The following is a 234,722-nucleotide window of genomic DNA, read 5'->3' as shown; positions in this document are numbered from 1 at the left end:
AAGTGAAATTATTTATACCTTGGAGCAAAGAACAAACAAAAAGAGAAAAACCACTAAAATGAAAAAATACACAAAACGTTAAAAAATCAACTAAATGTAACTTACATAATATGGATTTAGTTTGTAAGCAAGAGTAGCAGTGATCGTAATTTAAAATTAAAACAAAACACAAAGAAAACAAGCAAATCACAATACAAAATTCACAAGAATGGTAAAAATAAAATAAATGAATATATTTAAACGAAAAACGTGTACGAAAAGCAACAGTAAAATATTGTAAAATGTGAAATTGATTGAAAAACTATATTTACAGTTATTAAACAATCAATCAATCAGCAGGCAGTACAGAAATATGGTCGAATGTGTCAAAAGATGCATGCCCAGATGATCGTATTGAAATGACCTCACAAGAAATAGTTGACAATGCCTACCTAAATTTTCCATGTAACACAGAAAGCTTACCAAACGTTTTTGAGCCAACTCTAGCGTTTCATATACATACTGCAACTAGCTATCTAACTAACCTTAACCTTAACTTATATATCATACTAACATATGCTCTATGTCTATGTCTACTACTTATATATACACTATATACACGTTTTGTTAGCGCATCAAACAAGGTAAAGCGATTTGATATACGTCTATATCAAACCCACGACTGCTAGAATTTCAAATGAGAACTCTTGACAAATCAAAATTTCATAAAAGTATTTAGCGAACTTAACTCTACAACAGAAGTAACCACAAACTATATAAAACGAAAGCTATTGCACACCCTCACACCAACCACTTCAACTTATCAATCAGAAAATGTTAGGGACGGAAATGAGGACGGGGTCCTTGCTGTCCCTTGGTATGCAGGGTTGAAAGAGTAATCAAATATTTAGCCCAACGATAACTTAGATACAATGGCGCTACTGCGTGTAAATGTTGATAGTGAACACGACACCGAGCAGCATACAAAATAATAGAACTAATACCGAATACAAAATACAAATAACTATTACGAATATACATTACAATCAGATAACAGTTGTAGTAAAGTAACAAAAGGCGATGGCGAATAGTCAGATGCAGCGTATTGACAAACAGTACACTTAAAAGTATTACTTTACCAAGTAGAGAAACAACTAACGATTAATTTAATCCCAAATTTAGAACCTTCCTGAAAAAATGGGAATCAAAGAAGCATCCCAAACGTTGCATTGGGCCAAGTCAAACTGTCGGACTCAAAGTGATCTTTTTTCGGCCGAAGCGCAGGACGAAGTAATCAAAATACCAGAATTGGTATCTTACGAAAGCCAACAGTTTTAAGTTGTACATTACTTGTTCCAAGAAGGGATTTTACCAAAATTCAAAGTGAAATATAATAAATTGAAGACTAATCTTGAATTCAATATACAAGAGAAGCACATGTTCTAATGTTGTGAGCCATGTGTGCCAAGTGGGGGCGTTATCCACGAAGGCTTACTTATGTGCTACTTTTACAGTTAGAAGAAATATATATGTGTATGTACTATATATTTAATTGTAGCTATAACTATATATTAATGTGTCGATGAAATTATTAAAGAAGAAATAGAGATTGAGTCAACATGAAATGCAGTCAGAGAGTTAAAACTAAACACGAAATACAATCAAACCAAAATAGAGATAGGAAACAGTTTAAAATTTTTGAGTTAGGGAACCCCATGCGCAACATATACAACATGAACAGAAACATATCAGCATTCTTTGACACATGATCAGTTTACTTAGACTCCCAATTTTTATTCTCGAGAATATCCACTAATATACGTTAGTTCCTGCTTGGTTGAGACCCCTTTTGATCAGTTTAGTCCAAATACACATACAGGCACAGGGTTGTTATAGGAAAAATGAATGAACGGCGGGAACTGGTCTCGACCGGTTTAAATATTATGAACACATTTAGTGCAGAGCATGCTACAATTTGTTAGTTCGGAAAGGTCTAAGAGATATCGTATTTAAGAAGAAACAAACTACAGATGACATAGATGAAAGCATAGGCAATTTGTTCGATGTTTTGTAAGAGACAGGAGATAAATATAATGAAGTCGAAGTGCATGTACTAATTTGTCCAGTTTATCAGTTTGTGTTAAATGTTCTTTAAACTGAGTTTTTTATGTTTTCGCGCTTAGCCTCAGTAAAAAGGATCTTAAGGTGGAAAATTCAAGCGGTGTTCAGCTTAATCAAAGGGCGCAAATAAAAAAAAAACAAATTTTAACAAACAATGCATTACCTTTACTTATAGTTAGCAAAATCTAAGACCGAATTTTTTCCACAGCATTTGAATTGCGTTTCTGAAACACACAGTACAGCATATAAGTTGACAACAGGCAGAAGTTCCTACTTTTTAGTGAAAACGATTGATGATTAAAAAAAAACTTACAGAGTCAACTTGCAGCAGTAAATTTAATAATAACACAAAAAATTGTGATTTTAATTCGTTTGTCTTTTCCAAACGCTTTTCTTAAACGCTTGCTTTTATTTAGTGTTTACTTTCTTGATCTATCTAACACTTGTGAATATCTGGTGCGATTTTATCATAGGTCAGGCATTATTGCAAAAATTTAAATAGGGTCCAAGTTTTTAATATTAACAATTAAAACCTAATGATGGTGTGACTAAAGTAAAAAGGGAGCCTGACATTGGCCAGCTGCAAATTTAATTTATTGGTACCCAGTCTTCAAGAAAAATTATCAATATCAGGCATCAGTTTCTGTGAATCGCTGCAACTGATCAGCCTTGTAATCTGCCCATGACTCTTAACTTTTAACCTCTTTACAAATCTAACTGCGAATAGGCACACGCGAAACAATCAAACATTTCTCGAATCAAACTTTAAGTATACACCAAGCCAGAACACTTTGAAACTTTTGTGCTCTCTAATTGTTCAACTTAAAAGTAATACCACAAATTAATCACTTACGCTCCAAATGAAAAAAAGTAAAACTAAACGGCTATCTTTACGTAATGCAAGTTTTTCTCACCAAGTTTTACTACTTACTCGTATGTGTAATGTATATAACAAGAAAAAAATCGAAACAAAAGTGTATTGATTAATAAATTTAAATGTATTGCGATTGCGAAGACAAGCAACATAACAAAACCAACGCATGAAACGTCAAACAATATGAACTAACATCCAAAGCAGCTACGAAACTCTTAATTAATTTTTTAAAACTTAAAGGTAAATTTTCATATTGCAATTGAATTTGACGGCACAAAGTAAAATGCGAGATATAAACTGTACGTACGAATCGAGCGTTAAACTTGCTGAGCTGAAGCATGTGCCAGTAACTAAGTGGAAGTGGAAGCAAATCTGCAGGCTGCGGCGTTGGTATCGAAATATTCAATTAAGCGCAGCAATGAGATTGCAATGATAAGAGAAGAATATTTGTTATGTTACAAGCATTAATTAATTAATTATTATAATATTAATTATTATTGAAAATATTTGAGAAATAAAAATAAAATAAAAATGATTCGAATCATTAATAAACAGTTTTTTCATTCTAAAATGCATTCTTTATTAATGACGTTTTATACCATCGTGTGGTACTCAAAAAACTGGATGACTGGATAAACGGTGAGTACATGGGAAGATAAGGACCAAAATTTATAAGCCTATGTAGGCAATAAAATTTAGTTTGAGGGCGAGTGGACTAATTTTTACCTAAGCAACGGAACTCTGAAAGCAACAAAAAAAAACAGGAGAGCTACGTTTTGTAGCCACCTCTTGAGTAAAATTTTTGCATACTCTTGGGCACTCTTGTGTTCACTGACGGATTAAGCCACAAGAAACCGGAGGTTTGTTTACATTTTGGCCAATCCATTTTTCGGAAGTTTAGAAAAGGGTTACATTATAAAAAGCTGATTCTTAGAGACTTGATCGGATGTCTCTAAGAAAAGTTATGAAATAGAAGTGCAGGTTTTTGGTCGGAAATTTATAAATTTACGTCATAAAAATTACACAAAATGCAAGCCAATTTTTTTCCTATATTTTTAGGAATCGTCTGCCATCTTGTATTGTACCTTCTATGGACAAGATTCTGGCGCTGGTGACGTTTATGAAAATAGAACTTTCCGCTGTACTGCACAGGCACAGCGACTTGAATCAATTTTACAAGTTTGTGCCCATGGAAATGTCTTTTTCGCATAAGTAGTTGTTGCGAGTAGTGTCGAAAAAAATTCCCAGAGTTTGAGACGCGGCATCAAATCAACTTAAAACTGTGACCCTGCAAGGCTAAAAATGCGTTAGATCATTGAGGGAAACTTTAAAGAGTTGGACATCGATGGAGCCGACCAGCCTAGACAAATTGTTTTTGTTTCACATGTGTTTGATTGAATAACAAAAGTTTAAAGTTACATTTATAACATAGATTTAGTAAAAATGGAAAAAGGGTGTAGAAATTAAGATGTCCCTTGTCCAGTCGAACATGTGATCATGTGTTGAGCAACTCTATAAAGTATATTCACATATATAGAATTTTACGGGGTCAGTCAAAATCGGCGATGCATCCCCAAATTTGAACTGCTATTTTTTTGTTCGTTCGCTGTGTTGCCAGCAGCTCAATTCCATGTGAGTATAGAACTCTTGCTACACAGTCTGACTGGCTGGGCTTAAAAATCTTTCATTTCGTTTTAAAAGTGGTGCATATATAAGGCAGTCGATCATTTTTCTCTTGAAGAAACTTGTTGCATACTCTTGGGCAGCCGAAAATTGTGCTGCCTGACAGAGGCTCGCGTGTCTGCGTGTTATGTAGCATCCTTGAGAAAAGTTCAAGTTTCTATTGCGTGTATTTGGGCGCAGCTGGCTGTTCAAACTGCACAGCATCCTACTGAGCTTTCTGTTCGCCTGGTGTTTAATCTCGAGAAATCTTCCCAATTGCCGACAAAAATGGCACGAGTAAGCTAATTTTTCGATATTTGACACCAGGCCAACAGAAATCCTAGTAGGTGGCTGCTGGGTTCTGGAAATTTAGAGGCGTAGGCAGCACATACAGGGGTTTGGGGGCCAAACGCCCCCAACAAGCGATTTTAAACCCCCTTAGCCAAATTCTGACTACGCCCCTGCTCAACGCAAACTGATATGCGACCACCTACTACGCTGTATGTTCGCCTGGTGCTTCAAACCGAGAAATCTAAAATTTTGCCCGTCCAACTGGACCGATAAAAAACCCATTTTTCCATGGAAGCTCGTCAATTTATGATTTTGAAGTACCAGGCCAACAGAAAGCTGAGCAAGAAAACAGAGCTTTAAGCAAGTGTTGAGCGAACAGCTGTTTCGTTTAATGATTGACCACAAAGCTACTCCCCTGGAAGACATCCGTTAGTTTTGAACCAAGCTCTCACTAGAGATGGGGCACGCCGCTGGGATTTCGCCCGTGTCACGAATTTGCCAGCACAAGCAGGATATTGTGTTTGATTTGTATAGGGCGAAAAAAACAGGCACACGCACATCTGCAAGCAAGCTTGCTTAAAAGTATGAAACAGTACTAGATCGATAGACCACTACGTTTTTAAATTATGTTTATTTATTTAAATTTACATAACATGTACGTAAAATATATGATAGAGATAACTTACAGAATTCTTTAGATGAGAAGTGGGATGACCTTAATTACTGCTAGTCGCTACGTTCAAGAAAAAGTCTATCTCATGGCTGCACAGTCGTTCTTACTTACTAGGCGGTTAAGTTACAGTAAAACCAGCAATAACAAACATAATCTATATCCTTAACGTAAATATGAAAAGGTAATATTACATATTTCCCAAATTCTGGACAGTATTTCGTTTGGGGTGGAACATTTGAATCATTTGATTCTAGCGCATACCCTGCGGATTGCTGTTGTTGGTGTTGCTGGTGCTGCTGTTAATTTGGCGCAATCGGTTGCTGCTTTTATCAGAGTTGCGACCAGTTGCCTTTGGCACCTGCTTCTGATGCTGCTCGGAGACAAGGGAAGCCGCATTTGTATTCTCGTTGATGGGTATTAGGTGTTTTGCAGTCTGTAATCCGTTACTACTAACGGGTGTACCAAAGCCGAAGATATGGTGGCTCTGCCTCCGGAATCGGATGGTTTATTTACGTCATCATGTGTATCACCTTCTTAAAGTTAGGTGCGCTGGCAAAAGGACCCGCAGATGGACAGGCGGACGCTGTTCGAATTATATGAAGTGATGGCCGTTGGTTGTGTCGCTATTGGCAACGCTGCCTAATATTTTTCAAAAAAGATTGGAACCAACTTTTTACTTACCTTAACTGTTAAATTTTCAAAATTATTCGACCTGAAATAGCTCCCTTAAAACAATGAATTCAACAACTGTTGTATTTATATGTATATATTTCAATTAAATAATGTAACATCGCTTACTCTCACGCAAAGAACAATTTCTGTTTTAATTTGTATTTGTTTTCGCGTTCCATAATTATACGATAATTGTTATTGTAATTTGTTCGGAATAAATAATAATGTAAAGTTTACTTGCTCTTTAGGCAATCACCGCCAATGCATAATGTATAACATGTAATTGCAAGGATCTTCCGCCGTGTCAAATTAGTCACTTCTTATATATCATTTTACGTTTTATGCAAAGTATCTGTATAATTTACTCTTTTTTTTTCTTTGTGGCAGTGGTAATTCAGAGTATTATCCGTTTTAACGAATCCTCGCTAATGTCGCCCCGGAATACTCGTTCGTGTCAGTTGGTTGGACTTGGTCTTGATTCGTGGCTTAGCTTGTCCGCTGCACCTGCGGTATAGGTCTGGGGTACCGCATTAATATATCAAGATATATACATATTTATGTTTTTTATACGCTTACTTGTTTGAGTTTACATGCAATTAGTATAAAAGAGGACCAAATGAAGAAGGTTTAGCAAACGAAAACGGATAGATTAACTTTATGTTTCAATTACTTTTTCGCTTCCGTTTATGGTGGGTTTAGAGAATGACTACAAAGTTGTATATACCGGGATTCATTTTGTAAAATGACCTGGGAAACTTGTGGTACTTTTCCGTACATCTATTTCGTATTGTTTACTTTGCCTACTTCAAAGCTCTCTGCCCTTTTTCGATAAGTTTTTTTGTTAAACTTTTTCTTATTGCTTTTAATTATTAAACTTGCATATTAAGTAGGTAGCAAAATGCTGGTGGTAATATTTTTATTATTTTCGCTAATATTTTACTATTACTTTAAGATTTTTTATGTTACTTCATTCAAGTTTAATGCCGCGCTCGAAAAGGTATCAACTTAAAAGTTTTTACTGATCATAAACAGAAGGAATACTCTGAGACTTTTAATGACTGGGGATTTTCAAAATAGCCGTATATATTTCTGGTTTAATGACGATTTCTATTAAAACTCTTGTTGTTGGTTCAGTGTTGTTTCGTTTCTTTTTTTTGTTTTATGGTTTTCAGTCTTTTCAACAAATTGATTGCTTGGATTTTGTAAATTTGTTTGCTGGATTGTTCTTGTTGAGGCTGCTGTTGTTGTTGATGTTGGTGCTGTATCCGCCGCGACTGCTGCTGACAAGAGCTAAAGTTCAAACTAAACTGCACTGGCTTAACGTTTGATGGAGTATGCTCGTGATGTGTTGCACTTAGTTCTTAGGTGGGTTTCCCCTTGTTTTGGTTTTTTATTTTACGCCTACTGTAACTCGCTAAAGCCCTGAGCATTTGGTCTCCATTTACTTGTTAAGTTCGACAGAAGAAATCTTTGCCTCAATTGCATTCCTCGAAAATCGTTTGAAAAACAATTAAAAATCCCCGTAAAGCATCAAAGGGTTCTCAAAGTGGGCCGGAAATTAAGGTTACAAGGGCGTGGGCGGAAGGATCTTCGTGATTTGAAATTAAAATAAAGTTTAGGCACATTTACTACATACATAAATTCACACTTTCGTTATATATACTTAGGCGTATGCACTATCCAAACCATAATACAACTGAGCTGCCTTTGAAACTATCCGATATATCCGCCCCGGAACCTGTCGATTGCAGACTCGGTCACATTTACCTTTGCCTATCCGATTCTAATCGTATGCGTATTATTTGTTGGTGGCTTAGTTAGTTCGCTAATAATTATAAGTGTTCGATATTGTGCAATACATTTCGGTAAATTAGTTCGTTTCTGTTTCATTCATTGTTAACTAACTTTAATGCCTAATGTGTTAGCATAATTATCAATTCATTCGCCGTCGTCATTCGCCAGCTAACAGTTGGATTGGTTTTTGAGTCAGTTATTTAGTGTTTAGTTAGTTTTAGTTATTCTAAATTAAATGCATATACAATTTGTAGTACTTGGTTGCCTGTTATTAACTATTTATATTATGTAGTTGACCGGCCGTTAATTTAGGACTGTATGCATATTTCAATACGTGAATACTTGCGTTACCTCCTTCTGGCTTCTTTGGCCAGCTTCGTTTGGTTGCTTTTTTTTCTTTGCTTTAAATGTACGATATGACACAGTGATATATATCCATCCCATAGTGTATGCTTACGAATTCTAAGTACAAGTTCAAATACATATCTAACAGGATCGGGTTCAGAAAAGCAGTTTCAAGCAGTAAAACCCAGAACACGCACCATCCAAACCGCAGCCTCCAGTTACTCGGTCCACCACCAACTGACCACCTCAGATTCTTCACCAGGTCACACACCTTAGGGTTAAGCTAACTACGACTAAGAAGCCACAATAACTTGCAAAAAAACCAAAGTGTTGTCCTTCTCATGATATCCTCCACTTTTTCCGCTACTTTTATTTGGGATTTGTGAAATATGTTTCTTATTTGTAACCTTTGGTCGTTCAACGATTAAAGCTTTTGGGGTAATCAAATTAAGAGATTTAAGATCGGAAATTAAGTTAAGTTTATTAGTTATTCTTGGGTTTAAAAACAAGTCGACAGTTTTAGTAATAACATTGACGATTCTTTGGTGTGTACCACGTTAAAATCTTAAAACAGGTTGCGTAGCTCGGCGGTCCGCGAATCGCATCCAACACAAATGAATAAACCTGTCTGTGTGACTTTTTTAAAAACTACTCGCTATATGCAATAATCAACAATTCACTATATAAAAATCAATTTACTTCAACTATTTCGTAGCCTTAGATGCGGTTTATAACTCTTTGGATTAAGAATCATGTTTAACACTTTAAATGCTCTTCATCCGCATAAAATAAATCTCACAACAATTAAACGAATAATTTTCTATTTAAAATCTCAACGCTCTATCTGACACTTAAGTCGGTATTATGTATAAATCGTTCAAATAAAATAATACGAAATATTGGTTATAGATGCGCTTGCGCTAGGGATTATACAATTTCGGTAAGTTATGCAAATGTTAATTAAACTTGAGAACTCAATAAATTGTATACCTTTATTTTAATTGATTTTGTTGAGTTGCTGAAGGAAGTTGTACTAGCATGAAGACGAATGATTATGCTTTTTTTGGTAGCTAACATACATTTTAATGTTTTTTAATCTATTTTGGTGTTTCCTCTGTTTTTATATTTTCTGTCTAGCTGGTATGTAGTTATTTATTACTATACTCCTTAGCTGGCCAAATTTTAATAATACGTTAATCTAGGCTTTGTAATGCCCGTGCCTAGAAGCTAACTTCAACTGACGTTTTTTGTTTACAAGCAGTTTGGTAAAATACTTTTTAGGTATTTACAGTTCGCGTTATTCGAGGCTCATTGGAGTTTATATAGCAGTGTTCAGAATAGGCTCATTTATATGTATTTTGCAATATGATTGGGATTAAGCACAGTTGGTCGTACATTACAATAAGCTTCAAAAACATAACTGCTGTAAAATTCTACTTAATCGCAAAGTGTTCAAATTTTCATTTTGCAGTATATATGTTTAGCATTACTTTATTATATTTTTTAGTTTTTCATCGCATGTATAATTAGGTTTAGATGTTTATAAATATTTTACTGTACTGTTGTATATTAGTGTGTATATCAGACTTTGTTTCATACAAAAACTAAGCACATCGATTTTTCAATAAATTCTTGTATTTGTATTTTGCATGTATGTATCCGTGTGGTGTCTGCAAAAGTGGAGTCCGACTCGAGAGTTTTATCTGAAACGATCAGTCGCTTGATCGGCATACATAAGTTTACTCCTCTGCGCTTTGGCCTGATCATATCTGTTCTTCTGATCACATTTGCACGTGTATATAGAGTTATATATAAGAGGCGGAGATATACATTTTAGGCAAATATATTGCTTAAAAAGTCGTAAAACATAGTTTGTCATAGTCTCGTATTATACTTGAATAGATTAGAGTTGGTCACATTTACGATGTGGTTAGCTTTAGGGGAAATTTAGAAATTTTTGGAACAGCAGTTTTGCTTATAAATGGATTCCACTGCGAAATGGGAGTATGTAAAAAATAGATCATCGAAGTAATTGCATTCCATTTGTGGCGTGTGTGTGTACTGAGAAGTTTTTTGTATGTAAAAATTAAATGCGCGAGCAAAAGTTTGTCAAAGTTTTTTTCGTTATATATTTTTATTGTAACGCTTTGTCTTTGTCTGTTAACGCTGTTGTTTTTAATTTAATTTTAGTTCATTCAAAAACACTGCTCGTAAATGTTGTTGAATACGGATTTATGTTAGCTAAGTGACACTCCATTGAGGCTACAAAGGCTAAGCTTCCTTTAAGTATTTATAATTTCATAATCTGTTTGCTTAAGAGGATTGCCATTGGAGACTTTAATGACTTTAGTTGTCATCGTCAACGGTTTATGTTCGTTTATCTTTTGTATTTTGTAAATTTGTAAACTGTAAATACTTCAAAAGAACACGTTCAGCATTGTATGGCAATAATTTTCGTACTTTTTCGTTAAGTAACTACGCTTATACGCAAGCACTGCAATAAACATTGAGAACATTACTATTTACAAACTGAGAGAATGTGTAACAAATTAATAGTTTTAGCGCATTTCCATGAATATTTATAAATTATTTTCAACATATTTATTTCAATCAATTAGTGATACAAATTAAAAAGTTTTAAAAGAGGGTCCAGCCATCGATATACACATAGATTTGCAAGTGACCAGCGTATAAACGTAGTTATATACCTTTTTCCTAACCGCATTTAATACTCTTCTTCGCCCTTGCTCCTCACTTGATATCGTCGTACTCATCGCTACCGTTTTTCGAGTCGCCCGACGACTGGAAGGCCGCCATCACTGCCGCCCTATGGTGGCCCTTGTCCGCTCCTAGTTTCTCCTCCCCGTGACTAGTGCTATTGCTACTACCGCTGCCACCCCCGTTGCTGCCTGGCTTCTCGTCGAAGGCGTCGAGGAAGGGATTGGTGGCCGCGTACTGTGCCCTATAGGTGCCCAGTGTGTGGTAGTTGTTACCCCCATTGGCAAAGGGCCTGCCACTGGAGCTGGTGCTCGTGTAGAAGTCGTAGCTGTTGGTGGACCCCGTCATGGAGCTCACGCCGCTGCTGCTGGCAGTGCCCGCCCCACTGCCACTCCCACTGCCACTGCCCGAAGAATGGTAGGATGAGCTGCTGGCCGAGCCGCCAAACAGAGCGGCCCCCGTCGAGGTGGTGCCGTTCTTGGGCAGAGTGCCGTACAGATGCATGGCATTGTGGTTGCCATTGCCGTTGGTGGTGGTGAAGGGACTTGGACTGGCTGCAGAGTGGTTGTGGATGCCATTGCCATTGCCCAGGCCGCTGCTGCCGAAGAGAGCGCTGCCGTAGCTTCTGTGCTCGGAGCCTGCTCCCAAGCTCCCTGCACCCGATCCCAACCCGGATACCCCTCCCATTCCCATGCTCAACTTACTGCTACTGCTGCCAGAGTTCCTGGTGTCATTGGTGTAGGTTGTGGTGTTGGTGGCCCCGCCGGCAGAAGTGGTGCCGCCTATGTAGGTCTTGGTCTCTGTTTCCGAAGATGACGAAGAGACCAGGCTGTCGAATAGTCGCCGACCAGAGGAAACAAGCGAAGACGAGGCAGCTCCAGTCTTGCATTCCTTGCCGCTGGACAATCGCGAGGGCGACGACAACTTCTGGCTGCTTGTGTTTGTATTCGAGTCCGCAGAGCTGGAGCTGGTGGTGTACTTGCTTATGGCTCCAGTGGTGACACCTGGTTTGGTCGAGGATCCCGAGCTGGGTGTGACAAGTTGGTAGGTGCCCTTGGGCAGACCGTCCCCGCCACCGGGTGGCGAGGGCGAGTCAGGGGACTTAATCGGTGTAAACTGCACCCGTGGCTCCCGCTTCAGATACTTTGACATCAGCTGGCTGGTGGTCATGGCCTGCGATTGGGCCAGTAGGGCGTTCGTGGAGGCCGACGACTTGTAAGAGACCAGGTCATCCGAATCGTCCGAGGAGGTGGTCGGAGCGGAGGTGGCCGTTGAGCCAGCACTCAAAACCGTGGCCTGGGATGAACTGGAGCTTGATGTTGCGCTCGACTTGTTCCGCATGGCCTTGTAGTCTTCGCCGGCACAAAGACCACTGGTATTCTCCTTGCTGGGCATGTAGCTGCTGTTTCCGAAGCCGCTTTTCTTCGCATCCAAACTGGCGTACTTAGAGCCGTAGCTGGGTTCTTCGCTCACCGAACTCTTGGACAGTGCCTTGTGCGGTTCATAGAAGTCCACATTTCCTCTGCGAGCTGCTGTCCCGTTGCTTTCCTTGTCTCTATGGCTGCTTCCAAGGGATGAGGCTGCCTCCGTTTGGGTGGTGGGCGTGGTAATTTCTACAGGCGCATCCTTCTGCAGCGGCGGCTTCTTCATCACGATGGAGTAGGGGCTGGATGGTTGGTCTACAATTTTGACTTGCTTCACGGAAACAGGCGAAGCACCGCGCTTGATGGTATCCGTGCCTACAAGAGATTACACGGGCATTAGCAACGTAATCTTAATCCTCCAATAGCATACACACAAAGATTGCTCCAACTGATGGTAATTATTTTTACTTACTTTTACCTGATCCGGATCCAGAGCCCGAGCCCGTTGACGCCGAACTACTGCCGGGGGAGGGTGTGCCTGGAAGTGGCAGTGGCGATTGGTCGGGAATTGCTGAGTCCACTGAGCCCCCCAATTGATAGGGCTGCAAGAGATTAGCAAACAGAGAGGAGCAGGGGAGAACCCGCCAAGTTGGTCATATGTTTATCGGCAAGGGCTTCAAGAAGCTTTCAACAAGGAAGTTTGGGGCGCAATACGTGCTAAATTTTTGTTTCGGGTGGTGCGAAGATAATTTTAAATTTTGAAGTTGTTTTGGGTGTAGTATTACAGTGTTCATGAGTGTTTTATGTGGGTAGTCGTGCGAGACATACAACGGACACATTTAGATTTATAGACAAAAGACACTTTCACTTCGTGCGCAATGCGATTCATACTGGTGACGGCCAATTCGTTAACCAATTTGATATTGTGTTGGAATTTGGATCGGGAACATAGGATTGGGGTTGGTGATTGGTGAAGACAAACGTGAGGTGTATGACATGCAAACAAGGTAAATTTATTAGAATTCGCCTCTAAAATACTAAATATGATCGAATTAGGCCATAAATATATTTTGTTTCGAACTCAAAGGAAAAATATCCCATGGTCTTAGGAGGATTTTGTTTTAAAGGCGAGCTTTGCGCATAATAAAGTGTGCAGCTGACTAAGAGAGACCGCGATTTACGCAGTTTGTTAAACTTATAAAGATAGTCAAAAAATAAAGATGAAAATGGCATCCTAATGAGTTGACAATCGACAACTAAAAGTCATTGGGAAATACATAAGATGCTGGCAGAGTCCCCTCCCGACTTTAGACTACACTACATCAGCTGTGCTTTTGGATGATATGCAAATGAATGCGACAAGGTGTCGGGGTTTTGGGCTGTGAACTTCAAATAATGTACCCAACAAAATAATCTATTCATGGGAGGGGGTGTAACCAATTCACAGTTGAACGCAAGTATTAATGAAGATATTACAATGACAGCGACACACGAGTTTAATGAAGCATTTACATGATGTGTTCGTTAATTTGGCATGTGTTGGCATACAGAGCTGTTTAGATTTTTATACATTGGATTCGGGTGGAATAAATGTGGTAGAAAAAGTCGTTACGAGTATGTTTATTTGTTACCAGTAGTGGGCCAATCATGCTTTATACGCCGTTCAACATTTATCACATCGCTCAAATCATCATCATAACCAGCGCTTATATCGTACTGATATGTTAGAGTATATAGATAGGTATATGCATATATATGTCACAATTAAAACGTTTATCGGTCAGGGGTCACAGCAAATTATGATTTATTTTACTAAATCTGGTTTTGCATTGATATTTTTGTAAAAAGCACAAATCAAAGTGACAACATATTTTGCTTTAAATATTACTCAATAGCTCAGTAAATAAATATATTTGTAGACATCATCTTTTGCACAACGGTCAACAGGAAAAGTTAGAAGACCAAATGAAAAATGATTCTGAATTTGTGTGAAGTGTTTGTATGGGGGTGTTATGTTTCTTAATTGGTTAGGCATTTTCCCATATAAATCAGAAATTCCTACTCAAAATATGAAAAATAAAAAAATATGTTATAATAAGTTGCCCCTAATCTTTAAGATTTAGATTACGATTAATTATTTATGTAAATAAAAAAAAAGGAAATTGCACTTGTTCTTCAAAAAAATATACTATAAATAATGCCTCCTATTGATTGCCCTCATCCTAACTAACTATAGATGTTAGTAGGAGTCCGATGCGTGTTTAATGTGGATGAGATAACAGTATTCCTGGTTAAAAATTCTATTGTTTCTTATTGTTTTCGGCGTTGCCCCTGTTCTGTTGTAATGTCTGTAGTTACTTTTTGTTTACCTGTTGCACCGCTTGTTGCAAGGCTCGATGCGATTGAGCTAACTGACCCACTACTGATTGATACAGATGACTGTTGGCTGTGGCTGAGAGCTGAGGATGGCCTTGGGAGAGTATGTTGGTTACCGAAGTGGACGAGCGCAGAAGATTGCCCGCCGCCATGAGCTGCGCCTGCTGCTGCAGAAGAAGTTGCTGTCTGTCCGCTGGCAACGCACTGACTTTGCTTCCACGCTGCCCTGTTGACTCGCCGCGCCGACCTGTCTACATAGGACTCTGTATTAATCAATATTAATGTGGACGCGGTTCGGTTCGAGGTGTATCGATGGCTGAGTGGGTGAGTGGGTGAGGAGGTGACATGAGTGAGAATTTCGGCTGCCACTTAAGCACAAACTTTTCTTAAAAATTATAAATTGTGTTCAATATATTGAATTTCCTTATAATAATTGAGTATTTTTTTAATTATATTTAAATAACAAAATATTTAATGAATAAAGCTTAATGAGTGAAGGTTAATCATCTGCATTACGTTTGTAGTTAACAGAATCTATTTTACATTTAAAGAATTTTTGTTTTATTTGGATACGTCTGGGGCTTTAATATTTACTTATAATGTATAATATAACCCTAACTGAAGGTCAAAGTCGCACTGAAAGTGGCAACCGCGGAAGGTGGGTTATTGGGTTTGTGTGTATCTATGTCTGAGTGTGGGTTACATAACAGTCAACAGTGAGAACGGTTTTCGTGCCGCACTTGGGAGTAAAAAAGTGGCCGAGCGAGTGGCAGAGACCTTGAGTTGGAACTGCTGCGGATGCATCTATACATCCAAGGCAGAAACAAAATAAAGAATCAAACTCTTGCAGGTGTGGTGCCCAAATTCGGTGTGTTTGTCTTTTTGTGTCGGTGGCTCGGGGTTTTTAAGTTACTTTCGGGTGGGGGATCGGACACTGGGAGTACGTTACCTGAAGCAACGCCGGCCATATTGCTCATGCTCCCGGCGGTGGCCAGGCCGCCCATCATCGCCCCAGCCGCGTTGCTCATGTGTTGCGCCAGCTGCTGATGCTGCGCCTGCGGCTGCGGCCAGATCTGCAGCAGATACTTAAGTACCGCGATCGGCTGGGCGTGATCGATGTCAGCACCCGGCTGCGCACTCGCCGAATGCAGCATCAGCGGTGGGCCCATCACCGTGGCCAGCGCCTGGGCGGACATCTTGTTCCGCTCCGAGTTGGAAACGACCAGCGACAGATGGTCGAGCAGGAATACCAGCGTGGCCTGTAGAATTGTGTGGTATGGGTCACGATTTTCTTACCAGCATCAGCTATTCTTACCCGGTTCGCTCGCGGCAGGCAGTCGAGTATGCTAAGCATGAGTTTCGCGTTGCCCTCCGGGTCATCTGGCAGGCAAACAGCTGGAAATACAATTCAATATAATAAAGTTCTAGCTACAAATTCAGCAACATCTTCAAAGCAATTCTCACCCAAGGCATCAACCGTCATCTGGAAGAGACAGCGTGTGAACAGCGGCTCGGGCAGCTCCCTGAGGTAATCCTTGAGCACGCCGGTGATGACGTTAATGTCAGGAACATGTTCCGGGCTCAATTCCACGGCACGGCTGTTGCGCTCAAAGGCCTCGCGCAACAGTCGCTTCTTCGTGGCGGAGCCGCACAGTCGGTACAACCCGATTATATCGAGCCCCCGGCGCTCCACCTCCTCCACGCAGCGTCTCAAAACGATGGGAACCGGTGCACATCCGGGAGCGTTCTTGGACTCCCTGTTGACCACGGTTTCTAAGTCGGCGCCGAAGAGCGTGGGATAGCCAGCCCGCAAGCTGGGCAGACCCCTCCTCTTGTAGAGCGCCAGGGGATCAGTGTGACGCATGCGAATGTATATAGTGCCCCTGGGCTCAACCTTCAGAGCCAACTGGTGAAGGGGAGACTGCCGGAGGATTGACGACAACGAAATGGCTCCTCGATAGCACAGCTTGTGCCGGTGCTGCGGATCCCAGGAGTAGACCAGTACATCCAACTGCTTGTTGCCCACCAAATCCAGCTCGAACGACTCGTCCCAGTCGAACTGCAAGTCCCCAGATCGCACCACTGTCCGGGCTTTGTGCACTCGATCGCACTCGATGACGCAATAAAGATCTCTGGTTTGGGATGGAGGCGCCGCTCCTCCCGCTCCCTCAGGAGCCGTCCTTAGGCCGCGACCTGCGAGCAAGTGAATCCACAACATTCCGGAGATCCCTCCAATGTCCACAATGGGCTTGTCAAGCTTGTACTTGGCGAACTCCGCCGGATTGATGTCAATCTGGCGGTGAGGGCGTGGCAACGTAGCACTTGGCGTTGGTGCCGGACTCTGGTGACCTCCTGTGCTCAGAATGCTTCCGCTGGGACTGGCAGGACCGGCGGATAATTCCAACAGCTGCCGCATGCGTCGTATGCTGGGCGATCGAATGGATCCCGCTCCGCCAATGTGCTGCGAGGACATGGAACGCACTGGCAATGCAGATATGGGCCGTGTAAGGCCCATGTTCCGATCGAGAGTGCCGGTGCCCAGAATGTGGGTTCTGCTGGAGTAAATGCTCTCCGTCTGGGGGAAAAAATTCGCATGACATCGTTCTATTAAATCTGTAAAATATACTTACATTTCTTAGAGCGTCATGGATGTTCTCGGCACTGCAAGAGAATCGCTGGGCCCGCGGCTGGGCAAACATATCCCGCGTCATGCGCATCTGTTCCGCGATTGCAGAGCTGCTGGGTGCCCTTCTCAGCCAGGCGCGGTACTCGTCTGCCGTGAATATCGACGGGCTGGCGGTAATTCGCTGCCGCAGGTCCCTGCCTCTTCGCACATCAAACTCGGGTGCCGAGGTGTTTCCATCGTTTTCGTCTGCCAAGCGATCTCCCATCCTGGAACGAATGCCCTGCAGCCTCACTCCGGGTCGCTCCCTGGGCAACGAATTAAACTTATTGAGATCCGCGGCTCCGGCCAGCAGGGCAGCTGCTGCAGCGGCACCCACTCCGCCTCCTGCTCCCCCCGCACCCCTTGGCATGCTGCCAATGGCGGGTCTGTTGTAGTAGTAGTAACTGGGCCGGGGTCCAATCGTGGCCTCCGTGTCGCTGGAATAGTCTAAATTCGGTCGCGAGCGACGGGTCAGCGATTGAGCCCCGCCAGCTGGGGGTCCGTACTTAGATACCCCTGATCTCTGCTGGTCGTAGCGACCATATCGGCCGAGAGTGCCACCCACTCCCACTGCCATTGGAGCTCCTCCAGCTGTGCCTGGCTTTAAACTCGATCGCAAAAGGGAGTGCCGTCCCAGAGAGTTAGAATAGTCGGCATATTCAACGCGCGGTAAGTGCTGATCCGAACCAGATCGCGGGAATCTGGCGTGTTGTTGGGCGAGGCTTACGTTTCCAGTGCCCGTGGACATTCTTCTTGATGGCCCCACAGGCGGACCACCTGGCTGTCCGGGATAGAAGGCATGCACCTTCTCCGCCAGACTCTCCAGCGTGCCGGCGTTCTGATAGTAAGCATGTGAGGGTGCAAAGGCGTGACCCTTTGTGGGTTGCTCCGTTATCACCGAAGACGGGGGCGGTGGTGGCTTGTAGCCCCAGTTCGGGGGTTCACCAATGGCTCCTCCACCTCCGCCACGAGTATTGTAGTACATATCCAGTTGCTCCGACTGCGGACTGTAGTTGTTGAGGCCCAGACCCAAGCGAGATCGTGATTCCGTCATTTCGCGGCCATCTCCTGGAAAACAAGAAGAAATGCACACGATTAGCCTGGCGAACACGGCGCCCATTTCAAACTACCTGTACGTCTTTCACGTGATGAGCGCGGCCTCGGCATCCGGTCCGTCTCGTCCAGATCCTCGTCCCGCAGATCCCGCTTGATCACCACAACCGGTGGCGGTTTTTGCTCCGGCCGGGAGAGCGTCGGCGGTCCGGGGGATCCCGTGCCCCGGTTGCCACGTCGCTGACGTATCGCCAGCACGAGACGGCGAGGAATTGACATAATGATGACCACATCGTCCAGGGACATGTGGGTCACGTCCACCAGATTCACTGCCAGGATTTCATCGCCCACCTGAAAGTAAAGAGAGCAAATGATGGAAGAGGCATAGTAAAGATTTATCCAGTGAAAACTCACCCTCAAGCAGCCACTGTTATACACTGCCGACTCCAGCGCAATTCGCGAGATGAACACGCCGTCGGTACGATCCGCCCCGTTGCCCTCGCGGATGTACAAACCCAGCGTCTGGCCCGGTCGCTTGACAATTTCAACCAGCTGCACTGTGTGCCGCCCGTCCGCCTTGCTCATCAGCTTGTGGGCAGCATCCACCGCCTGCTTGCTGCCCATGCTGCGCGGCTCCAGGACGCGCACGATCATCTCCCCACGGCGCTCCACCGCCTCCAGGGCTGCCGCCGTGTTGGGGTCGTGGTCATTTTCGACGGCCTCTATCTGGCGGAAGATCTCCGAGCTGATGCCGCTGACCTTGCGGAAGTCGCCCTGCAGCATCACCGGGTCCTTGACCCCCGCGGCGTTCGACATACTGCCGCTCTGGCCGCGATGGTTGCCGTGATGCTGCTGCTGGTTGCCATGATGCTGCTGCTGGTTGGCATGGTGCTGCTGGTTGCTCAGCGAGGAAAGCTGGCTGGCGGGCAGCGGGCCGGGCGGAGCGCGTCCCGGGCTGGCAGTGACATCAGGAACTGATCTTCCATTCTCCTGCAACCAAATTGGGAAATTGGTTTTGGTTAGTTTTATATTCATCCACGCTGAGATGGGCTGGGCTGGGCTTAAATGCAAATCTCGATTGCCTTGCGCTGCTGCATAAATTAAACTAATTGTGTTGCCTCAGCTGCTGCAGTTCCGGCTGCTCCTGTCTCTGCTCTTGAGGCACGTTAAAAGATTTAGCTTTGCATAAATTAAGATAATTTGGCGCAGTTCAGTCTCTTAAGCACTTCCTGGAGATATTACAATATGTCAAGGAAGACTGTGGAGCACTCTTTAAGCATTATGCAACTTTTTATAAAATAAATTAATAATTACTATTATACAATTTTTAAAGAAGTCCAAATAAGACTTTCAACTCATATTTGTTGCTTGCTTACCCTAAAGATTACTTTTCTACAGTTTAACACTATTTCTAGTGACCTATTTTAATTTTTTGGCAAACAGCCGTGTTCTTCCGGCAAGAAGGCAATAATTATTTCGTCATTCGTTTAGCCAAGAGTTCCCTCCAACTGTAATTTCTGTCAGTGCCACATCACTCTACCGCAGCGTCATGCAAAGAGTTTCTGGACTCCAGGCCATTGGCGGGTCGACTGTAATCAGCACGTGACGTTCGCCGATGATGTCACACGGTCAGAAGTTGATGAGGGAGAGCGCCCTCCCTTCCCTTCCGATTTCCCACCGGAAAAAAAGGGTCACAGCAACAATGTGCAACTTTGATTTTTCTGGGGTGTGTGTTTGTGTGTGGGACGCCCATGAAATTGGTTTTAAATGAAGTTGCCAGGCGCAAGCTAAGCGAAGTTTTTAATGGATTAATGCTGGAAAAAGCGTGTTCAGGCGGGCAAACAAATTGCGGTCAGCAGCAAAGTTGCTGCACAGCGCCATCATCCCCTCGAGTGGCTTTTTGCTCGGGTCTGCGTTGGCCAAAAAAAATTGAAGAAATAAGAAATCTTTGAAATTGCAAAACTTGGACATGTGTCGGTGACTGTCTGCCCCCCAGTTCCAATTTCCAAGCTCTTCATTGTTGTTGATGTTGTGTAACTTTGTCAAACTTGCAGCAGCAACATGAGCAGATGTCGTTAGGGCGGTTTTGGTCTTCACGCCTGCTATGTCCATTTGCAGAAACATTGTTATACCCTTGCAGAGGTTATTATAATGCAAGTGAAATGTTTGCAACGCAGTGAAGGATTCAATTCCGACCGTGTTAACCATATGAATTCTTCATCAGCATCACTCAACAAATATTTATTTATTTAATATAATTTATAAGAACAATTTTACTTATCATTTATACTGCCCGTACACATTATTTCGCTAAATAATTTGAAGTTTAACTTCACAATTCTCTTTTCGCCATTTTCCAAGCATGTGTGAAACTTAAATCGTAAGGCATTAAACTATTAAAGTGTGTTTACTGTAATGGTATTTCGTTGTTTGTTTGCAGCAAACCAACTGCAAATGCATAACAAAATGAATAATTCAAACGAAATACCGAGGCATCATTAACACACACACCGCAGGTGTTTGTGCCATGTCCATTTGGGGTGTTCTTTCTTGCTGAGAACACCCACTTGCATGCGTGTGTGTGGAAAATCTGGGCGTGGTCGCGGCCAAACAACTGTATTCAATAAAAGAACTTGCGAAGCGCTACAAAGGACTAGAAGGCGGCACATTGTTGATGGCTTTCTTTTGTTGTTGCTGATGGCTAACGAGAATAACCAGACTGCAGCAACAAAAACAATAAATATAAGAGGTGTGCATCGCGTGCAGGTCTGATTGAGCCAGAGAAGCATGGCGAAATTGAGCGGGCTCTAAATGGACACATTAAGAGGCAAAGCAACAGCAAACACCCTGCGTCCGAGGCTGTCAGCGGGAATTTATGCAACCACATTTGGACAGTCAGTGTCCTGGCCTCGTTTCTTTCCCTCCATGAGCACTTAAACATATTAAAACAATGTTAATCTCATAGGATTTTCGGTGTTTAGGAAAAACTTTTAGGAAAAGGATTCGAGCTTTAGCCATGAAATACATTCCAAAGATTGGAATTCTAGAGCATTGAACAATTAATTTACAAAAAAAAATTACATCAGTTTATATAACTACGCTGAAAACAACAAGATCTACAAGGCATTTCAAACATATATGTGTACACTGAACTAGACTTCCTGCCTCGTTATCTTTTCTTTTCGTACAAATTTCATCTGCATAGCTGGATGTGTCTTCCAGTCACTTTGCGGTCATCACTTACTTACATCAAGTCGCGAACCTAATTAGTAAGTGCCATAGTTTATTAACCAGGAAATCCAATAAGAGGGGGAGGAAAGTAGGAAATTGCCTGCCAAAGCGGAGGAATGTTGCTGGGGCAAATGCAAATTGCCAGGGCGGGTTTACATAAAGCGTCTTTAGTCAACGTCTTGCGCACATGTGACTCACAGAAGACCGAAGGCTGAACCCTCACTTAGGGCTGACTATTTAAACTCATTTCAATTTCATTATGTTGTTGCTGCCGCTGACTAAGCAGCCAGCCTACACCAACTACCCATTTGAGCCAACACCACCCACTCTTTATACTAGCCAAGCCGCTGGGTGACGACAACTAATTGAAAATTCTCAAGACTTTTGCAATCTTTTTTAATTATGGATGATTCTTCTGACTTGCAGTTTCTGCTGGCAGGAAAAACTTATTTGGAAAGGACCTATGACTGAGCGACAAAGGGAGAAGCAACAAGATAGAGAGAGAGAGAGAGAGAGAGAGAGGGAGGGAGAGAGAGAGAGAGAGAGGGAGGGAGAGAGAGAGAGAGAGAGAGCAGAACCCATTAGAGGAAATTGCGTGACAACACAAATCAATAAAATCATTTTAGTGCCTCTACAAGCAAATAAAAAATAAACACCCGAAAACGGAAATTGACTAAAATTGTAATTATGTCAGCTCAGACGCCATTAACTGCCAGAAACCAACAGTAGCAAAAGCTTTCATGGCTAGTAGTTTTGCTCTACTAAACAAAAAAAAAAAATTAAATTGTTAAACAGTAGAACAAATATTTCAAGGGGTAAACAGAAAAAATATATACTTTATTTTTTTGGAATTTATTTACATTTTTTGGTAGCAACAAATCAATATGATTAGGACAGATTATAAACAAAATATGGCTTAATTTAAAGGACACTAAATTCTAGTTGGTCCAAAGTATTTTGACGTTGTTAGCGATATGTAAAATTTAGTAAAAGTAAGGACAGAAAAATTGATATTTTTCTCACTGTACCCAGTGTAGTTTGAAATAATCATTTCAGAAAGTCCTGCTTCGCCAAAAGCGGTGGAACAATGCGTCAATTCCCTGGTCAGGTTAATAATTGACTAGCCATAATTGTAATGACTGAGCCTCAGTTCGTTTTCAGGCCAAAACTGTTTCTGTTTTCTGGGGGTTTAACTTTTTCTTTAGCAGTTCTTGTGTCTGTCCGCTGTCCACCATTTCTCCTCAAATGATTGATTGTCCAACGCATTGATTGATTGGCAGAGCGTGTGATTAGCATGATGTCGATGCTTGGTCTAATTCTTTGCCTTTATCTAATTCACTCGGAGGCTGCTCAGATTGCTTAAACAAAAATAAGAATAATTGCCTTGGATTTGCTGTTCTTTCAATTGATAAAATTGATTGTGTTTTGCCAACAGCAACTAATTAATAATCCTATACGACAAAGCCAATCATTATATTTGTCTAATGGCGCTTAAACTGATCGAATTTCTAAGTCTACGAAAGGAGAGTAAGAAATGGTTATTAAGGACAGAACCCCCAAGCAAAACACACAACTTAACCACTAAAATTTTCCATCAAACATAAATGTTCCATGTTCTAGGGAATAATTTTTAAGATATTCAGCACAGTTCTTTTGTTAACCACTCGTTGTATAATTCGTTCTCGGAACAAGTTTTTTGCCGGTCGGCACGTGTATAAAGGATTTGTTGTTCTGGTCTGTGGACTTTGGCTTTCATTTTGTTTATTCACTTGGCATTCATAACGTTCATCGTGCAAAACAATTTCCTTGGGTCAAACTATTCCAGGAAAATGTGAAAATGCAAAGCAAACAAATACCGAAACCGAACCAAAACTAAATTCCACCTGAGCCGCAAACAAAGGTCGGATAATTATAAATTTAAATGACCAGTTAAATTCCCCGGGCGGCGCCTCCATGCGATCTACCTTTCACTCGGCTCTTGTCCACTCGCCAAATCCACAGACAACAAATTTCAATTAAATGCCAAATGCACAACATTCCACTCCCATGTTAATAGTAGTTGTCAGTTGCAGCTGCGCTTATGTCAAAACATGTGGCACATGACCAGAGAGCATTCACAAACACAGTCCTGCCAGTGGCAGCGGAACAGTCACAGGAGCTGCGGTTTGACTCAAATCAGATTGGATTGCTTTGAGTTTGACTAGGCGCATGGGCGCCAGTCGAAATAACCGCAAACTAAGGAAAACAACAAGGCAACAACAACGACGGCAACACATGTGACACAAGCCGCATTGTGGCGATAACTCCGACAGCCAAGGCTCGGCAATCGGGAATGTGTATGAAAACGGGTATGGGAGAGCACACCCGGCGTATTGATTATATTCAAATTCGCTTATCGGCAGACAATGGGGCATGCCAAGATGGCGTCAAACGCATTCTTAGCGTCGCATTATGCAATTAGATCCAAGCCGCTTTCACACAACCAAATTTAAGCTATGTGCCAGGATATCAGGATATCATGGCAATAAGCCCCCTAAGCCTCCATCCAATCAAAACTGTTGAGAGACAGAATGAAGCGTGAACATATCCAGCCCGAAAAGCTGAATAGCGAAAAAGTGGAAGACAAACCTTTACTGGCTTCGGCCACTCACATCACTTTAAAGGTTATAAAAAGATTAAATAATTTTTTATTTGTTACAATAAATATATTTTTATGAAAAATTTATTTTAAATACAATATGTAAAATCATTTACTAACAAAATGTACAACTCGAATGCACAAACATTTTTATTAAAGGTTGAAAAAAATTTATGAATAAAAGTTTCAAGCCATTGATGAGAAAAAAATTGTAATTAATATTTTATTGTGAATATGTTCTGAGCTCCATGACTTGACTTCTAACGAATTGAATCACCCAGCCGTATGCAAGAAGTGTACAAAGAGTTTCGTGCCCGCCATTATCTATGCAAATATTTTACGCGCTCACTTCAATCCGTCTCGCCGCAATCCTTCGTTGAATTTTATTTCAATATTTGAAGCACTCTCCGCCGTCGCCCAAAGTAGTTGAAAGTTGAAATCTGTGGCTGTCCGAATGTATACGTGTGTACATAAACAAAAAAGTCTATGTGCCTAACTGGTTTCTCATAGGATAGCGGATGCCCAGGGACAACGGTCGGTTATCTCCGTTCTATCAACACAAGTTCAAAGTTGTCTTATTTATACTGTTTGCCCTTAAAGTAGTTGATTCAGTTAGGTTCGATGGCCTTACGCATATTTATATATTCATTCATCTGCATGATTGTTTTTTTAGCAGCAAAAAAAAAATATTAAATTTTTAAAGAGCTGGTGAAAAAGGGAACGAATGTGAATCGTTTATGGTAAAGGACAAATTGAAAACAAAAACGAGCGCAGGGGCTTAACCAGGTAATAGTCTCAACTCCGCAGCGTGCAAAAGGAAATATTTGCATACCGATCCATATACATTAATATTAAAGGGAAATACACAAAAGTATATACGAAAATGTCATGCAAATTTGCCCGCTTTAGCCAGAAGGCACTCGTCATTCCAAGTGAAAGTGGGTGGCAGTGGGCGGTGGTTGGACCTGCGTACTTTATGAAGACTTATGACATTTCGAGCTTTATAGGGCGACGGTTATTATTGATATGGGTGTAGTTGAGCCAGCCTCTTGGGCAAAGGAAATATTTCCTTTGACGGTATTCTAAATCAATATTTCCCCAGATGCTAAGAACCCAAATCACTTCAAGCACAGAAGAAAAATTCTTTCCCAGCAGTACACTTTAACTTTGCTTTATATTTTAAATTTATGCAGTTGTAGAGCTTGAAAACCATTACACCACAGATACAATTAGATACACAACTAATTGTCAGGTTCATAATTACTACTTTATGAATAAACGAGGACGTAAGCTAGCTTCGACAAGCCGAAGTTTAAATACCTTTGGCAAAAAAAAAATAATATGTAATTCTTAGAAAACAACAAAATTTAGCTAATTTTACCCGATCGTTCATATGAAGGGTATAGAATATAGTCGTCCGAACGGAAATATTTTTAAACATGATTAGTGTACATTTAGAAATTAAAGGGTTTAAAAAATCTATATTTTACCCTGCGTGAATATTCGTCATAGGACTGTATAGTCGGTAAAAATACTTCAACTTAAAAAAAAAATTGAATTTTGACATTAAACTTAATAAATTATAAAATAGAATAGTCATGCTGATCAAGAATATATGTACATTATAAAGTCGGAAATGTCTCCTTCACTACGTTACAAACTTCTGACCAATTTCCTCTGCAATGGAATACAAACTGAAAGCTTTCAAAATATAATTTCATGTAGCTTCAGCAATATATTGCTTTCATAAATTTTGAAAATGTAATCAGCATTTTTTATGACAGTATTGTAAACAAAAGTTCATTTTTGATTTTTAAGGTTAATTAAATAGTTTGTCATTCTCGAGTTCAGATTATTTTCTTGATCCAATACATGATGTCAATTCTAAGGAGCTCTGGATTTGCAACGTCATCCCCGTATGTAATCCCCGTTCCCTGTGCTGCGTCGGGCAATATCGCCTATTATGCTATTCATAAAAAATTCATAATTCATAAACACACGCATGGCATACACTCACCTTCCGATGGCTGCTTCTGGTCAGAAAACATCCAGTGGTGGCGCTATCACACATTAATTTTGTTGCAGCCAACTTGCTTGTTTTGCGTAAAAAATCAAATACAGAAACGGTTTGTCCACTCTTATATGGACGCTTGATGGGATATGTTGAGTTTTCTTATTTTAACGATAATTTTTGCACCTCGCGGCACCAGGTTCGATTGGATTCGATTCGAATTGTGCTCTCTGTATACTTAATTCGCTGTATGCTTTATTCTTGCTTGTGTTTCGGTGGTTTCGTAACTGCTATTTAGGCTATAATTTGATCCGTATTTTGTTGCTCCCGCACACGTCGTAGGGCTTAAATCCAATTGTATCATTTATTAGTTTTGTTTCGCTTGGTTATGGCCCCATCCGCTTTCCATTTTCTAAGCATAAAAGAGACGTGATAGCTGTATCTTTAAGTTGTCCTGAATATCTACCCGACGCCCCCCTTACCACTGACCCGTGTCTCAGTGTGTGCGTGTGGTTTACGTTTTAGCTGCCTTTTGTTACCGAGCGAAATATTTATGTTTGCTTTACTGGCAACGGCGAATTTCGAATGGGGACCCTCCATAGCCGCACTCCGGTTGCCAGGACTATTTTAAATGGCTCTTTGAGTGCGACATGCAACACCCACCACAGAGTGTAAGTTGCGGAGCAACTGGAGCAGCCCCCAGGCATCGTGTATTCTTTATTTCACGCCCTTCAGACCCGCGAAAAATTGTTTGACGAGCCGTGCAAAAATTTCATTAATTTCAGGCATACTAAATTATACTGCATACTGCACAGGCAGCACAGCAACTGCTTGAAACAAAAGTCGGCTCTACTTAATTGTGAAGAACAAATCCAGAAGTTGCTAAGAAAAATGTTTTTCCTTTTTTAATGCGGAAGGAAAGACAGCTCACCTTCGAAAGTGTCAAAACTAATTTTTGCCTATGAATAAAAATATAAACAATAATATAAACAAATTAAATTTAAAAAAAAAACAAGAAAGCAAGCAAACTTCGGCAAGCCGAAGTTCATATACCCTTGCAGCTATTTCAAAAACTAAATACTCTTGAAAACTTTAAAATTATGATTTACTTGCGTGTATATTTAAAAACATTGAAGCTATAATGATTTGCAGCTTAATTATTCGATAGTTCCTATTGGCAGCTATACGATTGTTCCTATGGGAGCTATATGCTATAGTCGTTCGATCCGGCTCGTTCCGACTTATATACTACCTGCAATAGAAAGACAACTTTTGGGAAAGTTTCATGCAGATAGCTTTAAAACTGAGAGACTAGTTTGCGTAGAAACGGACGGACAGACGGACGGACGGACAGACGGACGGACGGACAGACGGACAGATGGACAGACGGACATGGCTAGATCGACTCGCCTAGTGATGCTGATCAAGAATATATATACTTTATAGGGTCGGAGATGTCTCCTTCACTGCGTTGCAAACTTCTGACTGAAATTATAATACCCTCTGCAAGGGTATAAAAATTGGTAGTTCTGAAAAATCTTAAAGTAATTGTTTTAAAACTTTGAATACAAATGCTCCGTTAAAAAGGGGGAAAAAGAGAAGAATACATTTAAAAATTGGTTTACAATTTATAAATGATCATGTGTAATAATAAGAGGATTTTAAAATAAACGAAATCTTAGATTTTTCCTTAGGGTAGATAAACACAATGCCGCCTGATCTATTTATATTTCCCGCGCGTCTGCTTTGGCAAAATGGGCGTTGGGCAGTGGGCAGAGAGCGGTGGGTTTACTCTGCAGACGTGCTACGGCCGACTGCGGCAAGAAAATGCCAAAAATTACATTTGGGCAACGGGCAACGCGGCGCATACGCAACGCGGCCCAAGCTACGTGGGTATGCGTTGTCGAAGATAATGGCAGTTTTGGGGGTCCAAGTTTCCAAACGCCCGAGCTCCTGCTCCATGCTCAATGCTCCCTGCACATTGCTCCGTTATCCCTGCCAGGCAATCGTCGGGCTGTTGAACCTTAAGTGTGTGCGTCTCCTCTACCGCCATGTGCCCTTTTGTCTCTGTGTGTGTGAGAGGGGGAGGACTATATCTGCTGTTGTGAGTGTGAGGGGGCGTTAGCGCGCACATTCAGTAAAAAAAAAATGTTGTCTGTATATGGGACAGTCCAAAAAAAAAGGAAAAAAAAAGGCACACTAGAATGAATAAGTCGTTGAACAAATTGCGATGCGTATACGCAGCGTTGTCTGGCCTTAGTGAATTACTTTTCGCCTGTAACACACTCATCTATATTTCACCCTGGGACACGTGCACTGGGCTCCTCTATTTTCAATGGTGCTTGTTTACCAAGTTAAATATTAGCTTTTGACTTGAAAAAATAATATGTATGTATTCCCTAAGACCGTTTTAATTGACTGCCGTTTTCATTTTTTTTTGGTATTGATCGAGCGAGTGAGGCAATTTAACGCGACATTTAACTTTTACCGGCGCGCATCGTTCGCTTTTGTGCAATTATTTTCAGAGTCCGTTTTTGAGGACCTCTGTTAAGCGCGCGTGTTTTCTCGCCGCCGCCGTCTCTGCGTGTGTGGAATAGTATTGAATAAGTTGCTTTTTAATGAGTTTTACTACACGCCACGCGCTTTGCAGCCAAGTGTGTATGTGCTCGTGTACTACTACGCACGCACGACGCTGCTGAAACGATATTCCGACGAACGGACACGGAGCACGAATCAAACGTCCGGCGCGCTCAACTGAACCTTGCGTATTAAATCCACTGGCTCGGTAAGCCAGCACCGAAGCCGAAGTCGGAAAACGGGAAAATGCTGGTCGAAGTCGCAGCGAAACATCTCTATTCTCGAAATTGGAGCAAATACATTCACAAACAAGAAAAGCCACTCTCTCCAGCAGTAGGAAAAACTTTCTTGTGTAACAGGAGCGAAAGCTTTCGCTCGGAAAACTTCGGAACTTGAAAACACAACACAAGTGTGCGTTTGCGTGGTGCCCGCCTTTCGCGGTGTGTGTATGTATTTGAAATATTTAACACAGAAAAATTGGCAGTCGGGATTTGGGGAATTGTGTTTGATACGCGCCAGGATGCCAGATCCAGCAACATCAGCCATCTAGCGAAATACAGGACTTGCAGAGACGTCGGCTGGGGACGCTGGGCCGGCATTGCCAGATGTGATTTCGTAGAACGGTCTTGAACTTGCCCAAAATGCCCAGGACATTCGGTTCGCATAATTGATTACACAAGCGAACTGTTATTAACTGGTGGGTTTAATAGTAGATAACTGGGCCTCTTCTTCGCATAGATTTTAGAAGCTTTAGAAGAAATATTGGAATTGTGTTGAAATCATTGATGTTTCAACCGCAATAAAATGTACGTTTAAGAAGTGAAATATAGTCTTTCTAAACACGTAGGCAGTAAGTTTTACCAATAATGTTGTTGTATTAAAAACAGAACCTGACCAACTTGAACACTATGTAAAATCCTTAGTTTATTTATTGTAATTATAATTAGGAATTATCCATATCATATATCACGATGTCCACAAGCAACAAATTAAATGCCATGATACAAGAACTTTGCTTGATGAGCTTCATTATCTTTTAAGTGCCGGAGGGGAACGCAAATACTCCGCACAGATGCCAGGCGAAGTGAGTCCCACTCAAATCATTTTCACTGGACCACTTAAGCCTTCACTTGACTCACGCACACTCTCTCTATCAGGAGTGTCCCTAATCCCGACATCGATAACAATTACAGGCGCAGGGCTATTTATGAAAATCGAGTGGCAAATGAAAAGAAATGCCAGCAAAAGGCAAATATCGGCGAATCGCAGGCGAGTGGACCCAACTCAAAAGCGATACGGGCCGGCTGGTAGGGCAGACAACGATTATGAATTATAATGGTCCACACAATGGCGATTGTTTATCCAGCCGTTCGAATCTACGTAACGAAACAAAGCGAGGGTCACATTATGAATATGTTTAATAGCTCAGTGCCGATGACACAAACAGATAAGGCATTGCCATTAAAAACGCATTACAATTGATGGAAAAACGAGTGCAGAGATTGAGCCGAATGTGTGTGTGAGTTTGTGTAGAAGGGCTTGTTCGAGCTCTCTTATAAAATAAAAAGAAAACAAAAAGAAATCCCGAAAAGTAGGCAGTATAGCTTAGATCTTATAGTCAGAATGCTAGCTTGTACCAAGTGCAGCCCATCATGATCAGGTGGCGCCCTCTAACGCGGGAACCCGAACTTTGTCGTACTGGCAACGCAACAAATGCAATCAGCTGAGTAGAAGACAGTGGTATGTGGTCAATATCAATTTTGACAGAGCTATATTTCCGTTTTGGGGTAACCTGCTAAGCTTACGGCTTTAGCTTATTCTTTTCGATTTCCACCGCCAACGATACAAGTCGTCCGAAATAAATTTTCTCCAACAAGCAGACCGACCGCGTGGTTTGGCTACTTGGTTAGAAAAATACACCGTGAGTAACCATCGACCAACAGAAAAAGCAACGAAAACTTATTAGTGCTTTTATTTAATTTTGTTTAAAGAAATCCATTCGAATAACGCAACACGCGTTCAACGGTGGCGGAATACAGTGAATTATCAGAGGCCAATTCGGATGCTGGCTTAGCACCACCATATTCCTCCTGAGACCGCGCCTAACCCTAAACGCGCTGGCTTACAATACTGCCCAGTGGCCATAACGTAGCACTGCCTAGCAGCCGTAGCCCGATCAGCGGCTACACAGCAGTCTAATTCGGCCCATCAGCCAGTACAGCAGAGCAGGTGCAGCAGCAGCAGGGCTGCCCATCAGCCCGAATAAGCCCCGATACCCAGTGGAAATAGAGCAGGTGCCGCAAACCCAGGGCTATCTTCAGCAGCTATACTAAAGCCTAGATAGGCCCAACAAGTTGTCCAATGTAGAGCAGCAGCCGCAGCAGCATCAGCAGTAGCTGTTGCTACTCATCCTAACCCTACCTCAACCTAAATCTAATGCACGTTTTTGCTATATTTTTCTCAGTTTTATAAGAGCAAATCTACTTAGTATGCATATCAATATTCGATAAAAAAAAAGAAATGTAATAATTATAAATTACAGTTCTTAATTTGCTGTGGTTTTAAGATATTAGAGAGAAAAATGATAGGCAAAGAGATCAACGTTGCTGCTGCGAACCGGTGAAAATTTACAGTGAAAAAAAATATATAAATAAAAACTTGGCAAAATATATAATATGTGAATGTGCTAGTAAATGTGTAATCCCGCAGTTTAAACGCGAAAATTTTTTAAATTGCATAGCTAAAATGTTAGCGAGAGAAAAAAAATTTAACAAATTAAAAGTGAACAATGTTGCCGAATCAAAACCAAAACCTTGTTGACTAAAATTAAACCCGACGACCATATAACTAAATAAACATGCACAAGAAGTCGCCGCTGCCAAAGATCTTTCGCCGCCGGAGTTAATCGACTGTAAGTTACCTTTATCATACCTTGTTTCATTATTTCCTTTATTTAGTTATTTCGTCACTGGTCAAACCGCATAAAAATATATTATGTTTTGTTTTGAATATGCATATTTGAGCGTTTACGCTGTGTTGCTGACCGTTGCTTGCAGTTCTAAAGCTCTGTTTTAATAAACGAGGGCAGATACAAAAGTTGTTCCTTAAGATTTACACGCGCAGTCACTTATAAATTTAAGCCCTTAAATATTTACAATGATCATCTACTATCAATCTATATGAGATTTTTATATTAATTTATATATATAGCCATTATTATTTATATATATTAATCCCGTTCTCTTTCAGCAACTTTGAACTCTTTGCAATTTTTGATAAGAAAAAAAAAAGGAAAAATGAAATGAATTAATTAGACAGTTTTTTTTTAGGTATATAAATAAAACTGATTTTTTTTTGTGAAGCACTAATTTAAAAAAAAAACATATTTAAAAAAAAAAAAAAAATAAATAAATAAAATCGAAATGATAGAGAACTTTTGTTAGAAATAAAATTTACCTATATTTAAAAATTCTTTATAGTATTGTTTTAAAAATTTAAAACCACAAATATGAAAAAGTTATATGAAAACAGTTTATTTTTCTAATGTGAAATAATATTAAAATAAACAAATTTATCACAGAATAAGCTTGTATGAAACAACAACAAACATATCTCAGCCCATATGAAAGGGATAATTCGTAATTATAATGTGTAATAAAAGAAAATGAATTTTAACTAAGTTTCTCCTTATCCGGGGATCATGGAAGTCGAGTGTCGTTTAAAAAGTGATTGGTAGTCACTCCAAGGGATCCTGAAGAGGAAATGTTGGACCATTAGGATCATGGTAGGGTGGGCACTTCGCCTTCTTGGCGTAGAAAAAGGAGTGATGTTTTGGCAAGTGTATCTCTCACGTTTTGTTTTGTTTTCGTATTCTAATCTTTCTTCAACCCTTTTCTTTTATTTTTTTTTTCTCTAGCTTCCTCAATGTACCCAAATGAATAGTACGCGAATTTTAAGTTATTTTTACTAGCATACGAGCATTATAACGTGGCGGTTTTCTTTTCTTCGTTGACCCACCCCATGCCGACCAGACAAATGAAAAGCCGAGGATGACGCGTACTCCGCAAACACGTTAATTTTTCCACCAGCTCTTTCCTAATAGATCGTTATATGCTACAGAAATAAATATGGCGCCCAAACGTGTGAGGCCCGACCTTGGCTGGCCTCGATATAGAATAATTAGTCAACTTCATCAACCAGTGCGTAATTTCCAAAAACCACTGGAGACTAAAAATATGGTCAGATTTATTACTTTTCTTTACCTTTTTTAACCAAAACTAAACTATTTGCACCTTGACTTGGATTTAACTTGTATCTGGATTAGCGTACTATTAATATAGAAACGTTCCGAACAATTTTAATTTCGATGAGTTATTAAAGAGAAAACAGCTAAATCAAGTAGGAACCTGCGATTGGATGTGGATATTTTAGAAGATTTCTATCACCTGCCACGCAGCAAAATAAAAACTCTGATAGGCTTTGGAAGTACAACAGGATTAGATACACTTTTATAATAAAGGTTCTACCGGTACTTACAGTATTCTCGAAAGGTGCTTAGGGTTTCCAAAACGCTGCTTTAAGATACGAACTAATCTCTTGCCAGGACTATTAGCTTGGATCTAGATGGATATTAGTGGCAGTACCACTTTGGAATTTTTGTTTTTTTTGTTCAATTTAGTTATTGCAGGTTGCAAACAAGTAAAAAGCGTAACAGAGGTGTGCCAGAGTAGAAGCGTTAGTTAGTAGCTTTTAACGTTTTGGATCACACATTTGTACGAACGTTGGATTGTCTGCAATAGTTAAACCTAATTTTTGTTCGTTACTCTTGATACACATGCTTAAACAATTAGGATTGCTAGACACGAAGATTGTTGTGATTCCCGGAAAATTATTTGTAATTTAAAAAGAAAAAAAAAAAACTTTTTAAATAGTGAGTTATCTTTTTGATTAATTATAAGAAAAATTTATGATTATTAAGAAATGTTAGGTGAAGAAGAACCAGCAGAAGATATTTCCGTCAGGGCAAACGGTGACTGCTTTATTTGTCTAAGAGGAATTGAATACGCTGCTCAGTTATTATCTGCTAACTGTGGTCATACTTTTCATCGAGTTTGTTTTAACACAAAGGTTCGAAATCATAAAAATTGTCCTGTGTGTAAAGCAGATTTAAAATCCGGTAGTGAAAGTGCAAGTAGACCATCGAGTGCATTGGGTAGGCCTCAGATTGATTTGAGCAAGGAACTAGCAGGAAATCCTATTACAGACGACTTTAACATGGAAGAGTTACAGCAAGCCGTTAAGGAATCTAATAAAAGAACGGAAGCTTTAGCAGAAACTATTAGCGCTGGGTTTCAACGAATGTTAACTCTTTTGGAAAACCAAAAGCAAGCCTCAGATGCTGGTAATAGGCTAATAGAGAGTGATGAGCAGCTTCAAGAAAGAGGGAACTTCATTGCAGCAGGACATTCTTCGGCTACAGGAAATCTTCCTCCAATAGAAAGTAGGCCTGTAGTAGAAAATTCATCCCCAGTAGGAAATCGTTCTACAATAGGAAATGAGTCCGAAGCTAGGTTTTTGCATATGAATACAGATTTAAGACCAGATCGTATTAGCCAGATAATGATAAACTGGAAACTGCGTTTCTCAGGTCGGTCAAACATGTCGATTGATGAATTTATATATCGACTTGAAGCCCTTACCTATCAAACTCTAAATGGTAACTTTGATCTAATATCTCGCTACATAAGCAATATATTAGACGGAAGTGCTAATGACTGGTTTTGGCGTTATCACAAAAGCGTTCAACTCAGTCAGGGTACTAGATCATTGCAATGGGTCAATTTGCGTGCCGCTATGAGAGCTCAATTTAAAGACGAACTTACGGATCTCAACATTCGCTCAGCAATAGATCGACGTAAGCAGAGGGAAAACGAATCGTTTGATGAATTCTATGAGTCGATCGTATTGTTGGCCGATAAACTTTCGGTTCCATTGTCAGACCTAGCATTGTTGGAAACTTTACGGGCTAATTTGCTGCCTCAAATTCAACATGAACTTCTGTATGAAAAAGTGACTAGCACAGCACACCTACGTCACTTAGTTAGAACTCGTGAGGTATTTATGCTGAGCTTGACAAAGAATAAACCTACATCGCAAAGGTCACAACCTCCTGTACGACGTACCATTCACGCTGTAGAGACGCATGGCGATTGCGAAGAGGATTTCAGCGATGAAGACGAGAGTCTTGAGGTAGCAGCCATTAATTTGACTTGCTGGAACTGTCGAGCGAAAGGCCATCGATATCAAGATTGCCTTTGCGAACGGCAGGTGTTTTGTTACGGCTGTGGTCAGCCTGATACTTATAAACCATCCTGTACGAAATGTACTGGCTCAAAAAACTTAGTAGATCGTGCACCAGTGGCAAGTGCACGGAAGAAACAAACAGCGAATACGACTCAGACGGATTTGTAGAGCCACCTCAATCTACAAAAACCATTCTACCAGACAAAACCACAAACCTGCCAGTACCAAAACCTTTCCATTCACCACCAGCAAGAAGAAAAAGATCGTGCTTGCGAATCAGTGAATACTATAGGAAAATTAGAAATGAAAAACAGGCCTTGATCTCAGCCATAGTCGGTCGCGACGTACGTCCTTATGCCGAAGTCACTATTTTTGGGAAACAGATGATAGGGTTGTTGGACACCGGCGCATCAATCAGCTGTATAGGAGGAGACTTTGCCAACGAACTTTCTTGTCGAAATGTAAATTTTAAGCAAATGTCGTCAAATGTGCGCACGGCAGATGGTCAGTCACAGACTATAATTGGTAAACTTAATGTAGACGTCACTTATCGAGAGACAACAAAGCGACTAAATTTGTACATCGTTCCGTCACTTGTTCAGTCGTTATATTTAGGCATTGACTTTTGGACTGCATTTGATATGTTACCTTCAGGATTGTCAGTCCGAGACGGTATTGCTAGCGTAGCATGTCCGAGTGTAGAAGAAGCTGTTGCTGTTTCGCAACGTAATTTAACAGAGCACCAGCGTACTTTATTGGGAAAAGCTATTCAATCATTTCCATCATTTTCTGAAAAGGGTCTGGGTAAAACAAATTTGTTGCATCACGAAATAGATGTAGGTAGTACAAAGCCCATTAAGCAACGACATTATCCAGTTTCCCCTGCTATCGAAAAACTTATGTATGAGGAAATAGATCGTATGATTGGCCTTGGAGTCATTGAAGAATCAAATAGTTCGTGGTCTTCGCCAGTAGTGATCGTAAGAAAGCCCGGCAAGGTGCGCCTCTGTATAGATTGTCGTAAAGTCAATGAGGTGACACGAAAGGATGCTTATCCTATGCCACTAATAGAGGGTATCTTAAGTCGTCTACCAAAGGCTGAGTACATCACTAGCCTTGACCTAAAAGACGCGTATTGGCAAATACCACTCGACCCTGATTCTAAAGACAAAACCGCCTTTACAGTTCCCGGGAGACCTTTATATCAATTTAAAGTCATGCCTTTCGGCCTTACGAATGCCCCTTCAACGATGTCAAAGTTAATGGATCGCATAATCCCAGCCTACCTTCGAAATGAGGTATTCATTTATCTGGATGACCTCCTTATAATTTCTGATACTTTTGAGCGGCACATAAAGGTGTTGCGCGAAATTGCAAAAGCATTGGAGAAAGCAGGTCTTACCATAAACGTTCAAAAAAGTCGATTTTGTGTACCTGAAGTTCATTATTTAGGCCACATTGTCGGTCATGGGACTATAGCTATGGACGTTGGGAAGATTGAAGCCATTAAAGAGTACCCCACACCGCAGTCGTTAAAACAACTTCGTAGGTTTTTAGGTATGACCGGGTGGTACAGTAAGTTTATTGAGAATTATGCTTCAATAACTTCTCCGCTTACAGATTCCTTAAAGAAGAAAAAAACATTTACGTGGTCTAGTGCAGCGGAGCAAGCATTTCAGGATCTAAAAGCAGCAATGTGTAAAGCTCCTGTTCTTCATATGCCAGATTATTCACAGCCATTTTATATACATTGTGATGCTAGTCACACTGGAGTTGGGGGAGTTTTGATGCAAGTTAACCAAGAAGGAGATGAAATTCCAATAGCATTTATGTCACGAAAACTTAATGATTGTCAGCGAAGCTATTCCGTAACGGAAAAAGAATGCTTAGCGGCCATACTGAGCATAAAAAAATTTCGAGCATACGTAGAAGGACATACCTTTACGGTAATAACCGACCACGCTTCACTAAAGTGGCTGATGTCGCAATCCGATCTAAGTAGCCGCTTAGCGAGATGGGCACTCAAGCTACAAGGATATAGTTTTACCATTCAGCACAGAAAGGGTACTAGGAACGTAGTTCCCGATGCATTATCACGGACGTTTACTGAAGATTTATCTAGTTTAGAAATCGAAAACTTCATAGATCTCTGTTCACCGCAATTTCAATCAAAACAATATCAAGAACTAAGAGCAAAGCTAATGCAAGCTGAAAAGCAGTTTCCGGATATCAAAGTCGTGAAGGATTGCATTTATAGAAGGACAGAGCATGCGTCGTCTGAAAGATTAGCGGATGATATGGTTTGGAAACTATGGTTGCCACAAGAACTTATCTCGATCGCTTTACAAAAAGCTCACGATAGTCCGTTATCCTCGCATTGTGGGATTAATAAAACACTAGAAAGGATTAGACGACACTATTTTTGGCCAAATTTAGTTAATGATGTTAAAGATTACGTCAACAATTGTTCAGTGTGCAAAACTACTAAGCATGCCAACTATGTTCTTAGACCTCCTCTGGCTAAAACAGGTGAAACCCAGAGGTTGTTTCAGAAACTATATATTGACTACCTAGGCCCTTATCCTCGATCAAAATCAGGATATGTAGGAATTTTTGTGGTCCTTGATCACTTTACAAAGTTTCCATTTCTAAGGCCAGTTAAAAACTTCACAGCCGAAGCTATTCTTAAGTATCTAGAGGAAGACCTATTCCATTGTTTTGGAATACCTGAAGTTATTGTGTCCGACAACGGAGTACAATTTAAATCCAAAATTTTCAATAACTTGCTTAAAAAGTACGGCATACAGCATGCTTACACCGCAGTGCATGCTCCTCAAGGTAACGCGTCAGAGAGGGTTAACCGTAGCATTATCGCTGGAATCAAAGCTTATGTTCATCCAGATCAATCCAATTGGGATGTCAAACTTAGTAGCATATGTTGTTCGCTTAGATCCAGTTGGCATTCAGCTGTTAACAACACACCTTATCGACTAGCTTTCGGTCAGCATATGATCACAGAAGGTTCTACATATAAACTACTAAGAGAACTGGATCTGTTAGAGGATCGTGCTATTCAAGTCAGTCGAGATGATTCAGTCGATATGTTTAGGGGAGATGCAGTGAAAGCTATGAGGCAACAGCAACGTCGGAATGAAAAATCGTATAATTTTAGAAGCCGAGAAGTGTCATATACTGTTGGCCAGGAGGTGTACAGAAGAAATTTTCAACAAAGCAAGTTTGTGAAAGGTTTTAATGCCAAGCTACCGCCAACGTTTGTGAAAGCTAGAATAAGAAGAAAGCTAGGTAAAACCTATTACGAACTCGAAGACCTCCAAGGAAAATCAATTGGCTCTCCAAGCGTGTATCGCTCATTGTGTGTTTATACCTCCCAAGTGCGATTTTAGCGGTGGGGACTTGTAGAAGGGCTTGTTCGAGCTCTCTTATAAAATAAAAAGAAAACAAAAACAAATCCCGAAAAGTAGGCAGTATAGCTAAGATCTTATAGTCAGAATGCTAGCTTGTACCAAGTGCAGCCCATCATGATCAGGTGGCGCCCTCTAACGCGGGAACCCGAACTTTGTCGTACTGGCAACGCAACAAATGCAATCAGCTGAGTAGAAGACAGTGGTATGTGGTCAATATCAATTTTGACAGAGCTATATTTCCGTTTTGGGGTAACCTGCTAAGCTTACGGCTTTAGCTTATTCTTTTCGATTTCCACCGCCAACGATACAAGTCGTCCGAAATAAATTTTCTCCAACAAGCAGACCGACCGCGTGGTTTGGCTACTTGGTTAGAAAAATACACCGTGAGTAACCATCGACCAACAGAAAAAGCAACGAAAACTTATTAGTGCTTTTATTTAATTTTGTTTAAAGAAATCCATTCGAATAACGCAACACGCGTTCAACGGTGGCGGAATACAGTGAATTATCAGAGGCCAATTCGGATGCTGGCTTAGCACCACCATATTCCTCCTGAGACCGCGCCTAACCCTAAACGCGCTGGCTTACAATACTGCCCAGTGGCCATAACGTAGCACTGCCTAGCAGCCGTAGCCCGATCAGCGGCTACACAGCAGTCTAATTCGGCCCATCAGCCAGTACAGCAGAGCAGGTGCAGCAGCAGCAGGGCTGCCCATCAGCCCGAATAAGCCCCGATACCCAGTGGAAATAGAGCAGGTGCCGCAAACCCAGGGCTATCTTCAGCAGCTATACTAAAGCCTAGATAGGCCCAACAAGTTGTCCAATGTAGAGCAGCAGCCGCAGCAGCATCAGCAGTAGCTGTTGCTACTCATCCTAACCCTACCTCAACCTAAATCTAATGCACGTTTTTGCTATATTTTTCTCAGTTTTATAAGAGCAAATCTACTTAGTATGCATATCAATATTCGATAAAAAAAAAGAAATGTAATAATTATAAATTACAGTTCTTAATTTGCTGTGGTTTTAAGATATTAGAGAGAAAAATGATAGGCAAAGAGATCAACGTTGCTGCTGCGAACCGGTGAAAATTTACAGTGAAAAAAAATATATAAATAAAAACTTGGCAAAATATATAATATGTGAATGTGCTAGTAAATGTGTAATCCCGCAGTTTAAACGCGAAAATTTTTTAAATTGCATAGCTAAAATGTTAGCGAGAGAAAAAAAATTTAACAAATTAAAAGTGAACAATGTTGCCGAATCAAAACCAAAACCTTGTTGACTAAAATTAAACCCGACGACCATATAACTAAATAAACATGCACAAGAAGTCGCCGCTGCCAAAGATCTTTCGCCGCCGGAGTTAATCGACTGTAAGTTACCTTTATCATACCTTGTTTCATTATTTCCTTTATTTAGTTATTTCGTCACTGGTCAAACCGCATAAAAATATATTATGTTTTGTTTTGAATATGCATATTTGAGCGTTTACGCTGTGTTGCTGACCGTTGCTTGCAGTTCTAAAGCTCTGTTTTAATAAACGAGGGCAGATACAAAAGTTGTTCCTTAAGATTTACACGCGCAGTCACTTATAAATTTAAACCCTTAAATATTTACAATGATCATCTACTATCAATCTATATGAGATTTTTATATTAATTTATATATATAGCCATTATTATTTATATATATTAATCCCGTTCTCTTTCAGCAACTTTGAACTCTTTGCAATTTTTGATAAGAAAAAAAAAACAAAGGAAAAATGAAATGAATTAATTAGACAATTTTTTTTAGGTATATAAATAAAACTGAAATTTTTTTTTTGAAGCACTAATTTAAAAAAAAAACATATTTAAAAAAAAAAAAATAAATAAATAAATAAAATCGAAATGATAGAGAACTTTTGTTAGAAATAAAATTTACCTATATTTAAAAATTCTTTATAGTATTGTTTTAAAAATTTAAAACCACAAATATGAAAAAGTTATATGAAAACAGTTTATTTTTCTAATGTGAAATAATATTAAAATAAACAAATTTATCACAGAATAAGCTTGTATGAAACAACAACAAACATATCTCAGCCCATATGAAAGGGATAATTCGTAATTATAATGTGTAATAAAAGAAAATGAATTTTAACTAAGTTTCTCCTTATCCGGGGATCATGGAAGTCGAGTGTCGTTTAAAAAGTGATTGGTAGTCACTCCAAGGGATCCTGAAGAGGAAATGTTGGACCATTAGGATCATGGTAGGGTGGGCACTTCGCCTTCTTGGCGTAGAAAAAGGAGTGATGTTTTGGCAAGTGTATCTCTCACGTTTTGTTTTGTTTTCGTATTCTAATCTTTCTTCAACCCTTTTCTTTTATTTTTTTTTTTCTCTCTAGCTTCCTCAATGTACCCAAATGAATAGTACGCGAATTTTAAGTTATTTTTACTAGCATACGAGCATTATAACGTGGCGGTTTTCTTTTCTTCGTTGACCCACCCCATGCCGACCAGACAAATGAAAAGCCGAGGATGACGCGTACTCCGCAAACACGTTAATTTTTCCACCAGCTCTTTCCTAATAGATCGTTATATGCTACATTTGCGATGGCCACATCATTCACAATTGCTGCAGCAACCCACCGCTGACAGGCAATTAAATGTCAGGCCGGGCGACATGCCAACTGAATATGCACCGAGATAAGTGTTTTCCAAGTACCAGGCACAGGCAACCACACACGCGAAATACACCACGTTACGTATACGTAACGTAGACGCCTGCGCGGATAAGATGCGCAAACAGTGGTGAATTTGAAATGGGCAAGTTTTGGGCACTCGTACTCCGCTGGCCACTGTGCTGGGTCATCGAATCTATCCAGCGAATGTGGCAGCCGGAAGCGAGCGGCAAATAACAAACTTCCGGAGTGGAAAAGTTCCTTGTCATTGGAATTTGTCAAGCGCAGCAAATTGAGTTAGCAGCAACGCGCTGCTTGTTGGGCCCCTGACCTGCCAAAACTTAAAATATAATGATGCGGCGGTCGGGCTGCGTGAAATGCTCTTTGCCGCCAGTGAAATAAAAAAAATTATTTGATACAAATATCATTTTTTAAGCTTACAAGGGATAACTACACGATTTAATAAATAATATAAAGAAAGTAACTATTTTTATTAACATAACAAAAAAAAAGTGTACAATTAGAATTATAAATGTATCTTATTTTTAAAATTAGTGTACAATAAGAATTATAATTGTGTGATAATTTCATAAAAACCAAAACTTTACTGAGCTCCTAGTCAGTCGCTTACCAATCTTATTTATACTTGAAAGTTTACATAAATCTATTATCGCATCACATGGTTTCAAACTTCAATTACAGAAGCGAAAAGGCAAACCAAACATTCTCCAATATCCATGCCCTTCACAAAATGGTCAACTCTTTGTCCACTTTATCGGGAACACAAATATTAATCCGGGTCTTCGTCCAGTGTGTAGCAAAGGTCCTAAGTAGAAGTAAGCCTTGACGGGATAAAGTTAGAGTGCTCAGGCCAAGACGTAAATAGGTAAACTGAGACCAAGTTTGATGCGGCTTTGATGCTGTTGCCCTCGGGTGAATTATGCAAAGTTTTGCGCTGCTCTTGCGTGAAGCGTAAGCCGCTTAGCGAGAGCGTTTCGGGTTCAAAGGTAAACCCCATCTCCCGATGGGGGGTGGACCCCCACGCTTAATTGCCTTTTAAGTGCCTTCATTGGCAATTAATGCCGCCGACGTTCGCCTTGGCACTGAGCTAATTGCAGTTGGTGTTAGCAACTAATCGCAATTGGCGTCTTTTCTGGGGTTATTCCTCCCTTTCCCCATCAATCACATTCGAAACGTAACTGACTGTGAAGCCTTGGCACTATTTGGGCCATGTATTCGCCTGTGTCGACTGTTAGCATTTAATACCCATGGCCCGGCTTTGTTCTCGCCTGGCTAATTAATGTCATTTTCCGACTGTCTACCTTTCGAATGCCTGTGGCTCGCCGTCGAGTTTGCCCTAATAATGCCCAAACTTTGAATGCACGCAGTAAAATACTATACTATGTTCCTCAAATTACATAACCAAATCCTCAAATTTTTAACCAAGAACACGTGCTAATTTAATGCTCTTATTGCAAAGTAAACATTTACAGTTTGTAAACACAGGTGAGGCTCTCCCAAAAGTTATATTAACGGTTTAAATAGATAATGAAGCAGATCGAGTTCTCCAGCACGGTTGCCCGAATTATTTAAGTGATTATGTATTTTTTTTGCATACTGGGCTTTTGTGGAAATTATTTAACTCCTTCGAGTTGTCTTCAATAAATAATAATTATTAAAATTAATTATAAATTACTATTATCCAAAAAATTCGTTTGTACCATACATCAAATCTTTACATATACATTTATATTTTTGGAAACAACCAATTCTTTTTGAATGATCTTTAAATCATTTTAAAAAGTGAACAGGCTTTAAGTACAACCAGATTTTTAAAATGTAACTACTATACTAATGCTCAATCTCTGAAATATCCCTGCATCATCTCGACCATTAATGTTGCATATTGAATGCCGGCCATTGTTTTCGCACACAAAAAAAATATGTTTTATAAACTTTTGCGTAATGCTGGCCAGTCTAAGGAAACACAACCAAGCCGCAAAAGCCAAGGAATTACAACCCAAAAAAAAGAGAAAAATGGGGGCAAAATCCACAACAACGAAAATGGTTCGTATTTCTCTACTACAAAAGCTTTTTCAAACACCAGAGAGAAATGCATAGAGAGCTGAGGTAAAAGAGCGAAAATCGGCGGCCCACCCACCAACCTTAACCCATCAACCCCCTAGGATCTGTGCCAAGCAAATGCAAAATTCGTTAAAGGTTCGTCAAAGTAGAGAAGTGGTATAAAAAGAAGGAATTTCTCCGAAACGTAACGAAAATCCACAGCAAAGTAAACAGAAAATTTTAGCCACCCAAGGGAAAAAGTGGGTTGCTGAAAACGTGGTTGGGTGTTTGGCTTGGAACGCACACGACCTACCCACACAACAACCGTGTGTGGGTGTTGGACGCAGCCAAACACTTGGCAGGCAACTAGGTTTACATGTGAGTGGCAAAAACCGCTTTTAGTGCACACACACAGATACTCACGCACACTATCCGATGATGTGCCAGTGTTCGCGGATGCTGCCCACTGCAGGTTTGTGGGTTGTGGGTTCATTTCGTTTTGACACTGCAATTTCTGTGGCTGCCACGATTGGCTACCAACAAGTTCACTTGGAATAAAATCGCTCGAAATATAAGAAAAAGTGTTAACTTTTAACTTTTATAACTATTTTATAGCAATTTGAATACTTCAAAATTGGATTTTTAAACAATTGGTGGCTAATAATGAAACGGGAAACAAAGAATTCAAAAGTATCGTATTCAAATTTATTGTTATCATGTTTTGATGGATTTTTTATGATTTTTATCTAGTTTAAATAGTTTTATAAAAATCATCCAAAACTGAAACATGTATTGCTAAATCGCCAAATATATTTTTATATCAAGAGTAAATGAACCTTGGCCTGTCGAAGTTTGCTTACTTTCTTGTTAAAACAGTGTTTCGGGAAGGTAAAAATGCATATAAGAAGATGATCTTTTTTTAGCGCACCCATCATTCGTTTTGGCATCACTAAGCGTATAGATTTCACTCCCCCACTTATTGAGGCCGCCAACCAACTCAGAGAGATGCTAATATTTTCCTTGTCCAAAAATAAAATGTGTCATACGCAGTGCTGTCACTTAACAATCAGCCAAAGCCCGAAAAGGCAAGGGCTGAAACTAAAAAGCAGGGCTCAGCGCAGCCCAACTCGGCTTAACCGACTGGCAACCCATTATCATTACCATGAGGCTGGGCTAATGCCCGCTCATCATTTTAATGACCCGCCCTGCTGACGGAAATAATTAAATATAAGTTAAGAGCGGCGCAAAGGTATGGCCCCCGGGTCCTTGGTCCTTTTCCATAAGTCAACTGTCAAAACGCTGGAACATCGCACGGCTCGCTGAAAAATATAAACACGTTCGACAGTCACCCGATAGGAAGAAGCGGACCAGTGACAGGGAAATATTTTACGTGCTCGCAACAAACTTCGTCTTCGATGAATACGGAAACATTTCAATATGTCGACTGTCGACTGTCAACTTGCTTTTGGTGACTGTCGCCCATAGTTACGTTAGACTTTTGCAATTAGTTGCGCAAATGAAGGGCACGTAGCTGAAGTGAGTAGAAAAACAGATGTCTGAATTGGATTTCGAGGCTTGTATGTAAGCAAGGTAAGCAAAGTGGCTGGCATGTGAGCCGAAGAAACCGTCCTTGAGCCAATTGGCATATATTATTCAGAAGGTCGAAACTTTTCCCAGGATAAAAACTTTTTTGCTGACATACGACGAAATTCGATTTAACTGATAAATCAACAATTTAATGAATTAATTGCAATTGAATACCAGTACTTCCAGTCGAGTTGACCCTAAAAGGTTCTCAAAACAGCACATGTTGCTTTAAATCAATCCCACTTACAATGTACCTTTTAAAAGAAGAATGAGGGTATACAATTATAAAATTGTTTAAAGGAATGCTATAAAAGCTTTATACCAGGGACCAAATATTACATTGTTTTCCATTTGTCTGATAGAAGGTTTTTTTTTCAATTTGGCTTAATTGTATACACTTTTATAAATGACAAATAACGAAATAAAAAACAAGAAAGAGCGCTATAGTCGAGTTCCCCGTATGGCTACAATTTATTTACGAGTAAGTTTAACCAAATTGAACTAGTTTTTAAACCAGCCGACAATCGTTCATTAGGTGCACTTTGTTTTCTAAATGCTTAACTTTAAATGATTAAATATCATACTATGCAGTTTCAGCTGAGCAGTAAGCTTGGATGCCTTAGGGGCCGAGCTACTGGGCTAATTTGCCCTATCACAGCACTTTCCAAGTCAATGCACCCAAAATTAAGCTTATTAAGCACCAAGGGGAGGAAAACTTTTGCACTGCGTTTACAGCAATTAAAAACGCGCTACATCTGCGTTGCCAATTAATAGTTTTAGCTTGTTCTTTTTTCAAAATCACTTGGCAACTAAAACAAGCAGCAGGCCAGAAACGCTTTTTCTGGTGGCTGTATGCGACCGAACGAATTGCAATAGAAAAGCAAAAGAAAATTCAAGAAATATCGGGAACAGTCGGCGGAGGGAATCCTGTGCCAGTGTTTGTCTTTCGCGAAACTTTTTACCTCTAACTTGTATCTGTGAGGACACATTGCACTAAGAAAAATATGGAGAAAATATCAAAAAGACATATTTATTGCTATTAATCAGAAAGAGTTGCGAGGACTTCCTAAATAAGTATAACCAGTATTTATTCCCACTGGTTAATATGTATCGCCGATTGAATAGAAATTTTTTGACAGTGTTTTTGTATAGAACAAGCATTACCATCTCCATCTGCAGTTTCAGCTGAGGCAATATTCTTATCTGCACTGAAGCAATCTACTGTGCCAGTCCTGTTTCCCAGTTTCCTGGCTGCGTCTTCCAATTGTTGTTGGCAACTCGGAAGTCAACTCAAACAGCCGACGAAAAAGACTCCAGACTGCGGCTGCCTAAATGCCCGCCATTTATTTGTGAATGGTACTTGACAGACTCCAGGGCTAAGAAGACAGGAGGAGTCATTCTGCGCCATTTCAAGCACAAAGAACGTGCCGCTGGATGGCAAACAAGTTTGAAAACTTTTTTACAAAGCCTCCAGCCCGCTTTCTATACATCAAGGGCTGCCGGCCACAGCCACAAACTATTTTCATAAACTTCAACGCAGTGATCATGAAAACATTTAAGGCCCGAGAGCAAATGAGTGATAATCTGCCAGTGGGCCACCTAAAACTCGAAGGTCCGATTTTCATGGAACTTTTTGGCCGGTTTTGAGAAATTCGAAGTTTTACGGAAGTTGCAGGGGTAAAAAAAGTCAATTTTGGTCACTTTTTTTTTTTAAGTAGCACTTACTCTTTTATTAAATAGCTTCTGATTGGTAAAAGCTATCATGATGATATTTTCAGCAATTTTAAAAAACTCAATATGCATGGCAATATAAAACCTCTACAAATTTTTATCCAAAATAATTTAATTGAGAAAAATCAAACGCTCTTAAAATTAAATTTCAAAAACGGCCAATTCACAATTACGGCTGCCACTTCGCATCACACATATAAATCAAAATAAATTACTGCCTCCCGGCAGGCGGAATTTATTGAAATTCCGCCAAAAAATCCTGCAGATGCATATGGATGCTGTTCGGTTGCTGCACGAAAGCGATCCCATTGAATGATTTCGATTTCAGGCATGCCAGTCCAGCCCTCCAATTTGAAATGCAATATGTTGATTTCTTCCCCCTGGCACGCCTGCAATCTCTTGTTGCCTGTTTGACTGCCAGTCAACACTCGTGTGCCAATGGAAATGCCAGCGCGTCGACTCACTTGACCAACTTTCCAGCTGTTTGACGCTCTTCAAATGCCAGGAAGCCTGCCAGTATTGGCAAAAAAGTTTGACATTCCGCCCGGCAGCGTCTTATTTCAATTAAAAATTGTTTAACCAATCAACTAAGTGAGCCAAAAATACCCTTTTCAGGACCTGGGCGGTTCTGAGGCTTTCCGGACAATCTCCGCTTAGGTCGCTACCAGGCGAAATTGAGTTCCTTGCCAGCCTCGCGGGGCGATTAAGCTGGCAGCTTCGTTGCGTCGGTGCAGCGGGTAAATTAATTTATTTGTTGAACTTTGCAATGTCAGAGAACCAAAGTCAAAGTTTATAGCGCGGCGAAAAGAAAAATAATCAACTATAACTGAAACAAACAGCCGGCAAAGGGTGTGGATGCGGTCCAAAATGCGTCGGCAACAGCATCTCCAAGGACTTATCCGCAAGGACTTTATCATAAAGTTTCTCCCGACTGGCAAAGTTCTTACAAGACAACTAGTGATTACACAAGAAGAAAATGTCCTAAAAATAGTTGTAAGATTTTAGTGATGATGTTTTAATATTGAAATATCTATAAGAATCTATAAACTTACTTGTGTTTCATTCCAGAACGTATATTAAAAATTGAATTTGAGGAAAATCGTCTCAAAAATTTGCTTTTAAAAATCATAAAATATTTAATTTGGTTTATTAAATATTTAGCTTAAAAAAAAACAAAATTCGCTTTCAACTTAAAAAAAAAAGTCAGTCAGAAAGTCAAGAATAGTTGCTTGATTTTCAATTTCTTTCCCACTGCTTTCCCAGCCAATTTGAACTGTACCACCTTGATCTGTTAGGTGCCTAATGAACGGGCAATCGAGGAGGAACAAGGTGACGGAATGACCAGTTGGAAGTAGTCGAGCAAACACTCTTATTCGTTCCACTGAGCACGAGTCGTAATCAAATTAAGTGCTGTCGGCCAGTAGATTAAACCCCTTTGTTCGGCCCAATTACTCCGTATTCAATCGGGAGTTAATTTCAAAAATTGCATTAAACAGTGCGGTAACTTTGATTAAAGCCCGATAGACGCCGCACGTGTGGCTTGTAATTGATTTTGTACCCGAATGCGTATCGCTTGCATCAAAGTGCGGGCAACATTTTTCGCAATTTGTGTGCAAACTCCGCCCCCTTAAAAAATGAACCGCCACCAAAAAATTGACATTCAAACACCCGCACGTCTTCCCCTTGTCTGCGGCATCGGCAGCAGCATATTAATCAGATTTTGCAATTACACCTTCATTGAAATTCAGTCGTAAAATGTAAATTTATTATGGCAGCCACGAAAATTATATGGGAATGGCTGTTTTTTTCCCAATTGATTGACTGAGCCAGCTTTCCTACTTTTAGTTCAAAGGGAGGGCTTTGCAAATATTGTTTAGTTGCTGTTTAATTTGTACCGGAAAGACAACGACAAAAAACGTACTGCGGCTTAGTTACTTATCTTCCAATTTACAGTTAAATAATCATATTCAATATTAGTTAAAAATACTTAAAAGGGATTAAAAAAAACTTTAGCAAATCAGGATTCAAGGCTAGTTTGATTAATAAAAAAAAAAAGATACTTTAATGATATAATGAAGAAAGTCCAATATTAATGGGGTATATTTCATTGTAGAAGAATATGTATATGTATGTATAATATATTTGCTCTGGCACTTCCCAACATTCTTTTTCACTTTCCAACTCCCTCCCCAAAAACGTTTTTAGTCAATCACTTACCTTTCTACGTCCACAACAAAGCATTCTTCGCACACGCGAATTTCCAGTAGCTGCTTTCAATCGAGTAAACTTCTTCTTCCACTGCATTTATTAGTGGGGATCCGATTGGGAATATCTTCCTTCGTTGCTGTCCTGGCCTTTCCTCTCGCCTTGGGTGGGGTTTCGTTCGAAGGCAACTTCTGTTAATGGCCGTATTTACTTGCTCGTCCAACTAAAGTTGGTTGCGATGACATTTGGTCAATGCTGAACACGTTACTCTGGTTCCATACAAAAATGCGGTATAAAAATGCAAGTTCGGTTTATTCGTTGTGAGTTAGTTCCTGAAAAATGCAAAAGCGGAGATAGTAATGAGTTAAAAAACGAGATCAGAGCCAGAAGCATGTATTTACTGTCACATGATTGTCAACAAGCTGACCCACATGTGTCAGGCACATGACAGGGAGAGGCACAATGGGACAACGCGAAAAAGCCATCAATAGCTTGTATATATGCACAAGATATATTGTACATTTGGTTTGGATCTAATGTTATTATAAGGGACTTCTTAAATGTTCTTAAGCATGACTTATGATACATAATATTATGTTATTAAACATATTTATTACAAATTAAAACTGTGTAGAGTAGAAATTTCACCTTCTAATTTCTAATAATCTTAAGTTAATTATATTAACAAAAGTTTCACTTCGGTTACACATACTGTACTACTGTTGGGTTAGGTACTACTGTACTTGGCTCAAATTTAAACTTTCTCTCGTAGGTAGTTAAATATAGTCTTAATGGGTTTTTAACATCCAGTACACTGTGCGTGGTTGTGTGTTTGAGAGTGTGTCTGTTCGTGTTTAACTTAATGAAGCTTTGCACTTCGAGGGCCTGGAGCCTGACATGTGTCATATGCATTTGCTTGACAAGGCATACGAGCACTTGGGCAGTACCACTTCTACCAACTTTCTGCTCCTACATATGTATACTACTGTATTATACATGTATCGAGTAACTGTCTACCTCTGATTTCATAGCGCTGATAATTCAATTTTTGCCATTTTCCTTGGCATTCGTCCTCCGTCCATTGGAAAGTGAAATGTTTTCCGCTAACGAAAGATATAATATATGGAGGTTTACAAATAAATGGAAAATGAAGGGGAGATTGGCCCCAGGAAAGTATGCTACAGATTTTAGCAGTTGTAGCTGCAACATTTGAAATTAAAATAATACAATGATTTTTATATATCTGGTAGCTAAAAGCCAATCTATTGCAATCTTTATAGTATATAAAAAAACAGTTTTAAAAAACTCTGTTTTTTACGAAGAAATATATATATGTTTCAAATGTCACTAAAATTTCGCATATTAAGAATTTCTCAGCAGATGTGGGACAGTTCTGGTTTTCAACAGCCTTGGCATTTTGACAAAACAGATCACTCACATAGCTATACACTTATGGTAATGAACCGGACTGGCAGCTAGCCTGACTGGTCTTTAGTGCTAATTGCGATGGCCTGGTTTTCGTCAGTAACCTGAACTTGCTCTTTGCTCATTTAATGAAAAGGACCCTTCTGTGTCTTTATAACTGCTAAATATTGGGCTCTCTATAAGCTTAGCAACACTTTAATTTCGAAATGGATTTCTCTACAAAACTGATCGTCATCATCGTCGGAATCAGCATTGTCATCAACATTAGGGGTACGTATACCCTAAGTAAGCCAGTAACGCCTTGGCTGGCACTTTGCCCATGACTCAAACTTAGAATTTTTGCCCATAAAGTTGTGACTATCATTCGCGGAGTTTCCTCACTCCTAACTCTTCCTGCACCCCAGCGTAATTGCAATGAAAAATGTTACAATCGTGCTTAGGACATTCATATGTACAAAGAAGAATGTGGAGCCATTTTCTTATGCATGTATGAGGGTCCAGCTGTATTGCATACAACTGATTTCCTTGCCAGCTTCAATGCTAGTTTCAGTGGTGCCAGAAAAAAATGAATTCTAGCTTTCAGAAATTTTTCTGAACTGAATCGAAGAGGTCACTAACAGATTGAGCAAATGTGTGGAAACAAGGAAAATATTTCGAAAAAACTATATTGAGATATAATTTTATTGATAATTCAATGGTCGACGAAAAATATAGAGTATCAAGTATCAACGGATCGCGAAATACATGAAACTGGTTTGAAAAAAAATACCAAATTAACATCCCTGCTGAGTGTACTGGTGTGCAAGAGAACAATTTCTATCCATAATTTCATTCGCAGCGGGTGGACTGCAACCGTTTGAGGAGCAGTAGGAACTGGAATATGCAGATACAAGATACTTTGTGTCACAACAGCAGCAGCGACAGAGTACAGCAATACGCAGGAAGAAATGCCAGCAGTGTGTTCACTGGCAGCAGCAACAACCATTACCAGTCGTCTGTCGCGGGAATGTTGTCTAGGCACGCATAAAATTTATTATAATGACATCATAAATTCAGACCGCTGTGTGTGTGTATAAGTGAGTGACAAAAGTATCTTGCCCTCCATTCAAGCTGCAAAAATGGCAAATAATTTATTAAACAATAAAAAAGCTTATCGCAAATGTGGAGACTAGATGTTAGGGGAATATCAGCCAGAGGGCTCTACTCGAAGAAACAAAAAGGTTTAGCAATACCAAGTATTTCTTTAAAACTAATATTAATCAATATATTAGATATTATCAATATAGAATATTTTCTAGCCAACGCAACAATGACAGCAAAACGCAGTTACAGATGACTCTTTTTTTGGCTCAATCCTAACACCATCGCGACTTTTGGTTTGGTTATTGCTGCGTTCAAATTTATCCACCATTTCCTCCTTTTCCTCGTCCACACCAATCACACCCACTGGATTTCTGCCGCGCGCTTATGCGACTGCACACACACTGGGCTTAAAAATGTGTTCAGCATTAAACAAGAATTTTGTAACCTAGGGTGTTATAGTTCTCCGATATTTTGGGACATACAAAATGTGTATTATTTTGTTTTAACAGTGCTTTTGGTGAACAAGAATACTATGAGTGATTTAAGAACTTCACAGAGTATATTTTTGGTATAAAGAAGACATTATTTTCAGTGCAGTCGTGTCGCCCCATGGTGCTATTATTGCCGGTTCACAGTCAAGAGTTCTATGCTGCTTTGTCACCAGGCAACTGTGCAACATGCCACTGGCAACTTAAAAATAGGAGCTCGAAACTTCAAACTTGCAACTCGCTTGGCCGCCGGACAGAAGCCGCGTTGAAATGCCAAAAATATGCTCGAAACCATAGAAACTGGCAAAACTGCGGGAAAACCAAGGGTTTTATCTAATTAGTGAGTGCAAAAGGATAGAATTATGGTTGCACAGCATGGGATGCTGCGCATGAAGCCACCACATTGCATTAAAGCTTGGGTACCTACGATATAAACAGATCAAATAAGGTATTTAAAGACATAAATCAAATTATGTTTGAAAAAATTCGTCTAAAAATGCGATGGCACTCTGAAAATGCAATAAACAACAAATAAAGTGCCGAAAGGCAGCTTATTCCTATTGAAAATCACATTTATGGCCAACGCAAAGCTGCCTAAAGTGCAAAGGTTTTTTTTACATTTCTGCATAAAATAAGATAGTTTTTGTGGTTTAGCTTGAATTTTCTTTTATTTTTTGTATTATTTTTATACACGAGTATTTCTCTGTTTGCTTGCAAAATTGGAGCAAAGCTCTTAGCTCTGAGGGTAGTTTGATGGAGTCCAGGAGGGATTATGAGGGAGGGAAATAAAGGGCGGCTTTGAGTGTAATAAAGAACGAAAGAAAAACATTTCTGATTGTTAATGTCGCGATTAATATTTTGCTCTCTGGACTTCTTCCCCCAGACGCAAGCCCAGTCCCTTTTTCCCGACTTATTTTTCTTGTTTTCTGTCTGTTGGTTTCTCAGATATTTCGACTGGCGTTGGAGTTGGAACTTTTGAAAGACTTTGAAGCTTGAACCTCAAGATATTACACTTCTCGTCTTTTTGTATTGTTTTGTTGAATTTCTCTAAGCAAACGTTGTGGGAGTATCCAGACACCATTTTCATTCAAAAATGTTCAGTTATAAACATGCATTTTTAAAAAATACGGAGATACCTGACTCTTAAATGAATCCCGATAATGACAATTTTTTATCACATTCCCTACAAGTGCATGAGTATCTCTTGGATATGAACTGGAATTGACAGAAAAAATTACGTTTTCTTGAATCTCCTTGCCGCTGTAAAATTATCCCTTTAATTAACATTAGTCTTTATCGTCGGCTGTCATTTCGAAATGCACATGGCACTCTCGATGAAACGTTTTCCCACTTTTTTCTCACCTGCACTCTGGAACTGGGATGCCTCCTGACGCGGCTGCTGTCTAAGTTATGAGATCAGAAATTGCGAAGGACAACCGTGAGGATGCGGAAGGGAGGAGCATGGGCGGCGAAAAAGGAGTAGGAGGAGTGGGCTAGTTGCAGTCACCGGTCGTAAATGTGTGCCGTGTTGTAAAGAGGATGCACTTGCTCTCTCCCGCTCTCTGTCGGCTCTCCTTAACTAACTCTCTCTGTCTCTCCTCTTGCTCTGCCTTTTATTTCGGCTTCGATTTGTTTTAATTTCCGCTGAAGCTGCTTTTACTTCCGGGGCAGTGAAATTGCAAAAATGTAAATTGCGAATTGGTAAGTGGGTGTTTATGTTGTTTGAGGCAAATCGCTGATTCGGTGGTCATTGGCTTGGAGTTCGAAAAAGCTATACGCTCTTGCAGTCTCTGCTCGCTTCTTCTTTATCCATAATCCTTATCCTTTCGATGCCTATCGTTTCAAAGATTTAACTGCTTTTCCTGCTGCTGTTTTGCTGCGACATTTTTTGCGTAACTTGTGAGTTAGTTTCAGCATGTTTTTTGGGTTCCCGGAAAACTGCAACTTATCTTTTTTGCCGTTTAATTGATTTCTGAGCGAGTGTGAGTGTGTGTGTGTGCGAGCGCGTGAATGTGGGTGCGTGGCGAGCGGTTGTGTGTGGGTGTGCGGGGGAGCCAGCTGAGCCAGCGGAATGCGTCCGAGTGGCAGCGCGGCTTTCACAACTATGCGAATTTCCTGCGTACGAATTTCAGTATAATAAAATATCCTGTTCCGTTTCTGAAGAGGCTGAGCGGGAGAGCGCGAATTTTCCTGCGCAAGCGCCGCGAATTTGGAGCAACTCTTAGCTGAAAGCGATAACACCGATACGCACACAACACGAATATTGGTGCAATTGAGCACCCACCACCGCGATGGCGTTCCCACCCTCTCTCTTTTTCTACAACTCCCTGTCGCTTTTTTCACTTTGCTGCGGCGATTTTCCTTCGCTTTTTCCTGCTGTTTAATGGCACACTTTGTTGTTTTTTTTTGTAATCACCTTTTGGTCACCTAGTGCACGTGGAATTTTTGTGTTTTTGCACTGCAATTCTAGCTGCGTTCACTTGAATAGCTGCTAAATGTTCTCTAATCGGAGGACATGAAACACTCGCAGCGAGCGACAAGAGCGAAATGCAGCGTGCGAGAGCGAGATGCACGATAGTCAGCTTTTACCGATGCACGCCTCGGAGTGTGTGCGCAAAGCGCAAGCGCAGAAAATATCCCGTTAACAGTATATACTGGAATTTGTATTTTAATGTTTAAAAGATCAATAACGGGAGTTTAAATTAAATTTATGTTGTAATATTTAAAATGCATTAGATTATCTTTTTTTGACTCAGTTAATGAATTTATTGAGTTCGCACTGTCTAATGTAATAATAATATTTCTTATCAACAAAAAATTGACCAAAACAATTGTTTTGCTTGTTTGTCTCCCGAAAAAATAGAAACTGAATCTCTCTTATACATTATGAACTTAAACTTGGCAACACGGGTTTCCGATATTTGAAAAGCGCGCTGTTAGGATAGCGATAAGAATCGAATTATTATCGTCGTTTTCCTAACAGTAATGTTAAATAAATAATCGTTTCGCTGCATTAACTTAACATTTCGTTAGGATGATGAGTGGGCAGTGCTGCCGAAGAGGGAAAGCAGCGTAGAGATGGGAAAACATTGATGTTGTCCCGCCAAACATCGATATCTCCGATGTTTTAAGACATCAAAGTTTATCCATCTCTAGCGCGAGTGCTGGGAGAACATCGATGAAAACATCGAAAGTGCAATATTTTGATATTTGGGTCAACTTAAACTTTAGACACAATGTTTTTGCATAACACAAAACTGTACGGACTGGCTAGTAAGTAATTGGAACCATATTAATTGCACCAGGTAGCTGCAACATGTCCCAATCAATACCAACAGGAAACCTTGCGACCGGCGTGCGGCACCTGAGCGGCCAGAAACCGAAGACTGCCATATTAATGCTCAACATGGGTGGCCCCACGCATACGGACCAGGTGCACGACTATCTATTCCGCATCATGACGGATAGAGACATGATCCAGCTGCCGGTGCAGAGTCGCCTGGGTCCTTGGATCGCACAGCGCAGAACGCCCGAGGTGCAGAAAAAGTACAAGGAGATCGGCGGCGGATCACCCATCCTCAAGTGGACCGAGCTGCAGGGCCAGCTCATGTGCGAGCAGCTGGACAGGATCTCCCCGGAGACGGGGCCGCACAAGCACTACGTGGGCTTCCGCTACGTCAATCCGCTCACGGAGGACACGCTGGCTGAGATCGAAAAGTGAGTTGTTGAGCCGTCTTTAAATGATAAAAATCGGTAGATATTCCACGAAAATATAATGCATGTCGGGATAGCACAAGTTGGTAAATTAGTTTTTTTTGACATCAAAGTAAAAACAGTTTCTTTCAGAAGTAATGAAATTCTAATATGTTATACATTTCTAGCAAATGGTTTACTAATGTTATACTGATTTATTAACTACAGCGACAAACCAGAGCGCATTGTCCTTTTCTCGCAGTACCCACAGTACAGCTGCGCCACTTCCGGATCCAGCTTTAACTCCATCTTTACTCACTACCGGAGCAAGTGAGTAACAAGTTCATTTGAGAAAAATCTATTATTATTGACTGTACTCTAACTCTGTATATAGTAACCTGCCCTCGAACATCAAGTGGAGCATCATCGACCGGTGGGGCACCCATCCACTCCTGATCAAGACCTTTGCCCAGCGAATTCGCGATGAACTGGCCAAGTTTGTGGAGACAAAGCGCAACGATGTGGTAATCCTCTTCACCGCCCATTCCCTTCCACTGAAAGCTGTGAGCCGGGGCGACGCGTATCCTTCGGAAATCGGGGCCAGCGTGCACATGGTGATGCAGGAGCTGGGTCAGAGTAATCCCTACAGTCTGGCCTGGCAATCAAAAGTTGGCCCGCTGCCGTGGCTGGCACCAGCCACCGATGATGCCATCAAAGTAGGGCTGCATTTCCAAAATGTCCATTGAGTCAAGCTGTAAACCGAAATCATTCTTCACAGGGCTATGTTAAGCAAGGCCTGAAGAACTTCATTTTGGTGCCCATCGCCTTTGTTAACGAACACATCGAGACGCTGCACGAGCTGGATATCGAGTACTGCGACGAACTGGCCAAGGAGGTGGGCGTGGAGGAGATCCGACGGGCAGCCGCCCCCAACGACCACCCGCTGTTCATTGACGCCCTAAGTAACATTGTGGCGGATCACCTAAAGTCCGAGCAGTCAGTCAACCCCAAGTTTCTGATGCGTTGCCCCATGTGCTCCAACCAAAAGTGCCGGGAAAGTAAGAGCTGGTACCGTCAGCTGTGTTCAAACTGAGATCTGGATGTACTGCGTGACAGGCATTTCAAGTGCTTCAGCTGGGAGCCAACACTTATGCATTCATATGGGGTTATGGGGGATTGGTTTTCACACACACTGGCTTTGCTTTCCGCTGGCAATAAAGCATATATGTAAAATATACTGCACCACTATTAAATTAATGGTTGCAATTGCAGCTTAAGCTTAGCTTAAAAGGAAAAACATATAAACCCTCCTTAGAATAGAAACGGACTTTCTCCGTTTTTGCTAAATGTTGATAGTACAAATTACAAACATTTTATAAAAATATAATTTTCAGTACTTCGTGTCTTGATACAATAACTGACTCAGTTATTGTATCATGCTTCGTGTCAGGTCTGAAAAAATATGCTGCGCTAAACACAAGTAATAGTAATCAGTGAGATAAGAGTTACGCTCTATTCAAAAAAATTTTCTCTTAGTTTGGCTCTCTTCGTCGCACGTGCGAGAGGTTTTGGTATTTTTTCTATCGGTCAGAACAGCTGTTCGACTGTCAGTTTCATGCTCGCCTGAGATGTTTATTAAATGAAATTCAACTTTTGACTGCTCAAATGCCCAACCAAATTTGCGAAAGCTGGACGTGCTTCTCCGGCGCATCCGCCTCCTGGAAACTCCTGCATTTTGTGTCCTGCTGCACAGTCGACGGAAATTCACAGTACATTGCATAAGAAATCTCATTCGCCCAGCGTAACTGAGACTTCTAGGGCCACCAAGTTGGACCTTCGACTTTGTAATTATTTGCGGCTTTCACGGCAATTAACCTTCCAATCGCCGTCGACTTGCCACATTTCGCCAATTAAGCCATTGATTTTTAATAACAAATCAAAGCGAAATTAAACGCTTTTGCCTGCGCATCCCATCGTACAGGCACAGTGGCCTGGATCGAGAAATCTAATCGCCGCAGGGATCATAAATTAATTCGAAGAGTAGACTCCGAGTCCGAATATGAGCAAGTTCCACAAAAACCGAGGAGCTGGTGGCCCCACGACTCCGGCGGTGCCAGTCTACGGCGTGATCTCGACGTTGGACGACGCAGCTCAGAATACCGCGGGTTTCGCCAGGTAAGCGCTCGCAACTCATTATATACTAACTCTGCTGGCTCTGTTTACACTTTTTTCCAAGTGGAGACAAATAACCAGTTCGGAACTGGGCTTTAAAGCTGCCGGCGGGCCCTCTTTCCATCTCTTTCTCCATATTCGGCTGGCATTATGTTTTACGACAACATCGTGACGTATCAGCTTTAGCCCCAGTGCGTCATATCGATAATAATTATAGGAAACTACCCCAATCAAAAAATCAATTGAACTTAAATTTTTACTGGGTTTCAGACAGATTTAATGATAACATCAAGCCGAAAAAAAACTTGATTAAAGTCATTGATAGTTGAATTTTTAATTCTAAACTGAAGGTAATTTGTCCTATTCGGTGAGGTTAATTAAATTTCCAAACAAAAAGTGAAATATAAAATTTCCATAATAAAAAAAGGTTCTCCGAAATTAGTAGCAACTTAAAATAAAATGTTGACCTTTCTCTACTTAAAACTATTTTACCCCAGTATTCAACCAAGAGTAAAAAGTAATAAAAAAATATCTAATTAGAATCCCTTTTTCCATGATTGCAATTTATTCGTAAGTGTAAAGTTTTTGACATTTTATCTAAGATTTTGAGTTTGTATATACATATATATATATATATGTACTGGTGCATTTTAAATTCCATTAAGTTACAAGTTCTTGGCCTAAAGTAAAGTTATAAATGGTCCAATAAATCAAAAGCATAATATTGAATTTTTTGTCCGTATTCAATATGCAATATAAGTGGATGCCGTTTCCTATAGCGATTCTTATCGTCTTTAGCCAGATACGTGCAGACAACGGCACTCCGTTCGGCTGGTCACAAATTAATTGAATTAGCAGATTAGATGAGGATCGTATGTGACCACCGGCATACCACTCTATATCACTTGAAAAACAGATAAGCACAAAGATATATTTAGTCGATTCTCAGGTTTCGTCTTTATATATCTAATCTTTAATTTCTTGTATTTACTCAATTATTTGTCATTGAAACACAGCTGAGGAATAATTTATCCGAAAGTACTTGATTGGTGGATATGTTTAGAATTCAAGGCTAAACAAAAAGGTTGTTAAACATTCCCAGTACATTTTATAAAATTATTGACTACAAAGTTCCCAACTATCAATCTATATTTCCAATATACCCATTATATGTATTTTTTTAGCTCCGACATGAACCCAAAGTGTAACGTAAAACCACAGAACCAATTTAATCGTGTTCGCTGAGTTATCTGTCCAAAAGACAAACATAATGAACTGTAAATACCAAATGCTTGATAGTGACTTTTTAAGGCTTATCTGAATCATTGAGCAAAATTAACACTGAAAACGCGTCTGACTTTAGGCAGCCCCATAAACCTAGGCAAATAGTAGTCTACAATGCCTCAGGCTTAAAATAGTTTTTTTTTAGTTCGCGCCATATAATGAAATATAGATCGTAGGTTTTTATACCCTTTCAGAGGGTATTATAATTTCAGTCAGAAGTTTGCAACGCAGTGAAGGATACGTTTCCGACCCTATAAAGTATATATATTCTTGATCGGCATCACTAGTAGAGTCGATCTAACTATTTCCGTCTATCCGTCCGTCTGTCAGTCTGTCCATCTGTCCGTCTGTCCGTCCGTTTCTACGCAAACTAGTCTCTCAGTTTTAAAGCTATCTGCATGAAACTTTCCCAAAAGTTGTCTTTCTATTGCAGGTAGTATATAAGTCGGAACGAGCCGGATCGGACGACTATAGCATATAGCTCCCATAGGAACAATCGTATAGCTGCCATAGGAACTATCAAATAATTAAGCTGCAAATCATCATAGCTTCAATGTTTTTAAACATACACGCAAGTAAATCATAATTTAAACGTTTTAAAGAGTAGCTGCAAGGGTATAAAAACTTCGGCTTACCGAAGTTTGCTTCCTTTCTTGTTTTTAATAGAACTTGAAAATACATTTTTCCTGGAAAACTTTTAAAATAATCTAATCAACATATAAAGGGTAACAGTTTTTTTTTTAATGAATATAAATTGAGCAGACTAGAACCTGTTTTAAAATATTTATTTATATTATTTAGAGTATCTAATCTTTTCTATGCACCCACAGATTCCCTTCGCTTGAGGCCAAAAAAAGTGAGTTGAGATTGTTCCTAAACTGGGGAAACCCCAAAAAGAATATGGAGATGGGTTCGGAGAAGCTGCGCAATCGCAGCTGGATCGTCGACGTCCTAGCCATTTTCTTTGGTATCGGCACGTGGCTAGGGGTAAATGGCACCTTCATCCAACTGCCATTGCTGGTGGACGAGGCCCCGGAGGGCTGGAGTCTGCCCTCCTACCTCAGCGTGATGGTGCAGATTGGCAATCTGGGCCCCCTGTTGTATACGGCCATTCAGAAGTATTCCCCCAAGAAGCTGAACGACGGATGGACCATCCACGGAGTGCTACTGGTGGGTGCCATCTCCTGCTTGCTGACGGCTTTCTTCTACAACCGAACGGCTCCAGTGGCCGGCACGGATCATAGTTTGGCCCTTTTTGTGTTAACCTGCTTCACTGCGCTGAATGCCTGCACCAGCTCAGTGCTCTTTATGCCCTATATGGGGCGCTTTAAGGAGCAGTACATGGTCACTTACTTCATTGGCGAGGGACTGAGTGGTCTGCTGCCCAGCGTGACGGCTTTGATCCAGGGCATCGGCGAAAGCGGCGACTGTGTCCTGGTCAATGTGACGGAAACAGGACAGGAGATCTACGAACTGCAGAAGACACCACCTCGATTCGACACCCGCGTCTTCTACCTCATCCTCTTCGCCCTGATGGTTTTCGCCTATGTGGGCTATACGCTCCTGAACTCCCTGCCCGTGGCCAGGAGGGAATACGCCCAGGTTACTGTCAGCGAGGGAAACAAGTACGTGTACGGAGAGGCCGATAACCACGGACTAAATACGGAAAAACTCAGCAAGGGCCAGTACACCTATTTGCTGCTGCTGATTGGAGTCATCTCCCTGTTCAGCAACGGAATGTTCGGCAGCATTCAGTCCTACTCCAGTGCCCCCTATGGATCGCAGGCATATCACTTGTCTGCCACGCTCAGTGTGATTGCCAATCCGATGGCCTGCTTTTTGGCCATGTTTCTGCATTTCACATCCCTGCGCATCATTACCGTGCTCTCCATTCTGGCGGGTCTCCTGACCAGCTACGTTTTCACCACGGCTGCCCTGAGCCCTCTGCCGCCACTTCACGACAAGACCATGGGAGCCGTGCTGGTGGTGACTGCTTGGACCTTGCTGGTGGGGATCGTGAGCTACACCAAGCTGGGAATCACCACCGTGATGCGAGCACAGGGTGGCCAGTCGCTGGTCTGGGTGGGGGCCATCACGCAGCTGGGTTCTGCCATCGGAGCGGTAGCGATCTTCTTCGCCATTAACTACTCGGATCTTTTCCAGGCCGCAGAGACGGGCTGCTGACAAAGTCAGCATATCCAGGGATGCATCGTGATTTTATAGATGATTTTACTATAGTTTAGTGTGATATTTTCAAATTTGTATTTCCCCCTTAATGGCCACAATGAAGATAGTACCTTGTTACCTGAACAGCGTTTTTAATATTTTAATCATCCGAAGGCAATACCCTAAATGAGTTCGAAATTTTTAGGACCGAAGTGCACAAAATAAAGAAGCCTTTACCTATGTACAATTGTAAGACCTCAAATACAAACCACTATCAAAATGAAAACTATTTAATTAAAATCTCAAGAGGTAAACAATGTTAGGTAATGCATTTCAAACTAGTAATTTAAGGTTCATCTAATTTATCATCCTTTTATTAAACGTATTACACTGGTTTATTGTGTTTGAAATTCATTACTTCTATAACCCAATATTTTTATACGAAAATAAATTAAGGTTTATAATTATGAAGGTTTAGTATTTGGCTTTAATTTACACCATTCTTATACCAAATTATCATTTATGGGTTTATCAGGGACGTTTTTTCTTAATCGTCCTTTAAATCCATAAAATGTAGAATAATTGGAATCTTATGGTAGCTATTCAAATTCATACTCTCAAAGGATTAAAACTTTGATCCCCAATTTTGATCTTTTACGGAACAGTCATTTCAAAATCATTGCTTGATTTATCCGCCTGCTCCACCTCGCTGTCGATGTCGCCCTCGTATCCCGAATTGGTTTTAGAGGCGGAGGGAATGGGTTTGTGTCCTCCAGATTCGGGGGACTCGGCCAAACTGCAGCAGCTGCAGAAACAATCGGTGAAGTGGCGGCCGGTGTTGTCCAACTTTTCGGGAGTTCCCTCCAAGACCTTGTTGAAGGCCTCAATTTTCTCGCGGAGACTGCGACTGGCACTAGGACACCCGGTTAACTGGCTGACTTGCGGGAAAGGCCGAGGAGAATCGCTGCTTTTGTTCTCCAGAAAGTCGAGCGCCTTCTCCAGCGATTCCCGGGCACGCTTGAATTTTACTTGGGTCTCCCCCAAAACTGCACTCTCATTGAGGTGCTCGAATTCCACTAATAGACCATGAATCTCGGTCAGATTTGAGTACAAACTTATACCCTCCACAGAATGAATCTGCGAAGCGTTCGCCGAGTTGATGGCCTCGAAACCAACGATCAAGCGCCGGATTTTGGTGGGCTGGCCTTGGTGGCCACTCCCACTTAACTGCATCATGTTAACCACGTCGCCCACCTCCTTGAGCAGCTGCATCGTCGACTGGACGACCTCCTGGTGCTTCTGGATGCCCTGACGCAATCGATCACGAAGGCTTTGAAGGCTGTACCGACGGACCTGCTCCTTTTCATCCACATTCTCCAAAAAGACTGCTAGGTATTGGGTTAAAATTACCAAATAAGAATTTTAAAAAATGTAACAGCCTTGACCATTTAAAATTGTTATCCAGCAAAAAATTTGAGATTGTAGAAAAATGGATTTCTATAGACCAGCTTACCAGATATCGCACTCTCCATTCCTGATTTGTTATTATCGCTGTCCATTGCGATTTTCTTAAGTAAAATAGAAAAGCTTAAAAACCAACACTTTTAATTTACGAAAATCTGATGACAAAATATTAATTTCTGATGATTAAATAAAATTTTGATATATAAAACTCTGAGGTATAACGATTCTAGAATGGAAGGAAACTTCGGCCATTGATAGCAAAAATAAATATTCTTTAAAACGACTAAATTTCAATTTTTAATGCTTAAAAACATAAACGGTTATTTGATTTTTAGCTGAATTATTCGGTCGTTCCCTGTGGCAACTCTATAATAAATTAGAAACCATTACTTTACCCAAAGAATCAACAAATAGAGAACCTATATTTTTTTCCATTTATATTGTTTAATATTCCGATTGTTCCATGAAATATTAAACGGTTACTATATTATATTATATATATTATTATTATATATATATACATACATAAATAGAAGAAGTAAGCCCACAAAGTGAAGTACAACATTTTTTCAGTTGTATTAGCATTATTATAAACTTAGGGTTCTTAATTTTCCTCATTTGGTGGCACAAATTTACTAAGAAAAGTACACGAAATGTGATTAATAAAGTAATACAAGACAAGAATCAAACCCCGTGACTATGGAACACATCCAACAATAACATCAAAAAAGAAACCAAGTGGTAAAAATTGTAAGTACCCAATAATTTTGTAAACCAGACCATCTATCTAGATTACTAAAAATTGTAGTCTAAACAACATAAAATAGAATGGTACATAAGCCCCTGGAGAAGCGTAGATTTCGCACACATTGGTCCCACTGTAACTGGCTGAACGAACAGCTGTTCGGTGGTTTCTCGGTTTGTATACTTTCTGTTTTAGTTTTGATTAGGGAGCGATGCGGTGATTAAAACTCGTTCTCTAAAAAACACACTTTTGTGTTCACATTTCTGGCTGTAATTTACCAACTGCAACTGTATTTTTTAATGTGCTTCTTTGGCCCCCAAAAAGTACGCAATTGAATGTTCTTGTGATGTGAAAAATGTGTACTGCTGCGGGACTCGACTAAAAAAAGACTAAAGACTAAAAGCACCACCGGAGTGTGGGATATGCGTTCACTGCTGGCCCACTGGAGACCACAACTGAATCCGAATCCGAGATCCAGCCGCTGTAACTTTATCCTCTCGACTTCTTTGTGAACTATACCACTAAGCAGAGCCCTAAAAATGAGCCTGTGTCGTAATCTGCGCTTCCTGGAGACCCGTAATCTGGACCTGGCGCTCGGTCAGCGGGAAAACCAGCTGGTAAATGGCAACATCTCCTCGTCCATTTTTCGTGAGCGCCTCAGTGCGGCGGAGAATCTCTACCAGCGCAATCTCACTGGTCACTACGGTTGTGTAAATGCTCTGGAGTTTAATCAGAGCGGTCAGCTCCTGGCCTCAGGTGAGCGGAACTACCTGTTGATAGGTTCCAAAGTCTGCAGCTAAGCTCTGCCAATCCATAAATTCCGCAGGAGGTGACGACAAGAGGGTTTTGCTGTGGAACATTGACCGCGAGGTGGTGTCCCTATTGGGAAAACCCCGGTCCATGAACGAAACCCATGCCAGCAATATCTTCTGTCTGGGATTCGACACCCAGAACTGCTCTATCTTCTCCGGGGGAAATGATGACTTGGTTATCCAGCACGATCTGGAAACGTGAGTTTTATTTTCAACTGTTTTGTGTGGTCAGAATTTGTAATAACAAGTTGTATACCCTTGCAGAGGGTATTATACAATTTGTCAGACGTTTGAAAATAAATAAATTAATTATAGAATATTTTAATTTTTTAAAAGCTGTAAGTCTTGCCGAATTTTGTTTTCTTTCTTGTTTAAATTATATTAATTTAAAAAAAAGATAAGATAAACTCAAGATACTTATTTATTCTAAAAACAAAAATATAATTTAACACTTTCTAAACTTTTAAAATATTTGAACAATATAAAGCTCCTAAAAATCGTACCAAGGCAAATACTTTCTGCTCTCGTTTCAAAGTGGAAAAATCCTCAATTACTTTTCGCACGATGGACCTGTGTATGGCTTAAGTGTGGACAGGACCAGTGGACATCTGTTGAGCGTGGCCACTGAGCATGGCGAAGTCCTAGTCTACGACCTGAGGGGAGGAAAGTCCGAACCTTTGGCTCTGGCAAAATTTAAGACGCCATTCAATGCCGTGGAGTTTCATCCACTAAATGGCAACTTCCTGGCCACAGCCAACGCCAAAAGGGGCGCCATGCTCTGGGATCTGCGGCACCACCAGGAGTGAGTTCTCTTAAGAAATAAGAAATTGCAAGGCGCGTTAACTGTTAACCATTTATCCTAAAGGGCCCTCTGCCAGTACAACTACATACCGGAGTCACCAAGCTGCATGAGCGTGCGCTTTAATTGCAATGGCAGCCTGCTGCTCACTCTCCACCGCCGACTTCCACCGATCCTCTACAACCCCGGGTCGTCGGAGCCTGTGGCCACCTTCTACCACGACGAGTACTTCAACTCGTGCACCATGAAGAGCTGTACGTTTGCAGGACCGCAGGACGAACTGGTGGTCTCCGGTTCGGACAATTTCAACATGTTCATCTGGCGGCTCGATGGAGTGGACTGTTAGTTATCTGATGGGATTTGGTTACATATTCCCCAACTAACGTTTTTCACTTATCAGTGGAGGAGAAGAACCAGTGGATGGAGACACCACCAGTCATCCTCACAGGTCACCGTTCCATAGTTAACCAAGTGCGCTACAACCGCCAGCGCTGTTTGCTCGCTTCCTCCGGCGTGGAAAAAATTATTAAAGTACGTTGGGAAACCAACAGCAGCGGTCAAAATAATAGTAGTGTCTAGTACCCCAAAGTAATAGTATTTTAATTTCAAAAGCAACTTAACACTTTTTTTTGTTTACTATTTCCAAGTTCCAAGTTAAAAAACTACTTTTATTTTGACCGCCACAGTCAGAGCATACACTTATCCATATCATCATAATCTTCAGCTGTGGAGCCCCTTTGCCCAGCAGGGCTGGGAAGGATCTCTCACCCAAGCCGAAGCCCTGCCCTACTGCACTCGGCCGCTGCATCGCGAGTCCTCGGAACATGTGTCGCAATACTTCAGTGCCCGCAACACGGACGAGGACCAGGTGATGCTGGCCTTCTTCGACACGCTGGTGCAACGCGAGCTCGAGTCCTGGAGCACCGTGGACAACCTGAGCAGCTCCAGCAGCAGCTCGGACACGTCCAGCAGCGAGGTCAGATCGGAGGTCACGGAGGATCCAAGCGACGAGGATGGCGAACAAGATCTTGACCCTGATCCTGATCCCCAGGATGATCAGCAGACCCATGATGGGGACAATGAGCAGGACATTGACACGCCCAACGTCAGCGAACTGAGCTGGCAAACCCATCCAAATCGCATATTCTACCTGATCGCCAAGAAGCGGCGTGCTCTGCTCCAGCTGGCGGTGCAGGGCACCACGGGACAGCCGCGCAACGTGGACCAGCTGCTCCAGCGGCTCCTCGGCGAGCAGAAGCAGGTGGCCACGCAGGCGCGGATCAGCGACTGGCTGGAGGAGACGCACCGCCTATTCGGGGACGACGAGCAGCCCACCACGTCGGCGGAAGCAGCGGCCCGGGAACAGCGACGCCGTGCCTGCGATAGGCATAGCCGGAGTCCTCGGCGGGCACAGGATTCGAAAGAAGGTAGGTTCGGTCAAAATAATAGTATTTTTTTAGCTTATGGAAATAGCAATCAAAAATAGCTATTGAAACATTATATGAAAATTGTTATCTTTTCGTGGGCTAAAATTTGAATGGGGCAAATTGGAAAATTCACATTAACCTATGGTCGTAAATTATTTTCAAAAATTTTTAAAAAAGATTGAAAACAACAATTGCTTTTTTTAAGTTTGCGATTTAAAAAAAAAAGATCATTTGTTAAAAAAATGTTCCTTCCAATACGTTGTCCAGATGAACGAGGATTTATGGTTATTTTCATATATTTTTAAGAAAATCATTGACTGCAGTATATTGAATTTAATGGAATAATTTTTTTTTCCGAAAACCTAAGCAATATTAAACTTTTTAAAAGTTGTCTTTGAGCATTTAACATTCTTCCATTAATATTATTTTGATCGCTGTATGTATAGCGTTTATTATTTTTATACCCTTGCAGAGGGTATTATAATTTCAGTCAGAAGTTTGCAACGCAGTGAAGGAGACATCTCCGACCCTATAAAGTATATATATTCTTGATCAGCATCACTAGGCGAGTCGATCTAGCCATGTCCGTCTGTCCGTCCGTCTGTCCGTCTGTCCGTCTGTCCGTCTGTCCGTCCGTTTATATGCAAACTAGTCTCTCAGTTTTAAAGCTATCTGCATGAAACTTTCCCAAAAGCTGTCTTTCTATTGCAGGTAGTATATAAGTCGGAACGAGCCGGATCGGACGACTATAGCATATAGCTCCCATAGGAACAATCGGAAAAATAAATGAAAAAAAATTATAACTTTGCTGTTTTTTAATTTTTTGTTTAGTTCTTCGACATTTAGTAATGTTTAAATATTTCCGATTTACGGTTTAAATTTCATCAAAATCGGACGACTATAGCATATAGCTCCCATAGGAACAATCGGAAAAATAAATGAAAAAAAATTATAACTTTGCTGTTTTTTAATTTTTCGTTTAGTTCTTCGACATTTAGTAATGGTTAAATATTTTCGATTTACGGTTTAAATTTCATCAAAGTCGGACGACTATATCATATAGGTCCCATAGGAACAATCGGAGAAATAAATGAAAAAAAATTATAACTTTTCTGTTTTTTAATTTTTTGTTTAGTTCTTCGACATATGGCAATGTTTAATTATTTCAGAATTATGGTTTAAATTTTATCAAAATCGGACGTCTATATCATATAGCTCCCATAGAACTAATAAAAATATATAAAATAACTATCTAATAATTGAGCTGCAAATCATCATAGCTTCACTGTTTTTCAGTATATACTCACGTAAATCATAATTTAAATGTTTTCAAAAGTATTTAATTCATGCAATAGCTGCAAGGGTATATGAACTTCGGCTTGCCGAAGTTTGCTTTCTTTCTTGTTAAAACTGATTTGATCCAATCGAATGGCTAAAGAATGTTCGCTTGCGTCTTAAGAAGACCTCGGCCATACAAACAACAGCCGATAATAGACATCCGATGGTGAGGGCGTAGAAGGCCAGTTGGACGTCGGAAATGGTGAGCACTTTCCACCGGCCGACGTCCAATTGGGCCAAGTACTCGGGAAACCGCTGGATGCTCCACTTGGCACGCTCCTTGGCCTCGCCCGTCCACAAGCCCACGATTCCGCCGGCTACCAGGCGGAGTACGATCCGGTTTACCTCCTCCAAATGCGGCGAGGGGCGTGGCAGGACATAGGCGATGTGATAGTTCTTGGGGCACTCAGGTATCTTGTGCACTTTCTTGGTCATAACGTATCGAATGTCGCTCAGCTGCAAGCTAGCAGAGCGGGTGACGCCCGCAAATCCTCCTCTCTTGGAAACCATCTCAATGAGGCGTTCCTCGCCCTCGGCCACCAGCGTCATCTTGGCATCCAACCGACGATAGACCTCCGAATCGTGACCATAGAAGAGGTCGTCCTTGAAGGCGGGATGCTTGATGTAAATGGGATGGCCGGACTCATCCAGTTCCCTCAAGGTATTGGTATCGCGATAGTAAAGAGGTCGAATGTAAACTGTGGCCAGACTGGACTCCAGCAGGGCTCCGAAAATCACGCTCACCAGGCAAAGGGAAGCCACGAAAATGCGTTCCGAGTGGAAAGGGGGAAAGCGGCCCACATTCACTCGCACCCAAACGACCCAAGTGTCGATGAAAATGCGACCAGCTGCTCCAAAACTACTAGTCGCTGTAGTTTGTGAACCATCTGGTATGCCTTCGATGCGCAGGCCCAGATTTAGAGCCCTCAAAAGGAGCCAGACAAGGGAACCCACGAGACCCACCAACAGGAAGCACAGCCAAACATCTGTATGAACGGCAAAGAGGGGAAGGATGGACTGCGGAATCCTTTGAGCCTTTTGCACATACAGACAAAGTTCGTCCATGTACACGGCTGCGCTGAACTGGATGTGGGTGGTCAGGTAGTCCTTGACAAAAAATCCCGCGAAGATTATGTCCACTTCGCCGCGGTGGGCGCGACCCACGCCGCCACTATACGATCCATCCGGCAGGCGGCCTCCGAAGAACTCATCATCGGGCCAGAGATAATGGGGCGTAAAGTTTAATTGCCTGGCCACTGTTTTGGCCAACTTGGCATCCGCTCCATCTACACTCAGCACCTTGTTGCTTGCGCCATCCCCACTCACACTGGAGTACACCGAATCGAAGATGTAGATTCTCAAGGGATAGCCCTGAAGATTTTTGTAGATTCGTCCATAGGCTTTGGGATTTTTAACCAAGACTACGCTTTGCCTGAAGGGATTGTAGAGGAGTATGCGTTCTAAACTCAACTGAACATAGTAAATCCGACTGTGTCCATGCTGGAGCCAAACTTTGGCCATGAAGTCTATTAAAATTGCATCATTCTCGGGCTCATATTTCTCCAAAGCCAGTATGTAAAAGCCATCTGTATTGACTAAACTAATAAGGATGTCATGCATTAGCTGCACGTCCTCGAACAAATAGAAATTATGCCGAATATTTGATGCTTCCGAAGGTGCTTTCTCCTGACTCAGTCTAATTTTCAGAGAAGTCTTTCTGTGCTTCATCACAAACTGGACCAGTTCGTTGTCTCCATTGGCAGGATTCCTCAGATGGAGTTCAAGGCCACCCTCAAGCGTATCCAAAATTGAGGCCAGCACCAGCTTGTATTCCGTGTTATTGGTTTGACCAATGGTTACTCCCACTAAAGCCAGCGTAATTAGATGCAGAGTCGTCGCCATATCAGGAGTTACTGAACCTTTGACTGAGATTGTGGAGCTATCAATAGGACAGGTTCAGGACACGGGGGTTGGACGACTGACATCCTGTTGGCAAAGTGTTTGTTTAGTGTCAGAACCACTGACACCTCGGGGCAGACCCACAATTATTGGCAAGTGTCTGGGGTCTGTTGACAATACTTGACTTGTCCCCATGACTTTCCCATTTATGCTTGAGCAAGGGTGTTCCCTTGCAGCAAAGCTAATATGATACATTTATGCCCGTTACTCGTAGAGTAAATCACGAAACTCTGTAATATTAGTCTAAGACGTGGTATAGACCTTTTATTGGGAGTTATATGTATACTGGGTCACTATCTATCAACCTACCAAAAATCAAACCAATACTTTGCATTTAATTGACAATTAAGATATGTTTAGTTTTAAATCTAATCTTATTATCGCTTTTTCAGATGAAACTTTGCAGTCCAGCATCGACCGAAGGGAACGCAAGCGAAAGTCAAAACGCCAGCAATTTTCGGTCACCAAGCACAGAAGAACGGCTCGCCAACTTCGTCCCACAGAAGTGGACAACCACAGTACCGCTTCAAATGATACCGACATTCTGGAGGAGCACAATGACACCAACGAGGACGAGCCGTCGTCGGGGGACAATCACAACCATAATGCCAATGAAAAGGAAGGCGTTCAATCGGATGAGCTAGAGGAAGACAGCTCCTTCACCTCATCAATGACCTCCATGGAGGCGCAATTGTCTCGGCCTCCCAGCACCTCCAGTTCTATTATTTTTCTACCCGAACTGGAAGCCAACAATAACAGCCAGCTGACGTCCAACCACAATTTTATGAAAGAAAATGTCAATGGTCTAATTCCGGATATTTGTAATACAGAGTCAACAGCATCCACGTCATCATCCACATAAGTTGTACTCATATCGCAATTGGGATTCCCAACTATTTAAAACATAGGCTTAAATATGGTTTTACTTTTAATTTGGATCTCCGCTAAAACACAAATGTTCGCTTATGGCATAATTTTTAAGAAATTTAAATTACTAAACCAAACGGGAAATAAATCAGGTTTAAAGGAAGCAAAAAAAATTTTAGCAACTGAAAAATCAGTCGAAACTTTAATTTTTCGACTGCAATTCGCAAACAATATTTTCATACTTGCTCAGAATTGTACATTCATTCCCTGAATGTTTTATCCCTACAAAATAGAGGGATCTAACTTAAGCGTTTCAAGGTTTACCTTAAACTGAAAACCATTGAACAAATTTGTTTTTACGATTTTTCCTCTGAATAAACCTCCCATATTTATTTAATTTTGTTGATTGTATTCTTTCACTTCATTTATTGATTGTGGAATTTTCATAATGTCTACAATAATTTAAAAAATACATAATGTCTCATAAACCAACAGGTAAGAATTTTCGTGCTTGTGCGTTGAACTTTGAACTGATATGCACGTAAATGCAAAGACTAAACATAGAGAACGAACATCTTTAAGCGTACTTACGACTGAATGGTTGTAGCTTAAGTCTAGATTGGTTTCAACTACGGCTAAGAGTAGGCTAACTAATTTACACGATAGTTGGCGGAGATCAGCGTTCGCTTCAGCATGCTCCGATTTCTCCGTTCATGTCGCTTGGCCTGAATGGCAGCTGCATGTCCTTGCAGCGTTCGATCACGAAACGCTCTAGTTGGCAGCCAGCGCTGGAATTCAATATAATCTATAATCTATCTATAATCTATAATTCAAAATGATCTACCCACTCGTATATTTCGTTGCCCTCAACGTTGTACAGATCGCAGTTCCTGAACACCAACTGGATGTCGCTCAGCAGCTCCTCGTTCAGCTGATAGGCGCCCATGTTCAGCTTGGACTTAATCTTAGCCAGATCCATGGGCGTCTTGATGATCTGATGGTAGTCGGGCACCTCCGACGTTAGCACAGGTCGTAAAAACGGCCAAGATGCCTTGTGCTTCATGATCTGCTCAAGCAGATCATACAAGGCTGAGCTGTTCAACGGCAGGTTCTCGTTCGTCCTGCGACCACTCCTCCGATGATTGTTGTTATTAGTGCTGCTATTGTTGTTATTATTGTTATTGCCGTTGCTCTGTCGGGCAGACTTATCGATGGATAGGCGTACCGAGTTGCGAGAGGAGCGGGAGCGCTTGGCCTGCGGTTCATCGTCATCGTTTTCATCGTCGCCATTCACTAATAAAAAACGGTAAAGGTAAGTTGGGAAAAGTTAATGGGTATACTACTTGTCTGCTCACTGTTACTGTGTCGACGCCTGGGTCGCTGTGGATCGGGTCTGCACGCCTTGCACACGAACTCCGTGCGCGGCGGGCGCTTGAGATTGACGCACTCCAGGTGGTAGGTTGAGAGGCAGACCACGCACTTAATATCGCTGCCTTCGTAGAAACACTTGTTGCAGACCTTCTCATCATGGCTGTGGAAAGATGCACTCTTTAATTCCTTGTCTATGCACTTAAGGACAGCTTTAACTTACGACTTCTCTTCGACCGCATCTTCATCGGCTGTAAGGGAAGCTTCATCGCTAGTTTCCATACTTTCGGATTCATCCTCGACGGCCTCCTTTATTTCTTTGGATCTGAGCCGCTTGCCCGCTGGTCGTGTGCGGGATTGTCTGGAAGGTCGCCCGTTGACCTTCACAGAGGAGCGAGTGGAGGCCATGCTGATGTCATCCGCCTGTGCTTCGTACTCCTTATCTTCATCCGACTTATCGTCCTCCTCATCTTCTTCCACTTCCTCCCCCTCCTCCTGCTCCTCATCCACTTCCTCCTCTTCCTCTTCTGTGGGCTCATCCTCCTCTTCTTCTACAATAAACTTGCGCTTTTTCTTCGCTGCCTGCTTCTTATCTTTGTCGTTTTGAGCACTATTCAGACCCAGACTCTTAACGCAATCATTGCAATACCAGTTGCCCTGTGGCACCGACCTCAGCTTGGGCTTTAGGCAGAACATGTGGGTTCCGGCGTTGCACTCGTCGCACAGCAGCATTTTCTCCGGGTCGCTGCCTCGCCGACAGACCTTGCACAAGGACTTGTTGGTTGAGCGCCTCCACTGGACGCAGTCGTGCAGGATGTTTAGGTGCAGGAACACCTGCGCAAAGCTAGTGCTCTCCATTAGCGACACTTCCCACTGCTGCAGACGCGCGTCGCAGGCTTGTCTTAGAGCCTCCTGTTTGGGGTCCCACTTCTTCATGCCGTAGGGTTCCTTGAGGAATCGCTTGCCAATGGCCTGCTCTACCTGGAGAAGAGACGAGGCCATATTGTGCACGGCGATTGGAATGGAGACAGCGTTGGCTGCAGGTTGAGTCTCCTCATCGTCGCTGTCTGGTGTCAGAGCCGACGACGGGTCTGTGTCCAACGAAGGTGCCAAATATAAACCGGGATCACGGTACGGCTTTTTGGCATATTTGCCCCACAGAGCGCCCTCATCCTCCTCGTGAGTGTCATGGGATTCGTTGTCAGAACCGTTCGATACCTCGTCTTCAAGTTTGCCACCTGGACCCCATTGCAACTTGCCCTGCGCATCGTATCTGCCTGCGAGCAGATCATTTCGCCACTTTTCCATGTCCTTGACCTTAAGACGGCCGAGATCGCCCGTGAAAATATCCCTTTCGAATTGTATGATGCGGTCCACCAAATGCAGGCGCATTACTTCGTTCAAATCGGTTCCGTTTGGCAGTCCAAAGTTGGCATCACCGTACTTGCGGTGAGTTTCTGATTCCATCGTTGCAAGAAACTTTTTGCGCTGTGGTTCGTTCTCCAGGGTGAGCACGTCGACCGGGCAGGTCTTTACATGCTGCTCGATGAGGGATCTCAGAACGGAAAGTTCTTGAAGTAGCTCGAATTCTCGAAGACCATTGGGATTCAGTGCCCTAATCAGCTCCTCGATCTCCTCCGCTTTGTAGATGTAGGACCAACGCTGCCGTTGCCCGTTTCTGGGATCGTGCACAATACAATTTCGCTTGTCACCGCTGCACATCATCAACTCGAACTGAGTGGGGGCCTCCGGAGGATCGGGCTCCACCTCTATGGGCTCGGCACTGCCGTTTAGACGATGCTCCTGGTTCTCCTTGTTCTCCAGCGATTGCTTGGCCCTCCTCCTGGTCTTCTTGTCATCGTCTCCATAGAGTTTGAGAAGATATACCCTCAAGTCCTTGCGACTCCTGGGCAACGAGGCTTGTTGACGAATCTCAAGTTGCGACTTGTTCTCAGGCGGCTGCGCCAAACAAGTGTCCAGGCTGTCCGGCGAGTGCTCAACAAAGATTCCCGGCATGGACTCCAAGACGTAGTACTTTCTATAGCATCTATCCATGCCGAGGTATACCAAGAAATTGAACAGTTGTGAGTGCAGCTTAAGCATCTGCTGCTCGTGCTTGCGATGTTGGTGATCCGATTGGGCGTGCAGCTCTGCAATGCTCTTGTTTAACTTTTCCACCAACGCCTCCCTTTTTTCTGGCTCAGCCGCACTGACCTCGAGGTGGTGCGTGTGGGTGAGCTTTTTTCTGTTGATCTCCACGGCGGCCAGTCGTTTATTCTCCCCGATAACTAGTGCTCGCAGTTCCTGCTTGGCCTTCGCTGTCTGCTCCATGCGCTCCTCGATCACATTAATGGTGCCCGAGTAGGTGAGAATTTGCGACATCAGGCAGCGGACCAATTGCATTATATCCCTGAACTTTAGCTGATACACGGAATGGTTTTTCAGAGCGCGCAGAATGTGTGGGTGTTGTAGGCGCAGCTCCAAGCCGGGATCCTCTTTCGAGGAGTAGCCGTTCCGGTACATCACCCTCCATCGATCCAACTTCTCGTTTACAATAGCTCCGGATCCGAGTAGATGCAGGCGCAGCACTTCACTCAGAGTCAGTGCATCCAGCGGGAGTTCGTTAACCTGATACAAAAAGACGATGGATTAGATGATGTACACACAAATATTTGAAAATTGTACCTTGAAGGAGAAGTGCCTCTTGGCGTAGAAGTGACTTTTGGCGGCTTGCGCCATACTCCAGAAGGGCTCGTGTGTTTGCGCCGCCCTGTCTAGGTAGGTCGCCGCACACTCCTCCTCTTCCTCCTTCTGCAGATCGAAAACTGTGCCGAGGAGCACGAGAAGAATGTCCGACAGTGGGCCCGCTATCTCGCGGGCACTTAGTGCTCGGGTCATTTCGTAAAAGGTGAGATTCTGGCGGAACACTTCGATGCCGGACAGTAGGCCTGCGTAAGTGTGCATAAACTCGCGCATCATGAAGGCATCGCCTAGAAGACGCTCGGGCAGGATGGTGACTATTTGCGTGTAGCGGGGCAGCACTTTCTGATCGGTTCGCTCCAGATCGTCGGTCTTCTGCAGCAGCAAATTGCATTCGTTCTCCACGCGCTCCATCAGCTGGGCCTTTTTTTCCGCCTTTTGCCGCTCACTTTCAATCAGTTTCGCCTCCTTTTCCAGCCTCACACGCTCCATTTCCTCCGCCAGCGATTTGGCATCGGACTTGGCCTTTGCCTTGGACTTTGCAGCCGTCGCCTCATCAGCCACAATGTATTTGTTCAGAGTGGATTGCTTCTTGGCATCCTTGGCATCGGGTTTCTTGATCTTGGCGGGCGAGTAGCGCGGCATTTTGCCAATGAAAATGGTGGAGAAGCTCACGCCGGGGTCTGTCACGTACTGTTTGTAGGCCTCTGGTTTGGGTCGCAGCAACCCGTCCACACGGGACACATTGCTCTTGATGAACATGCTTAGGTTTTCCAGATTGAACTCCAAACGCGAGCGGCGCAGTTGCTTGAAGGGCAGCTCAATTACTGCAGCGGGATCCCCGTTGCCCGAGCTTAGTCTGTAGATCAGGCTGTCGGTGTCCTCGAAGATGCCATTGCCCGGCTCCGGCGTATCCTTGTCCAACTTGATGCCCACCACTGTGTAGGTGGTATTCTTTTTGGCCTGCACCGTCACTTCCTCGCCGATGAAGTAGCGCTTGCGCAGGAATTTGGCCACCATTATGTTCAGGGTGTTGACCGCCGACTGGCGGGCGTGCTCCACCACCAGGAGCACGGGTGCCCGGAGGCTGTGTTTGAACTGCTCCATCTTTTTGCGCGCCGCCCGTTCGCTTTTCACCGCCTCCTCGAATGTGAGGTTCTCCTTGCCGGTGGCCTCGCACTGCCACACCGTCGAGTTGATCACCATCACGTGTCGAAAGTAGTTTCTGGAGTTAAGAAATCAGTTAAGCGCGTTAAGGATGTTGTTTGTTTAAAAAAAAAACAATTGGCGTGACGATTGCACCTTCAACTCCAAAAACTTCTGATATCACATTTTATGACGACTATTTTTTTTATTTTGCCAAACTAAATACTTTATTTCCATTTTATTTGTTTTGTAATCGGCACGCTGCTTTGAAATGGTCAAGTCACGAGTCCGATTTTGTTTTTTTGTTTTTTAAATCTATACTGGCGTTTTCAAAAAAATCGCTAAAATGTGAACTCAAAAAACAAATTTTTGGCCATAGTTCTGTTATTATTTTACTAAAAGAAAAGTAAACATCCCTTAAAAACTCCTTTTTAACAATACATAGCACGTAATTGTAGCTTTAGGCGTTTGGAAGTTGTGAGATCTAGCTTTTTTATGCATTTTCCCGCAAAACTAGTGGGCTTTTCAAAAAGTGGTGGAAGAAAAGTTTTTCAGCTCGAGCTGCTTAATACAGTAAAATTGGTTTCAGGACCCTAAAACGTCGCTTTGATACGCACTTATCCTTTTCCGTTGGAGCAAGGAAAGAAAAATCACAATATAAGTTTGGAATTGTTTAACGAGCCCGATAGCCCAATGATAAAATCAGAACACTTTTACAACTCCATTAAAAGAAAATAAACAAAGATAATAACAAAAAAAAAAACAAATTTATATGTGGTTAAAAAAACAAAGAAGGCAATGCAATTTCAAATTCTGAAAGGCGCGCTTTGTGCAACGCCAGGTGGCAACGCCGCGGCGAGCAGCTGTGCCGCGGCAGCTGTAAATTCTTCCCGCCACCGAACAGCGTTTTTTTTTTTGTGCCCCAGGCCCACGAGACTTGCACACTCATACATACACTCGGCAGTGATGTACGGATGTACGTTGCCATACATCACGGGCAAATGCTTTTGCAGCGTCGCTTGTGTTGTATACTTTGGCGTCCTTCGCGAAAGTGGAGGCAATGGTATATATGGAATGGTTGACTTACTCATAGTCGCGGAAAATGCGTTTGGTGATGTAGCAGCAGAAAACCTGGTCGTTGTCGTGGAATGTTTCGTTTTTGCCCTCCTTTTGATTCAGGTCGAAGCCATCCCGCTTGCAAATCGGCATTTTGTTGTTTTCTGTTTTTTTTTCACTCTCAACCTTTCAATGACAATCCTTGGGAACACACGCCTGGCACTACAACACTATAAAATCGCGGCGGAGCTGATAAATTTCACAACGCCAAGGCGCCAAATTTTCACGGCTTCTTTCGGCTCTTCAGACCTATTTCATTGGGATGGCTTTTTCAACGTAACGCGCGTTGCGATCCGGCGCAATTTTACTCGCTTTCCGGAAACGACACTATTCCGGCACTTTCAAGTATCTTTGTGGCTGTCTTCAGCGGCAGTAGCTCTTTAAATCAACCAATTTTCCAGAACACGAATATTTTCACGCGCCTTTGCCAGTAATTTTTACAAATAATGTTACCGTATTTCGCGAACGCATAAATAACAAGAGACGCGAACGAAGGAATACCGATAGACCGATACCTCAAGAAGCGATAAATTAAGAAACGGAATTTTAAAAATTATGCATAAATAAAAATTCATTAAAAAAATATAAATTGACTTAAAAAAAAATATACTGATTGTTGCTGTTACCACAAGCTTAAAACATATATTGAATTTAAAATATTATGATTTTTCCTGTTCAAAAACCACAGCATGGTAATTTAATAATTATAAATTCAATACGAAGTTTTAGTTTAAAATTGTAAATATTTTTTCCTAGCAGGATATCTTTAAGTCGACTAACTCATGTAAATGAGCACACGAGATCCATTTATACTCGTGTTGCCAACTTTTGACCAGGAAAATCAAATAGTTTTTCACTGGATAAAAAAAAAAAAAAGCAAAATAAAAAATTTTAAAAAACCTGGAAAGTTGTTAAAAAATTACCAAAAAATGATATAAAATCGATAGTCGCCGCAAAACATCGATATTTCCATAAATTCTACAAAAAAAAGGGATCGATTGAGTGTGCTATCAGCTGATAAGAATCGATCACCCTATTGCTCCGAGTAAAATATTTATCAAATAGATTTATTGCATTTAAATATAGTTATAATGTACGCAAGACTTATCTGCAGCGCGGGCGCGAGTGCCAGGTGAGAATAGAGATCGCCGTTGCCTGCTAAATCCCTTGGGTCAACAGGTTTCTTTAACTTTACGCCACGGACGATTACATAAACCGTGTCAATTTGTTTTTGTTTTTCTGCAGGTGCTTTGCCACAGCAGCCATTCCAAAAGTGCGTCCCATCAGCAAGATCCTGATTTCGAACCGAGGGGAGATCGCCTGCCGCGTTATTAGGACGGCCCGCAAACTGGGCGTCCGAACCGTGGCAGTCTTTTCCGATCCTGACGAGAAGAGCCTGCACACGCAGCTGGCGGACGAGGCGTACCGCGTGGGCGAGGCCGCCTCCTCCGCCTCGTATCTGCGCGGCGAACACATCCTGGACATAGCCAAGCGTTCGGGCGCTCAAGCTATCCACCCGGGATACGGCTTCCTGTCCGAATCCGTGGAGTTTGCCGAGCTGTGCCAGCGTGAGGGCATCATCTTCATGGGCCCACCCAGCTCCGCCATCCGGGACATGGGTATCAAGAGCACCAGCAAAGCCATAATGGCTGCTGCCGGAGTGCCCATCATCAATGGCTACCACGGCGAGGATCAGTCGGATGAGTGTCTGCAGCGAGAGGCCCAGCTCATCGGCTTTCCCCTGATGATCAAGGCTGTCAGAGGCGGCGGCGGCAAGGGCATGAGGATCGCAGAAAAAGCGGAGGACTTTCTCACCGCCCTCAACTCGGCGCGCAATGAGTCGCAGAAGTCGTTCGGCGACAGCTCCGTTCTGCTGGAACGCTATGTCCGCTCGCCCCGCCACGTGGAAGTCCAGGTCTTTGCGGATCAGTATGGCGAAGCCGTCTACCTGTGGGAGCGGGACTGCTCTGTGCAGCGCCGCCACCAGAAGATTATCGAAGAGGCGCCAGCTGTAAGGCTTCAACTCCCTTATCAATTAAGTTCAAAAACTTACATATAATTTAATTCCGCAGCCTGGTTTATCGGAAGAACTGCGTCGGGAGCTGGGCGAGGCCGCTGTACGTGCTGCCAAAGCTGTGGGCTACGTTGGAGCAGGCACCGTGGAGTTCATCCTGGACAAGGAGGACCTCTCCTTCCACTTTATGGAGATGAACACCCGCCTGCAGGTCGAGCATCCCATCTCGGAGATGATTACAGGCACAGATCTGGTTGAGTGGCAGATTCGCATTGCCGCCGGAGAGCCTCTGCCGCTGAAGCAGTCGCAGATCACTCGGCGCGGTCATGCCTTCGAAGCGCGCATCTATGCGGAGAATCCTCGTGGTGGTTTCCTGCCCGGAGCAGGACCACTGCGCTATCTGTCTACTCCCCGGACAAGTGCCGATGTGCGCGTAGAGACGGGAGTTCGCGAGGGGGACGAGGTGTCTGTCCACTATGACCCCATGATTGCCAAGCTGGTCGTTTGGGGAGAGAATCGCGCTCAGGCACTCAACTCTTTGGTTGCCCGCCTAGGCGAGTATCATGTGAGTACTGTTACTCGAGTAGTAGACGGTTTTTTCAATAAAAACCCCATTTCAGATCTCAGGTCTGGACACGAACATCAACTTCCTCATCGATCTGGCCTCGCACCCGGAATTCCAGGCGGCCAACGTACACACGGGATTCATCGATGAGCATTTCGACACTCTCTTCCCGCCAATTGCCATCAGTCCGCAGCAAGTAAGCCAAGCTGCTCTGGCACTGGTATTCACGGAGTTGCAGGCAGCCTGTAGCAACGGGAACGGAGGCCAAGATCCCTTCCTTGCCACGCCCAATGCCCGCCTCAATTACTCCTTGATCCGCACCTTGACTTTGAAAGCCAATGAGAAAGGTAAAAGGATGTTTTCGAATTTAAAAGCTGGCTTATTTAACACTATCTTACAGTTTACTCCGTGGCTGTCAAGTTTGATGGCGAGGATGTGCAAATACAAGTGGACAATGGCGATTGGCAAACGATCAAGGCCGAGAGAGTGCAAGATGGCGGTCGTTTGAAAATCCGTGCCAATATCGATACCAATATCACCACTTACAATGCCAATGTTGATGGACCCAGTGTCAGTTTGTTTTTGGAGGTAAGTCTTGCATTACCCTAACTGAGAAGGTAATCGAGTTTGGATTGTTTCCAATTTGCAGAGTGGCAAGCTTGACTTTGAGCTGGCAGAGCCAAAGTTCTTGAGTGCTCAGGGTGATCAGCTAGGAGCAGGAGGCGGCCGCGTGGAGGCACCCATGCCGGGAGTGCTGGAAAAGGTCCTGGTGAAGCCAGGAGACCAGGTCAAGAAGGGTGACAGTTTGGCCGTGCTTATTGGTAAGAAACAATACTTTAAATATGATGTGTTTTACAAGACTCTATTGTTTTACAGCCATGAAAATAGAGCACATCCTTAAGGCTCCCAAAGACGCCACTATCAAGTCTATTGGAGGAGCCGAGGGCAAAAACGTGGCCAAGGGAGAGTCCGTGATCACATTTGTCGACGAGGAGGTTGACAAATAAAATAGAACTGGGAATCGACTACGTACCAGATTTTGTTGCATTTACCTACACGTTTAATTGTCTAAGAATCTTATTATCAGGGAAAACAATGTGCATTTATAAGAGTTAACTGTAATTCTGTCCGTTTAATGGAATTTTATTGTGTTTTTTTCCCACGGCATTAAAATGGTCCAACTGTTGATCAAATGTGTTTTAGCAGACGAGTCAGAGAGCCAACGGTGATAGTTTTAAAAAAATGTTTTATTCGTTTTAATTTTTGTTGAATGTTAATGGATGTATAAGATTTATTCAGTTTGTCAAACACACATTTCCTAAATGTGATTTATATCTTTATAAATACATAATTTAAAATTGAGTTCCGTACATAATTTTGCGACCTATGAGTTTGACTTTGAGTTTGTTGCTGTCGGTGAACGAAAACGGAAACTGAGAGAAGGCAGCTGCTTGCTTACATTTCGCTTTTATTTCGCAACTTAAAACATAATAATTTAATAAATGTTTAACAAATTTCACTTATTACAAAACACTAATCATTTAAAATATATATACTTAGTATAACCATAATCAAGTATTTTTATGCTCGTGTTGCTGTAGTCCATTCTGCTCTTGAGTTTATACTGTTTGTTTTGTTTTGATTTAGCATTCCATTTACTTGGTATACGTGATTGAATTATGATAATGGAAACAGTTCAAGAGGCGAGTACTGAGTACTGAAGATGCAATTTGGTTTCTTGCCCTAATTCTTATATTCAGCCGATTCGTTTCGATTAGTTTTCACTAGTATCATATCTATATTTTTCCTTCCTTTATGTTTTTTTCTTTTTATTCGGTTAGTATTAGTTAATGTTGCTCGGCTTCAATACGTAATACATCATTTATATACTATATAAATACAATTATATGGTACTGTAAACGTGCAACTTAACGCTTCTTAGTAATTATGAGTGTGTTTCTTTGTTTGCGTTCGTTTTTTGCGTTGCATTGTGTATGCGGGGGTGTTTGTTTGTTTAAGGTGTCTGTAATCTTTTATCTTGTATCTGTGTATCTGTTAAGGTAATTATAAAGATCCATAACTACTAAACACCTTTGCTGGTACATACCATCCATCCTTCTCTATCCTTGAATCGCAGCCTTCTCTATCCTCCAAGCATGTACTTCATTTGTTAATATCTACGGATTCTGCTGCTCTAGTTCGCATATTAACCCGTTAAGTCTCGATTTTGACGGCGGGAACCCCACTAATAAAACACCTGCTGTCCACACCGTTCTCATTGTCAGGATGCTTTTGGTTCACTTAACGCTATGGATGCTCATCATAAGTTGTTGCGATTACATTTTATTGCAAAGAACTTTTCGTTTGTAGTTTCCTCTCGGTTTTAAATTAAGTTTTTCCCTATCTTCGTCGATAGATCTCCCGATCCCGATCCTGATCCTGATCCCGTTGTTGTGACTCCTGTTGTGGCAGGTGTTAAAGTTGCTACCGTTGATGTGGTTTTCGCAGGCGACGACGTTGTGACCTCCGTGGTGGCCGCCGTTGTCTCGGCCGTCGCGTCCTCCTCGTCCTTACTTTCCCCTAGCTTTCTTCTCACCAACCTGCGACACTTCTGCGAATGACGAACGGAAAGAGTTCGATTAGTCTAAGTCGTCTAAAGATTTCCCAGCGTCTGCGTGCCAGCTAAGCAGTAATTGCGATCATTATTTGAGTGTTATTAAAAAGGTAGTATACGAAGCTCATCAGTGATGCCGGATTTAACTTCAATTTGTTTGTAATCATAAATGTACTACTTTTCGCATTTAATAATAACAAGTATAAGAAATATTATCATTTTTTACTATACTAAATGGGGCGAGAAAGGAATAAAATATTGAAATTTTTTTAAAAGGATTGATAATACATTTTTTTTAATTTTTTAAAAGCCAATCGTTTGTTTTTTAAAACAAAATTGATATAAAACTATTAACTACAGTATATTGAAAAGTGAATTTGATGATTTTTATTTCGCTTGATAAACTAAACATTTAAAAAAAATGTATTGTGCCTTAAAGGCATTTTTTTTTAACCATTCCTGTTCTTTTACTACTATTTTTTTTACCGCAGCTGTTATAATCACAAAACAAAGTGTACATAACTGATCTATATAGGATAAAAGTCAAAGGTAATGATGCAAAGCTATTTGCCATTATCCCATTATACTAATAATCCTGAATACAGATCGGATTCACCTATTATATTAATATTGATTGACAATCTTTAAAATTAGTTAGGCGAACTTTCGACTGGCATAACTGATTTTAATGGGATCCCATTGAGCGAGTGTAAGTGGATTGGGTGTTTTGTGAGGTGGGAGTGAGTGTGTGTGAGTGAGTAGAGGAAGCTTGCAGTGGAAAGTAAAAGAAAAGCCAAATGGTAGACAGATCCGGGGTAAGCAAGTGCATCTCGTTTGTGCAAGGGCAGTAAGAACAGAAGTCGTGAACACAACAAACGTAAAATAGGCCATACGCTCGGGGCTCAAATGAAAAACATATCTAACTAACTTGGCAGCAAATCAAATCAAGCGGCTTGAGGAACTCTTGCTAATATCACCACGTAGTTGCTGCTGCTGCTGTTGTTGTTGATGCTGCTGCTGCTTCAGCTTGAATTGCTGCTCCGGCGGTAACTGATGATGGTGGAACAGAACCGGCGGCAGCTTCCCTCCCTTGGAACGACTTCGCAAGCCCTGCACATGTGGGTACAATTCGCGGGACAGCAGGTGAATAAACAACGAAACGCAGCAAAGGAAACCGTGTGGTTGTAGGACAATAAAAAATATTTTGAGAACAGATAGAAGAAAACATTAAGGAGGGCAATCTTCGGTGGCCGAAGCGGGTTGAAAACTTAATCGGACAACTTTTAGTTTAAATATTTTTAAAAGTAGTACTATTCATTAAAAATATACGGTGTAAACATACAGACGGAATAAACTAAATTCTTTTGAGATTCTTTAGTGATGTGACAACAAATATACTCAGCACTAGTTTCAAAGTTCTAGTTGCTAAGTATTTATGAAAACAGATAGATACAGATTGGAGTTGGAGTGTAAAATGTGTTTATTGTGTGTACTGTTTTGTTGGTGGCCGCTTGGCAGGCGACTCGAAGGATCCTTCGGGTGCAGAACACACTTAACAGAGGGGCAAATGTCCTAGACCTCGTCTGTCCTAGTTACCTTTTTGGCCGTAATCTCCATTTGATCCAGGCTACTCGACAGCCCGTTAACAGTCGTCTCCCCGGTGGTATCCTGGGCACTGCTCTCCGTCTCGCTGTTGGTCCCACTGCCCGCCGTTGTCGTCGTCGTTGTGGCGGGTGTGGGTGCGGTTGTTCCGCTGGTTGAGCCAACGCCAGTCGAAGTGTACGCCCCGAAGAGCTGACGCGAGAGCCGGGGAATGGCGTTGCTATCCACACGTGCCGGCCATGCGCTGGTAGAAGGGCTGCTCGTGGTGGGTGTCTCGTTTTCCGTCGGCTGCTCCGTGCCACCGGTGGTGCTCTCCTGCGCTGCCCCCGGCTGTGCCGCCTGCTCCGTCTTGTTCTCGTCCAGATTCGATTCTAAATCAGACTCGTTGTTCTCGTCCTGTTCCTGGCAAGCAAGCACGTACATTATAAGAATGTTTTCCCTATTTATGTTGTTAGGTGTTAAGTACCGTCTTCTCGCTGACCTCATCCGGGCAGAGCTCGTAAGCCATGGTCCACGTGTTTTTGGCCGACTGCGACCGCTCCAGCATGTAGCCGTTGGTGTTGTCATTGCTCTGCGCCGGCGGCGACCACGAGTACGAGTTGTACTGGCAACCGATGCCCCGTTGCCGCTCCAGCTCGTCCTGCAGCCACTCGACGGCAACGCTCCAGTGTCGGCTGATGGTTGGGTTTGAGTTGAGCATCTGCAGCGCGATGGGCGACTTGTGGAACAGTTGCGTGAGGCACTTAATAATCTGGTACGCCCGCTTCTGGTAGTGCGTCTTCGCCCGCTGTATCGTCTCCAGCAGGCCCTCGCGTTCCTCGGCCACTCCGTTGAGGGCGTTGTGGATGCGGTGGTGCTGCCACGAGTCGTCGATCAGTAGGATGTTTAGCAGCAGATCCGTGTGGTGCCGCATGTCGTGGCAGTAGGCAAATCCACACTGCCAAAGCAACTCGGTCAGCACGGCGCGCGAAAAGTGCGGATTCTCCCAACTGCAGTACTGCAGAAGCTTGAGCCCTTCGTCGCCCACGTTTGTGTCCTCGATCACCTTCTTGATGTAGCTATGAACGATAATACAAATGGGCATTCGATGGCATTCACAATTCACATGCTCAGACAACTTACCCCGTGCGATTAAATAGCAAGTCCATGCACTCAGTGGACAGCGGCGTCAGCTCCTCGTGCGCCACCGTTGCGTCCTTAAACGGATTTGGCAGTGGACGACCGTTCTGGTTGGAGCTCTGACACTTTTCGGTCACATCGCTGCAGCGCACCAGGTGGGACACCACCTGGTGAAGCTTGCTAAACTCCGGATACTGGTACTTTATGGCCGGACCGGGGCCATCGTCCAATGCCACTTGGATGAACTGCATCGGCACATTGAGCTGCAAGCGAGACAATATGTTTAGTTTGGTAAGCAACATAAATGCCAATGCTTCTCACCCGTAGCAGTTGCTGCTTTTCGCGCGTGCCCAGTCCTACGTACATACTGAAGAGGCTGAAGTAGTGGGGAAGATGTTTGCCGTAATCGGCTGCCTCAGATTTCAGCAGGCGCAGCACGCTGATGAGCACCTGCTCGCAGAGATTGGCGCCTTCGTGGCCGGCCAACGGTTCATCGTTGATGGCAAAGTGGCAGAAGAACACCACCAGCTTAACGAAGACAGTACGCACCTCTGGCGATGGAGCCATCAGGATGTACTCGCCTAGGCGCGAAGGCGGCGAAAGGAGCGCATGGTTGGCAAACCACTTTCTCACTAGTGCCGAAGAACGTATGTGATGCGAGAGTGCGTCGTACCTGTCAATCAAGAGTCATGTAATTCATATGCTTCTTAGAACTGTTTCATTTAGTCACCAATCGATAACGGGGCCACGCAGGGACTTCTTCGTGCGAAAACCAGTGTGGAAAAGGAACTGCGATGCCAATTGGACGCCCAGCAGCGAAAGCTCTTCGGCGGCAGGAGTCTGTTGGGAAAACAACTTTATTAGTGGAGTAAGTAACATCACTTAAGCAGAAACTCACGATCTTATCGCTCCGCGCAGAGGGAATATTGCAGCTGACCAGCTTCTTGATGAAGTTGAAAAACTCCACGGAAAAAATGCTTCGGGAGTGCAGAAACCGAATGTTCTGGTGCCTGTAACAGTGGACATTTCAAAATAGTAAGCACGCACGTCAAGAGTAAACAAGAAGAAACGCTATATTCGGCGGTGAATGCGTAACTACAATCTACATGTTAAATCTCAAAATCTCAGCCTTTTGTAGTTTCCGAGTTCTCGAGTTGATGCGGAGGCTAGATTAACCTGGCTATTAGGAATATATATACACTTAATAGCGTTGAAAACGCTTCCTCCAACCCATTAAATACTTTTCAAGGTACAAATTCACACTCAATTAATAACAGGTTCACCAATCACTACTCACCGCACACTCCGCTCGATAGGCTTTGGCAGGGGCAGAACCATGTTGCGGCTCTCAGTGAGCGACAACTGCTCCACACTGGGTTCGTACTGCACGGGAGTCTGGTCGCAGCGGGTGTAGAACAGCATGTAGGCGTTCCACCAGCGCTTCTGGCGGCGGTACTGCATGCGCTTTAGGTTGTTGTCGTAGATCTCGCCCATGTAGTCACCGCCGAAGCACTGCGCCTTCATCTCCTCATCCTCGTGCATTTTGCACTCGGTTACCTCGCCGTCGTCGAACTTGTACCACTGGCACTTGCCGTTTGCTGGGTTTCTGCAATGGATTATCTCGGATTAAGCTTTTTAGCTACGCTGAAGTGTAGTGTTGTACTCACTTGGAGAGTATGTAGCTGAAGTAGTGGCCACCAGAGGCCTGCCCGCTGTGCACAACAATGCCGGTCAATTCGTACTTTGTCGTCTCAACGTTTGTTTGACAATTATCACCCACCTCCACCACCTCGCCCTCTAGCTTAGCTAGGCCAGACACTTATAGTAGAGGGGTGGAATAGTATAAAACTACTACCTTAGCTATCAAATCTTCACTCAACTCACCTGTGTAGGGCTCCATATCCAGGATACGCGGAAATTCAAAATAATCATTAAATTTAATCGCACAGACGCGCTCGTAGTCGTATTCGAAGCGCTTCAGTTGTATGGCTAACACGGGTGGCAGCTTTTTCACGCATAGCCGCTTAACGGTAACTACCTGTTGGCCACAAAGAATTCATATAATTAGAATCGGTTTGTTAGTAGATCGTGGGAGTGCCAGGGAATACTCTACTTTTTTATCACATTTATCACAATGGTATGCATCGGCTCCCTCGAGCAGCTCCCCCTTGACATACTGCTCCAGAGATTCGGTTAATGAGCTATGATTCCTAATATCGACACTAAATACACTAAATGGTTCCTCTTTGGAGTAGCGATGGGGGCACTCTTGGCAGATCTTCTGATCGCTGAACGAGCCGCCCAGCGTGGCGTTCATCAGCTGCGGCTGGCCAAGCGCCTTCAGCCCTTCGTCGAGGCTCTCGAACAGGGACATGAAGAACTCCACGGCATCCTGTTGCTCGCGGAGATTAACAGGCTCACCCTGCAGCCTGTTTAGGTAATTAAATCAAATTAAATTGCAGTACAAGTGGCAATCCCATTCACTCACTTGAAATGCGTCCAGAGACCACGAGGCACGTAGAACTGCAGAGCACTGTGGCCCAGGTGGGCAAATATGGCCTGCACGTGCTTCAGGATCACCACGTGATAGTTTTTTCGCACATCCTGCGATCCATCCTCGACACCGCCCGACGATGAGGAGAAGGTGACTAGGGCAGAGACGGGCAAAAAGGGGGCCGTTCCAAGAACGCCACTCAAATCGGAGTCGCCGCTAAAGTCCTCGCCGTCGATGGTGGCCGCGCCGTGGGCTCGCAAAATTCCCACACGCACTGCCGGCACCATGTAGAGCTGCTGCAGCACCGAGTTCATGTAGCAGGTGGCCCCGGCATTCTTCAGTCCGCAAAAACCTTTGGTTGGTCTGGCGCCCACCGGCGGCAGGTAATCCCATTCGCGCAACGGATCCGTATCTGTTCAAGTTGATAACCGGGTTATTTATACCTTAATAAATTGAATCCTTATACAAAATAGCTCACCCGTGCAAACAAAGTCGATCAGTGTATTGGTGAGTAGCTTCATATTAGGAACACAGAGCTGGCACAAGGCAATGAGGAGATCGCAGGCAGCGGCGATGGTGTGCGGACTGCGGCAGACTGGTGGCGGGACGGTGTCCTGTCGCAGAGTGCCATGTCGCCGTAAATGCAAGAATTCGCGCGAGGCCGTAAAGAGGAAGTCGTCAATCAGCTCGTGGATGAGCTCGTTGAGCTGTGCCTTTGAGTCGGCGGCGAGAAAAAACATCAGCTCCTTGGCCAGGCACAGGTGGCCTTCGAGAAGCTCTTCGTGCACCTGAGTGTCACCAGTGGCGCGTACATTCTCCCGTATGCGCTGCAGCCACTTGATTTCATCGCCCAACAATCCCTCGCTGATCTGCAGTGGCCAGTTGTAGATGCATCCGTACGACAGTGTGCGGCACAGCACCGAAAAGAACTCGGCGCAGGTGGCCTCGTACTGGGGAACTAACGTCTTTAGGGCGCCCACCAGCAAGTTGACCATGTAGACGAACGGACGCCGATCGCCGGCACAGTACGTGGAGGCCAGGAACAGCTGCTCCGAGGCCACCTGGCGCACATGACGCAGCGGATTCCTCAGCACAATGGAGGTGATGAACTTGGGCCAGTTGGCATCGCTGCTTAACGCCTCGTTGGCACTCGGATTCAGGATGAACGAGATGGTGAGCACTTCGAGCGCCTCCTTGCACATGCTAAAGTCCTGTCCGTCCGGCACGATCGCTTCGTCCTCGAAGTCGCTGTTGCTGCTGCCCAGAGCCTGAAGGTTGCCGCAGGACGAAGCCCAAGCCAGCTGCACCACAGCCTTGATGGTGGAAATGTCAGGACAGGACCATTGCAGCGTGGAGCTGAAGAGCGTGCGGCAGCGGTCACCCTCCTGGCTGGCGGACAGCATTTCACGGGCCAGCATTACAGCCATTTTCGCGGATATCGCCCGCAATGTGCCCTGCGAGCTGTTCGGCATCGTCGAGAAGTTTTGCTTCAGGATGTCTACCTGCGAGCGGGATCCATTGTCAAGATCGCAGATCATGGGTTCGTCGCCCACGCGGGACAGCACACTGCCCACGATGTACAGGAACAGCTTGGCTAGCCTCAGCACGCACTGGAAGGAGGCTCGCTTCGTGTGCATATCGGCGCTGGGCAGGAAGTTGTTTTTAGTCAACAGCTCCAGCACGAAGTGGGCGCAACCCGAGTGCATCCACGCCGACTGCACGAGCAGAGCTGCCTCGCCTAGAGGGTCCAGCGCAGGGATCAGGAGTCCGTGCAACACGCTCAGGTTGTACAATACCTGAGCGGGCGTTGGGTGCAGAAACATCTGCTCGGGGGTACAGTTTTCCTGAAGGGAAGAGATTGTAAAGCGATTTATTAACGATTAAGACATTTTTGGATTCTTATTTTAAAACAGTGGTGCTTACGTCTAGGTTACTGTACACAGTATAGAAAGATGTGAGTCACATAGGTAAACAAATATTAAATAGTTTTTCTTCATCGCTAATACAAATTAAATTGTTTTTTGTGATTTTTGCTTGACACCACTGACATTCTTTACAGATGTCGGTATTTTTTATACCCGTTACTGGTAGAATAAAAGGATATATTGTAGGGGATATACTTAGGTTGAAGTTTGTTGGCTGAGCAACGGGTATCTAACTGTCACTGCCATTAGGCGGTTTTGATCACCCCTGGTCTGAATTCGTAATTAATCTTACCTCTTCAGCTTCAAAACCCGGCTGCTCGTTAGAGTTCACCTTCATCTCTTCATCCTTAGCGTTCTTTTCCGCTGCCGCAGGCACCGTAACGGCCGCCTTCGGTACCTTGCACATCATCTGAAGTTGGCGGATTGTCTGGCGGTCGCAGGGCAGCAGGTGCAGCAGTACCTTGGCACTGTCTCGTAAACGACCGTGCTCCAGGTCACTGCCCAACTGATAGAGCTTTAGAAAAAACTCGGTGTACTGGTAGTTTTGCGAGATGATCACTCCGGGCAGCGTGCTTTCCGACTCCAAGCGCTGCATATCGGGGCATGGACGAGGGGGGGAGCCGGTGCTCGAGTCGCTCGAAGAGTCCGGACTGCTGGCCAGACCAGTGCCTACGGGCGTGAGCTTCGCTGTGAGGATCATCTTGTCGCGAATGGTATACTGGTAGAGCGGGTTTATTTCATCGGAGACTTCGATCATCTCGCCATTTGTGTAGAAGAGATCCACCTTAATATTGGTCGTAGAAGTGCCCTTGATCCGCTTCAGCAGGCTCCGCTTAAAAGCGGCCATCGTTTCGTTGCTGTGTGTAACGATCTCCAGGTCGTCAATGGGTCTTCCGGGGTTCTGGAACCGGATGTAGAGGCTGGTGTTCTTGCCGCGCGTAACTCGACTGAGGGGCAGGTGAACGCGATCGCCGCTGAAGGATCGGTCGCACTCCTTCACGTATTCCTGCAGCACCTTTAGAATGCGGCACATCTTCTCTGCCTCAATAAAGCGCATTTTCGAGTCCTTGGACTCGTCATTGGCATTGTCCGACTGATCGGGTGCATCTAGCTCCTCCTGAAGCTGCGTCTTTCCCAGGATCACGATGTTTCCGTAGTGGGTGCGCAGACGGGAGCAGCACTCGCCAATGAACATCTCGTGGAACTCGGCAATGTTCTCCTGTAATCGTGGACCCAAAGCCGTGGACACTTCCTTCAGTAAATCGATAGCCTTGCTGGCAATCTCCTCGCCACCTGTGGTGATCACCCGCCACAAGTAGTCCTTGCCTATAAGGTCCTCATTGTCCAGTATGTAACCTCTGTGTATCGCCTTAAGCTTGTCCTCCTTGGAGTTGACCGCTTTGAAGAAGCGTTCGAAGCACTTGATTCCGCTCTCTGTCAGCAGGTGCGGGTCCAGTTGCAGAATGTTGTTCTCGAAGAAGTCCTTGTTAATGCCGGGATCCAAGTCCGGCTCCTCGCCCATCAGCTTGCCAAACCACCGGAAGCACTCTTCTCGATCAGCCGGAAAAACGGCACTCACCGCCAGACAATGCCAGATCTGCTTGGCTTGATCTGCGCACAGCCACAATTGGCCATCTTTTAGGAGGAACTTAAGGAACTCAAGTCGCTCCGCGATTTGCGCATGGTGCGGGAACCTTCCGTCAATTAGAATGGTGGCTGCTTCCAGGCCCGGTGTGTCGGTCACCATTTGGCGCACCCTTTCCATGTATGCCGTCAGGCTGTTGGTGACTAGAATAACCAGGGAATAGTCATTCTGCAGCCGCTCGATCACCTGCTGTCGATTTGTGCCCGTTTGGGTGCGGGGTGCATGATTTGGCGTTGTGTCATATAGACAACAAATATCCCTTATTAGACGCAAGGCGGGTAGCACCCAACCATCGCCTGACTTCAGTTCTCCAACGCACTTGTCCAACCAAATGGTCTTTTGCGCATCCCGCTCCTGCGAGCAGCTGTAGTCCAATATTTTTACGTGTGCACCCAAAGCTTGGTCGAGCACCTCCGGCGGCACCTCTTGGCTGTGGGCCAGGGTCCAGAAAAGCTTCAGCACCTTTTGAGCCATCACGCCATTCTTGTCGTCCTCGGCCAAACGGCGGATCAGCTCCAGCAGCCTCTCCCTCTGCCTTTTATTGGCCGTGGTCATGCTGGCCTGAAATTGTGAATTACATTAGAATTGGTAATTTGGTTAATTAGAGTCAGGATTCTAACAGTTTGTGTTAGATAATATAAATTCTATCATAATGGTATTTTTAAAAAGTTAACAAATTTTAGTATAAAACTGATTTGGCCTATAAATATATTAATTAAATCAAAGTTGACTTACTTGGAACGCCTCGAAGAGGTGGTCCAGTTGTTCAGGAGTGAAATCCCAGGCCAGTTTGGCCAGCAAATCATGCACGTTTTTCACGATCGCCTCGTGCTTCCCGGCCTGCGCTCTCCAAACAGCATCTAAATCATCCAAAGTCAGCGCCTGCTCTTTAATAAGGAAACGGATGATCTTTTCCAGCTTTTCCACATACTGCGGCTGATGCAGGGAGTCCTTCAGCACGATGCCCAGGACGTCCGACGACTTGATCCACTGCGCCATGCGCTCTGCCGTCAGCCAGTCCATTTCGTCCTCGGGCATACAGTGGGGCAGGGGTTGGGATCGATGCGAGTAATAGGCCACCGAAGAAAGCACCTTGTTGATTTCGTTGAGGGCGTTCATTTTGCCATTGAAACTGGACACCTGCAGCAGACGCAAAATCATCTTAAGGCGGAACATTTCCAAGTCGCGGATCAGCTCCTCCTGACCGGACAATCGACTCGCCAGGAAGCGGGCCGACTTCACAATTCCATTGATGTAGTCATTGCGTCCCTCAGGCTTTACCTCGCGCTTCAGCTCCTCGTCCGTGAAGCTGTCCAAGAGGTCCAGCACCACGTTCCAGGTGGGCATAAAGTACTTGGCGATGGTGGCCGGCGTCAGCAGCTCATAGCATTGACCAAATGGCCGCAGAAGACTGTGGATAAGGGCCAGAGTGAGGCGATTATCATGGACGCAACCTTCTCCGCTGCCCTCTCCACCCACTCCCTTGCCGGTAGCCTTGTTTTGGTTGCGCTTCAGCAGCTCTAGTCCGCTGTTGAACCGCTCCAGCAGATTGTCAAAGCCTCCCAGCTGGCCGAAACGGTTGATGAGATCCACCAGCCAACCGCGCGCATTCTTGGGCTCCGCTGGCGGTCGGGCGTACATTTTGTTACTGTCTAACTGACCCCAGATGCAGTCCGGTGTTGCGAAGCACTCCGGCTGGCGGGCTGCGTTAAACGTATTGAACTTGTTCTCTGGATCAAAGACGATGGCCAGCAAGTCCAGCAGGTAAGGATTGTCACGTTGCATGTGAATAGCGATCAGATGCAGCAGTTTGCCGCATGACACCAGGATGCAGTGGTGGATGTTATACTTCCACGAATTCACCGCCTCGTCCGTGAGGATCTTAGCGAACGAAGTGCTCAGCCCATTGCGGTAAAACTCCACGCAAGGCTCGCAGTCGTGATCCACACCTGTAAACGGATGAAGGATAAGATTAATTATTCCATGTCGCTTTTGGGCACACTTACCAGCCTGGGTAAGCTCGATGGCAGCATTTAGAAGCACCTCCAGCTCCTGTTCAGGCAGCACGGGCACCACCCAGCGTGGATTTGATATCTTCTGGGTAAGCGATCTCAGTTTCGTGGTGGGAAACGAGGATATCAGCTTCTCTGGAGGCCTGCAAAAATAAGTAAAATTAGTTTAAATCTAAATAAATTGGTTTACCTAGCAAAAGAACTGAAATATATTTATTTTTAAATAAAATCATTGTGCTTTGGTACCGGCTCTACTAATTAAAATAGTTAATTTAAGTTTTTAAATTTTAAAAATTGTAACTTGTCTGTTGTAAAAAAAATTATAATAAGGTCTAAAGCTTATATTAATTAAGTTATAAGCTTGAATGCTAATAAACACACATTAAACATTATAATATTGTTAGCTGTTTAAAAAACATTAAAATTTAATTTCCTGGCAGGTATATAAATTCTCATCCAACGCAACTACATTGATGCTATAGAAAACAATAGGAAATTGAAGACCGCACTATGTTATTTGTTTGAAAGTCAACTCCAGAAACGACCGTACAAATTTGAATTTTTGGGCTTTTTCAGTGTCAGCTAATCATGATGGCAGGCGATAAGATAAGCATTGAACGGGTGTTCCAAATGAGACAATAATAGCCGCGTAAAGCAAATACGATAATACGATTGTAGAGTCATTGGGCCAACTGGAAAGGCACCCACTGCATCTATATATGGGGAAAGAAAAGATATTATTTATGGCCTCATTGTTGGTCACTATCACGTTTTGCACACAAGTAAAATCGGATATTTGCTGTTCGCTTGTAATAGAACTGGGAAATGTTAGTTCTCTTGAACTCTAGTTACGACACCACTGAAATTAGCTTGGCTAAAATCAGCTGGAACATATTTTAACGAATCTAATACGGGTGTTGTGCCGACCCAGCCCTAGCAAACAAAGAATGCAGGTGAAGGAGGAAACTGCGCAAAAGTAAACCATCGAATGTCGAAAGTTGTGGTTCTTTTGGTTCTACTGGTGCTACACACACCCCGAAAATAGCAGCCAGTTAGATCTAATTAAGTGCTATAAACTACGAGTCAAGTCAATCCGGCAATTGCCACGCCCACTTACACTAGTGTTGCGGTGCTGTCCACGCTACCCGCCGTCGAGGAGCCGGCTACGTCATCGGAGCTTTGGCTGCCAACCGCCGGCTGTTGCTCCTGGCTGCTGTCCAGGCTGCTCGATCCCCCTCCTCCTGGCAGGCTAGAGCTGGAGGTGGTGACTGTCCCGGTGACTGATCCCGTGCCCGTTCCCGCACTCTGCGCCGGACTCGTTGTGGTGGTGGCTGTGGTGCGCGTGTCGAACGTCATGGTGGTGGTGGTGGATCCGTTCAGCCAAGTTGCCCTGTGGAGCGCCGGAGGCAGGAGTTTAGTATTTTTGGTGTCTGGTTAATCCTACTGCAATTTGCACTGGGCGGCGTTTTTGGTTTGTGTCCTATGGCAGTTGTGCGGTACCCGGAGTGCTTCTGGTCCAGTTTGTTGGGAGTTTCCCTGCTTTTCGTTCTTTTTTGTTTTTGAGGCACTGTTGGTCGGCGACTCCTGGCTTTTGGGCTCCCTCTTATTGTCCTTTTTCCCAATAAGAACTTGCGTCCTGCGTTGCGTTTACATATTCCTGGTCAGCAGCCACAATTTGCAAAAATCTATAAACTGCAACGAAGTTAAAGAGACAGAAAAAGGCGGATAAATAAAGGGGCTAAAAGAGAAACCAACAAGGCACACATACATGTACCGCGGGGACGGGGACTTTAAATGTGTGAGTAGGCCTGCGTGTGTGAGAGAGCGCTGGGTTGGAATATGAAAAATCAATATTATTTAATAGACGGGGCAGCAAGCGCCAAATAATGCTCCAAAAGCACACAAATTACTCTCCACACACACACACATCCACACTCTTTTAGCGGCCCAAGAAAGTGTGTGTGTAAATTTAATTTAATGTTGTTTTTGTTTTACGCTGCGCTCTTTATTCTTATTTATTTATTGTTATTTTTTGGGCAAACAAAGAACATTTTTCTGCCGAAAATTACATCACGTACGGATTTTTCACTCCCTCTATCTCTCTCTCTCCGCCCGGCAACATCCTTAAGCGGAATGTCGGTCGGTGGGTGGAGCAAGTGGGTGGGCAAATAGCCAGGGACGGGGGCGGCGGGTGGTCGCAGGGTGGTGAAAATAACTACGCATAAAGACTTTAAGCTGCAGCTTCGAAAATATGCAAGAACTAGCTATTTTGAGGGTGTGGCGGGGGCGGGGACTCTCCCACTTTCTTTCTTTTACTTTAGGAGTTTCGCGAGAGTAACGGAAGTCACTCAAGGACGGCAGAAAGTGCGGCTTTTCATATTTTTTCCGTTTTTCACTTGCCACTCTCACACACACTCACTCACTCACACGCACGAACATGTATTATTTGCAAATTGAATTGGACGAATGAAGAGTATTTTGCAGCGCAGACCCAAAAAGACGATCGGTTTCCTTTAAGCTTTTCCTTTTGCAGATTAGTGAGCCGCAAACTTAAGAACTCACTCTAAACTAGTCGCGGTAACTATTTCGCAAATATTGAGCTTACAAATCAGCCGGCCAATAGACAAAATGGCGTCTGCCTTTGCTGTTGTTCTACGACCGATCTAATTCCGATTCCTGGTAGCTTTTTACCTGCCTGGCCGACGGCAAGGTCCTGCGTGTCCAGCGGGGGCGACGGGGCGGCAGCCACGGCTTGCTTTTATCCGCTCGGCGTTTAATTCGCGTTATATTAATGATATTTTAGTTATTTCTTTTGCTAGGGTTGTGCAGTTGAGCGAACTAAATGTTAACGGAACCGGTTCATCGGGTGCTTTTGGACCAGTTCCGCAGAGAACTGAAAAATCGATAGTTATCGGTCGTGCCATAGAGTGTTATCGATTTATTGATACCGAGTGTGATCTTGGATATAGTTCGGAGCATGTTCATAGCTGGATTGAATTTGATGTTTTGAATTTGGGCGGACAAATGGGATTTGAATATATAATAATAGTATAATATCAAACAAAACTCCTCTTAACGAGGTAAAAAAGTTGGGACGATCGCACCGATGAATGAAAAAGCATTCGTCTAAATAAATACACCTTCTTAATGATCCCATACGGACCTCTTCATCAAGATATTTTGCCTACACAGGCATTTTTAACTCAGCGTGTTGCCGAATGGGAACATTTAGTCGATGGTAACATGGGTAAAAAAAAAAACTTTTACTCATGCTTCACTACTAATTTCGTTTTACCAAACTACTAATAAGAAAGGAAGCATTCTTCGGCAAGTCCCAAATTCGGACTAAATATATAAATATATACCCTTGCAACTATTCCAAATATTAAAAATTTTTTAAAACTAAAATATTTAGATTTTTATTTTTACAAGCAGCTTTACAAGCAACCGGCTCGTTTCAACATCTAATAATTTTAAAACTGACGGGCTAGTTTGCGTAGAAACGAGTGGTCAAACGATCGGCCATAGCTAGATCGAACCTCTTAATGATGCTGTTAGGGTCGGGAATGTGTCCTTCTGACTAAAATTAAAATACCATACCAGGATATAAAATTTAATGAGAAAGTTATCTGGCCCTATAGAACATTAAAATTTTAACTCCGTTGTTTTTAAGATATTTGCTTATATCTTGCTCATTTTTTTGCAGAGTATCTGATTTCAAATAAGTTTGCTTAAATAAAGATTTGTTTTAGATTTTAAAACAATTATAATTCGTTTCTTACGGTCGTACTGTTAGACAGCTGGGCTTGCTGACCAATGGATAGGGGATATTTTGTCGGCAACATTGTATTATTGGAGTACATTTTGCTAAGTTTTTTGGGGTTTTCCGTCCATTTTTTTATCCGGCAAATACTATGATCTGCCAACTCCAACGTCAAAAGATTAAATCGGAGTTTCACATTTGTTGAAAATTCCAACCGTTTCCAACGGATGGACTGTATGGAAAGAGGGCATAACAGTGGGGCAGCCTCTGAATCAGCCCATATAAATTATCAGTGGAAACAACAAGCTCACAAAAATGGTAGTTCAGCCGTTTCCTAACATTTATGTTTGGGAACGACGAATATTGGGCAGCGCTACAGCGGAGGGAGAGCAGAGTAGAGATGGGAAAACAGCGATGTTGTCCCGCAAAACATCGATGACATCGATGTTGGCATCGATGTATATCCACCTCTAAATGGTACTCGAATAAAAATGTACGACGCGTTGGAACGCTGTCCTGGAGCTTATTGTGGACGATCTCCGCTGGGAAATGACACCTGGAGCAGCTGTGGAGTCTGTCCCCGAGGATCCCGGGTGCGTGTCCCTCTGGCCAGTGCTAGTGCCGGGCTCTAATTAATTGCAAAAACATCCACCCACAGGTGAACCAGAGCTATGTGTGTTCGCCTTGCCGCGACGAATTAACCACGTACTCCTGGCTTTACCTGGGATTTATGACTCTCCTGCCACTTATGATGCACTGCTTCTTTATTGACATGGACGCCAAGGATCGCAAGTGAGCGGGAATAGCTTATACCCATTAAAACAGGAGCTAATTGAGTGTCTTTACACAGATTTTCCCGCAAGCAGTTAATCCTGACGGCCAGTGCTTTTGTTGAGGTGGCTCTGTCCGCCATCCTGGCCACCTTGTTCATGGAGCCCATGTGGGAGCTGCGGCTGTACGCCTGCGATGTCCGGAAACTCACCGACTGGTACACCCTGTTCTACAACCCCAGTCCCAACTACGAGGCACGGGTGTACTGCACCCAGGAGGCAGTCTATCCACTGTATGGCATTTAGTAAAGGTGATCTAGATCAAACTTACGTATATCCTGCTCCCCTAGGCAAACCATCGTGTTGGTGTTTTACTTTCTTTGCCTCGTCAACATGTTTCTTATTCGCCCGCTGGTCAGCAAACTAATGGATGTGGGGGGCAGAAGCAAGGCGCCCATTTATTCCGCCCTCTACTTCCTGCCCCTGCTAACCTTTATCCATGCCCTGGGATGTGGGTTGATCTGTGAGTATGGCATTACAATGATCTATTGAATTTAATCCACTGCTCCCCTTTTCAGATTACTCCTTTCCCTACCTGAGTGTGGCCATTTCCATGGTGGCCAATGCCATTCACTATTCCCTTAAATTGGACCAAACCCTGAAGGCTCTGGTTTACTCCTCTATGTGGGAGCTAAAAAATGTGGTTATTATAGCTGTTCACTGGATGCTTCTGGCGTATGGCATAACGTCCCTGAACTACCACTATGCCTTCATGTGTCTAGTACCCTTCCCCACACTCTTCTACATCCTGACCGTGCGCTTCACGGATCCGGGCGAGTTCCGGGAGCTTGAGTCGAGAATTTGATGCGGCGACGTCCAGATGCAAATCTTCGATGCCCGGGGCACCCGTCGATCAACTGTTGTTATCTATGTGTAGTGTTTGCGTCGCTTAATTTATTTACATTTAGTGCGTAGCTTAATTAAGACCTGTTCCGATTTTCACTAATTTCTTCTCTTACTTTGCTGGAAAATCACTTAAATATCATTGGTAATAGAGATTACTTTGGTTATTATCTAAAGGATAAATCAGCAGACCAGTATCTCTAGTGTACTTGTATCGTATTTGTAGCCTTAATCCATTTATCGTTCTTTTCGTTTTAATTATATTTCACATTAATTATACACATATAGTAATATTAAATACAAATGATCAGTTTCCCATCTCTAAAATAGTTTTTACACAATACATATTGCTACATATTGAATTTGGATGACGCACTTCGTTCACGTTCAGATCCTTCGTTTCACACGCCGCTTTTACTGGGCGGTCGTGCTTCAGAATGTGAATTTCGGGCGCATCGTAGTCGTCTTTGTCGTCATCGTCATCGTTATAATATTCCCACAACGCAAGCCGTAGAAAAGAACAGAAGTCAAGGGACAAGTGCAGCGGATGAGGAGCGGAGTATAAACAAAATCAATACCAGCCAAGAGAATAGAAAATGTGATTACCGCAAGTACGTTATGTTTATGGTTTTTGAGGGATGAGGGATTTCGCTGCTGTTATATGGAGTGAAGTGGAGTCTTCTATTCCGCTGGCGTGCCTTCGTTCGCGAACCTGTTGCGCTCCTCCAGAAACTTCAAGCGACGCTTCCTCAGCTCGCCCAGCTCCGAGGAGTTCTCCTCGAAGTCGGCATCAGAGTTGGGCAGACTCGCCGCCTCCGTGACCGTAGATGGCACGTCGTCTTCGTCCGCGCCCAGATCCTCAATGGTTACCTTCTCTGCAGGCAGTGGAGGGACTCCAGCCGTGGGGGTCACCTGGTGAGCTTCCAGCTGGGCCATGGCCGAGGCCGAGGTACTGGGCTTGTCGTACACGACGGATCCTGCAGCTGCTCCTTCTACAAGGCTTGGAGCTGCGGCAGATGCTGGCGGCGGCACTGCGGTGAGTTGCAGGCGGGAGGCCAAAGTCTGGTACTGGGACATCATCACCCCTGCCGAATCCAGCATGAGGTTTATGTTTTGCAGCAACTGAAAGGGTAACTTTAGTTAGTCATTGCTGGTCAAGCCGAATTCCAAATTGAACTCCCACCCTTAAACGCTGCTCAATGTGCTCCCGCTGGTGTCCTTCCATGGCGCGCAGCTCCTCGTCGGTGAACTTGGTCAGGTCCAGCGGAATAGTTGGTGGCGGCGAGAAGTAGCCAAACTGCGGCGGCATCATAAAAGGCGACAGCATGGGCATGACCGGCGGTGGAGACACCGAAAGTCCAGCTAGATTGGGCAAGCCGGCTGAAACGTGGTTTGGACAATTAGCAACTCCTTTTACTGAAATTTCAATAGAAACTCACTGGCATCGCCGAAGAGATCTGCAAAGCTAGGCGGCATAGCTTGAACTCCGGCTAGCGGGCCGTTGGCACCAGCCTGGTTGACATCGATTCCGGCAGCTGGAGTCGGAGCAGGCACCCCTCCTGCGGGTTGAGCACCGGCTGCAGCCGGAGCGGCATTCCCAGCAGCAGCAGCGGCGGCGGCCTCATCGCCTGCGCGCGGCATCGCCGTTGAATTCACGGCAGGGGTACGCAGTATGTTCAGACGGCAGGTGGGACAGGTCTGCTGGCGCTGGAACCAAGAGCGCAGGCACGTGGTGTGGAAGATGTGGCCGCAGGGCAATTTCTTTGAGTGGTTGATCATGTCCTCGCGGCAAATTATGCAGATGTTGTCCGACTGGCGCAGTTCCTCGGGCGTGGCGTCTGGATACAGGGTGTTCATGTTGCGGATGGCCCGCCTAGACATGATCACGTCGTTCAGCGCCTTGCGGAAGTTCCGAATGGTGAAGAACATGGGCCGGAACACGAACATGGGCAGCGCGTAGATCTTTGCCATAATCACCACGAACAAGATGTAGAGCACCACCTTGATGAGCCCGATGACCAGCTCGGTATAGAGCAGGAACACCGCCTTGTTCTCCCAGGGCGTGTCCGTTCGCATCTCCGCCGCGTGCAGCACGTACTTAATGGCTGTACTGGCGATTACGGTCAAAAGGATGGCGTACTCGAAGCCGAAGACCAACTGCACAGTGGGTCCCCGCACCAGAGTCGAGTTGTAGGCATGGATCAGTAACACGTAGTCGAGGATGCCCAGCATGGTGAGCAAGCTGCCCACGCGAATGTGGAACAGCCAGCCAAGCACGGGCGAACGCTCCATCTGTGTGTGCGTGGTTATAGTTATAGTACAGATTTATGGTATTTACAGTGGATACTCCTTACAAAGTCCACCCGCTCCTCGGCCAGCCAATGGAATGATTTGAGGAAAAGCAGCACCGTAAACAGGGCCACAAAGCGTGGATTGAAGTCGTCCCGGAATACAGTGAAGGCCAGGCAGGTCTCCGTGAGGGCGTACCAAAAGCGCTCCAGCAGATGCTCGAACTCGGCGGCACGTAGCGTGCCCAGGAAGATCTGGGGGAATAACCGGGTGTGATGGATTAGTGCCGGCTGCACGGAAAGCTTTAATACCCATTACCTTGCGGAGCAGCTTGCCAAACATGAAGACAATCACGAAGAACTGCACGTAAATAACCTGGAATTAATGGAGACCTAAATTAGGGCACGAAATGCTATTTGGATAAGATATACCCACCGCCATGGAGGCGTTTGACTTGGTTATGTAGACCACTGCCGGATAGAACTGCTGCTTTTGGTAGTAGGCATTTCCGATTACCGCGCTGGTCAGCGCCATGCAAACGGAGGATAGCAGCAGCTGCATGATGCCGCTCGTGGTCGCCAGGGCCGCCAGCTGGCTGATGGACTCCAGGAATATGTTAATTTTGGCCGGGATCGGATCTCTGCCTGCCCCCGACTCTACATATATGGTCGCAGCTTTCGGAATCGGAATCGGTACCACCTTGGGGGCAATCCGAAAATGTCGAGTTTGCTCTCGTTGACGCTGGAATTTAGCCGGGTTTTTTTAGCCGAACGAAGTTGATTGCCTTGCCATCGAGATTTACTGCTCTGGAATTGGGAGTGGTGGCTATATTAACGCGTAATAATATTTTTATTTTTAATTTTTTTTTAATTACACGTAGTACGTACCTACAGTTCAGTGTGCCCGTTTTGCTTTGTCTTGGTTTGCCGCAAATAAATACCAAAATAAACAGATCAGAAAGTAGACTTAATAAGAAAAAATACTAAAGCACAAAGTACTAAATAAATACTAAAAAGTGAGAAAGTTGTTTCCACTGAACAGCATCCGCCATTTGCGGGATCAATGGACGTATTCAACAGCAGAACATGATACATTACGCATTAATTAATTCATTTTTGCTTGTTTTGTCTGTGTTTTATCAGAACTATCGTAAGAAGTCTATCAGTGATCAAGTTTATTCCGCTGAACGCTTATGAACGCTTATCTATCAGTGATCAGTGATCATGTTCTTCTGCTGAATACGACCATTGATCCCGCAAATGGCGGATCCTGTTCAATGGAAACAACCATCAGTGATCAGTGATCATGTTGTTCTGCTGTATACGCCCAATAATGTTATCAGACTCCCTAAAAATGTTTTGCTCCTGCCAGTTAAGTCTCCAGTTAACTTCCAGTTAACCAGTTAACCAGTTAACTTCTCACTATTCTGTTTTTTGGAATATAAATTATATACAAAATTAAATATTTCGGTTGGAAATAAACTTTTTTATTAATTCTTCTCTACTTCAACTTAAATTGTACCATGAAAAGTTTTCGTTCGTCATTTTGATGAGTCTTTTGAATTTTATTAAAGCAAAAAGAGCTCTTAAATGGGTGCGAACAATTGTTAAAATGTTGGTAACTGTTTAATTGTGCCAACGATGGTCACACTACCGCCGCTCTTATCAGTAGCCGCCGAAGAAGAAGAGAACGAAACCAATTGAATGATAAACAGTCGATAAATTATAATAAGTCAGTACTAACAGACCTATTTAGAAGGTAGTTCATCCGATTTGCGATGCGGTGGCTTTGGATTCCCGTCACCTGTCTGCTGTTCGGGATTCCCCAGCCAAAAGTATCCGCCACCAAAGATGGACTTCCTCTAAATCCGAACCTTGATGAATCCACAGAATATCCTCTGTTTGAGTATGAAGATGTCAAAATACCAGCACCTACCAGGGGATTACTTTATCCCAGGGACTCGGAGACTCGCGAGGTGCGCAGCTTGGATGGAATGTGGGGCCTGATGAAGAGTAGCCCTGAAGATCCCCTCGAGGGAATCCGGGAAAAGTGGTTTTTGAATACCCTTAGACAGACCGGAAGGGAGATAATTGCAATGCCAGTACCCGCCTCCTACAACGACATAACGACGGATGACTTGCGGGATCACGTGGGAACCGTGTGGTACGAACGCACCTTTTTTGTTCCACGCTCCTGGCGGGTGAACCAACGCACCTGGCTGCGCTTCAGCAGCGTTCACTACTCGGCCGTGGTTTGGGTAAATGGCCAGAATGCTACCAGTCACTCCATTGGCCACCTGCCGTTCGAGGCGGAGATCTCGCGATTGCTAAATTTTAACGGCGAAAACCGGATAACGGTGATGTGTGACAATCGCCTGGGCAATCGCACCATTCCCCAGGGATCGGTTTACGAGGCAACTACGGATTATGGTCCTGTGCCTGTCCAGGGTTACACTTTCGACTTCTTTAACTACGCGGGCATTCACAGGAGTGTTCACTTGTACACCACACCACTGCTTCACATCAGCGACATTGAGATCACCACCAAACTAACAACCGAGGGATTGGGTCGCATAGACTACCTGCTTTGGCTGGATGGCAGCCAAGAGGGCCTCCGCATCCAGCCCACTCATCTCCTGGTGCAGCTTAGGGACAGGGATGGCGAAGTAGCTGCCCAGCAGATCAACAAAGCGGTCTACCATGGCAGTCTGCTGGTACCCAATGCCAAGCCCTGGTGGCCATACCTAATGCATCCGGATCCGGGCTACCTGTACGCCCTCCAGTTCGAACTCTTTGTGGCCAGCAATGAGGAGGAGACGGATGCGGATGCTCTGCAGGATGCCTACCGCCTGCCAGTGGGCATTCGTAGTCTTAGTTGGAGCAACGATAGCCTGCTGATCAATGGTAAACCTCTTTATCTGCGAGGATTCGGACGCCACGAGGATTCCGATGTGAGTTTACACACAGAAAAAAAAACAAGTTAAAGATCAGTCATCCTATACAAAAAATTTCCATGAAAATAGTACTTGAGCCATAAAATGTTTAGTGAACAGAAAAAAGTTGTTGGTCTTACTGTTCAGCTTTCTCTCAAGTATTGGACGATTGCCTATTACAATAGGTAATTTATATTAAGTTCATAATAAAATAAATAATTTTTCTACTATTTTAAAAGATATACCACAATTCAACGGACCAAAAATTAATAGAACAAAAGAAGCAAAATTTTTTTAAATAGTGAAGTAAAAATTTGTTCATGCTGATCTTACACAGGGTTTTTTTTTTTGTGTGAGGAGAAACTTGTGCACCTGACTAATTTCGTTTTTTTTTGCAGATCCGCGGCAAAGGACTGGACAACGCGCTCCTGGCCCGCGATTTTAGTCTGCTCAAGTGGATTGGAGCCAATGCTTATCGCACCTCGCATTATCCTTACTCTGAGGAGTCCATGCAGTTTGCCGATCAGCACGGCATCATGATCGTCGACGAGTGTCCTGCAGTGAACATAGACATCTTTGAGCCGCAGCTGCTGGAGCAGCACATGTCCTCGCTGGAGCAACTGATCCACAGGGACAGAAACCATCCCAGCGTAGTGGCCTGGTCGGTGGCCAATGAGCCGCGATCCACTAAGCAGGGAGCCCTTAAATATTTTGAGTGGGTGGAGAGATAATTAAAATCGGATAGATAAACATTAACATATAAAATCTAATTTATAGATCTCTGGTGAACTTTACAAGGAGCATTGCCCATGGTCGTCCTCTAACGGCGGCCATCAATGCCAGTCCAACCACCTGCCATTTGGCGCAGTTTCTGGACATCGTGGGCTTCAATCGCTATAACTCTTGGTACCAAAACTCGGGACGCACTGACATGATTGTCAACCTGCTTACGAATGAGGCCCAGAGTTGGCGGGATAAATTCGGGAAGCCAGTCATCCAGTTTGAGTATGGCGGGGATACCATGGAAGGCATGCATTCGGTGAGGAGCTGGGACGAGGGTCATGTTTGATTTCTTATATCTCCTTTAACCACTAAAGCTGCCTGCCTTTATTTGGTCCGAAGAATACCAAGTGGAGCTCTTTTCTCGGCACTTTAAAGCTTTTGATGAACTTCGAGAAAGAAAGTGGTTCATTGGGGAGTTCGTGTGGAATTTTGCCGATTTCCGAACTGCTCAAAGTAGGTAATTCCAGCCTCATGTTTTTTGATAACTATAAGTTTCTTATTTCTATTTCAGCAATTACCAGAGTAGGTGGCAACAAGAAGGGGGTCTTTACCAGGAACCGACAACCCAAAGAGGTGGCCTTCCTTCTGAGGTGGCGGTACTTCGCATTGGCCAAGGAATTGGATCAGTGCACGCTTCCTCAGGATCTAACAGTGTATATTTCCAAGCATGTACATAATGAGCTTTAGATCAGGGATTCCATTACATCTTAAATCATTAACGCACACAGAAACCATTAAATATTCCTTATTCCTGAATAAAAGTAATAATAAACTTAAATTTAACAAGTTATTCTCCTGTTTCACTCATAACTTGACCCATTTTGAAGGGTTACTTCTATTCTCAAAGGTTAAAACCATTTCTTGTTTCTGTACCTCAGGTAAGCCCATAATCGTTAAGTTCACATATGTATAAACGTGTTTCCCTTATAAAATCATTGGCTTTGCTTTGCCATGGCCAAGTCGTGTTGGTTCAGACCTCTCGACAGTAAACCTAATTAACTCATTTAGCCCCTCTCGTAAAACCATTTATATTTTCTGCTTTGCCACTTTACGCGTTTTGGCAAAAGAAAAACGAAATAGCAAAATGAGGCGCCGCACAATAGGGCATTTCCATGGCCAGAAAGCAGATGAGTTGGCCGTGCGAAATCGTGGCATAATTAAGGTGGCTAAATGAAACAGCCGCTCCACAGCTATCTTCGATCTGTAATTGGCATTCCTCCCCCGCTGGCTACACATTTTGCATACTTTTACTTTTACCCCTAGCTCGAGAATGGGTCCGCCGGTGCACCGAGGTGACCACATGGCGAGTGGATCAACTGGTCAGACTGTCTGGTGTCTGGGATATTGCACAAGACAGCTGAGGATGTGGCTTTTTGCATAAGCCAAAAACCGCCCGAATGGTTAGCACCCAAAGGCTAAAGTTAGCTGCAGAATGGCCAACGTAGTTGTGTGTTTTTTTTTTGCGGAAAACAAACGTGGGCTCCGACATAGGCACACAGTCATCGACACCAGGCCATCGCCGAAGAAGACCGGTCACAGATCCCATCCCAGCGGACCCAGGCAAAAACGTGTCGCAGCAATTTCTTATTCAACAGCGGCTTTTCCAAGCACGCCGCGGCAAAGCACTTAAAAAAAATGTATTTATGTTATAATAACTCAGGCATAAGAAAGGACAAATAAAAATTTAACCATTTTACCATTATAAGGCATTGCTATTTCCGATTTTAAGAATATTGTCTAAAATTATTTATTATTATTATTGCTTGAAAATCAGTGCGTACTTCAAGAAGTTAAAAATTTTCTTTAAGTGTCTATATTATTGCTGTTGCTGCCCATACTGTCGGTTCGCGTTGCATATGCACTGCATTTACTGCGCCACCTCCTACCTTCTCCTCCGCCCGCCGGCGACTTTTCTACTCATCTGCCAGGCTCCAAGTTCCCTGCTCCATGCTCCAACTCCATGAGTGCGTCGTTGGGCTCCAAGTCGCGGTCTTCGCGCTTGACTTACATAAAGCGTGGAGCCCCTCGCATGCCAAAAACAAAACCCGTTTCTTTCCGCGACAAGGAAACGACAGAAGCGACGTCACATGGCCCAGGTGAAGTATAGATGATGCGGAGAAGGTGTGGAGGAGGAATGGTGCAGACCTCTCTCGATGATCAGTGGCTGGATTGGGTTGATGTTTGGCTATTGCTGCACGGCAAAATCATAATTAAATACAAGCAAAAATAATATTTAATTTATTCACTCCTAAAATATGATTTTTTTTTTAAATATATAGAACCAGTTTAAAATAGTATTACATAAAGCAGATTTCCAAATGTTAATAAAATTATGATTTTAATGCTAAACCCTAAAATTATTAGGAATAAAATATTCAGAGCCTTAGAGTTTTTGAGGCTTAAAAATCGTAAAAAAATAGTAGACACATATTTAAATTCATCACACGTTTATTTATGTAAAATTGTGGTGTTACGCCGTGTAATTAAAAAATTATATTTCCTGTGTAACATTTTGTGCTGGGGGCTCGCAGGCTTATGTCATCTGTGTAGCTCACCCAGCATGCTGAGAATGAACAATCAAACTTCAATGGTTAAATACACATTTTGCTAACTCATCTTCATCAGCGCAATTACAACTTTGTCGCACCGAGCATTCTCCCTCTGTCATCAATAGGCCGGAATAATGAGTTTTTGTCGCAGCATCGCCTCATCTGCGACTGTGAAAAATTACCCCTCTTTATTATTAATCATGTAGGTAGTTCTTGTGCGTTGGTCCATTAAAATGTTCAAAGGCAAAATGATGCACCTGATCTTCTCAGCAGGTGGGGAAGGAAAGAACGATGCTAATTGTGTATGTTGCGCATACGAGATGATGACTGTTATAATCTTTGTCTTGAGTTCAAAGCAACCAAAAGTACACATGTTTTAGTTCTTGAATAGATCTAAAAATAAAATGGGTAATAAATAAAATTCCAAAATAAAATTGGCTTGTAATTTCAATTTAGTTTTTTGGCCAGGGCGTAGTCCCTTCAGCAAAAGACGGGTTGCAAAATAAATCTCGATGGCAGACGAGGCTTTGCGAATTCGATTTGAAAATTTAAGCGCGTCTGTCAGTTGGCAGCTTATTCGTTTGTGTGGGTTTATTTTTATATCGGCTTGCCTTGTTTTTCTATTGCTGGCCCAATTATAGTGTCATAACAATTACACACGCACACACTCAGAGACATAATGAGTTTGTTTCGGTTTGAGCTGAATATACAGAGAAAAAACTAAGAAATAACTGAGAAAAAGACCGAGACAAATAGCGAACGGCGAAAACCAAGAGCCTAAGCCATCGCCATCACTGTCCAAAGTTGACCTACTGGAAGACGTGTTAATGATTGTTATGTTCAGATAGGCTACGATGTATAAAAAGCGCTCATTAAAAATTGCAAAAACGCGAAAAAAATAAGCAGAGCCAGCGATAAACCAAAACAAACTCAATCTTAATGAATAAGACTATAATTAAACTCCCACAATTATATTGTACATTGAGAGGCATAGGCGATAGAAAGCTACTATCCGAAAGAGTAAGACACTTTTGAAGCAAATCAAGACTCAATATTAATGGCAATCTTTTCTTAGTTTTATTAGAACATAATTAAGATTGTATATTTAGGAGTTTTTAAGCTATTAATAAGAGAATGGTAAATACACTTATTTTCTTGGAAGACTGCAAAGTAGAGTTGAATAGGATTTGGACAGAACTTCACAAATAAAAACACGTTTAAAAGATAAAAACAAATAATAGCTTCATGTTTTTGAACTTCACAAATGTAGCCATGTGTTTTTCAATTGAATACAAATGGTGTTAATAGCTTCATTTTGTTGACTATGTAAAAGGTTAGTACTCGACTGTTTCGAACCATTTCCAGTCTTGCATGTGACCTTTTCCCGTTACTCCAATTACACGGCCGAAAGTGAAGCCCGACAAAAAGTGAATTACGCCATCGATGGGTGAGAGACCTTCGCCGGAATCTCTCGACCACAATAAACTGAATTAACATTAACGACAGTGGTTGCCACAGCTGATCAAAACAGTTCCGAGCCACGAAAATAATTTAGCGCACTGTCATTGAGTCGGGGTGCCCCCGCCATCGAGTGTGAAGTGTTGACTTTCATCTCATTGTTGCCCTCGAACTTAAACCCAAGCCCAAACCCAAAACCGAACACGATCTCCAGGTGAAGACCCAAACTCCAATTGCAGATAGTGCCCCAACGCAATGCGGCAAGTCCTTCACTTTGAAGCGTGAAGGTTTCCTAAGAGCCAAGACGCCCTTAAAGCACTCAAAGAAAAAGTTTTTATTTAAAATAAATTTACAGGTACTTTGAAATAATCGTTTGTGTCAGATATTGAGGATAAAAAAGAACTCTAATAATCTGATAGGTTCCATTAAATAAATTATATTCTCTTCAATATAACAGGTAGTAATTTATTGTAAAATAAGTAAAAGTATCTTTGGTGAAATGATTTCACTGTATGGAGCCAAAGACATCGTTGCTTTTGCGTCTTCGCGAAAGTGTGTGTCGAGATGTAAATAAACCTCATTTACTCCAATTTACTTCCAGTTTTATTTCCAGATGAATGCAGTTGTCTTCCCTTTCATTGCGTTTTTTAATCGCACCTTTTCGTTGGCCATCTGAAACTCCACAGGTGCTCATCCGCTGAAATGACATAATGGGCGTAATGGACGATTCAGGTCCAAGTCCATTGAGGACTTCTTTCACTTCTGCCAGAATGAGCGCATATTTCTGGTTTTCGAGGTCAGATGGGTGTCGTAACCGCAAACCCGATTTCATTTGGCCAGTTAAGCCTAACAAAAACATTTTTTTATTTAAAGAACAAAAGAGGTAATTATATTACTAAACTATCTATTAGTTTGTCATGAAAAAAAAGTTTTTAAAATTTAAAAATTTGTTAACGGATTTTAAAAAGTGACAGTTTTTATTAACAGAACCATTCCTCTTACTGGAAACCTCTAATAAAAAAACATTATTTGCAATAAAATAATGAGATAGGAAAACAATTAAGTAAAAACGTTAAAGAGAAAGAAAGGTTTCCACATTTTAAGAAATTTTTAAGACAAACGCGTCCAAGTCTTTGTTAAATTTTTTGGGGCTCTTGCTATTGCCCCACTCATCTGCAAATGTAAATTAAATTTACCTCCTTGGGAAACATTAATTATACGCCCCGTGGTGCCATAGAGGCCTACTGCTCCACTTTGAGATCGTACGTATTATACATGTCTCTGCCCCCCTTTACTTACCCCCAATTCGCATTTCCCAGCCCATTTCGTAATCTTTCGTGAATATGTGACGCTGATGCTGATGGATGACGAGCCCAGGCTGCGATTTACTCACAATTGAAATGCAACTGCAGGCAACGGGAAATGAGATCTGAAAACTGAAGTTTCGTCACTGGAGCCATCCCTCATGGTCAAAAAAATATTTATTTTCTGATCCACCATTATCCTCGTGGGCTGTCTGACAATCTCAGTGGCTGGGTTGTTTACCTTTGGTATCAATTGCGGTGGTGGGAAAAATCACTTCCTGGTCCAAGTCGCGAATCGAAGGAAAGTGCCAAAGAAAATCTCAAATACCAAAATCGTTAGCGACATTTTATTTTTTTGGCCTTTTCTTTTTTTTTCTTATGTCTTGACGTTGTGTTTTCCATTTGGAAATTTTGTTTTATTGTGAGAAGCGCACTGCCACAGCAACAGAAAAAACAAGTTGCGGACGAAGTTTGGCGATAATGACGTTGCCGAATGGACGAGTTGGGCCGAAGAGCTGAAGACCGCGGGTATAAAGAGTGGCTCTGCTGGCCAGGGAGATGCATTCAGTCGCTGGTTCCCCACTCGGAAGCAACCAAATTTACTCCACTCTACTCTACTCAACTTTTCTTCCCAACAAACACACTCACCCAACTCGTCGCTATGAACTCCTTCTCAGTGGTAAGTAATAAACGATTCCGAAGATCTCAAGGCCCAGGCAGCCGACAGAAAAAGAGTGCACCTAAACGGATAACGGATTTAAAACGGATTTTAAAAAATAATCATTCTATGTTAGCTAAGAACCCAACAAATGAATTCTTAAACCAAAAAGACTTCCAAAATACCTTTTCCAAAAGTCCTCAAAACAACAAGATTAGTACACGAATATATATAGGGATTTACAAGTATCTAGTATCAGTAGCTTTTCATACTAACTTTTTCTTAAAACTCAAAGAAACAAGATGATTACTTTTTCCCTTTTCCAAAATTATTGTAAAGGAGTATTTAAAACTCTTAATTCGCGGACCAAAGTCCGCAAAAAAAAACAATCCAAGTATACGAACATGTACAGCTTCCTTTAAATGTCTAGTAACAGTAGATCCTTATAATTACCATTTCTAAAAACTCGGACAAACAAGACGAGTACTCTTAATGTTCGGCTATTTCAAACAAATTTTATTTCAAATAAGTTTTAATCCTGAGGATTCCCAATCAACGAACATTTTGATCGAAATCCTTAAGAAATAAACTACTGTATTACGAAAGACTTTTAGGATTTGGATAACTAGCACACTACTCCATTGTTTCCTTTTTCTAGTTCTTAGTGTTCGCTCTGGCGGCCTTGGCTGCGGCAGAGCCACCATCCGGATATAACTATCCCCGCGGGGGAGGAGGAGGTGGCTCGGGAGGTGGCTTTGGAGGTGGCTTTGGGGGCGGATTCGGAGGCGGCGGCGGCGGTGGCGGCGGCGGCTACCAGGCTGTGAGCGGCGGCTTCCAGACTTCCGAAGGCCAGAACGTTGATCCCCAGCTACTGGAGCAGGTGCGTCAGATCCTGCTGAACGAGGAGAGCAAGCAAGGAGGAGGTGGTGGTGGCGGCGGCGGAGGCGGCGGCGGCTATCCTAGTGGCCCGTCCACCAGCTATGGTCCTCCATCGACCAGTTACGGAGCTCCTGGAATCGGAGGAGGTGGTGGCCGTGTGGTTGGCATCGATCTGGAAGGCGTGCGTCAGGCCATCCAGGTGGCCCAGTTCGCCCAGCAGAGCTCCCAGTCGGGAGGCGGCGGCGGCGGATACCCCAGTGCCCCATCTGGATCGTATGGAGCCCCCTCGAGGCCCAGCGGCAGCTATGGAGCGCCCTTCTAGATCCACGCAACGGTCTCACACACATATCTCTGCCAAAAATGAATACCGACGGACACGAATACCGACAAAGACGACATCAATTTGGGCATCCTGGACCTAGAAAAAGGAACTACCGATTCGCTCTGATCCCGAGAGATCTGGTGATCGTTTCCCATCTCAAGACCCCTTCCAAAACTCAGCGACTGTGCATCCCGTTCCCTTAAGAACCCAAACTCAATCTCGAATTTCGGCTCGTACCTTCAAAACGAATTTCGAATCCGTGGCTTCGTTTTGGACTTTTTTTGTAACCCTTGTAAATAGTTTTCTCACACTACACGAAAACAAGAAAAACCGAAATCGAAATCCACAAAACAACAACACCCAGAACACCAAGATGGAAAAAAAAAACCAGACAGTGTTATAACGCATTATTAGCTCGTAAGTGTTTTTATTTTATATGAAACAAACAAAGAAACAACAAAAAAATATGAAAACAATAAAAAAAATAGTAAATTTTGTCACCGTTAAATCATAGCCATGTTTTTATTTCAACTTCAATGGGGTGTACCGTAATAATTCATCGTAAAACTCATCATTAAAAGCAACTGACCCGATTTCTTATTGTTTACCTCCGAAACACTCGATGATCTCGTAATGACAATCCATTCACATAGGCCAAATCCAATTTAACGAGTTCACAGCACTCATACCGAGTTGTCACTGGCCTCATCCGAGTTTATTAAATACCAAACCAAATAAACAACTTCAAAAATCCTTTCACTTTTCAACTTGAAGATGAGGTATCTGTAACCCCTGCCCTAGTCTCACATACATTGTTGAAAACGTTTTTTAAAATCAGGTACATTGACTTTTATACTTTCAGATTTTAAAATATTGAATAGTAGGACATGAAAAGTCGCCCTAGATTAAATAATGGTTTCTTATACTAGATAAAAATTTTTGAGTTTTTATAACCCTGAACTTGTATACTTTTTACTCAAAGAAAACAGATTTCTTAAATTTAACGTGTTAGGTTAAATAAGAGGGTAAAAACATTTAAGAAAATAAAACAAAACATTTTGGTAACACTAAGTAAAAACAAATTTGTATAAAGCGGCTTTCTTTTTAAAATGTTTCGACAATGGTTTTGCATCTAAGACATTTGATACTTATTTTTGTGTATTAAAAAATTTGTTTTACTCCTTTGATTAAATATAAATCAAACATTTATTTCAAATTAAATTTTAACGCTAACAAATATCGTGCAGTGCATGGAGTACTCTCAGGCTTAAAGGCCGTCGTGCAAGTGCTCGAAATGAAAGATGTGGCCGGAGAAGAGGATGGGGTTGTGGATGGCATATGGAACCGGAGGGGCGCTCATTACGTCAATGTTGCGACAGATGCAGTCGAGACTCTGGGTTAGATGCTTCGCCTGGCGGGGAAGGGGCTCGGGGCCAGGGGAGGATGAGTCGATGGACATCAACTATTACCACTACTGAAGTTGGAGTTGTGGCTCAGAGCTTTAAATGAAGTGGAAGCTGGAGCTGAAGTCGCAGCCACTTAACAAACATTCGGCATCATTAAGATTGCCCAATTGAATGCGTGCCGAGATGGCCATCCAAAACGATGCACTGGCAGATGAGACGCCAAATTAAGTGGAATCCACCGATTACGGCATCAGAAAAGCTGCAGAAGCTAAAAAAAAACCATATATATTGAATTATTCAGGTGTCTGATCGATCAAACAAGGAGAGTAAGATTGTACTTGCATTTTGCCATCATAAGTCACAACTTGTATGAGATAACTATACCTAGACTTCAAACTATAAGTCAAATCATATTTTGTTCGTAAAATCATATCTTTTTTTTTTTATTATTACAATATGTTAATGTCCAATCACTATTGAGTTACTACAAAGAAATATAGGTACATGACATAGAGAGTACTGTTTGGCTGATGGCATAGAGATAAAGATCATATGTGAAACGATATAGATAACGGCATGTTACTTTCGTCTTCCTTTTTTCATAGAAAGATTACAGATTGGCCTGCTATTAAGTCATTAACAAGCCGCAAAAGGCGCCAGTTATTATGGAATTTTATTTGTTTATTTATATTTTGAATAACTTATAAATAAATTTACTTGTGCTAAAATTATTGTCCTATATCAAAATTACTACTCGTTTCCAAATACAACTATTGTGATTAAATTATTTATTTCTTGTTTTAAACTGAAATACCACGCGTTCTCGAAATCACCTACTGTGATGAAATCATTAATCTTCCGTTTTAAACTGATATAAAAAGTATATATACAGAAATTACGATAACAACTTCTTTATTTCCGACCGTAACAAAGAAATATATGTAAATGACATGGAGAGTTAGTTTTGGCTGATGTTATAGAGATAAAGTTCATATGTAAAACAATATACATAGATAACGGCATGTTACTTTCGTCTTCCTTTTTTCTTAGAAAGGTTACCGATTGGCACGCTAATTTATGTGGCTTGCGATTTAGTCATTTACAAGCCGCGAAAGGTCCCAGTTATATTCGAATTTTCTTTATTTACCTTAATGCTAAAATTATTGTCCTATAACAAAATTAGTTCCCGTTTCCAAAAACAACTATTGTGATTAAATTATTTGTTTCCTGTTTTAAGCTGATATAAAAAGAATAATATTAGAAATCCTACCCGATCTCGAAAGCACCTAATGTTATGACATCATTAATCTCCCGTCTTAAGCTGATATAAAAAGTATATACATATAAAGCAACTATGATAATTTAAGCGAACGCTAAGAACTATCAAAGCCCCAGATCTATAAAACCTACATGGGTATTTACATAAAGCCCAGCAGGGCAATACACAAGGTAAATGCTCTTAAATAAAACATTTGATAAGAATCAACTTTCAGCATTCCCATGCAAACAAAAATAATAAGACTCACTATAAGCTTATAAAATTCTTTCTTCTAAGCTCACGATAAGCATCAACAATTGAAGCGGCCTTGTCTGGGACCAAATCCGGAACACGGTCCTCGAGAGATTTCACCTCACGTGAACTGCTCCTCTTCCCAGATGACTTGCAAAAAGCCGATGACTAGCGGGTTCTCGGCCGGACTATAATAGTGATATCAGTATATTAGTATACAGCTCTGCTAGTTGAATGACAGTGAAAATTGGGTGACCTAGCTGCGGACCCATCGCAGATTACTTAATCTCGGTTAACGAGGAGTTCTTATCGCACTCTACTGTGAGAATCTTACAAAGGGGCCTTGAGATCCTAGAAGATTATACCATCATCTAGATAAGGTTCGTACGCGAGTCCGCCGTCGATAGATTGTATTTAGAGCAGGCAATTCCGGAGATAATTTGTGGGTGGGCAGAAAAATCTTATATAAAGACAAGGCGGTGGCCGGGATCCGCTTAATCGTGATTCTACGGCCACGGAGCCAGAAAGTGAAAAGTGATCCGAGATCTGTGAACCGTGAATCCTTTCGAAATGGCGTCCCCTGTGAATGCCACCGTTTTCGCAACCACGGCTGCCACCGTTATTCCCGATTCCCAGTTTGTTTTCAATTCCACGGACTACGCCGTATTCGCACTAATGCTGGGAATCTCCGCCTCAATCGGAGTTTACTTCGGATTCTTTGCCAAGGGTGCCGACACCACGGAGGAGTATCTGATGGGCGGCAAGCGGATGAAGACCATTCCGATTGCCATTTCTCTGGTGGCCAGCCAATTGTCGGCCATATCCATCATGACCATTCCGGCGGAGATGTACGCCTACGGAGTCAATTGGTTTTTCAATGTGGTTTGCATGCTGGTTGTGGTGCCGCTTCTCAACTACGTGGTCATCCCGGTCTTTTATAACAACAACATCACAAACTGCTATGAGGTGATCTAGTTGTGTTGAGTTTTTCCAAAGGGAACGTTTTTTATTTCAATTCCTATGTCCGCAGTACTTGGAGATGCGCTTTTGCCGGGAGGTAAGAGTGCTTCAGACATTCATCTTCATCATGACGATGTTCTTTATGCTGCCAATCTTTATTTTTCTGCCTTCACTGGCTTTTGCACAGGGTAAGAGAGTGGCTTACCTTAGGTATTAATTGTTCTCCAGTTAGCAATTTTCTTCCTTCTTTAGTGACTGGATTTAACGTGCACATAATCAACACCATTGTCTGCGGCATCTGCATCTTCTACACCATGTTTGTAAGTACACTGGTGAAAAAACGTAGTAAATCTAGGTATTACATACTCAATTTAGGTATTTTTCGCTTTGATTTGAAACTATTGCTGTTTTTAGTTATTTTACAAATTAATTTATTTCCTTTTCCTTTTTCATCTGACTATTTCGAAATAGATTTTCATATCTAACAAGAAAGGAAGCAAACTTCGGCAAGCCGAAGTTCATATACCCTTGCAGCTATTGCAAAAATTAAATATTTCTTAAAACATTAAAATTATGATGTACTTGCGTATATGTCTAAAAACATTGAAACTGTGATGATTTGCAGCTCAATTATTATATAGTTATTTTATATATTTTTATTATTTCTATGGGAGCTATATGATATAGTCGACCGATTTTGATGAAATATTTAACCATTATTATATGTCGAAGAACTAATAGAAAAATTTAAAAACAGCAAAGTTATAATTTTGTTTGTATTTTTTTCCGATTGTTCCTATGGGAGCTATATGATATAGTCGTCCGATTTTGATGAAATTTAAACCGTAATTCTGAAATATTTAACCATTACTATATGTCGAAGAACTAATAGAAAAATTTAAAAACAGCAAAGTTATAATTTTGTTTGTATTTGTTTTTTCGATTGTTTCTATGGGAGCTATATGCTATAGTCGTCCGATCCGGCTCGTTCCGACTTATATACTACCTGCAATAGAAAGACAACTTTTGGGAAAGTTTCATGCAGATAGTTTTAAAACTGAGAGACTAGTTTGCGTAGAAACGGACGGACAGACGGACAGTTGGACAGACGGACAGACGGACATGGCTAGATCGACTCGCCTAGTGATGCTGATCAAGAATATATATACTTTATAGGGTCGGAGATGTCTCCTTCACTGCGTTGCAAACTTCTGACTGAAATTATAATACCCTCTGCAAGGGTATAAAAATTAAATTTAAGTTAAGACCCATTTCAAATTTAATACATTTGTTTATTTATTAATATTTTTTTTAATTCCATTTTTATCAGTATAATAACATAGTGTTTTAATCGATTTTTGTCAGGTTAGGAAAAATAATAAATAGTGTCTTTAAACTTTAAATGTCTTGGAAAGCATTTCAAAAGAGAGTTTTGTGAAAAGAATTTATAAATCATCTTAATCTTTTTTATATACATTTTAGGGCGGCATCAAGGCTGTGGTGTGGACCGATGTTATCCAAGCCGCAATAATGGTTGCGTCGGTTGTTCTGGTGGGCATAATGGGCGCCAATCGAGTGGGTGGTTTCTCCGAAGTTTTCCGCATTGCCGGCGAGGGAGGGCGATTAGATATTAAGTGTGTTCCACCAGACTCACTATCAATTCGATACTAAATCCTTGTTATTTCAGCTTTAATTTTGATTTGACCACACGCTCCACAATTTGGAATATTTTCACCTCGGCGACACTAATGTGGTCGGGATATGTGGGTTTGAATCAGAGCTGCGTTCAGAGAATTGTGTCCCTGCCATCATTGGGTCACGCCAGGAGGTAAGTATTTTATACCCAATTTAAATATTTTTTGTTTTAATTTTCATCCATTGTGGGTTTTAGTAATTTTCACTATGAAAATATTACTATTACTATATATTAATATTATTTAAATATTTAATTTAACAACCTCCAGATTTTAATATATGAAAATTTAATATAAAGTTAAACCATATTAGATATAATATTTAAAAATTAGGTCATGCCTTTAATATGCTTTGTATTAAATGTAATATTTTTTTTTTTAATTTAAATATGTAAAATACCAATGTTCGATTTTATAAAGATTTTTGTACCATGTTTTTTGAATCAGTGTAGGGTCACGACTGATCTTAGTTAAAAAGTTCAATAATAAGGTACATAAAATGACAGTTTGTCAAATCAGTTTTAGTTATAAAGTTTTTTAACCACATTTGTAACCTTCACCAACTTTTTTCCCAAACAGAGCCCTCGTCCTTTTCGGCTTTGGCTTCATCCTGATCATGTTCTTCAACTGCTTCACGGGCGTCGTTATATACGCCCGCTTCCACGACTGCGATCCCCTCGATGCAGGTCATGTCTCTAAGGTGGACAAGATGGTTCCGTATTTCGTGCAGGATACAGTGGGTCAGTTGTGGGGCATGCCAGGCGTGTTCATATCGTGTGTGTTCAGTGCTGCTCTCAGCACACTGTCCGCCAGTATAAATTCGTTGGGCGGAGTGGTCTACTTTGACTACATCAAACCCCACATCCGGCACACGGAGCACAGGGCCAACGTGATTATGAAGCTGTTCGTGCTCTTTTCTGGAATATATTGCATCATTGGGGGAATGGTGGTGGAGAACTTCAACTCCATTCTACAGGTTATCTATTCGATTGGAGGCGTTAGCTTTGGCTCCACGTGTGGTGTTTTCATGCTGGGAATGCTGGTACCGAAATCCCATGGAAGGGTAAGTTATTGAGTTTCAGAGTTATCTTCAGGTCTTACCCTTGTCTTTAATCCTTTTAGGCTGCCTTGGTTGGGGTGTTTGTTAGTATCGTCTGCATGGCCAGTATTGTGATTTTGAGTTGGGGACGCAATCACTACGATCCTCTGCCCACCAGCACCGCCGCCTGTCCAGCTCCTTCTTTCAACGCAACCATTACCAATTCCAGCACAGTTTCATCACTGCTTTTTAATTCCACAACAGAAAGCCCGGAAAAAGTTGATGAGGGGTTCAGCATCCTGGATCTCTCCTTCAACTGGTACACGGTGATGGGCTTCGTCATCACCTGGCTGGTAGCTGTTCCCCTGAGCTACATCCTGAAGCCTAGACCCGATTACAAACCGGACCCAAAGCTCCTGTCGCCGGTGGTGCAGCCCTTTGTCCACTACAAGTTGACACCATTGGAGGAACCCCACCAACTGAAGCTGGAAAAGCCCGAAAAAGTATGAGGACATGGGTGTGGTTCTTAACAATAAAGTATGCTTCATAAGCATAGCTATATTATAACATAGGTAGTGCAGCTTAAACTCTCTAACTCTCAACAATATCTACCAAGTAATGTTTTAAAGCCTTAAACGGTTCTTTATTGTTCTATCAAATGTTAACTGTGTGGTCTAGTTTCTAAATGTTCTATTAAATGTTAACTGTTAACTTGTTTGTTAGCGGAGTACACAAAATAAAATAAAACTAACTTAGAAAATTAATTTATTTTTTTATTTTGATTAAAGTTTAACTGTAGATACTAGAGGTTTTATTCAGCAGATACTAGATAGATGGGAACTGTCTGCTTATCACCATAACTACAATAACAACGTTAGTCTTGGTAAGAAAAGAGATTCTAAATATACCCACCAAGTAAACTTAGTCTTCATCGTTTGTTAGCAAGTATCCAAAGGCTCTCTGATGCGAATGATCAGTCTAATCAGTTGTGCAAAGGGTCCCAACCAAAGTCATAATTCTTATCGCTGACATTGGCAAATATTTGAGCCGTAATAGGTGGGCCAGCAGTGTTAAGCTCTAACCACTCAGACCAAGGGTCGTATAACAGCCACTCTGCAAACCTATCACGAGTATTTACCCCCTTAAAAAAATTAAATTATGCTTAGACAAACACTTAAAACGGAAAGTTTCAACAGACGTGAGAATAGTAATTAGAACTGTCTTTGAAAAAAAACACATGATAGATGTTTTCACTTTTGGGCATGATTATACTTTCTTTTTTAAACCTATTGGGCTACAGTTCAAGTGAAACTGATAAAGTCGTTGTGAATAACTGAAAATAATCGAAAGCTTACTCTCTCTTCTTAAATAACAGAGTTTAAGTCAAAAACACATCTTGGATAAGTAAAAAGCCTTAAGCTTAATTTTTTTAATTTTAATTTTTTTTTGTTTTCCCTAAGACAGCTGGGAAGACAAGCAGCTAAGTAAGTAACAGATAGCTAAGACACACATTGAAAGACTTTGTCACTTTTAAATCTTAAATAGTACTTTAGATGAACAAATTATTTGTAAACTCAAATACACCATTCTAAAAATAAATTAATAACACAGCTAATTTTAGTAGCTAAAAAAATAGTTTATATTTTTACGTAGTAGAAATTGCTTGACTGTATTATATATTAATTTGTATCAAAATATTCTAATAGTAAAAATCTAGTAATTACTTCAACTGAAAACCAAAGCATAGGGTTATAAAATAAAAATCATTTTTTGTAGTCAAAACAAAATAAACAATCTGGAGGCAATACCTTTAAGTATTCCATACAATACTAACTGTATTAATTTAATACAAATGAGAAACACTGATGTACATATGAAGATATATGAAATGGGCAAGAAGCTATATTACAGTGTAATGGTTTTTAAAAGGCATTCCCTCAGAACCCTAAGAAAATGTCAGTATTATCGCATCGCATCGCTTTTAGCGCCCACCTTGACATCATTCTAAAGGAATCTATTTAGTATAAATTATTATTTAAAGAAGGTATTCCTTAGATTTGCATCACTTGAAGGTATTGAGAGTTTCGGATTTGGAAAATAGTCTACATTTTGTTTTATATTTCAGCAAACAGACGCAGCAGACTTAGAACCAGAAGATGATGCTGTCCGATTCACCAGTTCAAGTTATACTCCAATTATAACATCTGTACATTTTAACCTCGTACATGCCGGCTATGTGGGAACGCCAGGCACAAAAATAACAACACGATATAAGAGCGGCATGCCGGACAGATAAGTGGAGCGCTAAGCTCCCGTATGATTTACGGGGTAAACGTCAAGTTCAGATAAGGAGGCGCCCCAGGCGGGAGCTATATTAAAGTACAATCCAAGCCAGGGCCTGCAAGTTTTCCCCCAGCATCCGTGCCATGTGTACGGGTTTGACAGGACAAAAACCTTACATCGAGAGCATAAAATCACCATAATTCCAGACAGGATGCCCAGTGCTACCACTATGGCTAGTGGCGTTTCCGTCGCTTCGCAGGACTTAAGGTTTGGCCTCACGGACTATGTGGTCTTCGTCATCATGCTGGGCGCTTCTGCAGGCATTGGAGTCTACTTTGGATTCTTCTCAAAGACCAAGAACACTACGGAGGAGTACCTGCGAGGCGGGAAGAAGATGCAGACCCTGCCCATTGCCATATCTCTGGTGGCCAGGTGAGATAACAGCGGTGTCCGGCGGTCCCAGCCGGATTCCTCCCGATTCCGTCACAGTTTATCTTGCTTTATTGGGGCTCATATAAGCGGGTTGCGTCAATTGCTCAGAAGTGTTATAGGTGCGCTGTGTTCTAGGAACTGCTCGTATTGGGGATTTGAAAAATCCCATCATAATGATTGAGTAACCCACACGGAACTAGAGAATCTGTTTGGGCATTCATCATATTTGATCACTGGAGTTCGCACACTAATATATGTGTATCATTTCCAGTCAATTATCTGGCATTGCCATCATGTCCATACCTGCGGAAAGCTATACTTATGGATTCAACTACATATTCGTGGTTTTGGCCATGATTGTGGTGATTCCTATTTTAATCTACATCATTGTGCCTGTTTTCTACGAGAACAATGTTTCCAATTGCTATGAGGTAAGTGAGGAGTTACAAACAAAAAACCTTGTTGTAATTGATCTAAAGTTAATGTTAAACATTCTTCAAAATCAGAATTAGTTATACAAATTAGACATATCATCTATACAGAAAATTTACAAACCAATTAAGCCACTATTACTTAAACACTTCACTCATTCAAATATTTTACTAAATACTTAAGAGTAACATTAATATATTTTATATATTTTCTCACACATAAGTATTTGGAGATGAGGTTTAACAAGCGAACCCGACAGTTGGTGACCGCCACCTTCGTTATGAACTCGTTCCTGATGCTGCCGGTTTACATGTTTATTCCATCTTTAGCTTTTGCCCAGGGTGAGTAATCGAAACCCTCAAATCAGTGTCCGCTTAAATCTTACATTGCAGTGACTGGTATGAATATCCATGTCATCAACGTAATGGTCTCCTCCATCTGCATTTTCTATACGATGCTGGGAGGGATCAAGGCGGTAGTTTGGACGGATGTCGTTCAGGGGGGAATTATGCTTTTGTCCGTGGTCGCCGTGGGAGTTTTGGGCACCATCCGATCGGGAGGCGTCTCTACTGTTATAGAAAATGCCTCTGAAGGCGGTCGCCTTAACTTTGAGTAACTTTGTAGGCTCTAATTTTAAAGAAAGCGTTTAAAACCCACCAATATTGCAGCTTTGGTTTGGATCCTCGCATCCGCATGACTTTCTGGAGCGGCACAATGGGAGGAATTTTTATGTGGACGGGTCACATTGGCCTAAATCAAAGCTGTGTGCAGCGCATCGTTTCCCTGCCCTCGTACTCCCATGCCAAAAAGTAAGATTATAGATCAATAATTTAAATATTAAAGAGATAAAAATCAATATGAATCGGATCCAGTTTCTTAAAAAATTATTCGAAAAAATGGCTAGTTTTTTAAACTTTAATTTAAATGTTAACTTTTTCGAATTGTCTTTACAGATCCCTGATTATTGCTGGACTGGGTTTCCTAATCATTAGTTTCTTCAACACTATCTCGGGTATAATTATGTTTGCACGCTACTATGGATGCGATCCAATGATAGCTGGTGTAAGTTTCTTTTTAAAAAGACCTCATAAAAAAATTTCTTTTTTGTGTATAAATAATATATAATAAACCCAAGTTAAATCTATTTTCCATATTTACTAGGTAAAGTATCTTTTGCATACATGATACATTATTATTTTAATGACATACTAAAAATATAAAATTACTGTGCATTTAATACCTTTTTAGCTGGTCAGCAAGCCGGACAAAATGATGCCGTTCTTCGTGCAGGACATCATGGGTCATCTGGCCGGAATGCCGGGTGTGTTCATCTCCTGCGTGTTTAGTGCCGCCCTTAGTTCGCTTTCGGCAACATTGAACTCCCTGGCCGGAGTGGTGTACTTCGACTACATAAAGCCCCGTATCCGGCACACGGAGGCCCGAGCCAACTGGGCCATGAAGCTGATTGTTGTGGTGATGGGCGGCTACTGCATCCTGGGCGGCTTCATGGTGCAGAACTTCAACTCCATTCTGCAAATGGTGGTCACCATCACCGGTATCAACACGGGCGCTGTGGTGGGGGTGTTCCTGCTCGGGATGTTTGTGCCCCGCTGCAATGCCAAGACGGCTGTAACCAGTATTATTTTCAGTGTAGTCGCCATGGTTTGGGTCATTGCCAATGGGCAGATGAACTTCAAATCCGGTCTGATTAAGTACGAGCCCCTGCCGAATTCGCTGGATCAGTGCGAAGCCCGTGGTCTGCATATGATTGCGGATGTAGTGTGAGTAAACCCGCTGCACCGTTTACAACCAGCTTAGGGCTAAATTGTATTTTCTTAAAACTGCCTCTTATCTTTAGCAACAAGACTGAATTCTCTCCCGTCACAATGAAGCCGCCCTCTGGAGGAGCAGTGACCACAGCCTTCCACAGCGATCGGGAATTCTCCCTTTACGACATCTCTTTCTATTGGTACAAGGTTTTGGGTACCGCTCTGATCTTCCTGTGGGCAGTGCCAATGAGTTACATCTGTAGACCGGATAAACACGAAAAACAGAATCCGAAGATGTACTCGCCCTTCGTGAGAAAGTTCCTCACTCTGCCTGACGCGGATCAGGAACTGGAGGAGGTGCCTCTGCGAGGGGAGATTCCCCACCTCCGGTTAGATCTTGGCGAAAAGGAAAACAAAGCTGGTCTCGAACACTGATCCTTTTTAGGCATGTTAGTTATTTGTAGGCTGAAATATGAACAAGGCGGTTAGGCAAAATAAATAAAACAAAACTAAGAGAAATAACAGCGCTTTTGATAAAGATCTTTAGGAAATATAGGATCAAAGAGCATTGGAAAGTTACAATATTGACTTTTTAATGTAGTATTTTAAAAGCTGAGCTTCCTAGATTACAAAATAGATTTTTAAAAAATATGTATGCATTTTAAGTAATTTTGAATTAAAATTAACAGTTCATATGATAATAATGAGTTTATGGTCATTATATCGATATTTTTAACCTGATTTTAGTTACAAATCATGCAACATTTAAATCAAAAGGTTTCACAATATTGTTTTTAATAAAATTTCAAAAACTGACTCTTACTTTTAGGTAAGAGGGATCCTTAATTTAACAATATTCTTATAATATAAAACATCATTTATTCAAGTTGTTAGCCCCTAAGTCCCTATTTCATCACAATAGCAAACAATTACCAGATTGTCTTGGGGACAACAAAAGGTCAAACTCTATTTTGCATTATATTTAGACTCGAAGATGCGTGCGCAAACCTCTTGCGCTAGTTATTCACGTTTAGATATATACTCCTTCAATATCAATGACAATCATGGCACCCACTGCGTTCAACTTCTGGTGATAATTCGAAAGGGTTGAGGCATTTCGACTTCGATTGATGGATGAGTTGGCACTTTATGAAGGGTATATGATCTCTGGGATTCCGGATACGACTGGTTAGCTCGGCCTGTGCACTGTAAGACAGATTATGAGCGCTCCTTATTTACGATGTGGCTGCTCCGTTTACGACGCGCCTAGACAGATATCGTACCAAGATAAGGGTGGCCAGCCAACTTGAGACGCTACTTAAGAAGAGTGTCCACGAAGCGATCCCCACAAGTGTTCAGCCAGCATCCAGATCCGAAGCTCCTAGGCTTTTGCGATTCGGTTTTTCCCTAATTCGCGATCTCAGGGCCAAAGGACGCCATCGCAAGAATGACCAGCAGTGCCAGCGTTTTGGCCAGTACAGTGGCCACTTCGACGACGGCCGTCCTGGAGGATCTTCGCTTCAGCCTCACGGACTACGTTGTCTTTTCTCTGTTGCTGAGCGCGTCGGCCGGAATCGGGGTGTATTTCGGATTTTTCTCCAAGGCCAAGAATACCACGGAGGAGTACCTTCAAGGTGGCAAGAAGATGCCCACTCTGCCGGTGGCCATTTCCCTGGTCTCGAGGTGACTGTACCGCACATTTTTTTCATTAAATTTCCATGTCGTCACTCCACATTGCCAGTAAAGATATACCAGACACGCCGTGGGCCCATAAAGATAGCGCCATATTACCGGGCCTCCTCTTTTTTATATCTTTCAGCCAACTTTCCGGGGTAGCGATGATGTCCGTTCCGGCAGAGACTTACTCCTTTGGATTCAACATGATGTTCGTAACCTGGGCCATGGTATTGGCAGTTCCTGTCCTTATATATGTCATTGTGCCCGTGTTTTACGATAATAATGTATCAAACTGCTACGAGGTGAGAAAACATTCTTAATGAGTTAGCTTATTAACAATATTAAATTAATAGACACAAAAATGGCCAAATTGATTAGATGATATTATAAAGGGTTCCCAAAAGTATTTTAGTAGCCTTAAATTCAGAATATTTATTTTAAAGTAGCTTCCGAAAGTCGAAATATATTACATATAATCCTTTTTTGATATTTTGTAGTACCTAGAGATGCGATTCAGCAAAAGGACCCGACAACTTGTGACCATTACGTTCATATTCAATCAATTCCTGATGCTTCCAGTATATATGTTTGTTCCATCGCTAGCCTTTTCCCAAGGTATACGCTTTAATCAATTGAGCTAACAAAAATATTCAATTTAAATTAATTTCCATTTGCAGTCACCGGCTACAACATTCACCTGATCAACACGGTAGTTTCGTCCATCTGCGTCTTCTACACGATGCTGGGCGGGATCAAGGCGGTGGTTTGGACCGATGTTGTTCAGGGAGGTGTCATGTTGATCTCAGTAGTTTTGGTGGCCATTTTGGGCACCTCGAATACAGGTGGTTTGGCCAATGTTCTGAAGAATGCTTCTGAGGGCGGTCGTTTGGATATGAAGTAGGTATATTTATAAATTTAAGGTGTTAAACACTGAAATAGTTTGTTAAACAGACTTATAGAACCATTTAATAGTTGTCTAACAAATGTACTTCAATTTATTTTCTTTTAGCTTTGGTTTAGATCCACGCCTGCGTCTAACCTTCATTAGTGCAATGGCGAGCGGGCTTTTAATGTGGACGGGCAAGGTTGGCCTAGACCAGAGCTGCGTTCAGAGAATTGTGTCCATGCCCTCTTATGGGCATGCCAAGAGGTGCCTTGTCATGGCCGGAATCGGTTTCCTGCTTGTCATGTCCTTCACCTGCTTTGCTGGCATCATCATGTTTGCCTACTATTACGGTTGCGATCCTATTCAGGCCGGGGTAATGTTTTTGATCTGCTGCAATAGTTGAACCAATATAAATTTCCCGACTATTATAGCTGGTCACCAAGCCGGACAAGCTGATGCCCTTCTTCATCCAAGACATTATGGGCCATTTGATGGGCATGCCTGGCGTATTTATCTCCTGCGTGTTTAGTGCCTCACTAAGTTCTCTTTCCGCCAGTCTTAACTCCTTCGCCGGAGTGGTCTACTTCGATTACATAAAACCGAGAATAAATCACACGGAAGCCAAAGCCAATGCGACCATGAAAATGGTCATCGTGGCTATGGGAGCCTACTGCATTCTGGGCGGCTTTGTCGTGCAGAACTTCAACTCGATTATCCAGACGATGTGGACAATTACGGGCATCAATATGGGCGCTGTCGTTGGAGTATTTCTTCTGGGTATGTTTGTGCCCCGCTGCAACGCCAAGGTGGCGGTGACTGGGATCGCCTTTAGTGTTCTCGCCATGCTGTGGGTCATTATCAATGGCCAGATGAACTTCAAGTCCGGCCTGATAAAGTACGAACCCCTACCGAATGGACTGGACAGGTGCGAGGCAAGGAATTTCCAGGTCATCTTAAATGCCATGTAAGTAGAGATACCTAAAAGTAAAGTCGACAACAGATGCACTGAAACATCTTTTCCAGAAACCATAACCTGACGAGGATCCCCACCACTCCGATTCCCTCTCTGGAAGCACCTAAGCAAGTGACCACCGCCTTCAATAGCAATCGCGACTTCTCCATCTACGACATTTCCTTCTACTGGTACAAGGTGCTGGGTGCCCTGCTGGTTTTTGTGTGGGCCATCCCTATGAGCTTTGTGTGGCCCTTGGACAAGGACGAGAAGCAGAACCCTAAGCTCTTCTCGCCCTTTGTCCGGAACTGGCTGAACCAGCCAGGTCCCGCGTTGGAGTTGGAGGAGTTGCCTCTGAAGACGCCACTATCCGATGAGCAAATCAAGGACAATGATAAGGGCATTGCAACAGAAGCCTAATCAACACAAATGTAAAGTTGCATTACAATTATTTAATAAACAACATAATAATAAGAGTTCTATTCAAGAGTATTGAATAGGAAACCAAGTTCCCACTGATCACAAAACTGAACTTTCAAATATATAATTAGATAAAAAGATTATAATGTGTGTTTTAGTAGTCAAGTTAACATCTGTCCCCGAAATTTAATATTGTAGTGTTTATGTTTAAAAACAATAAATTGATATAGAGTTTTAATTTATATTAAATTAAAAATGTATTTTTCGTCTGATTTAATATTATCTATCTCAGTGAAATATAGATATCCCTAAGATATTTTTTTCAAATCGTAAAATGTTATTATTCTTGAAACATCGAAATTCCAAATACCACGGGTGAGAAACAAAAACTAATCACACAGATATGCTAAATTATGTCTCTACTAACATTGTTTTTTTATGGTTAGTGTTATACTTTTCCATCTTGTTTTCCTGTGTATTCAACGTAAATTGGCATATCCCCAATTATTAATTGAAATTCTCTGAAAGCTTACATTAAATATAACCACGTAAGGCACTCAAGGGAGATTTGAGATAACAAATTAATCATGATTTGGTCACCAATCCGCTTATGGATTTTGGTCAGAACGTAGTAAAACAAGTTTCATTTCTCTTGTATTTTTTTAAGATTTATTTACAAAAGAATATTCAAATGAAGAATGCCTTATACAGAAGATAAGCTACATACAAAAACGGTCTGACTGATCATTTCAGTTGCAACGGCTTCCAAAACTAATTTACGCTTTTGTTGTAATTAAATGTTATATTATCATTATTATTATTATTATTAGAATTTGTTTTTCCTTTTTTCATTGAAAAATTTAGATCTTTACTCTAGCATGTATGTACGAGTTCAGTTAGGAGTGATCGCCTAGAAGGACATTTACCTAGCCTAGCACAACAGTTTTCAATGAGCTCATCCGTAGTAACCGATTGCAAATCGGCTCTTTAAAAATCGTAGACTAAATGCTTCAAACAAAACGGGCTTGGAATACGTGAAAAATATTAAAAATGTGAAAAGGTTATGCATAGACGTATCTTAAAGTCGTAGTGCATTCTTATTGCGTTACAGTGATAAAATTTTCCGCGCTTTATTTGATTATGTTTTGAGTGTTGTCCAATTGGTTTTAGAATTAAGGATATTATGTCTTACAATTTAAAAACATCTATTTTACATACATTTCCGTCAATGTATAATGTGTTTGATTCCAATTTGATTAATTCAAATCCACATACATATTATATTAGGATGAATTTTACAATCTGGCTGTGTATTTCTGGGAAAGAAGGTGTGGGTGGGTGGGTTGGTTGCTAGGTTTTAGAGACTGGAACTACTGCCTAGTTGTTTTGCTTTTCTGTCTAGCTGACGCACACAGTGCAACATTGAAAGTCCAGCATCGATTGCAGCCTATGGCGTCCCTGGCGTCAACCAATTACTGGAAGACATGAAACTATCATCAAAATTAAGGTATTTTTTGAGTACGAAATCGAGTGATCAATTAAAAAAGAAAATCGTAGCTGTGTGATTTGGGAGAACTCTTAAATGTTTGCATGTAGTTGGCAACATCCAGACCAACTCGGCGGGCGAGCTGAAGATGCTTTTTGTACACATCCGCAACGCGTTGAATTTTTAGATTGTCCATCGGTGGTGGAGTAGGTCTAGTTACAGACCTTTGGCGTTGCATTCTCACCCACTTCGGCGGCACTGTTGACGATCTTGGGCTCACCTGTGAAAAAAGCATGTTGTTTACTCATCCCAAGATTATTAATCAATAATCAATTTTAACTTACCATTAACATTGATTTCGGTCTTCTTAACCTCGCTGACGATCTGCGAGTCCTTGGCAGGACTCTCGGCTGCCTTTGCCAAGCTGACATCTGCTTCCACGGGCTTGCTGACATCATTGGTGGCGGGGGTGGCGGTATCCTCGGCGGCAACGGGCGTAACACTCTCATCCGTAGTGCTCTTTACCTCCTTGGGTTCCACAGAATTTACGATCTCCTTGGGCTCTTTGCTGATGTCGGATTCCTTGGACTCTACCACCGGTATGCTGGACTCCTTGACGTCTTCCGCAGACTCTGCTTCCTTGGCTTCGGAATTGGGTACCTCTGTGGCCAATTCCTCTACATCATTGCTTGATTCTGTTGCCTCGACTGCTACTTCTGGCTCCGGAGCGACGGAAACCTCCTCGGTGGCTGGTGTTTCTACTTGAGCTGTGTCTGAACTGCTTTTCGAACTCGCATCTACCTCCATGGGCTCTGGTGAGGCTTCCTTGACCGGCTCCGTTTGTACCTTTGGCTCCTCCTCAACTGCTGCTGCTACAGGGTCCTCAGGCTTCTTTTCTGATTTCATCTCTGAAACTTTTACAGATTCCTTGACGGCCAAGTGCTCTTCTTCGTCTACATCCATGGCAGAAACAGTGGGAGTGTCTGTGGCGGCCCCGTTCTCAGAAGCATCCTCGCTCGGTTTGGATGGCTCCTTCACTTTTGGCACCTCTTCGGCTGACTTCTCGGGCTCTTCAGTGCTTGTTTTGTCTGCATCGACATGGTTCTGCTTCTGCTCCGAAACTGAGGGCACAGCATCAGGCTGGTCTTCGGTCTCGTCTGGCTTGGTGCCGACTTCATCCTTCGGCTCAGCGACCTCTTCCTCCGCCTCCTCCTCGGGCTCATCTTCCTCAGCCGCCTTTTCCTCCTTCTTAGCCTCCTTCTTTTCCTTCTTGGCAGAGGCCTGAAAAGCGGTTTGTTTGTTAGTTAGCAGTCGAGTGAAAAGCAGGTAATTTGTTGTTTACCTTTCCCGATGCCTGTACCTTTTCCGGCTCTTGTTCGGGCTCACCGCCCACATCCAGTTTGCGTGCCCCGCGCCCCTTTCCAGCGCTGGCCTTTGTTGCCGAGGCTGGGGAGGTGCGCGCCTTCTTGCTGGGCGGCGGCGTCACCGCATCCGTGGCCCTGGTCGGTGTTCCTCGAGTGCTGGACCGCGTCCGCCGTCCCCCTGCCACATCCAGATTGCCGCCCATCGTCCGCACCAGCTCCTCGCTTTCCTGCTGAGCCCGCTCAATGAACGAGCGTCGTTTTGGAGTGCGTTTCTGAAATATAACGAAAAGGAGTTCAATGAACGGTTCAGATAATACAGTTAATACATATGTGGATCGGGTATCTGGTTAGTGGCAGCGATTAGCTGAATCGTTCAATAATTGTTTTTCACAACTTCGTGATTCAGTTTGGTAAGTTTAAATACTAACGATAAGGTCTGCCATTTTTAATGTTATTTTTTTGTCTTATCTCACAAGAAGCACCTCTGGTTTTCTTTTTCTCTCTCTCTCTATCTTTTAAAAGGAATTCTGACCTGTGAAAAGCTTCGGTTACCGTTTTCCAGTAAAACTTTTCCTAGCTGGAAAGCTCAGCCACTGAAATCCCGCCAAAAGTTCAGGCTCCCTCTCAGAATATTTTTCGCGATCGGGAGCGTCTCACGCATCCGCATTAAAGATGAGGGCTCATTTCGTGTTCGCAAAGTGTTTAAAAAAAAATAAAACAATAACAAGGTGTATTTCGGTTGAGCAGTTAAATCTGGTAATCGCGGCTTATTTCAGCAGATATATTTTTTGTGGCAGGTGCAAAAACTTGGTGTGTGTGTGTGTTTACCGGTAAGTGCATTTGAAAAGCACTGGGACTATACGAATATATGTTGAAAGCTAATGTCCTAAAAAAGGTTATCGGTTTTTTAAGTAAAATTAAAAAAAGGATTACAATAAACAGGATAATTACGTACACCCCAGAAGCTCAATATTGTACAAATGTATGCACATACGACGTTATATAAGGAGCAAAGGTTAGTACACCATAGTAAACAATTTATTTCTTAAAATTATACTTTTTTCAATTATTTTTGTTGAAGCAAATGTTCGAATCAGTTTTGGTTATGTGCTCCTTTATGTTTTTACTGTAAAGGTTAACAAGATTTTTCCAATCTATATTTTTTGTTTTATAATTTAAACCAGAATGTTATTTTGTTCTCGAATATAAGAGTGTTTACTGTGCAGAGCGCACACTGTACTATAATTGGCTTTGCCGAATTTCCGCTGCAATTGCGCCCGCATATTCCCGTTTACGGCTGAATTTACACAGACCTATGAAAGAGCCATATAGATATATATATATATATATTTATTGCTGTCGATCGAGGGAGTTGATTCAAACATCTATATCTATTAGTATTGTCGCCTCTAAAAAATGGAAACTAATCTAGAGCGCAACGTATACATACGCAGACACGCAACATGCAAGTGTGTATGACAAAGTACAGCAAACAACAAAAAGTCGAAAAGGGAACCAGCAAAAATAAAAACAAACGAGACGCGGCAGCGGCGGCAAAACGTGAGTGCAAAGAGAAAAAGCCGATTGCCTTTGCCTCTCTCGTCCTCTCTTCTTCTTTTGCCGCCTCTTCTTTAGCGAGTAGCTGCCACACGTATACACACACACACGCACATGATTCTATTAAAAGGGATGGGGGAGGGGGAGTTGGAAAGTGGAAGGGAAAAAGCGCGCGCACACGAGGTATACGTTGGAAAAAAAGAAACGTAAATAGAAAACGGACGCACAAAGAGTAATGCGGAAAATGCACAAAATATACACACACAATTATTTTGGAAAAATACTGCAGATAATTCGGGTAATGCACAGCCCGCCCTTGTTTGTGTGCGTTATCGCCGCGCTATGTTAATTGTTGCTAAATGTGTGTGTTCGGCTACTTACGGGTGTCTTCTTTTCATCCCCCGCCGTTCCCTCCTCGATTTCCACCGCCTCCGGCTTTTGGGCCACAGTTGCCTCCGACATTGTTGTTAAGTAGATGATGTATTAGTATATTCAAGTGTTTCGCAATTGCTATATCTTTGCAAATTGCAGTCTTTGCTGGCGAGTTTACTCCACTCTCTCTCACAGGCGGACACAACTACAATTACAGGTAACTCGACACAGCCACGCTTCGCATACCGTGAACGGGCAACTTTACAAATGCCGATTTTTCAAGTTAGAAAACGGCGATACACCGGCTTTTTTTTAAACTGACTTTGCGCAATGATTTAAGCCAGGTTTTGCAAGTATTCTAAGTGTCTAAAACGCTCGCTTTTCGATTTTTTTAATGCAATTTTAACGCGCCTGCACGGAGTAAACGTAACTAAACTGCTTCTTCCTAGTGCTGCACAGTTTGTGGCGGCGCGGCCTTTTTTGGCCAGTGTTGAGCAGAGTCGGGCGCTCGGGGTGAATGGCAGTCACAGCAGCAGGGTTGTCGGATGTTTTAAGGACTATTTCAATTATATATATATATATATTTGTACATTTCAATTTTGTAAAAATTGGTTTCGAAAGTCTTATATGCTGAGTTGTGATATTTGAACGGTTATAAAAATTAGATATTAGAAGAATATTCATTGATATTTCTATTTTGCTTTTAAAATATCACAGAACCCTACTGTCATTATACCGTTGCAGAGGGTATTGTAATTTCAGTCAGAAGTTTGCATATCCGAAAAAACAAAATTTGACTTCTTTCTTGTTAAAATTAAAAAAATGTTTTTTGACTGAAACGTTAATTTGTGGCAACCCTAAACGCAACAAGCTGTGTTGGCTAACGCTCTGCAGCACTTTCCCCACGCGGGTTCAGTTTTACTTTATTTATAAATCCGCAACCCATCAAAATGGTCTCCCAGCAGCAGATCGAGGCCATCGGAGGAGTCCTGAACAACAAGGATCGCCCGCTAAAGGAGCGTTTTCGGGCTTTGTTTACCCTGAAGAATATAGGAGGGGGAACGGCAATCGAGGCGATCAGCAAAGCCTTTGACGATGAATCAGCGCTGCTCAAACACGAACTGGCCTATTGTTTAGGCCAGATGCAGGATGCCAAAGCTCTAAACATCCTTACCAAGATCCTGAAGGACACCGCTCAGGAGCCGATGGTGCGCCACGAGGCAGCTGAGGCCATGGGAGCCATTGGGCACCCCGATGTGCTGCCCATTCTGGAGGAGTACAAATTGGATCCGGTGGTGGAGGTGGCCGAAACGTGTGCCATCGCTCTGGACCGAGTCCGCTGGCTGCAGAGTGGCCAGAAGGTGGACGACAGCAATCCCTACGCTTCCGTGGACCCTTCACCGCCAACGGCGGGCGACATGAGCGTCGCCGAACTAAAAAGCATCTACCTGGATGCCCAGCAGAGCCTGTTCGATCGCTACAGGGCTATGTTCAGCCTTCGCAATCTGCGCACCGAGGATAGTGTCTTGGCCATCGCCGAAGGACTGAAGGACTCCTCTGCCCTGTTCCGCCACGAGGTGGCCTTCGTCCTCGGCCAGCTGCAGGAGCCCTGCAGCATTCCCTATCTCCAGGAGAACCTGGAGAATCGCCTGGAGAACGAAATGGTGCGCCACGAGTGTGCCGAGGCTCTGGGCGCCATTGCCACAGAGGATTGCATCAAGATCTTGAATCGCTATGCGGAGGACGACAAACGCGTGGTCAAGGAGAGCTGCGTCATCGCCTTGGACATGTGCGAGTACGAGAACAGCCCGGAGTTTCAGTACGCCGATGGGCTGACCAAATTGGACGGGACCAAATGATTTACGCAGCCCATTTGCATCCACCAACTGTATATATTATTTGTAAACATGCATTGTTTTTCACATATTGTGATTGCACGGATCTAATCTTATCTGGACATAAAAAAAATTGAAACGTGACTTTCTGGCGGTTTCACTTTGCCTCCGAGAGGAATGAATAAACTACTGCGGATTCAAAGGAAAAAACTTCAAGGGCAAATTCTTTTGAGATTTTATCATCAGTAAACAATTTTATTACGTTTTGCGTATAGGCAATAGAGAATTTTAAAATTAAAGGTAAATTGAATATCTTAAGTTGTAAAATATTCAAAACATACATATTTGAAAAATAAAAAAAATTCTGGTTTTTTAATTCAATATACAGTTTAAGGTAATGACAAAGTCATGAATACACAATAATTATAAAATAATATATAATTATCACAACCTTAAAATACGCGAAAAGTCCAATTATTCAGTAAACATAGCGATGTGGCAACGCTACGGAAGTAGTAATTAACGACTATGGAGTCATTTTTGTTAAGTGTCTTGTTGCAAATTGAGGTCTTTAACATAAAGATGTCATTTCGAATTTTTACAACGATCGAAAAGACTTACTGCCCTTAAAAATTCCCAAAAATCGAGGAAAACTCATAAAAGCGGTGCAGCAGTGTGACCGCTTGCCAGTTCGCCAGAAATTCACATTGCCGGCGCATTAGACTCAAGATTTTTTTTTGCGACGTATCCATGAAGCTACCGATGCTCGGAACCATCTTGGCATTCTTTTCCGTAATTTTGACGACAATGGCGGCTAACAAGGAGCGTACCTTCATCATGGTCAAGCCTGATGGAGTCCAGCGAGGACTCGTCGGCAAGATCATCGAGCGATTCGAGCAGAAGGGCTTCAAACTGGTTGCCCTGAAGCACACCTGGGTAAGCAGATAATTAAATTAGGAAGAAATCAATATAGACAGCCCCCACGCGGGGTTATCTTCGACCCTAACCTCAAAGGTTACCGGAATGACAAGTGCTTTAGAGGTCAAAAATGCAATTAACTGATAACAAACGAACCCCTGTTTTATAACTAGGCCTCCAAGGAGCTGCTGGAGAAGCACTACGCCGATCTGTCCGCCCGTCCCTTCTTCCCCGGACTTGTTAACTACATGAACTCCGGCCCCGTGGTGCCCATGGTATGGGAGGGTCTTAACGTGGTCAAGACCGGTCGTCAGATGCTTGGCGCCACCAACCCCGCCGACTCCCTGCCCGGCACCATCCGCGGCGACTTCTGCATCCAGGTTGGTCGCAACATCATCCACGGCTCCGATGCCGTCGAGTCCGCTGAGAAGGAGATTGCCCTGTGGTTCAACGAGAAGGAGCTGGTCACCTGGACCCCGGCCGCCAACGACTGGATCTACGAATAGGCGAATAGGGTGTCTCCATCGCTTGTCAAAGCTCATCTTAACTGAATACAGAAATTCTTCTAAAGAATAAAATTCCACGATAATTAGTAAAGAAACTTCGTCGTTTAAAGAACGTGTTGGTTATGGTTCTATAATACATTAATCTATAAGAACATAATTATTGAGTCGTTGGTTTGTGTGAGTAGCAATCTAATTATGGAGTTTATAGAAATTATTGTCGTTTGATTCCGTTTATTGGTAAAACATATGTTAAGTTTCAAAAATGTAGGCGGCCCACTGAGATATTGGCTTTATGAGAGGTAAAACCCATCCTGTGGGAACACAGGAACCTCTCTCTCCAAGGCTTACGTAAGAGTCCCAGGTGGACCTTCCAAAAAAGGTTATTTATTAAAAGCAGAGTCGAAGGATGTACATCTAGAAGTCTTACCGAATCTCCAGGAACCTTTTCTTATTCTCCCTTAACAAATTTGAAGGTTTGCCAAAGAAGACTGCCTCCCATTGGGGTTCTATAGAGGCAGCCATCTTGGACTCTTTGACATGGTCGTCGCCTTTACTCTCCTCCTGGACCCGTCTCCAAACGTGTCGCATTTGGGCCAGTTTTTGGCTAAGAGCCCTCGAATCTCCTCCCCGAGATTCGCATAGTTTTTCCAAAAGATCAAAGTTTTCCAAAATGTAGACTGCATCATGTTGTTTTCGCAGGGAGATGTGCTCCGCTTGTTTCTCTTTGGAATTTCGCGGGGGAATTACGGAATATTTCCGTTCTTTAAGCAAAAGTTCTTCTGGTTTTTTGATTTCACATTTTGCTCGCTTATTCTTTTGTTTATCTAAGAGTCGCCGGCGTTTTCTCTGTGTTTGTAAGCTGGCTACTTTTTGGATCGGCACTTGGTCAAGTTCATCCAGAAGGGTTGTCGTGTTGCGCTGCAGTTCCTCCACCTGTTCCACATTGAAGTCATGCTCTACTTCACTCAGATTCTGGAGTTGTTGTAAATTCGCTATGACATGCCGAATTTTTGTTTTAATTTTAGTTAATTTATTGTTTTGGTGCGGCATTTTGTTGGAACTGTGTTGGTAAACGCCAAACTGCGTAACTGTGTATTTTTTTTTTTTATTTTCATAAAATGTATTTATCTGAAGAAACAAATATCATAACTGCTTTTAAAAGTTCAAAACCTTTTCACACAGGTTTTTAACTTTTAAAAATACATACAAATTCAATTAGGATTGAACTGTATTTAAAGAATAAATGTGAGAAATCGCTTGCTAGCCAACAGCTGATCTTTTATTTACTTGTATCAAAACAAGATTATTGGGTATTAAATTGAATAATACTTATGGCTTTGAGGTCGCTCTGCAGCTCAGAATTTTAAAATGACCTTTTGCCTTCAGGAATTTGTAATTATTGCGTGTATATGAAAAAAAAAAACATTTGCTGCAATTAGATCTCCAGTTCCAATTTGGCTGCTTTTAGGATTTCAGCGGCCTTAGTGTATGCCTCCGTCTCCTTGAGATCCTGCTCATCAGAGAGGTACTTTTCTAAGATCTCAAACTCCTTTTGCAGTCTGTAAAGGAAATTTTATGTTATTCATTTAAAAAAGGAATTTAAAAGCACTAAACCTTCTCTTAGAGTCCGGCACCATCATTATGCACTCCTGGATGACTTCCTCCTGCTTTCGCAGCACATGTTCGTCTGCTCCCTCGCCCCTGAACTTTTCCATCCTGGACTGCTCTATAATAACTTCTTTTGCATAGCAGGATTTTTCTTTGGTCAACCGCCTGACGACTCCCGATTTAATAACAAGCTGTCGGATGCGTGGATCTGCCATTTTTGTGATGCTTTCTCTTCGTTTTAAGGTGGACTAAAAATAGTAGAGCTCGGATGCGGTGTTCTTGGTCGGAGTCACAGTTATTTAAACGAAATTGCGAACAGCCGGCTGAGATTCTGTATAATTTGCCGTGCTTTGTTGTTTTTATACGGGGCGCCTAGTGAGTCAGAACCAGAGTTGCCATCTTCACCAATTGAACTAGACTAAATGAACCAAAGTGAACCGCTTAAAATTAAAAGATTACTTATTATAGCTTGGCGATTTCCACGTATGCGAGAGCGGCCAAATAATTCCACTGCACTTACGGGTGTTGCGGCTACTTAAATCACAAAAAAAAAGATTACTTATTTATTGGTAGTTACATTTATATAAATTTTAATTTTGATTTAAAAAAATCGATTTAAAAAAAATTTAAAAATTAATAAATTTTTCAAAATAGTGATTTAAATTTACGAGTGCCAAAAGAACAAGCCACAAACTAAAACTGATAAAGTATTAAGTTTAGTAAAACTCATTAAATGACCTCTTAATGAAAGTCATAGATGTGGTATTTTACGGTTAAGCTTCCTTTATTTTTCTCATCATTTAAAAGATCTTGTATCAAGCAACATGTTCTGTATCCAAGAGTTATGGTGTCGGTTACAATTTTTTTTAATTTGTATAAATTCAGAGTGTGAGAGAGTAACGTGTATTATATGCTGGTTATGGGCAATGCAATGACATGTGGTTAACGTATATAATGTAGTATGCAAATGCAAATGAGGCTCGATCGAACATTTAAAATGTCTTCAAAAACCGCATGATTATGTGTGTTATATTGATTCCTTTGTTTTTAATACTTCTTAAGCATTTGTCTTTTGGTTTCAAGAGAAATTTTGAATTCATTGCGAATGTAGTCTTTTTCTTTTAGGGGATTTTTGGTTTTTAAAGTGTAGGCGTGGTTTAAAACTAAATTCGGAAATTACATTGTATAATAGATTTTAAATCGAATGCCTCCGACTTGACTTATCAAAAGTATAAAAAGTGTTTAAAATCCATTCGAAACAGGTGGATGATGCACGACCGGATGTGTGGCTGCTAATCAAATTTAAGGTTAGTTCGTAGGTGAGTATATATCGAGGAGGTAGGAGACTACAGAAGGACTCCGAAGGACCCAGCCCACTCCCAGTCGTCGGTGGTGCTAGGTTTCCTGCGGAAGGACTTGCGATGGCGATACAAGTTCAGATAGCTGCAGTAGACCAATAGGGTGAAGGGGGCTAAAGCCGAACCGGGGAGCTGGAAGGAGCCCTCTTTGCTGGCATCCTTGCTGCAGCTCTTGTCCTCGCTAATCGTACTTTTGGTTATTATGTAGGGTAGTATTTGCTCGATATCATATAATATTTGCCACTGGCGGCAGCTGGTAATAGTAGTAATTGGTGTCTTGGTTGCCACGGAGCTAAGGTTTGCGTTCGATCGTCGAGTGGATATTATAATTTTGACATGTGTGTTGTTGGTTTGTGTTGTTGTTGCTCTAGCCGTCTGCTGTTGTTGTTCTTGATGTTGTTGTTGGGTTCGAGTGATGTCGTAGTTCTGCTGGCACCCTAGTTATTTCTTCTTCTGTGCCTTCTCAGCGGCTTTTGTCACCTTGCCCGAGGTCGTCTCTTTAAAGTTGACCGACTTGATGACGCCAACGGCGACAGTTTGGCGCATGTCGCGAACTGCGAACCGCCCCAGCGGTGGGAACTCCTGGAAGCTCTCGACGCATAGCGGCTTGCTGGGCACCAGCACAATAATTGCCGCATCCCCGGACTTGATGGCCTTCGGGTCCGTCTCGGTGGTCTTTCCCGTGCGACGGTCACACTTCTCCTTGATCTCGGCAAACTTGCAGGCAATGTGGGCCGTGTGGCAATCCAAGACGGGAGTGTAGCCATTGGCTATCTGGCCCGGATGGTTCAGCACAATTACCTATGAGATTAAACCAAGAAAGGGAAAGGTTTTAAAAAAGGTTTAATATTCAAGAAATCATTCTTAAATAGAGAAAGTGCTTCTAAAATCCCTTGATTGACCTACCTGAGCGGTGAAGTCGGCTGCTCCCCTGGGAGGATTGTTCTTCGAATCGCCAGCCACATACCCGCGACGCAACTCCTTAACGGACACGTTCTTTACGTTGAATCCGACGTTGTCGCCGGGCATAGCCTCCGTGAGCGCTTCGTGATGCATCTCGACCGATTTAACCTCAGTGACCAGGTTGACCGGAGCAAAGTTGACAACCATTCCTGCAACGAGTCCGGATACAAAGCAAGCGAACAGATTTACACAGGGTTTCACATCCTAAGTAACTACACGGAAAGATTTTGCAAACTATCTTCGGAAATTTGACCAGCTAAAAAAAATATATTTTAATATTTCAATATTAAAACATTAAAATAGTTAACTGATCAGATAATCTTATACTGGCCCAATTTTCCAGAACTTCAATAAAATTGTACAAAATTAAAAAAAAATTTATTGTATCTTCTTCCTAAGATATGCTTTACCAACAACTTGGGTTTAATTTTTCCTATAATTATTGAAATTAGTTTAAAAATTATTTATTTACAAACAATACTATACAAACTATTTAGACAATAGTACTTCAAACGGAATCCGTTGTTTCCAGTTTATGTAGTTATTTTTTTTGGTTAATATTTATGTTCATGTTGCCTGATATTTGTTATCTTTAAAATTGAAAATGGAAGTTTTTTTTATGCTGTACTTCGTTTCAGTTGTATCTATCTTTATTGCCGTTTTTTTAAAGTTATTTAATTGAAAATAATATTAAACTTCAAAAACGAACTGAATCTTTAAATTTTTTTTGGGATTCAAGATATAAATGTTTCAATTGGTTCACTTTCAAAGTGAATATGGAAGCTATGCTCAAGAAGTTTCCCCAAGTGCATGGGGGTGAAGCGCCCCGCTCGCGACTGCGAAGTCGCTCAATAATGCATACATGCGCAAGACTTCGTGGCGAGTCGGTGGCAGTGGGAGTGGCCGCCCACTGCCGACCCAAATTCCACAGAGTACATGAATGAAATAATCAGAGAGGGCAGGAAACCAAGTCTTCACTTCAGACAAGGGGAACACCAATCAGAAGGAGAACGGCAAAAGCAGATTTACCTGGCTTAAGGAGACCGGTCTCCACGCGACCCACTGGTACGGTGCCGATGCCTCCGATCTTGTAGACATCCTGAAGCGGCAGCCGGAGTGGCTTGTCGGTGGGACGCTGCGGCGGCAGGATTGCGTCCAGCGCGTCGATCAAGCACTTGCCCTCCGCCTTGCCCTCCTTGCGTTCCACGGACCATCCCTTGAACCACGGCATTTTCTCGGAAGGCTCCAGCATATTGTCCCCGTGCCATCCAGAGATGGGCACAAAGGCCACCGAGGCCGGATTGTAGCCAATCTTTTTGATGTACGAGGACACTTCCTTCTTGATCTCCTCATAACGAGCCTCGCTGTATGGCGGTTCGGTAGAATCCATCTTGTTGACGCCAACGATCAACTGCTTCACGCCCAGCGTGAAGGCCAAAAGGGCGTGCTCACGGGTCTGACCGTTCTTGGAGATCCCGGCCTCGAACTCTCCGGTTCCGGCGGCTACAATCAGAACCGCACAATCGGCTTGCGAGGTACCGGTGATCATGTTCTTGATGAAATCCCTATGACCGGGCGCATCGATGATGGTCACATAGTACTTGGCCGTCTCGAACTTCCACAGGGCAATATCGATGGTGATGCCGCGTTCCCGCTCCGCCTTCAGCTTGTCCAGCACCCATGCGTACTTGAAGGAGCCCTTTCCCATCTCCTGCGCCTCCTTCTCAAACTTTTCGATCGTACGCTTGTCGATTCCGCCGCATTTGTAGATCAGATGGCCGGTGGTGGTCGACTTGCCGGAGTCCACATGGCCAATCACCACAATGTTAATATGGATCTTCTCTTTGCCCATCTTCACAGATTAAGCCTTTTTCTATAGAGGTTTAGGGGAGACACGAACGGTTGAAGAAGTATTTTGATGAGCATTTCTTGGTGTATTAAAACCAGAAGCATGTGAATTGTGAGCCTTAGTTTTGTGGGTGGTGCAGACAAGTGACGAATGTATGCTGTGGGTGGGGGTCGTGTCATCGTGGTGTAGACACCAAATGCCCATTGCATACACACATGCACAGATGAACACCGAGGAAAAACCAGGACAAGTTCATTTACATTTTTAAAAACGCATCGTTGAACAAATATTAATTTTGCTTATAAAAAAAAACACGGAATTATGATATAAAAATAAATCAAGTCAATTTTAAAAAATAATAGGTCATTAAAAACAGGAAGCTCGAAGTAATTAAAATATAAAATTATTGAAATATGGTAATTTTCATTGACTAAAACTAAAAATACTGGAAATAAATGTTTGAAAGCAACATTTTAGGTATTTTCGAAACAATATTAATTTTATTTAAATCGAATTTATTTCAGTGTTTTTAAAAAATTCTTTTTGATACACAGAAATCAAATTCGTTTTTTGAAAAAAAAGGCTTTTCTTGCCTGTGTCCAAAAAAGTCTGCATCATTACCGGTGAATTATAGAAAAAGAAACTTACCTGTTTTAACTCGGATTTCAAGAGCTGGTCACTGGCGATGCTGAGCTTTTAAAAACTGATCACAAAACCACTCGACGTTAAATCCTAGATATTAAAAAAAAAAAAATAAGAAAAAATTCAGTAAGATATAAAAGATAGTTCAAAGAATAATGATAGATTTTCGTACTCTGCTGCCGGTCAAACAACCAGGCCAAGTGTCCGTCGGTTAAAGACTGCCGTATATATCTCTCCGCCGATTTGCACCGGGCGAAAAATCAATAACGAGCCCCAGACAGAAACGAATCGAGCCGAAGTCTGCGAGCTCTGAGAAAAATGCACTCTCCAGCAAACGAGGATTCAACCGGAGAGAAACCCCCACCCAAAGGATGAAATCCCGGGGAAATGTGGAAAACATTGCAACTGCCGGCCGGCCGGCTTATTTTGGGGGGAAAACCCAATAAGATAAATATACAATTGGCTTTTCTTAAAGGCAAAATGTCAAAATTACAAAATTTCGCACTTTCGCTACATGGTGAAAAAGAAAATCAATGGCCAGAAGCATCGGCATTCGGCGACATTCGTGCGACTGAAAATTCGCGATTCCAAAGGGTGAAAAACTGCAGAGAACGAGACGGGAAGAGCGGACAGGAAAGAGATGGCGAATGGCTGCTGATTGCACTTGCTGTTTCTGCAGAAAGAGACGGAGATGGAGAGCTGCAGGGCGTTGTGATTTATTTTCTACCCCAGTGACAATTTTACTTGCCGATTTTCCCGCATGTTATTTTTAAATCTCTGTATTTGCATCGAAGTGCAAATTGCAAGAAAGAAAGAAAAGCAAAGGAAAAGAAGAATATGTAAAAATACTTTGGCAGACATGCAGGGCAGGAAAAATAATCTGCCGAGCATGTGTCATGCTGCAATTTTAATATTCTTGCAACGAATTTCAATAGAAAACTGCGAATAAACAGTGTGGGAAGGGAATATAAAACGGCAATAATCCAGGCGAAATCGAACACGCACACACATGCAGTCTGTCGCCATGTTGGAATTTAAAAGTCTCCTTGATTGGTTTAATTTACTTGGTTTTTAGAGGCGCTGAAAAGTCGAATATCCAAATCGGATCGATTAACGCTGCCCAGCCCACCGTTATTTCCATGCGGCTATTATGCAAAACGTCATGGGAAACCGGCCGGCAATGCACAGCACACACACACGCGAAACATTCAATTAAATGGTTGGAAAATCGAAGAAATTCCACTTTATTATGCGGAAAATTAAATCTGAGACTTTCTTCATCGACACTTGCAAAACCAATCGATGCCTATTAGTATTGACAAATTAAAAGGATTTTACGGGAGCTCTGCGTGCACTTACCTCGAAATCACAAAACGGAAAGACCGAGAAAGCGCCCGACTCCGAGCTGAACGGAGCCGAACCGATTCCGATTTAGAGATGGACTAGGATCTTGTGCTAAATCGCGAAACTGGGATGGATTCAATATTTTTATTGTGTTGTAGGCCATAGATATATGGCTGTTTTTTTGATGTTTTAAATAAGAAAATTATACATTGACCGAAACTAAAATTGCATTATTGTTAGGGAGTTTAAGGGCTTGTAAAATCACTGAGCTAATTCGTCAAGCTCTCACTCCTTAAAATATTAGCTATTTGCTAAGCAATCACAATTGTTAAAAATTATATTAATTTTGAATATTTTAATTTATCTGCGAATGCAAGCCCAGCGCCCATCTCTAATCTACTTGCAAAATTACGACTGCAATTTGTTCGCGTTGGAGTAAGATGACAGGCTGCCTTCCTCTTTCTTCTCTTTTTATCATACTACAAAACGGAAATTTAAAAAACTATAAATTAACGCCAAAAGGACTGACACATTATTGGCTTTGTAAAAAGCTATCAAAATTTTATATTTAAAGCACATTCTATATTTTTACAGATCATTTGCTTGAAAAACTTCCACATAAAAAATAGAAGTGGGTTTTGTCCTTGAATATAATATAAATTAATATTATAAATACATAAATAACATTTAATACAGCCGCCGTAGAACATTTATTGCGAAAACAAAAAACTTGTCAGCCATATTATTTACAAGGAGTAGTCTATTTGAGTTTACTTGCTTTTTTCTGTGTATTTAAGGAATTATGATAAGGCTAAATATAACAAATATTAGCATATGAATCCAAAATAATTAAGTTATATTATCGGTCGAAAGCATTTATTTCCATTCACTGTCCGACTCGTACTCTTCCCAATCCGGTTTCACGCCCACGGGGAGCTTTTTCTGCTCCAGGTACACGTTGAACTGCTCCGGAATGGACATGAACCTGCGAATTTTCAGTCGGAATTGCCTCCAGGTCCATTGACCAAAGTTCTTTCGATCGGCGACCATGGCCTTGTAGTTGAATTTGTGCTTGTTAAGGAAGTAGGACAGCTCCTTGACCACACCCTTGGGTAATCTGAGTAGATTTAACTTACTAGGAGACGGTTTCAAAAGGGAGAGTCACGACATTACCTGAATTCCGGATCTGCACGTTCGCTGGCCAATTGCTCCAGTTCCTGGACTACATGTCCTCGTTTTGGACCCTCCTCCACGACTGGCTTCTTGATGCCCAGTGCTCGGCGCTCATCCTCATCCAGTTCCTCCTCCAGAAATCCATTCAATACTCTCGCAGCCAGGAGACGATCCTTCTTGTAGCTAGGAATCGCAATGGCTTTGTTGACATCCTTGGCCAATCCCATTTCGCTGAAGTTGGTGCCCACGCGCTGGTCCTCCATCCACATCTTCTTCATCCTGGGACTGGAGAACATAGAATTGTATTAAAATAAAAAGTAAAATCGTATAAAAAGCTATACATATCTTGATTTATAAGCAAATGCAATTAAAGCACCCATTGCGGAAGGCGGCTTGAAGTCCCCACTTACTCCTTGATTTTTCCCGTAGAACTACGTGTTTTGTTCAGCGTTTTGCGATTTACATTGTAGCGGTAACGCTTGCGGGCGTGATTCTTGCGGATCTTCATTGTTAAACTGTTAAATTACTAAATTCCAACACTTCCTTATGAGATGTATTAAACCAAAACAACTTTAAACCGCACGTGTTGCAGCTGATTAGAGTGACATAGGCTTCAAAATACCAAAAAACACACCAAACAAGAGTCTAGTATTTAAATACCGAACTAGCTAGAGATGACATACCGGCAAGGCAAATAAAATCGATAACAATAGCCTCGACTCCTACGAAACCGCTTATATCTTGTTTATATCTGTAATAAAACATAAACATAATAAAAATCCACCATGCGCGATGAGATTTTGGACCCCAGTAACCTGGTGAAGAACAGGGAAATCCTTTACCGCCTGATGATCAGGTGGGTGAAGCCTAAATACTGGTGTATTTGTATTACAATTTTCAGGCCTTTCCCACAGTCAACTGATGTACGATGGCTTGGAGAAGTTCGCCATGGAGCTGTCCATGCTGGTCAAGGCGGATCAGTGTGCTCCGAGTGAACGCCTGTTGCACGTCATGATTTCCGGAATGCAGACACTGAGCGATAAGGACAAGGCCCATTCGGATGACGTCCTGCCCGGAATAGACCTGGAATTCGAGCCGGAGGCCTCAGCCTTGGCCCCGGAACCCCACTCTTACGAAACGGCCTATGTGACCTCGCACAAACAGGCCTGTCGCGCCGGCGCCTTCAGTTACGATGGATCGCTGGTGGCCACCGGAAGTGTGGATGCCAGCATCAAGATTCTGGATGTGGAGCGTATGCTGGCCAAGTCTGCACCCGAAGACATTGAGCCGGGAAGGGAACAACAGGGTCACCCGGTCATTCGCACGCTCTATGATCACACTGACGAGGTGTCCTATCTGGAGTTCCACCCCAAGGAGCACATCCTGGCCTCTGCCTCGCGCGATGGCACTGTCAAGCTGTTTGACATCGCCAAACCTTCGGTAAAGAAGGCCCACAAAGTGTTCACCGACTGCGAACCCGTCTTGTGCTTATCCTTCCATCCCACGGGTGACTACGTGGCCATCGGTACGGAGCACAATGTGCTAAGGGTGTATGATGTGCACACCACGCAGTGCTTCGTCAGTGCCATACCCTCCCAGCAGCACAAGGCGGGCGTTACCTGTGTGAAGTATTCGCCGACGGGAAAACTCTACGCCACTGGCAGCTACGATGGAGACATCAAGATTTGGGATGGAATCAGCGGGCGATGCATTAACACCATTGCCGAGGCTCACGGAGGAGCAGCCATCTGCTCGCTGGAGTTCACCAGAAATGGAAAGGTAAGAGCACTTTAACACTACAACGATCTTGATGAGGCCAATTTAAAACGCAATCCTATTAGTACCTCCTATCCTCCGGTATGGACTCCTTGGTTTACCTTTGGGAGCTGTGCACCAGTCGTCCCATCCAGACATACACGGGTGCCGGAACCACCGGCAAGCAGGAGCACCAAACGGAGGCCGTGTTTAACCACACCGAGGACTACGTGCTCTTCCCCGACGAGGCCACTACGTCGCTGTGCTCCTGGAACTCACGTAATGGCTGCCGATTGACGCTTAATTCGCTTGGACACAACGGACCTGTGCGCTATATCACGCACTCACCCAATGCGCCTGCATTTCTCACCTGCTCCGATGACTTTCGGGCACGTTTCTGGTACCGAAGGGCCAATAATCAGTAAATTAAGAAGGCTTGCAAATTCAAATAAAATATTTAAGATTCAAAACTCATGACTTTGATATTGGCAGTAGATAGTTACTCGGCCTAATATATTGTCCCCAATTGTACTATGCTCTTAAAATATATAAAATTAAGGAGTCCTAAGGTTTAACTAGAAATTCATTTCTTAGTTCAAAACCAATTCAGATGTTTACAAATTTATTGGTCTTACCAAATTGGCATTACAATTTCTGACGACTTTTGGTTTATTTTTTTTTTTAACATTTTTAAGTTTGCAATTTTCTAAAGTTCTAATGACATGATGGTGATCCAAAACGGCATTTTTAGAGCTCATAACTTAAGCTTCTCAATTTCGAAGTGTTAAACATTAGATCTTGTCAAATAAATCAATTTAAAAACCATTTCAGTAAATTTCACTTTATTCAATTAACTCGCTTTTGTTTTTTTTCATGAACGTAAGCTTAAATTCGCAACTATAATATCTAGTGATTGAGCCCATTAGTTTTAAGTCGTAGTTGTTGCGTTAAGTAAAATGTTGAAATTGTATTACTTAATACCAGATTGGGATTTCATATAAATATCAGTTAATTTCTTCACTGGAAGTCCGTTGCGCATTTTGTTGTCCGTTGAAACATGCATAGATTGCCTTAAGACTACGCCTAGATCCTAGTTAAGTGGTCTTAAGTTAGTTATTAAGTTTACAACACTTTGTGGGGCCGCAGAACCGCACTATCGTGTTTATTAGCGGCCGCCAACTTGTTTTGATGATTGCACAAATAGCCAATACATATGATTCCAGCTTGTTGCCAAGGAAATGAACAAAATTATACTACGGACTTTGAGTATTAAACAAATCTATATATATGTAATATATGCATAGCTATTATATACAACAAAATAATAAACAAAGTTCTACATAAAAAGGTTCAACAAAATCACAAGGGGAAATGAAAAGTTCTAAAAGTTTGCACTACGGATACTTTGGCGATCCAGTAGGCCGCCAGTCGAATTGTGTATAATTAAAGCCGAAAGTCGTTAAAGTTCGCTGAACTGTGTGCGCGTTGCTTATTGGGAAAAGCTTATGATCTAGATAAAATTAAATACTATTATTGCTTAAATTAGGCTTTCTGGACGGAGCAGGTGCTAGTTATAATATTGCTTATGGGTTTACATTATCTAGCTTACTGAATTTAACTAAAAAATTGTTTTGAGTCTGGTGTTTTTGAGTGCCACGCGATTGCTTATGTAGATATATAAAGTCTTCTATAGTTCAGAGCTCGCTGCTTAAGGTATAACGTGGTTGTGCGTTCGTAGCCCCCTAGTTACTCTACTATCCTGCCAAGTCTTTACGTTGCTGTTTGTGCGGTGGTTGCCAGTGCCAAGGACTTGCCCTCCGCCACCGCACAGGAGGTGGGCGGATTGGGCGAGGGCGACGGCGAGATCTGTATCTCATTCTTGATGATGACATCCTGCTGCAGACTGAGCATGGCGGCCGCAGCTGCCGCTGGATTCGAGGCCTCAAAACCGCCATCACTAAGTTCAGCCTCCTGATCCCCCTGCTCGAAATCTTCGCTTTCCAGTTTTACATCCGGCAGCAGCAGTGAACTCTCCTCCTGGCTGTCAAAGGAGGTGTTCTGCTGCTCCAGCTGCTCTGCCAACTGCCTCTGGTAATGGGCCTGCTCCTGCTGCTGCTGATAAATCGTGGCATGCATGTCTCCAGCAGCTGCTGCACTGATCAAGTATTTTAGAGGACTAAAGGCCCCGATGTCCTTGGGTGGCGTGAAATTCTCGTGCGTCATCTTCAGGTGGTTCTTCATCTTGTCCGGCCGCGAGAACTCTTTGGAGCACACGGGACACGGGAAGACCTTGCGATGCTTGCCCTCGTGATAAAGAAAGGCGTGCCGTTGAAAACTGTACTTGTTCTTAAAGGTCTTCTGCATGTTCTCTTTGGCGCATTCGGTGCAGCGATAGACGCCTTCCACCACGCTGGCATATCGGAAGAGATCCAATCCCCGCACGGACATCTCCGTCAGATGCTCCGCCTGGTCGTCCAGCGTGGACTGGGCCTTGCGACGAACTCTTCTTCGTTGAATGGGTCGCTTGGCGCCTTTTTTTCCACTTCTAGATGTCGGTGGCGGACCTGCCGTTGGTGTCTCCGTGGCAGGGGCATCTTCTTGCGAGGGTGTGGCATCCGTTTCAATACTCTGATAACCTGGTAAACCTGCATTTTCATCAGCCAGGGTCAGCATCTCGTGATCGGGCTCATCGCTTTTGTCCTGCTGTTCATTTATACATATCAGGTCCATGTCATCATCCAAAAATTGCCCACCACTCGAAGGAGATTCCTGCTGTTTGTGCGGGTGTTGGTAATAATCGGACTTGAGCATGGAGTTATTGGCCGCCATGTGGAGCAGCAATTGGTGATGCAGGTGGTTGCTACTGCTGTTGGCCACCTGCGCCGCCTGCTGTTCGGCGGCATTGGCTAGGGATTGAAGTCCAATGCAGGCGTTGACCTCATCTTGGTTTTTCTTCGGCATCTCCTTGGCCAGTTCCTCTTCATTTAAGGTGGTGCTGGGAGCCACTGGCCCCGTTATCCGGGTGCTTGGGGGCACTTCGGGATCCTTGGCCCCGCCACGAAGCTGTTGCTTAAGCAGCGAGTTGCAATTGTTGCTTCCTGCTACCTGCTTGATCTTGGGTTTTGATTTTGTGGGCGTTTGAGGCGATGACGGCTGGGTGGGATTTGTGGTGTTAATGGCGCGAATTTTTAGACCCAAAATAGTGGGAAGGTGAACTGGAGTTGTGTCCCGATTTTCGCTGATCTCCAGCAATGAAATAGGTTCTGTGTTGGTGGTGTTGATGCCGCCCGCTGCTGTTGCAGAAATTGTAGTCGAGGAGGAGCCGAAGAGTCTTTGCGAGAGCTCCGGAGTGGCCTGAATAGAAGTCACTGCAAACAGAGAAATTGAAAATACATTAAGAACTAGATATTTCGTTTCATTTAATAGCCACCAAGGAACACATTGTCGACGTTGCGTTACATTTTTTGAAGTCCCTTGATCTTTATAAAATTTAAATGTATTTATTATAAAATTAATTGAAAAATGTAAAAATGAGTAAGAGCAACAAAGTTATTATTTTTATAGTCTTGAAGAAGAGCTCCATTCAGATAGCTTCAAAACTAAGACTTTTATTATAAATTATAATTATGTTTACTTTATGCTCACTAATATTAGCTTCATAACAACTATTGTTGCTGGTTTCTATTTGTAGTTACACTTTTTCGACGATTCCGACGAAACATTTTCAATCTTTCGTCGGGTTTCGGATTTTACGCGGGAACTGTGTGGGTGAGCGGGTGGTTTTTTCTAACAAATTGACCGAAATCCATACATTTATAAAGATTTCCCAATTTTTATGATTTCAATAAAAATAGTATTAGATCAAGAAATTAAATGTTAAATCTGCAAATTTTAGTTATTTAAAAACTCGTACCAAAAATTTAACCAAGTACCTCGACATTGAAACATAAATAAAAAACAATCAATTTTGTGGTTCAGAACTGATTTTGTTTTAGGTGTTTTTTGCATTGTGTGTTTTATTTTTCTTCTGTTGGTCAGTTTTAAACGATATAATATATAAATGTTCTGCTTGATTAATATTGCGTGTGATTTACTATTTAGTAATTATTTAGTAATTATATCGTAGTGTGTGTCTCGTAATTAGCTAATTTAAACGGAAACCATGTTTACCAACAATTCCAGACAATTTTCTCATTTTCACATGGAAGTTTTGCCTTGCATTACGATTCTTATTTTTCATTTTCTTTGGGCATCAAAGCATGACTCTCTATTATGTAGCTATATTCCTTTTTCAGGTTTCGAGTTTGGACATTTTTGTTTGAAAGCGAGAAAATTGCTGAAGGTGTATAGTTGCTGAATGCAAAAATATATGTAAATATATATTCATATAAAAAAGTAGTCTAAAAATAAAGTAAAATATAGTACAAACAGTGTACACACAAATAAATATGCATGGTGTGTTTGATTGATTCTTTAAAATAACGCCAAAAGAGAAAATTGGACCGATTGGGTGGAAATATATATTTACGATGGTTATTAGTTGGTGTTTTGGAGACGGCGGCTTACTAACTAAATTGCACTAGCTACCACTATATAAAGAATTAAAAACAAAAATTATTTAATAAGTTAGCGTACGCAGCTTTTTTATTATTTGATTGCGCTTAATTTTGTTTCAGTTTTTTTTTCTGTCAGTTTTCTTATGCAGTTTTGGGTTTTTTTTTCTAGAATTGCGACAAATTTAAACCTTTCACATAACTTGAGGAATTACTTGTTGTCTACTTTTCAAGTGCTTTATTTTGTTTGGAGATCGTTTCGTATTAACAACAATATTTTGCCTTTTTACACTCTGTTTTCTGTGGTCTGCTGATGCTGCTGTGTTCTTACTGTTGGAATTTAACTGCATTTGTTTAGCTTTTCTTTTTGTTTTTGTTTTTCATTCTCATTTTCTTTGGCGATAATTTAAGCCTCCGATATACAACATAAATCGTTTAATAGATGATAAATTATGTTTACTTTATGCTCACTAATATTAGCTTCATCATAACAACTATTGTTGCTGGTTTCTATTTGTAGTTACACTTTTTCGACGATTCCGACGAAACATTTTCAATCTTTCGCCGGGTTTCGGATTTTACGCGGGAACTGTGTGGGTGAGCGGGTGGTTTTTGAGGGTGTGGACGGGTGCTGGGGGTCAAACGACCTTGGCCCAGACCCGGTTTAACTTTTAACTAGCTTCATTTGAAGGCAACAAGGTAGATCTGCGCTTCTCTCGCATGATTAACATTACATAGATTCTCCTCCTTCTCCGTTTTTAGATTTCGGCTTGCGATATTTGCATAGCATTAATATTAGCGTATCGAACATAGGAATAAGATAAATTAATTAATAGAACTTAGTCTAGACATACCATTCAATGTTTTTATATATTATGTATATAATTATGTATAACATATCTGTGTGTATATATAGTTTAATTATCTAAAAGTGCAGGTTTAGATTAGGTTTTTAGTGTAACTCATGTCCGGGGATACACTTCGCTTATAAGGCCGCTCTGGTGTCCAATAAAAAGGCAACCTAATGGATGGGTTTGTAAAGTTTCAGCCACAAATATGAATTGATTTTGGGTCCTGGACTACGCGCTAATTAATGAAGAACGATCGACAAGCAGTCATCGATCGGTCAGGGATAAATAATAATCGTAAGTCTTAGGGGTAGTTGGTAGGATAAGATTAGCATTCCTTTTTGATCGGGTCTTTAAAAAGGGGTCCACGAAATAACTGTAATTGTAACTGAAGAAGTAAATTGCACAACATAAAAACGTTTGCTAGCTCTGGAGATTTCCGTCACTCCATCGAAGCAAAGTAAAAAACTAAAAACAAAATCAACAAAAAATCTACTTTAACTTCTAAAGCTTCCTTCCCTTTCCAACAATAAATTAACCCCGAAGAGCGCCTGGCGCTGCAATAAGCTTTCTCCAATTGTTAGCGACTGCCTCTACCTCCACTTATTCTTTGAGTGTGTGCTTTTTTGGGCTTAGAGTGAGGATTTTTTTTCTCCGGAGATTACTGCGCTGCGGCTGCTGGGGCTGGCGGGGCTGTGGACGCTGTCAGCGGTCCCAGGGATCCGCTGGACGATGACGTCGACGAGGAGGAGGAGGTGGAGAGCGCATTGCTGGTGGCGGGCAACGACTGATTTGAGTTTTGGCCACTTAGATCCGGCGGAGGAGGCGTCGAAGACCCTGAAACGCCAAGAGGCTGGCCAGCCAAGTTCGCTGCCGCCACGCTGGCCAGCGCCGTCGAGGGATTCTCGATCTTATGAATGATCTTCACGTGCGCCGTCATGTTGTCCTTGCGCGTAAACTCCTTGAAGCAAAAGGGACACGGGTACACCTTGACATTGCGCTTGTGCGAGGTCACATAGTGCCGGCAGAAGTTGCTGATGTGCGTGTAGACGCGGGAACAGACCTTGCAGCGGTACGTGTGCTCTCCTTCTTTGGTGCAGTAATCCCTCACAGAGCCCTCCGCTTCGCCCTCGCCCACGTTGCTGCTCAGATTCAGCTTGGTCTTCACCGACGGCGTTCCCATTCCGGCACTCAGGTTCGGCGTGCTGCCGGTCAGGCCGGCAGCCTTGAACTTGAAGCCGTCGTTGCTGTTGTAAATGTCGAGGTATTCCTGGCTGCTAAACACGGCCGGCTTAACATCGCCGTTCTGTTTGGCCAGTTTGGGCCGCTTCTGAACGCGTGGCTTGACCGACGCCATGGATGAGGATCCTGCGGGCGATACCAGTGGCGTGGAGGCGGCATTGACCTTGCCAATGGGCGTCAACTTGGGTATGCTGACCATGCTCTTCACCTGCGCCCCCCCAGCCGCCATTCCGATTATGTTAAGCTTGAGTACACCGCCCGCCGCCGCCGCTGCAGCTGTGTCCGTCCGGTGCTTCAGTTGGGCGGCAATGCGGAAGGCCTGCTGACGCGCCTGCTCGTCGAGATGGCTGCCATCCGTTTGGTCCTGCGTCGGCGAGCTGTTGTCAGTGAGCGGGTTGTACTTAAACTCCACGGGCTCGTCGTATTCGTCCAGCATGAGTTGAGGTTCCATATAAGATGTGTCCAATCCTTCGCCGTCGCTGTCGTTTCCATCTAAAAATTGTATTTAAATAAATAGGTTAAATTAGGTCCATCTAGTATTCCAATACTATGTTTATTCGCCAAAACTTTTTGTAAAAAATGTCAGCATAATTACATATATATTTTTTTAATTGATTCACAAAGGTGGATTTGAGGATGTATAAAAAAAAACATTTTTCTTTTGTTATGCTTTAAAAAAAATATATTAATTAATTTTTAAAAGTGCATTTCGTTGTTTTCCGAATTGTTTGCAAAACTTTTTAAAAACGTAGTTGTATAAATCAAACAATTATTCAACGTATTTATAGTTTATTAAAACTACTTAATTATACAAATATCAGGCGAATAAACCTAGTATGAAAGTTATGATATGGTTGTAAATATGTGTGTGCAGGATGTATGCAAGAGAAAGGCAAAACACATGACGCGAGCGAGTGAGAGAGAAAGAGTTTCAAATCGGATCGGAAAAGCTATAGGGATTTCAAGCCATTTTCAACGCGTTACGAGTTCGAAAATTGTTTCTGTTTCTTTAAGACATTTTTCAGTTGATCATTTTTCTGTTGTATGTTGGTTAATTTTTGCATGGTTTCGAGAGGAAGATGATTGGAAATGGACAACAGCATTTCATTATGGGTGATGGTCATATGAGAGACGGCGATTTCTATTTGGTTTCTGGAGTTATAATCATTCTACTCTTGACTTTTGAAGCGCGGTAAATTTTGACAATTTTGTTAACTACATGTTTCTTGATCATTCTTATCTCGTCGGCCATGAATCCCTGTGAGCTCAACCCGATTCTCAACTTCACAATAATCTCTTCGTCAGCTGGTGGATTTGCATTTCTTGGGCATCAACTGCATTAGCTGGTTGTTGGGGACACTCACCTGCCGACGGACGGATGATGCCTCGAACGTTGCGAATTCACTTAACTATTTTCGTTTAACTTCCTCACATTTTTTTTTTCACTAAACCGAGGAGGTACCGACGCGAGTTTATTGTATTCAGATTTCTACTAATTGAAATGCGTAAAATCCCTTTTAGCTTTTCCGATATTCGCAGATGAGATTGGTCGAATGTGGATATGTGACTTCAGCCTGGCTCTGTATTGGATTGAGTTGGTTTTCGATACATGTCTTTGCATGCTGGGTGCACATGAGTGTCGACTTAAGAATGAGGTTTTGATATTGGTTGATGGTGCATTTTGTCTTAGGACTAGGCAAAAATGATCTTAGGGCTAGGTAATGGTTCGCTCTATCTATGCAGAAATACTAATGAACTGGTGTATCGAGGACTCACCGGAAGTGCTGTTGTCCTCGTGCTGGCTTACAGTGCGATGATCCTTAGCGTTCTTTGATCGTTTTGGGGGTAGAGAATCGCGACTTTCCTGTGGATAAGAAGATAACAAATTGATTAGTTACCTCAAAACGGTAAGAAAGGAAATCTGTCTTTAAACTCACATTCAAATCATCCGTGTGGCCTGCATTCTGTTGGTTGTCATCGGATCCATCGTCGTTGCCCGAAAAGGAATCGTTGCCCAGTTTGCCGTTGCCCAGATCGGAGGAGTCGTTCATCAGGTTCTCGCGATCGAAATCGTCATAGTCGTTACCCGTGCCGTTCGAGCTGCCTGATAGTTTGCGGGGCCTGCCCCTCTTACGCTTGGGCATCAGGGCCGAGCTCAACAGCGAAGGCTGCACAGGCAGAGTGGGCGTGTTTCCGGCGGCGCTGGCGGCACTAGCCAGCAGTCCGCCAGCCTGCGAGCGGTTCCGTTGTGGCACCAAGTACGGTTGGATGCGCTGCAGCTGGGGTGGAGTGGGCGTGCTTTCGGAACCCGTCGCACCCGTTCCCGCTCCGGCTGCTGCCGCCGGCGAGGGTTTGTCGTCGTTGACCTCTGTGAGGCCCTTGATGCGCAGGCTCTCGGCCACGCGCAGGAATGCGGTAAGTCGCTCCTGGTCCACTGAGACCTCGCCTCTGTACATAAAGTCCAACAAAGATTTCATGTCCGAGTAGGGCACATCCTTCAGTATTACAATCGGATGCTTTTCCGGGTGATTTACGAAGAGTGCATTGAAGTAGGGACTGCAGGCGGAGAGAACCATCTGTGAATGCGTGGTAGAGATTAATTAGTTAAGTTAAAATTGACAGATTGTGACATTTCGCAGCCTTTAAAGTACTTCAAATGTTCATTGCATTTTAAATATAAGTTGTTTTTTGTTTTAATTTAACTAAGTTTTAAACATAATAACAGGATTATTTGATTTTAATTTAAATCGTCGAAACTAAAGATCACCACCCACCTTGTGTGCCTTTAAGTATTGACCCTCGACGGCCAGCGTCACATCTGTGAAGGTTTCTGCGTGGAGCAGCTGGTCAAAGACGGACAGCAGGTTGCTCTGGTGGTTGTTCCACCGTAGGCAGAAGCGTTGGGATGCCATCTTCATTGGAAGGCCGTGGTTACGTCACTAGGGGAGTGCGAGTGTGTGTGCGATCACGATTTATGTACTCATGCAAGTGGGGCTGTCTGCATGCCCTGGGTACATCTAAGGTCCTTTGATTGTCCTGGACTGGGTTTTTCCTTGAGGCCTGACAGCTGTTCAGGGCCGTTAAAACATATATTTCAGAGCGTGCTGCAATCGAAGGAAATCCAAAACTTTAATAGGGGTATAGTCTTAAGATAAATGTATCAATAGTCATTTGTTCTATTATCTATTTCACTTATTAAATGTAGTGTCGTTTGGCACATGACAAAACACATTTCAAGGAATTTCAATGTTTATAGATTATAAATGTTAAAAATGAAGGCAATTTGTTAAACTCATAATTTTTTATAAAATATCAGCTATGCCATTTCTTACAAGATCACAGGTCAACTAGCTAAGCTCTACTGTATGTTTTCCCAAAAAAAAGGGAGTCCTGCAGCTCGAAACTGCGCCGCTCCCATGCTGCCGGCGTCCAATTGATTTTAATTTAAGAGTCGACGTCGACCCCAAAGGGTCAGAGAAGAACACATTATGCAGGCCCCGTTGAGGAAAAGTAAATGAGGAAATCCAAATGGAAATTTCAAATGTGTTTCAAATGGGCAGGCAGGCAACAACAACAACAAGGCACGCACACGCACTGCAGCCATTGTCTTGTATGTGTGTAAAAGAGAAGAGAGAGTGTGACTGGAATGACAGCGGCTGTTGCTTTGTGTGTGTTTGTCCGACTTGAAAACTTGCCAAAGGGTGTGGAACTAGGAGAGCAACAAATAAACAGGCAGACTTCAATAAATCTTTACAGGCCTCTGCCAACTGGAAACTGAAACGCTCACGCTTGTATTCAGCAGGCAATCGCTGTGGCTGTGGAAAGTCATGGAACATTCGTGGCACGTTTTTTTCTTGTCCCCGTTATCTCACTTTCGGCGATCGTAATTCCAACAAAAAAAATCCTTGTCTTGAAACCACGCTTCCTCTTGCTTCCTCCACTTGCTAAATATTTGCTGCTGCCGCTCTTATCTTATCGCCACGCCAGTTTCAGTTGCTTTGTACACTTAATTGAAAATCATTCCCATTCGCCCACGGAATTCCCATTCCGTCTTCCTGGCACTGACACAAACCTAGTCTTCAATCTTAGTTTTCTTCTGTTTTTCTACGCTTCTATTTTGTTGTCTATGCTTTACACTTTTCGTTTGTTTGCAATTGTTATTGTTTTTATGCACTTGTTCAAATCAATTGAGAAACCATTCAATATAGAGAGAGGGAGAGATCAGCATACGCACACAAACACACATTACACACACTGGCGGCAATGCCAAACAGTTATTAGAAACGCAAAAGCTTTTTTCGCCTGCTCGATCGCACAAATATGTGTATTTTTCATTTATGGTTGGCTTTTAAATGGAATCGTATTGTTGCTCAGCCACTAGTTGGTTTCTTTTTTTACCGTTTTGTGTTTTTTTGAAGAGAGCGAGTGCAGGCGAGAGGACTAGTCGACACGTCCTCACTCGTGAACGATTAAAATTGGAATCGGGAAAGACTGGAAAGACTCGCGAGAGTGAGTAAGTCAGAGTCCTCGACGCAGAAAGCCGACTGCGCTGCCGACATCGCTGCTTGCTCACACATCCCCCACACACACACACACTGTCTGATAAGAGCGGAAGTTTTTAGGGGTGGGCGGTTGCCTGCGGAGAGGAGATCACTTTACAGCACACACGCTCAGTTTTACACCCCCTTTAAAATACTTGTGTGCGTAAGGGGAGAAGGAGATACTGAGCGAACGAGACAGAGTTTCAACTGATTATATCGTAAGTCCTAAACAACTATAAGCCTTTTTCTCCTCTCTTCTTCTTGCCACTCTTTTTATTAAGTCTGAACTTTTAAATATTTTTTTTTACTGTATGTGCAATATTTTGTAAGTTCTAAGTTACTTTCACAGCCATTTCGTATTATCACTTTTTTAAGAAAATAATTTTTTTTCGGAACTTAATTATCTTTTAAATCACTTTTTATAAGTTAAAATGTTATATGGTATTTTAGGGTTTTTAGGGACTTATTCAATTCTAGATATTGTAATTAAATAGTGCGTTTAGCATGAAAAATATCACAAGCACCTTTTCAGCCTTATTTTCCTTTAAAGTTGGGAGTAATTTTTCAATTATTTTCTAAAAATGTTTTTTGTTTCTCTGATAAACATTTCACATTAAAAGGGGTACTAATGCTCTGCCCGCAGTTGTAAAACAGAATTTACTATTCGCTATTTCGCCTGCTTCCTTTGCACTTTTTTTTCATTTAAATTTAACTTGTGGAAATTTTCACAACTCGGCGCGAGAGAGAGACGGAAAAAGGGGGGCGCGCGTCGGCAATTCTCGTCCGTTTTGCGTGTTTTACCGTTTTACCGTCGACACGTCCTCACTCGGGAAAGATTAATTTTCGACTCTTCTGTTAGTTTCTTCTGTTAGTTCGACGTTTTCCTAACATTGTCTGTTAAATCCGCTGAGTGAGCGGAGCGGCGATCCGATCCGTGGGCTCCAAGTGTTCCCGACGTCGACGTCGCTGCTGCCACCGCTGCTTCTCCTTCACACTTACACACTCTCTAAAAATCCTCCTCTCTCAAAAGGAACGCTCTTGCTCACTCACACTCGCACACAAACAGGCAATAGGGCTGCGGTTTGTGGAGAGTTTTCGATCGGTCCCAAAAGTCTCCAAATCAGAGAGAGAGCGCCTTTGCGGAGAGCCACTGTGTTGCTCTCTTGCTTGCGCCTTTGACTTTTCGAATGTTTAATTTCCTTTGCACGCGATGGGGGGCCGTGATGCGGGGGGGGGAGCGCGGTAGCGAAACGGGGTTAAAAAGAAAAACGCGCTGGAAAAAAGCTAGGAAACCGCCAGCAACAACAAAAACGACCTTTTGGGTGTGCAACAGTTGATGATTTGTTGTTTCCCTCGCTTTTTTTCCCGCCACCGCCATTGTTGCTGTTATTGTTGTAAGGGCAACTTTTTGGGTTGGGCCTCCATTGGAACAGTTTTGGGGTTGGGCCACAGCTTTACTGGGGTTTTCCAGGCCACTGAAATATGGGAAAAACATGTGGAAACGCGAGAAGCCAGCAACGCAGGCGTGGTGGGATATATAGTGGATACTTGAATAGATCGAATAGGAATGCGTTGGGAAATTTTATACAGGAAAACAGTAACGTTAATGATACTAGTTGTAGAATTTTTTTTATAGAATTCTTAAGTTGAGTTAAATAATAAAAAAATGTTTATTTCTTAAGAAGGCTTCTGTCTAGATTTTGGCACTTGGGCAACCTTATACCCTAGGGGCAAAAACTTAAACACAGGTATGTATTCAACATTTTGAAACAAATTTTTGACATTTTGAAGAGCCATTTCTCCCAGTGGCTAACAATAGCAATAAAACAATACATAGTTTTTAGTATTCCTCATTCCCCTTACAACGTTGGCATGTGTCACTGTGTATAGTTATTTGTGTTGGTGTGCAGGAGCGTGGTTCGTCTGATGTTTTTTTTAGGCGAGGGATTACGTAAGCGGGCTGTAAATTCTACAAGTGGAGTGTCAGTGTGGCTTAAAGCGATTGGAACTGAGATCCTAAGCAGAGAGCTTTGAGCAAAGTTCCCCCGCTATTTTTATAATTTGTTCATGTATTTTTTATCCTACACACCTTGGTGGGTATTTTGTTGTTGTCTATTATTAACTTGCTGAAGGCGTAACGGCAGCAACAACAAAAACAGTCCTCCCCTCCCCACTTGTTCCCCTTGCAACGGAAACGATCGTTTCGCCTAATAGGCTCTCACACACAAGCACAGAGCTCCCCTGCCCAGGTGAAAAAGCAACAAATGCACAGACACACACATACACACACAAACACACACAGGCTAGAAAACTACAACAACAATAAGGTAGTCACTGAATCGTAAATTCCTGTTGCTGTTTCTCTGCCAACGTCGCAGTCGACGTCACCGCCGCTGCCGCTGTTGTTGTTTGCCTTGCCCTATTGCGTGTTGTTGGTGGTGTGTTTTGTATTTTTTTCAGTCTGTTTAATTTTTTCCACTTTTGAGTGGCTTTTGTGGAGCTTTGCCGGGGATTGAAACTCTGACTCCGACTGTCGGTCTATGTATGTCTAGCTGCACGGAGAAAAATGGGACTAAAGTTCAACGTGGTTAGGATCACGCATAACATATCAAATCAATTCGTTTCAGGAGTTATTCTGAAGGAAATATATTAAATTAAGTCAAATTTTATCAATTATTTAAGTGCTTGGAATAAGTTTATGTCATATCAAATTAAAAAGATTATAAAATTATTGCGTCATTGCAATCTATAATAACATGAAAGAACTATTCTAAAATATCAAAATTTTACCAATCGAGAGGGTTCTAGCTCTTTTAAACTACATTTTGTATAATAATTAATTAAGTATATTAACTGAGCATAATGTTAAACAAAAATATATATGTATCACCAGAGTGATCCTCACAAGGCAAAATTTTTTCCTGTGTAATATTGCTGGTAGTGTAGGTAGTGGTGCTAGTTCCGTCGCCATTGTTGTTGCCGTTCTACTCAGTCGCTGGTCTTATAAAAACCGCTCTATGACATCCTCTCAGTACTTCCCAAAAAAGGGGCGGAAGCGGGGGCTGCTTGAATTTTATCAGGAAAGAGTTACAACCATAGTTCCATCCAAGCAGTATGTTAGCGAGAGCGGAGGTTGAAAGTATAATCGGTGACAGGGCTCACAAATTAAAGATGCCTCCTCTTCTTCTCCCACAGACCACGATGATGTTGAAATTTCAATTTCGGCTGAGACTGAAAACGGAATTTGTACATTTGAGAGAGGAAGACCCGTTTGAAGAGTGGTAGACAATAAGGAAGGATGGCCAATTATAATGAATGAATTTTCCCAGTGTGTGTTTTGTTTTTAATTTAAGAAGAAAATGGAATTCGTCATTCTCATTCTTTGATACGTCCTCAAACTCAATCTGTGTATTTTTAAGAACAAAATAATATCAATCCTTATCTTATGTCAAAGTATACAATTACTTTTTTTAAAGTTCCTGTAAAAATGTACGACCATTTACTTCATTTACTTCAAAGCTGAAGATCTTAACTATTGATCTTCATACTGATTCCTTTCAGAAGGGTATTGTATATCTTCTACTGATCAAGTTTATTTTTAGGCGACCCTTTTGATCTCAGTGGTTGCAAATTGTTACCCAATATCTTCAGCTTAAAGTGGGTTTCTGGCTCTAGCTGACTTGTTACTTGTTGTTGTGGTTGAAGTCTTGTCTGGCGGTGGACATACTATATACTATGTATTTGTATGACTGTGTGTGCGTGACACTTGGCACATGTGGCCCACACAATCACAATCGTCGCCCCCGCAATATATCGAAATATGTGAAAATCCAGCGAACTGAGCCACCGAGTCAACCGAAAACCACCAGAGCCTGTGATTTCTAAATGCGTGTGCGCCCCCACTCCATCTCCTCCTTCTCCCCTTCTATTGTGCGTAAGAGCGAGGGGGATATAAGAGTAAAGGGGGCTTTTGGTTTTTTTGGTTTCTCCTAGCGATATTTGTGCCGTGTAAACAGCAAAAGCCACTGGTTGGCCCAGAGAGAAAAATATATACATATATACGTTAGTTCTCCTAACGCTGTCTTGTGTAGGTAGTATCAGTGTGCGTGAGTATGTGTTGATGACTGACTAGCTGAGTAACTGCTGCTAGCTGCTAGCTGTGGCCGGATTCTGGTGTTCCACCGATGCCAACGGCGGAACAGGTATCGCAGGTTGGCACCAAACACATGTGCCGCTCGTCTGGTTTCCCTCTTGCCCCTCTTTTTTAACTCCTTCCCACTCCCCTTAACGCCTTCCTTCCGCCGATCGTCGTGTCTAAGAACAAAAACCTTCCAAGTCCCTCCTTTTACGCCGAAAAAATTGCGATTAAGTCTTCATTTGAACATTTTTATATGAAATGACATTTTTCATTTCACTTAACAAAATAATATCTAAATTGGATGTAAATCAGAAATTAACGGTATTTAGAGGCTCAATATGGAATATAAAGACTACATTGCCCTAAGTTGTTAGGGCAGTTAGTTTTACAGTTTTCCCAGTGTATAATTCTTCTAATGGGGTTCCTCTCTTCTCAGCCCTGCTCCTCTCATTTTGGCGCTTCTCCTTAGCACACAAATTGTCGCCGTTGGGAAACTCGACTCTTCGTACTTTGGTTTGGTTACATGCACAACTCTCCTGCTCCCTTGGCCCCACTCTCTTCAGTCTCTCCACTCTCAGATCTGCCAAGCAATTCTACCCACTTCGTTTTCTATCGACGACGCGGGCTGTCATAAAGTCCCGTTGTTGTTTTTGTTTCTCCGGCAGTTTCTAGCGCTTTCTGCGCCTTTGTTCGCCAAGTGTAAATTCCTTTGCACGTAGGCACCCAAAAGAAAAAGGTTGGCTTAAAGCATAACAAAAACAGAAACGGAAAAAATGAAAACGCAAACGGAAAAAAAGGTTAGCAGCGAAGCACGTAAGCCCCCCAAAGAGAAAGGGTATTTTCAAGGGGTGCCGTTGTTAATGCCACAGCAATACTTATATTGTAGGACGCTGGGTTTTGGACCAAGTACCCCATAAGTTTCAAAATTGTCATTCAAGTGTAACTGAGGTTATAACACACACACACACACACACACAAAACACCCACCCACCAACATGTTCCGGTGCATGTGTATATAAATTTGTGAATTATGTATTTCATTCATAGAGAAATGAAATAATAGACACGCCATAGAGGAAACCCCGCACTATGGAGATCTTTCGAAATGTTGTATCACAATTTGTATATAATTGGGCAAAAGTATTTATACAAAACCATTTAAAGTCATTAGCTAGTATGTAAGTGTTTATATTTATATATTTTAAAACATATTGAAAACATCTAATATCTAAAAAAAAAACAACAAAGTATTGCCGATTCGTTATTAATTGATTGTTTGAACATAAATTCAATAAAGTATCCATTAATCGATACCTACATAAGTAAACTAATTTATTGACATTTCGAAAAGACATTTGTTTTTCTTATTGCTTGTCGTTAAAACCTGATCTGGAATGCAGATTTGTCTTTTATTAGTTATTTGAAATTTGGTTGATGAAATGAACTTCCTTTTCTAAATTAAGAAATACTTGAATTTAATTTAAATCTAGTATTCCTCGAAATTATTACAGAATCGAAAATGCACAATTGGGTTTAAATGTTGTATAGGTAATACCCGTATAATTTTGTTTAAATTATTAACCAGTATCAAGATCTTCGAAATTTAGTCAACTTCGTTAGCTACCGAAAATTGATAGACTTGTGTGCTTGTCTCATTGTGCGTGTAATCGCAAAAACACCGACGTCCCCACAAATACATAACCGCATGTCTGTAACACATCCGATATACGTATATCTGTACTGGTTCCAATCATATAAGGCAAACATTTGCGGAGGAGTGATTGCCATCGAAAACAACAAAGAATCGCTATGCTCTTCGGCTAGTCAACTATAAAATCAGTAGGGGGGTGCAGGAGAAGAATCAAGGGAAGGGATGGGGGCGGTTTTTGTGGGAGATCGGGGGAAAGCTAGTTGCCCTCGGCTGGGTGAGCTCACCTAGGCGACCGACGGGATCTGAAAGCTGGGAATCTTCGACTCCCATTGACTGATTTGTAGCCATCGCTACACAAAAAATTATTGTTTTTTTTTTACAGAATGAAAAATATACCACCGTTTTTTTATTTGTTATTTAGACATGAGAAAGTAGGACCTTGTGTTTATTTTTTTGACAGTTTAATTTTTATTAAAAGAAATACATTTTTAACAGGACAACAAGGCATTCAACTTGATCTCATTCTCAAAATCATCAATCATTTTAAAAATCAAATTAATATTGCATACTTACTAAAAAATTAAATTTTGCTTTTTTTTGCTGCTCAATATTTTTCTTTCTGTATGTTTACTTGTTTTTGGATCTTTTAAACCAACTGTAGACGGAGACCAAAATACTTGACGACTTGTTTGGGCCGTTGATTACCAAATCGTTTTTCGGCTGGTATTTGTCAGTCAAAATTTGCAGCCACTCATAGCAGCGCCATAGAAGGGCGTCTCTCCACGACTATCTTGCAACACTCCTTCCCCATTTTGGAACACCCCGTTCCCAGCGCCCCTTGTCGCAGCATTATTGATCTATGCCTGCTTTTTGCTTTTGTAGCTGCGACCGCTTCACGCCTCGACCCACACATGCGGCCCCTCAGTCAGTTGCCCTCGCGTTCGCAGAGCTTTTTATGGCGGTGTCCTTAATTTAGACATTTGAAATGCGGGTCACCGGCGGACGGGGAAAGTTCCGCAGCACTCGCACTGACACACTTGGGTGGCACTCGACGATCCGCCACCGCTCGCCACATGGCAACCATACAACCAACAAGAAACCCTCAAAAGACGTTAATAACTGCGAAATATTCAATAAATAATCAAGAAGAAACAATGAAAGCAATGAATTTATTAAGAAAGTGGCTGGATGTGCGGTTCCTGGTTTCGTGATTTCGGCAACAAATTCTAGAGGGTATGCTTTGCTGTCCGTTTCGTATATGTTTGTAGTTCTCCCAAGCGCATGTTTACTGATAAGACAGACGAAGGAAGTACCGCCACGAAAGCAGTGTGTACACATGCATGTACTTTGGTCATTGGGACATTGCAGATAAAGGCACCAGCTCCAAGGGCCTTGCCGCTCATGATTCATGCCCGATTGCTCTTTTTCTAGGAGCTCCGAGAATTTCGGATTCTTACGCAGGTCGAAAAAGCTTTCATCGGTTTTCTGCGATAACAACGAAAAAAGGAGAGCGAGAGCAATACAAATTCGGAGCACATGTGTTTGTTTGGGCTCTTTAGAAAACAGAAAACGTTTTGTGTTATAAAAAACATTTTTTTTTTCCAAAACCGGGAACTGTATGATTTGATATTATGTTTTGAATAAAGTAATATTTACTATTATAAGCACCTATTTTGGTAGAATTTTTTTTTTCTCTTCGTTTGTTTTTTGGTGTTTTACCCCCGAAAATTTTGTGGATGGGCGTTCTTCCTGGCGCCGTCAATGGAAGCTAGAAAATTTGGTGCGGATATTTATAAACTGACCCAATTGCGGGGTTCTGTTAGCAATCCCCTGACGAAATTTTAAAAAAAAGCTTTCCATATCCCCATGAAGTCTTATCGATCCAATCCAAAGCTAAAATGAGCCTTTTAAAAGAGAGGCAATCTGAGGATCGTATGTTTTAAATCGCCCTGACAACCTGACAAGTAAATTGACGTAATATTTATAGGATTAGTGATACTCTTGCTATGATTCTGTGATTTGTATTATTGTTTAAAAGTCAAATTTTAGGCAAATAGGCATGGAAATATATATTTATATATATACTTTTCATTTATTTTCATTTTTTACCTAATCCTCTGCATTGAATTTTGTGTTACCAGTATGGGAAATGCATTATCTTATGCTTTTTGGTACTTGAATATCCCCTTGCTAGGATGTTGACAAAGGGGTTTGCGACAGTATATGTAGAAATAACAGCACGCAGTGAGTGCTGCTTTCTCTTCGTGCGTTACGCGGGTCTCTGCCCCAAGACGCTGTCTCTGCCGGCGTCGCTGTCGGAGTCGCAACTGCGTAAATATTTCACTTTTTATTTTTTCAGCGTTCTCCTTGCTCTCCTGGCACGTGTGAGTGTGAGTGAGTGTGATAATGCCGAGTGTGTGTGTGTCAGCCCCAGTACCCTCCACCTCCTGTTTCTCCTTCCCCTTTTCTGGCTCGCCTCCTCCTTCCACCCATCGCTGCGCACTCAATTAAGCTTATCGCGCACTGTCCGTCTGCGTGCTTGAGTATCTGTGTGTGTGTTGGTTTGTATCTGTATGTGATTTGTTTTTGTGTGTGCTTTAGTATCTGTGCGTATCTGTGGGGATACCAATGTGCTTGCTTCTTTAGAGGTGACTTTTCTCGTCGGCGCTCCTTGGAGGGTACGAGGAAAACATCTCTGCTCACTTCTCGCTTTCTGCCTTTGCGTTCGCTGATCTCCCTCCCACCAATACACCCCTATCCCGCCCTCCCCCTTCACTAGCGTATTGTTGGTGTCGTGTGCAAATGGCCCCAACAGCGGCGGCCGCAATCGAAAAATCCTCTTTGAGAGGATTAAAATATACACACAGCTTTTCGAATTGTCATGTGCTCTTTGCCTGCCTGTCAGAGGAACAGTGGGGCAAAAGCGATAATAATAAGCAACAAGGATTGTGTGGGTAGCAAAAGAAATATCGATCATCATATTATCTTTATTATAAATATTCCTCCTCTTTCCTAAATCATCCCTGCTAGCCTCAAGTATCCTTTGTCTGAATTAGTTAAATACTTGAAAAATATTGATGACAAGCTACAAGTGTAACTCAATACCAATCAATCCGAATTTAATACACACCTTTTCCAAAAAGCGAAAAGTATATAGCCATTTAATCAGGACTTTGGTGATAGTTTATTTTTCAAACAATTATATATTAAAACACCACTGTGCTTGTTGGTTGTCCCCTATCCGCAATCCGCAATCCCCAGTCGCCTTCCCACAAACGGACAAACGGACAATGTCCCCTGGCAAAGCTTAAGGGTAGCAGCGACGGCGGCTGCGTCGCTTTCAATTACATTTCATTTGCATTTCGTAGTTGCTTATTTCTGTGTGTTTATTTCTTTTCGCCGATGTTGCCTTTTTCCCCGACAAACACAACCACATCAGTGTACTATAATATTTGCAGCCTTAAGTCGGATGCCTGGCCATCCGCTCTCCTTTTTGTTTTTTCGCTGTCCGTTCATTGGAGAATGCAAAATAGGAAACGGCTGGCAGATGTATGTACATATATGTATGCATGGCCGATTGTGTGGGTGAGTGATTTTTCAGTTTTCAGGCACCACAGGGCGAATACTTGATGCGGACATTGAGCTGCGCCGGCAGCGACATGGACCTCGTTAATTGAATTAAAGTGCATGCGTATGTATGTTTGTAAGGCAAGCAAAAAAGGCTTAAAAACGGTACCTAAAAAAATAAATAACTGCAAACAGCAGAGGAAAATTGTGAAACCACGTGTTTACGACCGAAAAATCACCAAAATCCTTAGGCCTTTTATAGTTCTGTTGTCTGTAGGCAGCTGGTATAAACTGATCTTTTATTCGTAAGGTGTAGAAGTAATAGCTATATATTACATTTATATCGCAAAGTATATAAAGTATATGTATTCTTGATCACCATCGCTAGGAGAGTCGATCTAGCCATGTCCGTGTGTCCGTCCGTCTGTTTGTTCGTCTGTCCGTCTCTCAGTTTTAAGGCACAAAACTTTCCCAAAAGTTGTCTTTATGTTGCAGGTAGTGGATAGAACGACTATATCATATAGCTCCCATAGGAACAATCGGGAAAAAGTTTAATTTTGCTGTTTTTCAATCTTTTTGTATAGTTCTTCGACATTTAGTGATGGCTTATTATTTTAAAATACGGTTAACATTTGATCAAAATCGGACGATTATGTCATAAGGCTTCCATGGGAGCATTCGAAATGTTAAAAAAATTAAACAAAAATTGTAACTTCTCTAATTCTTAATTTTTGTTTGTAGTTGTATGAATGGCTTAATAATTCAGAACTCCACTTTTGAGTCGTTGATTTAAACCGTTATCTTATAAAAATTGTAAATTCATAGAAATTTAAGGAAATTATTTGCCTTCAAAAGTTTATTTAATTTTAAAAAATTCCCCAATATAGTGTTATACAAATCAAAATGTTGATACTTCGAACAACGGTACTATATCCGGAGTCCAAAGAGTTAACACTGCCTTTTGGCTTCTGTCTTTTGCCCAGTTTTTTGGCCCATTCTCTTTTCGTGAAGATTTCTGCCTAAGTTACAAAACATATTTTGGTCACTGACCTTTTCTGTTTTTTTTTTGTATTTTTTGTTGATTCCTCATTTTTTGGCTGACTTTTGAGCTGTTTTTGTTTGTGTTCCACTTTTAATTTAGGTTTTTGCAGTAGTCGGAGTTTTTGTGCAGATTGCTAATTAAAAAAGGAGATATATGGGGTACACGCGCGACTTGCGCGACTTGTGCACTATCAGGATGGACAATCGGGGCAGCAGATACCCGAAAGCGAAATACCTGGCATTCTTTGGGAACGTGATACAAATCAGAAATGCATTCAGCCAGCATTTCATAAAACGCCAGATGTCCCAAAATATTAACATGAGGATCGGGTGGAGCTAAGGAAATGAGAACCACACGGGGAAACAGCAGGCAACAGACATTTATTTAGCCTGGCATCTGGTGCTTGCAAATGAAATAAATAAATATTAAATCATTCTAAATAACAATAATCATGGAATGTATTGTGCGAATTTGGTTTCGAAGAATTGGTGAATACGAAAGAAAGGGCAGGAAATCGGCTCAAAAGGCAAGAAACTTATATACAGAACAAAATTCAATATTCTTTAGCTTGAAGATAAATTGTTATTTAAATATTTATAACTGTTTAACTTGACACAAAATTATTTAATCAAAGATTATGATATAGTTATTAAAATAGGAGCATTTCGGTCCGCTTAGTAATATGAAATATTTATTTAAATTATTAATTTCATTCCAAACATGCTGTTCTTATTTTGCTTTTTAATTGATTTTCCTCTTACTCTTAGTTTTACAGAGTAAATACGTTTTTCTCTGTGTGTTCAAGGAAGAATGAGACAGGGTGCCGAGGAGAGAGTTCTCCCTCTCCCTTTCTTTTGCCCCCTCTGTTATTGCGTATACGACGCGTGGACTTTTACTGTTTCGATTGTATTTTAGGTTTTTACCAACAACAACAACGTAAATGCTTCGATCAGGTTGACTTTTGTTACTCATGTTATCTTCTTTCTCCCTCTTTCTTTGCTGCTTTAACTGTTTCGATCGCCGGCTGAACAACAGTTATAATTTGAGCATAATTTCAACTGAGCGCAAGGTGTTTACGAGTGTGTGTCGGCAAACAAACAGAAAAAAGCTTTCGCAAAGAGCGGAAAATATAGTAAAGAGAGAAATAGCTGTTGCTCTTGTCGTTTCATTAACAAAACAACCGCAAAATTTATGTGCGATCAGAGACATGGCATTCGTTTCCTTTTTGCGCCAATGCAAAATAATAATTCATGATTTTTGTTGTTGCGCTACCACAGTGTGAAGTGGGTTAGCGAAAAAAAAATGACAGAAGTAACAAATAATCCACCCAAGACAAAAACAAATGCAGATCAGAGACGGAGATTGGGATTTTGGGCTCTGATCTCGAATGGGATTTATATTTGCATAATTGAATTTTTTGCTTTTCGCACAGGTGCAGGTGCAGAGTTGTCGCTCGACCAGGTTAACCAAGGTAGCTCATTGAAGCTAATCAGCTAATAACGTAATAGCACAAAATACCCAGAAATCAATTATGTATCTGATTCATCTTGCTAACTAAGTTTTCATCTATGGCGTTACCATTAAGATCAAAAATCAGAAAAAAATAAAAATGAAGCTATGAAATCATTAACATTTAAGTTTTATAAATGAATGTTACATTTTTGTGATACTCTTATTTGAGGTGAATGATTAAAACATTTGTCTTAGTGGAAATATGTCGCGCATTGGATTTTTCATTCGTTCACTCGTTCACATACTCACTATTCAATCAGTTCATTCACAAAATCGTTAGCGGGATCATATATGTTCCAGACACTGGAAGCCACTGGATGTCACTGGAAGTCACTGAATGCGACCCATGAAACTGTAAGGCTGATCGAAAGGGGTGCGGCCGGCGACTGGACGTGGAAGTGGGGGATAAAAAAGGAAATGGGCGACTGCAAATGATAGAGATCACTGAAGCACGACCGACAAATAAGCGGCGGACGTACGTATCTATGTATCTAGTATCTGTTAAGTAGTGCGGTGGCATTACTATCCATGTACCGTATACGTAGATGTGAATGTGTATCTGTACCAGTATGTCTATAAATGTCGGATGTAAACAGAGCCTTTCCAAAAGGCGTAGCCTTTACGTGTGTTGGTGCTGGTGATACTGAGCTTGTGTGCGGGAGATTGTTAGAAGAAAATGTATCTGCGAGGCTTTGGATTCTACTAGATCCCCAACACGACCCTAGGCCGATTTTAAAAGCTAAGCTTTAAAGCTTAGCTGGCAACCAATCTTTAATTAAAAGTAAGCGGACGTCGAATTGCTCATCAAACTCATTAAAATCTTTATCGAAATTCTTTGGAAAAAAATTAAGGAATATTTTTCAATAGTTGCGTTATATTGTAATAATTTGAGTTTCATGGTGTCATGAAAAAAAATCTTAAAAATTCTTAAAAAAATGTTATAAATCTTTTGTGACCTTTTTTTTAGTTATTAAAATAAACAAATAACATTTTAGTATTTTAAAGACTACAATGTTTAACGATATATCTTTCAACTACTAATGAACATTTATGAAAAAAATCATTCGAAAGAATATTGGTAAATCTTTACGAGAAGACTAAGAATTTGATACTTCGACCTTTCTGGAAATCAAAATCATAACGATCCTCGACCGAGTTCCGTGGAAAATCTCAACACTTACCAATTCTACGAAGATTCTTGGTAATCCGTTTTGCGGTTTAGTCAGCGGAAGAAGGCTTGCAACACTCGAAATCACTTGTTGTTTTATCTGTTTTTTCTTCTGTTGTTGGTTACACGTAATTGGCAAACGAGGTGAACACGGGGCCGAAAGCGGAATGCACACCAAACAGGCAAAAAGGCAACACGAAAACAGCTGAGGAAACGCCGCGCACGAACCTCCAATCAGAAATGAAACGGCAGGGATGTCGACGTCGACGCAGAAGCCATTTTACTATATTTGTTGTCCCTGAGCTCCGCTCCCAAAAAAAGAGAGAGCGAGAGGCGCTGAAGAGAGCTTTAAAGGTGGATACACGAAGCGGAGCTGAAGCCTTACCGAAAGCTTTGATCAAACGACACGAACTGAGCTGTGAATCGTGGAGTATGGATGAATTGTTAGTGGTAGTGGGCGGCGGTATTTTCTTATTGCTCGCGTTGAAAAAACGCAAGTGGATGTGGACGGATGAGCAGATGAAATGGCAAGAAGCAAGCTTTTGAATGGGGCTCCAAGTGTTTAAGAGCGCAGCGCAGTCACTGCCGGCAGAAAACGAGAGAGCGAGCGGCAGAGAGCAGTCCCAACTTGACATTTCACCGCTGCGTTGGCGCTCTACCCTAACGCTCTCTCCTTCTTGTTCTTCCAATCTCTCGTTGATAAGCTTGTGTTGAAATCAAGTCTCCTGTGCTCTCGCTCTTTCTCACTGATGCTTCACCACCCCCCTCTTCACACTACACTGCTACATCAGCGTATTACGAAATATGACAACAATGCAGTTTGGTCGTCCTCGTTTCCATTCTGCCGACGCAGCGGCTTCTTCTTCTTCTGTTCTTGTTCTGTCCCATCTTCTGCTTTGTCAGCATAAATGCTCTCTATCCATCTCCGACCTCCCCAAAGAGAGAGGGAGAGGCAGAGAGAGAGAGAGAGAGAGAGTGGGTGGCTTCTGTTTGTTTGTTTTCAACCCGCTGCACTTGCCAATTGATTGCATTTTAATGAAGTTCTGCCGAATGCTAAAAATAGTCAACTCTCCATTCTAGGGGCGATACGGAGACAAGGGGCGTGTCGCGGGAATTTGTGGCTTTGCACATTCCAAGTGCAGCAATGCATCGACGGTAACTAATTCCAAATGCCAGCTATTACGGAAAACTGGTTTGATCGGAAAAGCGTGCCAGGTATGCTCGACTCTTGATCACTCAACCTCCTCCCAACCTCCACTGTACACCCTCTTTAAAAAACGATTGCGCGCGCGCTTCTTACTAAAATCGAAATGATTCGATATTTTCCCCACTGCACTGACTTTAAGTTGAATAATTGTTGCTGGGGTTACCCTGCACTGAGAAAATATTTAAGATACTATTTTTGTTTTGCTTATTGAGGGAATTTTTCGTTTTTAAAATATTTAAATATTTAAAATATCCTTTTTAATAAATGCCTTTACCCCAAAAAGGTCTTCGTTTTTGGCCTGTTTTTAATTTCTTTATAGATGTAAGTGGTAGTTTGCTTACCATACAACTTTCTCTTAAGTTGTACATAAAGCCACAAGCCACAAGCTTGGTCTTTCATAAACAAATTTGAGGATAAATTCCTATATAGATAATTGGTTAAACGTATTTAGCCAGACTCCTTTTTTTAGGAAGAACGTACTTATACTTTTTTCTGAATTAATTTTTTAATTAAATAGTTTATTTATTTATTTTTCGTTTCAGTTTTTATAAAGACAAGAATGTTATTATTTTGTAACTCTTTATGCCTAGCGCACTGACTTAGAAGCTAAAGGCTTGTAGCGTTAGGATGAAGCCTTAAAAATAAATTATTAACAAAAAATCGGAGTGCTTGTTTTTTTTCGTGTGCCGTGGCATACGTAGCCCACTCGTCAACTGCCTGTCGGGTTTCGAGATCTCGACCTTTGGGAGTGGGTTGCATTTTGGGTAACCCCCAAGCGTAGGGCGTTTCCCGATCTTAAAGGGGGCTTGCTTGGTTATTAGTGCCTATTTGAAGGACCATTAGGCTTCTATGGGAATGATCGTCAATCAAAAGTGTGTTTTTGGGAAACGGGAACAGTTTCTAACGTCGGAGATTATCGTGACTAGGGTAGCAATTATCAGCATTAATCGCTTCTGCCTAAGAAGTTTCCTTCGGTAAAACGTTTTCGAATATTAATTAAATAGGTAAGAAACAAAATAAGAACAGAACTGATATATAAGTTAGTACGGAGTCTTTCTCATAAGTTTCCTCTAACTTTTAATACAAGTAAATTTTGTTTCCTTTTCAAGAAAAGGACAAAATTATATTTAATTGTATATATTTTCCCTTATTCTTTTCCTGCACACCATTGCATGCGCATGTAAGTTTAGAAACTAAAACCCAGATACTATAACTTTTGTTATCGACATGAATCACCGTCAAAATGATTCAGCAGGGCGATTCAAATGCATCCCTCGGTTGCCTAGTACCCCCACCCCTTAATTGTTAAACCCTGAACTGTAACCAGATAATTTGCATTGCCTTGTGAAATACGGCAGGTTCCAGGGGCTAACGAGAGTATACGAGTATCTGGTATAAAATACTCGCTTGGCTAAGCCCTCTCTGTCTAAGGGGAACTGCCCGGTGTTCTGGGTCCGCGATTCAACAGGTTTGATCCGATCTGGCTGCCTGCCAGGCCATTTACTACTTGGCTTGGATTTTTTCCCGCTATTCAAAGTGCCACACAGCTGAAATAAATTAATTGCTTAGTTGTTGTTACTGCCTTAGCGGCATTATTTGAGATGAAATTTGCTTTTAATTAATAAACTCTCCACAAGCGAAGGCAATTTTGTTTTCTCGCTCTTAAGCACAAAGCAAAAAACATTGTTTTTATATCCTATATAAGCGTCATTCTTCTTGAGCAATTTAAACGCCACGTAGATTTACTGCAAATAGTCAAAGTTCAATCGTATGTGGCTAGATAAAATTCTCATTTTGATGTAAGCAATTAATATCATAAAAATATGATTTAAATTACTATTTTCTTTATTTTAAAATCCCATCCAAAAGAACAAGAAAATGTACACAATATTCTCTGTTTTTTCCTGTGTATTCTCTGGGCTTTTCAACCTTCGGAGATGCCTGTGCGTGGGGGTTTTCTTCTAACCATGTGTGCGTCTCCATAGACGTGTGTGTTTTGGTTTTATTAGACCAAAGTCGTGCACTACGTTAGCCAAAGTTGAGTGAGTGAAACGCGTTCTGCGTGGGATTCTCTAATACGATGATGGTGGCTGCTATTTGGGTTTTGGCCGATTCTGAAACTGGTTTTCCACTTGGCCAACTTGCCCATCAAGGAGTCGCCACGAAACAAAATCGAATGGCAGTTGAATAAAACGGACAAAAACAAAATCGTTAACCACACCAACAAGAGTTAAATTGCGCATAACATTTGAATAATTAAGCGCTGCCTCTCTTGCCTGGTTAATGTCGTATTTGTTTATATACTTTGAAATACCAGGCCAGGGATTCTCCCCAGATTCTACAAAGAAATCCCTAAACTTGCTTGACCTCAATTCTTCGCCAATCTTCCCAGGGAAATCTCTTTGATTTCATAATCGAATCGAAAGTTGAGCTGGCGACGTTTCGAAATCTGTTACTCGAATTTCCAGCTTTGCTTTTCGTATAGGGATCCTCGCTCCGCACACAAAGGCATAATCAGAGCTTGGCGTGCCCTTTTTTCCAGCTCTGGCGGGAACCGGACACAGGCGGAACCACTTACTGAGCGGGACAGCAAGAGCGCTCCATCTTTGTCTAAATCTGAGTATCTATGCATCTGTTGCTGCCTTGATTTTCTCATTTTCTCACACTCCAGAGCCACCGATCGAGGAACGCCAGCGGGCTTGGATCTACAAAGAAAAGTTGACTCCAAAAAGGGTGCTTTGTACTGCGGCGAGGAGGGAAAATATGGTAAGAAGGGGGAAAAAAATCCGAAGAAATGGGAAGTGTGGAAGATTAAAAAGTTTTCTCAATGACAGCATCTTTACTTTTTCGGGTTCTCGATGTTGTTAAATGCTTTAGATTTCTATTTTCTATTTTTTATGAGGACGGCTTTTAGCGGGCGATCCCCTCCAACTACCTTCCAAACTTTAGACTGATAAATTCCCTTAACATTATCTAAACTTACTATAGGTATATAAAGGTAGGTAGGTTATTACAAAGTTATTTTGTTGTACACTTTATGGTGCAAACCTGTAAACTTGATTATTTAAAAAACTGATTTCACTATTTTTCATAAAAATAAATTTATGTAAACACTCTTGATTATTTAAAGATAGATTTCTTGTAACTGAACAGATAAAATGATAAATGAATTGTAATGCTTATTTTGAGGGTAAAAAAGAAAGATAAATAACTAAAAATTTAAATATAATTTTAATAAAAGAAAAATTGTTACATGTTGGGTGTAAATACCCAGCCTCTACCTCTAATCGTCTCGAATTGCCGAAATGGACGACAACAGAGTCAAAGAAAACCAAAGACACCAGCAGGCAGCTACAATCATAATTACGAGGTTAACCTTAAGAGTTGACACAAATCCGGCCAGAGCTAAGACCGAGGTACGGCGGCCTCTGCCGCTCGTTCCCAGCAATTAACTTCGAATGACACCAAATGCCACCGAGGCACGCCACCAGTCCACCAAGTCGCCATCAACATCCACCATCGGAAGTCCAGAAGAGCCGCACCACGCCGCCCACCATCGGATGGCAATTGCAAGTGAACGGCAACTTTGAAGCCGCCCACAAAGCGACAAAGTTGCCATACCCTCGCCAAAGGGTATCATTATTCTCCTGTAGAAGGCAGTGATTATATGACTCATTGCTTAAATGAGTTAATTTAAAATGTTTATATTTTATTTATTTTCATGACATTTTTTAAACTAGTCACCTGGAATGGGCTTTATGTGCTGAATTCAAATTTGGAATCGTATTTATAATATTCTACATATGTAGCAAAAAGGGCATTTTATGTTCTGATATTAGAATTCAGTTTCAGTTGCTGCTTTACCAGCTGCTGCTGATGATGTTGATGTTGTTGATGATGCTGATGATGCCTGTTGATGATCTTAGCTGGCTTTGGGCATGGGCAGTTTTGCGGTTTATTTGATCAGTGTACAACTAGCATTCCATCGATTTGTATGTAGGACTAGCAGGCGAAAAGGGAGAGAGACGGGTAGACATGGGGAGGGAAATGGGAAGTCTTACAATTTTGTAACGATGGAGAGATGTATCTCGCAGATACACAGGGGTTCCCTTGTGAAGTGCAATTGAAACACTGTGTGAATTTTTCAGCGTCAAGCTTTCGGTGCCTATGTGTTGGCTGTTTCTGTTTAAAAGTGTGCGAGTGTGAGAGTGCTTGTGACTTTATAACTTCATCTAATGCAGAGAAAAAAATAATACAATTCTTACTGAAATGTTCGGTATTAATCAAAGAATTTTAGATATTAACAAGAATTCGCTTTCTGCTTGGGAAATAATTCCTTGAAAACGTATATATCAACAACTAACATTAAATAGTATATTTTTGTTTTATAAATGGTTACTAAATTATTCTACCGTATTGATACTTATTGATGAATCATTAATAATGTGTTTCAATGTCAAAACCGCAGTTACCCAAAAATCGATATTACTTTTAAATCTTAACATAATGGTACATAAAAGCTACAACCAATCGCTAACATATTTTTTTCTCCGTATATGAGCCTTGCTTTGGGCACCACTCCCTACCGCGCAACCTCCCCCGAGAAACCCACGATCTGCGTGGCTCATTCAATTCAAATGGCTCGTGATTTCGTAAGCCCGCTTTTGTTGTTGCCCCGCTGGGAGCTGATGTCGCTGTTGGGTTGTTGGTGTATCTACTGGCTAGTTGTTGGTGTTTCTGCTGCAGTGGACTCGAGATTCGAGGCCACCGAACGTCGACTGCAAGTGCGACTTTGGCTGCAGTTAGACGTCAAGAGATTTGCAGCATTTTTCTCCGTCTGCGTTTTGTTTCTTTTTGTGTGGCGTGATGACCTTGAGCCGATCATTTTAACCAAGTGGCTCTGTGTGCTGGCCAAGTGGCTGACTTGCGAGTGTGTGTGAGTGAGTCGGTTACCCAGTTCCAGTTACTTTTGGAAGCTTTTGCTCGACCATTATATAAGCCTTCGCTGCGCCATTGCAAGCCGATGCAAAAAGTTAATTACAATAAGCTAGGATCAGGGTTGAGCCACTTACACTACCCTTACTGCTCACCTAGCCATTCTAATTTGACTTTATCGTTCTACTCATATGTTTTTATGTTTATGTTTATGTAAAGCCTTGCATTTTTAATCTCTTCGCATTTAAGGTTTTAATTTTACGAAAACGGACCCTATAGTATTGTAAAAAATTATAAATAAAATGTGGAGTGTTTAAAATTGTTTGTAGGAAATTGCATTATGTTGGGGGACTGTTTTTTTATTTTTTGCTTAATAGGAGTAACTACAGCTAATAACCTATAGGCTCCTTATGGTAGTCTTTTGTCTTGGTCTTGCACCTGGAAGCGTCTCCCATCCCGTCGATGTTCTTATCCCAACGAACAACTTACAGAGATGGTGAATCCAAATAAACAATTGGAGTTTCACACCCTAATTGTTCAAAAGTCTTTTAGCAGGACCCTCTGGAATCCTCTGCAAACCCATTAACAGGGGAATCCAGGGAAACGGTAGAAGTAACTCTCCCATTCAAGATACTAGCTCCAGAGCCCGATAAGGATTATGGTGGTATGCGTAAAGTGAGATCCATGGGTGGATTGGTTCCCGGTCTCCGCCTTTTTCCAGTAGACGCTGGCTATGGAAACCCATTGAAGCGGCGTTCGGGGACTAAAATTCCGAGGAGGTCCATGGGTAAACCTACCAGAAAGAACCAAAATTCCAAGGGCATGGTTCGATTTCGGGCCGAAGACGAATAAGAATTTTCGCCGCCTCCGCGGCCAAATGTACGATTTCCATTCACAAGACTGATAAGTTTAAAATGCCTTACGAGAATTCGGGAGCCGAATAAATAAGTCTCTCTTTAGAACCTTTTGACCAAAATATCATAAATAACAGGCATCAAGGTTTTTCATTTAGGAATACATTACTTTTATTTATCTGTCAACGATTTGTCAGGGTCAAAAGTTATCGTTTTAAATTTAAGGTCGATGGGCATAAGTTATGAAGGGCGGCTTGTTATTAGTTTCTTGTTAATTGTAAGTTAGTTTTATGTTAAAATAAATTCCCTGGTTTAGCCATTACCTTTCGGCTGTCCAGGTTCTGGTAGATGTTGTTGTTCAAGCGGTTCCTTTGCCCACTCACCATCAAGTATCCTTGAATATCCGTTCAAATTTGCTGATGAGCAGGTATGGCGAACCGCTGGAGCCTTTGCGCAGTTTTGAAAACTCCCAAGAGAGGATTTTCCTGCAACCCAAAGGAGAAGAAGGATTTGATGACAATCAGGGTGGCGGAGTCGTTTTGGAGGGTTTCGACGAAGGCAGCGGAGAAGATTGCGATGAACTGCCTTACGGACCGACAACTCAGGCAGGAAAGGACCCGTTGACTGCTATCTTGGGTATTTGTGTCCCAATGGGTCTAATCATGATCCAGTTTCTATTGTAAGAGATTTAGAAAAGGAACAAAACAAAAAACCTAGACTCATAATTGGGTTTTTGCTTTAAATTTACTTTTCACATTAAAGAAGGGTAGGAGAAATAGCATTTTCTAAAACACGACATTCTCGGCGCATTGTCATTTTTCAAGTTTTCTGCTGTCGTAGTACGTTTCTTATGCGTTTCGCGAAATTGTCACAGCTACAACCGATGACCTAATTACTTCGGGGGTTCTTGGACACACATCCAAGATACGGGGGTATTCTTGGGGGCCTGTTCTTGGCTTCTCCGTTTCACGTTTACTGAGTTAGCAAGAAATGCCTCGAATGTTGCAACAGCAGCGCTTCAAGCGCACTCATGAGACATACATTTTGTCCATATCCAAAATCAAGCGAAGCGAATTTCGCAAATAATTGGAGCAGTTTGCCAACGCTCACGTTTTAGACAAGGTAACACTTGGCCAAGGTAAAGACAGTTCCGATAGTGCCATATGTGGAAAAAACATAGTGCCATGCCGAGCCGAAGAAAAAACTCCGACAGCGATATCTGATAATGATATTGCCTCCTTATCGGCGGAAAAGGAGGGAGAATGGGAATGAGTCCTGTTGGTCATAGTATTAATCGTAGCTGCCTCATCGATAAGCCAAACCAACACTCGATAAGCGTCCTGGAACATGGACAGACCCATTCTTATCGCTGCCAGGAGCTATATGCCTGTATCCGTAAGTTTTTATCTGCAGTGGAAAAATTATTGTTTTTGTTAACGAAAGGAAGATTAGAAATTATGATTCCATCTCATAAACTTGACTAGTTTCAAATCAAAATTTATATAATTCTTTCTGCTCAAATTCATTTAAAATTGATTTTTTTTGTTTTTTACTTTGAATTCTATACCAATCTCCAAATAACAAGCTTATTGCCTCAGTGTTTAAGGCAAAAAAATTTATGTATACGCACATCCTGGCGTTAATCGATTCACTATCAGTCCCTTGATAAAATCATAAAAAATAGATAATTATTGGACGTGTCGTTAAATATTTGAGCTGATAAATGGACCTTGGTCCTAAAAAGGAACGTCTGAATAATTGCTCCACTATCAGTGCGATTTTCTGGGGGCGTTGACCAAGTCCCCGTGGTCGAGGTCTCTTATCAGCGGCGGGGAGGCGAAAACCGAGGGCCGCAAGTCTGGGACATTGTCCGGCGATGACTCTAAAATCCTCCCGAACCGCCGAGGGGTGGAAGACCCGCAGAGGCTTATCACAAGACCAGGCGGCGAGCGTAAATAATACAATGTAGCAGGCAATGGGAAATGTCGGCCGGGAGGAGAGGGGCGAAAGAAGGAGGCAGAGTTTTCCTCGGCCACGGGAAAAGCAGGAGAGCTACGTGCGATAGGTCAGGGTGCAAAAGGCAAAAGAAAAACAAACCTTTGCGGCCGGCAAAGTGCATTCGCCAAGGAATGGAAATCGATGTCAGGAGCATTTGAAGAAATTCTTTTCTTTTAAATTAAAATTATAATTATTATTTGGGTTTTAAGAAATATACTTGAGTTTATTCACTTTATGTATATATCGGAAGGAAAAGTTAATGAGTTATCTTAAATTCTGACCAAGCAATTGTAGTCACATTTATGCAATATTTTTTAAATCATTGAGTTCTTTAAACAGAAGAATCATTTAATTATGTTTTTTCATAATAAAGTATATATATTTTTATAGTTAAAGGAATATATCAACAGGATCATTATCATTTCTTTGAGTGTAAAGTTGTGCTGGTTGTTTACGAAATGGTACTGGTGAAGTGGACGAGTGATAAAGCAAGGAGAAGACAGAAGAGCGCCGCATAGAATCCATTAGCAGTCGCTCGGAACGGAATTGAGGGATTCTCCCGATGGGCGGGGAAATGGGGAAATAGGAAAATGGGGAAATTACGGAAGGGGGCCGGGCAAAAAGTGCATGTGAGTGGGAATGGAAATGGGTACATGAGGAGTCCGTCAACTGGCAGCCAAGTGCATCCCGACTCCTCTTTCTCTTTCTCTTTCTTTGTCTCTCGTTTTCCTCGCATTTTCTTCTGGGTGAAAGGGTTCAATGCTCGATTTCTTCTAGCTGCAATAGTTGCCATGGGAAATCTCTCACACAAAGGCCTCTCAGCAGGATCAACCCCCAATTACGTTCAATTAAGAACTTGAACAAGCTGTTGTGTAATTTGTGAATTCTGCGGGTAAAAAGGATCCCTCGGCTTGATTGCCTTAATTGAGGTCGATGGAAAATTTAATTCTAGAAGTTCCGCCACCGATAATCACTGGCAAACACGCGTCCGGCAGCATGTCGGAATCTGGAAATTATGCAGGATCGCGAGCGCTACCGATTCGGAAGTCGATTCCTGCATAAGGGCAGGATCAATAGGATTTTATGCAAAAGGTGGTGGCAATAAATTGAATTAATTTCCTCGATACACTTTAAGAATAGGATTTTGAAAAAAAATATGGTGAGATAACACAACAGAGTAGTAAGTTTTTTGTCTAACAAATTATAAATATTATGTTTACAAAGGTAAAGGATTAAGCTTTATGAATTAAGCACTGCGATTCGTTCGCAGTGACATGTTCAACCTCTCTTTTTACCCAACGAGCTACCCCGAATAACCCGAAAAATCGCTCATCAATTTGTTCATCTTATTATAAACAGTCATCGGGTTGAAGCGATCCTCGACCGAAGTTCAATGCTCCCAAGAAAAGACCTAAAGAAAAAATGGAAAAGAACAAAGAAAACGGCAAACAATGACTCGGTATACAAAGGGAAAGAAGATGGGAAAAAGGCCTGTAGATAGCGTACATAATGCAGGGAGAAAAGGGCAAAAAAGGCTAAAAGTCAATGAATAGCAAAGACAATGAGGCTGATGAGGCCAAAAGGACGATCGCCACTCACGTGGACCGAATGCTGATCCTCGAGATGTGCGTGCTGCGATATGCGCGTGTGTTCCAGGAATAGCAAACAGGACACGCCCACGCCAACGCCCTGCTTAAGGAATATGATCCCGTAGGAATCTTAAATTTGCCTTTAGTTGGTGTTGAGTAATTTGTGCGCCGCGAGATAAAAATCTGTTAAGCGGTTACTAAACATAAACATAGTTCGGGGGTTGAAAAGATTAGTTGGCACTCGAAGAAAAGGAGGGAACTCTTTATTCATCTTACAAATTGTCATATTTTCAAAAATTAGGGGAGAATCATCCAGACAAAAAAAGTGCTCTGTTAATACATGGTGATCGATATTTAAATATATTTCTGCAAAGCAAATTTTTTTGTTTTGAATGTGGACTTTGCCAATCCCGTGGTATTAAGTATTTAAATAAAGAAAAGGTGTAAAAAAATACATGTTTGAATGACTTTGCTGACAAAGCACGATGGCCATCTTTTTCAATCCCCAATTATGTTTTATATTTAAGCAAAACAAGATTGATTTTTTTGAGTGTGAACTTTGTTTAACCCCTGGTGCGCGGGGGTGTGTGATCAGTAGCTCCTTCTGGTCGAATGCTGGCGGTCTATTTTCGTCGCAGAATCGGGGCACTTAAGGCTTCATGTGGGTCCTCCCCGGGGGTGGTGATGACTGTGTGACCTTCCCCTATTTTGGGGGTAGGTTCAGTTCGTTGCCACTATTTGTGTACTCCTGCATAGCGTTGCAGGGGTTTGTCAATCTTCATTACGATTTCTTTACATCGCCCGCAGATCGCAGGCAGCTCCTTGTTTCAAGGACAATTGCTGGATTGAAAGTTCCCACATGGGCAGCAAAAAATCAATTAAACGCTTAACTTTTGATGCTCGCGAACCTTGTGTGCGCCTATTGAAGCATGAGTGATAAATTGATAGTTCGAGATTCAAGGAGGGAACGAGGAATTTTTCCCTCCGTTTCAATTAATTTACCATTAGAGTGCCAATCACATGATCTTGCCTCAAAATAGAAATAGACTCCAATATTTTCCGCCTCTATTTTTATGCAAAACAGTCAGGTAAGGAGACTGCTCTTTAGGAGCGAATTCCTGTTCCTTTGTCTATCCACAAATTGCCGACAGATACACACACACACGTACTGAATACTGCCAGGCAAATTGCATTATATCTATTTTCTATTTTTACTTGGAAAATGCCAGCATGCCGGCGAATGCAGCTAAGCGAGCGGAGGATTATAAGGCCCATCATCGACAACGCCGCTTCCTTCCTGCCGCTGCCGCTGCCGCCCAAATAGCTGTAATAATAAAGCCGATCTTTCTCCAGTCCCTGTTTACTGTAGGATGCGACAAGAAAAGCAGGAAAAACTCCTTGGCCGCTCACACAGATACACACTCAAGGCAAGCGTGCAGTTGTCGTTGTCCTATCCCAAGAGCAAAAATCGTTTCCCCAGACTCCCCTAGTCAGTGCTGTTGGGTCGGACGTTTTCCCGCCTGATCTGTCCTTATTGGATCCACTATAAACGCTGCCATGAAGAAAAACATTATTTTTTCCCTCAATAAAAAACATTTTATTGAATTGTTAGTTTTAATTTATCAATATCGGATTTGTCCTTATTGGATACACCATGAGCAAAAATATGTTTTTCCCTTAAGAAACAAAGCATTTTATTGTCTCGCACGTTACTCAAATGCTATTATGGTTTTCGTATTTCTTTAAGAGTGAGTTATTTTTATCAATGTTCAGAATTGAATTGAATTGTTATCTGTGTGCCTTAAATTTCTTCTCGTTATTTCAACTCTATTTATCCTTTCAGGAAATGGGCTGCTGGCATCTCTATTGCCTGTTCCTCTCTTTGAGGAGTTGCCTGGCCGAGTTCAATGAACCAGCGTCACCTCTTGGGGCAGAGCACTGCCTATGCCTCCGCCTCTGCCACCGTGGACTGCGACTGCAAATGCAACGGAGGCAGCGCCACACAATCCTTTTTCTTTAGACTTTTCTCGTTGCCACCCTTCACTTGATCTTTGGTGATCTCTGCCGGCTTCTCCGCCCAGCTGGATACGGAATGTGGTCGTTGTTGCCTCATGTTGCAGTTGTCTCTGCCCAAAGGAGCCACGCAGGAGTTCTCAAGGGTTCCAGCGCGATTCGGATCGGTTAAAGTTGGGGCTTTGGATTTCACTTCGTGTGGGGAAATGTAAACATCGCCGTCATCATAATCGCTGCCAGCATCCCAAGGCTGCCTGCCTTGGTTCCATTTTGGGGCAGGGGTATGTATCCCTTTCGCTTCTCATTTTTTTATTTTCGTCGGAATGCTCGGCTTGTTTACTCAAATGTATATTTGATCTTCAGCTGGAGTAATTTCTTCTTCTCTGCCCCTTTTGACTTTTCGCTGGATTTGGAAACTGAAGTGCACTTGTGTTTATCTGTAAAGGATTTTTCAAGGAATCACCCAGGGGCAGCCAGCATTTTTTGCAGAGTCCATCACATTTCTGGGCACTGGGGGATCACATTTTCATGCGGTACAGTTGCGAACGGAGATCCGAGCAAACGAATGGGTTTCGGATGTGTTGATGTGGTTTTTAAAAGTGAAAAGTGAAAAGTTTTTTACCAGCTTGAGAAAAGTTTAACGTTAAAATGTGAGGTATATACATTATTGAATATGTAATATTATTGTTATTATTGTTATTATATTAATTTATTTGTTGTACTTTGTAGACAAACGTGGCTAACTTAAGCTAAAGGTTATTCAGCCTGACTTTCAGCGGTTTTTTTACTTTTTATCCAATTAATTACAAAGTTCTTGATCAAATTTTGGATAAATATAAGGGAATACACCAACATTGCTTAAAAGAAATTTCTTCTTAAGATAAACATAATTAAAGTTATTTTCTATTTGGTTCTAATTGAAATTTTAATTGAAAATACAAACATTTTTCAAATTTCAAGTAGAAATTTTTAAATTGAAAAACACATATTTAAAAAAAAAATGTTCTTTACATAATCTTTTATTTGGGTTTTATCAAATTCATTAAAACCAACTCTTTGAATATGTAAATGAATTTAACCTGGCGACCCTGTGTTTAAAATTTCAAAACATCAATCATTGAGCTCTCCTTTAAGAAACACCCTTCCTCTTGATGACCCAAAGCACCCCAAGTACAGTCACCACAAAGAGTGGCTCGAAAGGATCGGCCAGAGTCCACTCTACACATACGAACAAGAGTCAACCGATGGAAAGAGAACAAACCAATCACCAAACCGAGGGGAATGGAGGGGCTGGATATTTTCTGGGGACTCGAGTCCTCCATCCTACACACACGTACGATTGGCGATTATTCATGACTTTATGGACTGGGTAGCAGGACATTAAAATTGCTTTTACGCCAACTCATCGGGCGAGAGGATTAAACTGGTTCTCGGGCGCTTTGTATGCCACTCACAGTCGTCGGATTCAGATTCAGTTTGATTCAGTCCTCACTGAAAAGGCAACAGTCCTCAGTCCTCAGCCGCTCCTTGAAATTGGAATCTGGTGAAACCAGTTTGCTCCGCTGCGGTCTCTCGCACTCCTCTACCTCTTGGACCTCGCGGATCCCACGAAAAAAGGGATACATCGCATCTGAGAGATATGTTTATCCAGTCCGCCTTTGTATGAGTATTTGTGTATATTGCCTTTTGACGCAATCCTTTCGTCCTCGTCACCATCGCTTCTTCGCTTCTTTCGTTACTTGTGTCGTTTTGAAATGGGGGTTCCATTTTTGAGTCTTCGGTGTTTTTCGGGTTTTGGTTTGTTTCCTTGGGATATTTTTTGGTTGTGTTTTATTTTCGGGCTTGCGTACAGTTTCGATATTTGGCAGGGGAGTGGAAACCTGGAGGCCCCGAAGTGGCCTGAAATTGGAGCAAGGAATGATGTGGACTAACTGACAGACCGACGGGAGTTATCTTAACCCAGTGGCTCTTGCATTGCGGAAAAGTATAAATGAGAAAATAAATAAACATGGAAAAGTCAACAACCTAAATTTAATACGTGTATAAACGATTTTGGCTCATAATCAATATAGAAAAATTAATCCAACAAATAAATTGCACAAACAAACTTCTTCTTGGGAAGTGCTTTTTATTGATTGACCCAAAATAAAATGATATAGGAAAAGTTTTGAGCTTAAAGTTTTCTGCCCTTTTTACATGCATTTAGGCAGTATTTGGGTTTTAAGGGTTGCCAGAAATCTCTTTCCAATCTTTGGCCTGTAATCTACATGTTAGTTTCCCCTCCAGTTCTCATAATGAAGGAATTTGTCAACTCTCATTGTGAATGGCGACTTCGTGCTGCGAATAATGTTAAATGAGGCTTCTTCACTTTATAACGCGCATAAAAAGTTCGTCTTTTTGTGAAGTAGGTCTGGGGATGGGAAGGGGTCTTGGTTTTGCTTTTGGTCGGGGACTCGTACTGCAACTGGGACTGGAGCTTGATCCATTCTTGGCCGGCCCTCTCAAACTTCCAAGTGACGGCGGAGAAAGGCACTTGAACTGCAGTATTTTTCTTTCTTTCCTCATTTTTTGCAGGTCTGTGTCTTCTTTGGCCTTTGTATTGTTACGGGAAAAATTGTGCGCATGCGCAAATGCGATCAAGAGCAAGAAGTGGAGTGCAGGAAAAACGGCCTCAACCACAGCAGGAAAAACAGAGCAAAAGACCTCGCAGAAATAAAGGAAAATATTGTGTGAAATGTCGGTCCGGATGGGTGGATGGATGGTGGATGGTAGACGGCCAGAGAGTTGAATGCCCGACTCATTTCAGAGGAGGTGACGTTCGGTTAATGAAGGGCTTTGCGAGGTCGGCGTCGTTTTCCCTGCCTTTACATTTTCCATTTCCATTTTCCTGCTCCTCTGTTTTTGGTAAGTGGGAAGCCGAAGACAAAGCCTCACCTGTCGGCAGACCAAGTTCTCAGGATCGCCGCCTGGGAAAGCACTTAAATGGGTATTCATGCCCAGCTTAGCTTTTCTTCTGGCCAAGGAAATTGTCTCTGCCGCCCGATCCGTCCATTGCGGTTTTCCGCGGGCCTCTCTTTTTGGCTGCAGGAAGCTGTGGCCACCGCAATCTTGGCTTGGCCCGTATACGTAATTCGACCGACCAAGAAGGAACACTCGCTTTAACCACATTTGCGAGTGGGTCTAGGCAATGAATGTCAGGCATCTGTTGCTGTTGCAAATTGCTGAAGGAAACGCACGAGTGCCGCAGGAGAGAGTTGGCAGTACAGCAATAGCAACACTAGCCACACTAGAAAAAACATAATACGGAATCGATATCAAGATTTTCAGAGCGATAGAAAATACAAAGAAGTTTATTTTTAAATTAAAAACAAAATCATGAGCATCATACTCCCTACTCAAAAGGAAGTTTTAGTTAGTAAGTTGGGTATTTCTTGGTTAAATTCAAACTGATTCTATTTAAGTTTTATCGACTGGAAACAAAAATCAATTAATAATTAACCTCTAATAATTTAAGGTCTGTTTTGGGAATATTTTCTCTCTGTGCAGCGACAGTTGCTCTCTTTGGTTCATTCAACCCGACAGACACGAGAGCCTTCCAGCTGGGGATAGCTTTAGCTAGCGCTGCATAGATGGATGAATGGCTGGATGTGTAGATGGACGGATGGTTCTGTTTAGCCGCTCGGTTTCTAGCTGCTTGGCTGACTGCGGTGGGCAGAGCACCACTACAGCACTACTGAAACTGCAGCTAAAACTGCAACTGCGCCTGGGAGGTAGAGCGCGATATGACCACACTGCATGCCAGCAGAACCAGAGAGGACTTGGGAATACCAGTGGCCCCCTGTTTTGGCCTCGAATTGCAAAAGCCGAAAGCATGTTTTACAAATGGATTTCATGTTCAGTGCGTTATGTTTCTCGGAAAGGATTTCTTGTCATGGCCAGGTCTGGTGGTCGTCGATCGGTCGTCTTAGCTGGCTGCCTGCGAAACGAACAAAAATGAAATGAAATGCGACAATGGTCATACACATGGGGCATTCAAATGCCAATGAGTCGTTGACACGCCGCTTAAACAGCAGTTCATCTGCGGGTGAAAAAGGGCCAGAGTTTTTTGGTCTTCTTCGAAGAAAACGAACACACTTTCAGATCCTGCCAGTCCACCGTGGTGGTCAGTCTGCAATCTGCGCCATATCCAGGTCAAATGCATGTCAAAGTCATTAAAATGAAAAGAGGCCGAGTATCTCGTCTCCTGAATCTGAAGGCGATCTTTCTGGCATTCGGGGAAGTGCGGCGGGAACGGAACACAAGGAGGGTGTAATAAAATGCAATCAAAAATTAAAAAAACAATCGTTTTATGGCTTTCCCACAAAAAAATTCGTCCAGAAAATGTTTTATGTATCAGGAAACTGCGAAGGGTTAATGACAAAGGGACTTCTTACGACGTGGCTGCTGGTCGAATATTTAAAAGGAAATGTTATAAGAAGCGATTTGAAGATAAACGAATAGGGCAAAGGAATGAGACCATAATATAGCTCCCAAAAAATTCATAAAGCACAAGAGTATTTATTTCAAGTCGAGACTTTTAAAAGTCCGAAAAAATCGTAGGCACAGAGTGTATATCATATATACTCATTTCTTGAATAAGATTTGAAATAACGCTAAGATATTAAAATATTTATAAGCTAAGCTATAATAACGCGGACGTAGTTATCAAATTGTCTTTTTCTTTTTCTAATATATATTTTACAAGGTACAAGGTTATTACACTGATCAAAACTACTCGATTACTGATTGTAAATACACCGAATGATTTTTTTCGAAGCTGCTCTTATATACTCGGATTTTTGTAACCCCTTTACTGCCTTAGGACTTTGAAACGCGTCGTATGCTAATTAAAGAGAGCGGCAATCAAAATTCAACTCCCGTTCTGAAGGATTGATCGCCCCAGCTCGTCGGATGACATATTATTTAGCAAATTGAAAATATTTTTCAGTTGGCCATTCGCACGTTACAATTACCTTTTTCCCCGCGAGTCCCACGATCCGCCCCAGCCTTTTTGCACCCTCTAAGCCCCCGAACCAGAGCGAAAGGGATCGCGTTTAATGTTTTTTTTCATCATGAGCCGCTTTTTTTCTGGGCTGGGCCCACTGCACACACATTGGAATGCAAATCAAAAGGCGGAATGGGGAAGGCTATAAACGTATCCTCTGATACACACACTCACTCGCAACAAGAGAAACGCCAGAGAATAAATAACATCGTTGAACTCCCTCTTCGCGGCATTTGCCAGTGGATACACACGGCTGACTCTGACAGCGATCCTCGAGGTCTGGACTCCGATTCCGATCCCATCCCATCATATCCAGTCGAAGGCAGTACCCTGCACCCTGTGGCGGCCCAATTGTGCCAAGGCGGCACGTCCTCGCCTGTTTAGATGAGTATAGTATGCTCCCTTCGTGCAAGTGCTTGAGATTTTATATATGCATGCCACGGTCTTTTGCACTGATGAAAAATATCAAACAAAAATATATTGTACCAGCTCCTGAAAAAGTTAAACAGTATAAACCATTATATTCTGAAGATTTTTAGAGTAAATATTTAAAGCTTTGTTTAGTTTAAATCAAATTTTTTTATATTGTTAAAGTAAATATTAATCACCTTGTAATGCTTAAATTCTGGTTTTTAGATTTGAATTAGTAATGAATTTTTATAATAAATAAATTTGTTTACACCATTAAAACTAGTAGCTTCGAATAACATTTAACATACCAATGCACTAAAGTTACTTTTAAATGAAAAAAAATGGTAACTTTATTTCTTAAGGCCAATAATATTTACAGATTTTGAAGGTAATATTTTGCATAGCTGCCATTATTTTTTTCACTACTTGTCCTTTACAACTTATATGACGTCCAACGTGGACATACTTTTTTCTCCTGCTTAGGGAACATATTTTTTTTAGAAGTGCACCTACCCTTACCCCACTCCCTGAAGCTCCCCCATATCGCCCAATCCCCGGCTGAGTGGCTTTAAGTGGCGCAACAGATAATGAAAGTCAACGTCTGTGCAAGGGTACAGGATACACTGTTTGCTCGCCTCCCCTTCTCCTTGTTCCTTGTGCTTGGTGCCTGGTGCCCGGTGCCTGGCTGTTCTCTCTGCGTTTTCTTTGCCGCTGGTAAATATCGAAATATCGGGGGCAGACATACGAGTGTACCAGACAAAGAGCTGGCTTTGTGCCCGGTGCCCCGAGGGGTGGCAGGCGGTGCGGTGCGGTGATGGCGGTTTCATCTTCGTGCCTCGCTGTAATTTCCAATCTCCACTGTTTTCCTATTTGCTCGTAATTACATCCAAGTCCTGCCAGAGTACAGTCGCTGCTCAAACATTACCCCGCCGCTCGACTTAAGTTATTTGCTTGTAGTCCCCAGTCCAACGGCCAGGTGTTTGTGTCAACGTCCACGTCTATTTGAAGAGGATCGAGGATCTTTGAGAACGGTGCGGCAAACCTCGAGATCTGGAAGAACATAAAATTGTATCTAAATACGTCTGGGATTCATCCTTGCTGCAGGGCGAGGGATCGAATCGAAACGTGGGAAGAATGGAGTAACAGTGCAGTTCTCCCTTAACAAATGCATGATTTGACCTTACGTACAAGCCTGTGTGATAGAGTTGCGTTCGGCAGGATATCGCAGAACCAAAGTCAAGGGCCATTAAGCCGGGAGCCAGGCGAAGAAATCAAAATAAAAATTGAATTTCGAATTCTTTACCCCGTTCAACCGTTCTTGTGTCCCACTTCAAGCAACAGATCATGGGAAATATTTCTCGATTGCCTCGAAACCAGTTGAACGAGACCCTGTGATTGCTGGTTGAGTTTTTGAGGGAGGGTACAAGTGGCTGGCTGGCCGGCTGTCTTCGATAAGGGTCAGGATAATGGCCAGGATCTTGGGCAACTAACAGCCACAGGTGCAGGATCCTGCGAGACGGGGGTTGCGACCAAGGAGCGTGAAAGTTATGCAACTTTCTGTGGGAAGCAGCTCACCAGGGCAACCAATTCGGCGTTTCATGGTAATTTCACGGATCTCATGGTCCTGGCTACCGGGGACACGCCACCTACTTGGTTCACACGGGGGTCAGCGCATGTCCAAAGTGCCCTGTCACATCCGATCCGATCCAGAGGGACAGAGATGGAGGAGGTCGCAGTGCGGGATGGCGACATTTCCGGATTTAAGGGCCCAAAAAAGGCCAGCTCCACAGCAGCAAGAGTGTCATTAGGCAAGATACACTCCAAAAATAAATATAGGTTTAACTTACAAAAAAAATTTAAAAAATATTTTTGATTGATATTTATTCTTATCAAGATCTTTTTAAAATAATTTTTAAAATAAAAGTGTCTCAAAAATATTGATTTCATAACATTAGCCATATTAATATGTCTAAATAATACAGGTTTGAATAAAAAATAATAAAATACAATAATATACATTATTTTAAATTGATTAAAATTCTTAGCATCTTAATATTTCAAAAATGAATTTTATTAGTTTCCGAATGCGGTTGACCCCAAATGCGTCAAACATATTTTTCTGAGTGCAATCGCATGGCATTAGAAGCTGTTGCGTTGATTGTTGATTGTGTGCGGAAGTTCCCACCAGACGGTGATTATGACGCAACACAATTTTTGGGACAGTTGCAGGTGATTGAAGCTAGAAGTTGGTCCGCAGATTTGTACGTTTCTGGGCTTGCGATGACGTTCGCATGGGACGCTAATTAAAAAGGAATTTCTTGACTTCTTGCCCGTTTTTTTTTTGGCTTACAATCCAGCAACGGCAATTAGAAATGGGGGAAGGGGCAGACAACCAGGAGAGTGCTAATTTAGTAATCACAAGTCAGTCGGCTGCGAAGACAGCCTAGAAAGTATCTTAGGGAACCGGTTGGCAGGGGTCCTCAGAAGAAATAAGCTTAGCTTGCCACACCCTTTTTCTCCCCCCTCTAACGGTGCAAAGGTGTGAAATTGTTGTTGCTCTTGATTGGATATCTGTGTTGGATCAGGTGGCACTGCGGTGATCGCAGCTTCACGTCGTGAGGTTTCAATTGATCCTCAGAAGCCAGCTGATAAAAAAAAATCAACAGTCGCAAGACTCTGAGGAGATCAACAGCTCGGGGTTTGTTGATTATCTTGAAATCTTTTGTCAGCCAGCTGTATTGACTGGATTTTCCTGAGGAAAAGCTGCGATCCCTTTGAACTAGTCATCGTCAGGTGGTTGCTGCCTTTTCATAATTTTCAGACACTATTTTGTGTTTGCTTTTTGTGTGTGTAAAAGTCATTTTTCCTGTACATCAATTAATGTGGGAAAACATTGTATGTTCGCATAAGGGGTTCCTCGGGGATTTCTTCATTTTTTCTCTCAAAATATATTTTATTTTGTTAAAGTTCTTATCGCGCGGGAATATCATATTGCAGATATTCCGTCTGTCCGTCCTTCTGCCCGTCCGTCTGTCCGTCCGTCTGTCCGTCCGTTTCTCCGCGATCTTGTTTCCCACTTTTAAAGCTATCTGCATGAAACTTTCCCAAAAGTTGTCTTTCTATTGCAGGTAGTACATAAGTCGGATCGGACGACAATAGCATATAGCTCCCATAGAAGTTTTGGAAAAATAACTAAAAAAAATTATAACTTTATTATAAATACAAATTTCAGAATTACGGTTTAAATGTCATCAAAATCGGACGACTATATCATATAGCTCCCATAAAAAAACAATTTTTTTTTATTTTGTAATTCTTTTTTTAAAATTCTTTTTTGATTTATTAATAATTTAACAAATCAGATTTACGCTTTTAATTTTATTAAAATCGGGAAACGATATCATATAGCTGCCATAGGAACTATCGAATAATTGAGCTGCAACTCATCAACGCTTCAATATTTTTAAACATGTACGCAAGTTAATCTTAATTTTAATGTCTTCAAGAATATTTAATTTGTGCACTTACTGCCAGGGTATAGAACTTCGACTTGCCGAAGTTTGCTTCCTTTCTTGTTTTAATATAGATCTTTTTAGCTATATAATTATAATTGATAGAATATCAAATATCGTTTGATGAAAGATGAAACTATTTCATCAAACGATATTTGATATTCTTATTACAATTATTAAATGTTTGTTGAGTTATTCCTAGGAATTATCGACGTATATAAAGGGATAATCTTAAGCTATGAGTTGTTTAGCCTCGTATCTCTCCCAAGATGGAACCCAATCCATCGCTCAAGAGTCCCTGGGAACAGGGAATCCTAAACTAATTTACAACACGTGTAATCGCTCGGAGGTCGCTGACCGAGCGAGTTCTCATTCTCTGGCCATTCTCGTTCCTGTTCCAGGCCAAAGGCAAACATCTTTTCTAACCGCCTAGATTGACAATCGAGATTGAATCGCACACATTCCCAGATGGGAAGACACACAGATACAAAACGTATCTTTGGATACTAAAAGCGGCGGAGCGTGAAAAGGTAAGGAATCGCTGCCGAAGAAACGAAGAGAATGAGAGGAGAAAAGGAGCCTACGGACAAAAAGAAGCACGAAACCAAGTAAAACGAAACCCAGAGAATGGAATTGTCAATAGTAATAAGTACGGAAAACCGGACGGGGGTTCGCGGGGACTTCGGCTAGGGATCGGAATGGGGTAGCGTCATAAATAATATTGTTTACACAAATGGTTCACGGCGATGAGCAGCAACTCCTGTGCGATGTCCGAAACAAAGACCCCATCCCGCCACGTCTGTTGGGCCTTTATTTTGGGTCAACGGATCCGTTTCGATATGATCCTACGCACCCCAGCTAAAAATAGCCGCGATGAGCTCAAATCGTCGTGTTTACGAGAAAAGTGGTAGATACGAAAAAGTGTCGTGCCCGCCAAGGAAGAGAAACCTAAATTCCAGCTAAGCACATGGACTGTAAAAAATTATCAAAATTTTGTTTGTATATATTAACCATTACATTTTTAAAACTGGGACCAAACAAAAAATTGATTGAATTTAAAAAAAAAATATTTTAGTATGTTTTGTACATTTACAAACAAACATATACTGCCCCATTATTGGTTTCTACCATATCTCGACAGTGGGTGTTGGAGAGGGTGTGGCCAAATTTTAAAATGATAAAAGTATAGTGTTATGTTTCTAGTCAGGGAAGCTGCACTTTAATAGCAACAGGTGGCGATTTATGTTATTCCTAAATATAAAAATACCACTGCTTTTTAAGAGTGTAAGCATGAGGCGAGTGCGTGCCTTTGAGTGGGGAAGAGAAGAAGGGTGGAAAGGGGGCAGGCGCTGGGAGGGGAGCAGGCTTAAAGCCAAAACAACAACAGGTAGAAATCAAATAGAAAACGGAATAGACAAAGAGACTAAGCGAACGAAGGAAATAGCGGAGCAGCGCAGCAGCAGAGTGCCGGCAGCATAACGACCAGCAGGCACTCACAAAGATACATACACAGACACTCGAGCCTAGACAGGCGCTCACAGATACAAATACAGATATGGACACATGGAGAGCTCGGTTTGTCTATGTGCCCAGGCATTTCGAGTTTCATTTTATGTTTTGACCCCTTTTAAGTTCAAGAACCCTTTTCCTCACAATATCACAACCACACATGCGCAAGGCCCTCTATTTCTCTTGCTCTCTAACTCTCCAGCGCCAACTGAGAGATCATTGGAGAGTTGGGGCTTGGCTTCACACTCACCAATACCAGGAAACATCCCCCGAGAGCCAGAGAGAGCAACTCTCCAAACGGAAAGCTCAGCTCAGCAAAGAGTAAAGTAGCAGGGATTGTTATTGTTTTGAGGTGGGATTTCTGGGCTTTTTGTCTTTCTTGGGCGCAACAAGTGTATTTCGACTTTTGATTTATGTCTGCGGAATCCAACTACGCTCTCAAAATCGAGCGGTCCGCTCTGCATTAAACGGAATTATCAATTGATTGATGAACACTAATTATGTTAATTGGTTAATGAAATGCAATGTGTCAAGCGTTGAGCTCGTGGCTTAATTGCGACGAGCAAAGGGGAACGCTTCCGTCCTTCCTCGCCAAAAAAGCTTTACAGCACAGTCAAACCTTTCTAAAAGTTACTTTTTTCCCTGTTGATGAACTTTTCTTATAATTGTACAACATTTTTTAAAAGTTATTTTAATTATTAACGTATGTACCTACACATTTAAAATATACCTATAATTGAAATAAATATTATTTCCAATTTGATAATTAAGAAATGGTTTTTATATTTTTTTCAATGTGTTATTACTAATTTTAAATTTTTTTTTATAAATTATTCATTATGTTGGTCTATAATGTCGGATATAATATGGTCGACAAATTTAAAAAAAGAAATAAAAGAATTTCTGAAACTATGCTTATTGACTATATCTTTTTAATTTAGTTTAAATTATTTTCTTTTCAATGACAACTTCGCAAAATAGTAGTCGTTTTACCCTTTAAATTTTAAAATACTTAAAGATTGTGCAGTAATGCTGCAATGAGTCACTAAGGAGAAAAAGCTCTTTTGAGCAAGTGCTTTCGGAGAAAGCGATCGCAAAGGGCGTTGTCTGTACATATCATTGCAATGTAGACCCATCCCTCAGTATCGCTATTATTGTATCTATTACAAATGCACAGTTACATCCTCCGCGCAAAAACCAAAAGGTACCAGACACCAACAGCTGTCTAAAAAACCGTTCATGGTCATCGTGCCATAAATGGCAAACGAAACGAAATTGAAATTAAGCAAATGAGTGGGAAACCAGACGCTGAAGCAACCAAGGAGAAGAACATCGAGGCAGCAGCAACAATGGCAATAGCTACTTCAGAAAACAAGTTGATGAAGTCGAGGTCTGAAAGCCGAATCAAAATCCGAATCCACTAGACGAAGGCGGATGCGCACCTAGAAGCCAAATGAGTAACTCTAGCGGATGCTGTGCCTCTTCAACTGGGACAAAATCAAAGCAACTTTAACGGCGACGTTGATAAAAAGTTTACACTGAAAACAAAAATATTCCTTAGTCTTAACCTTAAAATCGAAAAGATATTCTAAAAGCAATTAATCTTTACTTTTTCTGATTTTAGGGTCACTTTTAGTCTAATTTTCAATAAGATACATTCTTTTCTATGTTAATTTAATTCAGAGTTTAGATTCTTAAGATGGAACTGTAGAAATGTAGTTTGCAGTGCAGAGGCCGCAAAAGCCATGAGTTTACCACATTGGGTTGGTAGTTGCTGTTGGCCCACATGTCCCACGCTTCCATTTCCATACTCACACAGGCGCACGTATTAAAATCCAAGCGGCTAACGGTAACTTTACGCAATCCCAAGACAAGAATGCAGCGGAAGGAGAGAAATCCAAGAGACATGAAGAAAGAGTGGCGGAGAAAGGGTTTTCTTTCAAATCAAAAATAAATACAAATACAAATGCGCGACGCTTTTAACATAAAGAGAAAGAAACAGAATAAAGGGGGGGGAGTGCAAAGCAGGCGTTTCGAAGGGAACATATATGTTGGAGAGCGGGGGTGGAGAAGGGGGAGCGCGACCAGGCGACGCATGTAAATTGCCAGCCATGTAAAGTTTATTTTTCACTTTTGGACGAAGCGTCAGGTGCACTGTCTGCCAAACGGACAACGCTTTCGGGGCTTTGGGCGTGTGCCCATTTGTCGGAACCCCCATACCACCCATCCACGTCGCCATATAGCGCTATATACATACATAAGCCCCATTGCGTTGCCTGCAACAGGTTCGTAAATAACCATCAAGTTGCGGGCGTAGCTCTGGGCCAAAGTCCTAAACGCGTCTCAGGTTTCAGGGCACCGAACACCAGGCCCACACTTTAAAAAAATCTCGGGATTAAAACTTTTCTCGTACAAATAAACAATATTAATTTTCTTAATTATTTGTTGTCTTTAACTGTTTGTTTTAATTTTTCCTCTTTTCCTTCATTAGCTGGGAAAAGCAGGACAAAAATCGGATGATGAGCACAGGTTAAAATATACCTTTTTAGATAGGTTCTGTGCTGAAAAATAATTAATCGGATCATGGATTTCGAATTTATAATAATTTATGGTATTTAATTTAAAAAAAAAATATAAATCTACGTTTAGTATAAAGTTAGCAGCTCAAGTTTTCTTTAGCCAAGATATTATTAATATTATTCAATATTTTGGTCAGTGCTTTAACAGGTTACGGCCTTAAAAACAACAAAAACAACAGCCGCCACAATTACCCAAGAAGAAAGCCCATCGTCGGGCTCAAAAATCCAGACTCGCTGCTTCACCGCCAGTCGTACGCATTTGAAGCGTTTTTACTGTTTACTGTTACGAGTCTCGAAAGCGAAGATCGCTGCTCCTCACTTCCCACTGCCCAGCTCACTTCTCCTCTCTGCTCCCAGTTCAACGACCGAAAAACGGACAGAGACCCTCCGTCCCCATCACCCCACCCCACCTACCCATTTTGGAGGCCCCTTCGTCGGCGCGGTTCTTCCTGACTGCCTTGCCTTTTCTTCTGGTTCGCCTGCTGGCTGGTTCGTCTAGCTTTCTATTGTCTGATGATTGCCCAAAAAGAAAGAAAGACAAAAACTGCTCGTGGGTTTTAACCCTACGAAATGCTGGGAATGGGATTGGGAATGGTAAGACCTTCTCTCTCACGCTCTAGCATTCCATAACCAAGATATCTACGATGGTCTCTTTTGCTGCTGAGGATTAATAATGAGTCGATCTTTTGCCGAAAATGTCCAGAGAGCGTTGCGCTAGAGATTCTTGGAGCGAGGTCCGCCGGTCATTGACTTTCTAATTGTGGCCTAGGGATTGACGCACTGTGTGGGATTCCTATATTGTGATTAATGGCTTTCTTCGCTCCTAACTTCTATCGATGAATTCCTATTAAAAGTCCTCAAAATTCAGGAGATCGATTATAAAGTAATCAAGAAAATAACTCAAAAATCAGAACTAGCCTCAGAACAAAATTTTAATTGTATTTACAAAATATTTCGTACCCTTTTTATACCCTTGCAGAGGGTATTATAATTTCAGTCAGAAGTTTGCAACGCAGTGAAGGAGACATCTCCGACCCTATAAAGTATATATATTCTTGATCAGCATCACTAGGCGAGTCGATCTAGCCATGTCCGTCTGTCCGTCTGTCCGTCCGTCTGTCCGTCTGTCCGTCTGTCCGTCTGTCCGTCCGTTTATATGCAAACTAGTCTCTCAGTTTTAAAGCTATCTGCATGAAACTTTCCCAAAAGTTGTCTTTCTATTGCAGGTAGTATATAAGTCGGAACGAGCCGGATCGGACGACTATAGCATATAGCTCCCATAGGAACAATCGGAAAAATAAATGAAAAAAATTATAACTTTGCTGTTTTTTAATTTTTTGTTTAGTTCTTCGACATATAGCAATGGTTAAATATTTCAGAATTATGGTTTAAATTTCATCAAAATCGGACGACTATAGCATATAGCTCCCATAGGAACAATCGGAAAAATAAATGAAAAAAAATTATAAATTTTCTGTTTTTTAATTTTTTGTTTAGTTCTTCGACATTTAGTAATGGTTAAATATTTTCGATTTACGGCTTAAATTTCATCAAAGTCGGACGACTATATCATATAGCTCTCATAGGAACAATCGGAGAAATAAATGAAAAAATATTATAACTTTTCTGTTTTTTAATTTTTTGTTTAGTTCTTCGACATTTTGTAATGGTTAAATATTTCCAATTTACGGTTTAAGTTTCATCAAAGACGGACGACTATATCATATAGCTCCCATAGGAACAATAAAAATATATAAAATAACTATCAAATAATTGAGCTGCAAATCATCATAGCTTCAATGTTTTTAAACTTATACGCAAGTAAATTATAATTTTGATATTTTCAAAAATGTTTAATTCTTGCAATAGCTGCAAGGGTATATGAACTTCGGCTTGCCGAAGTTTGCTTTCTTTCTTGTTTTAATCTTAAATAAACAGTTTTCATATATAGTCCCCAAATCTCATCTGAAAAGTTAGCGTTTTTAATATTTTTACTTAATTATATTTATTTACATTTTTTATTTAATGCCGTAGAAATTCATAAGTAACCCATTTTAAAATTATGTTTTCGTATTGCTCTCTAAAGAGATCAATCAATCAATCAATCGGAAAAATCATTCTCTGAAAATCATACCTTACTTTCAGGTAGCTCATTATGCATGCAGGCAGTACAGTCTGCCATTAAAATCATCTACCCAGCCAATAAAATCACTTGACAAATTATGCAACAGGTTCAAAAAGCCCAACCAACTGGATGACGAATCATGGGAAAATGTCAACAGCGCGAGAGAAATCCAGAGGGGGCTGATTTGTGTGTTTCACTGTAAGAGGTTCACGCATAGTGCACAACTTAAATCCAGCCGGGGAATTGTAAATAAGCCACCGTAACGCCCTTGCCTAGGAGAGCTCATTAAAATTCCATGTGAAAATTGCCATAAAATCTATTTTGATTTTTATTTCACCTGTATTACACAGTGCGAAAAGATTAGTTGTCATGCAATAAGACCTTTCTCGTGTCAGCAAGGATTATAACATTTTTAAGACGAACAAATATGGCTGATGTATTCTTAAAGTTAACTATTTATTTTATTTTGATAATTCAATAGTTAAATGATTGGAAATGATAAAAATGAATAGACAAGGTTTTTATATTAAGAGAGAGAAATCGTTAAATAAGTTTATGGCTTCCAATAAAAACTAGGAACTTTAGTTTCTATTACTTTTTGTGTGTACATCCTTAGTTTTTCCCTTACAAAGGGGTGTCGAAAGCTTTCCATGCGAGATTTTCTAAGGTCAATAGAAATGCAATAGGATTCAGTGGGTCTCGTATAATGAAAGCCTCTCCGACTCGAAACATAATTGTAATTATTCACCCCTTGCAGTTGTGTTCATGTGACGGCATTTCCGCCCGCCTTTGTCCCTTTCGGACTTTCGTGTCCCGCACCCAAAAGGCAATTGTCAAACTCTCACCCTCGATTGGATTGCTGACCCTTGCGCCCAAGTGTCCGGAAATGAGATGCAAATATTATGTGGGACTCGGCTAGGATCGTTTCAAAACCGATCCTTCAGAAGCCACCCCCCTCACAGTTGAGTGGGCATGATTAAGGAGGTGCGGCCATGAGGGTTGCTCATCTGCTTGAGATATAGTGAATTATAGCATTTGCACGAAGATCCCCAGCCGGAGGGTAAGAAAATTGTCTTGGCCTCCTGCGCTTGCGCTTTCCACAGCAGCGAAGAGGGAAAACAGTGAAAATAATGAAAATCGAATTGCTTGAGTGCGCTTGCGGCGCGTAATTTGGAACCCTAGTTTATGCATATCGCGTCTTAAATATCTAGGCTGCCATTTAGTGGAAATTATGCAAAGTTGGGATGGTCTAGGTGAAGTAAGAAATAAATGGTTTTTTCTTATACACTGGTGCCTTGGTCTTCCTTTTTGTCTGGTGCACTTAAAGATATAATAGAAAAACATTACAAAATTGGGAAGTTATAAACCAGCTCATCAAAGAAATTCTACATTGCATTCACAACCCAAAAATAATTCTTTAGGAATCTATATACTTTTTTTCTCTGTAGAGTGTGTCGTAGATTGGAAACTTAGACGGATGTAGGCCAACTGAACCGTAATTGCAAGCACATGTCTTTCTAAGCTCGCAGCTCCCGACTCTCGACCCTATTTAATGTCCGTCTGTATGTCTTGGAATTATGTGATCAAGAGTTTTACACAAAATGCAGGAGAACTTGGGAAGTGCGAGACCCACTATTTATCATCCTCGCTGCCAGGCTGAGACTTGATGTAAATGTAACCCCTGATCCGAGAGATCGTCCGCTAGCTAGGCGCAAATCGTCAAAGGCCGGGTTCAGTGAACCATCCGGGAAAAGATTCAATTGCCATCTCACTCTGGGTGCCTCTATCTCGCTTATGGGGGGACGAATAAGAAGACAAGGCGAAAGCGTAGAATGCCACAAAGTTAATGGCAGCTGGAGGGGAAGAGCTCCCGAGGAAATACAATAAAATGAGCTTGCGACGCATGTGACTCCGGGAAAGATCAAAGGGGCTTCCACTTTCGCCAGCAGACTTCTCCATTGATTTCTCATTCTGCTTTTCCTGTTTGGTAAACATAGTGCAAGTCTGATCGATAAGAATTTAATATTGTTGTTGTCCGGTCATAGATTTATAATAGTGATCTCTGAAATTTTTTATATTTAATACTATATTTTAACCATTAATGACCACACAAACTTCGTAAGGTTTTCATATTGATCGGAAGAAACAACGTCCCAGTAAATAAATATATCGCCAAATTGAAATTCTTTTTTTTTCTCAAAAATCTTAATTAAAACAGGAACAATAGAAAATCCATAAGACTACATTTTGCCAAAATTATCTATAATGCATTACTTATATCACACACCATTCTCCTATCCTTAGTGGCATAAGATCTTCCTTTCGAGTGCTTTCTTTTTTGGTCTTATTCGATCACCATCCGGTCGTTGAGTTTAACTCCCCTTTCATTCCATAATATCGGTGGTCCTTAAAGTGAAGTGCTTGTTTCCTTTCCCTTCGCTGAGTTTCTTTCTTCTTCGGCTGCAAGACTTCAAGAGGAGACGAAACTGGGACGCAAGAACGGGCAGGAAATATTGAATTAATAATTATGTAGATAGGAGTTTTTGATATGCGCATATTTTTACGATGCACAGTCTGCTCTAGGATGCCACTAATTAGGGCGCGGCACATCTCCTCAAGCGAGTCCAGCAGGGGTGAAACGTCTTCGCGATACTCTTCCTGACTTCCGAATATCCTAGCAGGTTGCTTTTACCCGTTTTTCCAAACAGCCCCTGGATGGCAACATTTACGTAGCCAAACGATCACTTTACACTAGGCAAACACAAAAAGGAAGAAAAACCAGCCGAGGATGCACTGAGATTCCACCACCATTACCTTGTTTACCTGGGCGATTGTAACGTCTGTCTCGCGGAGGGTTGCTAGACCATCTAATTATCATTTTTCAACGTTCAGGTGTCGCAGTCGCAGTCAAAGTCGCGTTCGGAGTCAGAGTCATCATCAGGTGTTCGGCCGCTGATGAGTACGAGAATTTGTTTTTTAAGGCTTAGGGAATTTTGAGACGCACGACTGATCATCCTTTGTGTTTCGGGCGTCGGGGTTTGGTGTCCCTACTCCTTATATATATAAATTGTTTTGTAGAGGGCTTCAATGCATTGTGTTGCCTGTTCTTTTGTGCGATCGCTGTCTGGATGGAAGGTTGGAATGGATCGCTGGTGTTGGATGGACGGGCTTTGTATGGAACTCACTTGTGACTGACTTTGGTTGGCTTTCGAGGTCCATTTAGGGCAGAGCACACTGACAAAAAGTTTATTATTGGCTTCGTAAAAAAACAAATGGAAAATGAATGTTGTCGTATTATGTTGAATATTACCGTATGTTGACAAAATACGTACATACCCAATCATTATTTTTTTTTTTTGTTTTAAAATGAGTTTTGAAAAAAATAAAAACTATTTCTCTAAGTGCTTAGCAAAGCAACCCTCCAATTTCGGAGTGTTTGTGCTGCATCCTGTTGCTTGCTGTTGCATGAAACAGGATGCCAACGAGCGTGTAATGCACAGTTACCCCCGATTTCCCACCCCAAGGCCGCACCCTCCACCCCCGCGAATCGCTCGCAATCGGGTGCATTCAACTGTTGCTGTTTGATTTCCAATTTGAATGCTACGAAGGAAGCGATCATTGGATGGATATTGCCTTTGCTTCCTACTCCTGTTCGGCTGGGAACTAAAGCAATTTAGTGGGTTTCAAGCAGTCACTTCCACTTCCCTGGGCGAAAACTTGCATTCAAGGTTTCCAAGCCCGAAACAAAAACTTCACGTTGCCGGTTTGCATATGCAGCGAACAATAAAAGATAAAACAAAAAAAAACTAAAACACTAAAACACGAAAAAGACCAAACAAATCAAAATCAATTTGTCAAGCAACACTTGCCACCGTAAATAAAAGTGGCCAACAGCACCACAAAAAGCAACTACGGCATGAACCACAGCAACAACTACAGGCTGACAAAGACATTCGAACGGCAGTCAGAAATCAAAACAAAAACCGCTAAAATAACACAAAAAAAGAACAACATCGAATAAAATACAAACGAAAAAAAACACAAATAAGGCGCGCATGCGCAAAACGAGTTTTTAGCTGGGAGAACAATTGAAGCTTTTTCAGCCGGCGAGCGAAGAACGCGTGGTTGGAGTTGGATAGGGGGTGCCCCAACCTGATCCCAATTCCCAACCTCGTTAATTGTTAGAGGAGATGTGAGACTACGAGGTGACATGGCAGCCCATGCACTGGGAAAAAAAGTATATATATTCTTGATCAGCATAACTAGGAGGGTCGATCTAGCCATGTCCGTCTGTCCTTCGGTCTATCCGCCTGTCCGTCCGTTTCTATGCAAACTAGTCTCTCAGTTTTAAAGCTATCTGCATGAAACTTTCCCAAAAGTTGTCTTTCTATTGCAGGTAGTATATAAGTCGAAACGAGCCGGATCGGACGACTTTAGCGTCTAGCTCCCATAGGAACAATCGAAAGTATAAATAAAAAAAATTATAAATTCTCTGTTTTTTAATTTTTTTTTAGTTCTTCGATATATAGTATTGGTTAATTATTTCAAAATTACGGTTTAAATTTCATCAAAATCGGACGAGTATTTCATATAGTTCCCATAGTAACAATCGCAAATATAAATGAAAAAAAAATTATAAGTTTGCTGTTTTTGTTTTTTTTTTTTTAGTTCGTCGACATATAGTAATGGTTAAATATTTCATAATTACGGTTTAAATTTCATCAAAATCGGACGTCTATAACATAAAGCCCCCATAGGTTTTTAGTTAAACTGTCCTTACGTACCAATCGGTTAATCAATTAATTGTACAGGCAGTTTACAGAGTAGTGCTATAATTAAAATTAATCAATTATTTGATTAATGAATTTCCCTTAAACATCTAGAAACACTCTCTAACATACATTATAGAGGACCGTCTCAGTGTAAAAATGAGTCAGGGCTCAGCGATCGATCGACAATTGAAATGGACAACCGGAGCTGGACAGGATCCGCTCTCTCCGAAAGGGGAACCGAGTGGCAGTTGGCAGGGGGAATATGCAAATCAGTGTAAGCCGGCGCGACAACTTCATTTGTGCAACGGAGCTCTGGTGGCCAACGGAAACGCAACCGTTGGTCTGAAGGGGGAGCTACGAGTGGGTTGGGGAGTGGTTCGCAGTCGCGATTGGGAGTGTGGCAAGTTGATGCACGTCGTCGGCCAAATTGAGGTTAAGTAATGCAGTCAAATGCGTGAAAAATGGACGGGGAACAAATAACAACCACAGTCGGGGAAAAAAGCACCAGAAACGGTCGCAGAAACTGGGCGGGGCTCAAAGGAAAAAGAGAATTTAACCTCAAAAAGGCGCTTTACTCGTAGGACTCAATGCATGACGGCAACATAAAACGAACGCACGTCGCCAAACGATGTTGTCACCACCATGTGATCATCATTATCATCATTGTCGTGGACGAAAACCTGATCCGCGATTAGCAAGCAGACATTCCTGCGATTGATTTTTTGGGTCACCACGGCGAAAATTGATGTCAGTCCCTCTTTTGTTGGCTACAGTTGAAGGATAGTTGTCCAAGACATGGCAAAACCCATTACATAAATACAATTTTAATATTTATAATATGGGGATACTATTTATTAAAATACCTTTAACTTAGCTAAACGTTACACTTTTACTCGAGAGCTTCACCCCCAAATTTTTTTTTTTTAGAAAACGATTTTATTTTGGAATTTATAGTTAATCAATCCTGAACTGATAAAGTATCATCTGGATTTAAGGATATACATCCTAGAATACAACTCTTGCCAAAAGTCTTGATCTTCGATTCAAGCTCGATCTTTGGGATGTATAATTAATTTCGGATTGGCACCTAGTTTGACACTCGAGGCTGACACCACGACACCTGCCCCCATCGGACCAAAATAAAGCAGTAGTCCACACCTTCTCCCATAGATCCCCCTCGGGCTCTCAAACAGGTTACCATTGGCAGTGCAAACATTTGCAGTTTGCCGTTTGCTCTTTGCGCGCGACTTCTAATCCGTTTGGAATTTCAGTCTCGCCAAAGCGGACCGGCTGTTTAAATGAGCGGAGCATGCCACAGCTACACTGGCATAAATTGTGATTTACGACTCAAAGTTAGTAAGAGTTGATTATTGATTATACTTTTATCGAAAAGTATGAAAAAAATCATAATACAACGAACAGTAAATTTCTTAAAAGACTAAAGGGTTTTTTTGCAATTGTCGAATAAAAAAATTGTTTAATTTTCAGGAAGTAATTGGCTTTGACTGTCGTTCGTTATCTGCACAAATCAGTCTGGCTTTTAGTTGTGCGTCTAATTATGACCAAACTGCCACACAAAAGTAAAGCAAAAAATGGAAAAAAACTTAATATAAAAAAAATTATTGTTTTTTGGCCACCAATTTTTATGTGTTAAAAATTATTATTTTTTAAATTATCTTTTAACATTATATACTGTATTAGTTGTAAATATTATGTAAGCTAAATAAAATAAAATTCATGAGCTTGTTACAAAATTTCCAATCGATTACAGTGTTGGTTAAAGCCTCAGCCACAGGCTGCCTAGCCAGGTTGGCCACTTGGCCGGGCTTTGATTTCTGCCCAGCTGAGTGGCTGGCTGGTGTCTGCTGTTTGCAAAATGTCAAGTGTGTGCCGCTAAAATGAGGCCGCACTGCAGAAATTGTGGCATCCTAATTGGTAGAGGGATTCATTGACTTTTTTAATTTGTCATGGAACTTATTTTGCTTAATTTAGAAAGTCTAATTAGGAAATGAAGAAATGTTAATTTACTCAAACCTTAAAATAGTTTATAGTAAACCCTTTATGACCCTTTTACTGATTTTTGAATACTGGACATATTATACTTAAAATCTTAATATTAAAATCTTCCCCTATCTCTTATCTTCGTTTATATAGAAATATAATTTCCTTTGCAGTCGAACGTCACATTTTAGTTTTGATGAAGGAGCTAAAATCTCTCGATCTCCCGGGCACACGCCACGCAAAATAATAATAGCAGTCCCCCCGTCATGGATGAACCGCCCAATCACTTGATCACATGTTATACAACTTTGAGGAAAGAGAAAAAATACAATAATAACAGACAGCAGCTACAGACGGATAAAAAAATTAACTTCCAAGCAGCCTGATACAAGTGAAATGAGCCGATGAGAAATGCACAGAAAACAACGTTCAGAGGATTTAAAATTTAATATAACATTTTATTAATAGATTTGAAAAAAAGTTAAATCGAAATATATAACCACAAACAAGGGGTTTGGCTCTTTTCAACTACAAATTATTATTTATTATTTGTATAATGCTCAAAATCACTGTTGTTTCTTTCCGTGCGAACAACGAACGCAAGACAGTTGCTAGTTTTTCCTGAATAATGACGGAGACGATGAGTGGGGTGGAGTAGTGACTGCGATTCGGCCAGCCAACACATTCCAGTTTCCCGCCGAAAAACCGCCATTACCGATCCCGATCCCGAGCACATGCAATTGCATGCCGAATTCGCCAAGTCAGCCGGCCAACGCCAACCAGTTTTGCTTGCAAAAGCAAACAGCTTCCATTTCCATTTCATTCGAGAGTAGTCCGCACTGAAAGTCGTTTCGGGCCAAGTAGCGCAATAATCAAAAGTAAATCCCATTACAGCCCCACGAAATGAAGGAGGCCGATTTGGACGATCAGTATGGCCGTTTTCCGGAGATCAATCGATCGGAGGTTCAAAAGTTCATCGAGTGGATCCACGCCCAACCGCACATCTCGGATAAATTTTCGGAGGGCGAGGCCCTGCACTTCTTCCACGCCTGCCGCTCCAGCATGGAAGTGGCCAAGCAGGTCCTGGACACTAACCTCACGGCCCGCACCCACCTAGATGAGTTCTTCGTGAATCTCGACTGCGAGCGACCCGAGATCAGGCGCGCCATGAGAACTGTGTGGGTTGCATCCTGATACTAGTTTATGAAATACAACCTTTTTTAAGACAATTATTTTATATATACCTTTAATTATTTCTTCAGCTCTATTGTACCTCTGCCAGGTGCCACTCCCGAAGGTTATCGTGTGATTCTCGCTAAGCTGGATGACTTGAATACATCTAACTATAACTTTGCAGATGTTATGAAACTGTGAGTACACGGAAAAGTAGTATTAAAAAATAAAAGTCCTATATTGGCCATTAGAAAAAGTGTTTTTGGTGCAAGTGTAATTGTTAAAAACTGAGCGAGAGGGTTCTAAAAACCAAACCAAAATAGGAGAATTAACACGGATCCTTAGATTTTAAGTTTTTCACAACCTTGGTTCTATAAGGTCCTGTCTAAATTAAAATTTGTATTTAAATGTCATTCAAAAACGAAATATTTTATGTGAGCCGTTTTTCAATTACTATTCTTGATTTGCAATACTTATTGAACTGGACTTTAATATAAATGGTTGACAATTATTGTCAGTTCAGCACAATTTCCACGTCACAAATGACGCGTGATTATGACAAGGCATTAAGAGAGTGAAGGTCCGAAATGTTTTGAGTGAACAGTGTGGTACTCCTAACTAAAATGCATCCAATTGCACGCACGGCTCATTTCGCTAAGATACTGAGATACTTTTCCTTAATCTTTAGGTACTTACAGATCATCAACCACTGTATGTTTATAAAGATTATTGTTATTTGCTGTATAATGACAGTCAATTAAGAGTTTACAATCAAGCAGCTTAACAGGCAAGGAAATGCACTCAGGAAAAAATAGAATATTACCTTTTTTGACTTTTAAAGAATAAGATTAAAATACTAATAATAAAATAATAATATATTTATTCCTGCAAAAAGATTTTTAAATGATCTTGTTCTCTTTCTCCCAGATACTGTATGGTATTCGATTTTTGGATGTATGAAGATGGCATTCAACCGGGGCATTTGATCGTGATCGATTTGAAAGGCACTTCATTGGGCCACGTGGCACGCATAGGCCTTCTACAAATGAAAAAGTTTCTATTTTATTTGCAGGTAAGTAAACTAAAGTTTTATTTCAAAAAGGATAATCCCAACTTTATTGTTTTAGGAAGCGGCAGCCATCAGGCTAATAGGCTTTCATTTCATTAATATTGTACCTTTCATGGACAAGATTCTGGCTCTGATGACTCCGTTTATGAAAAAAGAGCTGACCACTGTACTGCACATGCACAGCGACTTGAATCAATTTTACAAGTTTGTGCCCAAGGAAATGCTTCCCAAGGAATACGAAGGTCAATTAGAGGAGACAAGCTTAGCCAAGGGTGAGTCAAGGTCCTATTTCGTATTAAATCATTTAAATAAAATAATTTAAACTTATTTCGCAGAAGTATACTACAAAAAGTTGCTGGATAATCGAAAAGAATTTCTAGAGTTTGAGACGCGGCATCAGGTCAACGAGAAACTCCGACCCGGCAAGGCTAAAAATGCGTCAGATCTTTTCGGCATTGAGGGAAACTTTAAGAAGTTGGACATTGATTAAGCCGACCAGTTGGATAAACTATTTTTTATTTCACAGGTGTTTGATTGAATAATTAAAGATTTCTTTATAAAACTCATGCGACAAGGTCTGACTGGCTGGGTTTTAGCATCTTTCATTTCGTTTTGAAAGTGGTGCATACTTTTGGGCAGTCGGTCAGTAATCTCTTGAAGAAAATTGTTGCATACTTATGGGCAGCGTGTCTGCGTGAGGAAAAACTTAAGGTTTCTATTGCATGCATTTGGGCGCAGCTGGAAGTTCAAACTGCGCAGCAGCATACTGATCTTTCTGTTCTCCTGGTACTTAAGCTCGAAAAATCTTCCAAATTGCCGACAAAAGTGACACGAGTAAGCCAATTTTTCGGTTTTTGACACCAGGCCAACAGAAATCGAAGGAGATGACTGCTGGGTACTGGGAATTTATTTCGCGGAGCCCTCCCATTGGTCGACCAATAGTAACACATCTTCCCGGTTGCTTAAAACAACCGTTACTTTTGTACCAGTAAACAGAGGCGTAGCCAGCATACACAGGAGTTTTGGGGCCAAACGCCCCCAACAAGCGATTTGAACCCCCCTTGTCCGAATTCTGGCTACTCCTCTGCTCAACACAAACTGATATTCGAACACCTACTACGCTTTATGTTCGCCTGGTGCTTCAAACCGAGAAATCTAAAATTTTGCCCGTCCAACTGGACCGATAAAAAACATTTTTCCATGGAAACTCGTCAATTTGTGATTTTGAAGTACCAGGCGAACAGAAAGCTCAGTAAGAAAACAGAGCTTTAAGCAAGTGTTCAGCGGACAGCTGTTTCATTTAATGATGGCTGCCAGGAAGCCACTCCCCAGGGAAGACATCCGTTAGTTTGGAACTAATTTGTCACTAGAGATGGACAAACCGCTTGTTCGTGTCACGAATTTGCCACAAGCACGATATTTGGTTAAATTTATACAGGTCGGGTGAAAAAAAATAGGCACGCGCACATCTGTAAGCAAGCGTTGCTTAAAAGTTTGAAACAGTACTAGATGGATAGACCGCTACGTATTAAAATTATGTTTATTTATTTAAATATACATAACATGTATGTAAAATATATGATAGAAACAATTTACAGAATGCTTTAGATGAGAAGTGGGATGACCTTATAGACTGCTAGTCGCTACATTCAAGCAAAAGTCCATCTCATGGCTGCACAGTCGTTCTTACTTACTAGGCCGTTAAGTTACAGTAAAACCAACGAAACTACAATAACATACATCATATTCTATATCCTTAACCTAATTATAAAATGGTATTGTTACTTTACACTTTCGTCTTTCAGCGGCATTTAATTTGTGGGTCTCTTACTTTTAAAGCAAATCACCGTTAATAGCTGCGCTCGAGGGAATTAAGTTAAATATGAAAAGTTCAAGTTGCTGATCAGTGATCGGACAATTCAATTAATCTGTTTCTGAGTTTCTCCGGAATATCAAACAAACTATACCCTGAATTACAGGCAGTCTTTCTTTACGGGTGGAACACTGGATTCATTTGATTCTGGCGCAAACCCTGCGGATTGCTGTTGCTGGTATTGCTGCTGTAATTTTGGCGCATTCGGCTGTTGTTTTTACCAGAATTGCGAACAGATGCCTTTGGTACCTGCTTCTGATGCTGCTCGGAGATTAGAAAGGCCGCGTTTGTATTCACGGTGATGGGTAACTAATAAGCGTATAAAATTAAAAGCAAGTTAGGTAATTGCATTTTGTATTTCATTTCAAATAACTTACGGGTATATTAAAGCGCTGCACGGGCATCGTCTGGCTGGCGGGTTTGGGGTTGAAGCTAGGGAGATTCCGATGGGCGGGCATGAGATTGGCCATTTGGTTTCCCGTCGATGGTGCGGCGGTCATTATTACGTTCATGCTGTTGCTGTTGTTATTCACAGGTGGTGCAGCCGTGACCGTAGCTGTCATCGTCGTGCTGACCACTGGCCGCAGATATGTGGTGGCGGGTAGCTTCAGCACTGCCTCCGGATTCGGTTGATTTATTAATGTCATCATGGGCGGCCACTTTTTGGAGCTTGTTACGCTGGCAACAGGTGCAGCAGGTGGACAGGCGGACGCCGTTCGAATTATTTGCGAGCTGGGACTGGGGCTGGGTGTTGGTGGTGCTGCTGTTGGCATCGCTGCCTTGGATTTGGATCGGCCAGGATCAATTAGCGGGCCACAGGCTGCAGGAGGAACTGGAGTGGCCAGCGGCACCTGGACAGCCTGACCACAGGTGGCCGAGTGTCTGGGCCAGTGCATCTGCTGGCAGGGATAATCGCAGTAAGAGGTGTTCCAACAGCAGTACAGTTGTGCCTCTCGCATGCAATTTGCGCACCACTGCTTCTTCTTCGCCTCGTCCACCGCCCTCATCCGCTCAAGGGCGTTTTGCTGACGCAGATCGCTGATCACGCGCTTGTGCTCCTGCTCTAGTGTCTTGCGCATTTCGGTGATCATGAGTTCGCTAGTGCGCTGCAGGTCGCTCATCTGGCGGTCGTAGTGCTGCTTCAGTCGCTCGTTTTCTAGTGTCAGACCGGCGATTCGGGCCTGCAGGACGCTTTGGTCTCCAGTGGCCATGTCGCTGAGCGTGTCTTCTATGACGGAGATGAAGTAGTCCGTGATCTGCAGGTGGAAATGCCGGTATTATTAGCTAGTATAAAAGAGTTTTCACGACCAAACATACCTTGTGAGCATTCTCCTTTAGTTTTTGCGAGACGGGCCCAGCTTGAGAGGGATAGATCTGGGAACCATCTGACCGGAGTGGCCCGCAGGGACGAGCCACCAACTTTGGTGCACCGGAACGCAGCAGCAACTCACTCAAAGACGTGGCCAAGCCCGGAGTTATGGGATCATTGGGCATGGACTCACTGGGGATAGATTCGCTCGTCAATCCGTTCAAAGCGGTGGCCAGCAGACCAACCGGCTCTCCACTGTTTGCCGGTAGTTCTTGTGATGCGGCGTTGGCCATTTGAGGAATACTCAAGCCAGCCAACGGCGGTGGCGCAGACACGGAGCTAACGGGTTGAGAAGTAAACGCAACGGAAGAGGGCGTTGGTAGCGTTGAAGTATTTTGTAGCGTGCTTTTGGAAACGGCTCTCAAGGGTGGCACCGGGATCGTCATGGGACTGTGCGGATTGCAGATGCCTGCCTGCTCCACTGGAATCACCACCATGTTGGATCGAAGCAAAGACGACGTGGTGCTGGTGGCAGGGGCAGGTGCAGTTCCTGGTGGGGAGGATGGATTAGGCGCGCGGTCGGCTTTAGCCCGGGATGACTGTTGTGAAGGTGACTTTCCCTTTAATGGATTCCCCTGTGATGGTGGCTTGCTGCCCGCAAACGGGATAGTTGGCTTTGGTGATGCCGAAGGTGAAGGGGCGGATGCCTGGACTGGCGAGTGAGCAGGAGAGGGCGTTGCGAAGGCGGCAGCTGGCGGGACATTATGTTGCACGGCCTTTCGTTTTCCGGCTGTGTCCGTTGACTTGACTAACTGTTTCTGGCTCACCCTCTGGATGGTGGTATCGCCCACAAATCGAACCAGGTCATTTGTGGCGGGTGTTTCGTCTCGTAGTGGCAAGGGCGGAGGCGGGGGCATAGGCAGGGGCATGGGAGGCATTGCTTCAAATCTCTGACTAACATTGGTCTGATTCTGATCTGTTTCCATTTCATCCTCACTAAGAATCTCCTGCTTGATTTTGACTAACTCAGGAGGTGGATGTTCCACTGGCGGGGGAGTGGGCTCAGCGGCGTGTTCCTGCTGGATTCTTATACTCTCATTCGACTCCAGTTGCAAAGGGAGTTGCTCAGTTGGAGGTTGTGTAGCCGAAAGCATAAACTCCATTTCCATGTCTTCGGGTTCCGACATGACTTCCGTTTTTATTTCTATAAATGGAATAACTTTCTTGATCAGCTGCTGCTGCTGTTTCTCAACCTCGGATTGTTTTGGGTTCGTTGTTTCTGTTCGTTTTGGTGTAATTTTCTTGGTTACCGATGTCGGAGGTGGAGGAGGTGTAGCTGTTGGAGGGGGGGCAGTTGGAGGGGAAGCAGTTGGAGGGGGAGCAGTTGGAGCAGGTACAGCGACCACAGCCAGGTTTTCTGACACTGCCGTCTGTTGCTGCTCGCGTGGTATTTTGGTGATGGTAACGCCCTGGCGACGCTTTACCAATTCCACAACAGAAACAACAGAGGCAGATGAAGCTCCTGTGAAAGTGTTAGCAGTTTCTTTTGCAGAAGATTCTATGGCTGCATCTGCTTTTTGTGATTTCTCTTCCTGTGCCGAAATTTTCGAAGATTCGGACAGTTCATTTACCGTATTTTCTTGCCCTCCAATTGGCTTATCCTGATCTTGTAGTTTCCTGGCATGCTTTGACTTCCGTTTGTGGTCGCTGGTTTCGCTGGTAAAACTGGCATCACTCAGAGAATGTTTTCGTTTGGGGGCTACCGCATCCGCCGGAGCTTCCACAATCTCCAAAACTGTCTTAGCAGCCAGAGATTTCCGTTTGAGCAGCACTTTGCATCGAGAGTCGGTCAGAGATTCGCCTGATCTGGATATAACCTCATAGTTATTACTCTTGAGTTTTGAATGCTCGCTGGATCCCGAGCATACTCCGGTATCATTGTCCGCCTCCGGAAGCTTTTTCGAGGGGCTGGGCGACTGATCTGACTCGTTACCCGACTCCGTGGTCTTGGTCTTCTTTACTATGGACAGCTTATCGCCCGCCGTCTTGCGGATAAGAAACTGCAGCGGCGTTTTGTTGGCTGGCTCAAGTTCCCGATCGATTGCCGCGTACACGCCGGGCATCATCTGTTCCAGCTGCCTTTGCTCCTCCAGCGGATCGAAGGCGGTGCGGTAGGCGGCGTAATTGAAGGCGCCAATCTTCCGCTTAATGTGCTCGATGTGGACCTCCACCTCCCGAATACATTCAGCCAAATCCCTTGCCGATCTCCTGCTGGTTTGTGTGTTCGGATTCTGAGCCGAGTACAGAAAGCAGTCTTTAACGGGCACAAAAGCTCGATCGTGTTTGCCAAAGAAGCGAACATTCACCAGCGCTGAGGTGGATGAGCCCATTGCCTTGGCGGGCCAGTAGGGAAATCCTTTCAATTTGGCCCAGAGCAGTAGATGCGGATGCCGGCACACCTTCACAAACCACTCGTCGCTGGAGTTGGCGTTCAGGTAGCATTCGGGACAGGTGTCGATCTCGTTGGCCTCCTGCCGGCACACTTTCACTACGGCCTTTGAGGCCTGTTCCACTTTGCCATCTGTAATAAATTAGTCATTTATCAGAATAAGTTTGAGTGAGCTATTCAAAAATTAATTTCAAGGATGGAATTCAGTCGTTTAGATAATAAAATGTATAGCACTTTCGAACACTTTGGAGGGTAAATACCAATTGTTAAAAAAATAAACAAGAAGCATATCAATTGTGTTGATTAATATCGGCAAAAAAATAAATTGTTTCTTTTTTAAAAATTAAGTTATAATTTTCGAGTTTAAATCACTACGATAAGGACCATATACTCACCACCGGCGTCCAGGATGAGAGCGTTGTGCTGAATCCACTTGACCTCGCAGAGGAACTCCTCGGTGCTCTGAAAAGCCCCACTACGGATGCTATGCGCCAGACTGTCGAAGCTTACCGGGTTCACAAAGTACTTCTTGTACGTCAGCGGGAAGACTTCTTGCGGCGAACGCAGCTTGTGGGCCTGCGGATATGGGTGGATACAAAAAGGGAGAGTGGTGCATGAGTGGCTGTGGCGAATTGATCGAGCGGCGAAGAGAGCGTGCGTTTGTCGAGCTTCTGTCGGTTAAAAACAAGTTCTCGCTTATCCCCCAGATACGCCAATACGTGCACATTGTGTATGTATGGAAGTCGGTCTCAATGCGAGGGATGGAGAAAGAGGTCTGACGGTAATGGAGGGACTGGGAACAACCCGCGCAAATATAAGTTATTGCTATCTGCTGTTGTCCCTTGTTTGTCTTCCTGCTTCTGGAGTTTACTTATACTCGAACCATGGTCTACAATAGAGACCACAGATATACAATTGTGTACAGACCAAACCCACAACAAGCAGAAATCTATAGTCGACTATAATATACCTGTCACTCGGTTAGCATTTTGCCCACAAACAGAATTTTCAATTCTAATGGAAGGGAAAAAAAGGGGTGGTAATTAAAACTAACTAAATTAAACGTAGTTTTTTTTTTATATTTAAATGCTTAAAATAATTTTTTTGTGTGGTTTTATATAGTTTCAACTGAACTTAAGGTTTCTTTTGCGTCAAAGAGATGTCAAGTCTTGAAGTAAACTTGCGCTGCATATGCCTCATAAAAATCGACATGTTTAATCTTACTCTAACAGTTTCTATCTTCTGCGCTGATTTTCAAAAAGAAGAAATGGTACATATCCCAGATGCTATTTCTTTATCCGCAACTGTAAATCGTGACCAATTGGATTTGGAAATTCTACTTGCTTTTGTGTATATATCGTTAATTATTTAATTAATTTTCTCAGTCGCAAGCACATTTAACGAGAAAAAGTTGTTTTAATTTCTCAGATTAAATTGAGCGATTTTCAGAAAGCTTTTTGCTTAATGTCTGCAATTTTTGCTTATGCCTGCACATAATATGGGTATAATTAAATTGCTAACTAAACCTTCCAGAGATCATCAACAAACATACAAATCATGATAGTACATAGTACGAACAACTTGCTTGTACATGAAAGCCAATAAGCTTGAAGTAAAATATACTTTTTAGGCTTTGAAAATAATTAATATCTCTGAGATGCATTCATTTATAATTAACCTTTCAATGGATCCCCATGTAAGCTTTGAACAGACTATTTACGTAGCTCAGACCAAACCTCATTATCATGTACACGAGACCCTCATAAACACAAGCACAGCCACCCATTAGCCACACAAGCAGGCCTTTGGCCAACGCAATCGAATAGCAGATAAGTAAACGCAGAGAAATAAACCACGTGAGTCGTTAAACAGCTCTGTCATTGGAGTGGAGCTAATGCCGGATGCGGAGATCTGGAGCTGTAGCCGCCGGGTCAAGGGTTCGCAAAGTGAACTTGGGACCCAATAACCCAGCAGGCCAGCAAGCCAGCGAGACATTTCAGGTGTCTATCTGGTCGGAAAACGTTAACTAAGCAATAGAAAAAACAGGGTCTGCAATTGAAGCGAGAAAAGAGGGCAAATCACAGACCCACAATCCATATCAGTTGCACAAAGGCACAGCATGTCACCCAAAAATGCAAATTCGATGCTAAAAGTTGAATTGAACGGCTTTTATGCGTGGGTTAAGGGATTATATTTCGAGTTAAATGATTAATTATTTAGTATTGTGCTATGACTCTGACTGCAACTGTTTATATACATGTGCACAATATTTTCGCGTGACTTTGAAACAAACAGAGCGTGACGTGTGAGAAGATAATGAAATCTTCGATGAACAGTACAACATAATTTAACTTGCACCCAAAATTAGTATAATCACTCACCCCGCGCACATGCTTCATGCGGTCCAGGGCGAAGGTGAGCAGCTGGCTCAGCAGATCCACGGAAACACCATTGCGCCGCAGCCTGCAATATGAACAAATCGCTTTACAAATGGGTCCTACTTATGCGGGAATGTTAGAAGGTCACCTCTTGGGCGCTGCCTCGATCACCTGACATTCGGGGCACTTCCAGGAGGAATCGAACTTGGTGGTGGCGGGTCGCACGCAGTATGTGTGGAAGGAGCGCAGGCACTTGGAGCAGGGCATCAGCTTGCCGCACTCCCGGCACTTCCAGCAGAAAGGGTCCCAGCCAGGCTATAATGGAGAATTGCAATACATTAATAAGGCTTTATATTTAGGTTCAACTTTCAACAAAGAGCACAGAAATATTGAACGAGTAATAGCTGGTGATTGCTAAATAGACATGTAAACGACTGCATACACACATAAACATATCAAACCAAGCGAGCTTTGCAAATATAAATTATGTACATTTATGTATTTATATAAATACATTTGTTCTTACTTTTAGATTAAAGTAAATAAAATTAGATTGATAAGGTTTGTGAGTAACGGGCTAAACATTCTGAATTATATCTAAATATTAAAGTTTGGAATATTGAATAAAATTCTAGGATATTTAACTTACCATTGGTGGCTCTTGCCAAATGAGACGCAATCGCTCGGCCGCCTCCTCCTCCTGGGTTTTGGCTGAGAAGAGTGAGCTGTTGACCTCCAGCTCGCTGCTGGGCCACTCCAAGTCCGCGTCGCCATCGCCATCGCCCTCGCCGGATATGTTTAGTGTCAGCTCCGATTCCTGATCATCTTGGATGATGCGATCAAGGAAAGCATTGTGTTTCTTGGCGAACTCCTCGTTCTCGCTGCGCAAATTGCTTCGCTTTGGAGCTTTCTCCTCGTTGCTCCAGCTGTTGCTCAATGAGAGGGTTTTGCTGCGGGATCGGCAGCGGGTGAGCATTGGTTCCATAGGATTGCTGTTGCTGTCCTCCACATTCAGCTCAGCCAACCGCTCGCCATCGTCACAGGCCATCGAGCGTCCTCGCGGCCTGCAGATCTTGATGCCCCTGTCGATATCCTCGTCCTGCCAGTCGTCGTCTGAGTCCAGGATGGGAGCGGGAATGCTCTTGCTCCGCTTCAGAGCCACCTTAAGAGATTTTCCTGCGTTTTTTGAGGTTGCATTCAAACTACGGGACAGCTCTCCGCTTGAAGCCTGAGTAGCGAGATTTCCGGGAGCATGGCGCGACTTGCGGCGCTTTAGCTTGCCAACTCCGGTCACAAAGTTGCTCAGAACCTCGGACTCGATGTGGGAGCGCTGCAGGGCAAGCATCTCCTTGGCCACCTTGGCCTTGTTGTTGGGCGTGGAGGAGCGGGCCGCTGCTACTTGCTGTTGCGGCTGCACTTTCGTCAGCTTCATGGTGAGCGAGGAGCCCACGTTGGCGTTCGAGGGACTCGAACTGGAGGAGTGGTTGCTGCCGTTGGCCGAACACGGCGGAGCACTGACCACGTACTTCTGGCGCTTGCTGGGCACAATAACCGACTCCATCTCGATTTGCCCATCCAGCGAAGAGCTCTGCAACTGCAACTGCGGCTGGGGGCTGTCGATGGCGGATAGGGCCTCGAAGTCTGGCCGGGGAATGGATTTTGAACTGTCCCCACTGCTGTCACTACTATCCGTGCTTTCCATGCTCTGTGCGAAAGACTGTAAAGGAGATACTTTTTAGGATAGCATCACATATTAACAAAACTTTTTAACCGCAAAAAAATCATATTTTCAATTGCTTGTTAGTTTACACAGCTTTACCTGGTTGGTTAATTTTTAGAACTTTTTGAGCTATTGCTGATTCAAAACTATAAATAAATGACGGAAATAAACTACGCTGTATCCTTATGTTCTATTTTATATAACTAAAAATAGCATGAGTATGATAATAAGAGCCTTATTAACTTAAAAATGCAATAATTCTTGTTTAACTTAAAATATTTCGCCTTACATGGTTCTTAAAAGAAATCACTATTTTAAGAATGGGACTTTCGATTTCAAGTTAAAAACAGAGTTTCTGTTCATGAGCTGGGCACCTTTTTTAAACGATGAAATAAATTAACTGTTCACATCACAATTAGGTTTATAAAATAGCGGAGAAGTAAGGAAATATAATAAAATTAATAAACAGAGTTTAGAAAATAAAAATACTACACCAAACAATGATATTGGGGGATTGATTTAACAATTAAATACGTTGGTTTAAAGCCAGAGAGATTCAAAACAGCGGATATAATACGATATACAACAGCAACCAGACTCGCTGAAATGTGCGAAATATGACGAATTCGCCGAATGGCAAGTCTATGTACTAATGCAAAGTGTCACGATATCGTCCGTGTTTTTGTTTGCCGTTCTTTTTGCGTCACCTGCGCAACTTCAGCGAGTGTTTGCAGCGTGTTCTTCCATTTTACTTCCTGCCCATATTAATGTCCATTAATTGTTACCCACCTGTGAAATTCACGCCACGGAGGCCTCACTGTGGCCACTCTTCCGCTGGCATTTTGCAAGCAGGAACAGGAACTATTGTGATTTATTTCCGGACGACTATTTTCTGGCCGAAATTCTTCTGCCGGGAGCATCTGCAAAAAATGTGCATTCGATAAATTCTGTGTTTCTGTGTTATTCTGCATGCCCGATTTGTGGGTCGTGAAGGGAGAAGCGGGGGAAAGGCGGAAAGAATTCCCTTGTGCTTACCAATTTCTCTCGGCTGCAGGCGGAAAATCTCCGTTTTCCTTGGCGCATTCAAGTCTGCCGCCTCTGGACACCGGATCTCGGTGCTTCCGGGTTCAGTAACAACCCGCTTTCGGCTTTCTCAATTGATGTAACGCAGCGCTTTCCTAGTTTAATTAATGGTTGTGTTGTAGTTTATTTTTTTCCAATGTACGCTCTTTACGGCCAAGTGTGCCTGTCTCTGCTTAGGCAGAAAAATACCAAAATTCCGTCTTCGCTCTCGGTCTTTCAAACAGTTTGCTGCTGGCAACACTGTCGGGGAGTATATTTTCTCTTTTTGCGATAATGTTTGTACTATTGGTTGGTACCTCCGCTATTTAAAAATGCAATTTGCCATTACCAGTTCTTGAGGACTCACGTTACCAATTTTTACGCTAAGTTGCTTCTTACTGCTAATTAATGGTGTTTTATATCTTTTATAATCTTTTTAAAACATTTTATTTATACTGCTGGTCAATTGTATTCTGAAGAAAGCGTATCCAGGATTCCAATTTGAATCAGATTTTAAAATTTCGTACATCCAAAAGAACGTGTTTTAATCTTTTTTAAATTTTTTTTTGATTTTAATTAATTTTTTAATTGTTCACAACTTTCAAATTCAATTTTAAAGCAACTATTCATTTTTCAATAATTCATCATTGGCAACAATTGAATAAATCCTTAAATTTTGCTCTTGAGTCAACTTTTTCAATGAACTGAGTTGCGCAATGTAAAACATTGAAGATCTAATAATATTTGAATATGCCACGTTGTGTCGATCATAGGGTTTTGTAACCTCGAACCAAAAACTGAGTAAGATTTAGTTTGTATGTGTTTGTCAATTTAAAAGTAAAATAAATGAAGACGGATTTTTACACAAAAAAAAATAACTTAATGTCCTGCATTAATAATATACTAATAAAAACGAAATGAATCAAGTTTGAATTAAGTATTGCGCTTGAAACGCAATAAAAAGCTCTCAAATTTACTACTAGTGCGGGATTATAGTGGAAAACACTAGAGGCTATAATAATAAATAAGGTACTGTGTAGGACTAGAGTATGCATCATAATTTCGGGTAATTAAGGTTCGGTTTTATGCGATGATCCGCTCCAATTTGGCTTTGCAAAATAATGAGCTAAATAATGACCAAAAATTCGGAAGCATTTATATGAATTTGTAATGGAAGGAATAACCTTGAAACTGCCATAAATCTTTGGGCAGCTTCACGAAAAATCTTTTACGACAATTCGAGGAGTTTAATTAAAATTAAAAGGCTGCGCCTGGACTTCTCAGTTTCCGACTAGATATAACCCTGCTGGCCGGTAAACAAGTTATGAATCCCATTACATAAACCATTTCCCAGGCTGACAATCCCCAGCTAAGTGGGTGGTACTGGGTGGGCTGCGACTGTGACTGTGACCCAAGAACCCCACAACGGTTGAACTTCTACAAACGGTTTTCATATATTCATGGCAAATTATAATGCTGCGAGGGTATAAAATGCGACGAAGAAAGACAAAAGTTGGCCCATTCATAAGGGTCACACTCGGGCAGACATGGCTTGAAGCCATCCACCCATTGAGCAACCTACCTATAATACTATATACCCCATCCCCAGAATTCCAAAATAGCGAAATTGTCGAGCTGCTGCTGGCCACGTGTAAACATGCATCTCCATATATCAATAAATTGAGATTACTTTCATAATTTGTATTCCAAAATCCAAAAAACTGTTGAAAAAGTTGCCTTGGCCCCTTTTTTATATGAGTGCCCGTGTGTGTGTGTGCAGTACACGAGTACATTGTGGAAAAAGTTTTTCTTTTTGTGAGTGAGAGTGGCTGGGGAGTTTTCCTCGGGGAGCAATTCGGTTAATATTCCGAACATAAATTTGCAAAGGAACCACTTTAATCAATGGCCAGGTAGGGCCACCTGTACAGGGTATAGGGATTGGGATTGGGATATAGATATGGGCAGGGCGCAGAGATCAAAGGCCGCCCCACACCGCCCCGCCCTTTTCCCCCTCTTCGAGGTGCAATGTACCATTAAGCGGTGGTATTGAATTGCCTGAGAGGAGCAAAACAATGGACGTGTGGCTGCGATTTTTCCGGCTCATTCGCTTCTGATTTGGCAGGCTGAGATGCAAATACCTGGTTGCGTTTATCTTTAGGTTTGTTTTTAAGAGTATCTTAATACTATTTAACATAATAAAGGGAATGCATTTACCATTAAAATGGTAAGATATTAATATAGGTTAAAAGCTTATTATCTTTTTTTTTTTAAATTGTGTACATGACCTTGTAGTATTAAATTTTAGTGGAATTAAGCTAAAGACCATTAAACTTTAAAAATAGCAATTGTAATAACTTTTAAAGATTTGAGTATTTTGTTGTACGCCAACTATTAATTTATATAAAAAACGTTTAATATTGCCCCCGGCAGGCATAAATTGCGAAGCCCTCCGGCTTGCCATAGGGGTTTTGACCCGGGATTCCAGTCCGGACATTGTTTGTTTTTCTGGCGGAAAGGAAGATGGAAATAGAAATGGAGCAGAGACAGGGGTCCGGGAAACCAGTGATGCGTTTCGCTTATAACCCATATTCAATTTCGTTTTGCAGATCTCGCGCCGCAGGCGGTAGTTCTAGGATTCTAGGTCCTCTGGAATCGAGAGCATCGAGTGCATCCTCATGACCGCCGGCTAAGCCAACTTGCATAATCACTGCGATGGACTTTGAATTTATAGAAAGCTTTGCGGGCACCTGAGTCACGAGCCCATAACCCTCATCCTCTGCAAAACCTCCACTTGAACGCCCACTCCCAAACTACTGACCAATTATTGAGCCGTTGCCAAATGCAAGGGCATAAAATGAGCGCACATATTGCCGGGACGAGCTGCGTGGGGATTCGGATTGCAAGGAGCAAGGAGCCGGAGAGGAAAGGAAAGGTGCGGTGTGGAGTAGAGGGCAGAGCCGAAGTTGGCATTAGTTTTGGAGGAGCACCAGGAGGAGGCGCTTGTGGCAGCGGCGCAAAAACAAGAGCAATAACTGTTTGGCAAACAGATTTATTTTTGTTCCTAAGTCCGCAGGAGCGGAGTTAGCACTTACGGGTTTTAGCAACCCGAACTAATTTCCTTCCAGGTCAATACATATTTTGGAGTCTTTCTTTTTTTAATCGAAAATTGGAGAAGTGTGTTTGACAAAATTGTATTCAAAAAATGAAAACAGACTAATAACATTTAAATGTTTAAAGTCGTTTTAAATCTTTGTCAACGCTTTACTATACTGTTTCCCATAATGTATACCTATTACGATTTTTAATTTTTGTATAGAAACAATTAAAACATACTCCATAATTGGTTCCATATTTTGTTCTGTTGACCGCTAATGGTCAGAATATTAAATATTTTTTTTATTTACATATGGTTATAGTTTAGCCAATAACTATAAAAAATGTAATGTGCTTAGACAATTTTGAAAAGAGATGTGTTTAACTAGAGTGAAAAATGTTCTCAATCGTTTGAATTTAAAATAATACACAATTGTTTTTGCACTTAAAACCTCTCAACAATGCAGTAATGGTAGCAGTTGTTACTCATCTCTCCCCCAGAGAATTATAATTCCTAAATGATCACAGATTCATACGGACCAAACTCAATTATCCATTTAGGGACAGAACAAACAAGGACCGCTCCTGGCCTTCCCTTTGGGTTTACGCCCACGGCCCGCACAAATATTGGTTTCTAACTTTCATTGCCACTGCGGTGTGCCGTCTGCAAAGCCCGGTCACAACTAGAAAAGGCCTTCTGCCTCCTGGCTACTGGCTACTGGCTCCTGGCTCCTGCTGATGCTACATTAAGTGCATGTTTTGACTGCGCCGCATCCTCGCAGCCCCGACTCGATTCTGACCACAGACAGCCAGGCCCACACACATTTGCCAGCCACCAGACCACCCAGCCACCCAAAAAAAGGGTGGGAAACGTGGGCCGCGTGGGTGCAGTGCATCATTTTTGCATTAGAAAAGTGCAGGGCCATGAAAACTGTAAATAACCTGGAACATATAAGACCGAGAGCCGGGGCCAAAGTCCCAATGGCTGCGCTGCTGGGCCAGCCGCAAATTATGCTTGTCAAAAATGAATGTTGCATACGTAACGCAAGGCAAGGCAGGCTGCACTGCAAGAAATATATGTTTTTCCAACTAATTAAATGTAAACGACAAGCAAAATAATCGTTCAATAAAAACAAATTGATTTTAAAAAACAAATAGTTAAGAAACTTTTAAAACGTAAAGAATAAAGAAAAATAAGTATATCCAAAAAAAATTATTCTTAATTTTATAAAAAATGTCTTAATTTAAAGAACAATGGACTCTACATGACCATAACAAAAAGGAACATATTATTATGGCTATGTTATACATAAATTTAGGCCGTAAAAATGTAAGAACCGATTATTTAAATTTAGAACCTAAAACTTGTGCCTTAGTATTGGGTTTCTGTGCATCAGACGGTGCAACGTTTACAATCAGCCATATAATTTTACATCACATTTTCGGTGACTTTGAGGATTACAGTGTTCACTTTCAGTGCATTTAACGAGCCACAAGTACGACACAGGGAAAGGGGGTTGAGAGGGACTGAGGGGGCTGGCGAAAGCGAGGTCGCTGCTAGAAATCGCAGTTGTTTGCGGCTGTCGACATCGGCGTACGTGCTCGATGCCTGGCAATCGGATTCCCCAGAGGGTAGCACATCGCACATGGACCACGTATCCGTACTTCAGGCAAACCAAACCAACCCGAAGTCGGTGCCAACGGGCCCGAATCGAAGCCCATTCCTTTTTCTCGGTCTGACTATGGCTATGGGTCTTGGTGGTTTTGGCCACGATGTGTTGCCACCAAGTGAAGCTCAGTTGAGATGCAGATGACTATGACGCTGTCGCAAGGGCAACTTTTGACTAAATGGGCACCGAGTGCATTAAGATGAAAATGTTATTACAGCCAGAGCTGCTGCTTCCTGGCACGGAGAGAAAATATTTTCAAACAATTTTAGATAAACCGTTATGTTTAAACTAGTAACTGATTTAAAATTTCCGGACCACTAAAAATTTAAATCAATTTCGGATTAAGGTACTAAACTTTAACAATTTCTTTACATCTATTTAAAAATGTAGTAAATCAACTCACTAAACAACAAACAATTTTCATACAATTTCGTATAGACTGCTAAGTTTGAATTAAAAATGGCTTTACAATTTCTTTAACAAAAATAAAATTTAAAAAAAAATTAAAGTCCTTATAAAACAATTTAATGATTGAGTAAATCCACACACTCAATATGCAAAAAAGCAGAATTTCACGTAAATTCAGTTTTTAATATTCATTCTCCTGGAAGTTCCTGTTCAATTGAATTGGTTGGCGTACAATTTTAAGTAAAATGTAATTTTCCGGTTGAACGGTTAACATATTTTTGCGCAAGGAAGCGATCTAATAGTTGCCGGTTTCCCTAAGTGTACAATCACCGCAGTCATTATTGAAGCATTTGTAAGGTGGCTGGTGGCTGGGAAGCGGAGATTAGGCGCGGAAATGCTCTGAATGTTCGTTTGGTTATCGCCAGCAAACATTTCAAAATGGCTATGGCAAAAGTCGGAAATTTGATATGCCAAAAACCGTTTACGATCAACAAGTGATAGAAGCGGGGGCCCATGGCAAATTATGCAGATTGGCTGGAATGGGGGAAGAGTGGGGGGATATGGGGAAAAGGACCTAGGATATTGAGGAAGTTGGCTGCAGTGTTTGGCGAGAACTTTCCATCAAGTGCGCAGGAAGAGACATTGATTTGACTGCAGCGAAGTTTTCCAATATGGAAATATCATCAAATCGATTTTCCTTTTTTCCCCATTTGATAGTGTGTGTTTGGTCTTGTTTTTGCGTCCATGTGCGGCTGTAATGACAGTATGCTAAATGGTATATGGCATTGGCAAATGGGGATCTGGATTGCAGCTGGAAAAACGAGCGTACATGCTATATATGAAAGGCTTTGTTTTTGGTTTTATTAAATTTATTCATATTTCTCTTTGTGTTCGTTTGTTACTCGTATTATTACTGTAATAATAATAATTATTATTATTCCATCTATGTTAATATAGTGTGTAATAAAGCTTGACAATCTATTAATGCTATTACAATGTATTCTCGGTTATATTGTTTGTTAAATGTTCACTTTTTCCGGTCTGTCATGTTCGTGTCCGTATCCGTGTGTCCTGCCGCCAACTGTCCTGTCGTGATGTTTTGTATTTATAAATGCGTATACGACAAGTATTCAAGTGTGCATGAATTCGTGATGGATTCTGTGTGGCTGGTAGGATTTGGCTAATTTCAGCTTTTGAATGGAATTCAAGTTAAAATTCAATATGCAATGCGTTTGTTATGGTATTGTACAAAACTTGTTTCTACTATTCATCATTCGAATTAAATTTTTTTTGGCACTTCGCAGCGCTCATAAAAAGTTAATTTTTACCGCTTTTTCGCTTTTCCCTTCAATGCATGCCACTTGCACCGAACAGAGATGCAGATCCAGATACGCAGATACATTTGGCGTCTAGGTATCTGGATCTGTGTGTGCCTTTCATTTGCGTTCAAGAAGAGTAATTAAAATCATAGTTACGTTCCGTGCGGAAAAACGCGTGGCAGTCGTGGGAAATGGGAAACGTAGTTAAAAGCATAGTTTAAATTTCCTCTAGTTGCTGGGCTCTCATTTTTCATTACCATTACTCTATTTGCGTGTTTACACTTGTCTTTTGCTCTCGCTCTGTTCGCGGTTTCCATTTGGTTTTAATTAGTTAAAACGATTTAAAATGAATAAAATATTGCCTCTGTCTGCGCGAGTATGATGTAATTAAAATGGCCTATGTACAGGGTTCTCCTATCAGTTTCAGTTTCAGGATCAGATCCTATGTCCATTAAAACGGACAAATAATGCTTTAATTGAATCATTCATTCTGCGCTGTCAAAAATGAGGTACGCAGATAAAACGGGGGGAATTCGGTAAAAACTAGAATGTTCTGTTTGCCGTGTTTTGTGTGCGCTGTGCAAATTTGCACTGGTTCAGTTCATAATACCAAAATACAAAAATCCCTTCGCTCGGCACTCGGCACACATTAAACAGCAACAGCGATAAAACAAATAAAAGGGGTAACTACGGGGTGAAGGGGTAAAAATCTCATGGACGTTGTGCAAATATTTGCCAGCATACTTTTCCATAATTATTATAGTAATTCATTGCATTCATGTGTTTAATTATTCCGCACACAATCAAACACACACACACACATTCATAATGCAGAGGGGCGGTGAGTGGGCGTGGTCATGTAAGTTGAATTTATCGTGTACTTATATTGACTTCTATAGCTTACATTTTACATTACCAAGCTCGAATTTGAAACTTTCTACAGACACAAAAAATCCATTTAATGCGGCCTCTGTTCTTGTGTGCTCTCTCCTCTTCATAGATCTCGATAAATGTTCAAACATATATACTATATATAAGATATACACATCGATATAGCCTCGCTTAGGTCGTATTTGTAATTCATTTCATTCTACATTCAGATTACACACAAGTACAAACGTATGCAGATATTTATATAGATAGTGTACTAGACTTATCTTTGGTCTACTTACAGGATTTCGAGTGGAAAATTGGGGCGATTGACAAACCGAAAATGTTCTATTCTGTTTGCCCGAATAAGAGTGGTCTAAATTTAAGATTGACTAAATCAAAGGTACTAAGTGTTCAGCAAATCCTACGGTTTTATAATCAAAAATAGCCCTAACAGGTTAAAACAGACTTTAAAAACGTTGGCATGAGTTTGTGTATATGCGATACTTTTGAGGTTATTGAGCATAATATTACTTTGATTTAAAAGTCTCTAAGCAATTAGTAAAACATTTACATATGTACAAGAAAGGAACTTTTTTATGGGGCTAAAAACTAGATAATGTATTTATATATCCATTGCACATCGAAGATGGTTATATGGGCGTATATGTATATGGGTCCTAATAGATCTTGCTAACATTTTGTATACATGCATATCTAGAGATATCATTGTTTATGTATCTGGTTTCATCAAAAACCTATTCTAATCCTATTCAGTGACTGATCTCTTAAACGTAAATAGATACTTTCACTAAAACTCTAGCACCCCAGAAGCAATATGTCTAAGACTAGACCAGCTTTGGATCCAATAATATGCGGTTGCTCGTACTATACACTTTATGAAGATCAGTTTTGGTCGCTATACCTGCTAGAATACATCGCTATCGATCTCTATTAATGTACAGACATCAAGTGGACTAATATCGAATGCTAGCTAGGATTGGGACAGTATAAAGATCTCTAATGAAGTACGCTATAAATCTTGGAAGTATTTTCTTTAAAGGTATCTAGTCTGAGAGTGCGATCCGAATGGAAAACATATGTAATCTGTGCTTGCCTCGCTGTTAACTTAACATTCTTAAATTCTCTGATTTTGATTGGAGTTTTCTGCCAGTAACAATTGGGTTTTTAATTTCACAAATTTTGTTTGATTTCGGATTAATATTAAGTGGTTTCTTGGTTTCACAACAACAAAAAATAAAGTATATTAATATAAATTATAAATATAAATCCATAAATCATTTAGTTATATAATAAAATAATAATAAACAAATAATACATACATGGAGCCAATTTTCAGGGTTCGGTAATTAAAAAATGAAAAATCCTTTTACAAGAAAGCACAAACAGGCCTGGCAATACATCCTTTTGAATTTGAGTGAATTGCTCTTTGGTTTCTAGTGCTCCAGGATGCTGTGATGCAGTCAATAGATTGCGTGGTTCTTACATTTACATATTTTCATTTTGGGCACTCGCTTCTCAAACTGATATGAACCAAACGATTGGGACACGAATCTATTGACCTATTTACACCTGGGTGCCGTAATACTAGAGCGACACGAACTCGCCAGGACCGCCGCCCTTGTCCTGGCCCTGAGTCGCCTCCTGCGGCTGGTGGAGATCCTGCGCCTGCTCCGCGATTCCCTTGGACTGAGCCTCCGCCTGGCCGAAGAGCGTCTCGTTCTCGTACCGCTCTTCGTCGGGCAGGGAAAGGGTGGATGCACCCAGTCCGCCGCTGGCGGTGATCCTTCGTCCCATGTTGTCGTACTTGGGATACGCGGAACTCTCCAGCGGTCGCATGGGCGTGACCTCCATGGGCGACGGCGATTGGCAGGCGGATGGCTGCGGCGAAGTGCTGTTGATGCAGCTGGCACAGTTGCTAGGACTCGGGTGGTGGCACTGCACCACCGCTGTGACGGCGGGCGGCGGCGGGGGCGGTGGCAGCTCCATGGCATTGCTGTGGTACGCCGACTGGTGGGGGTCATAGCCACTGGCCTCCAGGTTGTAGGTCACGATTTCGTCATGAGTATAGAGTCCGGATTGCTGATGTTGTTGAAGTTGCAGGTGTTGCTGATGTTGCTGCTGCTGATGTTGCTGATGTTGCTGCTGCTGCTGCTGCAGAGAGGTGTCCTTTTTCAGTATACCCCTTCTGGCTGTATGCCTGGGTAACGTAGCAAACTGACCCTCTGGCACGGCCACCGTACCGGCACCCGTCTCCTGCACATCCTGCATCCTCTTGGGAATATTCAGCAGATCCGGATACATGTTCAGGTCCGCACCATCCAACATGTCCTGGGTAACAGATACACGAATGAAAATGTTGCCCCCGAAGGCAGGATTCGGTACTATGTTCGAACAGAACTCTGGTGGCGGTGGAAAAACGCCCACGTTAAGCGGAAACTCCTCGGAGATCTGGGCAGGATGCGAGTGGGCGTGGCCAGCCATCGAGGTGGGCACACTCATCATGCCGCCGCAGGTGGGATCCTTGACCTGCATCAGTTGCTGCCGCATGCCAGAACCTCCGGCCACCTGCTGCTGCTGCGGCTGCTGCTGCACCAACATGCTGCCATGGCGATGGCTCTCCACAGCATGGATCTCGATCTGGTTAAAGCCCATGCCGGCCGAGTCCGCCTTGTTCAGGCCCATGTGGGAGGTGGGCTGGTTGTCGATGCCGTAGCTGTCGCCTCGATCATTGGTGGTTGTGGTAACACTTGAGTCCAGCAGCTTCTTTTCCTGATCATTAAAGCTCACGCTGGACTTCACACCCGCCTTGTTGGCATGCCTATGCTGCCGGGTGGTGCGTTTGCACAGACACACCACAAACGAGATAGAGATCAGCAGAAAGACGGTGCCGAAGATTCCCATGATGAGGCCGAAGTACCAGAACGTCTCAGGTGTCTTCTCCAGGACATGCTGAACGATCTCGCTGAGGTAGATGCTGATGTTCTGGGTCATGCTACCGATGGCATTCGAGCCCGTGCAGGCGTAGGTGCCAGCATCCAGACTAGTCACGTTGAATACGGTGAGATTGCTCCACAGCTTGTCTGACGCGATGCTCTCCGAGTCGAAGAGCACGTTGTCGTTGTCCAAGATCTTTCCGTTCAGTTCCCAGGCGACCTCTGGCAAAGGATCACCATAGACCAGGCAACTGAAGGTGGTATTACTGCCGATATCAATGTTGTGCACCTCCTCGTTGTTGAAGATCTCCACTCTCGGAGGACAGCCGAAGAGCTCATCATCCACGCTATCCCAGGAGCGATCCTTCTGAGCCGGCGGTCCTTTGCACACCAGACTCACCGAACTCAGGCGACTGGTGACATACCAACCCCTGAACTTTCGCAACTTGCAGTTGCACTGCCAGGGATTTTCCTCCAGCGAGAGCGTCTTTAAGTTGTTCATGTGCTGGAAGACGTACTCGCTCAGGCTCTCCAGCAGGTTGTTCTTCAGGTTGAGGAACTCCAGCAGATTGAGATTGGCCAGGGACATGGGATCAATGTAGGAGATCAGGCAGTCGTGCATGTCCAAGGTGCGCAGGTGGGGCAGTATGGGAAACTGATAGGCGGCCAGGCGCTTGAGGGGATTCCCATTCAGATACAGTATCCGCAGACGATCGTTGCCCATGAATGTGTCCTTGTCCAGCATTTCCAGCTTGTTGTCCGACAAGTCGATCTCCACCAGGATCTTGAGATTTCGAAACGACTCCTTGTGTATGTAATGCACCTCGGACTTCTTGAGGTAAATGCGCTGCAGGTTCAGCAGGCCCAGGGTGAAGAACTCCTCCCGGTTGAGATAAGGTATGTGGTTGTCATTCAGCACCAGCACCTGCAGTTCCGTGCTCAGGGTGTTCGGAATGGTGGTCAGCTGCAAGGAACTGCAGATGGCCGACTTCTTTCCATTGGTCCACTTGCAGGTGCAGTTGGAGGCGCAGCTCAGCGACCAGTCATCCGCCAAAGTCCAGGCCACCAGGCACAGCAGCATCCAACAGACTGAAATGGTTGTAAAACAGGAAATAAGAATGGTTTACAACTTAAATTCAACAAGGTCCTTCAGAGATTAAAGTTGTTTAGAATATGGCATATATAATATTTTATTTCCAATTCTGCTTAACAGATTTCGGTCATTGAAATCATATTATTTTTAATAGAAATAGTATGTCATTTAACTTTTCTTTCTATTCTATAAGGATTAGTATAGGATTAGAGCTCGACAAAATTTAAGAGACGTAAAAAAAATAAATATGTAATCAAAGGCCAGACCGATATTTATGTTTTATAATAATATATACTATATATGTTACAACATAATTCTTCAAAATAAAAATAGCAACTGTAATGCAGAAATAACGTTCTGGATCAGATTTTAGCCATTGTGTTGAATTTAGAAGCCAAACTTTAAAAGGTGCTTTGAATTGTCCAATTTATGGGCTAAGAATTGCTTACTTTAAAACTAAGCTTATATACGTTTCAGGGTCAGCAATAACAAAATAGTCTTTAAGATCCATTTGGTATTAAAAAAAAAACATAAATTGAACTTGGCTGAAATCGGTTCTTTTTTTGCATGGCAGCTGCTGCCTGGAAATGACAACTCACCTGGCAGAGTCTTCGGGGTCCTGCTCCTCCTGCGCTCCATGCTGTGGTGCATATGGCTCCGTTCGGCGCTCCTGCTGCCGATTTTCCACGACCACGACCCTGGCAATTGATGACCCTAAATGGCTTTGGCTGATTCGATTGCCATGTTTCACATCATGTTGCCGCCGCCAGCAAAAAGGTCTCCATTACTCCACATTACTCAGCACTTTGGCCACACTTCTGCTCGGGCACTATTGATTTTGCCGTTTTTATGTGCTGGGCTGCTCCTCCTCCAGTTGGCCTGAGTTCTTTTCTTTTAATTCGCTTCGAGTAGAAAGTTGGTCCTTCTCAATACTCCGGATCCTCCTGCTGGTATCCTTTTAAGAATTCAATTCTTAAATCTGCAAAATGTAAAAGAGAATCCGGTATTAGCGTGAGCGGCCCAACAATGCCCATTCATTGTAGTTGTGTACTATAGTTCTAGTTGTTCTTACTGCGCCCACACTTCACCCATTTGCAATTTCTGTTTACCGAGTTTGGCTTTGGCCTCTGAATAGAGTGGGTGGGCTGTGTGGGTGAGCGCCAAGTGGCCGGGGCCTTAAAATCGCCTTTCAACAACATTTTGTAATTTGTTGTACGTCCAGCTGGACGGCACAACAAAGCGGCAACCAAAACCCGCAGGGGCACAGGCTCAAACTCAGGGCATACCCAATGCCCAACCCAGTTTAATTCTTATTCTCATTTTCATTGGCATCGACTTCGGCATTGGCATCGGCATCGGCATCTTTACAAAATCAGCATCAATAGCCTGTCGAATGCTTTTTACTTTTGTACTCCCCACTCGGGTTTTTGTTTGTACTTCTTTTGAATGCAAAGGAGCGGGACAGAGCTGGAAAAAAGCCAACCAGGAGCGGTTACAAGGAAAAATAAAGAAGTAATTTGGAACTCCTACTTGTTTTTTTTTCCACCTTTAACATAGGCTTACAAAAACAAATCGACAAAAGTTTTCGAGAATTAACCTTGATTTTAGGTGCAGTTGGAAACTGAATCTCAAAATTAGTTGAATGGTTCGATTTTTTTTGGTGTAAATAATGTTTTTATCTTTAGTTCTGCCCAAAAGATTTCGGTAATCGATAGCTTATTTTCTTAAAAACATTGTTCAACCTTCCCATACGTGTTATAAGTATTCCTTGTATAGATGCTAGAGCTCGACAATGTTTAAAATAAAACAGAAGTTTCGACACCATAAATAAATTTATCAAAAACAAACACTTAATAATTTGATCGCTTTATCTTGCAGATGGGAAATCCACCAATCTAACAACACTCCGGCAGTAAATCTATTTTATCCTTAAAAGTAATTTAGCTCAACGGAAAATGCCTAATTTTACCCAATCTACACCGCACTTACTGTTGCCAACCAAAGTTGGGCCACATTTGCTTTGCCCTAAGGTTTCCTGGATGGTTCAAAGCCCCAAACCACCCCATAAGGAGGAATCCGCTACGCTGGCAAACTAAGAGATACAGACAGACAATGAAAACGTAAAAAGCTCAAAAGGTTCATTTGTCAATTTGCCATTTGAATTTGTATTTGAGAATTCACTTGGCCGCTTTTGCGCTTTGTCCTCATGCCACCCAACCACCAAAACACCCACTACCAGGAACCCTCCCTCTCCTAAAAAGGACGTCCAACAAAGCCAGGCCAAAACCTTGGCAGCCTCAATTTCTGCTCATCGCTCGATGCTGGCAATGCGGATAATATTTCCTGTGTCAGTGTAGCAGCAGTTGGCAGTTGCAATTGCTGGCTTTTCCTCAGCCTCACCCCGCCCGCCCCTCCTCGCCACAAGTATTTTCCACTTTACTCCCAATCGTCGACAGTTTTATTTTTGCTGCTTTATGAGCACACAGATAAAAAACTGGCATATCATTTCTGTTCCCAAATAAGAATGTATGATAAATAATTAGATTCTATCGTGATTGGTCTAAGAATAAGTTAAACTTGGGATGATATTTAAGTTTAATTTTTTGAGTCTCTTGTATTTGAAGATATTTAAATGAAATTGCAATTTAGGTATGCACACCATCTTTTTTTCAGAATTTTCTTTTAAACGATTTTTTCTCAGTGAAAAAAAGTGGTGAAGGGGACTTAGAGGGCACTCTGGGCTGGAACCGCATCGGCACTCACAGGTTCGTTGATATTCATAAATGTGGCACAGTGGGCCAAAAAAGCAAAGCTAATTTGATGGCCAATTGCCAAAGGAGGCCAGGCAAAGCGAGCAACAATATTAAAAAAAAAATATTATGGAGGAATATGTTGCGAAAGGACTGACTGCAGCCGCAAGTCGTAAAGCAAATCAATTAACTGATGGCACACAGACATGGCTTTCTGGCCATATAGGAGATGACCCACAAAGATATGGGCTTCCCGACATTCGGATTCGGATTCGAATTTTACCCTGCCAAAGGCAGACATACGAAAATAATGACTCGGAGATCTCGTATCGGGTATCTGGCTAATCTGCTGGAATGGACGGTAATTGTTAACCTGTAAACGAAGGACTTGGCAATTGCCAATTTGATTTCGAATCCAATTCAAGATAATCGGCGGCAGTTTAGCTGTAAATTGATTTCGGGTTTTAAGTCCAAACAGATGCCACTGTGCGTATCAACAATTAATAATAGTAAACTAAGTGGACTAAGAAATTGAATAGCTTTTATAATCAAAACAAATGGACTTAGAAATTTTATAATCTCATTTGCACTTAAATGGCAGAAGTATTAAGCTGGTTTAATAAGTCTTTATTCCTTTATCATAATTAATGTATCACTTATTTTTCGTCAAGAATGTTTACCTCGTAGGATTCGTAATACCTCGTTCTCTGCAAGGCATTATTCAAAATAACAAGAATTGATTTTTACAGCATCAGAGCATTAAAATTAATTATGTATAATAAATACTTAGTAACACATTATTCCTTCCTATTCTGCTGGAATATTGTAATTCATTATTCCGTCATATTCTGCTGGACTTTAAAAAGCTCATTCCTGCCTTAATCTCTGAGAGATAATTCATTATCTTTTACCTCACATTTTTGGTTGGCAAAAAAATTGCCATTTTTAGTTCGCCACGTTATTTGTGCTTCTCTTTTTTGTTGGTCATATACAATTCCATTTGACAATTGGAATTCAATTTCAATTTTCAGCTGGCCGAAAGTTAACTAAATGTCCGCCCCCGCAGCTCGACCACGCCTTGCTCATTTGTAAAACTTCATCAAATGTAATTGTCGGAAAACAGCAAAAAGTGCTTGTCCAGGACTAACAATTGGAGGCCATGCTCCGTGCTGCATTACCAAATTAAAAACAAAAACTAAACTAACTTTTCCCTTTTTTTTTCTTCCATTCAACATTTTTTCTTTCGCCTTCCTGGTGCGTAGACAGGGGCGTAGGTCACCCACTAGGGGTTATTTTAGTGATTTTTTAGATTATGCAAATGCGACGGGCTCATATATTTGTATATATAACAAATCTGCGGATAGTTTAAGTATTTGTAGAGCTTTGCTGTATTCTCATAATGGCTTTACATTTGTCAGATAAAGTGTTGCTTTCACATGTAAACTGTCAATCAGAAATTTTAGTCATTAAAAAATGTTGCAGTTCGGAAAACCAATAAAAACCATACTTTATTTTAAAATCTAAAAATAAAATATATGTGTGTTTTTAATTTTTGGCTCAACGTTACCAGTTTAAAGAATTAATATTCAATTTTCTTGTATTAAATAACTAATTATTTTACCTTCGTCACTTGTTAAAATATATTTAGGCAAAATAGAAGTATTAAAAGGGATTTTATCAATAGTTGAAATTGTTGAATAAGGGATATAAAGAAAATTTTATATTGGAATAACTAGTTAATTTTTTTAAACCTACAATGCTCCTTGTTGGAATATCCTTAGGACTAAGCCGCTGTGCGTATGCAAATGGTTTCTTTGCCGCCTGCCTGAGCACTTTTTCCCTGACCGAAACCCAGCTACCGCCCTTCCTCTTTCAACCTGCCACCCACTCACCCTGCTTTCTCCAGTTGTTTTGCTGTTGCATAAGCACGTGCGAATGTGCGTGCAAATGCAAATGGCGATAGAAAACTTTTTAAATTGAGCAAGCATTAACAAAAAGGCAAATTCAGAAGTGGGCAGAAAGTGTGGGGCGTGGGGGTGTGGCACTTGCATGGCTTAAACAAATACAAAAAACAAGAGCAGTTTGCTATTATCGCCCGTCATCGGGTGGCCTATTTGTTTTTCCTTGTTAAGACCAAGAGTCTCGCCAATCTTTCAAGGACAGCCGCCACACCAAAGTGTAAATTGCAAACTTTTCCTTGGATCCAAAATGGATCGGGGCGTCCTTCGTGCCACAAATCCGCACATAATCGGAAAATGTCACAGAAAACTTAAAAAAAAAACAAGCTAAAATTAATGGCACTCGAAGCGCCGCCAGGCCAAGATTAGATGCCGCTGACGTTGACCGTGTTGAGTTTTATTGCTGCCCGGAAATGGTTTTCATAAATACACAAAACTCCGCCAGCAGCAAGCAAGATGGCGGCAGCAGACACTTATGGACGGGGGCAATGCAATTATCTGGGGGCAGCAGAGTGCGAGTGCAGCACATTGTACGTGCGAAAACGAGAAACAGGACATTCGCCTTAGCCAAGTAGCCCCGGGGTTTCCACGGTCGGGGTTCCCGGGGATTCTGGGGTTGCCGGGTATTCCGGGAGCTAGGGGAATTCCATTGGACAGAAGATGTACGGCAGAGAAGGACATAAACATGTGCCTTGGTCCTGCGTCGACGGAGTGCCAGCAAATGCAATTGTTATTGTTTGCCGAGGCTTTCGCAACGCGGAGCATTGTAAATTTATCATGAGCTCTGCTAGGATTACACCGAACAAAATATATATGTATTGCAAATAGAGCAGAAAATGAATACTTAAAAATGGCTTAAACAACTGAGGTTGTTATAAAAGTTAAAGGAAAATAACA

General features: G+C 42.0%; 29 protein-coding genes across 57 annotated transcripts; 15 read left to right on the top strand and 14 right to left on the bottom strand.

Moving 5' to 3' along the window:
- Positions 1-6,350: 6,350 nt before the first annotated feature.
- LOC108143117 (rho GTPase-activating protein 100F) lies at positions 6,351-54,576 on the bottom strand. 16 transcript variants are annotated; one of them, XM_041708943.1, is made up of 11 exons: positions 53,380-54,575; positions 49,034-49,353; positions 19,002-19,577; positions 18,662-18,938; positions 17,500-18,602; positions 16,334-17,444; positions 16,185-16,264; positions 15,819-16,128; positions 14,863-15,116; positions 12,966-13,095; positions 6,351-12,868 (listed from the first exon to the last, which is right to left on the bottom strand). In XM_041708943.1, exons 2-11 carry the CDS (start codon positions 49,118-49,120, stop codon positions 11,163-11,165), a joined length of 5,634 nt encoding a protein of 1,877 aa, XP_041564877.1. In that variant the 5' UTR covers positions 49,121-49,353; positions 53,380-54,575; the 3' UTR covers positions 6,351-11,162. The 16 variants fall into 16 exon arrangements, with proteins under 16 accessions (XP_041564877.1, XP_041564881.1, XP_041564878.1 ...); XM_041708947.1 differs by having other exon boundaries at positions 14,986-15,116; XM_041708944.1 differs by having other exon boundaries at positions 18,665-18,938.
- Positions 54,577-55,162: 586 nt separating this feature from the next.
- Positions 55,163-56,945, top strand: LOC108143030 (ferrochelatase, mitochondrial). The gene is made up of 5 exons (XM_017267227.2): positions 55,163-55,290; positions 55,356-55,734; positions 55,939-56,040; positions 56,105-56,426; positions 56,489-56,945. Exons 1-5 carry the CDS (start codon positions 55,254-55,256, stop codon positions 56,801-56,803), a joined length of 1,155 nt encoding a protein of 384 aa, XP_017122716.1. The 5' UTR covers positions 55,163-55,253; the 3' UTR covers positions 56,804-56,945.
- A 353-nt stretch (positions 56,946-57,298) lies between these two features.
- On the top strand, positions 57,299-61,470 carry LOC108143029 (riboflavin transporter 2). Of its 2 annotated transcripts, none has more exons than XM_017267226.2 (2): positions 57,299-57,885; positions 59,997-61,470. In XM_017267226.2, the coding sequence occupies exons 1-2, from the start codon at positions 57,770-57,772 to the stop codon at positions 61,348-61,350; spliced, it is 1,470 nt and encodes a 489-aa protein (XP_017122715.1). In that variant the 5' UTR covers positions 57,299-57,769; the 3' UTR covers positions 61,351-61,470. The 2 variants fall into 2 exon arrangements, with proteins under 2 accessions (XP_017122715.1, XP_041564908.1); XM_041708974.1 differs by lacking the exon at positions 57,299-57,885 and adding an exon at positions 59,310-59,338.
- Positions 61,471-61,796: 326 nt separating this feature from the next.
- On the bottom strand, positions 61,797-63,005 carry LOC108143031. 2 transcript variants are annotated; one of them, XM_017267228.2, is made up of 2 exons: positions 62,846-63,005; positions 61,797-62,720 (listed from the first exon to the last, which is right to left on the bottom strand). In XM_017267228.2, exons 1-2 carry the CDS (start codon positions 62,889-62,891, stop codon positions 61,987-61,989), a joined length of 780 nt encoding a protein of 259 aa, XP_017122717.1. In that variant the 5' UTR covers positions 62,892-63,005; the 3' UTR covers positions 61,797-61,986. The 2 variants fall into 2 exon arrangements, with proteins under 2 accessions (XP_017122717.1, XP_017122718.1); XM_017267229.2 differs by having other exon boundaries at positions 61,797-62,717.
- Positions 63,006-63,725: 720 nt separating this feature from the next.
- Positions 63,726-71,140, top strand: LOC108143110 (DDB1- and CUL4-associated factor 5). The gene is made up of 7 exons (XM_017267333.2): positions 63,726-64,297; positions 64,368-64,551; positions 64,889-65,155; positions 65,219-65,493; positions 65,553-65,683; positions 65,877-66,579; positions 70,269-71,140. Exons 1-7 carry the CDS (start codon positions 64,081-64,083, stop codon positions 70,736-70,738), a joined length of 2,247 nt encoding a protein of 748 aa, XP_017122822.1. The 5' UTR covers positions 63,726-64,080; the 3' UTR covers positions 70,739-71,140.
- LOC108142882 lies at positions 67,984-69,846 on the bottom strand. The gene has a single exon (XM_017266958.2). The coding sequence runs from the start codon at positions 69,817-69,819 to the stop codon at positions 67,984-67,986; it is 1,836 nt and encodes a 611-aa protein (XP_017122447.1). The 5' UTR covers positions 69,820-69,846.
- A 14-nt stretch (positions 71,141-71,154) lies between the features above and the next one.
- On the bottom strand, positions 71,155-77,529 carry LOC108143026 (bromodomain adjacent to zinc finger domain protein 1A). Its single transcript, XM_017267222.2, has 6 exons — positions 77,045-77,529; positions 74,797-76,036; positions 72,335-74,739; positions 72,099-72,274; positions 71,592-72,036; positions 71,155-71,531 (listed from the first exon to the last, which is right to left on the bottom strand). Exons 1-6 carry the CDS (start codon positions 77,164-77,166, stop codon positions 71,432-71,434), a joined length of 4,488 nt encoding a protein of 1,495 aa, XP_017122711.1. The 5' UTR covers positions 77,167-77,529; the 3' UTR covers positions 71,155-71,431.
- A 540-nt stretch (positions 77,530-78,069) lies between these two features.
- Positions 78,070-81,027, top strand: LOC108142965 (methylcrotonoyl-CoA carboxylase subunit alpha, mitochondrial). The gene is made up of 7 exons (XM_017267111.2): positions 78,070-78,205; positions 78,319-79,084; positions 79,146-79,652; positions 79,708-79,999; positions 80,053-80,240; positions 80,302-80,473; positions 80,529-81,027. The coding sequence occupies exons 1-7, from the start codon at positions 78,165-78,167 to the stop codon at positions 80,657-80,659; spliced, it is 2,097 nt and encodes a 698-aa protein (XP_017122600.1). The 5' UTR covers positions 78,070-78,164; the 3' UTR covers positions 80,660-81,027.
- Positions 81,028-81,100: 73 nt separating this feature from the next.
- LOC108142964 (probable ubiquitin carboxyl-terminal hydrolase FAF) lies at positions 81,101-95,921 on the bottom strand. Of its 5 annotated transcripts, none has more exons than XM_041709007.1 (19): positions 95,755-95,921; positions 94,181-94,755; positions 93,058-93,206; positions 91,787-93,000; positions 89,699-91,612; positions 87,960-89,325; positions 87,476-87,893; positions 87,101-87,416; positions 86,872-87,025; positions 86,655-86,805; positions 86,285-86,593; positions 85,886-85,997; positions 85,718-85,827; positions 85,309-85,660; positions 84,991-85,250; positions 84,335-84,926; positions 83,863-84,270; positions 83,195-83,376; positions 82,113-82,263 (listed from the first exon to the last, which is right to left on the bottom strand). In XM_041709007.1, the coding sequence occupies exons 2-18, from the start codon at positions 94,417-94,419 to the stop codon at positions 83,206-83,208; spliced, it is 8,235 nt and encodes a 2,744-aa protein (XP_041564941.1). In that variant the 5' UTR covers positions 94,420-94,755; positions 95,755-95,921; the 3' UTR covers positions 82,113-82,263; positions 83,195-83,205. The 5 variants fall into 5 exon arrangements, with proteins under 5 accessions (XP_017122598.1, XP_041564939.1, XP_041564941.1 ...); XM_041709006.1 differs by having other exon boundaries at positions 83,244-83,376; XM_017267110.2 differs by having other exon boundaries at positions 83,863-84,264.
- LOC108142891 (JNK1/MAPK8-associated membrane protein) lies at positions 94,418-98,766 on the top strand. Its single transcript, XM_017266966.2, has 6 exons — positions 94,418-94,480; positions 97,225-97,419; positions 97,485-97,618; positions 97,677-97,889; positions 97,947-98,119; positions 98,175-98,766. The coding sequence occupies exons 1-6, from the start codon at positions 94,418-94,420 to the stop codon at positions 98,459-98,461; spliced, it is 1,065 nt and encodes a 354-aa protein (XP_017122455.1). The 3' UTR covers positions 98,462-98,766.
- LOC108143048 (E3 ubiquitin-protein ligase HRD1) lies at positions 98,701-101,726 on the bottom strand. 3 transcript variants are annotated; one of them, XR_005977584.1, is made up of 7 exons: positions 101,224-101,613; positions 101,107-101,163; positions 100,854-101,042; positions 99,939-100,791; positions 99,683-99,879; positions 99,106-99,621; positions 98,701-98,964 (listed from the first exon to the last, which is right to left on the bottom strand). XR_005977584.1 is itself a non-coding variant. In XM_017267256.1 (7 exons), the coding sequence occupies exons 2-7, from the start codon at positions 101,347-101,349 to the stop codon at positions 99,181-99,183; spliced, it is 1,863 nt and encodes a 620-aa protein (XP_017122745.1). In that variant the 5' UTR covers positions 101,350-101,594; positions 101,676-101,726; the 3' UTR covers positions 99,102-99,180. The 3 variants fall into 3 exon arrangements, 2 of the variants coding, with proteins under 2 accessions (XP_017122745.1, XP_017122746.1); XM_017267256.1 differs by lacking the exon at positions 98,701-98,964 and adding an exon at positions 101,676-101,726 and having other exon boundaries at positions 99,102-99,621; positions 101,224-101,594; XM_017267257.2 differs by lacking the exon at positions 98,701-98,964 and adding an exon at positions 101,676-101,702 and having other exon boundaries at positions 99,102-99,621.
- A 726-nt stretch (positions 101,727-102,452) lies between these two features.
- Positions 102,453-105,293, top strand: LOC108143087 (beta-glucuronidase). Its single transcript, XM_017267304.1, has 5 exons — positions 102,453-103,738; positions 104,119-104,435; positions 104,498-104,759; positions 104,818-104,956; positions 105,015-105,293. Exons 1-5 carry the CDS (start codon positions 102,566-102,568, stop codon positions 105,188-105,190), a joined length of 2,067 nt encoding a protein of 688 aa, XP_017122793.1. The 5' UTR covers positions 102,453-102,565; the 3' UTR covers positions 105,191-105,293.
- Positions 105,294-110,361: 5,068 nt separating this feature from the next.
- Positions 110,362-111,975, top strand: LOC108142910 (glycine-rich cell wall structural protein 1.8). Its single transcript, XM_017266998.1, has 2 exons — positions 110,362-110,493; positions 111,131-111,975. Exons 1-2 carry the CDS (start codon positions 110,476-110,478, stop codon positions 111,671-111,673), a joined length of 561 nt encoding a protein of 186 aa, XP_017122487.1. The 5' UTR covers positions 110,362-110,475; the 3' UTR covers positions 111,674-111,975.
- Positions 111,976-114,183: 2,208 nt separating this feature from the next.
- On the top strand, positions 114,184-119,046 carry LOC108143077 (sodium-coupled monocarboxylate transporter 2). The gene is made up of 8 exons (XM_017267293.2): positions 114,184-114,528; positions 114,635-115,555; positions 115,620-115,737; positions 115,802-115,869; positions 117,032-117,183; positions 117,237-117,377; positions 117,823-118,306; positions 118,366-119,046. The coding sequence occupies exons 2-8, from the start codon at positions 115,160-115,162 to the stop codon at positions 118,789-118,791; spliced, it is 1,785 nt and encodes a 594-aa protein (XP_017122782.1). The 5' UTR covers positions 114,184-114,528; positions 114,635-115,159; the 3' UTR covers positions 118,792-119,046.
- Positions 119,047-120,688: 1,642 nt separating this feature from the next.
- LOC108143106 (sodium-coupled monocarboxylate transporter 2) lies at positions 120,689-124,044 on the top strand. Its single transcript, XM_017267328.2, has 8 exons — positions 120,689-120,997; positions 121,269-121,428; positions 121,653-121,770; positions 121,822-122,041; positions 122,098-122,238; positions 122,383-122,491; positions 122,678-123,210; positions 123,288-124,044. The coding sequence occupies exons 1-8, from the start codon at positions 120,777-120,779 to the stop codon at positions 123,631-123,633; spliced, it is 1,848 nt and encodes a 615-aa protein (XP_017122817.1). The 5' UTR covers positions 120,689-120,776; the 3' UTR covers positions 123,634-124,044.
- Positions 124,045-124,536: 492 nt separating this feature from the next.
- LOC108142926 (sodium-coupled monocarboxylate transporter 2) lies at positions 124,537-127,382 on the top strand. Its single transcript, XM_017267019.2, has 7 exons — positions 124,537-124,881; positions 125,018-125,177; positions 125,373-125,490; positions 125,553-125,772; positions 125,885-126,134; positions 126,193-126,725; positions 126,785-127,382. The coding sequence occupies exons 1-7, from the start codon at positions 124,646-124,648 to the stop codon at positions 127,131-127,133; spliced, it is 1,866 nt and encodes a 621-aa protein (XP_017122508.1). The 5' UTR covers positions 124,537-124,645; the 3' UTR covers positions 127,134-127,382.
- A 397-nt stretch (positions 127,383-127,779) lies between these two features.
- On the bottom strand, positions 127,780-132,385 carry LOC108142928 (probable serine/threonine-protein kinase kinX). Of its 2 annotated transcripts, none has more exons than XM_017267022.2 (4): positions 131,922-132,385; positions 129,980-130,255; positions 128,964-129,900; positions 127,780-128,899 (listed from the first exon to the last, which is right to left on the bottom strand). In XM_017267022.2, the coding sequence occupies exons 1-4, from the start codon at positions 132,000-132,002 to the stop codon at positions 128,832-128,834; spliced, it is 1,362 nt and encodes a 453-aa protein (XP_017122511.1). In that variant the 5' UTR covers positions 132,003-132,385; the 3' UTR covers positions 127,780-128,831. The 2 variants fall into 2 exon arrangements, with proteins under 2 accessions (XP_017122511.1, XP_017122510.1); XM_017267021.2 differs by having other exon boundaries at positions 129,962-130,255; positions 131,922-132,384.
- Positions 132,386-132,705: 320 nt separating this feature from the next.
- LOC108142930 (deoxyhypusine hydroxylase) lies at positions 132,706-133,891 on the top strand. The gene has a single exon (XM_017267024.2). The coding sequence runs from the start codon at positions 132,863-132,865 to the stop codon at positions 133,769-133,771; it is 909 nt and encodes a 302-aa protein (XP_017122513.1). The 5' UTR covers positions 132,706-132,862; the 3' UTR covers positions 133,772-133,891.
- Positions 133,892-134,494: 603 nt separating this feature from the next.
- On the top strand, positions 134,495-135,266 carry LOC108142935 (nucleoside diphosphate kinase). The gene is made up of 2 exons (XM_017267030.1): positions 134,495-134,683; positions 134,839-135,266. Exons 1-2 carry the CDS (start codon positions 134,498-134,500, stop codon positions 135,169-135,171), a joined length of 519 nt encoding a protein of 172 aa, XP_017122519.1. The 5' UTR covers positions 134,495-134,497; the 3' UTR covers positions 135,172-135,266.
- A 119-nt stretch (positions 135,267-135,385) lies between these two features.
- Positions 135,386-136,340, bottom strand: LOC108142933 (programmed cell death protein 7). The gene is made up of 2 exons (XM_017267027.2): positions 135,599-136,340; positions 135,386-135,538 (listed from the first exon to the last, which is right to left on the bottom strand). The coding sequence occupies exons 1-2, from the start codon at positions 136,219-136,221 to the stop codon at positions 135,421-135,423; spliced, it is 741 nt and encodes a 246-aa protein (XP_017122516.2). The 5' UTR covers positions 136,222-136,340; the 3' UTR covers positions 135,386-135,420.
- Positions 136,341-136,424: 84 nt separating this feature from the next.
- LOC108142937 (tubulin-specific chaperone A) lies at positions 136,425-137,161 on the bottom strand. The gene is made up of 2 exons (XM_017267032.2): positions 136,786-137,161; positions 136,425-136,730 (listed from the first exon to the last, which is right to left on the bottom strand). Exons 1-2 carry the CDS (start codon positions 136,992-136,994, stop codon positions 136,607-136,609), a joined length of 333 nt encoding a protein of 110 aa, XP_017122521.1. The 5' UTR covers positions 136,995-137,161; the 3' UTR covers positions 136,425-136,606.
- A 378-nt stretch (positions 137,162-137,539) lies between these two features.
- On the bottom strand, positions 137,540-141,837 carry LOC108142927 (elongation factor 1-alpha 2). Its single transcript, XM_017267020.2, has 5 exons — positions 141,764-141,837; positions 141,598-141,681; positions 140,130-140,973; positions 139,044-139,249; positions 137,540-138,938 (listed from the first exon to the last, which is right to left on the bottom strand). Exons 3-5 carry the CDS (start codon positions 140,950-140,952, stop codon positions 138,579-138,581), a joined length of 1,389 nt encoding a protein of 462 aa, XP_017122509.1. The 5' UTR covers positions 140,953-140,973; positions 141,598-141,681; positions 141,764-141,837; the 3' UTR covers positions 137,540-138,578.
- A 1,779-nt stretch (positions 141,838-143,616) lies between these two features.
- Positions 143,617-144,719, bottom strand: LOC108142934 (nucleolar protein 16). Its single transcript, XM_017267028.2, has 3 exons — positions 144,519-144,719; positions 144,109-144,393; positions 143,617-144,052 (listed from the first exon to the last, which is right to left on the bottom strand). Exons 1-3 carry the CDS (start codon positions 144,614-144,616, stop codon positions 143,812-143,814), a joined length of 624 nt encoding a protein of 207 aa, XP_017122517.1. The 5' UTR covers positions 144,617-144,719; the 3' UTR covers positions 143,617-143,811.
- Positions 144,720-144,798: 79 nt separating this feature from the next.
- LOC108142929 (cleavage stimulation factor subunit 1) lies at positions 144,799-146,333 on the top strand. The gene is made up of 3 exons (XM_017267023.2): positions 144,799-144,964; positions 145,023-145,887; positions 145,950-146,333. Exons 1-3 carry the CDS (start codon positions 144,894-144,896, stop codon positions 146,286-146,288), a joined length of 1,275 nt encoding a protein of 424 aa, XP_017122512.1. The 5' UTR covers positions 144,799-144,893; the 3' UTR covers positions 146,289-146,333.
- A 355-nt stretch (positions 146,334-146,688) lies between these two features.
- LOC108142925 (protein tramtrack, beta isoform) lies at positions 146,689-170,653 on the bottom strand. Of its 5 annotated transcripts, none has more exons than XM_017267013.2 (5): positions 170,139-170,653; positions 155,281-155,610; positions 154,444-155,082; positions 154,283-154,370; positions 146,689-149,231 (listed from the first exon to the last, which is right to left on the bottom strand). In XM_017267013.2, the coding sequence occupies exons 2-5, from the start codon at positions 155,422-155,424 to the stop codon at positions 147,634-147,636; spliced, it is 2,469 nt and encodes an 822-aa protein (XP_017122502.1). In that variant the 5' UTR covers positions 155,425-155,610; positions 170,139-170,653; the 3' UTR covers positions 146,689-147,633. The 5 variants fall into 5 exon arrangements, with proteins under 5 accessions (XP_017122502.1, XP_017122505.1, XP_017122503.1 ...); XM_017267016.2 differs by lacking the exon at positions 170,139-170,653 and adding an exon at positions 157,849-157,936; XM_017267014.2 differs by lacking the exon at positions 170,139-170,653 and adding an exon at positions 157,572-157,901.
- Positions 156,923-207,478, top strand: LOC108142931 (clavesin-2). Its single transcript, XM_017267025.2, has 6 exons — positions 156,923-157,019; positions 205,569-205,852; positions 205,937-206,044; positions 206,775-206,919; positions 206,975-207,188; positions 207,252-207,478. The coding sequence occupies exons 2-6, from the start codon at positions 205,578-205,580 to the stop codon at positions 207,404-207,406; spliced, it is 897 nt and encodes a 298-aa protein (XP_017122514.1). The 5' UTR covers positions 156,923-157,019; positions 205,569-205,577; the 3' UTR covers positions 207,407-207,478.
- LOC108142936 lies at positions 177,297-177,917 on the top strand. Its single transcript, XM_017267031.1, has 2 exons — positions 177,297-177,398; positions 177,460-177,917. The coding sequence occupies exons 1-2, from the start codon at positions 177,351-177,353 to the stop codon at positions 177,802-177,804; spliced, it is 393 nt and encodes a 130-aa protein (XP_017122520.1). The 5' UTR covers positions 177,297-177,350; the 3' UTR covers positions 177,805-177,917.
- Positions 207,479-208,438: 960 nt separating the features above from the next.
- On the bottom strand, positions 208,439-217,956 carry LOC108143063 (protein kinase C-binding protein 1). Its single transcript, XM_017267277.2, has 9 exons — positions 217,681-217,956; positions 217,435-217,565; positions 215,575-216,642; positions 215,074-215,240; positions 214,929-215,010; positions 212,943-213,123; positions 210,107-212,679; positions 209,167-210,045; positions 208,439-209,098 (listed from the first exon to the last, which is right to left on the bottom strand). The coding sequence occupies exons 3-9, from the start codon at positions 216,625-216,627 to the stop codon at positions 208,907-208,909; spliced, it is 5,127 nt and encodes a 1,708-aa protein (XP_017122766.1). The 5' UTR covers positions 216,628-216,642; positions 217,435-217,565; positions 217,681-217,956; the 3' UTR covers positions 208,439-208,906.
- A 5,773-nt stretch (positions 217,957-223,729) lies between these two features.
- On the bottom strand, positions 223,730-229,799 carry LOC108143006. The gene is made up of 2 exons (XM_017267188.2): positions 229,717-229,799; positions 223,730-229,113 (listed from the first exon to the last, which is right to left on the bottom strand). Exons 1-2 carry the CDS (start codon positions 229,766-229,768, stop codon positions 226,676-226,678), a joined length of 2,490 nt encoding a protein of 829 aa, XP_017122677.1. The 5' UTR covers positions 229,769-229,799; the 3' UTR covers positions 223,730-226,675.
- Positions 229,800-234,722: the final 4,923 nt, after the last annotated feature.

Source organism: Drosophila elegans, unplaced genomic scaffold (genome assembly GCF_018152505.1).
Source record: "Drosophila elegans isolate 14027-0461.03 unplaced genomic scaffold, ASM1815250v1 contig_468, whole genome shotgun sequence".
In the NCBI taxonomy this organism is placed as follows: Eukaryota; Metazoa; Arthropoda; class Insecta; order Diptera; family Drosophilidae; genus Drosophila; species Drosophila elegans.
This window is presented reverse-complemented; position numbering and strand designations above follow the sequence as displayed.

What these genes read in the sequence shown, in the direction of transcription:
- LOC108143077 (XM_017267293.2), top strand. Translation starts at nt 115,160, where the DNA reads ATGGCGTCCCCTGTGAATGCCACCGTTTTCGCAACCACGGCTGCCACC. An exon ending in ACATCACAAACTGCTATGAG is followed by an intron (nt 115,556 to 115,619) that starts GTGATCTAGTTG and finishes CTATGTCCGCAG; the next exon opens with TACTTGGAGATGCGCTTTTG. An exon ending in TTCACTGGCTTTTGCACAGG is followed by an intron (nt 115,738 to 115,801) that starts GTAAGAGAGTGG and finishes TTCCTTCTTTAG; the next exon opens with TGACTGGATTTAACGTGCAC.
- LOC108142926 (XM_017267019.2), top strand. Translation starts at nt 124,646, where the DNA reads ATGACCAGCAGTGCCAGCGTTTTGGCCAGTACAGTGGCCACTTCGACG. An exon ending in ATGTATCAAACTGCTACGAG is followed by an intron (nt 125,178 to 125,372) that starts GTGAGAAAACAT and finishes GATATTTTGTAG; the next exon opens with TACCTAGAGATGCGATTCAG. An exon ending in ATCGCTAGCCTTTTCCCAAG is followed by an intron (nt 125,491 to 125,552) that starts GTATACGCTTTA and finishes TTCCATTTGCAG; the next exon opens with TCACCGGCTACAACATTCAC.
- LOC108143087 (XM_017267304.1), top strand. Translation starts at nt 102,566, where the DNA reads ATGCGGTGGCTTTGGATTCCCGTCACCTGTCTGCTGTTCGGGATTCCC. An exon ending in GACGCCACGAGGATTCCGAT is followed by an intron (nt 103,739 to 104,118) that starts GTGAGTTTACAC and finishes TTTTTTTTGCAG; the next exon opens with ATCCGCGGCAAAGGACTGGA. An exon ending in CGATTTCCGAACTGCTCAAA is followed by an intron (nt 104,957 to 105,014) that starts GTAGGTAATTCC and finishes TTTCTATTTCAG; the next exon opens with CAATTACCAGAGTAGGTGGC.
- LOC108143030 (XM_017267227.2), top strand. Translation starts at nt 55,254, where the DNA reads ATGTTTTTGCATAACACAAAACTGTACGGACTGGCTA. An exon ending in AAAACTGTACGGACTGGCTA is followed by an intron (nt 55,291 to 55,355) that starts GTAAGTAATTGG and finishes CAATACCAACAG; the next exon opens with GAAACCTTGCGACCGGCGTG. An exon ending in ACGCTGGCTGAGATCGAAAA is followed by an intron (nt 55,735 to 55,938) that starts GTGAGTTGTTGA and finishes TATTAACTACAG; the next exon opens with CGACAAACCAGAGCGCATTG.
- LOC108142965 (XM_017267111.2), top strand. Translation starts at nt 78,165, where the DNA reads ATGTACGCAAGACTTATCTGCAGCGCGGGCGCGAGTGCCAG. An exon ending in CCCGCCTAGGCGAGTATCAT is followed by an intron (nt 79,653 to 79,707) that starts GTGAGTACTGTT and finishes ACCCCATTTCAG; the next exon opens with ATCTCAGGTCTGGACACGAA. An exon ending in TTTGAAAGCCAATGAGAAAG is followed by an intron (nt 80,000 to 80,052) that starts GTAAAAGGATGT and finishes ACTATCTTACAG; the next exon opens with TTTACTCCGTGGCTGTCAAG.
- LOC108142882 (XM_017266958.2), bottom strand. Translation starts at nt 69,819, where the DNA reads ATGGCGACGACTCTGCATCTAATTACGCTGGCTTTAGTGGGAGTAACC.
- LOC108143031 (XM_017267228.2), bottom strand. Translation starts at nt 62,891, where the DNA reads ATGGACAGCGATAATAACAAATCAGGAATGGAGAGTGCGATATCTG. An exon ending in AATGGAGAGTGCGATATCTG is followed by an intron (nt 62,721 to 62,845) that starts GTAAGCTGGTCT and finishes CCCAATACCTAG; the next exon opens with CAGTCTTTTTGGAGAATGTG.
- LOC108143110 (XM_017267333.2), top strand. Translation starts at nt 64,081, where the DNA reads ATGAGCCTGTGTCGTAATCTGCGCTTCCTGGAGACCCGTAATCTGGAC. An exon ending in CGGTCAGCTCCTGGCCTCAG is followed by an intron (nt 64,298 to 64,367) that starts GTGAGCGGAACT and finishes TAAATTCCGCAG; the next exon opens with GAGGTGACGACAAGAGGGTT. An exon ending in GATCTGCGGCACCACCAGGA is followed by an intron (nt 65,156 to 65,218) that starts GTGAGTTCTCTT and finishes TTTATCCTAAAG; the next exon opens with GGCCCTCTGCCAGTACAACT.
- LOC108142934 (XM_017267028.2), bottom strand. Translation starts at nt 144,616, where the DNA reads ATGAAGATCCGCAAGAATCACGCCCGCAAGCGTTACCGCTACAATGTA. An exon ending in TCTACGGGAAAAATCAAGGA is followed by an intron (nt 144,394 to 144,518) that starts GTAAGTGGGGAC and finishes TATGTTCTCCAG; the next exon opens with TCCCAGGATGAAGAAGATGT. An exon ending in CGTGCAGATCCGGAATTCAG is followed by an intron (nt 144,053 to 144,108) that starts GTAATGTCGTGA and finishes AAATCTACTCAG; the next exon opens with ATTACCCAAGGGTGTGGTCA.
- LOC108143063 (XM_017267277.2), bottom strand. Translation starts at nt 216,627, where the DNA reads ATGGAAAGCACGGATAGTAGTGACAGCAGTGGGGACAGTTCAAAATCC. An exon ending in ATCGAGGCAGCGCCCAAGAG is followed by an intron (nt 215,011 to 215,073) that starts GTGACCTTCTAA and finishes TTCATATTGCAG; the next exon opens with GCTGCGGCGCAATGGTGTTT. An exon ending in TGCAGCGCTTTAATATACCC is followed by an intron (nt 209,099 to 209,166) that starts GTAAGTTATTTG and finishes TACGCTTATTAG; the next exon opens with TTACCCATCACCGTGAATAC.
- LOC108143029 (XM_017267226.2), top strand. Translation starts at nt 57,770, where the DNA reads ATGAGCAAGTTCCACAAAAACCGAGGAGCTGGTGGCCCCACGACTCCG. An exon ending in AATACCGCGGGTTTCGCCAG is followed by an intron (nt 57,886 to 59,996) that starts GTAAGCGCTCGC and finishes ATGCACCCACAG; the next exon opens with ATTCCCTTCGCTTGAGGCCA.
- LOC108142936 (XM_017267031.1), top strand. Translation starts at nt 177,351, where the DNA reads ATGGGCATAAGTTATGAAGGGCGGCTTGTTATTAGTTTCTTGTTAATT. An exon ending in TTATTAGTTTCTTGTTAATT is followed by an intron (nt 177,399 to 177,459) that starts GTAAGTTAGTTT and finishes TCGGCTGTCCAG; the next exon opens with GTTCTGGTAGATGTTGTTGT.
- LOC108143006 (XM_017267188.2), bottom strand. Translation starts at nt 229,768, where the DNA reads ATGCACCACAGCATGGAGCGCAGGAGGAGCAGGACCCCGAAGACTCTG. An exon ending in GACCCCGAAGACTCTGCCAG is followed by an intron (nt 229,114 to 229,716) that starts GTGAGTTGTCAT and finishes CAACCATTTCAG; the next exon opens with TCTGTTGGATGCTGCTGTGC.
- LOC108142928 (XM_017267021.2), bottom strand. Translation starts at nt 132,002, where the DNA reads ATGTCGGAGGCAACTGTGGCCCAAAAGCCGGAGGCGGTGGAAATCGAG. An exon ending in GGGATGAAAAGAAGACACCC is followed by an intron (nt 130,256 to 131,921) that starts GTAAGTAGCCGA and finishes GTTATATTTCAG; the next exon opens with AAACGCACTCCAAAACGACG. An exon ending in AGGTACAGGCATCGGGAAAG is followed by an intron (nt 129,901 to 129,961) that starts GTAAACAACAAA and finishes ACCGCTTTTCAG; the next exon opens with GCCTCTGCCAAGAAGGAAAA.
- LOC108142891 (XM_017266966.2), top strand. Translation starts at nt 94,418, where the DNA reads ATGGTGGTGGTGGTGGATCCGTTCAGCCAAGTTGCCCTGTGGAGCGCC. An exon ending in GCGCCGGAGGCAGGAGTTTA is followed by an intron (nt 94,481 to 97,224) that starts GTATTTTTGGTG and finishes AGAGCAGAGTAG; the next exon opens with AGATGGGAAAACAGCGATGT. An exon ending in ATGGACGCCAAGGATCGCAA is followed by an intron (nt 97,619 to 97,676) that starts GTGAGCGGGAAT and finishes GTCTTTACACAG; the next exon opens with ATTTTCCCGCAAGCAGTTAA.
- LOC108143026 (XM_017267222.2), bottom strand. Translation starts at nt 77,166, where the DNA reads ATGCCGATTTGCAAGCGGGATGGCTTCGACCTGAATCAAAAGGAGGGC. An exon ending in CGCATTTTCCGCGACTATGA is followed by an intron (nt 76,037 to 77,044) that starts GTAAGTCAACCA and finishes TCTTAACTCCAG; the next exon opens with AAACTACTTTCGACACGTGA. An exon ending in CAGGCGTCGACACAGTAACA is followed by an intron (nt 72,037 to 72,098) that starts GTGAGCAGACAA and finishes GTTTTTTATTAG; the next exon opens with TGAATGGCGACGATGAAAAC.
- LOC108142925 (XM_017267013.2), bottom strand. Translation starts at nt 155,424, where the DNA reads ATGAAGATGGCATCCCAACGCTTCTGCCTACGGTGGAACAACCACCAG. An exon ending in GCCACACGGATGATTTGAAT is followed by an intron (nt 154,371 to 154,443) that starts GTGAGTTTAAAG and finishes TCTTATCCACAG; the next exon opens with GAAAGTCGCGATTCTCTACC. An exon ending in CGAGGACAACAGCACTTCCG is followed by an intron (nt 149,232 to 154,282) that starts GTGAGTCCTCGA and finishes CTCTGTTTGCAG; the next exon opens with TGACTTCTATTCAGGCCACT.
- LOC108143117 (XM_041708943.1), bottom strand. Translation starts at nt 49,120, where the DNA reads ATGCAGTGGAAGAAGAAGTTTACTCGATTGAAAGCAGCTACTGGAAAT. An exon ending in ACGTGAAAGACGTACAGGTA is followed by an intron (nt 18,603 to 18,661) that starts GTTTGAAATGGG and finishes CTTGTTTTCCAG; the next exon opens with GAGATGGCCGCGAAATGACG. An exon ending in TGCAACAAGCGGTGCAACAG is followed by an intron (nt 13,096 to 14,862) that starts GTAAACAAAAAG and finishes AATCTCTTGCAG; the next exon opens with CCCTATCAATTGGGGGGCTC.
- LOC108143106 (XM_017267328.2), top strand. Translation starts at nt 120,777, where the DNA reads ATGCCCAGTGCTACCACTATGGCTAGTGGCGTTTCCGTCGCTTCGCAG. An exon ending in GCCATATCTCTGGTGGCCAG is followed by an intron (nt 120,998 to 121,268) that starts GTGAGATAACAG and finishes TATCATTTCCAG; the next exon opens with TCAATTATCTGGCATTGCCA. An exon ending in ATCTTTAGCTTTTGCCCAGG is followed by an intron (nt 121,771 to 121,821) that starts GTGAGTAATCGA and finishes CTTACATTGCAG; the next exon opens with TGACTGGTATGAATATCCAT.
- LOC108142937 (XM_017267032.2), bottom strand. Translation starts at nt 136,994, where the DNA reads ATGGCAGATCCACGCATCCGACAGCTTGTTATTAAATCGGGAGTCGTC. An exon ending in GTGCCGGACTCTAAGAGAAG is followed by an intron (nt 136,731 to 136,785) that starts GTTTAGTGCTTT and finishes TTTCCTTTACAG; the next exon opens with ACTGCAAAAGGAGTTTGAGA.
- LOC108142931 (XM_017267025.2), top strand. Translation starts at nt 205,578, where the DNA reads ATGAAGGAGGCCGATTTGGACGATCAGTATGGCCGTTTTCCGGAGATC. An exon ending in AGTTTCTATTTTATTTGCAG is followed by an intron (nt 206,920 to 206,974) that starts GTAAGTAAACTA and finishes TTATTGTTTTAG; the next exon opens with GAAGCGGCAGCCATCAGGCT. An exon ending in GGAGACAAGCTTAGCCAAGG is followed by an intron (nt 207,189 to 207,251) that starts GTGAGTCAAGGT and finishes CTTATTTCGCAG; the next exon opens with AAGTATACTACAAAAAGTTG.
- LOC108142930 (XM_017267024.2), top strand. Translation starts at nt 132,863, where the DNA reads ATGGTCTCCCAGCAGCAGATCGAGGCCATCGGAGGAGTCCTGAACAAC.
- LOC108142927 (XM_017267020.2), bottom strand. Translation starts at nt 140,952, where the DNA reads ATGGGCAAAGAGAAGATCCATATTAACATTGTGGTGATTGGCCATGTG. An exon ending in GACCGGTCTCCTTAAGCCAG is followed by an intron (nt 139,250 to 140,129) that starts GTAAATCTGCTT and finishes GACTCGTTGCAG; the next exon opens with GAATGGTTGTCAACTTTGCT. An exon ending in CAGCCGACTTCACCGCTCAG is followed by an intron (nt 138,939 to 139,043) that starts GTAGGTCAATCA and finishes TTAATCTCATAG; the next exon opens with GTAATTGTGCTGAACCATCC.
- LOC108142933 (XM_017267027.2), bottom strand. Translation starts at nt 136,221, where the DNA reads ATGCCGCACCAAAACAATAAATTAACTAAAATTAAAACAAAAATTCGG. An exon ending in AAAAGGTTCCTGGAGATTCG is followed by an intron (nt 135,539 to 135,598) that starts GTAAGACTTCTA and finishes CTTTTTTGGAAG; the next exon opens with GTCCACCTGGGACTCTTACG.
- LOC108142929 (XM_017267023.2), top strand. Translation starts at nt 144,894, where the DNA reads ATGCGCGATGAGATTTTGGACCCCAGTAACCTGGTGAAGAACAGGGAA. An exon ending in CTTTACCGCCTGATGATCAG is followed by an intron (nt 144,965 to 145,022) that starts GTGGGTGAAGCC and finishes CCTTTCCCACAG; the next exon opens with TCAACTGATGTACGATGGCT. An exon ending in AGTTCACCAGAAATGGAAAG is followed by an intron (nt 145,888 to 145,949) that starts GTAAGAGCACTT and finishes CAATCCTATTAG; the next exon opens with TACCTCCTATCCTCCGGTAT.
- LOC108142964 (XM_017267109.2), bottom strand. Translation starts at nt 94,419, where the DNA reads ATGACGTTCGACACGCGCACCACAGCCACCACCACAACGAGTCCGGCG. An exon ending in ATGAGGTCAGCGAGAAGACG is followed by an intron (nt 84,271 to 84,334) that starts GTACTTAACACC and finishes CTTGCTTGCCAG; the next exon opens with GAACAGGACGAGAACAACGA. An exon ending in TGGAGATTACGGCCAAAAAG is followed by an intron (nt 82,264 to 83,862) that starts GTAACTAGGACA and finishes CGTCATTCGCAG; the next exon opens with AAGTGTCGCAGGTTGGTGAG.
- LOC108142935 (XM_017267030.1), top strand. Translation starts at nt 134,498, where the DNA reads ATGAAGCTACCGATGCTCGGAACCATCTTGGCATTCTTTTCCGTAATT. An exon ending in TTGCCCTGAAGCACACCTGG is followed by an intron (nt 134,684 to 134,838) that starts GTAAGCAGATAA and finishes TTTTATAACTAG; the next exon opens with GCCTCCAAGGAGCTGCTGGA.
- LOC108143048 (XM_017267256.1), bottom strand. Translation starts at nt 101,349, where the DNA reads ATGCAGCTGCTGCTATCCTCCGTTTGCATGGCGCTGACCAGCGCGGTA. An exon ending in TTGGCAAGCTGCTCCGCAAG is followed by an intron (nt 101,043 to 101,106) that starts GTAATGGGTATT and finishes TTATTCCCCCAG; the next exon opens with ATCTTCCTGGGCACGCTACG. An exon ending in CCGAGGAGCGGGTGGACTTT is followed by an intron (nt 100,792 to 100,853) that starts GTAAGGAGTATC and finishes ACGCACACACAG; the next exon opens with ATGGAGCGTTCGCCCGTGCT.